The sequence below is a fragment of the Molothrus ater genome, chromosome 3 (assembly GCF_012460135.2).
Source record: "Molothrus ater isolate BHLD 08-10-18 breed brown headed cowbird chromosome 3, BPBGC_Mater_1.1, whole genome shotgun sequence".
Classification (NCBI taxonomy): domain Eukaryota; kingdom Metazoa; phylum Chordata; class Aves; order Passeriformes; family Icteridae; genus Molothrus; species Molothrus ater.
In genome coordinates, this window is record NC_050480.2 from 34,856,906 (window position 1) to 35,110,410 (window position 253,505).

The window sequence follows — 253,505 nt, forward strand, 5'->3', positions numbered from 1 at the left end:
TACTTAGTTCAGGCAGGAAGCTGAGGTGGTCCTTTGAACCTTGATTGTTACTGAACCATCAGAGTTCAGGCTAAAAGAGTTCTATGCATCCTTTACAGGCCTGATGAGAGTGTTGTGCTTTCTTCCTCTCCTGTGACAAGGACAAGTTACATATCCTCCTCTTTGCTGTGTATAAGGAAAATGTTGAGGAACCGTGTAAAAATCTTAGAGTAGTTATTTTGATTCTTGTGTTCATGATAGCTAAAAGGGCCCTGAATGCTCTCATGGGTTCTGCAATCTGTCTCCTGCTCCCTCTCTGGGGTCTGGCTGCCTATACCTAAAGACAGCTACATTTTGGTGCAGTGGTGTCTCTTTGGTCAAACTATTGGGAAAGAGCTGTGAGAGGCCTCCATGGGGCCTCCATTCCTTGCCTTGTGAGATGCCTTCAGGCTTAGGCCCTTGCTTCTAGCTGTTGCTTTAGAGGTGTCTGTTTTATGAATATTTGTGCCTAGATCCCATAATTATCTTCTCAAAACTGAAGACAGATAAAACACCCAATAGCTCCTTCTACCTGCTTTTAAGACAAACCTCAAGGTGCAGTAGCTAGATTAAGGAGAACACTCAGACTGAGGGCTCATCTCCACATGAATGGAGAATTTCTTGACCTCTAGCTAGTGGTTAACCCAAATACCTTCAAATGAAACTCAAAGTATTTCTGTCAGTAGAGAAAGGTGTGGCAAGACATAAGGCCAGACACCATACCTCTTGGAGTCATGAGGGAGAAAAGAGACCATAAAAACAAGAACTTCTCAGGGCTTCTTTCTGGATTTGTTTTGTTCAAATTATCCAAAACATAAATCGATACACATTTTTGTTTGTTGGCAGGGTGTTAGATGTGTGGCAGACAAAAACACAGACATAATACCTGTTTGTGTAATAACCCACTCAGAGCTGAGTAGCTACCTCTCAACATGCACACTCACCTCACCCCCATATTTCCACTTCTTTGATCCCTGAAAATATTTACTTTATACTGAAAGCCAAAACCTCCTTCTACCCAACTAAACTAACAGCTGCACAAACTTCTGAGAAACAGCTCTGAAGTATTTTTCTACCAAAAAATAAAAAAAAGCCCAACTTGATCTGTTTGGTAAGAATTATTCTCTATAAACTTGTCTCTGTTTATGGATCTGTTCCCTTCTGGAAATATAGGCTGCATCTCCTTGTTTGGTTGTAAAGGGCTTCTGTGTGATGAATCATTTCCATATATGAGATGTATCAAAAATTGGCTTAACACTTTGGATCAGCAGCTACAAGTTTAGTTCTGATTGGGTGCTTCTCAACACTTTATACTTTGGCCTCTGTTGTATATGTTTTGAACTACTACAGAGACAAAGATAAAAAGGAAAAAAGCAATCACTTCAGTATGTACAATAGCACATTTAAGTTAGCAAACTGATTCCAAATAACTAAGAGTAAAATGAGGGTGTTCAGTGCATTCTGAGCATAAATGTCCATGTCCATTGAATTCTCTTAGGCCCAGGTGCCTGAAAACAAGGCTGTGCTATCTCAATTAGCCAAAAAAAAGAAAAAGAAAAAGAAATCCCTGAAATGGCTGAGAGACTGACTAAAAGCCTCTATATTTTGCAGCAGACAAAAAGGAAAAGAAAACCAAGATGTATCAGGAAACATGGAGAACTGGAACATGGAGATGGTTATTTTTGGTGGTTACAACAGAATTCCCACCAGCAATTTACACTTTGAATTTAATAACATAAATATAAAGCATTCATGCAGTTTCATCTGCTATGTACACCATGTGGCTGTGCTGTCAATTTTGTCTACGGAAGGGATTAGACTGGGACGCCTCCACAAGCAGCAGTGAGCTCTCACTCACAAAAAGCAGCATGCAGCTTACTATCAATAGTCAAGCAAACCATGTTTTACCCTTATTTATCACAGCATGGTTCAGCCAGGAATTGGAGGTTTCAACAAAAATTAATAATTTTACCAGTAAGCAATACAAACTTGAGATGCCCTTCACCGGTCCCAAAATATCTTGTTTTCCTGGATCGCATCCATAGCCTGTATGTCAATGGTAGCTGTAGTCTAGCTGAAGTGACTCAGAATCAAAGCATGAGGTGGGGGGTTTAACACAGGAATTTACACTGAACCTACGATTACTTCATTTTCACATAAACTTGCGGCATTCTGGGCGTAGCTCGGGGCCAGCTCTGATCGCGTTAGCGGCACCGCTCTCCCTTAACGCACCCCGGGGGTCACCAATTTTAAAACCAGGGCATTACCCCGTGCTTCGAGACACTTTGCTACGAGGAGCCTAGTGAAAATCCAGCGCGGCTGGCGGAAAAACCCCGAAGTTGCTGGCGGGCCGGGCAGGCGGGGCTCGGCTCCCCAACCCAGCTAAACAAACGGCTGATAAGGCGGCGCGGGCGGCGGCGCGGAGCTCGCTCGGAGCAGAGCCGCGTCTCTCCCAAGGTCAGCTATTTAGGGACAATAACAGGAACACGCGGCGGCGGCGGCGACAGTGGCAGCGCTGCCCCGCCCAGCGCTGCCCGCCGGGCCCGCTCCGCCACCTGGCGGCACCGGCCCGGGCCCCAAGCCGAGCCCGAGCCCGGAGCCGGAGGAGGACGAGCTCCCATGTCGCAGTCGGGCCTGGCCAGCGCCTGCTGCAGCCTGAGGGCAGCGCCCGCCGAGGCCTCCCTGCCCTCAGGGTCCCCGCAGCCCGGCGTCTCCACGGTTCTCCTGACGGTCGCGTGTCTTCTTTCTTGAGAAGAAATGGTGGGTTTAGATGGATTTTCACAGGCACAGTAGTTGGCTTCAAAGAAGATGGGGAGTCCAGTAAAATACCTTGATGCTGCTCTTTGTCGCAGTACATCTGTTGTACTAAATGTTGGGGGTTCGCGACCCCCTTACAGCCCATGCACACCGTGCCCTTACTCCTGCGTGGGGTGTTCTTGGACTTCCTGCTATGTCCCACGAGTTGCATGTGCTACATCCAATGTCCCATGACTTACATGTGCTTCCCTGGCCTGTGACTGTAAATTACAGGGGCTTGCTATATGATACCAACTGTTTGTGTGGTGGGGGAAGCCCCTCCATGGTGCTGAGTGAACATGTGCTCAAACTCAAATGTGAGTAATCCTTCATAACAAGAAAAACTTTGCATTTCCTGGTGAACAGGATAAGCAGAGTGTTTAAACAACTCTGCTTAATCTTCTGAATAGATTGTTTCAGAGAATAACAGCAGTAACAATCTATTCATTTTAGTATTAAAATAGCAAGAATGTATTTTAAACTAACTATTTTTTCTGTCCCAGGAAACGGCCTGCCTACCTCCTTTTTTAAATACTATTTTTATTCTCCTGGTGGCCTGGATTCAGGATGGAGTTAATATTTTTCTCCATGACGCAGTAGGCAGAACATGCTGAAACTTTATGAACCCAGAAGCATATTCTCTATGATAAACAAAAACAAACTAAAAAAAACCTTATTTTAAGAACTCTGCATCTCATATGGCTTTTACCATCTGGCACGCAGTCCTGGCACACTGTAAATCCTTGCAAGTGGTATCTCCTTTACAGACCCTAATACATAAAACCCATATGCCAGTGGCTTGTAGAGGCCACCCCCTCAAGTTGCAGTCATCATATTGTAGCTGTGTGAGATCTTCTATGAAGCCAAAGCTTTTATGGTATTTCAGAAGGTAAAAAAAAAAAATCCATCGCCTCCAATCTGTAATAATGTGGACACTGACAGTGAGGCAACTTTCACTCATGATGCCTTTCTTTGGAAATGTCACCCATCACACTCAGCACAGAGAGCTGCAAGTTAAGCAAAGGCAAAATCGGAGAGGGGGATTGAATGTTGAGTGCTCTAAAGATAATTCCAGGGTTATCTCTGGAAAAAATTAAAACAACTCGCATTGAGACATTTAGTAATACAAGATACCAAGGTTACATTTGATGAATACCAACCCTAATGACAAATATACTCTGTGTAAATCTGAGCTCCATGACTTTTGGCAAGGATATTTGCCAGCAGCTCAAAAATCCTGGCACAGAATATCCACATGCCCATAAATTTCTGCAGGCACAAATACATCTGTTAAATCATTCCTTCATGCTTCCCTTCAATATATAAAGTCCTAAGAGTTGAGCACTTCATCACCAAGCTGTCATAGGCCATCCCTGACCTCCCCAGCACAAAGGGACTGGAGGCCTGAGGGAGCTCAGAGTCCTTTCCCTGGAGCAGTATGTCTTCATCCACAGCAACTGAAAGGACACTGAAAAGCAGAAGGCCCTTAGAAAGTCAGATTACTCTGAATGAGGGCTGTCCTCATGGATTACTACTAGATTTTGATGCCAGAAGGCATAATCAGGTCTAACCCTATGAATAATACACATGTGGTAATGGATCCAGCTCATCTTCTCTCTATACTCAGGATCTTTTTGATCTGCTAAAATGAGGCGAATGAAAATAAGGAATGGCTTTGTCTTACCGAGACCTTGTTTGCTTTCGGTGAAGAGCTGTCATAATTTCTTACCTGAACTAGGCAAGCACTAGAACTGTAGTAGGCAAAACACAAATTATTTAATCATTTACTTGATACATAGAGACATTTTTTCAAATGTTGAGGTCACACAGCAGCTCTTTCTGATGGCATCACTGATGAGGGAACATCCTGTTAGATTGCTGCTTCTGGATTATCCTAGGAGGTGGGTGTTGAACAACAGGGCTTCTGTGCAAAACATCAGCCTGTATGCACACAGAGGGATACACATTTTAAGGAACATGTTTAGGGTGAGGTATAATAAGAAAACAAGAATCTAGTCTAGAAAAACAGTGATTCTTTATTCATACATACACTTAAAATCTGCAAGTTACTTTTTTTGTTTTTAGATTATTAGAAAATTTGATCTCTTCTTTGTATAAATATAAAATGTTATTAGACTTCCTACCATATAATACCAGCAGCAACTTCCATAGCCATTGAAGTCCCTTTTCTTTGACTAAAATAAAAGCTGTACCAAGAGAAGTGAAAGAAAGCCACTTCTTTGTGTGCCATCCAGTGACGTTTATCCCAAAGTGCATTCCTGATCATTTGCAATTTTTGAGTACAGAAACTCTACCAATGTTTTTGTGTTATTATAATATTTTAATTGAAAGAGAGAAGAAATTTTTGAATAGATAAAGCAATTTTTTATTTGATAAAACACTAACATTTGTCTGGTCGCAAATGTAATACTAGAGCAGTAAAAGAAGATAGAGTTTGGTTATGGTATGTTATTTTTATATGCTCAAATTATTAATTGTTAATCTATTATAATAACTGATTTTTTTTTGCCGTAGCAGCTGCCTCTGTCATAGCTGAGATTTCTCTGTAGTAAGTACTGTACCGTAGGAAAAAGCAGGAAAAAATAACTCATTCTGCAAAGTCTTTAAATGTAAGGGTACATACAGCAAGTCCCTTGTAGTGCAGGGGTTAAAGCAGGGAAGTTCAAGAAACAGTAAAGCCAGGTCAATCAATATGATGGATTGACAGCCTTTGACAGAATCTGGCTGCTTTCAAGAGATTTGCAGAAAATGTCGCCCAGGAGACTATAAAGGAAATGTCTACAGACAGATGACATGCTAACTTTGCACAGGTTACAGGGACAACCCATGGCCTTCTCACTATGTGAAAAGCAAACTCGAAAAGGCGTATCCAAAATGTTAACAGGTGGATGATAGATGCTAGAATCTTAATGTGACAGGAAGCAGAGGCAAGATTTTAAACCTGATCTAAAGAGATGAGTGGGAGAAATGATACGGGAGGAAGCCTGAGTGGGAAGAGCAGGACACTGCTGTACGGTTGAAGAACAGGGAGGTCACATGCTGATGCACAGGAACAGATGAGTCTGTCAAAGACAAGAAAGAGAAAACCAGCCTTTGCAGCATAATTGTCAATGAATCTCCTTCCTTTTGTCAACCTTAGAGAAGAAGTAAATATTAGTAAATGTTAAAAACAAGAATAGTTTTGAGATGTAGCAGGTGTCTCACAGGATAAAAATAAGTGGCATATTCAGATATGCTATAATGGAAACATTTGAGGGTTTAAGCACAGCACTACAGCACAGTTATAGAGAAGCCCAAGTGATATCAGAGGCATGTGTGATGTTGAAGAAAGCGGGGCTATTTATTGTCTAGGAAAGACATTCTGGGTAAGGATGGAGAATTACCTCTGAGCCTGAATATGGGAAGGTTGTAAGAGCTTTTGTTAAGAGCATCTTTTGTTTTTAAGCATTGAACTATGAGTTCTGATATTAATAGGAATATATATGTATCAGTATAAGTCTTGACAGTAATATCTATCACTGATATAAAGAGCAGCACCATGGTAAAGTGAGTGATTGAAAACAGGGACTATAGCTGAGGAAGTAAGAGAACGTAAATATGATTCTGGAACCTGTTTTCAACAGATGTAGCAGAAACTATAGTCCAAAATGTTCTCTATGTCCCCGTGTCATTAAACAAGCAAGAAAAGTGAATAAAAGCCTCAGACAGAGTTGGCTGAGAAATTTCATATCAGCATTTTTTATTGAAGTGAGGAAACCAAAGCCAGTTCATATTCATATTAATATATGAATCTGAATATATTCATTATATATTCATATTTTTAGACATCTTGTTGAAGATCAGTTTCATGATAAGTTTAAGCTGACCTAAAACCAGCCTGATACCAAGATGAATGGTCTAGCTTTCACCACATTTCTGCTGCTTCTTTTCTATTACCAATGTAAATCAATTTAAAGTTAACCCTGGAAGAATATCATGAGTTTTAAGCAACATTAGTGTATTGACCTGATCTCCCCGAGACTGAGCAAGTCACTGTAGCTGCTGCAAGGGAGTGGGCAGAAATTATCAGTTCTGAGTGGGATGGAGAGGGAAAAGACAGGACTGCTCTTTTCCAGGGCAACAGTATTAGATCAACTTCAAAACAGCAATATCAAAGGCAAAGCTGGTGTCAAATTTAGATGCTCTGAATGATGATTAGGACTACCTAGCCTTTGTACATTTCTCTCTTCAACAGCTTTACAGTAAAGGAGAACAAATATGCTGTATAAAAGACTAATGAAAAAAGACATATTCCATAAATAACAGCTTTTCATTGAAGTTTTATTTTCCATCAATTTTATTCCACATTTTTCTTCCACATTTTCATTAATTTCAGTCCTTACATTCCACAGAAGGGCATACTTATAGTACAATAATTACATAAGTCTGATGATTGGGGATTCAAAGGCTGTAGCAAATTTTCACTTTTGACTACTTTGTCTATTCTTATAGTATTTGCAGATTTAGCAAAATACAGTATCTTAGTCTGAACAATTGAATTTGCTTTCTGTTTTTTCAAAGTATCATAAAATATTTAGGAAGTTGTTAATATCTTCTGTATTCTGGCTCTTGTTTCATCATTGGTGTTTTTACCCATAAATAGCTTTGAGCTTGTGCCTAGTACAGTGATCAGGCAAAAAACAAAAGAGAAAAACAAATGAACAATACAAAAAAAATGTCTATCAGGATATTGTTGCAAAAACTCAACAATTATTCAATCACCCATGTTATAAATAAATAAATAAATAAATAAATAAATAAATAAATACAGCCCCAGCACATATTTTCTAGGAATATTTAGCAATTAAATTTGGGACATTCGTGTTTGCTGAACTTAAAAACTGCAGGCTTGAGCTCATAGTAGACTTTAGATCATTCATTGTTTTAGTAATACCTGCTTGCATGCTCATCCTGTCAAGTAACATGAATAAGGTGTGACTTACCATGATTACTCAATTAAGAATACCAGTTCATAGTTTAAATGTCTAATAATTATACTTGAGCAAATTATAATTGAATTTAAAAATGCATTGAATACATTCTCATTGTGGATAATTTGGGGAAGGCACTCTTATTTGTTTTGGATAAATCTCAAGAAAAAAAATACATTTGCCTTTTGAATTAAATGTTTATGTCTATCAAAATGACACTGAGCTGACTTTAGTTATATCCATAGATGCCAGTGAGGAACAGCATTTTCCTTTTAAACATGTTTTATCAGCTTTGATTTGCTGTCTAGTCTTAATTCATTTCCCTCTTCTTTTCCCCTCTCATTTACTGCTACATTTCTATTTTTAAATACTGGGATCTGAGTTATGCTGCCCAGAGTTTGCACTTTGATTTTATATCAACATAATATATTTTTTTATCTTTCATATCAATATGTCTTAACCCTATGGAGGTTTTGTCACAATCACGACATCATAAAATTTATCTAAATTTAATAACAGGAAACCAAGTGGGGAAAAAACTTAAGAAAAGTAAACAAAGGCTTCTATTGTAGTAATTGCCATTAAAAGTTTGTAACAGATCTATTCTTAATGAAACAATATGCTGCACAATGTTCTAATGACACAGGCGTACACAATATCTTTCCTATTTTAAGAATGCATGCAATATCTAAAAAAAGATGCTCAGAAATCAAATAAATAGATTATGTAACACCAAAGTACACAATTAGAAGATAAAAAGTGCTGAAACAATTCAAACTTACAACAAAATTTATTAAAACAATTTATATATTCAGAAGGTACAAGCAACTTTGTTATGAATTCTGAGCAGAATGAGAACTAATAAAGAGCAACACCAAAAAGGCAGGATTGTTCTTGTCATGTGCTGAAGCCAGGCACAGATGCATCTGTGGCTTTGTGTTGGCTGTTGTGGTTCTTTTACTGGTTCTGGTGGTACAGGAGACACTGTTAGACACCAGCTTGTAACTTCTGCCCTGTTCTATTTGGCAACTCAGCATATTTCAGAATATCCTGTATCCCATTGTCAGAGGCCCATATTAATTCTTAAAGGCCTCCAGTTCAGGAAAGTAAGCTTTAAGCATGTGCCTAATCACTTTCCTGAATCAAAACTTAGAAAATCAACTTTTTTAGTGCCATTTTTAATTGATTTTGTTTGCAGACAATTTTTTTTATCATATTAGTAGAATCAATCCACCTTGATGCCCTTATCCTTTTTAATAATTGACATTCTCATTTGGCATTTTCACAATCCTACATTAAGCATGAAGATTCCTATTGGAGGTGTAAAATAGCCCTTCTGAAAGACATGGGAAGGGAAACACCCCAACACTATGTTTGCTGAAGCTATGCTGATTCTGCTTTGACATTCGCCAAAGACAATGAGATACAGTTACCTACTGATTTCTTATCACTTTTGTTATTCCTGAGGTTGAAGCACTTTTTCCTCCTATAAATCTTCATGTGCATATTTACATTAAATCAATAGCTTAAAAAACCCCAAAATCCAAACCTAAGGCTTTTTATTTTTAAAGGACATTCGTTTTTATGTACTGCTCATGATGCAGTTCTTGGGGCTTTCGTGTGCAGGGCCAGCAGCTGGACTTCAATGATCCTTGTGTGTCCCATCCAACTCAGAATATTCTGTGATTCTGTACTACTTGACCACTCTATTAGACTAAGACGTTCTATCCATCAATAAAAGTAGCTTTATTGCCTAGAAATTCTGATAAATGCTGGGAAATAGAAAAGCTATCCCACGGTATGGGATGTTGTTTAATCAGTCTCTGTATTACTTGAAAAGAATAGAAGTTCACCTAAATATGAAGTATTCTGATAAAATCATCCCACTGGTCTCTGAGATTCTGATCACTTTATTATTCTCAATCCTTCAAAATGTAAGAAAAATTACATCCTTTGAACAATACATAAGGAGTATGCTTTTCTTTTTACAGAAATTCTTGCCTGTCAAACTTTGTAAAAAGCAACAAATCATCATGCACCATCCAGAGCATCTGTTGCTAAATTTGGCTCTTTTCTATTTACTCAAATGTGAGGAATATTTCTAGAGGCCTACATTTTATAGAATTGACATGCCAAAAGTTCACTGACCACACTGTCTTCATAAAAGCTTTGTTTGCTAGTTAGTTGTTTCTGAGTGCACTTATTCAAAAGGATTTTGAAGCTGCTGATGTGTTGTATTTGGTTCTTTTGAAATGCTGAAAACAGTGTCTTATTATGTTTAGATTTTAGCTTACCTTTGTAACCAGTTCTAATTGTTTAATTTACTGGTGCTCTTTTAAGGTGGACAGCAGAAAAAAACCTTCTCTTTTCAAATTACTTGAATTACTTGAAATTACTCCTTCAATCAAATGTCATTACATCGAATTAGTAAATAAATAGCTTTTTTACTGAAACCAAAATTACAGCTGTCAGGTAAATGTACCCAGATGAAACTTTGGAGTTCAGGGCTTGGCCAAGATTTCCCTGCCCAGTCCCTGGACAGGACTCTCCATCTTCTTGCACCTAAGTTTACCCACTATAAAATGGAAAAAAGTTACCCACTGTAAAATGGCTCATCTCTTAGTCCCCATCTTTGTGCATTACTGCAATTTTATGCAATGAGAATCATGAACTTTCATTAATTATACAATAAGAACCATATTTTGTGAACAAATTTAACACATTTGTGGTTTTAATAATGAGAGTAGTCCCACTGAGATGCTCTCTACATGGCCTGTCTTTACAGGGTCATGAGGATTAGTCACAAAGTATGAAGACTGCTGTGGTATGTTTGCAGTTAGATGCCATTATTGTGGTATATTTGCAGTTAGATGCTATTAAATTGCCTTCTTGATCCCATTTTTAAGAAAGACTTAGAGACAGCTCCTGACTTAGCCTGTATGATAATGACCAAGATAGAGTGAAAAGAAACTGCATTTCCCTTTGTATCATGACATTCTGAATCCAGGCTGAAGGTTAGATCTAGCCTCCCTTTTTTTTGACACTGAAAATTATACATGTTTATCTCTTAAGTATCAGGTGTACTTTTCTTCAGCTGTCAGTTAGATTTAATTCTGTTGTTAAAGGATTTGGCAGTTTGGGACTGTTAAAAACAGTTTGCAAGGGATATTGTTGCCCTTGGCTGAGTTTTGCATTTTAGCTGTATCCCTATTTAAAACCTCTGTATTTTCCATGTCGCATAAATTGTCAAGTGTCGCCTTTCACAACAAGCATACAGAGTATACCTATGTTCCCTATGTTCCCAGGGTGCTGTTTATGTATTTTATAGATTGGCATAGTATTTACCTAAATGCATATAAAAAAAGACAATATCTGTATGCTTCAACAGTGAAAAATAATCTATAAAATCATCACAAAAATGAAAGTCAAAATGACAGAATATTCTTTGTATATGCACATCAGTAACAAAATGTAGAAATCATCTAAATTAAATCTTCCCAGATCTAAAACTTTCAAGTAAACACCAACTTGGGATATTCAGCATTTCTCATTTTAAAGTCTAGGAGAACAAATACATTTAAGCCATTTTAGTTTGGACAGAAAATTAACTCTAATTTGCAGATATATTCTCAGAGAAATCTCTAACAGTAATGTCTATTCTTAGCAACAGAGGAAATTCTGAGTACCTCTGTGACTTATGTTATCTGATACCTAATGTTTCTGAGCAGTTTTGCAGGGGGGGGTGGGGGACAGCAGGGTGAAGTCCTGCATGAAGACACCACAGGCATGTAAGTATTTGCTCCACCTGTGATACAGTAAGTTCCTTTTAGAAGTGTCTAAAGTAAAAAAGTGTGTATTTCTTTAATTGAGATAAACTAGCCCTAACAATTGATTTGAAATAATGAATTTCTGCTTGGAAAATGTGCACTATCTGCATTTGTATCTTGTCTAAATAAGAACTGACATTCTTACATTGATTGTGAAGCCCTTAAAATGAAAAAGAGTCATATCTTATTCTGATAAAATACATGTGTTTACATGAGTATATTATATATAGATATATAGATATATAGATATACACATGTGTGTAGATGTACATATCTATATATACATACATATTTCCAAGAAAGGAGTAATATATATACACATATTTCCAAGAAAGGAGTAATAAAAAATTGGCTCAAAATATTTCTCCAATCTCTTACTTTCTAATATGTTATACCCTTAGTAAAGGGAGGCTTCCCAATATTTGAATATTTAAACTGATATCTTTCAGCACTGAGTATGAAGTTAACACCAGTTATGAATACAACCTCCCTGCTGGGCAGCCATTAGAAAGTTGTTCTTTCCGATTCCTGTGTAAATATCTAGGTTAGATTCCTAATAAAAATTCTGTGAACTTTAGCTGAAACAAAAATAACAAAACTATTTGAGGTTTGTTACAGTCACTTCTATATCCAGCTGACCTTGTCCCAATTTTAGCTTTGTTTCCCTTTTCTGTGTGGCTTCTGGGAAACCGCCTTAAAAATAAAATCTACTCAGAGGATGAAATACTGAGCTTCTTACTCTTATAAAACTTCTGTCTAGCTCTGCCTTGCAAACAGTTGCCTTTGCACTCCTCATTTTTTTTCAGAATCAGTGCTAAAGTTCCACTGCAAAGGCAATGATAACCTAGAACAAATTAGGATATACTGAACACAGTCAATTTGTGCCAAATGAAGATTCATAATAGTGGAAAAAAAATTACCACCAGTTCAAGCATACAGGAATCTTAATAGTAAATAATGGCTGTACATTGAACATTAAGAATTTATTTACTTTTTTATTTTAAGGTTTAAAAAAGTAGTAAAGTAACTTTACCTGAGAAGCTGATATTAAGTTCAGCAAAGTATTTTCCTTTTAGACATGATGTTAAGGACTAGACTATGCCTTTAAAAAGTGAATACAGAGCACTTTTCCCAGGTTTTCATCCTGAGATGAAAGGAGAAGAAAGGGATAGAATGTGTTGTGTCCCTCCTCCAAAGGAGAAGCTAAGATTGTCCAGTTTTTAGCTTTGCACTGGGCTGTAAAGCAAGATCAACACAGGACTGCCTTTTTGCCCCTTCATGTCCCAGAGTGGGAGCATGAACTACTTCGGTTACCTACCTGGCAACACTGAGAAAAATATTGGGGGGTTATATTCCTCTTTTCCTTTGCTTCTTGCTCTTCCTCTTTCTCTATTATTATTATCTTTACCTCTTCTGTAAAGTACTTTAAAATATTTAATGAAAATTCCACAATCCTTATATTTATTTTTAATTTAAACAATAGGAGACAAATGCAGGGTCACTGGTAATTGTTAGAGCAATTTTCCTTTAAATAGTAAAGACTGTCAGTCTTTTCAATGATGATCAAGTATGTACCAGCAAAGTTTAAATTCCTGTTCCTGTTTCTCAAATATGCTAAAAATTTATATTCTGTTCTGGTAAGCTAAAATAATCTTAAAACTTAAACCTCAAAGGTCTCATAAATCAGAGTTTTCCCAGGGATGTAATATACACTTATTGTGAAATGCTGCAATAAAAAAATCAGGAAGCCTAATTTGTACCCACCATTGCACTTGTGGGTGTTTTGTAAGTAGAAGACAAGACTTCTAACTAAGAATTTACACATAAACTCTTCTGACCTCGTATGCTGTCACAATTGACAACACAAACATTCATGTGTGCAGGCCTGGCCCCTGTAAGTGTTGCAGTGCTCCATTAAAATGCTTGCTTGCTAAGCCTCAAATGCTGCTGCTCAGAATACTGTCAGTGGCTAAGGATAGATATTTCACAGCCTCACAAGGCCACAGCAAATAAAGCACTCCCCAGTGCAGACCTGAGCTGTTCTGTCCTCCACAGTGGCAGAGGTAGACTGTACAGGCTCACTGGCTGCCCTTGCCCTTTTCCAAGTCAGCTTCATGATATGGTACAAAAAAAAGAAAAAAAAATTGCTGAGGATTGCATAAGGCATCTTTGAAAGGTGTACTGTGCAAATCCTTTCTCTGTTTCCTGTTGTTTTTACCAGAATCACACAGGGAAGTATAGCTTTTGCATCCTCCCCACTTTACCCAGAGTAGTAAATTCCAAAGTCTAATAGAAATAGCCAAAGGATTAAACAAGAAGGACTTGTGGGCCAGTATGTTGTCCTCATCTGATGTTTTTTTCTTCTAGTAATACAGCTGTTGATGTTGTGTGGGACTACCAACAAAAACTGGACCAGATGTTTTATCTACTGGAGTAAATGCTAATACTCACCCATAAGGGGAGCAGGCGCCAAGAACTTGTGAAACAGGTGCTACAAAACACATAGCTATATTTGGAAGAGATTTTTGGATACCACCTACAGGGAAAAGCATGAGGTATTGATTTCAAACTTTTTGAACATTCATCTTGTGGAAAACCCCCACAAAAAATATTTTCGGAGGAAGTCTGCAACAGGATGGATACACAGTCACAAAAATACGGCAACAATTTCATAAGATGATACACTACTAAATGAACAATAAATCACCTATTCAGGATATAACATTCTCCATGTTACATTTTATGACCCGAAAAACATTTGCAAGAAAAATACTAACACACGTAGAGTTTTGAAAAATGACCCTCTTGAGCACCCAGTAGGATACAAATCATTCCCCTAGAGCACCATGAGTTCTCACATCTTTTAAAGAACAACAATGGATTAACCTTTTAATGTCACAGGTAAATTATGGTCTGTTAACTGAATAGATTTTAAAGAGATGCACTTGATTTCAAATTAAAATTGTCTTAAAATTTCCTACACTAAAGTAGGAAAATCATAAAATGTAATGAATTAAAGAACTTTGATTTGACCTACTTGAACATATGCACTGTAACAGCCTTGTTCTGCAGTACACAAAAGTTCCTGGCAAAGTAAAGCTTTTGCAGATCTCACTTTGGTAAAACTAAGTAGAAGAGAAAATTTCTTTCTTCTCTCTGTCTCTTTTGCTTCATTCACCATCTATCTCAAACTCTAAATGGCAGAAAGGAATATGGTGTAAATTAGGCATATAAATTAGCCAAATGAAGGTTACACAACATGTTATGTGCACAAAATTAATGACACCCACTTGAAATGTTTAGTCAGGAAGAGCAAATGAGAAGTTTTGAGAGCTTTATCAGTATATCTTTAAAAAACTCTACTGAGGATATAGAAATTATATCCTCAAAGGTTTATAATTTAGACAATTCTGTCTGGATGTTCCTTAGATTGGCATGTTCACTTGTCTTATTTCAGGACTGTTTTTCTGTCTCTAAAAGTAATCTTGATGGCAATGGTAGAGTTCTAGTAAATAGTGATTTGTGAGAAGAGGAGATGACTGAACATTTGCAGAGACACTTCTTTACTTTTCATTCATTATTTTTCTTCGGAATTTAAGTTAAAATAAAAAATCTGCTTGGAACAAAGAGTAAATGTGAATCTTCTGTTCCACCCACCTAGACAGCCCATTTCAATGCCCAGTCATTCCTTCTGTGAAGGACTTCTCCCTAATACCAAACCTAAACTTCCTCTGGCACAGGTTAAGACTGAGGCAACCTCTTGTCCTGTCGCTGGTTGCCTGGGAGAAGAGACCAACCCCCACCTGGCTACATCCTTTTTTGCAGGGAGTTGTAGAGAGTGATGAGATCTCCCCTGAGCCTACTGATTGAACACCCCCAGCTCCCTCGGCCGCTCCTTATAGAACTTGTGTTCCAGACCATTGTCCAGCTTCATTGCCCTTCTCTGGACATACTTCAGCCTGTCAACATCCTTCCTAAACTGAGGGGTCAGAACTGGACACAGGACTCCAGTTATGGCCGAACCAGTGCTGAGTGCAGGGGAAGAACTGCTTCCCTGGTCCTGCTGGCTAAGATATTGCTGGCAGTGGCCAGGATGCCATTGGCCTTCCGGGCCACCTGAGCACACTACTGGCTCATGTTCAGCCAGCTGTCAATCAGTACCCTCAGGTCCCTTTCTGCCTGGCTGCTGTCCAGCCACTCTGTCCCTAACCAATTATGTTGCAGGGGGTTGTTGGGGAAAAACTGCAAGACCTGGCACTTAGTATTGTTAAACCTCACATTTCTGGATTCAGCCCATTTATCCAGTCTGTCCAGGTCTCTCTGCAGAGCCCTCCCACCCTCCAGCAGATCAACACTTGCACCCAACTTGGTGTCATCTGCAAACTTGCTAATGGTGAACTCAATGCCCTCATATGGATCATCAATAATGATATTAAACAGCACTGGACCCAGTCCTTGGGGTACACCACTAGTGACCAGACACCAGGTGGATGCAGCACCAATCCCCACCACTCTCTGGGCCCAGCCATCAGCCAGTTCTTAACCCAGCAAAGAGTGCACCTGTCCAAGCCATGAGCTGCCAGTTATCCAGGTAGACAACATCCACAGCCTTTCCTGCATCCACCAGGTCATAAAAGGAGATCAGGATGGTCAAGCACGACCTGCCCCTCCTAAGCTAGTGCTGATCAGATCCTCCAGCCATCCTGTAGGTGCCACGTGGTGGCACTCTAGATGATCTGTTCTATAACCTTGCCAGGCAACAAGGCCAGGCTGACAGGCCTGTAGTTTCCCAGATCCTCCTTTCAGCCCTTCTTATGGATGGGCATCACACTGGGCAGCTTCCAGTCATCTGGGGCCTCCACACTGAGCCAGGACCAATGATAAATGATGGAGAGTGGCTTGGTGAGCTCATCTGCTAGCTCCCTCATCACCCTGGGATGGATCCCATCTGGTCCCATAGACTTGTGAACATCCAAGTGGCTCAGAAGATCACTAGCTGCTTCCTCCTGGATTACAGAGGTCTATTCTGCTCCCAAAATTGTGCTGATGGGCACCAGCCCTTTAGACATTTATTGATAACATGGGTTTTCCTGTTCCTTTGATCATCCATCCTTGCTACTTAAGGAAGTGAGCAGAATGCCATCTGCACTCCTGTCCCATCAACCAATCGACCCAAAGCCTTGAAGCCCGTTTTAATTATCCTTGTACTTTTCTTATCAACCTCATCACTGCCAATGTGGACAACCAGCAGAGGATAACAATCAGAGGGCTGAATTAGTTCAGGGAGCCTCCTGGTAATATCCCATATCTGGGCCCCAGGGAAGCAGCATAACAGTATCAACTCCATAATGAGGAAATGTGTTGGAATGAAGGCATTTATGGAACATTATAATATATTCTCAATTATTGATTATTAATCAATTCATTTGAAGAATGTAAGGATCAACTTCCTCCAAGAATAACTAAAGCAAGGTCAATTCCGGTGGTCAGTACACATCCTATTACTTCTGCAGCAGTCTTTTTGAAAGTGGACTAGAAGGATGGAAAGAATGAAGAATGAAAAAAAGACTATAAAGTCTTTTATATGACACTATGAATTCTTCATTTCCCTCTTCTAGCTGATTTAAGGACTCTTTCCTCATTCTTAAGAGTGCATTCTCCAGAAATTAAGTAAAATCATTCCCTATTTTGCTTACCAAAGGGCAGAGGGAACCAAGCCAAGGTCTGTTCCCATCCTGTTCTGGGTTATAAAGAAAGTCTTCATTCTTGGTGGAGTCAACTGCTCCCAAAGGCATGTAGCAGTACCATAAATATTTCAAATACCAACTGTATGCTGGGAAGCTCCGGGAGGCATTGGGGTCTCAGTGGAACAAGATGCCTCCCCTGGGAAGTCATGAGGTTGTGTAATGCTGAGCTGTGCTTACGGGGATAACCAGGCTTCCTGTGTTGCTTATTAAAACTTAGATTACCTCTTGTTCCTTTTAAGTCTACATTTGTGGTTTCTTATTAACCATTCCTTTAGCATATTATCAAAGTCTGATGATACAAAGTCCAGTGTGTGCATTCCTTTACTTTTAGTCCAGTTTCCCCAGGAATATGGCTTGCAGCTATAGCATTTGTAAGCTTTCATGTTGCCTATCTGCCAGCTCCTGGAAAATCTGTTAGCTACTTCTGCCCAAATTCAACAGGGAGCTGAAAGACTCTTCTGTATACATTTCCTACAAGTCTCATGAAAATAACTGGCCGCAAAGGTCGAGGGGATACAGACATTGCTGTCCTGGCAGCAAAGGCTGCAGTGTGAGCGCAATCATGGTTAGGTATAGGAGAATCCACATGGAAATTCACCCTCAGAAAAGAAATCATATAAAAATAAAGCTTCATTAATTCCACTGTTTATGGAATTACTTGATTTAGGTAATATAACTACATTGGAAAATCAGATGACAGGAATATCTTTGTTGATTTATGGATCATTAAAAATTTTGTATACTGATGTATTTGCCTGATCCTGCTCCCATCAACATCAAAGGGATCTTTCCACCAAGTTAAGAGGTAATTGGACTAGGCCCATGCATAAACATTTATAATACTAACATTAAAACATAATTATTTTGTAAAAGACTCAAAAGCAGAAACAAAAGAAACATTTTAATCCAGTTTTAAATGCTGTGGTAGATTTCATTTATACAAAACAACAGCATAAAAGAAAACCACCAATTCATATTCATAAAGTCAAAAATGAGTGTACCATAAGTGCAAGTAATGTTCACTTCCTTCACTATTCCTGCAATTTTATTATATTTTGGAAATGAAACTTTCCATTATTCAGTAACACTCAACTTACAGAGGAGGTTTTCATTGAAGTGCAAGATGGCCAAAGTTATTCTGCTGGATGGAAAATTAATGTATATGAGGTATGGGATTCCATGACTCCTTTTTAAAAACATCTATATAAATTAACATGAGAATATTCAGAAGGCTTGGCTTTCACAGATTCATGGAAGTCCTACAGAGGCTTTGGTAAATGCCTCCATTGAGGAAATATTTCATATCCTCCAGTAGCCTGTTATTCCACCCAAGAGAGCATTCCTATTTTTTTGAACCTAAGTTAAAGCTCAGCTAAGAAGCCATTAACTGTCCACATTAATCCTGTATTGGAAAATCCTTCAGGGGGCATGGAAATTCCATGGCAAGGTCTTAGCAGATTTTTTGCTGTATTGTTCTTGTAGGGAGAAAGAGAGATTGTGTTCTCACAGAATGATCAGTGGGCCCAGTCCAAGGGCCTCTCATGGGATTCATCAGGGTCTAGGAGCAGCAATCACACATAAAACTCCCATGTCTTCTGATGGCATTTTTTATCTACTTCTCCCAAAAAATTGTATTATCAATTTCTCCCTCTCTTCTTGCTAAATGGCATATATAAAATTTTATATATATATATATATATATATATATATATATATATATATATATAAAAAAAAGAAAATTAGATGGTTTTGCTTAAAGTGTGACCATTTGAAGTGTCTATTCTTAGAGAAAGTCCTCAACTGGTTGCTGATTCTATTTGAGACCAAATTAGTTGGGAGAAAAGGCTTCAGGTGGGAAGGTGTGAAACGTTATGGCAGCAGTATTTTAATTTCAAATATTTATAAGCAGACTCCTAGTTTACTCTTCTTTAATTCTGGGTAAAATTCTTTCTGTAAGATCACCATGTCTTTCAAAGAGCTAAAGAGGACAGCATGACACTCAGAGCTTAGGAAACTGCGTTACAGCTTGGTTTACCCAATATATGTGAGGAAAAAGAAGACTGCTGTAAAGAAGGCCTGACTGGCACAAGAGAATAGAGTATAGAAACTGGATCAAATTATTACCAAAACAGCAAGAAATCAGACTTCATTGAATAAATTATCATGTCTATGCGTAACTTGAAACAATTATATCAAGCAAGTTTATCTGAATGATCATTTTTTTCTTAAGAAGGCAGAGAGAGAAATGAAGTGTTATGAATTCCTGATTTATTCTGGGTGGCAATAATTCCAATGGAAATGGTTTTCCCTGGATAGTAGGAGTGTAATGCAGTACAGTTTTTTATTTGTAGAGTTCTCTCTTCTGTTTTTACATTTCTGTAATATTTTGTTAAAGTCTTGTTTGCTATCACTCGGAGTGTATTTAGACTTCTTGTAGTGGCTTTGCTGCAAAGGAACTGACATTATAGGTTAATAACATTTTGGGAGGATGTCACCAAAGCATACAGAAAATGGTCACTAGTTTGGTTTGAATTTGCCAAGCAATATTAGCAGCATAATTTCTAAAATATCAAAAAGTAGTAATTGACATATCTATGTAATGGATTGTTTCAACATAATATTGTTTAAGTATGTGACAGAAAAGTCAAAGAAAAGAAGGGCTACATCATCCAGATGAGAAAGCAAGATGCATGCTTCTCTCCAGCTTCTTGAGAAGTTTTGAACTAGTGTTACTCAAGTGTGGCACTACCTCCTCACTGTTTCCTAATATGCTGTGACAGAGGCTTTCTCCATGCTGTAACTGATACTGGCCATCATGAGAGGCCTATTAGAAAAAGAGACATGTAGAGACAATAAAGTGGTTGGTGGCTGGAAAAGACATGAAACATCTGGGCTCAATGTTGTGCTTTCATACAAAGTGGAAGCATCCCCACCTAAAGAGAATGAGGATCTGCCCAGAGCCATGCTGTTCAAGAAGGAGGATAATACAGATTTTAGTCCTCTCAGGTAGAGAAAAGATCTCCTTAACACCTCCCCTCTTCCTGGACTGATATGAGGAAAAGCCTTGACACTAATACCATTAGTATTTATTATAAATACTAATTTCTAATAAATTAGAAATCTAAGTTTCCCTCTCCCTGACTTTTATCAGTGTGTACCTAAAAACCAAGATACTTTAGCGTCCTAAATGGCAAACTAATCACTAAAAGCTACCAAAACATTTCAGCATTGGACAATCAAAAATCGGATTTCCCCAATGTGGATGAATTAGGTTCCATTCAATTTTACAGATTTTCATGTTGACAACGAGAAATAAAAATACTCAAATGGCTTTATTGTCTGTGTAATTGGTTTGACAACTGAATAAAAAATTGCCACAAACCAAAGCCCAAAAATAAACAGAAAAAAACACCAAAAAACCACTTCAGAGTCTTTGCCCCCCAAGCAAGGTTCTTTGTGTAATGCAGCAGAAATGAGTGTCACCCTTCAAAGATAAACTCTTTCAGATTGTGTTGAATAATTCATTTTCTGTTTTCTGACTGAATTTCATGACGGTTGGCTTGTCAAGAATCCATGTGATCATGTAGAGCAACTTGGATACATGTAAAGATGTTCAGCTTTCTCATCTGCCTAGCTGGGATATAAAAAATGTCACATTATGCCTTAGATTTCCAGCTAATTTTTGCTGATGGAGGTGAATGGTCACTGAGACATAGAATTATCATTGTTGCCATACCTTCTGTACTGGAAAAGATTACTTTACTTTACTGTAGTTACTACTACATTTTGCTGTTGTTTGCTTTTGTATAAAAAGAATAGACTTGAGCTAAAAAACGTCATCTGTTGAGCACATATGCTTCTATTTCCAAGAATCTGGATAATTTAATTATATTATCTGTTACAAAATGTTCTTCATACAAAACGTGGTATTTGAACAAATTATTTTAATTAATACTGAATTTTAATGCATGTCATAAAATGCCATTTTTTCCCAGACAGAATATGCTCTTGTTGACTGATGTGATATGGATAAATTAATGTAGAATTATAATTTAGCTATTAAACACCACTTCTGCCAAATGCCAACATTTGCTCTCTACCTATTTTTTGTGGTATGTATTTGGTGCCGGAGGATGCTGTATATAGGAACTTTTCTTCAGCCTCTCTTGTGAGCTACAGTTCTTCTCTCGTTTACTACTACATCCTTTGCCTAGTGCCTCAATTTATTTACTAAGGTTACACTTTTAGACACTACTTTAAATAATTCCAAAGATATTTGGGGTAAATTATACATAACATAACAGAGTTAATTCAAATAAGAAATTAGCTCTGTTAAATACCCAAAATACAGAAATATTTTTCTGAGTTTTTTATCAATTCTGTTTCAATTTCACAGGACTGTGTGAATAGAGATAGCTGCAATTCTGTGAAATCTGTAGAAAATGTGTGCTTTTGAACTTGCCTATCACAAATCTCTTCATAACAGTTCACATTTATGACAAAAAATAATAAGAGAAAGAAAAAGAGGAAAAGAGAGAGGGGAAGGGAAGGGAAGGGAAGGGAAGGGAAGGGAAGGGAAGGGAAGGGAAGGGAAGGGAAGGGAAGGGAAGGGAAGGGAAGGGAAGGGAAGGGAAGGGAAGGGAAGGGAAGGGAAGGGAAGGGAAGGGAAGGGAAGGGAAGGGAAGGGAAGGGAAGGGAAGGGAAGGGAAGGGAAGGGAAGGGAAGGGAAGGGAAGGGAAGGGAAGGGAAGGGAAGGGAAGGGAAGGGAAGGGAAGGGAAGGGAAGGGAAGGGAAGGAGAGAGAGAAGGCAATTGAAGCCAGGATGCTAAAGAAGACCAAGTCTGAATATTCAAAGGTGAGAAGTGTCTTGCAGATATAAAGGCAGCCTACAGGTAGTTCCCCTAAATGTCCAAATTTCATTGCTTTACCCATGCATATGTACCTGTACCTCAGGGAAATTTTGTTTGTATTTATTAAGGCTTTCCTTAGGCCTTAGGCATTCCTTAGCAGAATTCCAGCAAAAGAGGGATTTGGAGGTGTTGTCTCCAAAGGTCCCAGTACCTGAGAGATGAGATTAGGGACCAGTGGTACCCCAAAGTGTGAAGGTAGCTGTACTACCCAAACAGGAAAAAATTGCCAGGTACCAACTTCTCTGTCACATCTTGCTCAAATGATGCAAATGTCCGGCCCTCCTCTTCCACCACCACCACTCTCTTCCTTCACCAGCCCTGGCTCTAACTGCATTTAAAGCAACACAGAGGTTAAACTAACACGCAATTCTGACAGAAAATCACCATTCTAGAAGTTCAGCATTAGTTAGTGGCCTATAGAAATTATCTTTTTCTTATATTAGGTTGAGATTATATTTATTTGTAATTGCTGCTTTTCCAGTTTTTATATTTGGAATATTTTAATAGTACAGTTTTAACCCTCATATATCCTGAAGGAAGACCTACAAATATATGTAGACATAGAAACAGCCCTTTGACTAACATTAACATTTGCCACTTAACATGTTATTTTTAAAGATACTGGTGATTTTATTGCTGTTCTAACAATAGTAATTAAGAAAGAGGAAGTGTTCTGCACACATTGTAGCAGTGAAATAAGCAGAAAAATACAGCTAAATGGAGTCTCAGGACTACCAAAGAACCATTTCTCTGCCCCTCTTCACCAAACATATTGACAGTTTCTGATTTCCTTTAGGTATTATCCAGCAGTAAAGGTCATCAATAACCTGTCCCACCTGACAGAAACTGCCAGCACATGGTAGAACTTGAGCTTTCATCTCACTCATCTGAAATACATGTCACAATAGGTGACAGGTGTTGTCTGCACTGTCCCCAAATTGCTGAAAACACTCATTTTATAGCACTAGTGCACTTTGGTATTGATTCCAATGAATGAAAGCTGTGAACAATAAAACAGGAAAGTAACTGAGAAAACAGGCAGAAATAAAATAGTATTTTGGAATGAATGGGAAGTTTTGCAAAAGACAGAGCACCTGATTGCTCTGATTTGAACTCCAAACAGTAATTTCAGATAATATGGCTGCAATGTAAACTAATATTTCCATATTGAATAGTGAACACTATTCCTCAATTAATATTTTCCCCAGCAGAAGGTTTAAATAGAAAGACACACTTTGGCATTTAAAGCAATATAATCTAAAGGACAACTGTCAAGTTTAACCTTTTACATGTCATGACTGTGAAATGGTTGAGACTATTGATAGACAAATGTATAACAGGGAAAAACAACTTTAAAAATTAACCTGTAATACCTTATAATATAAGAAACATTATAAATAACTAATGGCTTGTTCACATCTGAGAATTTCAAATGTCCTGATAATATTCTATGTGTTGACGTTTCCTGGGTAAGTAGTCTTGTTTCCTATTTATTCTACACATGCTATCAATATTGTCATGGTTACAGTCCAGCTAAATTATTAATACATATGTACAAAAATTCTAAGAGTAGTTAGATTTAGAATGAAAGTAAGCATTCCAGATTTGCACATTCCTTCTCTGCCTAACAAAAAAAAGGCGAAATCGGGATCATAGTTTAATAAAGTTACATGTATTTGACATAAGTAATTATTAGGCAGAACTTTATAAAGTTAATTAGAGTATTTTTACCAGCTTCACTAGGTGTCTGTTCTTTAGTTACGTGCATACAGTTCTTGTTAGAATGTTAGTCTCAATGGGTTTTAGGAGTGAGATAAATTAAGATTTTTCTACTAAAAATGCGTTCATCAGTTATAGTCAAACTAAACTCTTTTTGTCTCTCTTAGGCTTTAAATCTCACTTACTAAAAATTGCATTTTAGTAGCAAAAAGACAAAGAATTGAATATAAACTAAGATGTCTGAATTATTCAGGGTGATCTGGAAAAGTTAATTGATACATAGAGAATAATGAATGTCCAAGGAGTATTCCTTGTGATAATTTTCACTTTTCTTTGCCTATTTTGTAATTTTTTTTAAAAAAATCCTTTTCTTACAACAAATGTAAAATATCAAAGGTATTATGGAATAATTAGTAATATAAATACCCAGGTGGACTTGAAATACTGCATACTGCATAATTACAGGTTTTTTAAGCTTCAACTAAAGAATTTAAAATACCTTATCTTTTTCATATTTTTAAAGTTGTGTCTCAGAATTGTTATATTGAGAATGAATACCCACAAAGTTTTAAGAATTAGAAGAGCCCATTTGTATAGTTTGTGTTAATTCCAAAAGGTTCTCTATAAAGCATGATCTAAACCTAATTGCATCACTTAAGCTGAATCAAGGACTACGCTTTCTTGTATAAATGGAAACAAACAAACAAACAAAAAGAACCAAAACAAAACTAAGCAAAGTAACAAAATCCCCACCAAAGTCTCTGTGTAATTTCAGAGATAAGAAAAAGTTATTTAAAAAATAATGCGCTGGCACCTTGATCTTCTGAAAGTAGTATTGGATGACCAAGGAAAGAAAGGTGATTCACGATGCTCTTGCCCTGCCTTGATGCTAGATATAAACACAGAATTGTGTAGAGAGGACATAGGACATTTTACATCCCACTGCCAGGTGTTCTGAGTCTCTTTCATGTAAGTCAAGGGAACTGCAGATTGCTGTCCTCTTCCTGACTGCCTGCTCAAGTTCCTGAGACAGTATCAATGGTTTTATCCTCATAAAATCTACTGCAAAGACTAGTATGTCAACAGGACTGGAACACCACTCTAGTCTCAGTCTGAGCACAAGATCCAGCTGAAGGCTGAGAAAACATTTCCAAAATGCACATCAGTACAGTGACAGTGCTACACTTCCCCAAGGTGGACTGTAGCTGAGACAGAGGGTGAAAAAGCTGTATACAGCCTGTACAATAGTCACAAGTGTGATCTGCTTGCTGCTTGCAAATCTAGTAATGAAAAACCACCCATAGAACCAAATCAACAGGGCAGTAAAGAATACCTTTTTACTCCTACTCTGCATGGCTGTTAAGAGTTAAGCAGACACAGCATTACAGCAAACCTTTCTCCTTACTACTAAGTATGAAAACTCGAACAGCTTCACTGCCATAAGGTGACAGGAGCCCTGTAGCAGTGTTTCTGGTAGAATTCAATGATGAGCTTGTGAGAGTTGATTACCTTTTTTTTCAAACTTCTAACCTAAACTCTTTGTATCTTCCTTTCTGAAGAAAAAAAAATATTTTTTAATAATAAAAAAGTGAAGAGAGAGAAAAAAAACAGACAGGCACTCAAGAGAATATATTAATTATATTAAACCTTACAAAGTCCTCATAACTAAACTCACTATCATGAATTAATGTACGCTAAAATCCACCTACATGCTCTAGAACCTAGTTACTGTGAGGGCAGGTTATAAACGGCTATAATCAGCTCTGGGGGCTAGACCAACTAACTAGGAAAGGAGGTGGGAATGGCTGGTTTAACATAATCCCAAAAATAAGGCATTTTTGGGATTATGTTAAATAATTGGGATTTAAGGCATTAGAAAGGGGGTCTGCTTCAGCTGAAAAGTAATGATGACCTGAACATTGAGAGAAGAACCTTTCTGATTTAAAAGGGATGGCATAATAGGCTGTTGACATTAATGCCATATATATTAAGAGGGAAGGACTGGGAGAATTATACTGATAATGTCTTCTGCTTTTATTTTTTTATCATTAGAAGTGATAGAATTTGAAATATCTAGAAAACTGCTAATATATTGCAAATTCCTACCAATGACAGGATGCTATTCCCCATAACTACATCCAACCCATCTATACCCCTATTCTGAGAAAACTTTTCTTGTCTGCTGTTCTCTATGGGTCTGAACTAATCAAATCATCCTCCTTCCCATCTTCCTTATTGGTGAGACTTCTCTTCTCCTCAGGGCTTGTTTCTTCTCACCATCATTTTTCATGTGAGATGGTAATTTGTGAGGCAGAAATGTTTTGAGAAGCAGGAGATGCTGTGTTCTCTTCCTGACTGCATCGCTGCCTCTGTTACCAGGAAGTCATTTTACCTTCCTGCTTGTTTCCTTAACTCCCATCCAAGTGTCTGAAGTTAAGACTCCAGGGTCACACTTGAACAGATACATGCTGTTCAAAGCACTGGGTATACAGCTATTTTCATTTGCTTCTTGCAGCCAAGCCTGACCAGGAAATCTACTAAACATGTCTTCCTGCAGACTGAAAGAAAAGGTGTATGAACTTGAATGATGTTGAGTATGTATCTCCTAATGTCAGATGGGTGTATTAACATTTGCTGAAGCCTACAACAAAATCCAGATTTGCAACATCTCTCAGGGTACTTAGCAGTTCACAATATGAATCACCATATTTCTAATTATGTATAGGAAAAAAACTCCAGGGATTAGCAAATAGATATTGCTAATATACTGAAATCAGCCATGGAAGGCCAATTCCTATCATGACATGAATAAGAAAATATTAACAGAAAAAAATCCCAGTTATGAATAAGTAAGGCCTAAATATCCTTGGAAAAAGACACTTATCTGTGGGGGTTTGCCCTAAGATGTTAAAAAAACTAACACAGACTAAACAATTGTTATGAATGCTGACCTATACTACCTTGTTCTCTCACTGTAAGTATACCCCAGTAACTTTAGACATATGGACTTTGCAAATGGTATCTAAGCTGTACGTGATTCCATCAAGATATTAAAAAGCTTGGAGCAGATAGACCGTCTGCTAACTATCCATCAAGAGAAATAAAGACGCTCAAACAATTTATAGAAATACACATTTACTCAGGGAAAATATCTCTGTTTTACTATCATAAGCAACATTATCTTCCTAGGATTAATGGACGAACTAGCAAAATCTGATTCCCTCAACATGCTTTGTAGATACCAAAGACAAACTTCTTAATTTGGCATACATGAAGTTGCTATAATCAGAAGAGCTTTTCACGTTGTCCTAAACATTTTTGCTAACCCAAATCCACGTCAACATCCACAGAAACTGAGAAGGTGATTATAAACATGAAGAGAATCGAGCAGTAGGGATAGGTGGCTTTTATGGCCAGTCATATTTATCAGAATTAAAGTCTAGAAAGAGCTAGGAAAAATACTGGAAATTTGGTGTGATTTCTTGGAATAAAAGTTTCTATGCAGCATGAAAAATAGGTTAATTTGATAAGTAGGTAATAGGGCACGTTGAGATTGTTGTAACAACCTCTGGCATTTGTGAGTTCCAGCCAGAATACACAATGGTGCAAAAGTTATAGAAACATTGTCAGGAAACTCACAGGAGTTTCCCTCTTGCCATAAAGCCCTCTTGCCTCTCAACCAGCTGCTGATGGCTTGTCTGGGTTATGGACTGCTCGCATTGTACGTCCAGAGACTCCTGACAGGCTCCACATGAGCCAGCTCATATCCATGAGAAGGAGAGTTGTGTTGGCAGGACACCAGCACACTGGTGTGCTCCACACCCACCAGGTCCTCCCCCCTGCAGTCACCACTGTCACCAGATCTCTCTTTTCCCCATTTCATTCTTATGGGGTGATCCCATAGACCTTCTTGCATTCATCCTATATTTCCTGGAGTTTGAGGTAGCGCTGGGTTTCAGGTGTTCTGTTTCTTTCCCTTTTCAGCATTTGATTGAGCTGAAAACCAGAGGAAAAGCCATTTTGCCCCTATTTCAATCAGTCATTTGAAGAGTTTCAAGCTCAGACAAGTTTTGATGAGTTTGAACTGAAGTAGAAAGTATTACAGCTGGGCCCTCACTTACCAAGGCAACAGCTACCCATCAGCTTTGTCTGTACCCACCAGCTTCAGCCCTCCTGCTTTTCCTTCAAGAGCTCAAAACTGTGTTCAGAATAGGAAGTACCTTGACTAGAATGCTGAACTTTCTATGGACCTACTAAGCTAGGGGATTAGCTAAGACAAACCCTAGTTCATATCCAGTGTATCCCTGATCCTGTTTGATTTCCTCTATTTTATACTGCAGTTATTGAAACACAGCAGATTGCAGTGAAATAAACACAGTATTTTCAGATTTATATTCTAACATTTTAAATCTTATCAGTATGCAGCACTATGAAGAGGATTGTGGATGCTGATCTAATCCACCTACTTTTCTGGTGGCCAGATTTTCTGTAATAAAAATGCAAATAATCCCTAGAACGACATACCAGTTTAAAATACTTCTACTTTTCTTCTGTAAACTGACAGCAAATTGTCTTTCCTTGCTAAGTATGCTTATTTGTTAAGAATATTTTCTTCATGCTAAAGAAGCTAAATCCAACGTGACCTTGAGTGTGATCAATTTAAATACAACACTGCATTTCTAGATATAGTAGTTATTTCTTCCAATATGCTTCTGGTACATATCCTTAAATAGATATTGACTCCCTAGTTCCTTAACTTTGCAATTTTAAAGTTATATATTCTAGTTTGTTAAGGTCTGAAAAAATCCTTGGGTTGAATTCACAGTTTCAGTGACTTAAGTGCAATGTGAAGAACTACACATGTAAATGGCCAATCCCATTCATTTATAGCTTATTTATTTACAATTTGTATTAATTTATAGCTTCTAAATTTGAGAAAAAAATATTCACAAGTAAATTAGTCATGCAATTGTATTTTAAAATTGCTTATGCAGTTGCTCTGAGGCCATTAAAAAAAAGCAGATACTTTTACTTCTCTGTTCCACATGAGGAATCAAAGATGTATTAAGAAAAAGCTGCATACCGGCTTGTTAGGTATTCCAGACTTAAATTTTGAACTACTGAGCTGTCCCAAGCTAAGGATTCAACTGAGAGGAAAAACTTGCAGGGCTAAAAAACATCCCAGAGACTTCCTGATGGGATATGAAATGGTTCAAAACAATTCATACACATATTGTTTGTATTCAAATGAACTCTTCTATTCACTTTCTCAATTTCCCACCATTTTCCATTTAGAGGTTTTGAAACACCTTGCAGCTACTAATGTAATAAGCCCATGATATTTCTGTGAAGATAAGAGAAATTATTCTCATGAGGTTTAGACTGATTCAGCACTGCTTGTATTAGTGGCAGGTTTCATCTTGATCTTTTTCTTTTCTGGTAGTAGAGATTGCTCATGTGAATAACCTGTTTACGAAAGAGTTTATGTCAAGAGACTGCTACAAAGGAGACATAAATGATCTTAACGAACTAAAGAATGAAAAGAGAAAGAAATTTAATGTGCAACAAAGACACAATGAGGTACAGAACAGAAACAAAACATTTGTGTAGGAAAGAAATACAACTTTGGTATTAAAAACACCGATGTTCCCAAATTCAGAAATATATAGGGAGTTACCAGCATGTATCAGCACAATGGAAACAGCCTTTTGAACTGAAATGAGGACATTTTGATATTTTATTTACTGTTGTGGGGGCAAGGGAGGGAGATGTTTTTATTTTTGGTAGTATAAATGTCTTCAACCATGTAATAAAATGAAATAATTTCAGTTATCACTACTGTGAATTTCAGACTCACAGGAAATTTACACTGAACGTGTATTTTTCACGTGGGGAGATTCACCAGAAGGAAGAGCAGTGAGTACAGGACTGAGGAATCCATGGAGGGGATGGTAGTTTTCTCATATCACTATGTGCATTCACAAAAGCCCTGCATTCCATGATGACTAAGAAGGCTATACAGCTCCACTCAATTACTGCTGCAACTTCACCCATGTGGCTTCAATACAACACTAACATTACAGGAGAACAAGCCCAGGAAATTTCAGCTGCTACAGCCTGTATATCAGAATGCTTTTCTTCCTCCCACAGTTGTATTCAGTGGTATTTACTAACCTGTTTCTAGGGGAAATAAGGAGCTGGGTTTCACTTCAGTAGCTGAATCCACTTACTCCTAAGCTATTTGGATCAGTAGAACCCTTAATAAATCAAGGAGCAGGTAGGAGCAGGGATAACTGAATTTCCCATCTTCCAGATGGATCCGCTGCTTCTTGCTGGGGAAAGCGGGGATATTCACTTTCCCTGTAAAGCCATCAGGTATCAGATTTGCTGATTTCCAAGGAGTACCTTATTGTCCCTGTGGACTCTTCTCAGGTTTGGGGCAAGAGAATTCTCTACCTTTCCTGTTGAATCTGTGCCATTGTGCAATGAAGTATTTTGGTTCCTGGGGCCAGAAGAGGGAAACAAAAGCATAAGCATGAATAATTTGTGACTTGGATCTAAAGGGCAAGACCTAAGGAGACAAGAAGCCTGAATTTTTGTCCTTGTTCCATACATATCTCTGTATTTTCCTCTCTTACATGCAGCTATCACAGGATAAACAGCACATGAATCAGGGTATTAATCCTGTTCACAGCTGAAGCCTCTCTCACTTGGCAGTCAGCTCAAAAGTTTGCTCTCTTTTTCTCAGGGCCCTACAACATTCTTATCTAAGCTGTCCATAGCTTTCCTCTTCATCTGTTTTTGTACTGCTTCTAGAGCTTCTTTGTTCATTCCCACACAAGCAAACAGGCACAGTAGGTCCAGTGAATTCTTTGTGTGTTGAATATACTGTACATCAGTACAGCACATGACGGGTAGGTCTGGCATGTCTGGGAAATATTGAACTGCCTGAGCATGCAATCCAACATGTCTGGGATTTCCATGCTGGCTATGAACATAAGTCCTGGAAAAATACCTACGTATTTTTCATAGACCAGTTCATTTTTTCACATGAGGGGATTAATACATTGTAATCAGTTCACTTTTCATCTTTTGATAAACTAAGCCCATTAAATTCAAGCCTCTGACCACGTATTGTATCGTGCAGCATCCTCCCTAGCACTAAAATCACTGTTGTGATTCCTTTCTGCACAATCTCAGGTTTGTGAACAGTGTTTTAAAAATACAGTCGCAGGAACTGTATGCCTCATTCAAAAAGCAATCTCAGCAATGCTATATATGGAAGGCAAAACCCCTTCATGCACCTCGTCAGTAAAATACATGACCAAAAGGCACCGTTCCAGGCTGTAGGAAACAGTAGGTTTTTACAAACTACTCTTATCCAAATCACAGCAGCTTTTTGGTGGAATTTTCTGGTGAATCAAAAGTACTCTGACCCCTGCAGGTGCTTCGGCAAACTGACACGAGAGGGCTGAGGACGAGGGGAGGAAGAATTTGCAATTTTGAGGAAACGGCACAAAATTTCTTACTTGGTGTGTCGCTTCACCAGGGAGTATCATTCATTGGCCTAACATTCAGAGTTTGAGGCCTTGTTTAATATGACCTTCAGGGTGCTTTCCTCACGTACTGCTTTCCAGAATGCAGAAACATACAATGTTTTTGGTTGTCCTCAAACGTACACACTGGCTTTGTTTATACCAAAACACCCTGCATTTAGCAAGACCAGCTTGCAATTTGCTTTCTAAATCTCTTCAAAAATATATCACAGTATTTCTTCAGATACTCTTGCCCAGTAAATCGCTGTTTATCCATTCGTTGTTGAGATATGTCAGCTGAATGGCCCTAATCCTTTTAATGTATGCTGTATCAAGTGTTTTATTTGTTTGGGGTTTCACTAAGAAATAGACCGATGTCTTGCAAACTATTGAGACTAATAAAAACATTGTAGCTCTTGAAAAATATCTCCTACAATTTAGTTTAAGTTCTGAATGGATCACAATACAACCTGATATTCTGTACAATAAAACCATTATTATTTTTTAAACTAGACAAATCTGGAAAACACTTTCTTTTAGACAAATATGGAAATGCTTTATTTTTCAACATCATGTTACATGGTTGCACTGTTTCCATTACCAATGGGCCTGTTCTAGCAATAGGGAATCCTTGCTATAGTAGGTATTTAGGCTGGAGTCAACAACAGTGAATTATAGTGCTTTTAAAACTCACCTAAAAGGTGAGTGCTGACAAAGCTTTACACTATAGTGTTGTCTATTCCTGGTGGCAACTCTGCGTTGCCAGTTGGAGCTTTGCTCTTCCATAGCAACTCCTCGGCTGACATGAGAACTGGTTGTGCCAAAGTGAACGTGTGTGTGAGACTAGAGAAACTGTAGGAACCATGTCTTGGCCTCACTGTAATAATCTCTATTAAGGTTCCAGACCCTCCTTCCCAAACTGCTGGCACCGTTACACGCAGTCCAAGCCTTCCCAGGCTCGGCACCCTGCAACTGACAAAATCCACTTGCGGAGCCAACGGTTTCATACTCTAAATGATCCCAGTCCCGAGCATTGCTGATCGCGGGATCCATCGCTCCCAAAGCTGCCATCGCACCTTGGGCTGGGCAGGACACGGTAGCGGCAGGTCCCTCTCTGAAACTGTACCGAGGAGCTGCCCCGGGCGGCCAACTGCCTCCTGTTTACTGCTGTCGCTGCCGCCCGCAGGCAAGGCAGCATTTTGACCTCCGGTAACACCGTTCCTCCTGGTTTCCCTCCCGCCGCCCCCTCGCTCCGGTTCAGGGCAGGCACCCTCCGCCGGAGCGAGCGCCGCGCCGAGCGCTGCCGCCTGCCGGCCTCGCAGGGCCAGCGCCTCCGCCACAGCGCCGCCGCACCTCCCGCCGCCGCTCCGGGCCGTCCTTGGCCCGCGCAGCCCCAGCGGACCGGGCGGCGGCAGGGCCGCGGCTGCCCGGCCGGCTCTGGGCGCTGACGGCAGCCGTTCGGTGGGGAAGAGCGGCCGGTAGCCGCGGGCGCCCTTTGCCCGTGTGCCGGCGAAGAGCACCAGGCGGCCCGGGGTCGGCTTTCGGTGCCGAAGTCGGCGGGCGAGCGGCGGCACCGCCGCTTGTTTATGAGCGGGCAGAGGGGCGGCCCGGGATAGTGCTGCGCCGCCGCTGGAGCTGGGACAGCCCCTCCCTCCCCCGCGGAGCGGATCCGCCACGGCTCCCCCGCACCCGCGGGGCACCTGGGCGCGCCCGGAGCCCGGCTGCGGGAACGGAACGGGGCGGGGCGGGGAGCGACCGTCTCTCCCCTCCCGTGGCGCTGGGGCTGAGAGACCGCGGAGCCGCTCCCCGTCCCGGATCCCCGCGCCCCTCGAGGGAGCAGGCAGAGGAAGAGGAGGAGGCTCTCGCCGCCACGGCCGTGGACGGCGAGGCCCCATTTGCGGCTCCCCGCAGCATCGCCCTGCTGGGGCTGCACCCTTTGCGGGGCCCTCTCCCTCCCCGCCCCCGGTGTCCCCCGGGCCGCCGCCAGCCCGTCCCCGCGGTCTGGCGCCGCCGCCCCGCTCCGCTCCGCGCCCAGAGCCCCGGGAGGGGGAGGGGAGGTGCAGGGGGGAGGCGGAGGCGGCGGCCGCTGTGGGGCCCAGGCTGCTCCTCGCCTCCGCTGCGCCTCTTCCAGCCCCAGGATCTGGGGCTGGGGGGGGGCGGGAGGAAAGGGGGCGGGCCAGCCCCGGCGGTGCCCAATGAGAGAGGCGCGGACGGGCACTTGGGGCGGTGCGGCGGTGATGATCGCCCAATGGGGGCAGGGCAGAGGGCGCACTTGGAGCGGGGCGAGAGTGAGGCAGGAGGCGAGTCGGGGCTCGGGACGCGAGGGGGACACAGCCAGTCGCCACCGCCGCCGCGCGCTCAGCCGCTCGCACGCACGGCGCCGCGGAACCGGGAGCCGGCGGGCGAGGGACGACCGGGCTGAGGGACGCCGCTTCCCGGAGGGGGCAGCGGCGGGCGGAGCCGCCACCCGGAGGAGAAGTTTGGCTTGAGCCGCCGCCGCCGAGAGGAAACTTTCCTCGGGGGGCCGGAGGCGGGGGCGGCGGGAAGGAGCCGCGGCACGCTCGGGTCCGCCGCCCGGCGAGGGGGCTTCCGAGAGGCTCCCCCCGGCCCAGGCCGGGCTGCGGCGGCTGGGATGTACCTGGCAGCGGTCTCGGCGGGGAGGAGACGCCCGGGCGGAGACGGCGGCTGGCACCTGGCGGCCGCGGGGTGGCTGTTCCTGCTGGCCCTGCTGCTGGGCGAGTCGGGGACGCGTGCTCTCGTCTGCTTACCTTGCGACGAATCCAAATGCGAAGAACCGAAGAGCTGCCCCGGTAGCATCGTGCTGGGGATCTGCGGTTGCTGTTTCATGTGCGCTCGGCAGCGGAACGAGAGCTGCGGGGGTGTCTATGGGCTGCACGGAGCTTGCGACCGGGGCTTGCGCTGTGTCATCCGACCGCCGCTCAACGGAGACTCCATCACCGAGTACGAAGTGGGCGTCTGCGAAGGTGAGAGGCGGCGGGACACCCTCCATCCCTTCATCCGTCCCCTGGGGTGGGGGCACCCGATGGGCGGCGGGAAAGGAAGGAGGGCGCACCTAAGACGTCTTGGGCGCCGGTGCGCCTTCCTTCCCTTCCAGCCCGCCCGCCTGTCCCATCTGCGAGCGTGTATTCTAGCCTTCTCTGCTTAAAAAAAACCCAGAGACTCCTACTTCGAAGTTTTGCCCTTAATTTTCTTACCCTAAACTTTAGGGTTCTACTGATTCTCCATAGCATAGTGTCACTGGGTTGCTGATAGCTTGTATCAGCTGCTGATGCCCAGCTAAAATTCCATGATAAAGGACTCGGGAAGAGTTTGGCAGATCAAGATCGGCGGAGGTCAGTCGTGCACACATGATGCCTATTCCGGATTCCCTCCTGTATAAAGAAACAAGGAAGACTGATCATCTGTTATAAAGTTTTGTTTCCTGTTCCTGTCACTTAATATCTCTCTGCATGTCCTGGTCGGCATATAATGATAAGGGGTGTCTTTTTTCCTGCTGGAGCATCAGGGGAGGGGTAAATACTCACGGTAGAATTCCTCTCAAAGTCTCTTCAGCTTCCTACCGTCTTGTGAGGTGATGAATTGGTATGAAAAGCAAAAGGAATTCACCCCCCTTCAGTTTTTTATCTATCAGAATTCCTAAGATTTATTTTTTTATGTGTTATAAATTAATGAAAACCCAGAGACAAATTTTTAGTCTCGCTTTCTCTTGTGCCTCCAATTCCCTTTTTCCCCAAGTTGAGGGAAAACATGGCGCTGTAAAGAGATTACAAATAAGCAGTAGTTTGGGATATGTATAAATGTATATGTGATTCGGAGCGGGAGCTTCGACAATTCTGGAAAAGGAGACGGAGGCGGTCTCCTCTCGGCGGGTAGAGGGCAGTAGAAAGTCCAGAGAGCTGGTGAGGCAGCATCTGTCCAAAAAACTTGCATTTAAAATGATGCACTGTTTTAAGAAGGCTAAACCCCGTCATTTTTAGTGGGCAGCTGACCTTTGTCCTGGCGTTCATTATTAGTTTAAAACTCCATTTGCCTCCATAACAAATTGCAAACCACAGCACAGCAAAGCAGTGCGTCCCGCCTGTGCTACAACCAATGCTGTCAGCCTCAGGAGCTGATGATTGAGTAGGATGAGCTCTAGATTAAAAGCTTGATTGTTAAAACATTTTTAAATGGCCCTGAACTATTTTGAAGACCTTGGTTGAGACTATGTTGCTGAATATGTACATTGCTGTAGTGTCTTATTTTTAATATGTATTGGAAAAGTTTTTGTAAATAGAAAAGTACAAGCAAAGGTACTTGGGAAACTTACCTGGTTTTGCAGGAGTTTCTCTTGTCGTGTGTTTTTGAGTAAAAGCTGGGCTAAAATAGCTTCCCCCCCTTCTCGATGGTTAAAGGAACTGAGAGCCTACAGTCATTATAAGCCTTAATGCTCCAATTTCCTTACTGTATCACAGTATGCACATCTCTGGCAGTTTAGGAGTATTTCATTCCTTTGAAGTGATGCAATCTGTACGTTGCTGTAGTTCAGCTCCTAACACGTCCCATCTACTGTTGAAAATAGTATGAAGCATTTGTTGGCAAGATTGTGTTTCAATTAGTGTTGTGGTTAGAAACTAGTTCCAGCTGTCCCTATAGGAATAGTCCTAGGGGAGGGAGATAACAATCTATTAACTATAACTAAGGGAGATAACTTTTCTATTTAATTTTCTTACTCTTACTTATCTATTTAATTTTCATTCTCATAAATGAAAAGGAACCAAGCTGAACTGTCAGCCTAATAAATAATCCTGGAATGCCTGTTAGTGAATTGTCAGGAAACTACCTCATTCTGAGGAACAGAGGTAGTATGTTGTTCTTCATGTTGCATGTTTTGCACATGAGGTGGCAGCAAGGATGAAAGGGTACTGATTGTATTGCCTCTGATTGCTAATATGAGATTGAATAGCTCTGGTTTTTTGATTGTGATGACCTAAACAGTCGTTCAGTTTACAGGCACACATGCAACAGGCTAGGCTGGTGATGCCTGATGTGAGTAGTATTAAACCATGCCTTTATCTGTTAACAGAGTAAAGGATTCACTTTTTTTGTTGTCGTGAACATTGGGAGTGGAAACCCTTTCCTTCCCCAATCCAGGGAGGAGGAAATGGAAGTGTTTTACAGAACTGTGTGAATAGAAATTCATGTTTTTACTCTCCTTCCTGTCCCTAGTCTTTTCTTTCATTGCAATTTTTTACACTGAAATGACCCCTACTGGCTACAGTTATAAGCATGTTTTTTTGTATCATTTTTGAAGCTTCAGCCCTGTCTTGTTTCAGACTATCAGCATATGCTAGGCTGCAGAATACTGAGAGCTGGAATAGCAACAGGTAGAAATACTTGTCTGCTAACTTGTTTCTAGCATTTAAGGCACTTGACATAAATGAGTTCTGTAACACCTGACAGAGAAGTCTCTGTGGCATCTGTTGCTGGTAGCTTCTCTTTCTGAAATTACAAACAGACTATTCTTTGTTAAAGCACTGTTTATAAATGAAATCTGTTGCTGATCCTGAGGGCTTTTTCCCTTTATCATTCCAAAAGCTGAAGGAAGCTCTTGTTCATCTCACCCCCTTAACAATTCACATCTCTAAGCAGTTCTAACACTCCATTTGTGTTGTTATCCTGAAGTGGGTAAATGCCTTTCATGAATGCAGTTGTATTCTTAGTAAGTAATAATTCTGAGGTCCTAGTGCTGGTAGCTGCACCTCCTATATGGCATTCTTGAGAGACTTTGCACACATCCAGCCTCTGTTGACTTTACAGCATCCTTTACAGGGATTTTCTGGATTGGTTCTATGAGGTGTTGAGAGCCTACACCGCCTTCCAAAGACTCTTAAGCTTGAGAAATTTCAAATGTAAAGCAGGAACTGTCCTTACTCTCTACCTTTAAAGGTAGTCATGGGCCCGAAACTGAATTAGACTGAAGTTCTCCCAAAGAGAGACATTGGGCGAGACTAAAATTTTGTCTCTCCCAAAACACCTTAGCTTTGGCTTCTGCAGCTGGGTGGGCTCTGGCTTTCCAGGGGATCAGAAAAAGCCTGAAAAAGCTCTGCCAAAGAAGTTAGGTTACTCTGTGAAGGCATTTCTTGAGATTACTCTCTTTTTGTCTGTTTCCCTGCTTCTCCAGTTTCTGGTGCTGTTAGATGAAGAGGCCTAGATTGCTTTGCTGAACTCATCAAAGTCTTGACAGTAGCAAATAAGATAACCCTGAAAATGATTGGAAATTATTTTTAACTGTGTAACAGAAACATAAGGGTTTTTTTGATACATTTGAAATGCATACTTAACAAAACTGCTAGTCTGAAGATGTTCTTAGTTTCTCTTTAGATTATACTTCCTTATGAAATAGCCCCTAGGTAGACATTGAAAGAAGGTATCACTGTGCCACTAGCAGACCAATAATATCTGTTACATTGTTTGGTTTTGGCTTGTTGCTTTGGTTTTAATGGGGTTTGGGTGTGTTTTTTATTTCAGTTGTTAATTTGGTCTTTTATTTTTGGTGAGGGGTAGTACAGTTATTGCTGTATTCTTTTTGCTTACTGCCTAGCATATAATTTCTGAGCGGAAGTTCCCTTGGTTGCTGTAGCAAATTTTAGGCAAGTATTGGGAAGTATGTGTGTTAATCTCCTAGGATGATGGCAGAAGCTTTCCTTGCTGTGGCTAGTCCTAGTCTCATTTACTGAACTGCATATTTTGGGGAGTTTGGAGCATTACAGTCTGTCTGACTCCTTGCTGGGGCAAGTTGGGAGACCTTGGATGTGTCCATTGTCTTCTCCCCACCCATAAGTCTGCCTAGTTTTCATCCCTGAGAAATATATAAGGACACAGTGTATGGTAATCAAGTGAAGGTTAGTGAAACTGGAACTGATGAGAAGAGTTTAAACCTTGTAAACCTAGCTTTATTTTCAAAATTTGGAAGAGGAAAGCTGAGCTTAGTTGTTTTTTTTTTTTTGTTTTGTTTGGGCATTGGTTTACACGTGTGCTAATGCAGTTCTCCCTGCTTTACTGAAGTAAGAACTGCTTGCCTGCAGACTTGATAGTATTTGTTATCATTAGTAACTTTGGTAGCTAGTACCCTTTGGAGAGCCTTGTTTTCAGTTGTTTTCAGTGCTGTACTCTATAATGGGTCAGTGGACACAAAGCCCTCCCCTTGGTGCTCTGTCCCCAGACAGACTGCTATACTACATGCTTGGCTTCTTGCTTGTGATGCAGCCCAGACCCCTAAAGATCAGGCAGTATTTTGCTTTCTGTACAAGTTACTGAAGTTCAAGTAATCTGGAAGTTGCGTGTGCGTAACCCAGTTGTTTACATCTGCTTGCACTGGAACAGTGCTGCCCAAATATCTTAACATTTTGTTTGGTTGGGTTTTTTCTTTGTTATGTAGTGAATGGCTGGGGAAATGTCCAAGTGGTTCTGATGTCCATGTGTGTGCAGAGAAGTTCTTGTAACATCAAGTGTTAGAACTGATGATCTAGTTGGGGACTTCATCAATATTTAGTGGTGTACCAATGGCTGTTGTGAAAACAGCCAAAGTACTTTGTTCAAAGGCTGTCAGCAATCCAGACTATCAGGGAGACAAACAGACAAATATTTGTGTTGTCAAAAAAGAAAATTATCAGAAAAATTGCTTAAGTTGTGAAACTGGAATGAGAAGTAGTTCTTTAATGAATATTCAGGTTCTCATATGCTAGTCTTGATCGAATTTAACAATCCCCTTCCCCTACTCCTCCTCCTTGCCACTCCCAAAAACACTGACTAGGAGGATGCTGACTTCTTACACACAGACTGGATAATTTATAAGCTATTTCTGCTCTGTATTCCATCAATGCTGAAATCTCAACATCAGTAAGAATATGTAACTCTCAGTGCGGCATGGAATTTGAATTGGATCAGGTGCTTATTTGACTTGGAAATGGTTTCCTCTGTGTTTCTGGGCATTGTGTTTCAATTTTAGAAATGACTTGGTTCCAGTATTTCAGTAAAAATTAAATGCAAACATCTAACAGATATGATGCAGGAATTAGTAAGACTTTGCTGTTGTGGATCAGCACAGAAAGTTTAAAACTAGAAGTCTTGCTGTGGGTAGGCTGGATTACTAAGTTTTTTAACTTTAGTAAGAGGAATGTTCTCTTTTTATTTATTTTTGGTTTTTAAAACTTTGTATAAGCATCCTTTGCTAATATGAATTTTTCTACACAGAAACTGATTATTTTACCAGGTTCCCTAAAACCATGTTGTTTATAAAGATATTTTTTCCTTTTTTTATTTTTTAAACTAAAACTACCTTCGAACTTGCCCCAGGCATCTTTGCTGGTTTAAGCTCCCTCTAGCTAATTCAAAGATTCTTGCATAATTTAACTTCTTGCCTGGTACTTAGTCAACCAAAATGTCATTTCACTGACAGGCATATTATGCAATAATTAACCCATTAATATGGTTCAAAAATGCTGTCCTCTTCCCCTCCTTACTTTGTGCCCCCCTTAAGGATTCTTCATCTCAATAATTTTATAGGACCTTGCAGAGAAAACCAAATGTTTCTGTTTTAATGGATTAAATACTTTGTAGAGCTGACCTATTAAGTATCTCTTGTGACTTATAAACTGCTTTTCATTTGAGAATGCATTTAATCCACAGGAATGTAAACTTGGAAATCACAAACTCAGGGTTTTGCCTGAGACTTTGAGTGACACTGGTTGTGTCTGACTATACTGGAATTTGGAAAATGACTGATACAGAAAGCTTATGTGTGTGGAGAAACTTACCAACATAAACTAAGATGGGAAAATAACTTAGCATAGATTAAATTCCACATAAGTGTACAGAAAATAGTCTAATACTAAAAATAGTCCCTGGGGGAGCACTTGCCTAACCGAACTAGTTTGGCCTTGTTTTGGGGAAATAAGCCCTTCCTAATGTTTTGAGAAGAATGGAAGCAGTTCACACCTTTGCCAGAGGCAATATTCAGTCCCCAACAGCTTTCACTGGGTATACTGGGTACTTAACTTGAGAATCTGCAAATCATGACCCTTGTGGGTCATGATCGTGCAAGTCCTTATTAAGACTGAATAAGAAAACAAACTCGGGATAGAAGGATTGTGGACAGGAGGAAAAACAGTGACTGGCTCATAGGCATGCACCAATTCCTATGTTCTTACTCATTTCCTAAACTTTAAGCCTTATATAGCCACTGTTAGGCTTCAGTTTTTGGTTGGTGTTTGTTTGTTTGAATGGGCTTGGGTTTGATTTTTTTTGTGTTTTTTTTTTTTTTAATTGGTGAAAAATCTAGCAAGTGTAATGTTTCTGAATCCAAAACAGCCCATTCTGTTGGGTCATTTATCCTTGAAATGAATTAAATTTCAAGGATATATATAAATGAAATAAATGTTTTGCTACAGGCTGTGTTGAATTCTCCTCAAGATTTTTTCAGAAAGGCTGGATGTGTGTGTGGAGGTATTTCTTCCCCTCACTGATAGGTTGTTGATAAAAAGCTGGAGTCATGCTGATAATGGTGTTACATGCACTGATGTAACCTGTGCTGCTTTCACAATAGAAATGCCAAACTTGATGTCTATCTCTAAGTTAGGTTTTAGGAAATGAAAAGAAGCCCTGAGCATAATTCTAAATCCAGGATTGAGTTTTCTCTGTAGTCTTCTGTGACTAAGAGATGGGGTGCAATTCCTCTGGAATATATTGTAATGATAGTGTTCAGTGGTGCTGCATTAATGACTGGGGGGGGAAAGTGGCAAAATATTTAGGATATCAGATTTCTTACAATAGTGTGAACTGTTCTTATTATAGGTTGCTTTACTCACGGCCCTGTTCCAGAAGTTGTCTTTGACAAAACTTTCCTACTCCTGTCAGCTTTGCCTCTGCCTAGCAGCTTCAGCAAGCTGCCAGCCAGTTATTTGTTTGCAGTAAAGCTGATGCGTGCTGCTGTACATGCAGGCCTCTGAAGCATGTGGGTGCAGAGTGCAGCTTGGAAAAAAAAAAAAAAGGAATTTTAGACTGCTTTGGAAATGGTTATGAAGCTTTGGCCCTTTTCTGAGGCTTTAGCAATTATTTTTGCAATAAGTTTTCTAGAGCTAGAGGAAAAATCTGCTATGACAGCTGAAACACCGCTGTCCATGCTTGTTCTAATCAGGGGAGTACTGGCAGAGGCTTTTTCTGACCAATTAAATCCTGGGTGCAGTATTTTCAGTTAGCTTTTTACAAACAAGACGTGTTTCTGGTCATCAGTTTAAGATTATTTGCTTGTAAGTCTTATTTTCAGGTGTGTAAATGTAAAACTCATTTATTATTTCAGACCATATTTAGGGAGAAGTCTTTTCAAAGTATATTTTATTTTTGTTATGGGGAACTCTGAGTGAAAATCATAAAAAAATCAAAAGGCAAAACACATTCCTCCCCATTCCTCCTTCCTTCCATTCCCCCTTCCTCATCTTCCCCCCCTCCTCCCCCCCCCAAAAAAGTGGAGGTGGGGTACCTGGAGAAGCAAAATATCCCAGACAGTGTAGGGAAAACTTCAAAACTTGCAGTAGTTGTCCATGTCACATGCTTCACTTAACATTTCCACTTATCTCCTTGCCTTCCTCAAGACTTCCGTAGAGTTTCTGATAATTCACTGGAAAGTGGGTCTGTTGAAATACTTTCTGCATTCCTTAGTATGAAATAACTGTCTTCAGACACAAGAAGAGCTGCTGCAATGGAAATCTTTCTCACTACACTGGGGATTTGATCACCTTGAGGTACATGCTGAGATAAAGCAGGGAGTCTCAGGTTGGAGACAAGCATTACATGCATGTGTTCCTGAGCTATCTAAATGTTATGGTACAGTTCTGCTTTCTAGCTTTGACTAGAAATTTTCTCAGGAAACTGCAAAACCCTTTTGTATTGCTGTACATTCCACATGAAGATTTGATCTTGGAAAATGAACCATTCCAAGATGTGAGAAAAAATGCTTTCTCACAAAACTCCCAGCTGTGTGTCTTGCCATAAAAGATTCTGCCGGCTCTAGTCCTTGATTCATGACTTCAGTGGAGGAATAAGTTGCAAGAGGGGAAAGGATTGAAGCCAGTGTTATGAGCTCAAACTCACTTTAAGGCTAGTCTTTCCTTCTGCTGCTTTTCAAGGTCTGGGGCTGGGTTTCAAGCATTCTTTAGTGGTAATTAGTCATTTCTATTGTTCAGCTCCTCCAAAACATGAATTTCCTTTCCATCATTCTTTTTTCCTGTTCAAAGAGAAGCGGGAGTCTACTGGCAAGAAGCATTTCCTTTTTTTATTTTAGCAAGTTAGAATCTTTTCAGAGTCTCATACCATCTTAATGAATACCACTGATTTGAAAATGCTGTTGTGTATAGCAGTGTGCTGGAGTGGTGGTGCTCAGACCTTGGGTCTAGTTTCATGGAGGAGTTTCTGAAAGATTCGCCCCTCTGCCTCCCAGTTCCCAGAGGGCAGTACCAGTCTTAAGAAGGATTGCTTCTCTCTTGTCTTCAAATGCAGATTTAAAAGGATGCTAGAGTCTGTAAGATGTGACTTGGACAGTTTCACTTCAGGTCATCAATGTATTTTATGGTGTCTTTGCTCTTTTCAGCATCCTAAGAGCTCCCTGGGATGCTTAAAAAAGGCAGAAGTAGCAGAGTAACATGCTGCAGTTAAATGTAAATTATGGGACTTGACTCAATCCACTCCAGTTAAATTACAGTTCAAAGGGTATGGTGGTAAACATATGATTATTATGGGCCAAATGCCTGTGCATTTGTTTTCAACAGTGGTACTTCAGTGTGCTTTTTGCTGTTTCGAGATGATGCGTTATCTAAACTGTGAAGGTGAACAGTATAGCATTCTCCAAACAATAGCTGATATTCATCAAATGTCCAGAAAGAAAGAGAGGAGTTGAGGCACAAAACAGAAGTTTCTGTGGCAGGCAGAAGGAATTGAGAATTTGAAGGAATGGAAAGTAAAACTTTAAGCAGTGGAGAAGCAGGCTCTGAAAAGGTCTTTCCTTGTACTTTTAGTTTGCACCTGTTTTGAGCTGATCCTTTGCCAATGGGTAGTTATAAATAACAAATGTAACCATAATGAGGTAGTGTGTGCCTTGAAAGTAAGGCTTAAAGTTAGTTTCTCAGCAGCATGCTTTTCTAAAAACACAAGCAGCTCTTCAGGCAAACAAGATGATTGCTTCAGTTGTGACCTATGCCTTGCATGGTGCTGTATTGTGAGTGCTGGTATGTAGGATATAGTATGGAAGAAGTGATGGAATGCTGCTTACCAGAGACATATTTCTCAGACTGTTTCCCAGACTAGACCTGTTTAAGGATCTCTTGTTCAATTTCTTAATGCCTTAATCCTCTTCCCTACTTTAGGTGCGTGCTATGACAGGACTTGGGAATTCAGCAACCCAGAGCAGTATGTGCATTTTTAGCAAGCTGAAACATTTGCTTTGCAGAAAGCAAGTGATTATATTAATGATAGAAGAGAAAAGGAAAAAAAATTGGGATTAATGTGAAGTCTCCCTTCCTGTGGCTTCCTTTTGGTATGAAAGCACAGTTGGAAGAATTAAAAAGGTACTATGTCCAAGACTTAACTTTGATCTGAGTAAATGCAGAGCTACTTTATTATCTGAAACTTTATTATCTGGAACTTGCCTGAATGAGTTGGAAGGAGTGGGGAATTGCATGTAGATAGAAATTATTTGAAAGAGAAATGACTTTGAAGCTGTAGTTATGAGCCTGCTGGGAGCATTTGAACTCTTTGAGGCTTGTGTGCAAAATGTACTTGAATGACTGTATAACAAGACTCCAGTGACAGCTCAGGATGGCTAAAAAGTGCAGCCCTTTGATTTTTTGCCCTTACCTGATCATGCCAGCACAATGAGGTGGTGAAAATCTCAGCTAAACAAAGATCAGTTTGGATGAAAACTAGTAGTTTACTTGGGCTTTTTTTTTCAGCTGCATTGCTTCTAAAAACTCTGGAGTGTTAAATACACACTTGATTTTTGTGTTTTTAGGTGTCCTAGAAGTAGCTGGGGGTAGGATGTGCGTAGCAAGGTTTGAGGCATAGATTCTTATATTTGGGGTTTTTGGCCCTGCTTGCAGAGAAATAATGCTTTCACAAATTAGTACATTTCAGTTTTTGTTCACATCATCCAGATTTGAGAGGTAGGCATTAAAAACCAGTCTTCTGGAAAGGAAGCCATAGAGGTCAAGCAGAGCATGCAGGAAAAGGTATACAGCCTGGAATAGTTTGTGAACTGTCCCAGGTCCCAAATCACTGGCAGGTACTAGTTGTATTTTTAGAGTAGTCCCCAGGACATGATGATCTTTTTGAATAATAGAGGCTAGGTTCTATGTTTTGCACATAGATATCATTCCCTTATCAGTTAAAATATTGCTGACCTCTAAAGGTGTGAGCATGCTGTACTGGACCACTGTTTATCTGCATCAAGGGGAGCCCTAGATGTCTTTGCATCAAGTATCCGAAGGCTGGAATTGAAGTGATAGGCTGGGTTCATCCCTTTAGCTCATGTGAATACTTTCATGTGGTTGTACCTTCCATTCCAAAGAATTTTGTTCTGCCTATATTCATGTGACTTCTGAGAGTTTATTCTAAGTGGTAAACAATTATTCATCTAACAGGACTTTGAAATTCTGTTCATAAAAGGACTAAATCAGCTAGGAAAAGGAGTCAGTCTTTAGTCTGCATGAAAAATTATGATAGACTTGGCGCTGATTTACTGAACTAAAATAAGCTCTTGCTACATGTTTGCTACTTCATTGATGGAAGTCTTGTTTCTAAATAAAGTTGTGTGAAAAGCAGGCTGGTAGAAGATGTACAGGCTAAGACTGAATTTGCATTCTTCCTGTCTGAATGTTACTTTTTTCTATTGTCACCCAGTAATGAAAAATAAATACCTTGTTTGAAGATTCAACATGTTAGAAGTATAGCCTGAACAAGTATTACTGAGGGATTTCTCTTCTCATTAAGACTTTAATGTCTACTGAGCTAATTTTTGAGGTGTGTGGCAGTGAAGACTTCAGATGCACCTACTACTGGGCCATGTGCATCTGTGTACCTCCTTTTCTGAAAACTTGTGAGGGCTGGCAGATGTGGTACCAGCTACTGACCTGTGCTGGAAATCCATGTGTGTAGTGCCACAGTGTGCAGTGCACGTGCATTGAGGCGTTTTGCCACTGGCAGGGGACGAGTCTGCTCTCTGTGCCAGCTGCGTCCCACCTTACATGGGGTGGGCAACTCTCATGTGACAGGATCCTGCTGATCTGTCTGCCTGGAGAAGATCTGTGCTGCAATACTACAAGGCAAAGCAGCAGAAATGCTCTAAAGTGGTTTTCTAGAAGAGCAGCAGAGCATTGCCACCTTTGTGCCCTTCCAGTCTGCACTGCACTGGCCTGCGAGCGCGGGGCTGAGAGCCCACACGCTGCCTCTGGGCTCCTCTCCTGCACCCAGGAGTACAGAAGGAATGCTCTTGTCAGAAACAGGGAGCAACACAAACCCTTTAAAGCTGTTGGGCTGGTGTGGATGAAGCAGTGGTCCTTGCTGTTACAGAGTTTCAAACAGCAAGTCTTGGACCATAGGTGTAGCTTTTGTTCTTGTCCTTACATGGATTAATGCTGTGACTTCTAAAATACAAATTGTCCTGGCTGTATTCCGGCTTCTCAAAAACAGGATGTATTATTGTTCTCCAAATTCTCAGGGTTTTTTGTTGGTTTTTTGGGTTTTTTTTGCCTTCTGTGTGCATGGCCTCATCACAATGAGCGTGTCCCAAGCATTACAGGAGAGGCATCTTCCTTTGAAAAAATTTTAATAGTTTCTCTTCAGGAACTTCTGTGCTTCCTTTGACTTTCATTGATACAGCTGCTGTATTGGATGATAGGTTAACCTAAGAAAAAAATTACTTCCTGGGGTTACTGACTACTCTTCCCTTGCTATTTTTATGGAGAAGAGCCATGAGGTTCCCATGGAAATTCCCATCTTCACATCTAAAATGGACTTTGTTGTTTATCAGTGTTTTTTGTCAGCAGGGTACTTTGCCAGCTCATAATAGAAGGCAAGGATTTTGTTGTACAGGGAGAAATATATCGGTGAGAACCTGCTGTGGCACTTCCTGTAGATCACGTACAGTACTGAACTAGTAAACAGCTCTTTCTAAATACTTTTTTTTTTTCCCCCCAAAACAGGAAAAACTTCAGGTTAGCGGATATTCTGCATATTTCTGTGAGTGGAAAGAATTTACTTGGCAACCTCAGCATTTGTGTGCATATACTGTTATTTGCTGTTAGTTTTTAGGCTTCTGTTGAGCATCAGACTACTGAATGATGGTTTTGTATTGGCTGTGGCCTCATACTGGAGAACAGCCTCTGATAACCCCAACAACAAGAGGAAACCCACCATGCATAACTGGAAGATATTTCAACTTTTTTGAAGTGCTTTTTGGCAGGATCTATATTGGAAGCTTACATGTTGATAGTAAATAAAATTGGAGTGAACTATTTAGAATGCACAATGTGAGTGCTGCTGTTAAATGTAAGGATATGAAGATTAAAAATATCTATTTTTTCCTTTTGTCATTAGTAGAAATCAGTGGACTCTGTGCAACTATTTTGTAGCACTTAATTTCCAGGCTTGTCTGTCTATAAAACATCTGGCATTCTGTAGCAAAGAATACCTAATGTCTAGTTTAGTTTCTTCAGTCTTGCTTAAACAAGTATGTGATAGGACAAGGGGGAATGGTTTAAAACTGAAAGAGAATAGGCTTAGATTTGATTTTAGGAAGAAATTCTGTACTGTGAGGGTGGTGAGGCACTGGAACAGGTTGCCCAGAGGCATTGTGGATGTCCTGGAAGTGTTCAAGGCCAGACTGAATGGAGCTTTGAGCACTGAAGTCTAGTGGAAGGTGTTCCTATCCATGCAGGGTGGTTGGAACTGGATGGTTTTGAAGGTCTCTTCAAATCCAGGATGTTCTATTTTTCTATCTTGACTAATCTTCTGACTTGTTGGGATGTTGCTATATGTGTATTTGACCTAAGAAAACTGAGATATTGTAGGACTGGTAATCTTTTGGAATTCTGGATTGACTGGATTTGTATTTCTTTCTGGAGGAAAAAAAAAAATCTTGTTGCATGTGGCCTCCTGAAAGGAAGATGGGCAGTTACAACTGGAACACCAGTTACACACATTTGACAGGACTGATTCAAAAGGAACAGAATTATTTAAGCAGAGAGACTCATCCTGGTCCCTCTATCCATAGACCCTTGACAGCAAAGAGTGCAATGTGCTTGATCAATTCTCCAGGAATATGTATGATAATTGAGGACTGCTGGAAAACTCATTTTTGGTCATATAATGGAATCAGAGGTCTGGCATCTTGCAGCTTTTCTGTAATAAAAAGTTATCTCCGTGGACTAAATTCTGTGTGATGCATTTTTTAATCATCTTTTAAAATGCTCGCTTTCTGACTCAATTTTGGCGTCTGTAACAGCTGCAGATTCTGTACAATGCTCTCACTTCCATTATAAATATAACTTCAGCTATCTGCAAAAGTTATTTCTGTTAGAATAGCACTCATTTGTACTACAGCTATGCATTTTCCTGAGATGACAGTTTTTCATACAGATGGAAGTAAACAATGCCAGTTGCTTTAGCAACATGGGCAGTAGAACAGCTGTGAGAAATGGTATTTGGGGTATTTGGCAAATCCCACTGTTTGGATTAGTCTGTTATTTTTTTAATCTGTTATCTTCTGTTTAGCACTGTGTTGAACTTGAAGTGAATCCCACCCAGCTCCAAAGCAGCTGAAAATTACCTACTGCAGTTGAAATCCAATAGTGAGTGAGTTTGTTTGTTTCTTTTAGATGAAAACTGGGATGATGATCAGCTTCTTGGATTTGAACCATGCAACGAAAACCTTATAACAGGTTGTAACATTATCAACGGGAAGTGCGAATGTGACACCATTCGGACCTGTAATAATCCGTTTGAGTTTCCAAGCCGGGATACTTGTCTGTCGGCCTTGAAAAGGATTGAAGGTAAGCCCCTGTTTTCAGTATTTCAGAGTTAGTAATTTTTTCTGTGCAGTGGGTGAAAAACTAGAGTGTAATGTATGCTTAAGGATGACTTGTGTAGTTTCAGATCCCTCTGGTCTTCTACATGTCAAAAAACAGGTCTGTGTTTTAGAGGAAGATAGTACTTCATAAGCTTATTATTCTAAATGCTTAAGTTTAAGATGGGAAAAAACATGCTTTGTGTGCTATGATGTTTGCAAATTTTGAGGCTAAACAGTTCTGTTTGTAGTTTGTGGTAGCTACATTTGCTTATCTTCAGCTGCAAAGCCGTGTGGAATACCCTTTAGATGTGTTGATGTGACTGAGTCATCAATAAACACATTAAACACAAACATGGATTGTAAGAGCAAAGGCATTGTAAAGGAGTAGTTACTGATTATACTTATATCTTTTATTATATGAATGTGTGAATTGCTATTTTCTTTAAGTTTACATAATGTTACATTACCTTACTGGTCGTATTTTACAGTTCCTATGTCTCTCTGATTAGATTTGTATTAGGCCCCATATGTTTATGCTTATGCATACATCCATATTTGTTTTGCTTTTTTTTCTTTTTGTTGTTTATGGTCAAACTGGAAATGAGTTGGCTCAAATATATCCAGCTGGAATTAAATTTACATGGTGGATTTCTGGATTGTTCTGAACAGCAATTAGAGGAGTGATCTTAAACCATTTTTTATGTTGCTGTAATTACTGTTTATTCTCCAAAGTGTTCAAGAACATGCAGAATTTCATTAGTGGTGTGGACCTGCTTAATTAGACTACTTTGGAAAAAGTTAATGTGTTTATAAGGCTACTGACCATATTTTAAGTTAGGGGGCTCTTATACTTAAGGAAGTGTGATGTGATCTGTTGTACTTCTTTTGTGTTAAGAAAATTGGTTTTGTGATACAGACTTTATCTAAAGAGATGTTGTGAGAAACTGGAGAAATATACTCAGGGTTGTTGGTTGTGGTGTTGCTTACTAAAGGCATACAAGTGCTTAGTCTGGGATTTTTGTGGGTTTTTTTCCCTTATGTAACTCTAGGAAGAGCAGAGGCAGAACCTTTGGTCTGTTGGTGTGATAGTGGGCAATAGCATTTATGGATTCTTCAGTCTTACCCTTCTCTTTTCACTTATGAATGTGTAACTAAGTCTGTAGTATTTCAGCAGGACTCTACTGGCATGGCAGCTCATCGTGTACTTGCTGTGAAAATCTGTTGCAGGTTGTCTTTTTGTACTTTGCAGCCTTGGAAGAAATGGAGGAATTTTTCCAATTTTTTCCAGTTTTTTTCCAATTCCTTGTGGAATGGCACAGCTGAAGCAGGTTGATTCTGAGTCACTTGCTTTCAGCAATCTTTTTTTCAGCTAAATTTTCATTAAAGAAAACCAGCATTTCATAATTATACATGAGGTAACAATATTCTACATGTAAATTGACTGGTATAAGAGCTGTGGTGCAGTTATTTTTTTCAGAGGTGTAATTTTCTTCTTTTTCCCCTCTGTTTTATTTCTTTGTGGAGTGTGGAAGGTGTTCTTCCAAAGCCTCAGACTGTGGGGCACCAGTAGAAGTGTTTAGGGCCTGTTGACTTTTTAATTTTTCACAATTGGAAAGGATGGCTGATGCAAGTGTTGAAGCAACAGCGGTACCTTTAAATAACAGAAGTCTGGCAGTTACAACTTGAGTGTTAAAACAGTCCAGCTTTTACTCCTAAGAATGTGAATTTGCATTTGCATCCTCAGACTATCAAACTGTACCACTGAGGGATGTTGGAAGGTAAATTCCTTTGTATTTCCTAATAGACAGGCAGAAGTCATAATGTAATTTTGATTTCTCCATTTTACAGATATTGTCTGTGAAATTTGCCTACTGGATTTTGCCCTGTAAATGTTTATTCCCTCTTTCTCTGACTAGAATTGGTAATTGAATGCTAACTGCTAATGGAGGTTGTTTCTTTAAATGCATTAGTTCTTGTTTTGGTAATTAAAACCAAAGTAATGCTTCATCCTGTACCTAAGCTAACGGAAAAGAAGAATAACTTTTTTCCACTGGTGCTTGCCACGTCCCTGTTTGCTAAGCAAGCCAAGTCTCTTAGGTAAAATGGAATAGACACTTTGGTGTGTCTGAGCCAGTATTTGCTGCTTGACTATTTCAGGTTTTCAGATTTTAATAGTCTGAAAATAGAATTCAGCCACTTGGAAAGTCCACCTGAAACATGGCTTAGGTAGCACACAAACCAGAGGGGTCTATGACCATGTTAAAATAGAGAAATCTTTCAGTTTATATAAGGCATGCTAAATCTTAAAGTGTAGTGTCATGTAAAAAGGGATGATCCATAAGATCTGTTAAATATGTCAAATTAAGATTTTCCTGAAATCCAAAGTACTGATGTATACTTCACTCTTTTGGCTTGTCTGTTAAAGATAATAGCAGGAAGATTTGAAACTAGTAATTTAAACCTTTAAATACTCTAATAGAATCTGTTGCCATGGAAAGTGGGACCAAGGGAGGGTAGTCTAACTTCTATCTCCTCACCACACTTTACATGGATAATTAAATACACAGTGTGATTAAAAAGACAAGTTGAATACCTGAATGATGGATATACCATAATAAGAGTTTCTGAGGAAAACTGCCCAGCTTGCTGAAAGCCTGCAGATAAGGAATCTGTTGCATAGATACAACCTGACAAGTAACAAACAGTGAGCTTAAATCTGGAATCCCGTTTCCATGTTGGAATGTGGTAAGGGATTGAGGCTTTTGCATGTACTTCATTTTCTTGCGCCTTTTTCTGCTAGTCCCTTCCCTTTCAAGAGCCTTTTCAGTCATCTTCCTTCTTTATCTAGTTTGTCTTATACTTAAGCTTTTCAGCTTGTGTGTGGTCTTCCCCTCCGGGCTTGATGTCAATTCTAGCTTTCTAACTCTGCTAACCCAAAGTTTTCTCGTGTTAGCTTCATGTAGGATCTTTCTTTTCCTATTGGCTTGGGTTCTGGCTGCCTCCCTGGGCTCCTCATATTTCATTCCAGCTTTACCTCTCTCTATCCCTTTCTTTTCCTACCTATTTAATTCTGTTTGTATCCCAGTTCACTTAAAACAACTTTTATTCCTCCTTCCCAAAATCAGGTCACCAGGGCTCTAATGTCACGTTGTTCAGATGTCATTGACAGGCCCTGAAGCCATGTTCTTTATTTTGTCTCCCTGAGAGTTGCTCTACCCTGTACTGGGAAAGCCTCTAATGAGAAGAAATTAATCACTACTCAATTGTTCTTCCCAATGACTATTGGGAAGAAAGTATGGCAAGGCTAAAGGGCAATTGCAAGTAATGCAAGTACTCAAGGCAGTTGTCTCCATCTCTTACCCTTGTTTTCCTGGAAAACAGTAGGATTAGATACATTTGAAAGGATTGGTTTGGTCACAGAACTTGGTAGCCAAATTCTGTCTAATTTTCATGTAGAAATGCTAGAAATGTTTAAAGAGCTCTTACTTTCATAGATTATATAGCATAAAGCACATTTATGCTTAGAGGCCTCTCAACTCCATTAGCAGGCTTGAAGTGCCTGTTTCTCCACATGGACCATCAGTGACTTTGCGTAGAGAAGGTTTGTACAGAGGTCATGAACCATCCTACTATGAGGAAATGCACACATTTGGGCCTAGAAAGAAACTGTCTGGAAAAGCTATTGCATACCTGGTAATAATAATAGATTCCTGTGTCGGGGTGTTTGGGTTTGGTTTCATTTTTGTTATTGTTGTTTAAAATGCTTTTGGTTATTGTCCTGATGAGTGCCTGTTCTGATATGGTTCAGGAAATCCTGTGTTCTTGAGCTTGGAAAGCTTGTTTCTATTCAGGAGCCTGCTAATGATGACAGCTTAGTTGAACTTGGACTGCTGGAGTGGACTGTGAAAAATACGGCCAGGGTGGAAAGTAGCAAGATGCCTTCTGTCTGATGAGTCACAGTTAATGGACAGGAGACTTAACAAACTGCATCTATGCATTCTTGCAGCGACAATTTGCAAAGAATTATCTGCAGCCAGCACAAAAGAGTCAGTTCTTCAGACTTGGTGTGAGATGCTGGGGATGGGGGATGAGGAATTAAGAGAGGAAGTAATTTTTTTTCATCAAGATAAATTTGTAGGGCAGTGAGAGGAAGTAGCAGGGAAAACTTGTAATGTAGTGCCTGTTCAGTTAGCTGAAAATCTAGGTTCAATGACTGTGTTCCAGTTCTGGGGTCTTCTGCTTTCTCTCCCCGTCTTTTTGCCTGACTGACACCAGTTCAGATAGCCCTATAGAGCTTTAAAGAACAGGAACCTAAGGATGTTCTTGAGCCTGCTCCTCCTCTACTAGAGTGGGCCTGGATCTGTGCTCTTATGAGCTGCCACTTCAGAGGCATCATCAGGCTCACTTCTTAATAGAAGTTCCCTGCTAGAATAGCTATCTCCTCTTCCCTCTGGGAAGTAAAGAGAAAGCTGGGGGTCAGTGCATCCAGTCTTTCACTAGGGTGGGCTGAACATTAGGCTGGGTTTTCTTCAACTGATTAATAAAAAACTTCAATCTGCAGGTTCTTTCAAAGAATTTGCTTTAATAATGCCAGGTTGTGATGTGACACAGAAAAACATGTTTTCCAGAGAGAGCGTAAGTGCTATCAGTCATAGCAATGATAGTAGTTTTGCCTGATAGCTTCAGTGTACACTTGAGCTGTAAGAGGAGAAACCAGACAACTTCATCACTTCTACTGTATCCAAACCATAAGCAGTTCCCATGTCAACAATAAACTCAGGCTTTTTTCGGAACAAATGTGAAGGATAAAATTTGTGCCTTTCCTAATGAAACATGTGATTAATGCTTTAGGTAAATGAACTTCTTTCACTTCTGTCTCTGTCCCATGTAAAATGTGCTGCCGATACTAAATTATTGAAACTGTTGTTTTAAGAATTGTTTCTTGGTTACCTGGCTTGCACCTTCCAAGCTATTCACTGCTGTCCTTCATAGGTGAAAGGCAAATGCCTTTTAAGTTGCTGGTATCTATTAAGCTGGCTTATTGCAACACACTCCTTGCATTCCATTATTTTTTACATGTAACTGAATAACTTTATCCTGACAAATGTTGCAATACCTGTTAGACCAGTCCTGGAATAACAAATATGAGAAGGTAATTTTATTCTGATTGCTTGTTTGGTTGTTGTTAAGTTTGATTTTATGTAAAACTTCACCTGTGTGGTCTTAATGGCTTTAATGAAAAAATAGAAGAGAATAGATCCAGCTTTATGCTGTATTATCAAGCAAAGAGTGGAGTGAAATACTTTCAGATGTTCTCAATCTGATATATTTTTCACTCCCCTTGCACAACAATTAACGTATGTTTTTGCTCAAAAAACTGAACTTTGAAGGTTGGCATGTACTTGCAGTAAGGAATGCAGTTGTGGCAGAGAACCAGATTTTATCCTTGAACATGCTTGTGAGAGCCAAGTAGGTGCATTTGAAGGCAAAATTTCACATGAACATGGAGAAAACCAGCAGTGTAGCTTTTGGGCTTTTTTACTGAATGCATAGAGATAGAAGGGAAAAACTACATTTGATATGGAAATAATACTAATACAAATACTAATACAAACTTCAATATACAAAGCAATTTTCCAGAACAAAAAAGGAAGAGATCTTGATCATTAACTCAATAAGAGGGTTCTGTGACAGTGACACATCTGGCAGTGCAGTTGCTTTCACAGCATGACAGTGCAGCCTCACATTTGCAGGACTTGTCACTTTTTCCTGACTCTAGTTTCTCAGAGAACTGTTCCCTGACCAAGGAAGTGTGATCTTTTTAGCCAATATATTGACTATTTTGGCATGTCCTGTATTTAAGGCAAGATAACACACAGACAAAATCTATGCCATTAGATTTCAAGCTAACCAGAGGAAAATCTTGTACAAGTTTCAGAAAGATATCAAAAGGGAAACCTGACTTTCATATTTCTGTATGATGTGGCTGGATACCTAATTTTAGGCTTAATTAGATTATGAATAATGCAGTTTGTATTACCAGGGAAAAAGCTGCATTGCAGGAACTGTTAGGAGAGAAGATTGAATATAGAACACAAAACTGAGCAGCTGGTAAAAAAACCCTGAAGTGTTACTATTGCAAAAATTGTTTACAATTCTTTTGTTACAATTCAAATATTTTCTCTTTTTCCTTGCCATTTTATGTAACTGTGTGGTGTTTTTGCAGTGTAATAACTGAGCTTATTGCCTTGCTGTGCTGCACTTGCTCATGTGAGCTGCTGTACAGATGCCATGCTTGCTTTTCTACATCTGTGTCCTCAGGCATGTAGTGCATATGGAGAGCGTACTGGATCATCCATTTGTGACGCTTCAGTTTCCTTCAAACTTGGCAGGTTTTGAGATTGCTGAGGACAGAAGTGTAACCTTGTACTCTACTGGCCCTGGGATAGGACTGAGTGACAAATGCCTCCTATAAAGCCAGCAGTCAGATGTAATGGTCAAAGCAGGCTTGTTCCTAGAGACAAAGGAGCATTCTTCTTGCTTTTTTCTGCTTCAAATGCTTACCTGCATTCACCTGAAACTGAATACAAGATAACTGATCATACCTGGATCTTCTATGAGACTAGGAAAAAACAGGGCAGGTATCTTGCAGCTGGTTGGATCTCGCGCTAGATAAATTCTGTGCCTCCCAAAAGCTCTTTTCCATGTTGGCAGCTAGGCTGTGCTTGAAGTATGTCCACTTTAACTGTAGTGGCAAGCTACAGGTTTAAATGAATGTTTGACCTTACTTCTGTTCAAGTTGAGGAAGAGAGTGAAAATAGAGCAGGTGACTTTCAGCAGAACGCTTCCAGATGCAGTGTTGATTTTAAGGATCAAAAGTTAGCTACACGTGATAGAAGAGACCTGAGCAAAGATCTCAGATTGAATGGTTTGTAAACATTAGGTTAATGCTGTGTAGTAGCAGGAAGCTATATTCCTGTGGCTGGGTCACAGGTCTTGTTTTGACAGGGCAAGTCTTGTTTGGATATATGTGGCATTGATGCTGACAGAGATAACTGAGTGTTGAATGAATGCATGCAGTGATAGTGGTATCAATGACATACTGGTCAATATGACAATTTTAGTACAGTGGCTATGTCTCTATAAATAATAAGAAACAGTTTATTGTAAAATCAACCTTTTTTTTCTGTTGGATCACTTCCAGTAACTTCACAGTTGTCTCTTTAAATGAATGGTATACCAATATTTTGTGATTCTGAACAGTTGTATGGTATGGGACAAACTATTTTAGCACTTTGTCTCCAAATTTAGGCCTTGAAGTTGTGGCGGTGTTTTCTAAATAAAACAAACATTATGTCACTTCCATATCATCAGACTGATGTTTCTTTTTAATAGAATGAAGCATCACCAGCGAAGTGTTTGTGTCCAAGATGTATGTATGTTTGTATGGAGACTTGAATCGAAGCAAGATCCTTTGAACCAGTTGGCTTTTAGGGAAACTGTGGTTTTAAATGGGAAGCCTGACCTTGAGATTGTTTGGATTTTCTTTTGAGAAAGCCATTCAAAGACTTTCTTAGCCTTAATGATGATAAAAAAGAGCTCTACCCATTCCTGAATTCCTGCATGTGTTCTCTTCCCTGTTGTTTTAGATTCCCTCAAGTGTTCTATATTCAAAGTATTTTTAAATTATAGCTGTTCAAGTTCATGGAAACTTCCTTCTTCATTCAACAAGTAACTTACATAGTTTGTCTAGAATCAGATGTTATGTAAGTTCTGCCTTTCTGTCCAGAAGAGGTAAATATTTCAATAACTCTTGGCTTCAGTAAGGAACAGAAAAAATGGTACTTTTGTATGTTTTATACATGTAAAAATTGTTGTCATAGTGACAAACCAATCTACATAATTTAAGGTGCTAGAATTTAAATGACTTGTCAGATATACATGCCAAAATTGCAGCTTCTATAAATGACTGCACTAATAATGTTAAATGTTGAACATTTTTGGCACTAGCATATAACTTTAGAAGGACAAAGAAAATACTCTTTTGATTTAAAACAAATATAAAAAGACCCCAAGCCCCAAACTGAAGACTCAAACCTGCTTTTGACCCCTGGTTAGGAGGTGCAGTCATACACAGCAGCAGAGGAGATGCTTGACATTCTCATCATGTGAGCTGGGGCTTCCAATCCTTTTGGCACACTTATATGAGTATGTCTGAGGTCTTTCTTTGCAGTTGTCATGTCAGGCTTCTTGTAGACATAAATAGGGAACAGTGTAATGCCAAAAGCAATATGTTTCATCTTTCTGCTTTGGATCTTTCTATAGTTTGTATTTATTGCTTTATAGGAGTTTTGAACACAAGTTGCTAAACTCTTGTTCATGTTTAGAAGTCAGGATAGAATACTAGTATCAAGGTTTTACAACTTGAGAAACAGTATATATTTTTAAAAAGCTAATCTGGATGCTTCTGAAGAAAACCACTTCAAACATCCAGAATGGTTTAACAAACTTGTGACTGATATACCATACTACAATGATGGATAGAAAACAAGATGCAAAGTGTGTTAAACAAAATGTTCTAATTACTGTGCCGCTATATTTTGTGGGCAGTGTGGGTATTGTTTACCTGGGTAGATCACATGCGACAGAAAACTAAAATAGCCATCTTGATGCTGTTGCTTTTCAGTAGTCTTGCACTTCATACTGCTATCTCAGTTGAAGAGTTAAGGTGTATACTTCAGTCTGTGACCTCATGCTGAGCATCTGGTCCTTACCATGATGCATGCCACTGCTCTCAGCTGCCAGCTTGCAGTAACTGGTTACCTTCTGCTGGGGCTTTGGATGTCCTTCAATGTTGGGATACTGGGTAGAAAAACAAACACCTTGAGCCTGGAACTCATCTGCTAGAGCTGAAGAGCTGTTGGGAGTTAAATGCTGTCAGTCTCCTTGAACTGGGTCTCTCCCTGAACAAGATGCTGGCAGCTGCCAAGTCATGAGTAAGAACAGATTAAGGCAGGACTCCTCATCCCAGCTTTACTAGAAACTGGAAACTCCAAGCGAGCCAAGCAAGATCAAAGTGCAGTGTGTGTGTTTGGAGGTGGGGAGGAGGGGAAAATGAAAAGAGAAAGAAATACCCATCTTTTTTTCCCTGACATCTCCTCCTAGTATTGGAGTGCTAAATTGCCTAACGGATCAGCATGCTAATGCTGTTTGTTGTGGGACCTTAAGTGTGTTAAGCAAGAAACTGAGTATTCCAGGACACTGGATATTTGGGAGAGCATACAGGTAAGCAAGGGTGGATGGGACTTGGATCCTGGCTCAAGGGCTGTACCTGGGTAGCAGGGCCATTGCAAAGAAACATGTGATCTGACTGGTTCACTGGTAGGTCTGAATCTCTTACAAAACATGATATGCATTGCACCTAATGAATGAGTCTGAGGCATGGTGGAAAATGAGAAAAGGTTGTCATTTTCAACATGTAAAGTCTACTGTTTTAGAACTTTTCATTACTGCATAAAGTTATTCTAACTTCAGCAAGATTTTTGTTTTCTAGGCATGTGTTTGCTTAGTCTTTTCCAAAACTCTGTGGGGTGTCACTGAGATTCTTAAACCAGGTCTGTTGGAGCTAGCATCATATAAAGGAATGTTATCCATTGGTACTGCCTAAAAATGGTTTACTCTCTCCTTTGCCATTGTCTGAGCAGGACAATGCTCAGACATGCTTCATTCTATTACAAAGACTCTGGCTAACCTAGTTAACAATCCTTTATGTGGATTGTCCTGTATAGGGAGCTGTGCTTTACTACTGTGTTCTGCAGGTTCTTCTGCTGCAGAAAAGTTTCAACAGATCGGTTCAGTATTGATGTGAAGTGAGATTAAGTGAAACTTGAAAACTGAGTTAAAGCTGTAACTTCAAAATAACACATCCTTAACTTCTTTTTAATGACACTCTAACATTCCATTACTGTGAGTAGCTGTCCTACCTGCAGACCAGAGCATGAGTGCTCATTGTAAGAAAGTTCCACACTTTCTGTAAGCCACCACTAGTTTGGTTCAGGAGGCTGCAGACAGAAGTGTTTGTGTCTGACAAAAAATTGAGTTTACTGAATCCTGCATTTGTGAAGCATTGATTGCCAGTGTTCTCATTTCAATAATCTTTCTTCTCAATTGTGGGGACTATTGCTTAGCTCATTGAGAAGGGAAAGAGTGCTTTCCTTTCTAGCAGAAGTCTAGTCTGTCTTTACAAATGCAGTCCAAAAAACTCATCACTATGTGATCAAACATGGTTTCATGTCAAGTCACTCATGCACCTCTTTCCATCACTGTGGTAGTTCTTACTTGCATGATAGTTTACATAATTGAAACTCAAATCTGTGGAATATGGAGCAAGAAATAAAACTTACTGATATCTTATTTTCTAATAAAACCCCAGTGGAAATCTGTGAATCATTGCTAGGTCTTCAGGATTAGCTCACCTGTGAACCCCTTGTGGAAGAACTTCCCTTTTTTGTTTTTTTCTTCTCTCTTTTCTTCCCCACCTTTTAAGGGCAAAATTTTCATAGGCTACATACAGTTAAGGAGCTTACTAGGGAGTACAAGAATTGCTATGGAGTTGAAGGAAAAACTAGAGAAGGCAAAGGAAACTTGTCAAAAGGATAAGACAACTGTATCATGTTCGTGATTTTTCTTATGTTTTAGGGTTTGGGGTTTTTGTCCTTTTTGTTTTGTAGCATGGTGGTTTGTTTTCTTTTGCTTAGTGAGGGTCTTTGTTGTTCTTTGGGGTTTGTTAGTTTGTTTTTCTGGACTGAAGCTAAAATACCTCAAGCTATCTGTTATTTACTAAGGTATGTGTTGTGGATACAGACCAGAAGACCTCATGGTGTTCCAGGGTTACAAAAGTCGGCAAATAATAGCTGAAACCTAAAGTAACTGTAAGGTATAGCCTAATAAGAATATGGCATCACTTTAAATTTCTTTGTCAGTTTTCACACAGAAGAAGCATAACTGTCTTAAATTAAAAGAATTTGTTACCTGGCTACATCTGTGTGAAGTGTGTTCTCTGAATGTACCTTTGATAAGGTTTATTTTCTTAAAATAAATAAAAAAAACTGGCAGGCTACTCTGTGTCTTGTAATCTGGTGGTTTTGACCCATCCTGACTAAGTTGAATGAATTGATACTTCCTTTCTCATCCATGTTTTGTGTAAACAAAGACTGACCTAGTTTAGGCATTAAAATGTGTCTGGCTTTGAATCCCAAGTGGAAAAGGGGGCTTTTGAGTTTATGGCCTGGTGAAAAGGGGGATTTCTGCTGCCTCTTGCCTTAAGGAGTTCATGTCTCTATGCTCCTTTGTGTCCCTTCTCCCTGTTGCCTTGACATGACATGCTGTGTGTCCATGCTGTGACCTGGGGAGAGGAATCCCTGAAGCTATTGGGGCCAACAAAGATTCTTTATTGACAAATTGTGATTCAGATGGTGTTGTGAAGAAATGAGGTTTTTATCATTCTGCTGCTTTTGTCTCTCAGTTTCTGCTTTTCCCTGTTTCCTGCTCATGATTTCTTTTCAGATTTATTAGATTTGAACAATTTCAACGAATGGGTAAGGACTTCAAAGATATTACTATTCTGCAAGTACTGAATATGGGCAGGTGACTGTGAGACTATACAGCAGGAAATCCAATTCAGTATGAGGCAGCAGAGAATCTGGCAGCTGGAAGACTGATGAAGAGAAGTATACTATTACTATTTGAACAACTAGAAGAGCTTCAATTGAAACTCTCATCATCTTGTGTGCTACAGAATGCAGTTCTGAAATGAAGCTGCATGGAACCAGGCTTAGTAATTTCAGTACTAGTGAAACTATGTGCTCTCTATTATGTCCTCTGCTGTCAAATGCTTCCAGTAAAAAAAAAAAGTAATAATAATATGGTAGATACAGTAATTTGAGGCTCTAGATGCCACTAGGTGGCAGAACCCCTGCATCTATTATGTGGATTTCTTTCTGTGCCTTCATCTGAATATATTGAAAATATTTTTCAGCTATCATATAATGAGAATAGACATCCGTAGGGATATTTACATGCTGTCCTAATTGAGCTTCTAGTGACTCCTGTTGTGGGAAACAAGGAGGGCTTGCAACACACTCTTACCCTTACTTGTTGAGACTGCCTAACCCTTCTGAAAAGCCTGCTACTCAAAAAGCAGTTGCACTTAGATGTCAACACAACTCTTTCTGTTTTTTTTTTTTTATTCTGTTGTTAATAGATGAGATACAAGGAGATGACAGTGGCATTTAAGAGGAGTACTTTGTAAAGAATACAGTGGCAGGAACATGGAGATGCTGAATGGCTTAACCTCTGGTAGAAGGTGTGATTTTTGAGTGTTGGAAGCTCACTGTTTTGGAGTGACTAATTTCTGTTGAGACTCTTGTAGCTGAGTAGTTATCAGCTGGGAAACAAATGTATCTTGAAGAATACCAGCTAATGATTCTTTTCAAGCAGGTTCCTCTTTTAGTGCTAGTCTTTGATTGCAATGTGCTTGTCACCCTTTCATTGTGGGAGATAATTTTAGCTTTGTTTTATAGCTGTTTTGACTTCTAGAGCAGCTGGGATTGGGGCTGAAACCAGTCCAAGAATAGGGCCATTGCCTTCCTCTATTTATTAGTAGAGGGCTATGTAGTTGTGGGTGTGGGGGACAGGATAAATTCTGCGATTATGTATGTTTACATGTACTAACTGGGATACAGCCCTCTTCTTGCATTAGTGCTACTAAGGCAGGAGACATTCATGTCCTCATGATCTACTCATAAGTAAGCCATCTCTTTTACTGAAGATATCCATGAGTGCATGCTTAGTAATGAATCTGATAAGTACTGATTGATGAATCTAAAAGCAGTATGGGTCTGTTTCTTTTGGTGCTGGATTTTAGGAACATGACGTAGATATTTCAATTTGGAGTATTAAAACTGAGGTGTCAGATTTCAAAGCAATTTGATTAGGGATTTCAAAAGGTATTAGAATCAACATTTAATCTCTAATCAATCTGTTAATTAGAATTAACACAGTGTAATATCTACTCAGCATTTTGTATACAGCTGATCCTGTGTTACGTGAGGGAAGTTTTATTCAGATGTTTCTGACCACCTATAAAGAAATATGAAGGGATAACAGCTTACTCCATTTTTGGGGCAAAGATTGGCTAGTTTATAACTTTATTTTGCTCTTCTGGAATAATCACATGAAAGAGAGTCACCTTTTGAATGTAGTGTCTTGGAGGAATTGTACAAGTCTCTTATTTCTCAGTGAGTTCAAATAGAAGTTTGCATGCAAATGGCCTTTTCCCACCTTAGTTTTCTTTCAGTGCTCCAGTCAGCTGTGCACAGTCTTCTTCACCTTTTTAGTGCATCCTGCTTCTGACTATCTCTTCTCCTGCTACCCTGCATCAAATCATTCCTTGCTTCTGGTGATCTTCCTGGGCATGCCCACACCTCATGAATACTTCATTCCTTCCTTCATTCTCTGTGGATCTGCTCTGAACAGCTGAATAAGAAATGCAAGTGCTGTTGCAGCCACTGTCCGGCTCTGCAGTCCCACTTTGGGAATGTGGTAGGTATGTTTGTGAACTTGTGGTCTTGGTAGTGTTAGATGTAACTCTTGTTCCAATCTGGACAAGGTGGGTTTGGGTGGGTCTTTTTTGTTTAAGGAGATTTTGGGCTGTCAGATTGCAGGCAGCATGGCCTTTTTTGAAAAGCTCTTTATTTGCACACATTTCTGAAGCTCATTTTTCTTTACAGCTCCTTTTAAAATTACTAGTGTTTGTTTCTTTTTGAAACGTGTATAAAAGTGTTGAAGGATGTACTGTGAGGGAAAGAAATTCGGCCAAAAAAAATTGAAGTGTTCAGAAAGGTGCTACTTTGGCTCTCAGTCTCTTTATCATAGAAAGGTAAATTGAAATAACAACCCCAAATACCAAAAAGTCATCTGTTTTTAATTTAAATATATTTTAAAAAGCACACTATGCTGATAGAAATGCCCGAAGCATCTTGGTGTTTGAGAATTAGGTGTATAGTTTCTTTTGTATCCTGCTAATGTCATCAGTTCTGTATGATTTCTACCTACAAACCAATACCATGGAGATCATTCAATGGGCTTTATTTGTGGTGTAACAGCCAGGGGTATTTATGCATAATATGCCTCCAGTTCCAAGTTATGCTCAAGTTATTGTTTTCCTACATCATACAGTAGGAAAGATGGTGTTTCTTCAAAGTTTGAGGTTGGTTGTTATAAATTACATTGTTTTGTTTTTCCTAGTTTTAAGTAGAACTTTAAAACTTGTGCATAGAAAGCAATCTTCCTTTCAGAAAGGAAATTTGTTGACTCTCTGTTTTCCTGTGACATGTTGAAAATGGCTGATCATTGCAACTTGAGAGCTCCAACACACAAGATTTGTGTAATGCCTGGTGGATCTTGCTACTGTCATTTGAGACTGTGGAAATGTAGCATACTGTACTGATGATGACAGCAAGTTTGTACTGAGCAAAGGAGCAGTGATGTCTGGATGTAACATCCCAATTTTGTGGACTGTTTGGAAGTGGTGGTGAAGCTATTGCAGTGAGGTAGAAAGAAAATCAACTCCTTAAGCAGCTTTGGCAGACCTCAGATGCTGAAGAGTTCAGTGTTGGTGAAGGGGGTGACTGAAAGGAAACATAGCAGGCATGTGGAGACACTGAAAATACTATTCCAAAGACAGCTGTGGAGGATGCATTAAGAACAGCACTATTAGAGGTAATGGTGTATATCTGTCCTGTTGATGAGGCAATGGACATCATTGTCTGAAGATACTGAAGAGATGTTTCCCTTTGTGGTAGAGGTCTTGCATGGGATCTTGATGGGATTTTTTTTTTAGAGACAGAAGAACTGGAAATCAACCGTGAGGGAAAATATCTTGTGTAATTCATCAGCCTTGGGTTATGTTAGACCTTGTTTTGAAATATGTGAAACACTGTGTGATATCTGCCTATGAGATTGGGTGACAGCCTCGAAAAGAGGCTTGATTTTAAAACACTGTTTTGTCCTCCTGTATAGGGTCATACTGAGGCTGTGTGAGTGCAGTGAACTTAATTTAGAAATTCCTGAGATGATAATGATGATCCTTTTAGACTTCCTGAAACAAGATGCAGAAAAAACTGACAATGCTTGTTTGAATGTCCAGATTGTAGCTGTGGTTTGAATGAATTTTCTGCTGACTTCTGCATGAAGAAATTTAATTTCATCCTTGCGGTTCATTTTCCGTTTTATGGTAGATATAATTGCTAGCTGGGATTGCAAATGTTTTAATTCTCCAGTGTAGCTTGATGTGGGATATTGTTTTTCTGCTGATTTACGAGAGTGTGTCTGGGGAGTGATGCATTGCTCTGGTGTGTCTTGTGCCCCTTAGGGGCCTCAGCGACCTTCGGCTGTTGGTTTCAGAGGGCTTCTGTGACTCTGCCTGGCCAAGAAGCTAGGCAGTAAGGTTCTCTAGAGATGCCACACTGTGTTAAGTGAATTAGATTTGGACTGTGCAGCCATTGGTTCTTACCAGCTCCAGCATGATCCTTTTTAGCAGGTGGATTAAGTCTATCAGCTCTGCAGTCCCTGGCTTCCATCAGTGTCGAGCCTGTGGATTCATTGGCACTGGAAAAGGTAAGTCCCTTAAAAGGGAATTTTCTTTGGAATAAAACTACCCCATTAAACCCAGCATCACTTTCAGGTAGTTTTTGAAGAGGCAATTGTAAGAGTTAGTGCTGTGTATTTAGCCCTTTATTACTAATGCTGCACATGCCAAATTACCATAACTTGGAGCATAGCTCTTGTGTTTCTCAGTGTAACTTTTGGAGTCTGACAAAGTTCTGCTGGATCCAAGGGCATCACAGAGCGCTCAAGAGCAGTTCTGTGGCTCTTCCTTGTGTGGTCCTGTTTGGACAGGATGGGACACAAATTACAGACTGCAGTTGCTGTCACCGAGCATCTGCAGAAGCTACTTGAAGGATGCTCTTGCTCATCTTGCTCTGCAGTAGTGGGGCTGCTGCTGATCCAAAGAACTATGCAAGAACAAATGTGCTGAGCAGGAGCCATGCCTTCCAAATGTTTTGAGGCATTCTTCTTGTGTGTATGAAGGTGCTGACCTCTTTTCTAGAAGATTATGGTAGAATTATCATCTTTCAAGTTCAATGAGTGGTTATTGCCTTCACTGTTCTGTTAAGACTTAGCAAAAGGAATGTTGAGCGTGCAGATGTTTGATCTGTGGAAAACATTAAGTATCTCTCAGGTACAGTCAGGTCATACAGCTTTCTCTCTCTTGTTTAGAAGTTCATCAATGGATTGTTGTTTTTAATGTCCAAAATAATGATGTGATTGAGACTTCCACTGTCTGTGGTGTAAGAGAATATCTAGATATTTACAATTCTTACTGTTCCACAGTGAACATTGTGCAGCAGTGGAAGGAGTGATGATCTTTTTCTGAGTCAACTCACCTGCCCCCACCACATGTCTTGACCACATAGGAATTCAAATGCATTTCAGTTTTTTATTCTTAATCTATAGAACTTGAAATAGCAGTTAAACAGAGGGTAAAGCATTAGGGGAATAGTAGTGGAAAAAGAATTTAAAAACTGGGGAAGCAGGATAGATGTTAAAAACGTTCCTGACTTGCTTTTTAGACAATAATGAGAAATTTTCACTTTCTGATCCATTTGAAGCACCTCTGCAGAGGATACTGAAGTTGTTTTGCCATATTTCCATCCTTTTTGCTTGGAAAACAGGTGCTGAATCATAAGCAAACATTCACTAAAATATAGTATTGGTGCACTGTAGTTTTCACTACTGAAGCTTCTGATGTAGCAAATAGGAGTTGTTGTAATCCATGTTACATTGTAGGTAGCTTGACCTGGAAACTTCCTCTTGTTAAATAAACAAACATGATGGTAACTGACTCTCTTCTACTTTTCTTGCTCATTTTGCTCTTACAGTTTTCTAACTGTAGTCACTTTCCTTTTTAGATGCTAACATTTGTGTTGACTTTTTCTCAGCTAGTTGAGGGAGCTTTATATTCCTGCATTTCACTTAATTTACCTCTAGGATTAACATTTTAGGGAGAAGTTCATTGTTTCTGATAATAAAATCCTTTCTCTTCAAGTCAAGACATCTGCTTTGTTCTGTGCTGTATTCCCCAGAAACATGAAATGTTCCCACTACAATATTATGCTAAAATTGCTCCTGGCTAATTGTATGTAGAAGTACAGGATACGTTTTTATCACTGTTTATAATACTTTCATTTCTATACTTTCATGGTCAAGGGGAAAAAAATCTGAAGTTTGTTTTAGTAATAAATATTTTTAAAATTATATGTAACTAAAAAAAAAACCCAAAACAATAAAAAAAAATCCTAAAACATCCCAAAACGAAGAAAAGGCCAATATTTGGACAAGGTAGGAGAAGTAACAACCACTGTCTTTTTCCTTTAATGTCTTCCCTATAAAGAAGAGGTAGAATCTAAACTGCCTTAATTTTCAGTCTTTTGCTCTTGCATAGTCATGTTTAGATTCTCTAGTATTGTGCAGCCTGCCTGTGTGCCAGTTAGACTTGAAGACTTGAAAGGGAAAAAAAAAGTCAACTTCTTAATTTTCCCCAAGTTCCAGGTTATATAAGAAGCACTAGTCACTTTTGGAATATAAAATATTTGATGTGAATATTAAACAAATCCCAATTTTTCTCTCTTTGGTAGTTCCCCTCTTCCTTTCTTCCCCACTTTGTGAACAAACCTCTACCAGCTGTAGTCTTCACCTTTAGTACGTCCATCACTGTTGGAATTCTTTTTACTCTGATACGTTTATACAGATGTAATAATTTTTTGTAATTCAACATTCATAACATTCCTATTACAATGTGCTCCCATTAGTTCTTAGTTCCCACTATTGATGCTGTTTTATTTAATTTTGGGAGTTTTCTAATTGTTTTTGTTATAACACACCAATGATTTTATTTGCTGAAAAGAATCCTGTTTGCTTTATGTATTTATGTATATAATGTGTATGATTTCAGATTATCTGTTCTTATATTCTTGTCAACTGATATATTGCTGACTGAATTCTCAAATGTTAATTTTAAGAGGTGTCATTTAAATAGTATCTAAAATCTCAGTTAAAAAATAGAAGGACTGTCTGTCCCTGTAAGATTTGAAAAGCAACGCCAAAATATTTTTTGAGTAATATACTATTGTACTCAGCCTCATTCCTGCCTCTGCATTGCCTGCCTGTTGCCTTTTACTTTCAAAGCTGGTGGTACAGGTAAACACTTCAAAGATTGAGGAAGAGGATGCACTTGAGCTCCCCTCAAAGCACTTTAGAGAGGAAGTACAACTGACTCATCAATGAAATTGTCTATACAGCAAATGCTGGTAAGTGTACTAATAAGCTGGAAAAACATTGTCTATGGTCTTTTAATTTTAGCAGTCCTGTAATAGGGCTACTGTTTAGATGAAAATGTATGTTTGCTTTTCAAGTTGAATGATAAGTTAATAATTCTGTCTTTAATACATCTCTCATCTTGGATCTAGAGTTGTCCATTTCTTTCAGACAATACAAGTTCCTTTCTCTAGCCTGCTATCTGTCTTGACTCGCTTTCTTCCCTAGGCTATATTCTCCTGTTCCTTTCACAGGAAGAGTATCCATGGAAGCATGTATGACAATGCCTTAGATCTGCACCTAAGTCCTGCTGGTTATTTGCTAACTATGTTGAGTGTTTGTTACACTCAAACCATTTTGAATCCTTCTGTAGTCAGATTTATTTTGTCTCTCTAAGATGTGGGGGGGGGGGATACATGATCTGATAATAGGTAGGTGAATGTTATCTGGTTAAATTGTAACTGCTCTTGTCCACATGCTTAGTTTACTGCAAATGCAAACTCAAATTTATAGACTTAGTTGGAATTTGCAGTTGGGACAGAGTGAGCACCCTGTCATTTCTTGTAACCAATTAGCTGATAAGTGCTATCATTATAAGATAAGGTAATATTGACATGGTTTATATAGCATAATTTGTGTTCTTGATATCACTGGAAGTGGAAATTTAAAATTTGACCATTATTATCCATCCTTAATTTCTATTCTCATTATGTATGCTTTATACACTACTGCTGCTCTACATTAAACTTTTGTTTTGTAATCCCAAGAGAGCCCTTCAGTAACAGAACAGATTTTTGTAACTTATTTTAGAGAAACTTTCATTGTGGCAATTTTCTGGAAAAATTTACACAGGCATTTTCAGATGCTTTGGGTTTTGTTAGCGCTGAATTGATCCTCCCTACCCTCCTTACCCCTACCCCACCAAAGTTCCAAATACACTTTTTAATTTGTTTATTCTGTTAACTCCAGACACCTTCAGATGCATAGTTTGGAGTAGCTTTAGCTGTTAGATGTTTGCCATTGACTGAAAAATTTTGTGGAAGTTATGCTTAGACCACTATTGATTTTATCCCAGTGAGACCTAGAACTTTTGTGCACTTTTATTTTTTTTCTTTCCTTTTTTGGGGGGGGCTGCATATAGCAGACTTTCCATCAGTATAGGCTGGAATCCTTGTTTTCCTTCGTTGTTTTCAAACATGGTTCCTAATGGCTTGACAGACTATATTTTAAGCAAATCTCTGCTTGCTTATCTTACAAATTTTGCTTGCATTAACAAAAGCAAAAATACTTTCTGAAGTACTAGTTTCCCCCTCTGCTGCACAGCTGTTGAAAACGCTAAATAGCATTTTGCTTTTCTGGTGCTGTCATTCCTGGTAAAGCTTGTCTATGTTAGAATTACTGATGTAGTTAATAGTGAACCTTGAGAAGCAAACAGGCTTTCTGTGACAATCTTTTTATTAAACATTCATAGAAACATCTGTTAACCCCAGTAAGGACTGAAGTAAATGCCATGCTGTCTCAAGGTAGTATTTTGGAGCTTAAGGCTCTCAGGAGCTTCCATCACTCTGAGTTAATTTTAGCTATGAGACAGATAATTAAAGGGGCAGAAAACTTAAGGCCATCTATTTGAATATTGAGAGACAGATGCTGCTTCACAAAAGTTCACTTATGAACTGCTTTTGTCCTGAAATGCTCATCTTCAAGATGTGAAGTGATACCAGGCAAGTGTCCCTGTGTGTATGTGGATTTTGTTAACCTGTAAAGGGACTGAAAGCTCAAATGGGATCGAGTAAGAAATGCAAGGATGCCTGTTGATGGGAACTTTGACTAAAGACAGACAGTGGTGTGGCCAAAAATTGGATGATTCAGATATAAAAACAGAAGGGAGAAACTAAATAGATTATAAAGATGACAGCTTAAGGTCTGTGTGAGTATCAAAGATCTTGATACACACTCTGAAGTGTGGTGGTAGCTGAAGTGTGGTGGTAGCTGGTGTGGTGCACAGGAAGGTCTAGGAAAAAAAGTCTTAATAATGTAACTGAAGAAGATAACTGAGTGTGTAAGTTATGGGCAGTTTTGAGAAGAGGAAAGGGGAGAAGGTGAAGAAGACAGTAACTAAATAAAAGCCTAGCTCTGTAGCTAGGTGAGGATAAGACAGTCTTGAGAAGGCTGCAAGATGCTTGAGCTGCTTGAGAGCAGTTGAGAAGAATACCTGTCACTGCAAGTGGAAGAGTGTCACTTGTAAGCAAAATTGTCTCACTGGATGATGAATCACTGGCAGGGAAAAGTACAGAAGAAAAAACTGAGCAAAGGGAAGAGTATTAATTCTCTGGGGCAGAAAGGTCAGCTGTGGATTTGGAATTTAAGGACTCTTTGCTTTTGATTTTGACAGAGACATGACATCTAACAGAAGTGATACTGCCATCCTAGAAAGTCATCATAGTGTTAAATACCTGTTGGAGGGCTTTTGGCAGCCTGGTGGTTTACAAATGTGTTCAGAGAGCATTTGATGAGATAGATACTGAATAGTGGCAAGGTACAGTCTGTCAGGGTAAAGAACTGCACTATTTATTGCCCACTTACAAGCTTGTTTTTCTAGGTCAGTGGATCTGTGTGAAGAAATGTTCCTTCTGTTATTGTAATTAATTTTTATATTGATGGGCAGTGTGTGAGTGGGAGTAGCACTTAAAGCAATGCTAGAAGCATTGGTTAGGTTTTGAAGGTGTTTTGGGCACTTATTTGTAGAGTACATACAAGATTTTTGATTGCGTAGTGTCAAGATTTTTGATTGCATAGTGTGGGTTAAATCTTCAGTAAAATCTTGGAGTATGTTGTTTTTCTATTTTTTTTTTTTAACCAGCTGGTCTTCATGCTTAAAGAGACATGTTTTATTAAGCTTTAAAATTTTGGAGGTACTCAGCTTCTGACTTCAAACTGGGAATCTTTAGCTCCTCTTCAGTTATCCTAGCTAATTCCATAAGCAAAGGTTCTTCATTTTCATAGAAGTTGTGTGTATGTGTGTGTTGGAATGGCAGGAAGATTGGGTACATTTCTATGTTCCTCCTGATCTTACACCAGCTTAATGCTTGTTTGCTCCCCATTTAATATAACTCCTAACTTTCCTTTGCCATGGTTTTTCTTCTTGTATTTTGCTGGTAAATGTTTTACCATAGTTCTGATGGTTTTTTTAGCACTGTCTGAAAAATACAGAGGCCCAAATGTAAACATACATCTCTGTTTTTCTGGAGAAATGAAACTGTGGCCTTTTCATAGAATCAGAGATTCACCAAATGGTTTGGGTTGGAAAGGACCTTAAAGATCTTCTAATTCCAACCCCCTGCTCTGAGCAGAAACACCTTCCACCATCCAACCTGGCACTGAACACTTCCAGGGATGGTACATCCACTACTTCCCTGGGCAACCTGTTCAAATGCCTCACCACTCTCACTGCAGAGTTTCTTATATCTAATCTAAACCTACTCTCAATTTAAAGCAATTCCCTCTTGTCCTTTCACTACATTCCCTTCTAATTTGTTCCTCTCCATGTTTCTTGTAGACACCCTTAAGGTAGGCTGCACTTAGGTCACCCTAAAGCCTTCTCTTTTCCAGACTGAACAAACCAAATTCTCACAGCCTTTCCTTATAGTAGAGGTGTTCCATCCCTTTTGTGTCCCTCCTCTGGACTCAATCCAATAGGTCCAAGTCCTTCCTGTGCTGGCACCCCAGAGCTGGATGCAGGGTTCCAGGTGGGCTCTCACCAGAGCAGAGGGACAGAATCCCCTCCCTCCCTGCTGCCCACGCTGCTTTGGATGCAGCCCAGGACAGGTTTGGCTCTCTGGGCTGAGTGCCCATGGCTGGGTCATGTCCAGCCTCTCACCCACCAGCACCCCCAGTTCTGGGCAGGGCTGCTCTCCATCTGTTCATCCCCAGCCTGTGCTGATACCAGGGGTGCCCCAACCCAGGTGCAGCACCTTGCACTTGCTCTTGTTGAACCACATGAAGTTGCTGTGGGCCTGCTTTTCCAGCTAACATTTTGAGCTAGCCCTGTGAGTATCCCTCCAGGAATACTCCTTGACAGTCTGTAAAGAAGAGATTCCTCCAACTCTTTCCTTCAACACCTTGGTGTTAGGGTGTTGTTTGAGCCATGCTTACCTTGAGTGAAGTGAGCTTGACAGGTATCTCAGGTCAATAATTCTAGCAGTTGTGACTTCATTGATGTCTTTTTCCTACACAGGATATTTTCTGTGGTTTAATTTATTTTATCAGATAATGATAATTTTTCTCATTTACTATTGTTTCTCATTTCACTCCTCCTTCCTAGGTAGCTGTAGTTCCTGGATGCTTGCAACTACACGTAATATGATGGACAGAGTTAAAAAATAAAAAGCTCTTTTTTGAGGCTTTTGAGTTAGAGAGTGTTTTCTGTAAAAGATAGTAAAATGTGACAGTCCTTGAAAACTTTATATCATTTGTGGAATCAGTGGGTTGTTTTTGATTCTCAGCTCCTAAAAGATGGAATTTCAAAAACTTTATGTAGAGAAACTTTCTTGTAAAGAAAGTTAACATCAGAGGAAGGTGAACCTCAAATAGAAAGATGATCTCATTCTTGTTTTCTCTCATCATCTTATGTATCATCACATCAACCTCTTGTCTGTAGTGAAGCTTTTTATACCTCTAAATTCCACAAAGATTGAGTTTCAAATGTGATAATGCCAGTAACTCTGGCAACTGAGATGCCTGTCACTTTTACTTTAAAATAAAAGCCACCTTTTTTGATAAAACAGTTGTAATAGTTGTAAAAAGCATGTTAGAAGCATGAAATTTTATGACAACTTTGTCATGTGTCCTCATTTTAGACAGGTAAATTGTCTTAAATTAGCTCTCACAGTTCCTAAAAACAGTGTTTTGCACTAGTCAATACATTTTATATTCCTCCTCTTCAAAGACTTCTGAGAATTGATAATTTTCCCCCCTCAGTACAAAGATTAGATCAAATTTTGCAGATACTTTCCTAAATTCCAACAAAAGGAATAGGTAAGTATAACATGCTTGTCCAAGCCCTTTTTAAAAAGCTGTGTGTATACAATGCAATCAAAGAACTTACTGGTACACATGTACAGACAGAATAGTTTAATATAGGAGTGATGCATAGGGGATATATAGGAGATAATCTTTGTGTCATCATTCTCTGGAGATTGCATTAGTAGAGAAGCATAAGTCCTTTCATATCCTTTGTTTTCAAAGGGCAGTAGCCAATGCAGCTAAATACTGCAGACAGTTGAAGTTTTGTTGGCTTATAGCTCCTGTTCTTACCATAGCAAAACCAGTGTCTGTAATAGCAGTAAGTTCTATTCCTGTGTAACTTGCTACACTCCACTAAGCTTCAACAGTTCCCCTGGTGTTTAGATAGCACAGGTTTGGATGCGTGTCCCAAGTGTTCATTACAGCAGTCTTTCTTTTCTCTCTGATTTCATCAGCAGTTTCCTATGTAAGAAATATGTGGCAGGGGAGAAAGATATCAACAAGCCAATGCCTCTCTCTAGCCTCCTATTGCATCAAGCAGTTACTTTCCATTTTTCTTCTTCATTATGGGTTGGTGAGGAGATTTTTCTGGATTTTCACATGCAGTTTAGGTATCCATGATATGGAGGTGTGGCTGAGATACAAGTGCACAGGTTGGTACTTCCCTGATGACCTTGATTGACAATTCTTTTGCTTCCTGGTAGGTGGGAGCCGTAACTCTTAGTATAAGGACTCTGTTGTAGGCTGGAGGAAGAGGAAGACTGCAATAAAGAGGATAACTGGTAAGTAACAATTATCCCCCTCCCATAAAAGTCCTCCCAGTTTATGGCAATTGTTCTGGAAAAAAAAGTTTGATTCTGGATGAAAAAGGCCCATTCCTGAGGCTTCCCAGAAAATGTTCTATATTACCAAGTGGCATATCTTAAACACTCAGAATGTCAGAGTAGCTAAGAATAGTTGTTTCAAGCTTTGAGGGTGCAAAGGGCAGTCTCAATATGAAAGGTTTCAGAGTACCAGTTATTTCCATGTATTTCTGGATTAAAAGTGCTCAAATACAATGCTAGGAAGTCTATTAATTTTTGGTGCAGGTGAAGAGCATGGTTTCCATGCAAAAGGAATATAGGCATTTTAAAGCTGTATCTGCTGTTGATCCGTACAGCATTTTGATGTTGTAGGCAAACATATGTTCATTAATTGAATTGCCTCTGACATGTGTTTGGAATGATGTGTTTCATTCCAGTACTCTTAAAATCTTTAATATTTCTGGGTGATGGTAAAATAGGCTTGAGGATGGACTACTTGGTGTTTATATATAGGTATCAGTAAATCCCAATAAAATAGCACATGTATTTGTAACCAGAGGAAGAAAAGCCTGAAAAAATGACAGCTACCTGTCTTTGGCAGCTACCTTCCATCTGTACTTGAGCAAAATGAGTGGTGCCACTTAAAATCGGTATGTCTTGCCATTAGGGTAGCCTTTAAAAGCAGGTGACTTCCCAATGCATTGAAAAGGATTGTGTTGAAAATTATTCTGAACTTCTTGATGCTGTGTGATGAAAATTACTAGTTTTATGTACAGCATCAACATTGCAGTTTTTTTGGTGTTGATTTTCAGTGTAAAGTGCATGAGCATGATTACTGTGCCAGAGCCGGCACTAAAAATTACTGGAGAGCTTTCAAGAATTGTCTTGATTGCCCTTGGCTACTGATAAGTTTCATAAGGCATTGATAGCACAATGTAAAAAATTGGTCACATTAAACAAGGAAAGTTACAGTGCTTTACAGGTAAATTTTGCAGTGTTTTTGCAGGTGTAATCACAAAAACAAGTTGTGGAATGCTCATTCATTGAGTGATGGTTGCCATCCTTCTGAGTGGGCAATGAGTTGGGTTAAATTTGTGTTTTCAGAACATAAGTCTCCAGAAGGCCTTGAGAAGAGTTAGTAGGGTAGTTATGCTGACAAAGAAATCTGCTTAGCCAAGTAATTTTTTTACATTATTTGCTGGAATCTACATGGTGATCAAAAACAAGCTATGGGCAAAGCAGGAGGACAGATGGATTACAAATGAGTATCATATGAGTTTGCCTTAGGGTCTTGAGTATGCAAGGATAAATGGTTCCTTTCTACAGGATAGCATAAAGCATTGTTATGAATTAAAATTGCTGTTCCTTGCATCTTTCAACAGTACTTTAACAAGAGCGGGAAACATTGGAGAATGAGATATACTTGGTTTGGTACTAGGCTTTTTGTTAAATATGTAAATATAAACTAATCTTGTAAACTTTGCAAATGTCAAACTTTTACTTGACCTTCAACTACATAGAAGCATTGCCTTCAAAGAGTTTTACTTAAAAATCAGTTGATGATTCATAATTTAATACTTCCCTTGGTTTTATTGTCATCAACTTTGCAAGAGTTATTTTTGGCAACATTACCGTTGTGCTGTCATAGATTTCCACCCTTCATGCCTTGAAAGCATATTAGTGCCTTAAAACCATATTAATGCTTGATCTGACTTTCTTAACTTCAGCTCTATATGTATGTAGTCTGGTAGCTCAGCAAGTATAGAAAGACAGAATACATGAAGTTTTCTGTAAGTGTGGCAGGGTTCTTCCTGAGCCCTTTGAAATAGAGCTATTCTTTCTGCTTCAGTTTCTTAATCTGAGAAACTGCTATGTATCTTTGTGAGCTTAAGAAATTAGTGTGCTCATGTATTTAAGTGTCTCTAATAACCAAGGCAGTTGAGGCTAAAGGGCCAGGCTTACTGGGCTCTGAAGATAAGTGGAGTTATCCCACAGTTGATTTTAATGCAATGCTAGTGAGGTTATTGGAGCTGAAAAGAAAATAGTGAATTAGTACTGCGAACTTACTGGCATCTTCTTGGAGCTATTAAAAGTCATATGTATTTAACTTGTATCCACTTTCAGATGTCTTGAAGGAGAAAGAGCCACTTTGGCCACACATGTCAAATGAGGAGTGTGTTAAAGGCTGGCACGTATGTCTTTGGTCCTTAGTTTGCTGAAAGTTACACAGTGACCCTTTCACGAGCAGTTTGTCTCTTGCACTGATGCTACTGGGAGAATGCCCATTAGTAGCTCTAGCTGTAAACAGCATTGATTTCTGCTTTGATATATCTAGTTGGTACCCATGCCATCTTACTGCTTCTGATTGGGAGCAAAGGGCTTTATAGTCAGCTGCAAGAAGAAACAGATTCAATGCAAGACAAGTCCTTTTTTTATTTTCTCATTTTTCTTAGAAAACATGAAAAGTCCGCTTAATTGCTTTCTTCCCTCTTCCTACTCCTCTGAGTTTTTCAGAAAATGGTAATATTCTTGCAGGTTTCTGTGCAGCTTTTATTTCCCATTCTACCTTTTCCCTTACGATTTGGAAAAGTGGCATTTCCCTACTCTGGCAACACCTGATTTTCCTCCTCAAAGGAATTATATGGATACAGTGAATAACTTCTATTTATGTGTGAAATTTCCCATATGGAGATGATCAAAAGACATTAACAACAAAATAGTGTGTGATGTGATATGGAAGTGCCATAGTTACTGGTACTCCATTGCATGCACAGGGAACCATTAGCAATCTGGCTAATAATTGTTAGCTTTTAGATTATTATAGCTAATGGTGATTGTTATAAGTTATGCATAGACCTCAAAGTAAAAAAAATACTCTAAGGCCAGGAATTGTTTCAGATATATATCCTACTTAGAGTAAGGGAGAAAAGACGACTGGTTAGTTAGGAAAAATTTGAAGTTTTGCAGAAAGCAGTAGAAAATAGTTGGTGACTGATATGGAATGAGAAGTACTGCAAAGTGATTTAAAAATGAAAAAAAAAATCACAACAAAACCCAACCCTGAAGTCTTAAGTGATGATGCATGCAGCCAACTTCCTAAGAAACAAGAAATGCCCACTGTAACCCACTACACTGGGCTGAAATGATGTTTGTTCAAGAAAAATCTCACACATAACACAGAAGATTGTTTAGTGCTAAGAAGTAAATGTAGCTGAAGTAACATTTTGGAAGTGTTCTGTTTGCAGGCTGCTTTCCAGGCAGACAGATTTGGTGTTTGACCACACTTCTGTGAAGCATGTTTTCCATGTGTTGAACTGGAGTGGCACTTGCTGCAATTTGTTGTGACTCTGTTGGGCCCACTCTCCCACTGGGCATCTCTCTGAAGAGTTGTTTGCTGCTTTCTTTGTAGCTCCAGTCAGGCACCTGGAGCCAGCAGTTAGAGCAGCACTGCCAGTAAGGGGTCGCCTGCTGCCACCAAGGCTGTAGCCACCATGCTTTGAGGCTGGTAGTCTACTGTGTTATTCATTGGGTTGCTGCTCTTCTTTCCTTAATCTTCTTTTTTGCTGTCATTGTAGCCTTCAGAAGTCCCTGTGGTTTTTACCTCCACTACCAGTTTCAAATACAGCTTTGGTTTTCTTGTCATCCTAGTGTGTCTGAGCAATTGTCTCTGAGTAGCCCAAGTCCACATACACTTTATTTTCAGCTTATATAAATTACTCAGGAAGTGCCTGGGAAAGGTTGGGTTTGCAATAACTGTTGGTTATTGTATACTGAATATGTGAACTGGTCTACACTAGAGGCTGAGAAAAACCTTAGCCTTTTTTACAGGGACAGCAAATTTTAATAAATATTTGCAACAGTGGAGTTAGCTATCTTTCAGGTACACAAGAGGGGAAGAGGCTTTTCTATAACTCAGTATTAAAATTTCAGAAAAAGCATTATTGTAGTCCGTCTTTGTTCCCAAGATATTATGATACATTTTCTTCCTTGATGACATTGTATGGAGAAAAATATTCATGGTTGAAGTACACTTAAGAGCTTTAGAAAAGCATAATTTGATAAATTTTATCAGTAATAAAAACAAATGGCCAGATCATGAGCATTTGGGAGTTACTTGCTTAGTACCAGTCCTAATTGAATTGGTTTTGGCATTGACAAGGAACTGGTCTTATTCCAGCATATGTGAAAATCTATGAAAGAAAATGACAACTATTGTCTAAAAGTTTAACTATCTTTTCATGCTTTCCTAGTAAATTCAAGCATTCAGAAAGTTTTATTAACTGTTTTGAGCAGATGATGTGCTATACATGATCAAGGCAAGCAAGAGAGCCATGTTGTGCCTGGGTGTGTGACTAATGAACACTGCAGGGCAGAGCAGTTCTTCCTACAATCAGTTGCTCAGCAAAAGGTTCAGATTAAAGCATTTTTGAGGCTTCTCTCATGGAGATTTACTACCTTGTGTGTACACTTGAGGGAAGAACTCTGTGCTTTGTAGCTCTTCTTCCATTTGATTTTTTGCATTGACTTGGTAATCTGTAGTCTCCTCATTGTTTTCATTGGCTATAATTTACTGCAACAATTCTTCATACTTGCTTTATTAAGTGGGTGATAGGAGCTGTATAGGTGGTTCATGAGTCATATACTGTTAAGCAAGATAGGAAAGAAGGGTGGCAAAAAGTGAGTTTGTTTTTATAATGTTGACAGTTATTCACTTAGCTCTTCAGGAATACTGAGTAATTAACACTTGCTTAACACAGACTTATTAATATAATGAAGCAGGACTTCAAGTGCACTAGAAGCTGAAGTAGAGGTATTGGACAGCAGCATAAGTATAAGGAAGGGCAATGCTAAATGCTAGAATGTTGGATGCTGCAGTACCAGTACATTGGGATACCGTGCCATTAAAAGAGTAGATTTTTGTATTGCAATCAGTTCTGGAAGTGGCAGGATACATATTAATGCTTGCACATGATTATGAGTTGTGCAAGAAGTAAAGTATATTATATATGTCCAGAGAAACCAGGAGTTTCTGACCCTGCTGCTTATATTTTGGAGGGAGGCAAAAGAGAACGAAAATGTTAAGGGAGGGGAAGGGGAGACTAAAAACTGATTATTTAGTGAACAATGTAATGTCCATTGGTATGCAGTTGGAAGGGCATACTGTAATTAGATCATTTGACCTGGAATAAAAGATCTTCCCTGAAGCTGTACTGAGAGTCAAGGTTTTCATCTTCCTTCACTAGTTTTTCCTCTTTCCAAATATATATACATGGCATCTATTCATATTGAGAATTCAGAAATAGGCATTTTAGCTCTGGTAAATCATAATTGTTAGTTCATGTATCTCCTACTTTTTATAATCAGTCTCTTGTGGCAATCTCTGCACATAGAAGTAAATGTATTTTTTTGCAGTTTCAGAGCTCCCTGTTTTTAAAGCAAGTATGTTTCAATGTGTGTATCAGATATATTTTTAGGATGTGAAAGAACAGTTTATGCCATTTAAAACTTTCTGACTTGGACTGTAACATAGATCTAGCAGTAGCTTACAGGAAAATAGTATTCTGGAAACTGCATCATTTAAGGAAATTTGGCACTTTAATTTTACTATGTCCTTAACATTTCATTTTTCATGCAGTTACATTGCTCAATAATTATAAATTCCTACTTCTGGGGTTTCTTAAGAAGAGGTCTTAAGATTTTAATTGATAGTTAATCATCTTAAAATCATACTCCAATTCTTAGTTTCTAAATTTTTGGAAGAATGTTTATGAATGGAAGGAGAAATATTTTCAGCACCAAGCAGAACATTTTGGAGAGGACAAGCCAAGACACAATGGAGAAAATGCTTAATGCTCATTTTAAGGATTCTCCTGTTAAGTTGCTAATCATGTCAGGCTTCACCTTGTGCTGCAGTACAAATGTAGAGAACATAGTGCTGCCTATAACAGGTTTAACTCTGAAACAGTAGAAATTAATGAAACCCAGGCACCTATTTCTTTCTACTCTAAAAGAAGGGGAGGTCTTATATTTGGAGTAGTAGTTCCAGTAGGGTCATTAATTATGCCTCATCTCCTACATAGTTTTAGTTGGTAGAATTCAGCATACTTACAGGTTACTGCATTTTCCAACATCAGATTCTTGTATCTTAAGCCAGAAGATAGCATCCAATCTGACCTCCTGCTTAGAATGACAACTATAATTTTAGCCAGTGAAACTTAATTGAAGAGACTAATAGCAGGATTACTCAGATGCAATAACCAGTGAAAATACTCAGATGCAGTACACACCATAAACCACAGAACTCATTCTTTCCCAGAAAACCTTTAAATTGAAATTCAGGCCTTCCTTACTCTAAGTCGAAAATGGGCATTCAGGCTAGTTGTTTTCAGATTATGTAATAAAAGCAAGGGTGCTGGATAAAAAATTGCGTGCTTGTAACCTCAAAACTTAAGCTCTTAATAATTTTAACATTTTGGAAAGAGAAGCAAAGATCCTTTTTCTACTTGCTGTAATAGGTTTTTTGGTTTGGATGCTTTGAGGTAGAACTGTCCTGTACCATGCTTAAAGTAAGTCTCACAAAGTGCTAAGTTTTAACTTTAACAATAGATTATGTAAGAGTACAAAATACGAAGTCAAACTTTATACCACAAGAACTCATGTCTACATGATGAAATATTAACATCAATGGTTTAGAATCAGATCTATTCTGTCTTGCAGAGTTTTGCTTTCCAACCAGGCAGTTTTCACAGGCTTTCTGATTTGTGGTAAGCCTTCTCAAATCCCTGCCGAGACCTTGAGAAGATCCTGCTGTCTTTTCCACATCTGTGGCTGGTTTGTTCACCTGTTGTGTGCCTTCTCAGGGATCTCCTGGGCTTGCTGTGTCTCTGCCTGTCTGCTGTCTCATCCTGAGACTGTGGCAGCTTCCCCTGGCTGGGTATAGTTAGCTGCCTCCAGCAAAAGGGGAACTTTCTGTTTTTCATAAGATCTCACCTGAAAGAGTTCAACACACTGGACACAGCAAACATGCAATCTTCTTCATGTTCTTTACCAAATGCTGAGTGTTTTTTTAATTGATGAATAGCTCACTCAGCACTGAGTACTACAAGTGCAGTGAGCTCAGAGTGAGCAGAGCACTGCTGGGGATACTCCTGCACATTCTGGGATATCTGACTTCCATATAGGAAGAGCATAGCTGTCTTAATGAGCACTTGACAGGTTGATCTGTTGTCTCTCTTTTCTGATTGTATAGGAACCTGGCAGAATTTCCCAGAGACTGCAGTCTGCCTTGGGTTGCTGCAGCGGCCCCACAGCACTGCAGCTTATGGTTCACTACAGGGTGGTTGCTTTGTGGCGAACCATAGGAAGCCTGGCTTGAGACTGTTGCCAGCTGAAGTTTCCAATGCTGGTACAGCTCCAGAGGCAGGAGAAAGGCAGGGTTCTACAAATAGTAAGACCAAGGAAATGACATAAATCTAAAAATCAGTTATCTAAAATAAACCGCATCTTTTTCCATTGCAATTTTTCACCAAGGCTTTGTAGTAATAACCTGTTCCCAAGTGTTCTATTTCTGAAGAACATTTTACTTCCACAAAGAATTAGCATCTTCAGCCAAAGCTTGAACTTTCCCTGTGATTATTAAATATGAGATGAATTCCCTACCAGTCTCTCCTCTGTTGAGGACTTCAGTTCTTTTTTTGACAGGGCAGGAGAACAGAATGGTTGACTACTTTTGAAGCGTAGTCAACCATTCTGTTCTCCTGCCCTGTCATCTATCCTACTGTTTCAAAGTGCATACTTACCAGCTGGTTTGCCTTGAAAGCTTAATTTTATTGAAATTTGCCTGATGTGACTGGACAGGAATCTTGAATTACAGAAGATAACAATTTTAATATTATACCATCACCGTAGTCTTGTGCTGTAGTCATATGCTCATGAATAGTTCTTTCACTTTATTTTACCTACAGTATGTATTAAAAACCAATATTTATTTGTTGTTTTGAGTTGTTGTGATCAAATATAGCAGTTAAATAGCTTGATCAATGTGGCTAGCAAGAAAGACAGCCTGCATTTGATGGTGTGTTTTGAGGTGGTGTGCTTTTTTGATTTTTAAAAGGGCATTGCCATAATGCAAGCCTGGATGAGCATCTCAAATTGCATTAAGGGTTATACAGATTAAAAACAAGCATCTTTTTCTGTTCAACTTATATAGAAAGTAAGTGCAGGATGCCAACAATGTGAAACTGCAAATAATTAGTGGAAATCTGGTTAGCATGACGGCTAGCATTGGAAATGTAGAAGTGACATGATTTGTATTTGGTATCTTAGCAAGACCTTAATAAGGATTTAGAGATAATGACACTGTGGGACAGTCTAGCAATCTGAGGGTGGCAGCTGCACTTTTTGTAAGAGTGACCATTTGTCCTTCAGCCTTTCTATTTAATTATCTTTCCTTTTTCTATTTTTCTTAGGCTATGGTTACAGTGAGACAGAAGTAATAGATCTGAATAATTATTCTAATTGAATATTCATTATTGAATATTAAGCAGGTCATTTTAAATACAGGTCATTTGAATTATAGCTTGCTTTTGCATGGCAGCAAGCTAAACCTTTCTTAGGTATTGGTGTTAGATGTGCATTCTGCTTATTTTTGTTTTGACTTGCTCTTAGTGCATAGCTCTTGTTTTTTAATCAGTTCAAGAACCTTACTAATGGTAACTAGCTTGTGCTCTTAGGAAAAGGTTCCTAGATGTGTTTGTAACTTTTTTTGAATTGGAAAAGTTCATTCTAACTTCTTCAGTGGGTTCAGTGTATAAAAAGAAGTATTATGGCTATTTTTATTACAATTCTGTAACAAAAGATCCCATTGAATGGGGTATGTACGTGGATTTTAAAGATGAAGGTGCAAAAGATCTAGAACCTGCAAGCTAAAACTTAAGAAAAAAATTCATTAATGTTAAGGCTGGTTAAGCTTTAAATTAGTATTTTTCCTATTACTCGCAGTTTTAAAGTCAAGCTCTGGGTAACTTTCTAGAAAGATTCATAGGCTTACTTGGAGACAATAGCTGCTTGTTTGTTTTGGTAGGGTGGTATATGAGTGTTACAAAAGTCAATTTATATAATACCAATTCTTCCACTTGGTATTGAAATAGTTTGGGGATGCATATGTATGAATGATTACAAAATTTATTAGAATGGAGTGTAAAGCAAGGGACTAATGGTCTACACTACTGAAGACAAAGTCATCTGGACTAGTCAGCATGGATTCACTGTGATGAAGTCATGCTTGACCAACTCAATAACCTTCCATAACGATATGACTGGCTTGGTAGATGAGAGGAGAATAGTGGACAGTTGCCTGCCTTGGCTACAATAAGGCTTTTGGCACTGCTTCCAATAAGATCCTCATAGAGAAGCTGATGAAATATGGGCTGGCTGAGCAGACAGTGAGGTAAAACCTGGTTAAATGGCCATGTCCACAGAATGGTGGTCATTAGTTCAAAGCCTAGCTGGAGTCTGGCAGCTAGTGATGTACCCAGGAGTGAGTACTGGAACCAGTCCTGTTGAACATCTTCATTAATGATTTGAATGATGGGGCAGATTTGTTGATGATACAGAACTGAGTGGATTGGCTAGTGACATGATACCAGAGGGTCATGCTGCCACCCATAAGGACCCTAACAGCCTGGAGAAATGGGCTGGCAGGATCAACAAGGTGAAATGCCAGGTCCTGCATCTGAAGAGCAAAAACCCCAGACAGCACCAGCATATGCTCAGGGCTGCCCAGCTGGAAAGCATCTTGGCAGAAAAGGCTCTGGCTGTTTGGGTGAGCATGGGTCAGCTCTGAGCCCTTGCAGCAAAGACTGATGGTACCTTGGGGCTGCGTTAGAGTGTTGCCATCAGGCAAAGGGAAGGAGATCCTTTCCCATTACTCAAGCCTGATGAGGCTATACCTGGAGTATTGTGTCCAGCTCTGGGCTTCCCAAGAGAGCTGTGGCCGTAGCAGAGTGTCCATCCAAGAGGACAAAGATGCTTAGTGACTAGAGCATGTCTCTCATGATGAAAGGCTCTAGTCTTTCCTGAGCCTTCTCTTCTACAAACAGAACAGTCCTCTAGGCTGGGACTGTTCTGTTTGTAGAAGAGAAGGCTCAGGAGTGGTCTCCACAATTATTACCTGAAGGGATGGCATACAGTAGACAGAGCCAGGCTCTTTCCAGTGATGCCCAGTGACAGCACCAGGGGCAATGGTCACACACTGAAGCACAGGTGATTCCCTCTGAACATCAGGAAACACTTTTTCATTTTGAGAGTGACCAAGTGCTGGCAAAGGTTAAGCCAAAGCCTTTATCCTTACCGATACACAGAAGCCATCTAGATGTGATCTTGGGCAGCTTGCTCAGGATGGCCCTGCTTGAGTAGATTTGGACCTTGTGTATTTCTGTCTTCCTGATTTAAATAAAATAATACAACTGACTTTGTTCTATAGAAGAAAAAAATAAAAGAATTTATTAAAAATAAAAGGCTGTTTGCAAGGGCTTTTATGCTGTCATCCCCACAACTGTGAACTTCAACATAGGTCTTCAAGGAACAGGATGAGTGATATATTTATTGTTTGGCTGAAAAAAATGCAGTGTTTACTGCAGGGAAAATTTTCTAGGGTAGGCATGTAAGACAGGAAGGCACTGGCTTTATCATACTGTTCTTTCCTTTGAACAAGGAGACTAATCATTGTTGTCAGTCCAACTTTTAAAATAAAGCCTTAAGGATTTTTCTTCTGTGAAACAATTGTAGAGCAGTAGAAATAACATCCAATTCAGTAATCGTTATAATCATGAGATAAATATTTTTATATATTTTTCTGTATTCTTAACATGCTTTCATCTTAGTATCGTCAAACTGCAAGTGTTCTATTATGTATAAATATTAAAGCTGCATTCTGCAATAAATTATTGCTTTAATAGTTGTATTACAATGCCAAAATATTGCAAGAAAATTACCATTTCCCAAATAGCTTTCATGTATTTTTTGAAAGGTTATTACAATCTCTTGCCCTAAAACCTTGGGTGAGAAACATTTAATTATTATTCTTTAGAGTGTGACTCGATTTTCATACTATTACCATTCAGATTTGGAAGAAAATTGACTCTTATAGTAGTGTGTCTCACCTCATACACAACATCCAGATTTTAATTTCATAGTTCAATTGAGATATTCTTTTCATGTTTCAGAACTGTAGAAGAAGTAACCATGAAGTCATGAGAAATCCAGCTGTTAAAGCAAAATGTTTGAAAATATAGATCAACATTTTATCTGCATGTGTCCTTTGGGGATGGAAAAAGTCCAACAAATGTTGATATCTAAAATTAATTTTTCCAAGAAAATTGGTTGCAAGTAAATAGGGAGTAACAGCAAGAGCTTTCTTGTTGTTCTGGTTTTGGGGTTTTGTACCTCTCTCCCTGCTGTTTTTCATGAGTTGTCCTACTTTGCCTCATCAATCTTTTGGTGTTTTTCTGCTTCACCGAAAGTGCTACGGAGTTTCGCATTTTTACAGGGTCAAAATTCTGTCTTGCACAGTAGACTAAACCTTAATTTTCTGTTGTTATAGTGATAGCTGCTTTAAAATCAAAAAGATGAAAGATACTGTAGTTTTTAAGACTGTACTTCTCCATTAAGTTCTTAATCATTTAATTCATGGAGCTAATTTAAAGTTAAGAAAGTATTGTAAAACTACAGTATTTCTTTTTTTCAAAATGCTTTTCATATCATGCTGACTTGTTCCAGTAAGGGAACTTCAGTGGGACAAAAATAATGTTTTATTGTGTGAGAAGTGACTTAGACACCTTGTTTCTGAACTTTCTTCATTAAAGCTTCATTCAAGTTGTACTCACTCGCTTTTTTCATTTGCTGCTTGCCGTATACCCTTAAAGGATGTTCTGAAATTATCATCTGCCACTAGGCTGTATTACAGTATTTGGAGGTTGACAAAACTTCACTTAGTGAGGGCACTTGAACTTGCTTCTATGCCTGAAGTAAAAGGCCTTCAAAAAGTAGCCCTGTAGAAGAGCCATGAAGAGTTTAAAGCTGTCCCTTTAAGTGTAGTTGCAGCAGTTTAAATTGCCAGATGACTAATGGTGAGCCTTCCAGCATGGAGTTTCTCTCCTCTGCTGGCTGAACATCTCCTCTCAGCCCTCTTCCAGTTGTCTGTTCTGATCAGCCCTTTCTGACCCCTCCTGCAATTTCTCTTCTACACTGCAGCTCTTGCCTTCTCCCATACACTTCTGTACATGGTGCAAGCAAAGTTCATAAATACAAAATACAATTATATATTTTCTCCCTACTTCTAGATTACTTAAAACAGTCTCTTTCATAGCAGACTTATGCTGTCTAGCAGCACTGCAGCATCTCTTTTAGCCTTGGTATGGTTATTAGCATATAAACATAAGTTTAGTGCACAGATTACTCATAATACTAAAAATATGAGCAACTGATTAAACTGTTCCTTTCTAGAGTACTTTGTTCTTGCATCATAATCTATTTTACCATGTCTCTATTTGAAGAAAAGCCCAGAAAACCTACACATACATACATACATAGTGGTACATCTGTTCTTTGAAAGAGTTGAAGGTTTTACTGGGCTGTTTGGATTAGGATAGTTTCTGGTAGGTGCAATTGTAATACATTCTGCACATTTTTTAGTGCATCAGAAGTGTGGATATGTTGCATTGTGGTTAACAGGGAAAGTGGGGAAGATGATCCAGGTCACCAAAGGTCTGAAATGCCTTTGCAGATATCCAGACTTGTCCATAGTGTTATGTCAGGATGGGGAAATTAGGTTCATAGATCAGATACTTCAACTGGATGCCTCGAGTTGAGCATGTGTAGGTGACACAACCTCCTTGTCATTGTTAGAAAAGCTCGTGTTGTGTTTTACGTTTTTCTGCCTCTTTTTGCATCTTCCATGGCACCTGCACTAGGCAAAGAAAGATGCATGATATGTAATTAACAACTAAACACATGGTGACTGCCAACTATTCTAAAAGGCAAAAGAGTATTGAACTAAACAAAACCCAAAACTGACAACAAACAAACAAAAAAAATCCTACAAACCCCCCACTCACCCCATCCCTGCAAAAAACCAACCTAAACCCAACAACAAAGAAAAGAATCCACCTTTTCTACTTTTCTGTCTCTCAGGTTACTAGATAATAGCAATAATCAGATACTTTATTCTTCCTTATCCTTAACTTTTAAGAGGGTATTTTCCTGTATTTCAAACTCCATCCTTATTTGACTGGAATTGGCAACCAGTTTAAAACCTCTCAGGTAGAGGTGCTAGCAGATTGCATAAGCTCGAGAAATTCAAATAAAAAAGGATTAACTTGCTTTTAGCACTGGCAAGAAATGCCAGTATTGCTTCTCTTCTCACATTTCCTTGAAGAAATCAAAGTTGACATTGCTGAGATGTGATGTTTTTTCTCCTTAATAGAAAATACTGGTGCTGAAATACAGTGAGTTCTGGGTTAAAGGGCTAAGTTTGCCACTTAGAGGCAACTGAAATACAATTTCAATAGGAAATGATAAAAAAGTGTTAGTTACTATTTCTAATGATGAAATGTAATCTAAACCAGAGACTTTTAATGCTGTCTTATTTTGTTGATTGTGAGGGTTTTTTTTCCCTCCTCCTCTGTATAGTCTTTCAACATAATGTGCTTTTTATTTTAAAAATTTGAGCAATATCTGTGGCACTTGTGGTTTGGTTTCAAAGAAAACCAGACGTGTGGGTCTGAAATGTGTTTGAAATCAAGATTTGAAGGGCAGTGTGTTGAATTTTTTTTAATGCAATAGGCCAATGCTGCTTGTGTTGAATTTTTTTTAATGCAATAGGCCAATGCTGCTTTAAAAAAACCAAATTATATTAAAAATCTTTTATCTTGGCGTTTCCAAGAAGTGAACAGTTTCCATTTGTAAAAGAGAGTAATTGCAGTGGACTATCGAGACCTGAAGAAAAGGTTGAGAGTCTGTAATAGACAATTCTATAAGGTACTGCATTGGTCTCTTGAGAACATGAACCACATATTTATCACTGCTCCCAGTGTTATACTGGGGCAAACCTCTGCAGATGAAAGTGTAGGATTAATGCAGCAAGTAGGCAAAATAAGAGGAAATTAGCAAAAATCAAGTAAATTGGGGAAAAATATTTCTTCACAGGGGTCAGTGTTAAAATAAACTTGATAAATTGCAGTGAAGAAAATCTAACTTTTGCTCAGAAGTAATTATGTATATAAAGTAAAATTACTCAGACTATTGCTCAGGCTGCTTCAGGGTAGGAGAGACAGATGAACTTTTGGCTCTGGAAAGGCTGACATGAGCCTTTTGAAGTGAAGGCTGAATCCAAGGTGCTTGTTGCTCTTGACAAGCTGTTTCATATTCACCTTTCCAGGTGACAATATGAGCAGATCTCAAATGGAGTATACCCAGGCACTTGAGAAACACTCCAGCCAGAGTGCTGTGAGCCCAGCTGCTTGCAGATGTACCAGGGCTGCTGCCTGGTAGGGGAAATTGCCACTTCCAGAGGGCAGTTGTTTTTCTGGAATAGGTGAGACCTTGTACTGTTATAAATGCCTTCATTCAGCCTCTTGTTTCTCTTGTGTTTTACAATTGCCTGTTTGTTGGATATGAGAGATAATTAAGTAATTTAAAAGATTAATTGGTTTCATAACTGAATTTGCATTCCAGGGATTCTGGAATTGCAGGAAGCTATTCATGCAAAAAATGCCTTTGTGTTAGTTCTAAATAGCTCTATAAATGTGAGACCTCATTGGTTTTATGACTGTAGTCTTTAAACAAATAACTCATCTGTCTTCAACATGATTAATTATTTTAAACATTTAGGGTGAGATTGATTGTCAAAGGTGATTAAGATTTTTTTTATCTAATATTTTTTCAATACAGGATTTGCAATTTAATTAAGATGTTGCTAACCAGCTGTCTTTTACATGGAAGAATATATTCTCTTTATACACTTGTTTAATTAACAGTAGCTATAGGTAATAGAGCCATTGAAGGCTTACATTGTAGCACAGACAAAAAAGATTAGTAGTTGAGTTCATAATTTTTTGTGTTTAAACAAAAGGCTATAAACAAACTCATAAGTTCTTTGTCATAGAGCTTATATGGGCAATTTCATCAGTTTTTTATTGATATTGATAGATCTCAAGGCCCAGACTGGGATACTATGCTGTAATGGGTGTCACTTTGTGGTACAGTGTAATCCTTTATAATTTTCCTCTGATGTAATAAGAATTTTGAAATTGGGGAGGGGAAATATTCATATAAACAAATACCACTTGCAGTTCCCTTAAGTCCCAGCTTTTTTCAGATAGAGCATGTGTGCTTTTATTTTGGTTTTGCCTTAGATGACAGTAAGTAATTACAAAGACATCATTTTTTTTCTGTAGATTGACTTGTGTGTGGAAATGTTAGTACATGGAATACTGATTTAATTTGCTGGATGCAGATTTCTCATAGTTTCTTCTAGTTAGCTTATGTCTCTTGTTCCTGAAGTTAGTTTGTATGTAAACTGAATTTCTCATATAGTTGTTTATAGGCAGGATGTTTCCAGGAATTTCTTTGGGATAAAATCTTCCATTTTATTAAAAACACACTAGACAACAGTTGCTAAGCTTGAGATATGTGATTTGATTTCCTTTCAAGTTTCAAATATATTTCCATAGAATTTAGAATCCAATTAACTTTACCTAGCTCATCTTCCTTAAATTCAGTTTCACATTCTGTTCCATTTTGTTTGTAGGTGCTCTCCCCACTTTCCTGGTTGCACAGTGGGACTTTTCCCACTGCTGCTGGTGCCCAGATGGTCTCCTTGCGGGAGGAGCAGCCTCAGCCATTCTGTGGGTGAGTAGAGGCCATTGGGATGGAGGCCTGGACAGTAGTGCCTCTCCTCCTACTTGCCCCTATTCTCTTCTTGCCAGGCAGCTTGTGAATTCCTCTCAAACGCTATCTATTTGGCATGCAGCATTGGAATTTCCCTCCAGTTTACAGGCACGGTGGAGGAGGTCTTTTGACAAAAGTTTTTATCTGGAGAAAAACTCTTAATAGCCTTCCAGTGATGTGGCAGCTCCTGGTTAGTCTGTTAACTGCAGTGAGAAAGAAGCATCCATTCCCACGGGCCTCTCAGTGTCTGGGTTTCCTGCCATCAGAAATCTTGGTCACAAAGCTAAAAGACCACCAAGTGTTACAGGTCATGGGTTGAACGTATTCTGGTGCTTCCTCTGTTTCTTCTTCTTCTTCATCGATCTGTCACTGAGGAAATCTGGAGTCCTGCTTTGTTAGTAGGAATTGGTGGAGATGTGCAGGACTGCTGGTTAGAAATGGGTGTGGGAAGAACCAACAAAACTTCCTATTTTTTTAGTTTGGATTTTTTTTACAATGGGGCTCCTTTAACCTGTATGTTTTTGGAGGTGCCTAGCTAAAATAAAATCACAGGTTGAAAACAATATATTCAGTTCTGCTTCTTCTTAAAGACCAATTTCTTATCTTTTGTCTGAAGTAGTTCAACAAGATACTTGATCACTGATCATGAAGTTTTTCATGTTGGTTGGAAGTGGTGCTTTGAAATGGTGCTTGATTCAACAAGTTAGACAAGCTTTTTCAAACTATCAAGGTTTTGCTTTCCTTAAGTGGTGGGATTAAGTCACCTTCATGCTGAGCATTACTCTGTTAGCTACTAGCTCCATTTAGGATTTGCATAATGCTGTCTTTAAAATAAACCAGTGTAGTTCAAAAGCTATATAGGAGCTGTTAGTACTAAATGAGCATCTGAAAGGTTCATATATTCAAGATTTACTGACAATAATCTGTTAAAGCATTTAGTAAATGGATGCTTGAGTTTGTGGACCAGCACTAGATAATAATTTGTGGTGACTGCAAAGCTACCTAAATGAGAGTCTAAAGAAGGCAGTGGTAAAAGGACAATTGCCATTCCTTAGCATTTTCCATTACTTAAAATAAGCATCTCACATCTACAAAAAATGTGTCAGCAAGCAAAGTAGAATAAGAGGAGACTTTTGAAGTAAATACACTTTGAGGTGGAGAAGGCTTTCATGACATCTGCATAAGTATTTTTGTACTTTATACAAAGATTATTTCATCTTTTTTTAAGACAAGATCATTTATTAGAACCTCTGTTCATTTGCCTAATTAAATAGTACTCAAATTTAGGCACTCAACATTTGAATTGACTACTCTGTTATAGAATTCCATGCTATATGTGGTCAATTAAAGTAGACTCAGTGAATTCTTATTCAGTAAGAAATGTTAAATTCAGATTAAAAACTAATGTATTGTTTAGCAAATATGATTAACTTTACTCATGTTCATTTGGAGCTTTTCTCATTTGAAGTTGTAGTTGATATGAAAACTTTGAAGAACTTTCGTCTTCAGTTTCTTGAAATTTTTTATGGCTGATGTTTCTTCAATGCTATCTTAATTGTACATTACTTCTTGTTATCCTTAACTTTTTCTCTTTTTCCTTTATTTTGTTAGGAAAAATCCTTCCAGAAAAATAATTTCAGTTAACATGTACTGTTTGAACTGTTGTCTAGTCCAGTGTTAAATAGTGTATTGCTGCTGTTGTATTAATGTTAGAAAGTACAGGAGGTTAAAAAAAAATCAATTACTGATATCATTTAGGGTGGTAATTCATAAAGATACTATTTGATGATGCTTGTGTCTTGTTCTTTTAATGAGTTCTGCAGACAGCTGTAGTACTGTTTTATGTGTTAAATGATGAGTGGTGGTGGTGTTATAGTAAGAGTGGCTAAGTGGTGACTTGCATTTTTGGGCTTGTTTTTTATGTGTCTTGATCAAAAAAGTCAATACTAATTAGAGACTAAGCATTGTCAGTACACAAATTACTATTACATCATCATTTTTATCAGTCTTTTTGCTTGATATTACTACTGATTGTGGCTAATTGAATTATATTTTAGATAGATGTAAGACTTGGGAAGGGGTGGGATACTCTTATGTGTTAAAGCTGACATGGTGAATAGACAAATACCACATCCACACAGTGAATGTAGATATTTGGTGTCTGTGAAAGGAATCATCTCTGTGTTAAGTGTCTGATGTGAAGGTTTTTAGAATTCCATTACACAATTATGTCCCTTTGCTCTGTGTGGAAAGATCTTTGCAGTATGAAGCTACATACTACACATTTGTCAGAAATGTATCTTGAAAACATTTTTCACTATTAGAATGAAGGCTGAAGGTGGTGTGAAAATTGCCTTCGATGCATTTTTTCAACCCCACCATAAAAAACTGATCAGAGAGAGAAATGGTAGGTGTGTGCTTGTGTTTATCTGCAGTGTTTGACTTCTTAACGAGCAGCAGGAGTGATTTCTGCTGCAGAGAAACTGATAGTGGGCAGGTGGCCAAAGCTGCTTTGGCTTGCTGAGACACCACTGAGGAGCGGGATGCTGAGCAAGTCCAGCTTGGGATTGTTTTGGGATAGAAGTGAGCAAGCAGCTGTGCCAGCTTTCCCTCTGCTGTGTGCAAAGCCATGGTGCCAGCTGCCTGCAGCAGCGGTGTGGGCGGTCGGACGCCTTCCCTGGCACTGCCTTCAGGTAGAGATCTGAGCCGTGGCGTTAATCCTCTTCTGTTTACTCTGCCTTGCACCAAGGGAGAATTTTCACATTTACTGCGTCACTGGATAAAAGCCATTTACACAGTACGATACTCCTTCTCAACTTTATCACCTCGTCCACTCCTTTAAACTTCTCCCAAACAAGGCTTTTGCACATCTGATGGTAAATGTTCTTGGTAGTACAAGACCTTTTTTGATATTGATTTGACCTTGAGGCAGAGTTATGTCAGGCTCTTCAGCTGCCCAGTTAAACTGTCTGCTATTCTAGTCAGCTCTGAGTATTTCGTATCACTATCATCATTAAAAATCGCCGTAGAAGTTAATTTGAATGCTTCCTCTCATACGTGTGCTTTTATGGACAAACTGGATGAGTTCACTGCTTGTTTGGTTCTGGCAGTAGCATTTAATGCAGAAAGCATATTCTTGGAGCAGGCGTGTGAAATGCAGCTGAGGGTTGCTTGTGGGGTGAAGGAGGCTGTGACCTGCATGCAGGTTTGTTTTGATGTGTTCTCCATTCACGGCTTCCAGCATGCTTCTGAGCACCACACTCTGTGCCAGGCTGATCAAAACATTGGCTTTTTCTCCATTAGCTGCATCCTTTATTTCTGAGCTTCCTGTGGCTTCTGTGGTGCTGTTGGTCCCATCAGGAGGCCAAGCCAGGACAGTTTGCACAAGGAATGCCTGCGGTCAATGGCAGTGATTCTCTCTTTGCAGCTTTGCCTGGTTGAAGAACAGGATTATTCTCAGTCTTCTCTGTGTTTTGCATTTGTGCCGTTCCTAATGATCTCTCAAACATAATTAACTCTTCCAAAATTTGTGGTACCCCTGAGTAACCTTTCTGTCTCCAGACAAAACGAATGTTCCTTGTTCATTTATCTTTAGCCACTTCAGTGATGCTGCCTGAGGGAGGCGTTCTTGGTGTTCTCTGTAGGTCCGGTGCAATAGCAAACACCTTTTCTTTTGGTTACAGTAGAGGCCTTTTAATTGATCTTGATATGTGATTCTTTCTCATCTGCATCTGTGATGATGCAGAGAAATTAGAATATGACTGAAGAGATTTGAATACTCGAAATATATTTTTCAAAGAGACAGAAGCGTGTTTTTTCTGAAGGTACAGGTCTGGTAGCTCTTTCTTTTTCCCAGTGATCTTTATGCTTCTGATTTACTGTTAACAATAATAGGACAAAAATCCACTAGTAAATTTCCTAGCTTTTATCAGTAGCAGAAGATATATGAATAATGTAGCAAATTCAATTATGATTTTAATGTGTGGGTTTTCCATAATGTCATGATGTTCTGGGTTATTTTTTGTTTATATGCACACGTGTGTGTGCGTTCATATATAAAAACATAAACTAAACTTACAGACCCATCTGACTAAAATTTCATAATGTGATGCAGCACTGCTACATAACCTTTATAAAGTAGCCCATTGCTTCTATATCATTTCAAAGAACAACTGTATGTACTTCTAATGTTGTGCATAGTTCAGCATGATCAGAAATACCTGGGGTAAACCAGTGTGCTGGTGAGAAAAATACACTGGTAATGGTCATGTAATAGAGGTGGTGTCTGTTTTAGATATACCCCAAAGCTTAACAGTCTTAAATTAGTAATACAGTAATTGCTTTTTTGCTGTTGTTATTGTAATCAATGATATTTAGCTTCATTTAATGTACAATAATATTAAGGCAGGCTTCTTTATATGTAATGAAGCTGCTATATGGTGATGCTGAAGGGATTATATGTTCAGGATTGAATACATTTATGTTATAAGCCATGAGCATTTCCAGTTCTCTGAACCTCTGTTTGTATAAACAGAGTGACAGATTTATTGATTAACATTTGTCTCTGTACAAGGTTTAATAATTTCTTTGCTTTCTTCCATCCTTGTAATATAGAGTAGAATATTAAACATTGTTTGTATGTAACATTTGTTTGCAATTTGAATTAGTAAAAATTTTTCCAGGTGACTGTTTGTATATTGCATTTACATTTGTACATATATTTTCTTTTGCTGTTTATGTATGAAGAGCTGTTACTGGCTATGCATATGAATAATTTTGAAGCTTTGATTTTTATCATTAATTAGAAAATTATTGGCAAAAATGTTTAAAGAGTAAGATGTTTTTCCTTTACAGCACAGGAAAAATAATTGTAGGACAAATGAAACTCTAAAGTAAGCTTAAAAAAAAAAATAATCTGAGTAAGCTTCAAATGTAGCATTTTTTTTTTTGTACTGTTTTGATTTGCTATTCCTAAACAGTGGAGAAAAATAAAGACTATCTTGTTTGGAATTTTTGTTACAAAAATTTCAATTTGACTTGGTATTAAGATGGTGACTTCTGGTATGAGCTTGAAAACGTAGTTCAAGTAGGTTGATTTGATTGTTCCCATATCCATAGAAATTCTAGCATGGTGTCCATGGGATGTTTATCGCCTCTGTTGCTGGATGCAACAAAGAAATAGCATACACATGGTGTAACATCCAGCCAATTATTTTAGGGCTGTGTACTCTTTCTGCTGTTTGCTTGTTTATTATTCCAGAAGGTATTTCCATGCTTTTTTCTTCTCTAATAAAAACTTAGTTTTTACCATCTCATATTAAGGAACAGCCCTTCTTAGTTATCATTCTTTTCTGTGGCATTTTTACTTTTTCAAAGAAATTGCTGTGCTTTATACTTCATTGGATTAGGGATTTTGCTTCTGCATTCAAACATGTGTGTAGTTGCTTCCATTATATCATGCCTGGTACAGTAACTAAACCCATAATGTAATGGGGAGGGTGCATTTAGTCTTAAATAGTCTCTTTGCTTTTCAGAGCTACAAATTAACTTTCTTGAAATCTGATGCAATTATGTCAAAAGCTTCCTTTTTAATTTTATGCTTCTAAGGATCTCATTTATGAGCAGTGCTTCTCTATGTATTCTCTTCGTACTACATTTTTTCTTATATTTACAATAATGAGTCTTTTACTCAGATTTGGGCTGGAACCAACAAGAAACTACTTTAAAAAAAAAAAAGGTAAAGAGGAGTCCCAGCAGAAAGCAAATGACACAATTCTTGGTGTTTGTTGCCAGCTAGGAGTGTAAACTTACAATGTTTTACTTGTTAGGGTGTGACTGCATGTGTTTACTCCTCTGCCATATGATCTCTAGAGCCTAGCTTGTGATGTAATGTCCTTACAATTAACTTACTTCTACTTTTTAAGAGCACAGTGTTTATTCCATGGCTAATGGAATACCTCAGGTGCAGTACGTAACCTTAACAACCTAGTTGTGTTTGTAATAGTTATGGCTTTTTTTTCTGTCAATAAAAAGTTCATCAGGATTTAATTTCACATCATTTTGTGCTGTTCTATGAAAATGTCTTTGTATGAAAACTGAGTTGACTTTCACTGTTATATTGCTGATGCTCTGAGAGTAAATGTATGGTTGTGGGCTTGCCTGGTTTTTCTTGAAGTTTGTTGCTGAACCACTGTGGCAATTATAAAGTACTTATTAAAAGTGTAGCATTTTAACACACTTTCCTCATAAAGCTTGGTCCATATGTGTAAGCACAATGGATAACTTTGCTAGCATAATACCAATGAAGTCAACAGAACCAGCAGCAACTGAAGTTGCCTGAATTGTGGTGGGTTAGGCCATTAGGGCACTGTTGTGGTTATTTTCAGTACAGCTGTGCGCTGTGTGACAAACATGCAGGTACACTGGGTGTTTAGTTCTCTGTATATTAGTGACTAGATCAGGACCTTGTTTGTGAAAACATGCACCTGCATGTTTCAGGTGCAAATTTAGCATTACTAGCCTCTCAGTTACATTATTGTCTCCAAAAGATATTTCAACAATTATTGGTTCTGTCTGTCTGTTCTGTATAAAACCTTCTTTGAAGCTAAGGATGAGTTCTAGTTTTTGTGCTTCAGCATGTATACCTTTAAACATAGGTAAATGTACCACTTAAAAGTCTTAAGAGGGTGGATGAAATGTGCTTCCTTCTACTGTTCTGTTTCTTTTTGTGCATGGTATGCTGAGGGGCAAAAAGGCCGTCACGCCTGCCCTGATCATTGCTGTACTCTTCTCCTGCATTCTTGGTGGCTTTCCCTATGTGAGAGAGGGAGCAAATTAAACTAGTGTTGAGATAATTTAGCAATTCAGGTATTTTTGTTGCTGAACTTTAAAAATGTAAATTTAAGTGCTTTCTACTACATCTGCTTCTGGACAATTTAAAACCAAAGTAAAAACAACAAAGTGCAATCCCAGAACAAATAATCAGTTTAGGTGGTTTTGGTTTTTTTTTTTCTTTAAGGGTTTTGTATTAAGTACATTTTAATGTTCATGATTAAAAAAAAATAAACTCTGGGGAACTCTGTACCTCAGATTTAACTTTGACATTGATGATTTTTGTACTTGGAGATAACCAGTAGGGAATCTGTATTCATTATGGGCTTTCTTTTACCAGCTGTCTCTTTAGTATCTGATATGACATTATCTGTCAAAATAGACATTGTTTATAGTTGGCCAGGGTATAAACCATTCAAAAAATGTTTGCAAAAGTTCAGTAGAGATTTAAGAAAAAGCTTTTCCATCAGTGGGCTTTTATACATGAGAAGGCAAGGAAAGATTTCATGCAGTCTTTTAACTCTGTGTTGTCTGGTGTAAGGATTGAAAGCAAGGACAGACTTTTGGGCTCTTTCTTCTCCCCTCAAACTTGGACAGTGCATTGGAAGGAGATTGTTTGTTTGAATTAAATGGAATAGGGATGGGATCTGAAGAAGGGGAGGGAGGAGTATGGAGAAGGGAGAGAGCTAGGCAATTAAACATGAGCTGAAGGAATGATGCCCTCATAATTCATTCCACCCTAGACAGGGTGGAATTTAAAAAGGTAGAACTATAACAGTTGGGGGAGTGGTAAGGGCTGATGTTGGAGAGGAGGTGGAGAAGAAAGATATGCAAAAGTTTGTGGTTTTGTACTTCCACTCTCTGCAATTCCAGCTTGGTATAATTGACAGATTTGTTGTATTTACAATTTACTTACCAGGTTAGTTAGGTCTTGAGTCACTATAATGTTGGTCCAGATAGAAATTCATTACTTCCCCTGCCTTAAAAAGTATTATCATTAGAAAATATTTGCAAACATTGTAAATCTGTGGTGAATCCAAAAAATATTTTTATTCGTGAATTAATACAACTCCAAATGATGCATATTGGTATTCTATTCTATAAAAAAATGCAACTTCCTAAAAGAAGTGTTGTCTCACAAATCCTTGAATACATGTGGTGCATGTGGAGTTACATTCAAAAGGATCTGTAAATGCATCTTGTATTTTATATGTTTTTAATAGTCTTCCAGTTGCTGTCATGGAGTAAAATGTTTCTGCATTTACTTATTTACTAGGCAACAGTAGTGGGGCTTGGAAATGCATAAACTAATGTGGATAGAGTTAGTCTGGAAACTGAGTTGTTAGGGAAAGCATTCTGCTGAAAGAAAATACGGTATTTAACTAAATTCTAATTCTCTTTGAATATGTCAGAATAATCAGAAAGGGTTAATCTTTAAAGAGCTGTACTTAAGGGTGGGTAAAGCTGTGTGCATTCTTGTGTGCAAGATAGGATACTCTCTTGCAAGTTGACTTCTGATGTTACCTTGTGCTAGTTTAGAATGGGAAAGAATTGCTTTTCTCCATAGGAGTTTGTATGGGACTATGTTTTGGATTTGTGATGGAATAGTTTTGATAACATACTGGTGTTTTAGGAATTGCTAAACAGCAATTTGGAGCTGGGGCCTTTTCTGTTTCTCATGCTGCCCCAGCAGCCAGTTGTTTGGGGGTGCACAGGAGATGGGAGGGGACACAGCTGGGACAGCTGACCCCAACTTCCCAAAAAAATATTCCACACCATGGGGAGAAGGGGAGAGGTTTGCCAGCACTGCCTCTTCTCTGGAACTGGCTGGAGTTCAATAGGTTGGCTGTTGATGAGTAGTGGTGGGATTTTTGCATCGTGTGTGGTGGTTTGGTTTTGTTTTTCTTTGAGGAGTTTTGTTTTTATACTACTCCTTTTTCCTTATTAAGCTGTCTTTATCTCAACCCATGAGTTTTTTGCACTTTTGCCCTTCCAATTCTCTCCCCTTCCCAGTAGTGGGTGGGCAGTGATCCAGCAGCTGTGTGGTACTTGAACTGCCTACTGGGATTGAACCATGACATAAACCTTCAGAAATGAACTGAAGTTATTAAAATGAAGTCTTGAAAAGTTTGGCTGATTGTCTGCTGAATGTTTTGAGTTAATATGAAGTAGTAATCTAGATGCTCACATGCTTTCAAGATCTGCTAGCGCATGTTGTATAGATTCCTCTATACCTGCTTTAAGGGTTTGCTTATTTATTTGGAGACTTCACCATATTTACATTAGGTTTGACATTTTGCCTTCTCTATTTCACTTTGACTTCCTATTCTGGAATCTAAAGTATTACAGGAACTACTTGTTTGATACTACTGCTCATGAAGTTGAATCGCTGTAGTGAAGTTGAGACTGCAGTGAGCCTGCTACAGTTGAAATTTGTCTACTCCACACATACATATTGAAAGATGATATATGGGTGTTGTTTAGTATGCATATTGTTTGGGTTTAATATACAAGATTCAAGTGTCCTGTCACTATGTCCTCAGTATGTTTTCTTTTAAAGTCCAAGCAGTATTTATTTTCTGTTTAAGATAAAAAGAAGATTTTAAGTTTAGAGGAGAGAAAAAATGTTCCAGCCTTCTTGTTCCTCAGTGGTGCATTCACCATTTAGTCTTGTTTAATCTGTGTATAAAAAACCAAATATATTAATTAATACACTAGCTATGTTGTATTAAATATTCTAATAATGTTTAAATATATTATATATAAGGAAAATCAGTACTTGAAATCTCTGAAAAATGCAGAGGTATTAAAAATGTACCAAAATAATTTGCATCTTGCACCACTGTAAAATAGATCATTATTTTTACCTAACTGTAACACGATAGTGTTATTGAAGCACAGAAGTAATGTAGCTATAGCATCTGAGCCTTGTTAGCATAACAAATGTCACCCACTTACTGTTGGCCACTGTACAACTTTATTTTCAGATGATTACTACAGTGCTATGTTTTGTAATAATAGCTGCATCCACAATTGGAGCATCTGGATGACTGGTATTACAGGGCAAACACAGACCTGTGGCTATGGGCACAAATGCAAGTGTATTTGTTTTATTCCAGTGTTTGTCACAACCAAGTCTTTTTTGAAGGTGAAGGCTTTGTAGTGGAAATGAAAATTATTTATTTTTGAAAATCTCGCACTCTTAATTTTTAGTTCTTAGAAGAAGAGAAAATGTAACTGCAGGCTAGTCATTTGTGTCGTTAAACAGAGTGCAGGTGTAAATAATATGTATCTGTCTAGTTATTCTGTATGGTCATTTTGATTTACCAGAACATGTGTGGTAAACCTCAAATGCAATCAAAAGTTTGTGATAGCTGAACTGTGGTTGTTAGTGAAGGTGGGAGTGTTTAGATGGAAGAATGTAGCCCGCTGTATGGAAGTTTGGTGTGTTGGGACTGGCCTCCTCCTTGACCTGTGTAAACATGGCTGTGGTCTTTTCAGACCCGTGTGGACAGGAGTGGGTGTCTGAAGAGGGGCTGCAGTGAGTGAAGATGCAGGACATGGTAACTCCCAGACTGTGCCACCCTCCAGAGTGTTGGGCTTTTTGCTTGGAAACAAATGAGCTTCTAGGATAGCTTACATTTCTATTTAATAGTTAGGGAAAAATTAGTCTTGGAGTTGAGGGGAAGAGTACTATTGTTTCTCCTCAGCTGTTACTCAGTCCAGCACACACCCTGCACACCATCTCAAGTACTAGAAATAGCAATGCTGAGATGAGAGGGAAGGTTGTCATATCTCACTGTAATGCTTCTGGCACTATCCCCTTATGCCAAATCAAGTCAGTAAATTATTGAAGAACATATGTTAATTCTAGGAGGAAGCTTATTGGTACACTAGTGTCTATATGGCTCTCTCAACTAATGAGTTAAGCTAAGTTCAGAGTTAATATTTAGATCAAGGGCAGAAAAGAGTATCTGATCTGACTCTGTGGAGATTATATTGCATACCAAAACTGTGAAGGGTGGATGACAAAATACTAGGCAGGATTGTTTCCTTCGTAGCCCAAACAAGCTGAAGTTCCTAATAAAAATAATAAATACTTCTCTACAAATTGAGCAGGAAATGTAGTGAAGTACTATGAAAATTTCCTCTTCTTTATTCAGGATTTGTCTACTACAGGTAAAGTTGAATTCAGGTCACAGTTTCAGAGATGGGGAGTGTCTTAACTCCCCACTGCAGTAGCAATCTGTGGACAATATTAATTTCTATTTTTTGCAGTGCATAAGCCTGTGCTACTTCTGAATGCTTGAACAGCTTCAGGAGACATAACTGAGATAGATGAGGGATAAAAACTGAATGCAAGGTTAAAAATACAGGTCTTTGAACTTTCTTTTATCACATTTGTTGGCCATAAACTTCTAGCTCCTAAGTAAAATAATTAAAGATGTTGAAGTTTCTGTTTGACTGTTGCCAATGATGGCATGGAAAACCTATCCTAAAGCGCTTTACTATGCTAAATAGTATACTATTTTACTATACTACAATGCCCCACTGGGGCAATATGTTACTAGTTGTAGAGGTTGTTTTGTCCTCGTGAGAAGCTGATCGGGACAGAAGCGTGCCAGTGGCGGGCAGGAGCGGCGGTGTGTGGCGCCAGGGGCTGGCTGTGCGGGTGCAGGGTGCATGGCGAGCCCGCAGTGTGCCCTGGCCGTGTGCATGGCGAGCCCGCAGTGTGCCCTGGAGGTGCGGGATGGATGGCGAGCCCGCAGTGTGCCCTGGCGGTGTGCATGGCGAGCCCGCAGTGTGCCCTGGAGGTGTGCGGGATGGATGGCGAGCCCGCAGTGTGCCCTGGCGGTGTGCATGGCGAGCCCGCAGTGTGCCCTGGAGGTGCGGGAGGGATGGCGAGCCCGCAGTGTGCCCTGGCGGTGTGCATGGCGAGCCCGCAGTGTGCCCTGGAGGTGTGCATGGCGAGCCCGCAGTGTGCCCTGGCGGTGCGGGATGGATGGCGAGCCCGCAGTGTGCCCTGGAGGTGTGCATGGCGAGCCCGCAGTGTGCCCTGGCGGTGCGGGATGGAGGGCGAGCCCGCAGTGTGCCCTGGAGGTGCGGGATGGATGGCGAGCCCGCAGTGTGCCCTGGAGGTGTGCATGGCGAGCCCGCAGTGTGCCCTGGAGGTGCGGTGTGCATGGCGAGCCCGCAGTGTGCCCTGGCGGTGCGGGATGGATGGCGAGCCCGCAGTGTGCCCTGGAGGTGTGCATGGCGAGCCCGCAGTGTGCCCTGGCGGTGCGGGATGGATGGCGAGCCCGCAGTGTGCCCTGGCGGTGCGGGATGGAGGGCGAGCCCGCAGTGTGCCCTGGCGGTGTGCATGGCGAGCCCGCAGTGTGCCCTGGCCGTGTGCATGGCGAGCCCGCAGTGTGCCCTGGCGGCGGCGGCCGCCAACTGCAGCCCGGGCTGCGGGAGCCGCGCTTCCAGCCCGCGCGCCTTCACCCGCGCTGCACAGCCTCGGCATCCCTCCTGGCACAGCCGTGCCTCGGCAGGAGCAGGGGAACACCGTCTACCGCCAGGAGATATTTTGTTGTGTCTAGGGAAGAGGAAGAAGGGACTTTGATGCTGTCTTCAGCTGCCTCGTATTTGGCCACAGAGAAGATGTGGGTGCTGCACCCAGGTGCACAGTGGAAGGATGAGAAGCATCAGGTGTCAGCTGCAACAAAAAGATGCTGAATAAGTGGTGGGAATTTCTCATACTGTGATCCACTCCAAGAGGAAGTGGAATTGCCATCCTCAGGGTCGTCTGAACTCACCTGGATCTGAGCAGTTGACGAGCACAGGCTTTGCTCAGAGTAGTGGGGGGGACCAGTTGACTTTATGATGTCCAGCTGGACTAGAATTACTCTGCAGTTGGCAAACTTGAAAATGACAGATCCTCACCAAAAGTGGTAGGAGGTCTCAGACTTGCCTTGAAAGTTCTGAAAGTACTTGCCATGGGGAAAATGCTCAGAAATTCGACTTAGTGGCACCATTCTTGGGAGCAGTTCTGGGCTACTGATTACCTGAAAGGGTTTGTTTTTCTGTGTATGATGTCAGTTGGAGCAGATAATTTCTGTGAGATGTAAATATATCACAAGGTGATACCTATGAGGCATTAATATATTACATAACCTGATTGGTTTAGCTGCTGTCTATATCTCCTATATCTTTATTCCTAGGATGCATTTGAAATAGGTTGCAAATTTATTCCATAGAACTCACCCTGCTGGGACAGTGGTTGGCTCTTCTTCTACCTTTTCTTAGAAACAACTCCATTCTTAAAAAATATGTTTGGGAGTGATAAACCAAAATGTGTTTTCTTCCATTCTTGTTTTGTTCAGAATAGCCTGATTCTAGCAAACTATAACTGCATATGGGTCTATAGCTTGGGGCATAGTGGTTAATTTAAATAAGAGGAATGAATGCATCATGCTTTGGTTTAGACTGAATTTTGCCTACTGAGAACTGAGTGAACTGAAGTTTCTTTGTGAAACATCAATTCACAACTACTTGCCAGTGATTGAATAGTGAATATGCATCTGTATGAGCTTTTCAACTGCATCTAGTCAAGGATGACTACCTCAATGCGATTTTTCTATGGAAGAAAAACTTGTCCATTTCTTTCTTCAATACTCAGAATTTTTGGCCACGGTAAAGCATTTTCAGGTACATACTAAAAAGTCGGGATTTTGTTTGGTTTGAGTGTAGTAGGTTTTTTTTGTAGCACTTAAGAATCTTGAATGAAAAAAGAATTGTGTGTTACACAAAGCAGGATATCACATGCAGAACAAGTTCCCTTGTGCTTGTGAAGAAACTGTGTTGCTAAAAATGATGGTGAATTGGGGAGTGAAACAATCAAAATAGCTTGTCTGAATTTACTGAAACCACAAGTAGAAACAATCCAGTTAAATGTGGTCCTGAAATTTGGTCCTAAATCTTCTGGATTTTCTGAGTATCCTTTCTGTATATGTTATGTTTCTCTTGGATTAGATACTTCGTTGTTTTATAAGTGTCTCTATTGCTTTGGGTGTTTTGTTTTGTTTTTTTGTTTGTTTGTTTGTTTTGTTGGGTTGTAGGGAATGGCTTTGTGGGGTTTTGTTGTCTGGGGCTTGTTTGTTTTTAAATCTGTGCTCTTAGTTACCACATTGTAATGCACAGAACAAGAGACAGAATGAATCCACACAAGCACATATAGGTCCTTTCTAAGTCAGGCAGCTAAGGCAATTTATGCTAACTGAATATTTGTTCTCAAATCTTGCCGCATAAATAATTTATTTCATAAGACAGTCTTTCTAGGTTTCTTAAATGGTGCATTTACAGATTATTTAAGTTTGTACTGTCCACTCATATGTGATCTAACTGTTGCTTCTTTTTGTGGCATAATAGAAGTTGTAGCTGAACTTGACATTTACTCAGCTTAATTTTTATTTTTTAAATTTTTTTCTGAAATAGTTGGTGCTTAAGTATTTTTTAAAATATCTTAAAATCTACAGAATAGTTCAAGAAAATGTTGTAAAAATGGGAGAAAACCAGTTTATTAAAGGTGATAATTAAAATCCTGCTTTATAGGACATTAGTAGTGTGAGGTTAAGTGCAAGAGATTTATTCAGCTTAACTTTGTTTCCTTTTAAGCATTCACAGATCATAGTGCATGGGAAGGGTGTGCATGTAATAAGAAATTTGCAATAAAATTTCTAACTTTCTTAAATTGTATTTCAATTATTCTTTTTATGCTGGTGAGATTCTGAAGGCATGTTTCACAAGGCATGTAGGTGACAGAATTGAATTTTTGTATCCTGTTTTGCTATTATTGATGTATCAGTATTACTTAATCTTGCCTTTCCTGCTTGGTTATATCACAGAGACTTCGGATAAATGTTAGTAAGTCTTGATCCAGGTTTCCATGAAAGCAAATACTTACTCTGGGTTGAGAAAGTACATTCATTGCATAGATTGGAGGAAAGATTAGAGCAGAATTGTTTGATTGGCAGCAGTAATACTTAGTGTCATGTTTTGCACCTTATTCTTTTTGTTGAAAAAAAGTTAATTTTGAGTTGTGCTAATGAAAAGTCTCCTTTAAAACTCACCTAATTAATATTGCTTTTGATAGCCATTAGCACCTACAAGTGTTTTAACTAAAGTCCTGATTTTTCATTTTTTCTCATTTACTTCTGTTGCTGCTGCTTTACTTGTGAGGACTTGTGCTGTTCAGTGAAGTGTAGTGTGGAGATATCTTAAATGACATGTGAGATACTTCATCTTGTAATACTAGATTTTATTCTCTCTGCTTTCTTCTTCCAGCCAAGTAGGGGAAAACAGTGGCATCTCTGCTTTGAGATGTGTAAGCATCAGTGGTTGTGGTATTTGATAAGGCTTTTTGGTGGCTTTTGCTTTCTGCTGTTATCTTGTTGAATGTCAGCAGGCTTTCCTGGTTAGTACTGCTCAGGCTTTGCTCACTTCTGCAATGCTTGGCCTATAGGAAGGAATAAATTGTCAGTCTTGGGATTTTTTGAATGTATTCTGTGAGTTTATAGGATCAGTGCAGTATCATGGTTGTAAGGATCATTGCAACTTTTGAGGAAAAAAAATTCTTAGTGTTTGCTAGTAACCCCAACTCCTATCTTCTAGTTTCATAGGTCTGTTTCAAACACACCAAACTTTCATTTTGTTCACAATAGTTCTCAACTAAAATTCTGGTCTTGCTGCTCACATTGCTTACCAGGGTGTGTTTGTGAGGTAGAATCCACTGTCATTGTAGCATGAGAGTGTACAGACCCAATCTCTTCCTTGGGGCACTCACTAGATATTGTTTAAAATTCCATTTGCTGTCTTCCCACTCCTAGAGTTTTTCCAGGCTTGACAAGGAGTCTGTCCTCACCAAATTCAACATTGGTATCTCTTGACTGTTGTAAAGATGCTAATAACTTTTGTGGATAATGTGCTATCTTCATACTTGACCAATTTATTAATGCCTTGTTTCTGGTCACAGAACCACATACTCTGTAATGTGTGCTGCAAACCTTATATATAGGATTAATGTGCAGTGATGTCTCCTGTGCTGTGCACTGCACTGAGTTTGGTCTAAAAATGGAATGTCTTTGGAGGTGACTGAATCCCAAACTTGTGCAAAGGGTGCTATCATGGGAATCTTGCTGGAAATAATACAGATTTGCTTCACTTGGGAAGTACAACTGTATCTGTATTTCCTGGCAGTAGCTTTTTTCACGTTGCATAACATTCCACAATGGTACATAACCTGCATTTTAGTGCTTGTAATTTTAATCTGCATTCAAGGTTTAGCCAAACTGCCCCAAGAGATTATACTAATCTAAAGCTCCTACATCTGAATTTCCTGGTTTGTTCTTTTTCAGTTGTGTCATGGAAGTTGCTGTGCAAAATGCCACAAATATGCTTTTCCTTAGTGTTTAAGAGAAGGTAGTATTTTGTATTAAGGTGGATTTTTACACAAAACAAGTGTGTTGCTGTGTATTGTACTGATGGAGATGTACAGTAGGAGAGACAGGCTGGAAAAGTTGTGAAATAAGTAGCATTTGAGGTTTGCTTTAAAAAGGACATAAACAATAAGTGGATAACTTAAGAGGAAAGGTCAATGAAGAAGAGTAAGAAAAGTGGAGGGTGAAGAATCAGAAAAAATGTCTGAGCCAGGATGATTTGTGATACTTTTTGGTAGCTATAATAAAAAAAAAAATTAAACAATACACTTGGGATAAAGCAGATTATCATGCTTGCAAACCTCCAGATCATTCCCCTTTAAGCTGCTCTTGGAAGCAAACTTTCCAGGTGGTTAGTACACAACTGTATGCTTCAAATGAGATCAGAAACTGAATCTAATTAAAGAAGATTGCAGCCAACAGCATTCTGAAATGGAGAGATTATTTTTATATATTTGGCATAGGATTGTTGGTCTTTTTCCAGACTTGCTGTCGTTTGTTTGTAGTACAAGGTGTTGGCTTTCATCCAGTTTGAAACAGAGGGGTCCAAGTTTAATGGCTACTGAAGTCAGCAAAATACTTGTACTAGTGTTAACAGAAGCTCAGTACTGTGTAAATGCTGACTTTCTGCTTTTTTGTAGTTTTGACATTTAATTCCCTCTGCGGGATATTGCTGCTTTAAGGTAGAATAAGGGATGCTACAAGAGGGTGGTGGTACCTAGTAGCATTTAATGGTGGACTTGAAGCTGTATTTAATTGGTATTGTCAAATATTTTATTTATGTACCTGCATAGTCCTGTGGAATGACAATCTGAGGAATAAAGACTGTGGATATTGCATGACTCTCAGTTTTTCTTAAAAGTAATCTGGCTTCTTACATTTTGTGCAGCAGTACGGCAGAGCAGAACAAACTTCTCACACCGTGATTCCTTGTGGTCTTACTGTGTGTGAGGGCTGGTAATGAATCCATGTGCATGTGAATTGTACATGTGCCACCCCCTCCACCCCTGAGATGTGTAGGTATTTCTGGTTAGGACACTACCTAGTTTGAAAGCAGGACGAGTAAGATGATTCTCAAATTTCCAGGTGTCTGTTTATTTTTCCAATCAGTTCTCAAAAACCTTTGGTCAAGCAGTTGGGTAGCTGTCTTTTCAAGCTTAAGCTGTCTGGACCTTAGAATAGAATTAAAATTTCTTGTGCTTCTTTTGTCTTGTTTCTTTTTTTCCCAATAGATATTTTGGTTTTACTTTTTTATTTGTGTGAATGACAGTTGTAAAAATGCAGGAGCACGTTCAAACTAGCACTGAAAACATGTATTGCAAGCAGGAGCTTGGAATTTAGCAGAATTGCTTGCGTGATTGTTAGATGCTTTATTTAATTTTATTTTGCCTAGTGCAAATATTCTCTGGAGTCAAGAAAGCACAGTTTCTAGTATAATTATTTATTCCATATTTTACATGGTATATGAGAAGTAGCCTTCAGTGTAAAAACCCAAGAACAGAGTGCTTTAGCTTCTTTTACATTGGAGTCTTCTGATAAACTGCTTATTTCTGCATTTTGCATTTTTAGTGTCAAATACGGCAGTTTTTAGAAGACTTTGCCTTTAGAGAAAAGATAACATTTTATGTGGAATATCCACCATTTCTGTGTTCAGTGAAATGCTCCTTACTAGAGTTTTTTTAAGTGCCATTTCTCAGAAAAAAATAGATCTGGTAAGAACCAATATCTACCTTTTTTGGAGAACTGAGCTGTTTAAATTCCTTCAGGTTGACAATTTCTCTTCTTTTTGGAAATGTTGTAAAAAGTTTGTAGGATCTGTTCACTGCAATGTATCAAGAATTTCTATGTTAGAATTCTCTCTGTCAGTAGAGATTTCCCCTAAAATTATAATGGCCCCTTTTTGCTTTGCTGTCATATTTCTTATTATAGATAGAGTTGTTTTCTGTTGTCCTAAGCAATGCATGGATATGTTATTCAATAATGATGCAGGTTTGGTAAGTGATGAATAACAAAGGAACAGTTAGTTGACATTAAAACTCATTCTGGGGAGACAAACTTAACAGAAATGTTAAGGTAAAACAAATAAAGGGGAAAACCAAGAATTTTTAGAAGAGCTCTTGTTTTATGGAAAATCTTGTACAATCAAAATGTGTTTAAATTTTAAATTAGAGAGATTATTTTGAAGGGCTTGGGAAGAAGCTGACCCAGAGAAGTCAAGAGAGATGGACCATAGCAGTTGGAGTGTGAAAATGTCTTGAAACACTGAAGTGTTGGCCTTCTCCATTGAGAGTGTTCACTTTCTGTTTGCCTAAAAGAAGGAAACTGTGCTTCTCTTTGTAGTTTCTGACTACTTTGGTATCTTAGGTTAGTAAAGAGAGGACCAAAATGTTGAACAGAGTTGATTTCCCTAACATCATGCATCTTGACTGTTCTTGTGAAAGAGTTTTAGAAACACGTGATTAAGCCTCTAATAAACGTACAGAGGTTAAGCTGGTAAGAGACAGAGGTTCTTTGAACATAAAACTGGGAAAACTAGTTTGCATACTGGAGTTTACTTGCCAGAAGTGTCTGAAAGCATTTAGATCATTCTTTTACTGTGCATGGGCTTGGGGATGTGGGTTTTGGTGGGGCTTTTTAACATTAACAATTATCAGCGAGAACTAAAAGAAATCACATACCTTAAATTTATTTGTATTAACAAAGCAAAGCATTAAGTGCAGACAGGAGTTGATTCAATTTTGCTAACGACAAAAATTGCATTTCTTTGAATATCAAACCCCTCATTTCTAAGTTAATGTTTACAAGTCTGTTGCTTTTGTTAATCAGCTCTAGAAAACTGATTGCCCTTCCTGCTGTTCAGTCTCAGTTGCTAGCTTCATACATACATATGTGAATTCTTATTATTTGTAAACTCATGTATGTATTTTCATTATAATTTGCATTTATTGCAAATGCAAGTGCTTTCTAAGTCCTTGTTCTGCTTATGTTTTTAGACTTTAAAGTATCAAATTACTATTTGCTTCTTACTCAGTCTGGGTGTGATTGTGTGGTAGAATAAGTTGTTTGGTGCTCCTTACATCCTGAGCTGCCTCCAGAGGTTTGTACATTGGAAGGTATACAGTGTGTCCTCAAATTCAAATCCCTTTCTCCTTGTCACATCAAACTGTGCCTTACAGTGCTTCTCCTTCAGTGAATACTTGTGATTATTTTTCCAGATATCAGCTAGGCTCATATTGTTTTCTTAACCTGTGTTAAGCAGAATTGTTCCAGATAGTTGTGCTTTATCATTACTTTGGTGCTCATTCAACATTACCATTGGTTTTGCAGCTAAATATACTCTTGCAATAAGTAATACTTTCTGCTTTACTTATATCTACTACTGGCGTACATTTTTGTAAGTCATCAATTTTTATGCAGTTTATACTGATTATAAATCTAGTATTTCCATTTTTGGTTTATTCCCAGAATTATTTGGCATTCTTCAAAGTCCTAACTCCCTAGGTGAGACCACCTCATTACTGTTTACATACTCTTTCTTTGAAAATTCCAGTTGATTTGCCAATATAAAGATTGAACACTAGTAGGAGTAGTACCATTCATCCAGCATAATAGGCTTTCTTATATAAAGAAATTACAATGTACGATGTTATTCCAGCCGTGAAAATATTGAATACATTTTTAAATGTTATTTTTCAATAGAGGCAACACAACTGTAAATCTGACTACAGCTATCTGCTCATTTCTCCAACTAATTTCTGAAGGATTTTCACTGCTGAAGTTTAAAGGTGCTCTATTTCTATTGAAAGCAGTGCAATTAGCCATAGAAATGGATCCTGTCCCAGGCATGGCACAGCTTCCTGTGTTCTGTGCAGTGGGCTGGGCTCAGTCCTTCATGTACAGTTCTGTCAGGTAACGTTATCCTTTATAAATTTGGATTGACTTGTTGGTGTCAAGCTAATACGTATTTGTTGAAAGCAGGTTTTGAGTGAAATGGAGGGAAAGTAAAATTACTTTGGAGTTTTCAAGACATGATTTTTTCTAAGCATAACAGAGGAATGATGTGATCTGGGAGGTCGAACCCGAATGCAACTACTGCCACCAACACTATTGGTTTTATAGAACTGGCACTTCCATTTAGATGCAGGTGTTTGACAGATCCTCAATGAGTCTGTTAACTCTTTCTTTGGAAGACATCAGTTTGGGGTCAGGATTGTTTGTGATTCTGGTATGGTATTTTTGGGATCTGTTTGTTTTGAATTACCACCATTCTTTTTAATATTTCCAGTACAGGAAAAGAAACTAGTTCAGGAAATGGAATTACAAAATTGAAATAGCTTTGCTATTTCTTTGTCTACCCAAAGGGGATTATTGTCTTCCTTGACTGTAGCTGTCTCGAGTGATATAACCATTTTTCTGGTTATTTGGTCCTCAAATGGAAAATCTTTGGCAAATCTGTAGTGAATACTGTGTTACAAAGATGTGTATCAATGAATGGATGTTTCTTAAAACTGGTATCTGTGACTGTCTTTTTGTGTGTGACTTTTTTAACCCAGGTTAGTTCCAGACTGTTATATTATGAGAAGATTAGGCTACAATGTGGGTGAGACAGGTTGCCCCACTGTGTAGTACATAAAATGTGGAGCACCAGAATGCTGGGAAGTGTAGCAAGACTCATTTAGAAAATAGAACAGATTTTAAATAAAGTTCGGTTTTAGGTAAAAGGTCAGGCTCTTGTTTGCTTTTTTATTTGTAGCAGTTCATCTGTGTACAGTACTGTGCATAATGTATGTGTAAGTTAATCTCATTTTTTAATCTACTATAACTGCCCTTTTGATTCTTGAAAATCCTTTGGGTGATTTTGCATTCCAGTATCGATCCCTGTCTGTCTGACTGCTTCAGCTGGGTAATCATTTTTCTTGTTTATCCCTAATCCTTTTAATATTTCCTTCCTGCCACTGTATAACAGTACAGTATGTCTATTGTTTGGAATAGTCATCTCAATGATGACTGTAAGACTGTACAATAAAAGTTACTGTGTTTTAGCCTGGATTTCACAAAAATAGTTTACAGTAAAACAAAAATGCAAGGCTGAACACATGCCTTCAAAGTATGTGTGCCAACTGTAGTGCATTGCTTTGTTTAGTCATGCGAAATGTTCATCTTTATAAACCATATCCTCTTCTGAACTGCTCAGAAAAATGAGATATGAAGCTTGCTATTTCAAAGTGCTTATTATTCTGTGTTCTTTGTATGGACCTAACAGAAAAAAAATTATTCCCTCCATCTCTGTGTATATCTATATGCATGTGTATTAAAAATTTGAGTTTCAAGAAACAACTGTAGAACCGTTTAAATATCTCAATGGAAACATTTGGACCTGAGAAATACCAATTTCTCTTCAGCCATCTCCTTCAATAAAACATTCTGCCCTTGTTTCTATGGTGACTGAGTAACAGCATCACATGAAGTTCTGACAAAATGATAAAAAATCCTCCCTGAAATGGTTTCCTGAGAAGCATGGATCTGTTCTGTTTCACCTGAAGAATGAGAAGACCCTCCCATCCCTGTCAGGGATTTTCTTCTCTGTTTCTCCCACACCAGATTATACCCTAACATCCTTTCACTGTTCTAACCAATGTTTTAACTGCTCTGCTTTTCTCATTAAATAAACTTGGCATGTACTTTCTCTGCGTGTCAAAGCAGAGCATGCAGACATAATGAAGGAAAAGAATTTGATACAGAGGTGAAAGCAAAGTGTTTAATTTTTCTTAAGGAACTATTTTTATTTCCATGCTGCTTTGGTATTAACAAAGATGGAGGAGGGTTGCGGGGTGGTTTGGCTTGGTTGGTTCTTGTTACAACTGATCTACTTTAACAAAAGAAATGGAAAATGCCTGAGATCTACACTTCCTATATTCAGTGACTGTCTTAAGGAAACATCTAACTAGTACCCAGTTTGAGTATTGCATAAACCTTTCAGGAAGGCAAAGAAGCTGCCTTCTCTCAAAGAAAGCATTGGTTGCAACATAAATGCTTCAGTAACTTGCTGTTTTACCTCCACTTTCCCCTAATAACTTTTTACAGTCATGGGAAGTATAATTTTAAAAATACATTGTAGTCTTTGATATGGAAAAGCTTTGTGACAAAGTTCTGGGTTTATGGCTGTGGCTTTATGATAGACACTTTCTAGAGTTAATGGAAAGAAAAAAACCCAAATCCATATCTTGGTTTCTTGTTATTATTATATTCTTTGAAGGTTGTTCTCCTCCTCCTCATGCACTTTATAACAAGTATGCTGTGGTTGCAATGAAAACTCAGTTTGAATGTTATGCCTCAGCTTCTGAGATGCTCAACTTCCCTGTGCACTTCTGAGATGAAAGTGAGAAATTTTTTTGAGACATCCTAACTTTTTAAGTGAATGATCCCTGTTTTAATAATAAAGCACACTGTGCATTGTATCTTATTCAACTATTATTTTTCAGTTATACATTGTAACTCAGGTCATACCTAATAATTTTAGGGTGTACTCTCTCATGTGCTCAATAACAGCAAGTTCTTCTTGCAGGCTATTAACAAAGTAAAAGTAAGCCTGAACCTTCAGACCTACAGAAAGTAAAGTTTGTCTTGAAATGAAAAACTTCTGCCAGTAGTAATTTATATCTAGAAATAACCCTGTCACTGGTAAACTGAAGAACTTTATTTGAAATGATCTCTAGAGCTGCCTTTTAGAGTAGTTACTAGGTTTGTTTCCAAGACTAGAAGTCTTATCTGGAATTCATCAAAATGTTAGTTTTCCTGTCTAGATTGTGTTCAGTTTATTAAGAATGTTGTCTTTCTAGCTACATTTCTGAATTTCTTAAGAAAATTGTCTGTCTCAGAATAGATAGTTTGCAAAAGCTTGATTGATCCAGACTCTTCCTTTATCTCTGTAGAGATTCTTTCTTGGCTCAGGCTGCTGAGATGTCAGGGATACCAGAATACTTCCAGCTTTGGTTGTGTTTGATGAAAGGCTATAAAGAGAATGTGTCCCACAGAGAAACCTCATCAGAAAATCAACCAATATTTTCTGTTCTTTGTGTTGCTATTTGAAATGCTGCTTTTTTGAACGTAAAGGCAGCACTTGCAGCCAACTATGTTTTTCTTAGTGAGTTGTGGGTTATCAGTTCAAACTTTTATCAGAATGCATCCCTGAAAAGTGATTGTTCTCTTTATTAATGGTCGAAATATCTTTTTAAGGGATATATTGAAATGAGATTGAGTTCTATGTTATAGCAATTTTACTGTCTCCACAGGCAGTTAGGGTTGTATGAAATTCTTCTGGCGAAGGAATTTGCACTTTGTGTGCGAACAATGTGACACATGTATCTTGTGTAATCTGTTTAAGATGCCTTATTATTCAGGAATATTTATATATTTGCTGTACTAATTTGTTTCATAGTAAGTCATATATATAGTCCCATGTATAGTTCTCCCTTTCCTCAAAAGCCTAATTTTTTCTGTTCACCACGGTGCTTTGAAAAATGAAGTTCTCCTGCTTCTGGACACACATAATATTATTTGTTTATATTCTATTTATTATCAAAATGGAGTTTAAGTCCTGATGCTTTGTTTAACTATGAAGATGTTGGTCAGGATGAACCTGATTTGTGTAATAGGCAGTAGCTTAAAACGTCCAGGGGACAAGTGGGTGCTTTGTGGTGTATATGTCTATTTGACAGAGAGGCAGTAGGCTCTTATGAATCTGCTTTGGTCTGCTGCTTTGAAACAGTCTGTCTGGTATGTAAAAGGGGCAAACTAGCAGAAGTAGCACTGCTGAGTGATTTCACAGGGTTTTCTTGTGGAATACAGCTTGGCATTACCCTGCTACCTGTCTTTTGAGGCTGTTGGTGTATTTTTAATTATTTTGTTCTTACATGAGTTTTTTTAATGTTCCTTTTGTAAGGGGTAGAAATGTTGGTTAATAAAGGAAAAAAGAGCTATTAAACAGTTCTTGTTTGATGAAATCTTAAATAGCTGTATATATTGGAATTAAATCAGGAATTCTTCTAAAGTAGTGACATTTGTGGCTGTATTAATGTTTATAATTTATTTTGAGAACAGATTAAATTTCGATGCCTTCCTCAACGAAGTAATGAAAAGGTAGAACTAGTTTAGCGTAATGGATCTTGGTGGATAGAGAAGATTTTGTCATTTGCTGAGATAACAAGAGGAAAAACCTTGAAACTTTTCTGAATAGTTACTTAGAAATAATGTCTTTTATCCAAACTTGGTGTCAAAATGAGGAGCCCACATCAGCTTTTACTGAAATGCAGTAAAACTGAGCTCCCATCTTTCTCCATTGCAGTGAATTCTGGACTTGGAGAGCAGTTACACTAGCATGATGCTAGCTGATTAATGATTTAACTAACAAGTAGTAATGCTGCACCTGGAGCTGCTGCTTTTTCATGTTTTAGATAGAGATGATGTTCAAGGAAACATTTAATATACTGCTGACCACACATTGTTTTAGTCAGTAGCTGCTTTCCATAAAGAAAAACGGTATCTAAATCAAGACACAAATTGTGACGTAGTCTGTAAAAATTTTCTTAACCTGATTTTGACTATGCTGGGGGGCTAGAGTTTGGGAAGCTGAAAGATAATTGTCTGTTGCTTGATACAGTTTGGTTGAATATGTTTGCCTTTCCTGTTGCTCAGTTGCATTTGTGTATTGGGAGAGGAATGTTTCAACATGTACATGGTTTGAGATGTAATATGGAAACACAATATTTACATGAGTATTAATAGGAAGTTATTATAGTAGGGTTTTTTTCTGTTTATTTTTTGGGACTCTGAAGTAAAAAAGTAATAGTGATGCTGGATTAAGAAGAAAACCTTTGGTTTATAAATACCTACTGGTGTTATATTACCTGGTATTAAAACATAAACACATATTTTGTGAGGTGGTGGTTATGTTTAAATCATTTTCTCTGAAATTGGTGCTGGCTTTATATGAGTCCTGTCACAGTCTGTAACTTTTAACTCCATTAAGCACAATACTCTAACATAGAACAGACTATCAAAAATAACTGCAAAACACTGAGTGAATATTTCATACAAAAGTACTTGTCATGGTTCTCTATTTTAAATTTCTCTCTTCTATTGCCTGTGATGCTTCTTACATATTGATAGTGACATGTCCTTGTTTTCATATCATTGCTGGGTGATCTTACCAACTCCAGCAGCAGGCTTTGCATTGGTTTTCAAAAATGATACATCTAGAGTCCTGAATAGTTTGGATTCAAACAGTTAGATGTGCATTTCTGACAAACCTTGCCTTTTGGAGAGTTAGCCAAATTGGTCAAAAATAGTTTTTAATGTATTTGACCAATTGCATTGCTCAAATTTTATTTGTATTGAATTATATGAGCAGTCCTTAAGGCCTTATATAGATACGTGTATGTGTGTAAATGCAGTCAAGTGAAAAAGAGCAGGTCAACTTTTTAAAGTACTTATAATCCAAAATATTTTCATGAGAGAGATTGCATGAGGATGGGATTATCTATTAGTCATGGAAATTGGACGGTCACTGGATGCATAATGCTAGGGCACATAAAGTGGGAATTTAAGGGTCATCATGAGAACAAGTGGTCTATCAAGTGCCTATCATGAGTATGTGCTTTAAGGGCTGCTACTGCAACAGTTCTATCACTTCTCTGTGTGTGTTGAGTAAACATGCAGTGGAAAATGAAAATAATTTTAAAAGCTTGAGTGTCACGCCTTTTATTACATGCATAAACTAAAGATTATCAATATAATACTGAGACTAGCACGTTATGTATTTATACAGCTCTCTGCAGTGAGCCTCTGTAACCAGTAATGTTCTGTCTGAACAATGTGTTTAATAAAGCAGATAAGAACCTAAACATAAGGGTAGGTTGGAAAAAAAACCATTGGTTTTAAAAATATTATTTAAAGTTCTAGGCAACATATCTAGTCAAGGCTGTTTTAAAGATAGATGAAAATAGTAGGATTTTTAACTGTTAGAAAAGAGCTATAATGCTATCTAGTAACACATTTAGGTTAGTAATCTTTGATGGTTTTAAGAAAAAACATAACATACTTGTACATGAAGGAATCATAGAATATCCTGAGTTAGAAGGGATGCATAAGGACCATCAACAAACCTCATCATCGCCATAGACAAACCTCTTATCTCTTAGTATTCAAGCTGCTGAAGTATGTAGGAACCACTTCTAATGTGAACATTGGGAGTGTGTACAGGAAAAATGCTCTTCTGCCAAAGTATTCAAATTTGTTAGCTGTCGAACTTTTAACTTGTTTTTTGAATATGTGAGAGCTCAATTCAGGCTAATAAATCAAGCATTTAAATCAGTCCATAATGGAAGGTCTTAGGAAACTGAAGGAATAGGTGTGAACATCAGGGCTGACATAATATGACAAGTTGTTTCTTAACATCCTGGCCAAATGTAAGTTCACAGCTCTACTTGAGACTGTGTGGGTTCAGCCATCACTCGCATCGCACAAATTAGAAATTTTGTGAAATATTTTGTAAGACACTAGCATCTTGCAAATAACTATAGTTTTTAAAGGATATTTGGTAATTGTTGCTAATCAGTTCAGCAGCAACTGTTTCCTTTTCTTTTTTATTGTTTTGGGGGCAGGGAGAAGAGAGGGAGCTTTTATCTGAGTTTATCTTTACAACTTCAATGTATTATTGACACGTATGGCATGATGATTTTTCTCTCCCTTTCAGAAGAGAAACCTGATTGCTCCAAGGCTCGCTGTGAGGTCCAGTTTTCTCCTCGATGTCCAGAAGATTCCATCTTGATTGAAGGCTATGCACCTCCTGGTGAATGCTGCCCACTCCCAAGCCGTTGTGTGTGTAATCCTGCAGGCTGCTTGAGGAAGGTTTGCCAGCCTGGCTATTTGAATATATTGGTTTCTAAGGCATCAGGAAAGCCAGGGGAGTGCTGTGATCTCTATGAATGCAAGCCAGGTAAAAGTAGATACAATTTCTTTTCCCTTTTTTTAATTTTTTCTGTCTGACAAGCAAAATAATCTATATAATTGCATCCAGTAAAGCCTATAGAGCTTCTAAATTCTTCTGATTATTCTTGAAAGTTAATTATTATATGTAGGCAATACCCATTAAAAAAAACACAGGATAAAAATATTATGGTAAATTTTGCTTTTTTCTTTCTTTAGATATTAATTTAAACTGAATAGCAAGGGAAAAGTAACTTATTGAGAACACTGCATTTCTGTGAATGCCACTAGTGCAAGTGACATGCTTTATATATTGATTAGATTATACATAGGTTTTTCATAGTAAGAATACATTGTGTATGAACAGGGAAGTAGGATTTCTGTTTCAACATCTCTCTAGATGAAGTGCTGGCCCTTAAAAACTGCAGAGCGAAAGGATTATGTGGGCATACTAAAAAAAGGTCCAACATTTTCAGTATTTATTCATCTTCCATTTCATGAGAACACAAATCACCCTTTCTAGTGATTTATTATTCCAAGTGAAGTGGAAGATGTAATTCACTCTTTGATCTGGGCTTTGGTAAAATAAATAGTCAAAACAGAGGACTGAAAGCAAGCATATAAAACAGTATAATCCAAAACATTATATGCAAACAGTGCTATATTTCAAGTGTGCTTAAACAGTGCCTTTCCTATGCTTGTTTAACATTTTCTTAAATCTTCCAAAAAAGAAGATTGTACAGTCTTTCTATTATCTAGTGTTTCTCTTTATGTTTTTTTCCCTAATTTCCCTAATATTCAGTGCAAATCTGTGTGGAAATTTAAACAAACTTTTTTGTACCCTGTCCTGAGTAGTTGGTGAACAAATTTTTGCTATAATTTTTTGCCCTGGAACATTTTGTCAACCATGGGCTTCTTTCATCTAGAAGTAGCTGTAATTTCTTGTGACATGGTCTTGCTTTACTCCTCCCTGGTTATGTTTCCTTTCTAGAAGGTTTTTCCATTAATCAGCACTTTAACATGTGGTATCCAAAAGCAGACTAAGATTTTGGGAGACTCTTCATCAACACTAAAAACTTTAGAATAATTGCCTTCCATTTCTCATGCAAAACTTTAAATTAGATTGTAACTGTTTTACAAGAGGTATTTCTAGTTGGTGCACTGCTGTGATGCCAGGATCTTTCTGTAGTATGACCACTACTGAACCGTTACATTTGTACTTTTTAATTCCTCCTATAAGGAATTATGCTTTCTTCTTCCTACTTCAATTATGCCTGTAATGAATTTTGTCTTGCTGACTTTGGAGTATTTATCATTTTCAAAAGAAATTTTATTTCTGGTCATGTCCTCCCAAATACTATTTGAATTCCCATCTTGTAGTTGGCAAATAAGTCCATCCAGACTTGCCCATGGAAATTACTTCTTGAAAGCTGTTTTCAACTCACTAGTTTTACAGAATCTTCAAATTGAATATGATTCTCTATCACGTTATTGAATTTATGTAACTCTGTATTGTTTTCTGAAGAAGTTTGGGGTTTTTTTTTGCTTTAGAGAATTGTAAGATGTGAAGGTACATGGGACTGGAAAAATGAGGGTGTGTGTTAGGAGGGTGGAAGAGCAGAGGCTTTGAAGAGATTGGGGAAGGAAAGAAACTTACTGGGATTTAAGGGAAACTTAGAGCTTTGCAAAGGGGGCTTAGAAATTGAGAGACCTGGTAATAAACCCTGCATCTTTGGAGTTTGACATGGTATCCTGAAGAATTGTAGGCAAGAAGAGTTAGAGAGGAACTGAACTATATGAATTGTTACTGAAATGCCATGTTGCTAGAAAAATATGGGTAATGAACAGAGTAAGGCCTGGGAGGTTGGTGTTCATGCAGAGACTCTTCTGGGGCTGCTGTCATCAGTTTTACTGAATGTGTCAGCAAGTCTATGAGTTAACGTGACATTAACAGAGAAAAATATGTTTCCATTATTTGCCACAGACCTAAAAACTTTAGTTCTGTGAGCAATACTTCCAGAACACTCTTCCTGCACCTCCATGTCTGTATAACTAGCCTCAATAGGGGTTTTGCACCAGCAAGCGCTTTCTGGTGGAAATTAAGCTGGGAGGACTACTTCCTATGACAGCAATGCTGCTGTATGCCAAGATAAAGGTCTTGTGCAATTAAAGCATAAATTGTGTTTATTTCTGTTCTTTAAAAAAATATCACTGCTCTGTAGTTAACTCTGGCATTTCAGTTGGGAACCTTCTGCTGAGAACTGCGTATGTGAAAGTGCTGTGATTGGCAATAGAGTTACTGAAAGGAAAATAAAGTGTTTCCTCAACACTAAATATTAGAATAAAAATAAAATAATTCATTTTGAGGTCCACTTCCTCTTCTGCCCCTTTTACTTTAGGAATATAATTGAAGGCGTTGTTTAGTTAAAATGAATACCGAAGAAACTTTGTAGCTTAGTCACACATGTCTATTAACCTCCAGATTAATTTGCTTTAAATGTTCTTACCTGTTCCTTCAACAAGTATCTCACCACAGTTGTAGCACCTTCTGAGAACAAGTGTGTCATGCTCATTGTTTTACTGTGGTTGCAAAGCTCAGAGATGAGATAACCGTGGTTTAGTTCCATAAGACACCTCTTTTATTCCTACAAGATGTGTGTAACTGTCCATTCACAAGTAGGGAATTTAGTCAATGTGCATTGAATTTAGTTTTAAGCTGAGGATTACATATCTCAAAACGTATTTTCAATTTTTTTTCCTTAGAGATAGTTTGAATGAGCAATCTCAAATGGAACTGCATAATGTGTTTACAGCAAAAATAAAAATAACCCAAAACAAGATTTGTGGGAGTGTATGTGCTATGAACATGAACTATGAACAAGGACATTTTTAAAATCGTGTTTGTTTTTATAAATATGATTGAGTTAAAATCTAAATTAAAACGTATTTTGCTGAAGTGTTGATAGGAACTCTAGCTGTCACTTCTGAATAGAATAAGGTAAATAGTTTACTTTGGCAGTTGTCCAACAGATGTTTGTTTTACCTTTTTCGATAACTTTTGTTGTTGCATATGGTGCAATGGAGTGTCATCTTTTAGTTTCTGACATCTTTGGGAAAGCATTGGGAAATGTCTGTCTTGATAGACATAACCTGTGTTGAAAAGACTACTCATCTGTCATTTTTTCAGAAGTCTTTTTGGCAGAGCTTTCATTCACTCATCTCCAGCATGGCCTGAAAATTACTCTTTTTTTTTCCTCTACCAAATACTGGTTTCAACACAATTGTAAAGAAAATGTTATTGTTTGCCTTATTTCTTTGGGGAATTCTGTGCAGTCAGTGTTGATGGAAAGTCCGAGACCAGCAGCATGATTTAGTAGGTCCCATGTAACGATGCACAGGGAAGGAAATTGTGCTCCACCCTGATCCAGCTTCAGCATTGAAAATCAGATGTGGAGCTTATACAGCCTTGCACTAAGGACAAGGGTCGGCAAAGTCAAGTGTTTATACAGAGCTTAGAGAAATAGAATTCTATAATGTTTTTCTTTTGTCCTCTGTTACTTACAGGATAGTACTTACATTGTTTTATTAAATGATTTGTTGAAAGCTTATGTTGACAGAACTTGAGATAGGAGTGGGAAAGGATTAGACAAAAAGAGTGAGGAAGAATTACAGATACCTTTCTAAAGAAGCTGGAGAAATGGCTTTTAAGTTGGCAGTGAAGTTGAGGGAGGGGGAAAAAATCAGCAAATGTGGAGATCCATGTTGGGAAGTTCCTGGGATAGGGCATTTAAGAAAGTGGTTCAGGCAGTGATATAGCTGCATTGAAGATCCAGGAATGCTGTGGTTGTATGTAATATGTACTGAGTTTCATGGAATGTAAAATGGATAAAGCCTTGTCATGGGGAGATACTTCCTTTCTACTTCTCCCATGGCAGACAATGTGACTGCCATTATCATGTATAGTTGTGTTGTGTTGCACTGTTCATTGAAATGCATCTGAACTGAAAGCAGAGGATGTCATGTGATGCTTCCACGCTGTAAAAGCAGACTGTGTATCCTTTTACTGAACACTCAGAAATTTGCAACTTTTGAAGCTTTGGCCTGTGCTGAGCCACTGTTTCATCAGAAATGCAAATACTGGCTTGCTCCTTCAATTAGATATATAGGTATTTATTTAGATCTTGCCCTAAACTGTACATTGTATTAGTTATTAGTTGAAATATGTCAGGTGGAACATAACACACTTAGTATACTTTGAAAACTTATTCTACCAGAAAGTTTTATTCACCTGGTTTCATTAGCAGTTTCAAAACCTTTGGTTTTGTTGTCTACAAAGGAGGTAGCATGACTGCAGATATGTCAAGGTCTGCAACCATGGCAGGGTTTCTGCTACCTTCTTGTAGAAAAGTGGTTACTCTCAGATGCTTCTATATACAAATTCAGTGTATATGAGAATTCTTGAAGACTTGTGAGCAAAGGTTGATTGGATGAATCTTCACTGATAGGAAACTGGAACTCATGAGTTCTTGAAGACACAGATTTGTCAAATTGTATTTAAAGCTTAAAGTTTCTATGAGAGACAAAAAAAGAGTTTAGAATAAGATATATAATAACAGCTGTTATTATATATAACAATAAACTGTTCGTGAAATGTACACATTAATTATTGGAGTCACAGTAGGAGGTGAAAAGAAAATTAAACGGTCAGTGGCCAATGTTTGCAGTCTTATTTTTCAGGACAGTAGTGCAGCTAATCAGGAGATACCTTTTAAAGAAATGAAAAATCCCATTACAGGCTGTTCTGTAACTTCAGAATATTTCCAGCTTATCTATAAGTTTCTGTCAATACTTTTTCCAGTTTGAGAAACCTGTTCAAATCTGAAAGAAAGTAGGAACTTTTTTCCTTCTTCAAATATTTTTCATTTCTTATCAGTCTTCATCTCTTTCCTGTGAGGCAGCTGTGAGAGAGATGGGACTGTTCCACCTGGAGAAGAGAAGGCTCAGGGAAGATCTCATCAATACACCTGAAGGGGGTGTAAAAGCAGAGCCAGGTTCTTTTCAGTGGTGCCAGTCATAGGACCAGGGATGCAAGAGATACAAATAGAAGCACAGGAGGTTCCCTCTGAACATCAGGAAGCACTTTTTCACAATGAGGGTGGCTGGGCACCGACACAGTTTTCCCAGAGAGATAGTGGATTCTCCATCCATGGAGATAGTGAAAAGCCACCTGGGCATAATCCTGGGAAGCCAGATCTACAGGGCCTGGCTTGGGAGCCGCTAAGAGGTGCTGTCCTACTGTGGCTGCTTTATGATTAATCTAATAATGTAATGATAAAGAGAAAAACTTTGAGTAGTCTTAACTTGGGGTTTGTTTGTAATGTTTTTGAAGTTTGTACTTGATTAAAAAAGACAGTCTGGGCTGCTTTTCAGTGTTAATGAGCCATGTACTATCGCACTGTAACCACTGCAGTGGAGATAGGAAGTGCAGATGTGATTCTGAGACTGATGTCTCATGATGACAGAGTCAGTTATTGCTATGTACCACTGAGGATCAAGCTTGGAAAATGTAGGATCAAAAGAGGAAAAATAGCCCTTTGAAGGTTATGAGCTCTTGCAAAAAATGTGGGTAGCATTGTCAAGCTGCTTTAGTAGTTCTGTAAGCTGCTGTGATAGTGTCAATATTGCAGTGAAGTTTAATCAGTAATCAGGGATATTGTGCTGCATAATTTGCAGTCTGATAATATTCTGTTCATCCTTCGTGGTCAGTCAGAAAGTAGCTCATTTCTTGGAGAGGGAACCGTGTTTTATTCTGCACTTTCTAAGTATAATTATGAAAAGGCATAGAAGATACACATTACCTGAGCTGGTAATGTTTGTTACATGGAAGACTTAGGACCAAATAAGAGCAAAATGTGTTTTAGATTTCCTGAGTATAACTTAGAACATTAAATATATATATTTAGCCTGGTTTGGGTTTTTTTTTTTCTTTTGGATTTCTAGACATTTGTTACTTTCTAAAAACTGTCAGTCAGTCTTTCTTTAAGTAGAATTCTTCATCTTACTAATGCAGAAAGATTTGTTAACTTGTATTTCATTTTTGCCATATATAAATATACAAACAAGATAACCTAATAAAATAGTCTTTAAAAATGTACATTAAACATGCACAGATATATCTATAGTGTATCTCCTTTTTTTTCCTATAACCCAAGTATTTTGCTGTTTAAACAGACTTTAATTAGTTAAAAATTGAACAACAAATTGTTTACTGTTTTAAAAGCTGTAGGGAATATATATTCTTCCATAACAAGGGTACTTCTATTAAATAATATTCACATTTTTAATGATTGTGTAAGGTTGCCTGTCTAACTTCTGTAATTTTTTTATTAACTATTATCAGTTCAGTTGCTTCCTAATAATTTTAAAAAGTAGAATCTTAAAGAGAAAGGGACGCTTTTTGTCATGCTACCTAGCAAGCACACATTCATTGGATAATTTTTGTGACTTAAAAGCTGATGCATAAGTGGTTGCTTATGAGGAAGTAATTTGCAGAAAGCTTCCAAAGCCTGAGTAAAAGAAATGTTCTTCTTCCCTTCCTCCGTAGTGTTCAGTGTGGATTGCAGCACAGTCGAGTGCCCTCCTGTTCAGCAAGTTGTTTGTCCCCTGGATAGCTATGAAACCCAAGTCAGGCTGACGGCCGATGGCTGCTGCACCCTGCCCACAAGGTTGGTGTCTCAATGGCTCAGTCATTTTTAACTTGTTCTCGACAATTCAAGCACTGTAAATACAGGATAATAATGTGTACTTCTGTGAAAATAAATGCTGATACTGAATATGAATATAACCTACATGAAGTAGGTTATATCAGTCTGGTGGAAATACAGAATCTTGTATTTTCAAAGCAGAGAAAAGGTCTTCACAGGACAGATGCATGAAATTGGTTTCTGCTAACATTATTTGAGGAGTTCATGTCTCTAGATTGGCTTTCAATTAATTCAATTAATTTTGCAAAAGTTAACTTTTGAAGGTGTTTGATGGTAAGGAGTTAAGTGACGGAGATGACAAAAGACGTGCTAGAAAAACTCTCATCTAGTTAAAGGAGAAGAAAAAGTCTAATTTTTTGCATGACTGCTTTAAAAAGTGAAAGATGGAACTCTCTGGAATTGTAGGGGAACAGACATTTCAAGTACTTACTTACATTTTAACTTCTGTTGTTGTTCAAGCAGGTATAACTTACTGTGATTAAAAAAAATAAGACAGTTTTAAAGTTGGTTTTGTTCCACAATTATGCAATGCTCTTTGAGTTGGTGTTTTTACAACAAATTTCCCAAATTTCCCTGATTCATGCATATGCCAAATAGATACATATTCAAGCAAATTCATGCATATACCAAATAAATACACATTCAAGCAAAAATTAACATGAATGAAAAGATTTTACACCAAAAAGAAAATTTTTCTTGTAGATGTCGCTGGTTGGCTTACTTAGTGGAAGGTCATTGCAGCCATAGAATATTGTCATATTCTCAGCCCCTTGCATAAAGTAGTAAAAAACTTGCAAAGAATTCAGAAAGTCAAGGATGGCATAATCAAGGTTGTTCTCTTTTGGGTACCCTTTGGGTGCACATTTACTGTGGCATCTTCTCAGTATCCTCCCTTTATTCTGTGTCATATTTTCTGTAAAATTCCTAGGAACTGCAATGATGTATTAGTTCAGAGCTGACCTGGCTAGTTGGGACTGTGCAGGAGTCTGCAGATTTTATACAGTCATCTTACTGCCATTGTTGCAAATATAATTCAGCATGTTCAAGACAACTAGAATAAAATGCTGCTAAGGACTGTATTCAGAAAGATAGATTATAAAGTGATATAAGCAGTCACAGATTAATATTTCATAAATTTAGAGTTTAGATTAACATTTAATAACATTGATACATTAGAAAGAGTAATGGTACAGTTTTACTTCCAGATTTGTTTCAGCTTGTTGGATTAAAAAGTGATATATAACCTGAATTATTTTTGTTTCACAAAAGTAAAATTATGTTCTATTTTTATGCAGTCTAATATAACTTGTGATTTGCAAGTGCTTGGGTGAAGAAAATGAAAAATATCCACTTCATTCTTTGTCAGTGATAATTTCAATGTTCCTTCTATCAGGAAATACAGATTACCAAGAAAATAAATCTTTATTTACTTCAGAAAAATCACCAGTTTGACATATCTTCTATTTCTAGGACACGTGTGTGACCTGATCTTAAATAGAATACCTAGAGCAAGCACATTCTTGAAAGAATCTTTTTAATTTGTTGAGAATGTTTAAAAATAAAGTCGGTTTGCTGAGCGCCAACTGGTGACTGAAGTGTCCTTGTCAGTGATGAAAGCACTGTTACCTTCTCCTGTGCACAAAGGTCCCAACTGTACAAGCAGGCTTACAGCATGTGAATTACTAGATAATTGTGGATTCCTGAAACCTCTTTGAAATCAGTCGTTGCACATTCCTGGGATCAGAGTTTAACAAGAGGTCAGAGCTGGGATAGAGGAGTACTTAGCTCCTGGAGCCTTAGGATCTGAAGGGGTTTTTGTGTTAATACCTCTGCCCTCCTTGATGTATAAAACTGCAAAATACCTCCACAATTAGCATAACCTAGTATGTCTGCCGGGCAGGTAGAAACAACTGTAGATGTCTTGTACTCCTCCATTATTTTTTAATTTCATGGCTCAGTCTATGTTGATGTATATTGTTATTAAGTGGGTTGCTATTTGGATTGCCTTAAATCAGCCAAAGCAATAATAAATTTTTTTATGGAGTAGGTGAGAAGAAGAAGAAGAACTGAATCTGGTAGCAGCTTTACATGTTGTGTGCCTGCTAGAAATATATTTAGTTATTTTGATTTTCATATACTACTGTGCTTCTTAAAGAAGACAGTGCCATAGTCATCATTTATGTGCTGTAAGTAAAGATTTTATTTGAAGGGAGGAATAAAGGAACACAGACATGGGGGTAAAAGAAAAGAAATAATAGCAAAGTGCAGTTACATGGAACATGAAAATTGAGCCAGTTGACTTCAAGTTCAGTGTTTCCTCAGATTTGAGGAGACACTCTTTATATTTGAAGGGTCTCTATGAGACTTGGATGCTAAAATTATGGGAAAAAAGTGCCAATTTATGGATGAATGAGTCTATGGTAGGAAAACGGGATGGTTTTCCCTAATTTCAAAATTTCCTAATAAAATATTATGAATGATGAAATAGCAACATTGCCTTTTCTGAGATTCAGCTTAGAATCTCCTAATTGCATATCACATCTCTTTTTCATTGTTAGAATTAATTTCAAAAGAAGTGGCACTGTATTTTTTTGGTGTACGTTTATTAAAAGCAGAGAATAATTTATTATAAGTAGAGATATTGTTCTATAAGGTCATGGACTTTAGACAGACAGACTTCATGAAATTGTGGTTTTAAGACTATGAACTGTTTGAAGAAATTATGATTGTCTGTTTCATTTACTGCCACTGAAATAAAAGTGTCATACAAACAGAACCAGAAAGCAATTAGAGTGCCATGGTTAGGGACGGATGACGTGTCACTGAGCTGGTTAACAAGTAGTTGATAATTACATACAGTAGGAGTAGATTGACTTCTGCTACACCTCTTGTTCTTGGCGTGTTCCTTGTACATAATATGCTGGGAAAATGGAGATCCTTAAATCTGATGATAAAGAGGCATTTCTTTTGTGAGCTAACTCTTGAATGCGTACTCATAACAATGAAAACTCCTTGAGCAATGCCAGGGGAAAAGTGGGGATAGTAAACATCTTGTAAACATAAATTCTTGTTCTTGCACTCAGAGGTTACATTTAGTGTCACGATGATTTCTAATGCAGTGGTTCAAACAGAACAAAACATACTGATTTGGCATCAACATCAAAATACCAGTTGCTTCAGCTTTCATCAGGCTGTTATGAGACACTTATCTGAAATTTCCAGCAATTATGTTAGGAAAGCTAAATGTTTGGAAAACAGGAAAGCAGCTATTATGTTAGGAAAACTTAGAACAGTCTGTCTCTGGTCTTGGTAAAGATGCTTGCTTTTCCAAGGAGGTTGTTGAACAAAAATGTATTAGAGCTCTTACAGAAAACATTACTGTAGTTTTTTTAATGTAGGTTTGTGGTCTTCTATTAGAAAGTTGAATGTGTCAATATCAGCTTTACAGAATCTGTTCTCTTCGAATGTTCCCAGTTTTTCCTGTTGTAAATGAAGTTTCTTCAAATTTACAGATTCCTTTAGGAATTTATTTTTAAGTGTAAAAATCTTTATCAAAATCTGTTTTATTTTTTTATCTGTGAAAAATGGAACAGGACAATGATTATAAACTGCTTATATTTCTATTGCTCACATAGTTTTGTGCATGTTTCATAAGATTTTTACATACTATATGGCCTGTTTGGATAGCTTTGCACCTAATATTTTTGGATTATCTTTTTTTTTCTTTGTGACTGTTGTCAGAATAATTTGGAAGTTTAGTCTTTATTAGGTCTCTGCTTCTTGCTACTATTTTATACCCGTGCTTCTGTGCTATCATCTGTTACAGATTTGGTAATTTCAAGATTCATTCAGTGCTCTGTTCTCAGAGATATTTCACACACCCACACACTCACTCCTCCCCCTGCCCTCAGCTATTCTTGGTCAGTCTTTTAATAAAACCAGATAACCAAGAAAACTCCATCGAGAACAGTGATATGTTAGCACTGTGCCAATATGAAAAAGAACAAAACCTAAGTAATTAAATCTGGTTGTCTTGTTATCAGTTCTGAGAAAAATAGTGGGAAAACTGATAGAGGGTTGAATTAAGGATTAAAGGATGTAATTATAGCTAGAAGCAACCAATGTTGCTGCAATCTGATTTGGTCTTCTGAAGATACTAAGCTTGCCTTAAAAACTTGACCATCAGAGTGCCTTCCTTTTCAATTTCTGTCTTCCATCGTCGCTAGTCCTTTTTTTTTTTAATTGGATTCTAGCTTTAAACAAAACAAACAAACGAAAAACAACTAGGATTTTTTAATTAATATTGTCTCACAGGGTTTACTTTATAAAATGGAAATGTATCCCCTTCCCCAAACTACTTACCATTGAAGGACATTTCCCACACCTTCCTCAGATTTTGGGAGGGACCCAGTCTCAGTGAGTCAGCATCATTGTCCTTTAGCTCCTGAGAGGAACTCTTGCAGCATATGCATGCTGGGTTGAATATCTTGCTGATAATGTAGGATGTAGTAGAATTCTTCTGAGAGGGGAGAAGCATCCGGGATTAGTATGTTCACTAAATCCCAGTAGTAAGTTTGCTTCACATGCTTCTTAAAAAAGTTCATGCCATAATTCTTGTTATGTTGTAAATTTGAAAAAGTTCAGGAATAATTGATATAAGTTTATCTATCAAAATTTCTAGTACTTTATTTTCTGCCTGAGTCCTAGCTTTAAAAAAAAACAGTTTCAAGAATGATGTGGTGGGATGAGGAGGAGATAAAGCAATTGTAAGCTAAGCATAGCAGGAGCAGGTAAATTTTATATGCCAAAAAAGTGATTAAAAGCTTTTCACAGATGCAGTCTTGCAAGATTTGAGCCCAAAAGGCTTGGGCTTGATGGATGAGCAAATGAAGACACCTTGAATTGGACCAATTCACTATCACTTAGTTACAGATAGCTGAATGGCATTACAAATGCAGACCTCTCAGTTGGCTCTAGTAGCATGAAGGAGTAGGATTATATTTGTATTGTTTAGAAGAAAACCTCTGAAAAAATTCTTAAATGAATTAGTCATAGAATTCCTTTTTCCTTGTTTAATAGTCTTTGCCCTGTCATTTTTCCCTTCTATGTGGCTAAAATGTCTCAATCTGGGGCTGCTGTGAATGAGAGTGTCACCATTTGGCCTGCAGTATGGTAAAGAAGAAGTGTGCTTGGTCAGCAAACCCAAGTGCTAAGTCTCTGGATGATCAAATTTTGTTTTACATTTTCATCATCTACTCAGCCCCATTGGAGGTTCAGAGGGACAATTAATATGTGCATTAAAGATTTACTTAGAAAACAGCCCAGTTCATTCCCCCACCCCAAATTTTTAAATATTTTCATTTTTATACAGCTCATGAAAATTAGTAATACCTTGATTTAGTAGGAAATAGTTTTTAAGATAAGTTTAATGTAAGCTGTATCTGGATAGAAATGGAATATAACTTGAAACAGAGCTAGAATAGAATTTTCTATCGTATTTAATTGCCTTTCAATTTATAGCATTGTAGGAAGGAGAGTAAATCTACAAAAATGTACTTCACTTCAAGAATCTTCTTAAGAGAATGCTCTTTTTTATCTGTCCTGTACTAAAATATTTTTAACGTGAATGTGCATTATTTATCAGTTCTAAAGGCGTTAAGGCTAAGTAGCAATCTAGATTAGCAATCTAGCTTTAAAATTTGTGTATACCATTGCTGAATTGGTTTTGCTTTCAAAGGAAGAAATTACCTATTTTATTACTTTTAATCTTTTGTTTCTAATAAAAACTTATGTTGTCTTGAACACAATAGAGATATCACTTGAGAAATTCACCATTAGCAGTTTCACCTGTACTTTTCAGAAAACCTATAGACACATTAAAAGACATGCTGTCTTTTCATGTAAGTGAATTGAAACAAGGGTCCTGTGGCAGATGATTATGCAAAAATCACATCTCTTTAGAGAGCATTTAAATTTATGTAGTATTAGTGTAGTGATAGAGCAAGGGATAATGGTTTTAAACTGAAAGAGGGTAGATTCAAGTTGGATATTAGGAAGAAATTTTTCACCATCAGGGTGGTAAAACACTGGAACAAGTTTCCCAGAGACCAAGTAGATGCCCCTTCCCTGGAAGTGTTCAAGGCCATCTTGGATGGGGCTTTGAGCAGCCTGGTCTAGAGGAAGTTCTCCCTACACATGGCAGCTGTTCTATGATTCCATGATCTTTAATCCTCCTAGATGACTTTGTTCCGTAAGAAATTGCTTTGACTGTACTTTATCTGCTTTTATGGCACTTGGACATGTTGTTATTGTATCATATATTGTGTCCACAACCTGTCACAGCATTAGCAGTGTTGTGTATTTCATGTTACACCAGTGTCTAGGGCAACCTAGTGCCAGCAACACATAAATCAGCAAAGATATTTCACATATCACATATGATATTTCTTTTCATCTCATTCTGTGGCAGCCACCAGAATTGTAACTGGGAAGTTTACTGTTGTAAGTTCCCTTTTAAGCTATTATCAAATATATTAGCATTGTATTTGAGAGCACCCATACACAGGTAGTTGGATAATGTTTTTATTCTGGCAGCATCTGTAGAGGTGGCCTCTGAGTCCCTGATTAACTTTGCAGCTATCCCATTTAGTATGAAGGGTATTGTGCACCTGTTCTGTTCATTCTTCTTAGCTTTTTGGTTGTTTCAGATCTTCTCTATGTCGTTCCTTGTGTGTCTCACTTTTGTCTAGATTTTCTGAGGTCTTCCTGTCTTTGGAAGACCTTCATTTCATGAAAATGTTTTGGTGTTCCATACAACATTCACCACTTGGATCCCTTCAACTTTCTTCAGAGGACAGTCATGATTTTCCAGCAAGTGTAACTTTTTCCTCATTTTCCCCTCCCCTGTACCAGTAACCTCTCTTAAACAACTTCTGCTGATTTAGCAGTCTCCCTTGTATGTATTTGATCTAGAATTTTTAATCCTTCTCCTCCACTCATCCTATCCTCAAGAATTGGTATCCAAGAGAAAATGGTTGTGGATTCAAGTTTTTACTAGAGGAAGGTTCAGCTGGAACTGGTAAGACCAATCATGGATCCAAGACCTGTATCTTCCTGAGACTTCTATTCAGGGATTGGCTACTGAGCAACCTGGGTAGCTGGATCAAAGGTCTGTTTTAAGGACTCTGCAGAAGCTTTTTTATGCCTTCAGTTCTGTCATCAGCTTCTCAGAAATTCTGGTTTCTAATCCTGGCCAACTTGCTCAGGTTGTTTCTCCTACACTTTAGCTCCAGCAGACCACTTGCCATTCAAGTGCGTCAGTACCGTGGCAGTGCAACACTTGGTGTTTAATTGGAGACTCTGCTCCTTATCAAAGAGGTAGGTTTATATTGAAAGAAAGCTCTACATTGATGACAGCTGAACCCATCCCATGTTCCATTCAGGCAGTAGGCTTTTGTTTAATGGTTGATGAATAGAACACTGCAATCTTTTGGAAGTTTCATAATATCTGGAAAGAGGTGTTTAGGCATTTTCATTCTAGTCTTTAAAATCCTCAGAAGTTAGGAAATGGTGAATATTTTTCACAGGAAAACCATTTTGCTTCATTCAGCTCTGCTGAGATATTCAGTCCTGCTTACAGACTGCACTGTACTGAATATCCACAAAATGCAAGGATAACAGTGATGGTGTGTAACCTTTCTAGGTGACCCATGTTTCACGTCTGTCTTCCTGATGTCTTCCAGGAGAGGTAATGAATTGCTGAACTCAAGAGTTCAAGCATTCCCCTTCTTCCCTACTACAGCTGCCTCAGGAATTCCCATGTGTTCTCAGTGTGATGGTAGTTATTGCTGCCTTGGCGTTGAGCCTCACCATGTGGGTTGTTTTGGCCAGCAACCATATTTTCCTGAAGTACAGAAATGAGGAAAAGATGATATGTTGGTTGGTTGTTTCTTTAAAGCCATCTCAGTATAAAACTTGAACAGAAGCTCTTGAAACACGAGGCATTTCTGGAGCCCGATGGCTGACTCCTGAGTGTCAGAGACCTCAGACAAGGAGAGGGAAACATGAGAACATTTGCAGAAGAAATAGCCTGTAAATCTTTTGCAGAAGAAGCTGTAAGACTTTGTAATTACAGAGGTCCCTGCTTGTGTCTTTTATAAGATCAGCGGTTTGTGCCTGTATTATCTGTTAAAAATACACATCTGTGCTCTTCCACCAGGTTCTAGGAAATACTGAATTGGAAAACCTGAAAGACAATGCCACCTAAAGGAAGAAGCACATTTCCCAAGAGCAAAACAAAACAAAAAAAAACATTTACACTGAGGGAGGAAGTATCAGTGATAGCTATGCAAGCAGTTTCTTTTTTATGGAAAAATATCTGTAGTACTCTAATCTGACTATGTACTGAGTTAATGGTATATTTAGTCCTCCACTGTGAAACTTGGAAAGAAATTTTAAGCCAGATAAATTAAAGTGACTCCTAATTGTATCTACTTTTAGGTGGTGTTTTATGCTTGAAATTAGAATGAGGTGGTAGTGTCTAGAGAATTTGGTTTGTTTCCATTCTTTATAAGCAAGCTGGTGTTCGAACTCTTTCAGCTTTTAATAAGCTGGTAGATATAAGCTGGTCTCTCTGTTTCAATTTTTGTTTTCACTTGTTGGTACAATTAGTGTGTACCTTGATCACACTGAGTATTGTTTTTCCTCTTTCTCCTGAGACTTCCCACTGTGTTTTCTGTCATTTATTCTACTTAATCAGCCATTAGCTTGTTTGGAAATTGAATAAGTGATTTAGTTGAGAATAATTTCTTACTTGAACGGGCAAATTTCTGTTTGTATCACAGAGATCAATAATGTCTGACTGTTGCCCTCAGTCTCGCAAGTGCACAGATGTCTAGGGAGACCCACGTACATAATAATGCAATAGAATTATAATTTGGATGTTTGCATTTGAAAAGCAAAGTAGATATGAGAATTCCCCAGCAGTTTCCAATGGTACTTGGAGCAGATGATAATGTCAACATTACAGAGGTTGTATGAAGAGTGTGAAGTGGCGTTTCCTCTAGAAAATAGCAGGAAATGTCATGTCAGAATTCAGTAGCCACAAATTCTGCTTCTTTCTTCCTTCTCAAATTATTGAATAATTAAGAAGTGGAACTGAAGGTTGTGGACCATTTTAAAATGAAAAGTGGTTTCTCACTGCTGTTCTTTGAAATGTCATTGGTGAATTTCAGTCTGGTTTCTACAGAAGCGTTACAGTTCTTGCATGTATGGTTTCTACTACACTGAAAGGGTCTCATTAATTGAGTAGAGTTGTTTGGTCTCAAAACCACTTAGATTTTAGAGCAAATTTTGGTCTTCATTTTATTCAAGATCAGGTCAAATGGGGACTCTGAGCAACGTGATGTAGTTGAAGATGTCCCTGATCATTGCTGGGGTGGGACTGGACTAGACAACTTTTAAAGGTTCCTTTCCAACACAAACCATTTTTTTTTACCTTCTCTAAACTTGTACAGAATTGCCTTCAGGGATTTGAGAAAGGTATTTATAGCATGAATGGCATGGAAAAACTAAACATGAAATAATTATTAGGGTTTCAGGTTTTTTTTTCTTGCAGAGAGGAGAAAATGGTCATGAAATTAAATAGTCAACGAAATTAAACAGTAATGAATTTTGGGGAGGTTTTTGGGGTTTTTTTGCTTTTTTGTTGGTTTTCAGGTGTTTTTTTTCTTTGCTTATGGCAAAGCCATCTCTGATGGCTTAGTTGTAGAGAAATATGTCATTCAGGAGTAAGAAAATTTGGGGTTACAGGAATATGGAAGTTTATGAATTACTTATAAAACTATCATCTGTAAGTAATTTTTTGCCCAGAAGTCCTCAGGAATTGTGTTTTATTTGTAAGAGGATGAGATATTTATAATTCCTCATTAAACAGTAGTTGAATAAGAAAAGAAATAGCTTTTCATAGTATCAGAAAACTGAAATCTTAACTAGTACCTTATTTTTAGATTTGAAGGGTGAAGCTGATAAACCTAAAAAAAGAGTAGCTGAGGTACACAGTGGTAAAAACCATAGATTCCATCAACAGAAAAAAGCACCTGCTGCTATGGCAAAATGTGAGAAAAATACAGGGTTGAACTAGTTTATGTTGTATTTTATTTCCTCTACTGATGAATTCAATACATATATTTGTGTACTTGAAAAAAATCAGGACACTTGAAAAGTCAGTGTGTTTGGTCACTGGTTGTATGCCTGCTGCATCTCTGGCATCACTCTTTTGTGTCTATCCTCTTCTTCTGTCTCGGCCCTCAGGGAAACAGAGGAGTTGATTTATATTGGTCAAAGGATGAAAGGAAGTTTTTTAGTCAGATGAACTCTTTAGATCCTAATCAGCTTTGGAATCAACTTGATGTGAATGCCAATTTTTATGACAACTTCCCTTGCTTAGCATCTGTTTGCTATCTCCTAATGCTAATAATATGCAAAAGATGCACAAAAATTGTTCCCTTTCATGGTATCTTTAATTAAAAGCTAGATAGTTGACTTTTTTAATATTTAAAAGCTCTCTGTGTATAGAGTTTACTATACTCATGGAAAAATTCACTGTTATGTTGGGTGTCTCTAACAATATCTGGATTTTAAAAAGGAATTCTTGCTTGGGAGGACACTAACTTTGATTTCCCAGCAAGTAAACCCCCTGAAAAATTAAAATAGGAAGAACTTCCATATGAGTCTTTTTATATAGCAGTGATGTAAAACTTCTGAGCATTAGCAAACAGTCTCATACTAAGTGTTATATGCAGCTTCCACAATTTTTGTCATCTCTCTTTAGAGGTTTATTATTGATCTTTGAAATAAAATACTGAAAGATTTCCATGAAAAGAAAAATTATTTTCTATACTGATTTTCTGAATACTATCTTTAAAACCAAATATTCATGAAATAGTGATACTGAATTTTTGAGCAAAAACTCTCCAGTCTGTCTGACTTGGGAAAATTCTAGTTGAAATTCATGTATGGTGGTGTCCCAATGGCTTTGGCTTTTCCTGCAGTGCAGGCAGTGGCTTTGTCCTCTCTGCTTAACTCACCTTGTGGATTCAGGTGTGAATAACGTGGAAATAATTCTTCCATCATTTCATGAGATTGCTGTGTCAATATATAATTTTGCTCATCATCACTTATATCATGTGCTTGATGGTAGCCAGAGTCTTGGAATTAAACTTTCCTTTGCCACTGTCAAGCTTTGATAATGCTCTTCTGAAAATTCCTGATTTCACTGTATCCTTAAGTGCTTATATCATTACCACATCTGTGCAAGTTTTATTTACTAATATAAGTGTTAATAATGCTAATGCAAATTGTACTAGATTGCTGCAAGGGGGGAAAAAAAAAGGTCTGTGATAAAATCTCCACAGGAATGTAATGTATGTTTCAGGAATGCTTTTCTCTAGTCTCAATGCTTTAGACTTTAATTTTGTTTTGATCCTCAAAATAAATATCTCTCTTGTCAATACACCCCTGCTTCAACCCTCCCATTCACTGATACTAAATCTTTTTTTCCAGGGTGCCTGTTCTTATTTTCATAGCCATTATGTCTTGTGCCTGGAGAACTCTTTTGATCCTACCATCAAAACAGCTTTTCTGAGGCTAAGCAAGCCCTTCTCTCTTTAAATCTGTTGAATAACAGAAGTAAATGAACCAAGATAATTGGATTTGAAGTAAAAGTTGTCATTTACAAGTATTCAATTTGAATTTTTTTTATCTTCTACCTTTTCCTTTTTGCACTTTTGGGGACATAAAGAAAAGAGCTAAGCGATTATATTAAAAAAAAAACCCCAAACAACAAAAACCAAACCAAAACAACCCCACCACCAACACACCTCAAACATAAACTAAACTAAGCTTACTTATCTTCTGAAGAACTTTAAAAACTGATTTTAAAAATCAGGCCATTTATATTACTGAAGGACTCACCTTCCTCAATCTATAAAGCATTGGTTGACGGTACATTATCTCATTTCTGCTTCTTTATATACTGAAGTTTGCCTTGCTCAGTTTTTGAAATTTATATGATTACTGTTGTTGGGTGGGTTTTTCTTGGGGTGGTGATTTTTTGGTGTTGGGTTGGGGTTTTTTGGTTTTTTTTTTTTAGCCTGAAGAACTGTAGATAATTCCATTTATCAGTCATGTTGATTTTATATTTGCAAAATTTTAGTGCAGCAAGCCTCTTCCTCAGGATTCCTGGTTCCTTCCAGGCCATGCCACCACCCTCTCAGGTGCCATAAAGGCTCTTACATTGCTGTTTGATTCTTCTGATGTCTTTCTGGGCCCTCTTGTAAAGTAATGTTGTACCCTGGTACAGGACTGTTCTTCCTTGTTAAAAGGACATGTTCTTGGTTTGACTTGAGTGCTGTTATGGTAATAACATGCCAAGGGGCTTGTTTCCTTGCAGCCTTTGCTAATAAGGTGTGTCAGGGGCAGAAACTGGGTGCCAACTTCCTGGTACTTCAAGTACTGCCCTCCCTTTAATGCCAGAACTCTTGGATGGCACAATGCCATCTGAAGTTGCAGTGGTGTCACTGCAGGCCATGTGTGGGGAGAAGGTGCCCCACAGGGCAGGCTTCTCTTGGGGCAGGTTTCCTTGTAGCAGCTTCTGCTGGGACTGCTTTCCTTGGGCAAGCTGCAGTTATGGGGGCAGCAGCTCAGGACCAGCCTGGTGCCTTACTGAGCAGTCTGAACGGCTGAATTTTAGAGAAATTAGCCTGAGAGGGACCATGGCCACTGTCAACAGGCTTAACTCAAACTGACCTGCTGAACTTCCTCAAACCTAATGTTCCATTACTGAGGGTAAGATATACACAGGTGGATAGCAGCCTGTGGCAGAGCACAGACCTGGGCTGCTCCATCCATCCCTCCACTCCAAAAGGCACTTCAGAAAAATCTAGTTCTATAAAGCTCATCTTGCTCTCTTGCTGAGAATGGGATCACTTATTCCCGATTTCCAGATGTTGTTTTGGCAGCGTGACAGCCATGCTCAGCTACCAGAGTTCCTTGGGTTTCTTTCTGACAGACTTCTGTCTCCAAAACAATGTTTTCCATGCTAATAGCCTGGACAATGGTCAAAGGTTTTCCTAGCAGAGCTGGCTGAAAAGAATGAAGCCTATTTAAAGTCCATCTGAGATAATTTTCTACTTTGACATTCTCTTATGCATGGATTATGTTTTAACCAAATGGGAGGTCAATTTATAAAATTTTGGAGTGTTGAGGTTTTGTTTGCTTGCACTGTGCATATATGAAACTTTCATTACTCTAAATCAGAGGGAGTCTCTTCTGGAGAAAAAAAATGTTGGCTCTCACCAATCTTTTAAATATTTCTTTCATCCCTTTTTATGGAAGATTGTCCTATCTTAAGTTATTTAAAGTGGTGATTCATAGTTAGTTGTGGTTTAGTTTTGTATTTTGGTTCTTGTTTGGGTTTTTTTTGAGCTTGAGTTGACTGCGAGAAAATGAGAGCTTGAGTTGACTGGGAAAAATGAGCAGGAAAGTACAAGTTTTTAATCTAATAATTTAATATTGCAGTTCTATGAGTTAGAAGGAATATGAGACAAAAACAAAGATGATATTTCTGAGAAAGCTTGTTGTGAAGGCAGTTGTACTAAGAGTGGTAATTTCAGCTCATGAAACTTGGAAAATCAAGATCGACAACTATTATCTGAATGTGTTCTATTTTCTCTAAATTTTCAGGAAGTTTGATTTACCTGTTTTCCCAGAGGAAAATGGAAATCATCATGAGGATGTTTAATACAGGGCTATTGAAATGAAACTTCAATTTTTGTTTGGGCTTTTAATACCACTTACAGATTGTGTCTGCACTTTTTTCTGTCATATATGTTTTAAAAGATTTTTTTTTCTTTTTCATTAGTAACATGTAGGTAGCTATTTCTGGGTTTCATTCTTCTCAGAAAGCAAAAACATCTTTCAAAACAGTCTGCTATGTGGAATGTCCTGGTTTTGCATGGGAGGTACCCACGACCCATGCAAAATCAGGACATTGGGTTAAGGTACAAATTCCATGAACCTGACAGTGCTAATTTTTCTTTTTCATTGATTACTAGAGGTCATATTTTTTCTCCCCCCCCCCCACCATCTTCCTGTACTATTGGGACAGCAAAAGTGAGAGATATTAGTAATTCTGTAAAATTATTTACAGTCATCTTAAAGGGAAACTGCTGTCACAAATCCTTTGGATTTTTTGATCACATGAGTAGAAGCCAGAATGCCTTTTCTTCCTTCTACATCTCTGATGGCAAACAGCACATGGTAAAGAAAATAATTAGGTTCACTCTGTCTTTGTATTTACAAATAAGTTGAGAAGAAAATGTCACAAGAAAAGATGTGATAAATAAAACTTTGATTTTTGTACTCTTACTTTTTTGTTTACTCCATTGTCCTTTACTCTGATGGGAAGCATAGTATTATTAAAAAACAAACAAAAAAACCAAACAAACAAACAAAAAAACCCAAGCAAAGCAAACCAACAAAAAGAAAAAGAACACCAAACCTTCAAAGGCCTGCTTTAAATCTGTTGCTATACTGTAGCATATATGTGCACATAAAGTTATCTTGATGTATTTAGCATTATTTGTGAAACTGACTTTATCTCTTTACAGTAACATGCTTCTGTAATGCAGTATTTTAAAAATCCTTTTCAAATAGTTTAATAAAGGTTCTGTGAGATTCCTTGACTTAACTTGTATTTCTTGCAAATTTTATTTTGAGTAGTACCTTACACTGGAGAACATAACAATTTTATCTAACACTGATGAGGTTAAAGGGAGAGATATTAAAAACCTCTCTGTTGAGAGGTGGTTCTTCCTCATTCATTGGATGCTGATCTGAGATGAAATGGCTGTTGCGCAGTTAAGGAGACATGCACGGCACAGAAGAACCAAACTTCTTGCTTTTTGAGCATAAAGAATAAGAAATGCAGTAAGGGCTGATGCCGCTTCTTGTTGTTTAATGTGGAGGTTATCTTGGGATACTTAAAATATTTGAAATGTTTATTAACAAGTAGAGTTTTTATTTCTTTAACTCATAATTACAGGATCTTCTATTTCTTAAGCAGGAATCTTAAGCAGAATTATATAAGCAGGAACCATTGCTGCTTATCCTTAAAATGTGCTCATTGTTCAGGGCAAGAACTCTGTTAAATGTAAACTTATCAAAAGTCTTAAGTGTTTGACTTTTAAACTGTTATGTTAATCATAAAGCAAAGAATCTGGAAGCAAACATGACTATTGTTTCTCTACATTTTATATCTCCCAGTTCATTAGGCTCTTTTCTTAAACAAGCAAATAAATACTACTTACATGGAGAAAGCAGTCCTTTTAGAATGATCCAAAGCTAACCACAGTGTTTAATATACCCAGCTTCCCACATTATTTGGCGTCACACGTAATTGGTTTCACCTTCTGCAAGCTGCATCACCATCAACACCAAAAGAGAACTTCCAATTATTTTCATTCAGCTTAGATTTAATGATTCCAGTCTTCTTTCTCTTTAATTTTTCCCAAGATTACACTGGAAAAATATGGTTTCCTAGTGAGAGAACACCCTTCTGAAGAAGGGTGCAATTTCTGTTATTAGTGTTTCATCAATTTTGATTATTCAAGACAGAATTGGAGGAGAAGCCTTATTTTGCAACTCTGGAGAGCACAGTTATTACAGTTTTCAAATTTTTACACAGAGCAGAAGAGCACCATTGGTGTTGCACACTGCCACCTTTTTGTTTGCTTAACAGCCAACAGAGTTTGGATGGTTAAGAAGAGCCCTTCAGGTTGATAAAACATCTTGGTTGTTGAGTTAATAAAAGATGATTCTAAGACATGAACATGCCAAAGCTCTGACTTTGTTTTTCTCTTGCTTATTCCTTCACCTTGTACGTGGTTTATTTACAGGTGTTTCCTTGCTGTTCTTTGGTTTCAGATGCGAGTGTCTCACTGGTCTCTGTGGTTTCCCGATGTGCGAGGCGGGCTCTGTGCCCCAGATCGTCTCGCGTGGAGACGGGACGCCTGGCAAGTGCTGTGATGTCTTTGAATGTGTCAACGGTATGTGAAACTTTCCCAAGCACCTCTACAGGAGGGGTTTTTTTCTCTCTGGGGGACGCTGGGCATTTGTTTATTCTTATGTTGTCAAGGTCTAAGAGAATTAATTTTCTTAAATTTCATTCAGTAAGAAGGAAGTGGAAGTTTAGGTGAAGATACTGATGTGGGAAACTGTAATTTTGAAGTTGTCACACTGCTTTATTTTCTGAAGCACTTTTCTCTGTGACTCAGGGAATTATAGTTCTAGCAAGACTCCCTCACTGCATGTCTTTCATATAGTCTTTTGCCAGTAGCAAACACTAGAGGCATTCTAGAAAAGTGAAATTTTTGTTAACATCACAGCTGCTTGTGGTGTTAGTGAAGGCATGCTGTTTAGACTATGGGGCTTGCTTTAAGAATCAAATGCAATGTAATTTTTAACACACTTCTACAAGTTTTAGAAATTATAAGACAGTGTAGGAATATATTTATCATTCTTTGCTTCCCAATCTAAATGCTAAGAAAATACTTAAAAACCTTAAATCTTTCATGCAAGTGACTCTTATCTAAGGACTGTTCTATATACAGAGCTGTATAATATGCTGTGTATATGGTGAATTGTGAAGAAATTATATTTGACTATTGATAAGGGGGAAAATACTCTTGAAGGATTGCATAATAATTTCTGACTCTTAAAAATTACAAGCTGTTGCAGTATTTATTAATTAATATTTATCCACCAATATTTGATCTTGTATGTATATCGAATGTTTGAAACAGCCTTTATTTTACAATTGTCACTGCAAATGAGGAGCGAGAGAGAGATTTCTCCAGGAGGTCTGTGTTATTTACACATAGCAATATTTTAAATACACAAATGCTGATTGAAAAATAATAGTACATATAGTGAGATATTATATATAAAAATTAAGTTTTCCCATATGAATAAAAGAATTTCTGCCATGAAGAGTCACAGATTCCTTAGCTTTTAGAGTAATTCTTTCACTACTTGGGTAAGATTATATAAATGCAACTTATCTACTTTTTGTTTATGTATACTAAAGGAATACTCATCTTTCTTTGTTTCATATTTGTTTCATTCTGCTAGAGTATCATTTCTGAATCTGATTTACCTGTGTGAGACACCTGAATGCAATGTTTAATTCAGGATTTACTTTAGTAGTTTGAGCAAGAAATAGATCCAATTGCTGATAGGCTGTCACAAAGGTACAAACCACCGTGCTAATTACTTCTCTTCAGCCTGCATGTTATTTGTGGATACTGCTGACTAAACTGTTGCAGTCTATGTAGTGCAGCAGGTGTGAGATGGAGCTGTTTAAGTTTCCCACTTTTTTTGTGGCATCTTCATGTCCTATTTCCAAGTAGAAGTTAGACTAATTTTCTATTGGTAACAGTGAATTTGGACTGTCTTTAGCACTGTTGCCCTGGGCATCACTGCCTTATTGTGCACTGTAGCTCACTCCAAAGATCCAAGCTGCTTTTGGATCAAGATTCCTTTTTATCTCTCAGGCTTTCTATACTTTAGTAGCCTATGATACAGAGCAAATTGGAAGAAGAAATAGAAGATTCTGAAGGGAAGGTGGTGCTAGAGAGGGAAGCAGAAAGGGCAGGTTGGAGAAAAATTAAGGTTTTTATGTTTTTCTTATATATATCCTTAAAAGTAATTTTTAATATATTCCAGGCCAGTATCAAAATTATCTTTAATAAGTTCCTCTTTCAAAAAAAGAAAATAATCCTGAGAAAACTGGTCAGAAAAGTTAAATACTTTTTTTAGAAAATCACATTTGTCGTTATGTTACTTGGTGCTACAATCAAATTTTATAAACTAATGCTGTATGACGTGATTTTAAAGCACTCCAAGCAATCCTCCAGGTGCAGTTATTAATGATGCTCCATTTTGGAAAGAAGAAATAGTTATAAACCTGAAGATGATTGATATTTTTCATAACAATCTGTGAGCAATTGTGAAACTACTCATGACTGTGTGACATTTGTATTTTTTGGTGTATCATTGGTAGAGAAGACAGAATAGTCATAGAAAGTAATCTGTATTGCTTTATAATTCGGGGTTTTTTCAAATGCATTTCAGCATTTTTTTCAGGGACAACTACTACAAATAAGCCCTCTGCAACCTCTAAATTCCTAGGAAACTAATTCTGACAAGAACTTCTAGATTCATGTTTAATGCAATGACAAGCTGGTACATGTGTTTGTATGTGTTCAATAAATCCCTACCATTACTTTTGTCAGTTTTAGATGAAGAGGAGGGGGGAAGGTTCTCAATGAAACTGACAGTGGAATTCAATATTCAGTTCTGGTTTTTTTGCAGTATTTTGAAATACTAACAAGTGCGGAGGAGATACAATTGATATCAGTAACAGATGGAGAAAATATCTTTCAGTGATAGGCTTAGATCAATTTCTTTGCTTCATTAAAAAATTGCCTTCAAAGCAAGAAGATTCAAATCTGTAAGATCTGGGACAAGCTGTTCTCAGTAGTGAGGGTGGCTAGCTGTTGGCACAAACTCCTGGGAGGATGCTTAATTCCTTATCTTCATCCTTTCCAATTAGGAGTAGATGCCTTTTAAAAGCATTTGTTTTAATCAAATGCAATTTAATGAGTTTATAGATGGAAAGTGGGGAAGTTGTATAATCAGCATTACCAACAAGTTTTGTTAGTTACTTCTGTGTTTGAAAACCTCTGAAAACAAGCAAGAGGATGGAATAAAAAAGAAATGTGCATACTCACATTAGTATGGTTTTCCTGACTATTGTAATATCTATTGAATTAAATAATTCAAATAATTAAGTAATTCCTTTGGCCAGAGGTGGGGAGGGAGCAGTCAGGAAGAATACTGATCATCATTACCTTAAAATAAGGGTATCCATTACAAATTACTGTATGTAGACTGCAAAAAATCCAATTTTTATATTTAGGTAGCCCTAATTATGGTTAGTGTTAAAACAGGCTGGACTTCTGCAATATTTCTTGCAATTTTGTGCTAATAATTGCAATATTTATTTAAAAATTGCAATTTTGTGATAGATGCAGAATTGCATGTTGACAGTATGGGTAGGCTGGCTTTACTGTGTGGGAAGGAGATCTACTATAGCTGTAGAATAACAGCAGCCAATGTTGAGGAGATAGTTAATAATGGATGCAAAATACATGTCATGGAGAGACTCTACAGTATGTTCTCTTTGTTGTTTGTCAACAGTTTGGGGACAGATCAGTTATTCTTTTGCATGTGTTTTTCCTGGATGTAGAAGCTCTACTATATATATGTAGATTTTGTGTGGTTATCTTTGTTCCTGATACACACAGTCTCAAACTAGCTTTTGGTTGGTCTTTCTAAGAAAAGCATATTAATCTGTGGCAAAATAAGCTTATGCAGTAATTACTACTTTTGCAGATTGTAATGGAGGTGTTATTTGATCATAAATACAGCATTAAGTCAATACACTGGTCTTTATGTTCCTGCTTCAGATTTGTATTGGGTGTGTCCGTATGTTTTACATCATATGCAATCTGCTGCTTCCCACAGTTTATTCTATAATTATATAGACATTATAAATCACCGAAATAACATTTATTCCTGCTTAGAAAATGATCCTTTCATTTAATTGGAGCTTTTTGTTAAGTAGCTATTGTCTGTAACTGTCCAATCTTTGCATAGGTCAAACTATTTTGGGGATTTTTTAATACCAAAAAAAAATTATAAAGTCCTGAGAACAACTTTCTTATTGGTGAGAAGAAAAAAACTACATTGCAGATAGATTACAATAGTTCTGTGTGATATTTTAAACATCATGAATGTATGCAGATATCAGAGTATTTCTCATAAAACTGTTACTCAACTAGAGACATAAAGTTGTGCTTTTTAAAGCACTGCTATATTTAAAAGTTTTCACTATTACAGTTAATGGTTACCATCATTAGAATGTGATTCTTGTTCCAAAGGTCAGTCAATTGAAAAGGTCAATTTTAAGGCATGCATTGATTCCTTCATTTTGAAGGGAAGCATCTTTGTAAGGAAAATCATTCTGTATTGTTAAATGGTGGTAGGAAGGAATCCAAAGTTCTCTTTTGACATGATCAAGTTCGTTTGTCATGATTTATCTAGGGTGAGTATTTGAGCCATCCCTGAGTGTACCCTGCGTGGTCCTTGGATGTCAAAATGACAGCTCAGACAACAATGATGGCTGAAACATGTTATTTCTTTATGCTCCTTTTTCCTTGTCAGGAAAAAGGTCTTTACTGTTTAATTTTTAACTTAAACCTTGCAACTCTATGGAACTATTGGCAGTGATTTAAAATGCAGTAGTGATATGATTTTGTCAGTCATCTGTGCCTAGATGGCTGGCTGGCTGTTTCTCTAATCATATATTCTTGATGACCATCAGTGCAAGCCCTAGTTCGTGCATGTAACACAATTCTAGTCTCTCTGAAGGAGACAGAAGTATGAATTTCTAAATTTAAATCTCTGGCTGCCATAAAATAGTATCACTAGAGGTATAACTGAATGCCAACTGAATACATCACTGCTTATTGCATATGGGAATCAGAGATTTGCACAGTGCTGTTCAGTAGTAAAGTTTTCAGGGAAGAGAAGACTACATCCATAGTCAAATGTACTCATTTCAGAGAAGTGTGAAGTCGATATAAAGGAAATAAGGCAACATGGGAACTCTATAGCAAATAATTTCATCTTACTGTATGAAACTGAACAAAGAGGTTTTATCTGTTCTGTGGTTCTACTGCCCTGTTTCAGGGAAAGTGAGAGTAAGTTATTGCTTTGTTTAAAGGCAGACTACACCGTGAAGTTTCCCCACTTGCACTTACCTGAAAACTGCTCATCATCTAGAGAATACTAGATAGTATGTGATACTTATTTGGGGAGAATTGAGTGAGAGATTCCCAAGATATGTAGTCTTCCAAAAAATCCTGTATTTTACAGAAGCTAGTTTCTTCTGATCCATACAAAATATATTATTTACCAGGACTTCTGTCTGCTAATCCTGGTGTTCTGCTTTTACTCATGGGGAGCTTGTAAGGAAAGAAAATTGATTCTGCATTCAATTACAAGCATCAACAAGTGAGTCTAAAGAGATTAAAAGCTGCATGTGCAGCAAGAGTTCAAGTGCTTGGAAACAAGAGTGAGTATCCAAACTTGCCTGTTCTCTAATTAGGTATTGATGCATAGATCTCTTGAATGTAAGTTGCACTTAAAGCACATACTGCCTGTGAGCTGTGCCTTAGAAATTTGAGAGAGCAATTACCAGGCATCCTGCAGCTGTTGCTTTCTGTCAGTCAGAGCTTTCACTTCTCAGTAAGTTTCCTTGAAAACAACTGCTACTTCAAAAAATATTGTTGATTGGTTTGTGAAATATGGTGCATTACGTGTGTGAGTGGTCCTCATCAATGTGTCAGCATGGTTCAAGGTCAAGGGGACCATGCTGCTTTCTGCCATGGCCATGTGTGAGCTGTGATTTTAGAGTCCAGCTCTGCCAAGGATGGCTGTGGAGTCCCAATCCATTTTCCCTGGGAGTTGAGGTGTGGGCTTTCATTGCCCTATCCATTGAAAGTGGGACTACCTGATGGATGCACGAAAATAACTGGCATTGATCCTGGGAAGATCAAATCACACATTCCCCAGGACTTAAAACGTTGATCCTTTCTATTCTGCTGGTTTAGGCTGTACTGATAATTCAATTGTGGTACAGAAGTGATCTCCTACATAAGTAAGACTACTTGATGTGACTCATAATCAGTATTTTATAACTGTTTCTGTGATTTTATTTTTCCTCATTTGAGAAGATAAAGGAGGCATTTCTTTTTACTCTGTGCCTTCTGGCTATTTTCACATTTGCATCTCTATACAGTGGTACTACATTAGAGGAGAGATTAAAAATCCTCTTTAATTACACTTCTTGTCACCTGTTGGTGCACTTGCTCTTCACAGCAATTGCAGATCCATTATTAATCTCATGGTGCAGAAAAGGATAAAGGTCATTCCACTATTTCTAAAAGGAAATAACAATGGCCTGTTTCTAAAGGGAGCATCAATGAGTACTGAAAGGATTTGATGGGGAATATAGGGTCAGCAAGGAAAATATTCACCTTAGAAGGAGGAATGAAGTCCAAATACCTCACAGACACCATGGAGTTCCCATTATTTATTGCATTAATTTTGGCAGTCTTTATTGCACTTTCATTAAACTTACTTTGTGTGTGCTCTAAAGAAATAAGGATTTGACCAAGGTAATAGTCTATTTTGGAGCAGAGAACTAAACAGTGCTAATACTAATTGAACAGTACTGCATATTTCTCTTTGGCCATCCAAAACCACAGATTTTTGTGGTGGACTTCAAATAGGCAGCTGCTTAAAAAATTAAATGCAAAATGCATCTTGTGAGATGAAAAAGATAACAAATTGTTTGGTACGTAATAAGGTTAACGTTAAAGGAGGACAATCTGATAGAAAAAGGTAGAGAGATTTAGTTGTTGTGGGCTGAGGTTTGGTTTTGAGGTTTATTGTTTTTACTTCAGTCAGAACATCTGAAAGGTATTTGAAAATCATGGCTAATCACAGCTGGATGAGAATTTGGTCTAGTATAATGAAAAAGTTGGTGAGTCTGCCAAACCAAGTCAAATGTTTTAGATCCTCTGAACCTGTATTATACTTGCCCTAGTCAAATTGGGAAAGTGTGTGAAACAGTGCAGGTCATTACCAGTTACATTTAAAACAAGAGGGAAAAGGAAAACACAGAAAACTGAAGGCCAGGCAACCCAAAATTCCTGGTAAAAACTAGTCTGTAGATAAATAGATAAAAGAGACAGGGTAGGGATTGTCAGGACAACAGCTGGATGTGAAACCAGACTCAAAACTCTTGAGTGGTTCACTAGGAGCAGGAGGGTTTTCCAATGGGAAGTAGAGACTGAATTTTAAAAACAAATTTATTTTTTTAAATAAAAAGGACAAAATCTATTTCATTTATTTATTGTTGGTTAATGAAACACAAGATGCTGTATAGACTGTGAAATAATATGGCATATACAAAAAAGATTAGATGCCGAATGGTGCAGTTCTGCCTGGTTTAAAAGTTTAAAAAAAAATTAAGTATATACTTCTAGTGTTTACTTTGGTGAAATAGTAATGGTTTTTTGCCAAAGTGAATTGTCTTGGTAGACTAATATCTTCAGTAATGTTCTGGCTCAAATACTGCTGGATTTTTAAACTTGGATGAAGTTGCCAATACTTTGGAGATAAGGTTAGAATTCAGTATTTTTCTCAAAGCATGGAAGACATGACTAGACCTGTTAGAATGCCAGACCACAGCCCTGTGTTACAGGTTTGGAGATTTTTTTTTTTCTCCCCCTGCAGTTTTTAATTTCTCTCATGCACTAGAGGCTTCTCATAAGTGTCCTGGCAATGCATGATTGGCTGTGCCAGTACCCAATATCGGTACTGTTTCAGATGTCTGTGCCCTATTGACATGCCTATGGCTAACCTGATGACAACATGTATTTTTTCCTCTGATGGACTGACAGAGACCACTGGGATTTAAACACATTCCTCTGTTATGAAGAACATGTATTGCTTCCAAGGATTGTTTCACAATTTCATCAAGAAAATCTGTCACTGTTTTCGAGCATAGCCACCACCCTCTGTGGCCCCAGCTCCTCCTTTGTTGTCCTGGTATTTTCCAGTAGTAGGACTGCAGGATGTTAAAAAGCAGCACTGCTTAATTTCTAGGAGCTAAGAGAAAGAAGGGGGATAGCCTTGTAGAAAATCACAGAACCAATCAAACACTAAAACACATGACCTGATGGAGAAAAATTAAAATTTAAAGAAAGGCATACAATTTATTTGTAAGAGAGGATGTAGGCAAGGGCACCCTGAGGTGTCCTGAGGATGACTCCTCTTAGCAAGAAATTTGTATACTGGAGGATGGAAAAAAAATGTAGGACATGAGACCTTGAAGATGAGAAATGTAATGAAGCTTAGGGGATGCTTCCTTTCCATTTCTTTGTTGTTTCTGTCTAACCTGAATTACCCCTTCCATGATTTTTGCTGTGTTATAGTCAATCACACTGTGGAATTGTTTAATAGGTAGGTTGCATTTCCTCTATTACTGGTGGTTTTAAAGAAAATATTAAGACAGGGATGTATAAGGTAGAGCTGAATTTGGGTTTTCTCAGCATCCCAAGTATCTTTTAATTTCTTTTACAGTCTGCAGTTGCCACAAAATAGTATTTCATTCCTTTAAGCCGTGAAAATATTTTTAAGTAATTGTATAAATAAATGCCTTCATTTACAAATAATAGTTTCAGTTTTATTTTAATTCTTGTTTCTCTGTTTCTGGATCACCTTTTTAGAATATGCACAACCAAAAGGCTTTCAGAACAGTTCTGTAATTCTGTTAATAGGGAATATGCTGCAATATAATGTACTGCAGTAATAAGGAACATGCTGCTTAGGGAAACTAAGCAGTGCAACCTGAAGGGTAAGAATCCAAATAGTTTTTTCTACCTAGCTTGTTTTTATATGCTTGCAAGGAAGCAACAGCATACAGTTGCCTTATAACATCATTATGGGCCAATCCCAATGACATGTAACCTTCTCTTTTTTTAAGCTCTATCAGCTCAGCTTTGGAAAAATAGAAATCTTTTCTGTTTTTTGTTTATACAGACATAGGATTCAAATTTATCTGTTTCCTTCCCTTTCATTTAATAGAAAGTTCACAGCACTTACACAAGTTCCTTCCAAGGCTCTGGTACAAATACTTCTTTATACTGAAGGAACATTTGAAGTCCTGGAATCATTAACCTTTTAATCCTTTGAACAACAGAAAATTGTTTGGAATCTTGCTTCTGGTTTGGTAGAGCTGGAATTTCTGATACTACAGAAGAAAATGCCCCAACTTGCTGACAGAGGCTGATGCCCTGAGGCATCTCGTGCTTGGTGTGACCATGTGCAGAACTGCTGCCTTGCAAGGGATGGTTTGCCAGACTTGCATGTGTTTCTGAGCTGTTCCAGGACTTGAATTAAAGAAAACCATAAGTATTAGGAAACTACAGAAATCTCAATAACAGAATTTTTACTTTGGAATAGTTCAGCCCATAGAACTAATATGCATTTCATTAGATTTACATGTAGGAGGTAAAATACCTTTGAAAACTAATGTTTGACAAAGTAGATTGTGTCCCTTTGCAGTTCAGATTGGTGATTAAGGCTTGAGAAATGATCACTGTTTGTGTAGTGTGAGGCTGTGGGGTTTAGTGCCACCTTTGTGGGCTCTCCCCCCCCAGGACAAAAAGGCTGTGGCCATGTAGAGCTAAATTTATGTCAGAACTATTTTTCTTTTAACTCTGTGGCAGGAACTTTAATGCCAAATCAAGTCAATTGTAGTCATGCTTGACTTTATATAGAGGCAGAGATGTCATTTGTTCTTCCACTGCCAGCAAAACCCCTGCATCTTTCTGGAGACCATCCCCTCTGTCCTGGCTTCTTTCACAGATGGGCAGCTGTGTGTCAGTGCTTGGGCTGGATTGATCTTGTATTACTGTGTTATCTGAGAGCTAGCAGACATTGACTTCATGCTCACAAAGCCATGGCCTGTGTCTCATGCCCATTGCTTTGTTGTGGTAGTCTGCATCACAAACAGGATTTGGAGTCTCAGATATGTTTAACTGCTTTGTGCTATGAGGTTTTGGCAGTTTGAATTCCTTTGTGATACACTTAAGCTTGAAGAGTCCTACCTGCAGTTTTCTCTTTTTTGGCAGAACAATGAATTCATGAACTTAGGAAAAGATGCATTTATTTAATGTTAGCTTTATGTTCTTTTATCCCTTGGTGACTGTCACACTAACATCAATAAGGCAATAAAATTGGCACTTAAAAAAAAAAGACAAGAAAAAAAGGGCAATTGAATGACCTTTCAGCATATTGTGGTGGAAGAAATGCATTACTAGAATTTCACTGTGTGTTGCTCACTTAGGCTTCCACCTGGAGTATCTAAAGCTACAGTTCTTCATTTTAGTGCTTGTTTTGCCTTGACTCAGTCTCAAGACTGGAGTCTTACAGCTGGTTCTAACAAAAGTAATCCTTGTCTTGTAGCTGAATGCATAGGCTTAGGTCTATAGTTTAGTCTGGATATAAACACTTACTATAAGGGTGAATGTTAAAAATACACACATAGTGAAATTCTACAGTGGTTTTCATTGTAGGAAAAAAACATGCTGTTTCCCTTCAAGATTTGCAGTTACTTGCATAGTCTTGTTTGAACATTTAAAAATAACAATAATTAATGGGAGATTGTTTCTACTTCTGATGAGGCAGGAATTCATATCTACTCTTCAGGTATGGGGGAATCAGTAAAAATCTGGAAAGCTGCAGTCAAAACAGTGAAGCCAGAAGCAAATGGATTAAAGGCCTTTTGAGTTGTGTTGGCACTTTTCCTTTTTGAGAAGGTTTTTAAACTAACAGCTTGAGCTGCATAAACTTGAAATATTTCTCAAGTGTTTGTTTATGTGAATTGCTTTCTAATGAGGTCATAGCTGTTTTCCCGGACACAGTGGTATTTCCTCCTCTTGCTTTTATTTTTTATGCTGCTTTCTACATTATGCCTTGAAGACAGAACAGACATGTGAAAATCAAACATTGCTTTGGATACTTCCAAGTTTCAACTCTAATGCTTTACGATCATTTCAAATAACTCAAGGCTGGAGCACAATAAATGTTGAAAGAAGTGCTTGAAATGCTTTAGAGTTTTAAAGAAAAACTGTGTCATTGTCAAGAGAAACTCAGCTTTTAGCTCCCAAAAGTTAAGGGAATTGTGGTGGATTGAAAGGAATCTGAAAATGCTGATTTTTCATTTAAATGTATTTCATCTCCCATGTGAGACTGATCACTAAGCAAAAGAAAAATCACCTGACTATAAAGTGGGCACAGTTTTCAACTCTCGGTGGCTAGGCATTGCATGTATAAGTAAATAGTCTTTACCATCTGTTCTATAGAAATCAGAAACATGGACAATTGTCCCTTCTTTTCTTTGCTGTTTGCTTCAAATGCAATGAAACATGGTGGGTTTATTACAGCATTTGATAATGTTGCTGAAGTAAATAGCTTCCTGTTTGTAGAACCTTTGTTTTTTCAGACTGCTAGATTTACAACTTCTGAAAGGAACAGACTGATGGACTAGATACTGCTGTCCTTTGGGTGGCTGCTTTCACAAATTTTGGGCTAGTGTCATAGGAGGCCAAAATTTTATTCTGAAGTGGCGAGGAGGGAGAGGGCTTAAGTAATTGAGTAATATAATGATGATAGTGTGAAGTCATGATTTCCTAATGACTAATGTGGAGTACTATAGCTGAACATAAATTTGGAGTGTTTTTCCTACAGTGTCTTGAGTCACAATGATTCAGCCCTAAGCCATGGAGCTGCACAGTGTTGTGGAAGTGGGGGGATCAGTTGGCTGGTTGAACTGAGTGAGCTTTGAAAATGAAATGAAATGGGCAAAATGAAAGAAAAATCAACTGTCTCTTTTATATCTGTTTTTGTTAGTAGCAACATAAACTATTTCCTGTTTAGCAGTATCTGTAAGATAGGTGATGGAGGAGGGTTCATAAATGTGGGGTAACAGCAAGGTCAAAACCTCTATGAAGGCCTTGTGATATAGACATGCTGTGTAGATCTTCTTCATAATCTGGAACCAAATATCTTTGGTATAAAATAATAATAATAATGATGATGAGAAAAAGCTGATTAAATCTGCAGACTGTTTCATTGGTTTAATTAGCATCTTTTTTTCCTTTTTTTGAATGTTAACAAAGTAAATGAGCAATGTTCTTCCCAAAACACTTCAAAATTTTGAGAAGCTCTTAGTTTCCCACAAAGTTTGGCTTTAATTCTATGTCAAGGCTCTGCTGTAGATGGAGGCATACAAGAATTACCTGTCTTATGTTTTTGAAACACTAAAGTGATCATGTAACTATTATTACAATTGAGTTTTTTTTTTTTTGTGAGGAGTATGGTTGTGAACTGGCTATTACACCTCCAGGTTGCTTGAAAAAAGAAGTGTTCAGTTCTGCTTAACAGATCATGCAATCACAAAATGTTTGGGTTTTGGTTGGTTGGTTGATTGGTTTTTTTAACCTATCAATTGGACAGCTTTAGTGCAATTTATCTACCTGAGTACCAAGTGCTACAGAGAGGAAGATTGCACTTAAGAAACATCAGAAACTGACTTCTTAAAACAGAAAAACATATTGTTTCATGTGCTGAAACTTGAAGTAGCTTCAGGTTCATTGAGAATGAAAAATATTTAGCACCTACAAAAAAATACCACCACTGCAGCCTTTTTCCAGGATTTTAATTTTTCTAAATTGAGACTTATAATTGTAGACAGTTGCTCTGAAGGGTCTTTTGAGCAGCATTTTATTTTCTTCCATTGTTGAACAGAAAATAAATTACACCATGTCCTAAAAAAGAAATTGTATTTGAGTTTACAAAATGAAAGAAAAATCAACTCTCTCTTTTATATTTGTTTTTGTCAGTAGCAACATAAGCTTAACTATTTCCTGTTTAATGAAATCTGTAAAACACTTTTTTTCTTTTTCTTCTTTCAGAGGTGAAGCCAACTTGCATATTTAACAGCATGGAGTATTATGATGGAGACATGTTTCGGATGGATGCTTGTCGATTTTGTCGGTGCCAAGGGGGAGTCTCCATTTGTTTCTCTGCCCAGTGTGGTGAGCTACACTGTGACAGGTACTATGTGCCAGAAGGAGAGTGCTGCCCAGTCTGTGAAGGTACAGTCTCTTGTTAATCCTCTCTGCTTTTAATTCCGCTGCTTTTTTTCTATTCGCCTGTTCAATGGAAATGAGCAATGAGCCCACTGAGCTTTTGTTCTTCTGGAGTTTGCTGATTCTTCCATAACTCAGTTTATTTCTACATTTGTGCCTGAATGTGCTGTCATGTTCTTTGCAGTGCTTCTCTGACCTGGACACTACTTCTTAGACATGGTCAGGTGTGCAGTGCTTTTTGGGGGGCCTTCTCGACAAATGACATAAAAAGCTGGTTTTAATTTCAGTACAGAAATATAGACAGGTATCTCCAGAGATGCAGTTGTGACCCTGAGACAAATTTTGATTGCTTTGCAACCTCCTTCTTATTCTGTTCAGCTAGAGTGATGCACACAATTTCTTTCCTCTACAATTACAGTGAAGCAATGGGGCAGCAATCCGATGTCAATGTTTTTCTCATCCTCCTTTTCTCTGCTGAGAGCTTTGCTAGGCCTGCAGTCCTCCTAAAAAAAGCTCTGTGGGAGCCTATCACATTGACCCTCTTGCTTATGCTAGAAAGTATTGGAGTAGTCTTCTGCCAGAATACAACCAGAATTCCAGCAGCAGAAGATAGGGGTGGTGCTGGGCACTTGGATCTTGCCTCAGTGAGGATAAGGTTATGGCCACCAGGGAGGGAAAAGGCCTGTGAAACACTTTTAGTCCCTTAGTTTAAATGTGGAATTAGGAATATCTTCTCAATAAGTGAAATCACCTGGAAATCTGAAATCTCCTCAGAGGAGAGGAGTTTAGTAATTACTGAGAATTTCAAACACTTTTCTGCCTCCTTAACATCATTACTCCTGTAGTTCTTTGCAGGAGCAAATAAGCCAGAAGATCCGATATAGCTGTGTTTTATTCCAAGCAGAGAATTAGAAAGTAAAATATCTCATAAAAATACATCTCATAGAGGCAGCTGTAAGAGCTGGACTGTCTCACTCAGCACAGGATCTGGTGAAAAATGGCTTGTTTTGTTGCAAGCTACTGAAAGCTTCAGAGATTTAAACCCAAAATCTGGATAAGAAAATATCAGGTGGGAAAGTTTGGAAGTAATTTTTAAAGAGTATTTTTAATTCTTTTATGTTTTGGTGTATATTTTACGTATTTTAGTGTCAGTTTGTATCAGGTTGACACATGGTGTTCACATTAGAGAAACTGAAATGCGAATGTTGTAGATTTAAGTGTTCCAGAGAGGTACCAATCCATGTTTGCCCTGAGTTTAAGACCTGGACTAGACATTCATTGCTGATTATACTTGAAGGCAGGATCCTAGATTTTTGGTCTTTCCTGGTGCAGTTGCACCTACACTTACAAGGGCCTTCATGCTCTAAGGAAAAAAAAAAATAATCTGTGCTATACTGTCATTTAATGACAGATTGAAAAATCCAGAGAAGTCATGTCTGGTGGGGTGAATCCCGCCCCCCAAGTAAGTGCAGATCCACTCCTGAAGAAACTCTGTTGTATGAGCTGCTGACTTCATAGAATATATAAAATCTCTTGGGTTCATTGCCTATAATTACTATTTTTTTCTCATATATGAATATTCCAAGATTTGGCATTATGAAATCATTGTGACAATATATATAGATATTTTAATAATATTATATTTTATAAATATATCTATATATCTGCTCTCTCTGTCCTGTCTTATTCAGATATAGGTGCTGATTTTCCACATTGGACTTGTAGATCTAGATATGTCCCTTATCCTCTTTGATGATTTAAATATTCAGCTGCCTTATTATTTATCAATAAACTGTTCTGTCAAATCATCATACCACAATAAAATTTGATTTCTCCGTTTTTGCAACGTTTCAGTCAGACTAGCAAGAAAACCTGATAACATTTCATTTCAGGTTGATGAGTTTCTGTGCATTAGTCTGCAGTGGAAATTTCTTCTTTAAGACAGGTCCTTAGTAAGAATAAAATGGATAATGTTATGTAATTATTGAGTAGTCTTTTATTTTTCTAGTAAAGACTGTGGCTTAATACTAAGTTACAGGGTCTTTCATCAAACCACCTGGTGCTATATGTCTTGCTTCTTTCTGTTGTGTATTCTTCTGATAGGGGTTATGGCACTAAATGAAGGAAGACTGACTTCTGAATTCTGAACAATTGGATAGTAAGACACAAGGTGTCTTTTACTAGAAATCTCTCTTGATTTAGTGGCATTCTTTTAAGTGAGCCTAGACAGCTGGCTCCATTAATATATTAGAATTGTCCTGGTTCCTTTAAACACTCAAAAAAAAAAAAAAAAAAAAAAGATGGCTCTGATCCCTTTTTAAATAACTTGGGTAAAGTTGACCCTTAGATTGACAAGGTCATGTATTTTAAATGGGCAGAACATATCAGCCCACCTGTTCATGCTTTTCTAGTTGTTGAAGAAGTGGCATTTTTTTCTACCTGCTCTTCTTCTGTTGAGTATTTCATGGCTTGTTGTCAAGGTGATTAGTTGCTTCCTACAAATATTTAATTGATTCTAGAAATATCAAAAAAAACCATTGTTTTTTTTTGTAAGAATTCTAAAATGGCAAGTACTGAATTTGGTGTGAGTTGTGTAGTACAGGCAGAAGCCCTTCTTGGCTTAACTCCAGGAGGAGTTCTTTCCCAAAGTTCTGTAGGCTATATCAGCATTAGGAGATGTAATTTATAGCTTTAAATGCTACTGACCTTTTAAGGGTACCAGGAACTTTGTGCTTTGAGTTGCATAGAAAACTATGGCGAGTAGCACAAGTCCTGTATGCCTTTTCTGTGCTTTTTCTGTATTCCACTGTCAATCAGAATCCTGTACATATGTTGAATGATAAAATTCACTTCATTTCTTTGTGTATGATTTGATTTTTGGCTAGGTCAAATCAGTTTTTTACAGATGCAAGATCATCCTAAAACATCAAAGGTGCAAAGTTAAGAATTTAGGTAGCATTTTAATTTTTAAATGCCTTATTTCACAACTATCTGGTTTTGGACTTAATCAGAATTTTACTAAAATTCTGAATATCAGTACAGCTCAGGATGGGGATAACATTGTGTGCCTTTACACTCCAAGTGTTTGGAGTGTCATAAAGTGGCTTTGAATAAGACAACAGCTACTGGCACTGCCACAGGTTTTATCTGCATTAAAAATGCATTGCCTTCCTTCCAAAGAGGACTGCTGAAACTCCAAAGAAACAATCCAAGTTTCTTTCAAGCCTTTTTTTCCTTCAGATAGGACATCTTATTTCTCCCAAGTCCTTCCATCTTAACACTCCTGGGAAATTAACTTATAATAAATCACTTGTTCTTATTTGGTGTCTGCTAAAATAGATGTTTTCAGGTATATTTATTGCTTTTAATATATTAAATTTGCTTTACTATGTAATTTGTAGTGTTGCTTGCTTTGCAAACCTGACCTACTTACTGTACGTTCTCAGACACTTCATTTCTGAGCCTGACAGTTACCTTTTCTTAGCCACCATGATAATCTGTATACATTCACATAATGTATATATCTTTTTAACTATTCATATCAGTGCAACTTATCACACCTCTGGAGTACTATTATTTCTGAAGACTAAAAGCTGCTTTTATTTCAAGTAATGGGGTAGCCTATACAGACTTGCGTGGAACTTGAGGAGAAATCTTACACAAAGTATGCTTCCTAAAATTCTGTTATTTAAATACCCAGATCTTAATTTGACTGCTAGCAGGTAAGTGAGACTTGTGGCTTTCAAGGGGCACAAAAACTTCAACTGAAATGCAATTGGAAACTGACCCTGTTCAAAAAGGTAGTATATCTCCAAAATTAGGATGAGGTGTCTCAGGTCGGCTGTCTGTCTCTGCCCGGAGATGCGTGGGATGGTGCTGAGGCAGCCCGCGCTCCAAAGAATGAGTCTGGACTCTTCACTTTTCGGTCTTCAGGTTGTTTATTTTTTCTGATCTACAAAATTTTCTTTCTGCCCAGCCAAGGTCTGCGCAGCAAGGCAGCCACAAGCACTCTGACTGCCCCTGAGGCGGTGTCGTCATTATATACTACAAACTACGTATATCATATTTACTTTTTAATTCCCAATACCTATCACCTGTGTTAGACAGTGCACTTCTACTCTAAACCAATCCCCAAGTGCCAACATCACAGCAAAAAATGGAGGACAAGAAGAAGGATGAGACACGCCCTGATTCCTCCATCTTTTCTCCATAACCCCTATACCAAAAAAACCCAAAATCTATATTTCCACCCTGTAAATACTACTAAATAATTCTTGCACCATTCAAACCCGTGTGGCTCTCATGTCCTCATACACAGGTGGCAATTTGCTGGAAGGATCAAAGTCAAGCCACCAGGTGTTCCAGGCAACATGCCAGGATCTCTGAGCCCCCCGAGAGGGTTCTCGGCAACTCTGGACATCCAGAGAGATGTGCTGAGTACCCACAGAGGTGCAGCTTAAAGCACTCTTCCTGTTCCAGCAACAAATGTGCCAGAGGCCTCACCTTTGTTCATAGTGCAAAAGAGTGTTGCAGTGCTGACAGGAGTCATTCCAGTGGGTCATTTAGAAATGTTGGTACAAAAAAAGAATCAACAGATCCAAGAACCATTTTGTCCTGAAGAACGAAACCAAAAAAATTAAAGCATTAATTATAACACACATTCTCTTGCAATTGCTCTCATTTCAGACCCACTTTATCCAGTCAATAACCCTGCTGGCTGCTATGCCAATGGGCAGATCCAAGCTCACGGGGACCGCTGGCGGGAGGACGACTGCACGTTCTGCCAGTGCATCAATGGGGATCCGCACTGCGTGGCCACCGCCTGTGGGCAGAGCTGCCTCAACCCTGTCAAGGTCCCTGGGGAGTGCTGCCCTGTCTGTGAAGGTAGGAGTGCTATTCCCCCTCCTCTGGATTTGGTCTGTCATGGTTGCTGCTTCCCTGGCAATTGTTGGTTCACTTTAAATTTTGGAGGATTGAAGAAGCTGGTGTGGCATTGGTTGGTTACTGAATAATTACAGAGGGCAGAAAACATCAACGTGGTTTAACTACGCCTGTATGCTGGCAATCCCTGGCACTCTTTTGGCATAAAGAGGTGGTTAAGATCAGCATTATTTACTAATTTTTCTCTTAGCTTTGCTTAAGCCTTATTGATAAATATGGGAGAAGTTAGAAGGTCAAAATGTTTGTTATTATAGGTATTATTGTTAATTGGATTATTCATGTTTACTTCTTCATCACTGTCATTTAGTTGCAACTAAAAATCGCTTTGTACAACATAGTTGGATATTGGACATAATTATTTCAATGAAACTTACAAAAAGGGATATTACCTGGGAGATAGATTAACTCTTCAACTCTTTACAATTATTTTTCATTTGTTTGTGGAAATACATGTATATGGTATAACTGACTGAGATTTAACCTAACTATAAGGTAAAGTGCTTGCCCAGCCTGACGATGGAAATGTGAAGACTTGCAAACTGAGACATTAAAAGATATTTTGAATTGCATATGTAAATGTGCATTTAGAGCTGCATTTTATGGAGTAACTGTTCATCAGGAAAAACACCAGATAAATTTAGAAACGGTTCTTCTAGACCTAGAGCTATCTTCACAGTACACAAATACTTTTGGGTGCTCAGGGAGTTGGCACTTACAGGTTTTTCTCATTCCATCTCTGGTTTAAAAAAAAAGAATTTTGGTATATCTACATGTATCTTGGGGCCCTTCTTAGTTTGCAGTATCCATCCAAGTTAGCTCACTGGGATACTTAGTTTTTAGGATAAATCTGAGGAGCATAAGGATTTCTTACAGGTGCTCTTTAACTCCAGAATTCACATCACTAGGTATGAAGAAGGTGTTTGATACAATGTGTAAAAGCTGCAGTGAATTGTACAGAATTTCACTATTTGCACTGAATTAATGTCACTGTGAGGAAGCAGGTGTTATAAATGATCAAATTGGTAGCCAAATTTATAAAAAGATTTAACAAAGATTTATGAGATTGATAACAAAAAAAATAGAATTTCGAAAGACCACCACAGCCAAGACAGCATCAGCCCCAGGGTGCAGGCGCTGGGTGAACCGAGATCCGACTGACAAAGTGCCAGCGTATCCCCAGTGGTTCACGCTTCGAGCAGCCAGCTTGTATACAGTTTGTTCTGCCTGAGGCAGGGATGACCAAACGTTCCTTTGTGTCTCTTCACATGTAGAACTGGATCCATACATGTGCAGGAATAGACAAAGGTAGGTCCAGGTGTCCAGACTGATGTCTGAGCACCTCAGCAGAGCCTGTATTCATATGTAGCACAGTGACCCCAGTTCTTGAGTACAGTAGATGCAATCTTCCCAGGTGCAGGTCCCCCTGAGTGATTCAGACTTTCCATGGAAACTATCAGTCATGGCCCAGGAAGGTTTCTTTCATATTCTCCGGGAACTAATTGAATGAAAATGAGACTCTGCTCTCAGCCAGGGTGATCACAGACATACCTTAGATTTTACAATATTTTATACACATATATAGCTTGAATTATCTTTACCATATACTACACAGGTTAACTGCTGTTAATCCCCAGTGATCACCTCAGCATGGGTATCACAGAGCCTGTGCTGTCACCCCTCATTAACCAGGTTCTGAGCCAGCTTGGGAAGGCATACAGAGAGAAAGAGAGGCTGATGGAATTATTGTCAACATGTTAATACACTGAGAGGATTCTTTTCCTCTAATGAGGGAAGGATAGGCAATTGTGTTTATTTTCCTATTTTCCTCTTCTAGACTGGAGAAAATGGATGAGAGATAATTCAATTAAATGCTCATATATATATATATGTATATATTTAAGCTAATTATGGAGAACTGTGGGAAGCAAACACAGGGTCAAGTGTAGGCTTCCATCTTTCATTGCTAAAGGTTGCAACATAAATGAGCTGGTGCTTCATTAACACACCACAGTAATGTCTCTGCAGTGCTCTCAGGACACAATTTAGGTCCTCTGGACTAGGCTGCAAAATTCTGTGCAGTAACCTTTGTACTTTTAGAAGATGATGTAACTACAACTGTTTAAGTCCATACAAGTTGTTTTGGTGCTTGGGTGAGTGACATATGGAGTACAATCATACTTATGGTACAAATGGATGAAAACTGACACAATAGAATTGTGGAATCAATATTTAAATGAGGTCCTTGTGTCATCTAAATTATGTCTTATTAAAAAATAATCTGACTTCCTATTTGTTTGTCATGTTAGCCTTTGTATGATGTATGCTTAATTGTAGTCATCTAGTTTTGAGGGTATCATCTGGAAGGCAGTGATACTGAATGGTATTTTGAGGAACTTTCTAAGTTTTAAGCCTAAAAGCATCACACTTGCCTTGGTGTTTTTTGGGGTTTTTTTTGAAAGATAATGAAATTACCTAAGTTGTGAAACCTACAGTTAGTAGAAGTGCTTCTAGTTCGTGCTAGATCAAAGTTTCAGCATACTTAGGTACCAGTGGTCAGAGAACATCTGAAAACACTTGAATCCTGTCTTATTTTTTCCCTTCCCTCTCCCACAGCGAACAAATATAACCAAAACAAATTATTATGACCTATTATTGCAAATTATTTAATTCCAGGAATCGAGATATGGGATTATTTCAAGGATCAAAAAAATACTGGACTGTTAAAACACAGTAGTGAGTTCAGATGCTAGAACCCAAGATTTAAAAAATTAAGTTTGGAGGAATCTCCTCTGAATGATTTGGTCAGAAGTTATTCAGCATTTGAGACTTATTAACTTATTTTGCAATGATGACAAATTAAAAAATCTAGGAGAAATGAACCATCAAGGGTACCAGCAAATCTCTTGGAGTCATGTTTCGGGGCATCAAACCCGTCCAAGACCGTTATGCCTTGTGATGAGCAGCCTGAATAAATTATTTAGACACATGAGTGCAAGGTGTTACCTGATTTGGAGTATGAGCCCTGTGCATCTTTCTGAATCTGTTAACATTTTTCTTTGAAAGCACACATTAAAAAAATCCAAGAACATTAGGAAAAAATAACAATGTTAGATGCTGACTGTCTGCATTTAACATTAAGAATGTATATCTTAAAATTACCTTTTCTAAAAAAGGTGTTTGAGCTGATGGCAGCAGGGAGTTGTGTGTAAGCTGTAGATTTCTGGCCCACCTCCAAGGTCAGATAGCTTCATGTGTCTTAAGCCTTAAATCTGAGATTAGTAGTGTTTCTACTTGGAGTTTAATGCGTGGGGTAGGAAACAAGTACTGTCTGCTTTCATTACAATACAGCTGTCACTTGCTAACCCAGTAGGCAAGGACCTTCTTTAGATTTCTGTTCTCTGGTTTTCTCCTTGTTCTAAGGCTGAACTGGAGAAGGATGCATGCCCTGGGAAGACAGTTAAAAACTTTTACTTCCTTCGCTCAACTGATTTTTCCCGAATTTTAGTTTTATCATTTTAATGACAACCCAGTTCCATCTAAAATGCTATTTTGTTTCTGCCATCATCCAGACACCTGACATCTCTATTCTCTTAAACAGGAGCTGCATGGATCAATGCTCCTTCCCATTTTAAATCAGCTTCTCACTCTTTTTCCTGAGCATTGTTTCTGTTGATGAAGTTCTGCTGCTGATGCATCAGATCTAAAGCAGAAAGAAGAATGGGACCTGCTGAAAACCCCCTACTATCTTAGTCAGTTTAGTGGCTGATAGACCAGTTCAGGCCCATATTTCTATTTAGAAATAAGTACTGGGTAAAGAATAATAAGGAAGACACTTTATATGCTTATCACTATTTTTAAGCATGCATTTATTTCTCATTGGATTTCTATTTACATTTGAAAGAGAACCCGCTTCCAGCAGCCAGCTTCAATTGTGTGAGCTTACTTTAAGCATGTCAGATATAAGCTCTTTAATATGCAAACCAAAGCATTTAGTCAAAGATATTTCTATCGTATATTTTGGTTTGAGTGTTGAGGGATACAGGAATTTGTGAGACAAATTTAGGATTTGATGAGAAAATTCTAATCAAAACTGCTTGTGGATCTGGCCTGGCTGTGGCTCATCCAGAGTAAAAGGTAATTAGTATCAGTCACTCCTGACTCTTCCTCTCTGACTTTGATCTAAATGTTGCTGTACCTACACTTCTGCCAATTCAGTTATTTCTTGGCTGGTTTATAATCAGTTGCAATGAAGGACATATTTGTTCCTCTAGATAAGTTTACATTCCAGCAGCTTCATAAGGATAAATTTTTTCTTGGATTAAGTTAAAAAAATTTTGCTGCCAGAGATCGCATATAACATACTAAAAATTCCATGTACAAAGATTCTTGAAATATGAGCACAGTATGTCAGCACACAGATGTATTCAGCCTTTGAATACAGTAAATTCAGAACAAACTAGAATATTCCCATTCACTCATGAAGAAAATCCTGATGTTCTTGCTACCACAGTGAGAAAACCAGGCTGTGAGTATTGTAGAGACTAAAGTTACATAAAATCAGCTGTTGACACTTGTCTAAATTAGAGACCAAGATGGAGCAATTGTGATATTTCAGTTACTTTACAGAACTGATTTGTATCTGTTCTCCTTTTTAATTCTCCCTAACATGGTGCTGTATGTGTATCCATGGTGTATAACCTATATGTGCTATGCAGTACACGTCCCTATGTTGATTGGATGCCCAGATTGGTTTGCAATGTATAATTTTCTGAATGCTTGCCTTGGGTTTGCTGGACCTGGGGGAGATGGTAACAGCCACTGCCCTCATTTCAGTCTTGCTGCTGCTGCTGGAAAGGGAGGCTGAGTGAGGTGCTTGAAATGCTTTACACTGGAGCTCCCTGGGGAGATTGATCAGGAGGAAGAGACAGGAGCATGGGGGAGTTAGGTGCATGAAGGAGAGGGGTATTTATGGATGTGGTGTCCCAATTCCATGGTTTGTATATGGATTTAATTTTCAAATCTGTGGGCAGCCTCTCTTGAGTTGCACTGTAGCTAGTATCCACTAGTATCTTTGCCAGCTCTGTTTGATGTTTTTACTAGCTCAGATCAAAGCTAAATTTATTTTACCTATAGACGACAAAGCTAAAAAGAGCAGTCAGTGTCTTAGAAGGCAGAGTATGAATTCATGTGTTTTAAAGCAGAGAACTGACAGAAAGATGCTCACCAAATTCAACAAGAGAAAATACAGCATGCTATGCTGTGAGGAACCAGATTGATTTTGATTTTTGTCTCAACATTGTTTGACCAGAGGTATATGGGGGAAGGGCTGCACATTTGCCACTTGCAGGAGGCAGCTAGAAGAAGATGGAGGAAAGCCCTGTCTCTAGGGAACTTTGCCTGACAGCCTTTTCATGTCTTACATGGAATAGGCAGTCAGTAGGAGACCACCAAGGACACTGTGTCCTCCAGAGAGGTTCTCCAATTGGGTGGCAAAAGGTCTCCACCAATGCCCTGAGTCAAACACTGAGCTGGGCCAGTGGTCTCCTGCCAGCAAGCAGACCTTGGGAAGAGCTGGGGGCTATAGAAGAACTGTGTCATAAGCTGCTGGCCTATTTTTTGCCCTCACTTTTTGCCCTCGCTCTTTTTGCTTGCTTTCACTCTCTTGCTCTTCCTCTTGCTGGCTGGCTGCCTGTTGACCACCTCCTTTTTATTACCAATAAATGGTTCTCAGATATAATATCTGCCTCGTTTGGCTTAATTCTGTCCTAGATCATCTGTTTTAAAAGAACTTCCCACAGTTTCCCCTTAGTGGAACGTGACATGCTTGGAGGAGATTCTTCATGAGTCCTGAACCAGAATGATTGTTAAATAGCAGCTTTCCAGGAGAGGTTTTGTGATTCAGGGGAAAGAACATGTTGAACATGGATTATCAGGGCCTTGAGAAGGCAAATACCATACTGAAATTAAGATCAAGAGGAGAATTCACAAGACCTGAAGTAATCTTTTTTGCTCTCTTTCCAGTGGGTGGGTATGCCCCTGGATGACATAGTACGTACTTGGTTCTTTTCCATACATTGCTTCTCTGATAAGGGTGGAAGCTGGAAAGCATTGGAGAGCTATGAGCACAGTCCAAAATTTGTAGAGGACAGACTGAATAAATTGGATTGGTTCAGCTTAAAATAAAACTATGAAGTCAGAATGTGAGCATAGCAGTCCTCAAATGACTAAAAGGTTGTTGCAAAGAAAAAGATAAGACAAAAAAAGAATGGAATTAGATTACAGAAGAGAAAGATGGGATTTAGAGGAAGGCAGAAAGTTGTTGAGGAAAACAAAATTCCCTCTGTGGCATGTTGTGACTAAGATTGTCTTTTTGATGTGTTCAGGGCATGGAAGTTGTGTTTTCAGCCTTAGTGAAAAGAGATTTGCTCAGGAAATTGCTTGCATAACTGAAAGCAGTAATGGTATTTCACATATAGTTTTCAGTGTTCATGCAAGTGATGGCTGTAGCTTACCAATACAGAGCCCGATACATAGCTGGGGTCCTGGTGGGGGAGGGTGTTTGAAGTCTTTTTAACTAAACATCAAAGTCATCAAAACCCTTTTGGCAAGACATCTTGATACAATATATCTACTTGAATCACTTCTTTCCAGTTACCTGACACACTAAAGCCCATGGGCTTAATAATAAAATCCCAATGTATGAGGCAGGGGACTGAGTACTTTGAGGTGGCTGTTTCCATAGGGAGAGAGGCACAAAGCCTTTCCATAGAAAAGGCATGAAATTGGAGACAAAGCTATATTGAGACATGATAGTGTGGAGGGGAAGACCTTTCTTTATCCTTGGCCTGTCCCCAAACTTAAGCTCTTCAGTTTACACAGCTTTTCAGGGCATGCACCTCCTTTCTCTGGTGACAGCTGGGAAAAGAAGGCCCATTCCCTTCTGTGGATCCAGCACAAACAGTTTTCAGCTTCTGATGGATGCTTCTATATAGCTTCTATAGCTCCTGTAATGATATTGGCCCTCTGGGATTTGACTTTGTTTATTTAATCTATTGTCTATTTATCTGTTTGGTTTGTTTTCTCTTTAGATGTCTCTTCATTAAGAGCCAAGGCTTAGGCAATCATACTGGCCTTCTGTGCTTTCCCCGTGGTTTTAGAGCCAATGGCTTATTTTTGCAGCACAAGGAAGGGATCACATTTCTTCAGATTAAAACAGACAGCTAGGTAGAGGGGAGAAAGGGGCTTTTCAAGTGCCATAAGGGACTGCAAAATTTTTATATATGCTCACACTTTTGGCTCAGACCATCTCTTCATGGGGACTGGTCAGGGCTCCTGTTCCATTGCAGCTAACCAGATCCATTGGCAGTCAGCTAAATTGGCAGTTAGTACTGCTGCTTGCTTCTTGCTGGGCTAACAACTTTGCTTTCTAAGTAACATTACTGTGGTTTAAATAGCAATTACATTTTTAACAAATTTTACAAAAAAAGAGAGAATACACCATATGAATATATAATAGCATGGGAATAATACTAAAGAAGCTACAGTGATAGAAAATACTGTTACCTTTGGGCCATCTGCAGACAGCCATCTGCAAATTGGAATAATAGCTGTGTTCACAGGAAGTAAATATTGGTTAGGATAGTATGATTTTATTTTTTTTTAACAAGATAATAAATACAAGCATTCAGCACTGGCATTGATGCCAAAAATGTCCTTTAGGGAGGTCTGTGGTTGCTTCTATTCCCTTGGATCTCTCAGAGGCTCAGGCTATTCATAGAGAAAGCTGATACTCAGTAATTGGTTATCTCACAGCATGTCCTTCTGCAAGAGAGCCCTCAGGTACAAGTGGCTGGGTGCCAGCATAAGCTGTGAATGAGAAATTAAGTGTTAAACAAAATCCCCTCAGAGGATTTTCATGAATAAGACCCACAGTACTTTGCTGTCATTATGGCTGACACTTTATCTTCACAAAAAGAAATTAACATTTTCATCAATAAAGGAATCCAAACTCTAGCTGAGATGTAATTCAGTTCAGTTCCTTTAGCGTGTCTAGCACTTCATTAAGTAAAAACAGGCAGCAGAGTCCAGTGAAAAGAAATTTGATTCATTCAGGATGAAGTCAGTGGTAGTGAGCAGTGTTCACTGACATGGGGTGTGGGCCCAGAGTCCTCCTTAGAGCATGAAATGTAAGTTATTGTTCAGCAGCAGTGCTGGAGCTCCCAACCAGCCCTTTCATCAAAGTCAATTAAGGGATGCAAAAGCCACGCTGCAGAGAATTGGGCTTCTCTTTGCCAGATCATGATTTAGTACAGTGGTTCTAGAGAAGGCAGCTGAGCCTGTGGAACCACTGTATGATGTAACCAAACTGGCCAGGGCAAGCCAGTGAAATTCAGGAAGACTTTACAAGTATGGAATAACATTTTCATGGTTTTCAGTGATTCATTGTTGAATTCAGTGGAAGACTGCTGAAAGGATAAATAACCAGAGAATCCTAATGAATATGTGTCAGAGGATGTCTCACTTACGAAGAACCTCATGGATCCTCCTCATTTTTTTCAGCACCAATGGTTTTCATAGACTTACCTCAGATGTACACTAATTTAGTGTTTATCTTCACCTAGTAAAAATAAGTGAATGGCCTTCTTAATGTATTTTAACAATTCTTCATAGACTTAATTGATTCTGCTTCAACAAGGTGGTTGTTTCTTAGTGTCATTCCACTGAAAATTGTCAAAAAAAGTTCTTATCAACATTAAAATTCATTTGACGTGCCTGTTAAACCAAAAACTTCTAGAATTGATTATTACAGACAAAAGGTTTTAACTTCACATTTTGAGAGTAGAAAGTATGTATTTTGATTGCATCACTGCAAAAAAAGACATGTATGTATACCCCCAGCTTCTTTACTCTGCAGCAATAAATAGTCTTTGATTATAATAATGTTACTTTCAAAGAAAAAAATACATATTTAGTAGTTTCAGGTTGGCAGCATGAATAACATTTGAGACAAATGCCTGCCAAACCGAACTATGTGTTTGGAGGTATCAATGAATGTATTTTCAGAGTTACTTGTGACATTAGAAAATTGTATCACCTAAGTCCTTGCATACATTTATAAATTGTTATGTGATGCTGAATTGTTGAACCCTGATAGCCGACACAGCTTAATTCTGGGAAAAAATTTCCTGTGAGGCATTAGGTATTTCAAACCCAGGAAGGAAATTCTTTAGCCCAGGACTCAGGACTGATATTTTTCATGTAATGAATTGGAGGGGCGGGGAGGGCTGGAATGCGAACTATGAGGATGGAAAACATTTAGTCACTCTTGGAATGATATGAATGTTTTTACAGGAAGCTTAAGTAAACACACATGCTGCTGCTTAGTAGGCTGCAGTTAACTTTTTTGGACAGTAGACAAAATTTAAACAAGTATGCAGACTCAAATGAAAGGCTGTTGAGCAGCACACCCTTCAGGCCCAGTTTTGAGCCAGTTATCACTTAAAACATTAGGTAAAATGTTAGACTACAGTTTATTTGGGGTTTTTTTCTTTTTTTTTATGGTAAATGCTTGAATGCACTGATTTTTAATTTCTTTGAGTCATTTGATACTGGTTTCATAGGAACAAAACATCTTACTTCTTTTAAAGGTGGAGTCTGTGTTATGAATTACTACAGAAGAGGGAGCTATTTCACTTTCCCCAAACATGGGCATGTTCTTTATTATTCATGCTGGAAATCTTTCTCCTTATTTAAAACGTGATTTTTATTTTTTTTTTCCCCAGAAGAGGTTTTCATTTTATGAAAACAAAAGAGATGTTCGACATCCTAGAATCCTATTCTGTTGCACTTAGTCAGAAGAAATGTTGTGCAGAGGAAGAAGCTTAGAATACAATAGTTACTTCCCTACTTACAACCAACTTTGTAAAACCATGGAGTAGCTATTTCCCTCACATGATATTACTGAAAGTATGAAACAAAACCTTTTTGCAGTTAACATATTGCATTCCAAATTAAACAAAGCAAAGAGATTGTTTTTCACGTAATATTAATAATAAAAGTACCTTGCCGAGAGGTAAAGCCTGCATAATGTATTAACTTAAAGGAGCATAAAAAAATGAGACTGATTAAAGCTGGTTGTGGCTGTTACTAAATAATTCTTAACAGAGAATTGCTCTTACAAACACCTGGAAGAAATTTTGCTTCCTGAATAAAAAAGCTAGTTTTTAACTCGTGAAGTAGATTCAGAGAGATAGCGTTAGGCAAACGTGTACTTATTTTGGAAAAAGTAGGTAATCAGTACTTGGCAAAAGCATACAGAAATCATCAGAAATTGAAATATTTGTCTTCTGGTTTCAGTTCCTTGATTAGGATTCATCAAGGATATTGCTGCTTTAACTGGTAGTGTCCTGAGTTTATATGAAAGTGAAATTCATGGAGTCATGCTAGTTGGAAAGGACCACCAGAGATTTTTTCTAGTCCTATCTCCTTCTTAAAGCAGGTCCTGTGACAGAAGGATGTCGAGGCCTTGTCCCAGTTAAATTTTGAATATTTTGAAGGATGGAGATCACACAAGTCTCCATGACCATGTCATAGTTTGATGACCCATGTAGTTTAAAAGAAAGATCAAAACAGCTTTTATCAAGTTGTCATTTCCCATTTCCTGTTTGTGTTTGTTGCCTCTCATCCTAGCTTGGAGCCACGTCCAAGATTAGCCAGGCCTTGCCATCTTTGTACCCTGGGGTTAAGGAGTGGTAGAGAGCAGTAGGATGCCCCCTGACCCTCCTTCCCCAGGCTGAGCAAGCCCTGCTTTGTCTCTCAGCCTGTCCTCATGTGCCACCTCTCCAGCCCTGGCCAGCTCGGTGGCCCTGTCACACACTTGCTCAGGTGTGTCTGTGTTTCTCCTCTGCTGAGAGCCCAAAGGTGCCCACTGCTCCAGCTGTAGGCTTCCAGGTGCTAAATGGAGGGAAACCATCACTTCCTTGTACCTGCAGGCTCTGCTTCTGCCGCTGCAGGTCCCTCTTGTCCTTCACACAAACCAAAACTGAACTCTTGGTTCTCTCATAATATATTTGGCTTTGCAGAAGGGTAGTTAAGTGTAATCTCTCTTTGCTTTCTGATACAAACTCTATGGCTACAGTACAGATTTTGAACTAAGAATATGATGTTAAGGTGGGTATAATTTTTCATTCTGGTTCCACGCTTAAGAAGGATGCTATTTAGTTAGTTAGTTGTCTTTTGTGTAATTTATGTAATTATAATTAAATCTTTTTTTAACAGTAGACGTTAACAAGATTGCAATAACTTTTAAATTGTTCCTGGTTTTTTTTTTCCTTTATTTTTATTTGTTTTCTAAGGCTATAGCAGTCAATGGTATATTTCAGTTTTCATTCTCTTCCTTTTTTTAAAAACAATTTATCAAATTGTGTGTATAATAAAATTGTAATCCTGAGAAACAAATTTTCCCTGCCTCCACTGAAACATGGGTGCACCACTTTCTCTCCATATCTGAATACTTGAGCAGTATCTTAGTACCTCAGTATAACAAATTTAGGGCTCAGTACTAGACCAAATTGACCATCCTTTGTTCTTGTGCATGTATGTATAGTAGTTCACATTGTTAACAGAAGAAAATACCTGTTCTTTGTACTACAAGCTGTGTCACAGCACTCAGGAGAAGTGGGAGGTCTCAGAAATTAAAGCAAGAAGGATGTCGGGATTGTTTTTGCTCATATTACAGAAGTATTCTAGATGGAAAAAATTTGAAAATACTATTCTATCTTGATACCACCTTTTTTTTTTTACAATCAGTTTTTGTGTTGATATGGTTAATATAGGTGCTTAAGGACAAAGAGAGCTCCAGACATTACTTGAATGCCACTGTTCTTTCATCATAAAAGCAGTTTGATTTCAGGCTGGAATGATGAGATTCAGGGTTTGATCACATATTGTAGTATTTTTCAGTGGTCTAGTCAGACTGAAGATCCACCAACAGCTGAAATATCTGCTGTAGATTTTAAAAGTTGTTTTTAAGTAAATGGCATTGGAAAGACTTAATTCTCATATTTTTAGCAACCTCACAGCAAGCAAAATGATAATCTGCACCAAAATTCAGCAGAGAAGGTATCAGAGAGGATATATGGGAGCGTAGTGTTCTAATAGGAATCTGCCTTTAAATATAAGCGCTTGGCATCAGCAAAATCTGTGCTCCATTAAATAATCCATTGTTTTCATCCAGACTCTCTTCAATCCCCTTCTCTTTCTTTCCTTCTCTCTTTCTTTCTATGGTATAGTTGCATTGTTGGTAAAGCACACAGGCAGAAACAGCACCCGTTTTTCCCACCCATTGTCTGTGCATTTGTGCACTGGATCTTTCTTCAGCCCTTTCTACCCAGAGCAGCAGTGAAAGCCCAGTTCAGATCGTGTGGTGGTACATGCTTTTTCAAGCTTAGCTACTGCTTGCCTATTCAAATAGCCAGAAGTCTGGTAGAGCAGATCTGGCTTTATTTGTTGAGTCTTGCCTAGTGAAGTGAAAAGGCCTGATTTTTTTTTTTTTCCTGGCTGCATTTTTGCACATGTGGGGGTAGGGAATGAAATTATTTCTTTTGTCCTCTGTTTGCAGCTCATTGAGAAGCAGGCATGCATATAAAATTACTGTATCTCAGGGCTTACCTTTAGGGAGAGAAGGGAAAAAGAAACAGATTTGTAGGCTTGACTGGAAACACTGAGGATGCTGAAAGCTGGCCCAAAAGTGGAAGGTAACAGAATAATAAAATATAATGAATAGAGGACGAACAAAAACTTTTCAAATTAATATAACAACCGTTTAATTTCATCTTTTATAAGAAATACCTTATTATTTCATGTATCAAAGGCACAAAAATTGTGTCCATGTGTCCAAGGCAAAGGAGCATCAAAATACAGATGTTGCCTTTTGGAAAGCCTCCAAAACTTACAGAAGATAGATAGATAGATAGATAGATAGATAGATAGATAGATAGATAGATAGATAGATAGATAGATAGATAGATAAAATTATGGATGGTTTCCTTAGATGTTAAGTTACACCTGCAATTACAGGGAAGTTATTTTGAGGGGTAGACTTTAATGATAGGGAGTGAAACAATCCTTTTTCTCCCTAGCTTTAGTTTACACCCAAGTGGATCAATGAATACTAACTAACCTGCATCTCAACTTTCAGTAAGGGTTTTTTTGCTTCTTTTGTCAACATGTTTTACCTCACATCTGCAGTCAGATGGTAAAGCTGCAGTCTCCTTCAGTTCTCTGGCTTGTGTCAGTGAACTTTGCTCTGGGCAGCAGTAATGATTCTTATGATTTGTACTGGTTTTATCTACCTGTGAGTACAAGATTCCTGTGGCCTCTTTGTCATTTGAAGTGTAAGGTTTGTGGGGGCTGACCAGTGACCTGACTGTAGCTTCAGGGTAGCTCTTGCATTCTGGCCTTGTGCATGTTTAGGATATTTCGGTTAGAGAATGGAGCAATGCTAAAAATCAGTTTGGTTGCAGAACTAGGTTATATACTCAGAGGCCTAAACAGCCAGGATTAATTAATGAAATTTATCATGTTATTGGTGTATATTGGTATATAGCAATATGTTCACGATTCCTAAACTAATGGTTTGGTGAAGTTGCAAATGTTAAGTATTAGACATGAATGTGATTTAGTCAGATACTTTATTAAACTGATTTGAGAAGAATTTCATAGACTTCATTTGACTAGAAGAGCTGTCGCTTGAAAATCCATGGATTTTGAAATAGTTTGCTCATTATGACTATTCTTCTACACTACACGTGCAAACTCAGAGCTGTGAAATGAAGAATTGATGGAAACCAATCCTTTGATCTCCAAGCTTGTTATTTATATTAAATCCCTACCAAAAAAAAAAAAAGGAAAAAGAAAAAATAAATAAGAAGATAATTGAGGGATCTAGAGAGACATGTTGCCATTATGCAACTTCAGTTTGTGCATGAACAAAGCTGTTGACACTGTTCTATATATTTTAAAATGTATTGCTACTTTTCTAATAGAAATTATACAAGCAAGAGAATTTGAGCATTACTCAGCAAGTGCATAATCTGAACCGTGACCTCTGAGATAAGTTTGAAGTTATCTAACTTAATTGTAGTGTCTTTAATGCAGTTTTTTCATTCCAAACTCTAGTTAGCTGACCTAATTTTAAAAGGATTAAAAACACTCATTGCCTGCATAAACTGTTGTGTTGGGAAGAGCAAGGCTGGAGAGAAGCTACGAAAGCTGAAAATTCTGAAAGACAATGAAAGCAGAAAAGTTCCTTCTTGTAATAGGATAATTTTCAGTTGACTGGAAGGCATGGGTGCAAAAGCTGTGTGCTGGAATGTAGCCAATAGGCACAGAAATCAGTGTTTTGTTTGACAGTGTATACTTCTAACAAGTTAATCTACATTCAATAATATTTTACCCTTACTCTGAAAGTAAAGACTAGCTGCCTATAGGTAAAAGTGGCAACATCTGTGGTCTGAGGATGAAAGCTGGCAATACATGGCCACCTCCACTTCATATAATTTCTCCACATTGTCACAATTTATCACTTTAGATATGGAAGGCTTTTTAAATTCAATTTTGTATAAATCTTCAGTTTTTGAGATAGAGAAGAAGTGTACACTTAAACAGTTGAAGCACTGAAATGGAAGCTCATAGTTCTTTAAATCAAGCAATTTTTGTTTCCTGAATATTTTGTATAATGTTAATAATGCTCATAACTGTGAACTCATTGGTTCTTCAGTGCCTGAGTTCTATGAAAAGCACAAGAAAGACAAAATTAGTCTCAGAGAGCAAAAAGTTGTTCAAGAAAAGATAGATATTGCTTTCCTCCTGAATCCTGTTTTATGATGGTCATTTTGAGGTTTCTTGTTATCTTCATAAGTGTCTGGATTTTGGTTTATTCTAATAACTTTGTATACTAGAGCATGTTAGTGCTCTAGTATACAAAGTTATTAGAATAAACCAAAATCTGTCTACCCATGTATCAAAACAAATTTCATACTCCAGCATATTTAAATGGTGTCAAAAAGTAAGTGTTATACTGTTGATAAATAATTTACAGTCGACAATAATCTCCTCAACCTCAGCAAGCATAATCTGGGACTGCAAAGTATACTGTAAGAAGTGATGTTTTCGATAAATAACTATGATAAATGCTCTCCAGAGATCTTTCACATGCAGTGCATCTTACATTCCCTTTTGGTATTCAGAGTCTCTTCTGCTGTAAATTTCAGCAGAGGGGATGTTATTCACATGGAGAACGAATTGACTTCTGAGTTACATGTTTGATGTGCAGCTTGGTAGTATCAATCAATTCAGCTTCAGAGAAACTCTGCTCAGTTTCTAAAGCAAAAAAGTCTGCATGAAATTTTGATTAAACACTTCTGAAGAAATGCGGGCAAAATAAGTATTTTGCATTTAGTTTGAAACTGCATGAGCAGGAAAGCTGATTTCATAATGAACAATAAACAAAAAGTGGTAATCCTTTTCTGTTTAGATACTTCAAAATTTTTCTGCAGCTTCATGCTGTTTTTGTTGACTGTACATTTGAAACAAAGTCCATTTATCGAATTTTTTCTAAATTACCCAGAATATTCATCAGAAACAAAAGTAATTAAAATTACTCATTTTACTGTTATGTTATGTATGGATTTTTGTGAATCTAATTAAAATATTGAAGAATCTCATATTTATGTGTTCTTTTTTTCTTACCTCCAGAGCCAACATATATCACAATAGGTCCACCCACCTGTGAGGCTTTGGTGAACTGCACTTTGACTGAAAAAGACTGTATCTATAGCTTCAAACTGGACCAAAATGGTTGTCGCATTTGTCAGTGCAAAACTAGTGAGTATGCAGAAATATGGTGGCTTCTACCTTTTATACCAAATTGTATGTGAAAATGGTAGTATGCTGGTTTTGTTCCATTCATAATGTTGGTTATATGTTGTGTTGGTACATGTGTACTTTATAGTTGTTCATCTTTAAAGAATTGGTTCCTGATTTCTGACATTGCTTTCTTGCTTAAAATGTGTTTTGAGGAAAATGTACAGTGCTTGACTTTTGAGGTAAAAAATTAACAGCTGGCTAGAAAATATAATAATTTGGGACCTAATATTCATATAGATTTTGAGAAGTCTTATGAGAATTCCACATTTCATTTTCCTCTCTTTACAGAATTTTAAGAGCACCTAGGTTTCTGCAATTCAGAAAATCCTATTGTTAAACAGCCTATTTTCAACTTAGCTTTTTTTGTCAAAATTTAGATTTTGAGGATAAATGTTTGAAAATTATATGCTTGGGAGTGGGTGTTTGTATATATGCAAGTGTATCCATATTTATGTTTATTTCTATAACATATTCCTATATTTATTTATATACATATATAATATTTTAGTTAGCATTTTTGCAGGCTTTAACATCTATTTCTTCCCAAAGGAGAAACACTGTGTCTTGTGAGAACTTAGTGTGTATCAAGAAAAATGTTTTTTCTCTATGTGTTTCCTTGAGACTTCAGTGTTTACAGGTGAAATATAAATCAGTATCAGATTGGCATTTGGAATTGGCCAACAAAGGACCTCTGTGGAGTACTAGTCTCAGCTGCAGGATGCATCTCTGTGGCTGCCAACCCAAACTAGGAGCTCTTTGTAATGTTACTGTAATTTTTCAGCTTTCTTGCAACCTCTAAGGCTTCCACAACCAAAGTATTACTCCGTTTCTCTTCTTTTCGTTTCAGTCCTCTCATTCTCAGCCACTTTGTAAGCCAATATGACTATTGTAGGGGTCCCAAGTAGAAATGGTCAAAATAAAATGCTTAAGCAGTACAAACTAAACAGTTTTAGGAATGGATTAGTGTTGGAGAGGACATCCTAACAAAAGTAAATATATGGCAAGCCATAACAATATCATGGCAAATAAGAAATAATACCTTTGTAAAGGTATTCATGGAAGGATGACTTTCCTTAGCTTACATCCAAGCTATCACGTACTTGCCTTACTTCATTCTTCCTAAGGAAAACATTAGAAACGTTCAGGTCTGCTTTTAATGTTGTAATTTGATTTTCCTTCTCCTTCTGTTATTATTAAATTAATTGGGGAGTTTGACCCAAACAAGAAGATGGACATTCATGACAAGCTTCATCATCTGTGCCTGTGCATGCAGTCCTTCCCTCCAGTATGGTGCACTGGAGATGCACCACCACCCCAAAGGATGATTTCTTTTGCCCTGGTTACCAGACTGCATATGGACACAAACCACGTTCTCGGGATGTTCTTGATTAGAGTATTTCTGATTAAATAGTGCATAAGAACCTATTCAGGGGAATTTTTCTGTTGCCAGATTTGCTTGAAATTTTCTTCATTTTACTGTAGCAAATTTTCTGAAGCAAAGTTAATAGCATCATTTATCATCTCTTTTTTTCAGTTAAATAATGTGACTAGTAGATTGCTTAAAAATCTCAGTCATTTAGAAAGAGGAAACCTTTATTTTCTAAGGAAGTGAAGAAAAATAACAGCTTGGAAATCTTCATCATTTGGTGGTTATCAATCAAATTGACAGAAATTGAATTTTTCTGTCAAGTAATGTCTGTCGCTTGCAAGGCTCTCCTCTGGACAAAAGAGGGTGTGAGAAATGAGAAGGAGAGGAGTCTTAGGTCAGATATGCTGAAAAATGTACTGTGCTTGCTCTCTGTGTTTTGAGATCCTTTAATGTCCAAACCTGTTCAGTTGCATCTTGGTTCTCTTAAGGACATCAGAACATGTCTTTTCTTTAGCTCATGTCAACTCATGTGGAGTTTTGAGAATCATTATTTTATTCTTCATCCACTTGCTTTTTGCTGGTCTAAGCTGCTCAACAGAGTCAAATTTAACTGCCTCAGTAAGGAGGCCCCCATGCCCACACTAACATTTGAAGTCATCATATCCTAATTCTATTAATCTATTTCCAATAAAGTTTCATTTTTGGTTAATTTATCTTTAGATAGCTCTGCTGGACGTTTGTTATATTTCAGTTATTTCAGCCAAAATAAATGCAAAATTATAAAGTGGAAGAACATAGTGAAGGTGTAATTTGTTCTTCATTATTGCGTGCATTTACATTCATGTTACCAGAAATAAGTAAAACAGGTTTATTTGGAATGATTATGTAAGTACAGTATAATGAGATTTGTTTGGTACCTCATTGTAATTTAGTTTTAAGTCTATCCCACCTCGTTCAAGCCAACTACAAAATGAGAAGGAAGAGAGAAGCAAATCAAAACATTTCTATAATATTATTTTAATTGAAGTAGTTTACTTTGTCTTTTATCCTTCTTTTCATTTCTGCAGTGAATGCAAAAACGTGGTGTAGCAACATGCAGTGAAAAAATACATGCTGTAAAGTAAAATAAAATATTTTTTTAAAAGTAGCAAAGCCAGATCATAGTTATAAGAGAAGGGAGGAAAAAAATATCACTGAGCAGACTGTAGACTTATATGGGAAGAAAGTTCAGTAAGTACACATGGAGCCACAAATGATGAGGGAGAAAGAATGATCATACTGACCAGAAGCATCAAGAAGCTAAAGCAGCACTACATGACAACAAAAGGCAAAAAGTAAAATTCAGAATCTAGGAAGAACTGCTGCAGAATACCAAGAATAAAACTAAAACAAGTAGGACAAACAGGAAAGGCATTACCAAAAAAAAAGAAAAGAAAGGATGGTATGAGATGATACAAGAGCAAAACACAAACAGAAAAAAGCAAATAAGGAAAAAATTGTAGTGTGCAGCAATTGCTCTTGTGTTTGGAGTCTCTGGGCCTTTACTTTCATTGGGAGAAGTGGAGTGGAATGAAGTCCTTAGGAAGACAAAATCCATTTGGAGGAGTCCTTGTGGAATACCAGTGGTCTCCTGTTTGTGAGGCAGGACTCCTCTTGCCCCAGTGAAGACTAATGGCAGGATTAATAATGCCTGCTGATTGAAGGAACGTAGGATTTAAAGCTGATTGGTAGTTGCTGCTGCACACAAAGTCATTCTTCAGCAACTGTCTGCACTGCAGGCCTTGTCTGTTCCCTGGATTAGTTTCATGGAAAAAAAAACCCTTTGAAATCTCTCCTGTGACTGAGACTAGTATTTTACCCCAAATGAATTGAACATGTAGAATATCTTCAGGATATAACTGTGAGCATGTATGAGTTTAATATTTTTTTTAACATTTCAAATCTTACTAAAATTGAATTAGTGTTGCTGTTAATTAAAAAAATTGTTTGCATCATTTAGAAGGCTTATCTTTGTGGTTCCAAGATGCAACTGTCATCCAGTTTCATTAATTTCAGCTTCCTTATGGAGCGATGAAGCTGGAGAAGGTGGAGATGGGTCATTTTCCCTGCACATTATAATGCATCACTTTCCACTTTGTGTCATGGTCTCTTTTGTCTGTCAAAGCAAGTCATGCAATCACTATTCAAAAATAAGAAATCTTGGTATATTATGCGTTTGCACAGTCCCCTCAACATGAAACCACCTTCTCCCCAAAACACATCCTATGGATACACACAGAAATAACTTTGGAAGCCTTGGTACCTTTTCCTTTAATGAGAACAACACGTTTTCTACCATGGAGTTAAAAGGAGACATTATCATTCAGTCTATACTAGCACACACCAGAACCATGGTCCTCAATATTCTGGCAAGTCACACCATCTCCCTTTATAGCTGATGAAGCAGAGTGAAATTCCAGCATGGACTTTGGGCTTGGCAATGTGGGTCTTTATTTAGTTGCATAGGCATTCAAAAGCAGGATTGGTAGGTTTGAGAAAACTTAGGTAGGTTCATCTACAGGCTGTCTGAAAAAGCATAGGGACCGGTGATGGGAAAATGCCTAAGAAAACTTTGCAGGGACTGCAGTGAGAAAACACATCTCAATTCCTCATTTTTGTGTATTAATTTTTCAATAGTTAGAGTTCTAACCTTTCAATCTTATAGTCAAAATTTGAATATTTTATTTCTGTATGTAGTGCATACTGAGAGATGTGCATTCTCAACACTTAAATTCTCTCAGTGTTAATTTTTCCCATTTAAATAAACTTATTCTATGTTCATTTCTATGTCAAACTGAGGTCAGACAGTAATTGCATACTAATCAGACAAAATGTACTTCAGGCAATGCAAAATTCCTGGAAATAGTAGAGTAAAATATGAATTAGGTAACACTTTTCTGTTTTAGTAGCAGTTGTCTTCCAGTGTTACTTCCATTTTACAACAAATTCCATGGAAAATAAAAGTTGTAAAATAAAAATCCAGGTAATCTTTCTTAGTGCTAAGGAGAGCGCATATTAGATTTTTGAGTAATTCTGTAAGAGAGAAAAAGGATGTCTATTATCCTTCTGCAGTGATATAAAAGGGAATAGCTATTAGAGGCAAGACTTCAGTTAAGGAAATACAACCATAGAAAATTAGGATGGAGCATGTTTCCTAAAAATTTAAGGCTCAGACCAGGAAAAAATAGTACATGGTCTTGTAGAACAAAAGCAGTAACTCTAAGCACACGTGCAAGATAGTGGAAGTGCTCCCTGAAGAGGATGGAATCAGGATGAGCAACTCATGCCAAATAAATGTTATCTGTATTGTCACTAGAATGAGTCTTTGGCAGGATCTCTGAAGATTACAATATACTGGAGTTAGTGCTTACAATATATCTTGTGCAACAGAAGCAGATAAGAATTTCACCTGTCTTGCCTTGTGAAAAAAAAGAAAATCAGCGTGCTTGAGGCTTGATCATTATACAGCAATTCCACCTTTGAGATAGTACTGCTCAATTTCATTTTCATGAATTCATGTGTTGAATGCGAATCCTAGATTTGTTTAGAGCACATATCCAATTAATTTGCCTAAATGGACTCACAAGAGGATTTATTTAACCAGGGCTTTCTAGCATCACAGTGCCCAGTCCCTTCATTTTTTTTTCCAGCTTTTGTGAATCATGATTTAAGTCTAACAAAAGGAGGGAGGGTTAGTGTGGATCTGTGGAGGCAATATATTCAGAGAATTCCAGTTACTGTTAAGTAACCTAGTTTTCTCCTTCATAAATTTGCCTCCCCAGATCCCCACCCCCGAAGATTAAGCAGCAGTAGCAATCCACACCGAGAGGACGGCTGAGGAGTGCTTAATTGTAAAGGTACTGTGAAACAGTTCTCCTGGTATGATCTGTCCTCAGCATCAAGAAAATAATACTGGTGAAGGTATGTAGCTAGCTTTGTGTAGCCATGCTACAAATTTGTAAAAATGGACACCAGCCTAAGCCAAGTTGAAATACTGACAAAATTCTTGTCATGTATCTATTTGTATTCTCTGGCAGTTGTTTTTTTTATCTGTGAAATACTGGACTGAAAACTAAAAGTATTTCAACATAGAATGCCTTTTCAAAACTTTGTTGAGTAAGATGATTTTCAGTCCTCATGATACAAATGTCAGTGTGTCCACATGTAAAATAATATTTTGGAAAAACATAAATATCCCAGTTTAAGAGCCTAGAGCTTTTTAAATACCATATATATGCTAGAAAAAAGAATGTTTCTGGTTTGGTTTTTTTTTTAGAAGAGCTGGAATTGCAATCAATCTATTAGAAATTCAAGCAGAAGACTCTTTTTAGAGCTAACATGCAATTCATGGAATTGAATTTTGTTTACTTTTTAGAGGTTTTTTGGGCAATATTTTATAACACTCCAAATACTTATAGGTTCATGTGAGGTAGGGATGTGAGCACTCTGAAATCAGGAATAAATCATGCATACCGTGGTTTGAGTTTAGGACAAAGACCTGTGATTCCTGTTGAGCTGCATTGCCCCTGAGATGCCGTACCTGAGTAAGAGAGGTTGTGTAGTATCTGAAATATTCCACTGCTAAGTTAATTCTACCAAATGCAGGCATTGCTAACTTATCATGGGACAGAATGGTTTTGTTGTCCTGTTTGCAAGGTGGGACCTCGACTGTAGTGGGTCACATCAGTGTGTCAGCTGCTCTTAGGTGCTGATTTTTGAACATGGTTTTCGTTCCTTCAGCAGCCAGTTTTACTCAGTTTTACAGATATCAGACAACCTTTTAAAACTAGAGTTGATGTTAGTGTTGAGAATAAGATACTTTCTGGAAAGATTTTTAAAACACCAGATAGTTTGTGTGTAGAATGCTCACCATATCTTGGTAATCATCAGTTCTCAAGACTTTTTTTCTACAGTGTTATCCCATCCTCCATATCCCAAAGAGATTCCTCTTAAACTGTGTAATGCTCTTCTGAAACTCTCAGTATCTGTTTTATTATAGTCTGCAAGTATGAAAGGGTTTGTAAATGTGTAGAGAAATTGGGGAAACAAGTCAAGATATATAGAAGGAGCTTATGGACAATGGTGACTAGGCTTAAATACCTCACTAATATCTGTTTGTTTATTAATAAGTCACAAATGGGGTTTTTTGGAAGACTAATTCATCTTCAGCTGTTCTTTCTGCTTGTATTTGTGCAACAGCATCACATTAAATTGATCTAAATGAATCCAATAATTTGAAATTCCCATATGCAAGTCAGCATATAATGTGTTTAATTGTATAAAACTACAGAACAAAGTATTTGCTAGTACTGCAGTCTTTAGAGGACTCAATGTCTGTAAGCAATAGCTTTTGCCAGCGTGGTGAGGACTAGTGAAGACTGTGACTAGACTGTGAACTACCAACTGGACCTGTTGGTAACTTTTTCAGGCAAAGCCTAAAAAAAGGCTTTGCTGCTGCTTTTGCAGTCGTGGTTGCATGTGGCAGAGAAAACTGCATGGTCTTGTTGTGTGGGTGGGATTCACTGCTGTAAGTACTCAGTGCTTGTTAGTCCCCAAGTATTAGTTCTAAGCAGAAGTTCTATTTAACAACAGCATTGGTTCAGGACAAACAACCTTTCCATGTTTAGTGTCCTAGCCTTCTAGTGTACTTGATTCTCTCAGCATTTTATGTGATATTTCAGCTAATGTCACATTAAAAAGCTAAGTATTTGTTGTAAAAATACAGTTCTATGACCCTGAGACATTGAGGAACACATTCATCTTTTCTTAAAGTCATAGCTCATCAGTATCATTCTGGAATTATCCAATATCCTGCATCTGAACTCTGAGCTTGTCATGCAAATTGTTATCTGGGTCATGTTTTATAAGAAAAATTAATGAATGTGTTTCTCCTAACCATGTAGAACTCTACCCTCAATCCAGATATTTCCCTAAGCAACAAAATGAGAGATGTTTTCCCTTTAATTAATTTCCTGTTCATAATTTTGTTTCTGTTTTAGTCTTCTACTTCCTATCTAACCATCAGTTTAGTTCCCTATGTGATGTCACTATAACTAATCAGTCACAAAACCCAAAAAATAGCTTATACTTTGTGATCAGAAGCTTAATCCCATTCTGTTAAGAGTTGCATTGACGTGCAAGTGCATAATGCAGTTCTGTCAAACTCTGAATGGTAGTTTTCTTCTGCATTAGCTTTTAAAATGTTTGCTATATCCTCATTGCAGCCTGTCTGGTTGCCCTGATACACTTTTGAAGCAATTATTAGACCAGGTAGGGCTGGATCTCTTCTCTGCAAATACATTCATGATTTAGGATTCTATTTCCTCATTAAATTTATCAAAGCAGAGGTGGAAAACTTCCTCAAACAAATACTCTCCTAACATTTTATCATAATAGATTTCCTCAGTTCATTGCAGTTGACTTTGATGAACTAGTGAACTAGTTCTCCTTGTTCTTTAGTATGTGTCACTTGAAATGCAAAAACTTAGCAAAATTTCTAGGTTTTACTTATCTTTTCATAATGAATTAGTAATTCATTTAGTAGTGATAAATTTAAAGCAATAGCTAAGGCTATAGAAAAATTGTTAGGATGACAATTGTATGCACTGAATTTGATCCACATATGAGTATTTAGGTTTGCAATCTTTTTCTCTTCTTTCTTTCTCTGATAGCTATGTTTGCTTTGTGACATTGGTGATTCACTTAATTTTCTGATAAAAATACCTGGCTTAAAATGCTGGACTGTGCTTTTCATCAGGCCTGTGCAGTAGACATAAACTCTGTACCAGATGGTACTTCATTTAGAGACTGCCTGCTGTTGTCATGTTTTTAATAACGTTTTAATAGGAGACATTTAGAAAATTAGATGTAAATTCAGAAAGCAGACCAGAATTCATATCCTTAGTTTCATGACACTACATTTCTTCATAGAGATTTTTTTCAAAAACTATTTAAAATCTATTTCCACCGTTTGTACTGTCATGCTATCAGAAATTTAAGTGCAATAAGATGTTAATTTCAGTAAAGAGCATCTTAGCAGAATTTAATTTTCAGCATCTTATTAGAAAGACTCTGAGCAGAGGTCTGTGGAGGATATTCTGATCACCTCATACATGACATTGACATAACACTAGAAAGTTTATACATTAACAGTTGTCTGCACTGACTTCACCAAACTTTCCCTTTATGCTTGACATAGTCAGACTTTTGATGATTTCTCATATGCTGTTTTTCTGTTCCTGGGAGGCAATGGTGATTACTAGTACCCACCTCAAGGCTCTGAAGTGCTTTTCTTTCTTGGCCACTTACAAAGTGAAAATTCTTTTGAGGATAACTCACTATGTAAAGGATTAAGCAAGGAAGATATTGCTTCGAGACTGGATCTCCTAGTTAGCATGTCAGCTGACTGTTTGAGTTTTAAGTATATTTAACATCGTAAGCTACTTGGGATGAGACGCTCGGGATGTCCTCCTGCTTTGTAGCACTGCCCTTAGACACCCTGAGCCTTCTAATAAAGTATATTAACTTTACATGTAGCAAACTTCTTTTTTGTCTCTGAAAGCAGTTTCACTAGCCAAATCAGAGCAGAATAGAAGACTGAAAACAAAGTATTTGGCTGTGGGACTCTGAGTCATCATTATTTTGCCATCTTCTATAACTTCGTGGTCAAACCTGGGTGTTGTATCTTGATAACTCTCCTTAACAGATAATCTGGAGACAAATAAGATAGAGAAATATGCCAAGAAAAAAAAGTTCTTCTTTTTTCTGTTTTTTTTTAGATTTTTTTAATTGTTTCCAGCTCTTCATTTTACTTTTTTAAGATACCTATTTATTTGTCCCATGCCTTTGCATATGTACCTTCTTTTTTCTTCACCTGTCTTCATGATTCTACTGTTTATACACAGCCATGTAAGTATTTCATTTCCCTGACAAAGTATGCTTCAGAAAAGGAATAGTTCTGCTCAGTTCAGCCTGTGCATTTCCAGGTTATTTTCTGCTCAGATCAGTGCTGAGCATCTGCGGGAGATGATCATAATTTACATTATATCAAAGGTCATAACTTCACTTAAGTATTTTTGGAGGTATCCTTCCACACATCCTACCCTTCTCTGTACATTCTTTATAAAGTTCAAGCCTAGCTTTAAAAATTATGACTACCCTATAAAGTGTTGCATAATGAAAAGTTTAGTTAATTTTATTATCACTGTGTGTTGCTAGGGAATAATCCTGTACAAACATCCTAGTATAAAAGCTCATAAATTAAAGAAAAATTCTCATTATTTTAACTTGCCTCAAAAAAAGTCTGTGTATTACACATAACTCACTCTTTACCAGAGAAAAATATCACAGTTTCCTCTGCATTATAATGTTTTAAAATCAGCATTAGTGGCTACATATTAAAAAGGTTAGTATTCTTTGTAGATCAGCCTGACTTAATCCTCCAGAAATGTGTAAAACTTCATGAAGATCTTTATGTATGTGTTTCTCTCTAAAGCAAGAACCTAAAACAAGGGCTGCAGTTGCTGTGCAAAGGTTAGATTTGACCAAGAGTAAAAGCTTAAATCTTGTGGTATTGATTCTCTGCTTCCAGACACAATCTCTAGAGGTTATGAAAGGATCTGGCTTTTTTTTTTCTGTATTCTGAATGGCAAAAGCAACCCCAAACTTGCACACCCTTTTTGCTTCAGACACCAAATTTGCATAAAAGGGGAGAGGTGAGAGCCACGACCCTGATTATATTCATCCTATTTAAACTGAGCTCTGTTGTTTGGAATAAGGAGACTCTTATGTTGGATTGCACTTGCATACCCAAATTCCACCTCAGAAATAGGCAGTGGATTTGCTGGTTTTCCCTGAGGCTTTGGTCTCATTCTGACACAGCAAGGAACAAATGCCTTCTTTACCAAGTAAGCATTAACTTGGTAGAATAGATAAGGAAACACTTGGCTTAGCCACATCTGGTTAAGTCAATATTTTGGAATCTTAAATGTAACATTACAAAAACAAAAGGAGAAGCATTTAAGTAAAGCAAGATTCCTTCTGTAGTTTTCCTTCAGAAAATTGCCATTTTAGAGAATAACTCAGTATTAATAATTGATCTCCTCTTTGAAAAAGCCATGTCCCTAAATGTTCATCCCCCTGAAGGAAAGTGGTCTTCAGGTCTCAACTGAGGAGCACATCTGGAAGAATAATCTTCAGCTGACCTCTGTCCAGCCAAGACTTCGTAGTGGTGTGAGTGTTCCAGCTAGAGATCAGCCATCCTTTAAATATCACTCTTGAAGTCAGGCCTTTGGATATCACCCATCATATTCTTCTATTGAAGAATCTTAATTGTATGACCCTCTTTTTCTATTTTGATCTCACTTTGGCTATTGTAATAATGGTCATTTCTTTCCCTTGTGTTCTGCATCCTTAGTGTAAAAAAACCCATAATTCTCTGTTTCCTCTCACCTCTGCAACTAATAAAAGAACATTGTATCTCACAATACATTAAGAGTGGTCTTTCTGGCATTTCTTCTTTCAAGAAAAGCAAAAAGAAACTGATCAATCTCAAAATAGTAAATTGCAATGAGGGGATATAATGACCTTTATTTATCTCTGTACCAGAAAAATTGAGATGCCGGCAGTTCAACATCTTCCTTATGCCACTACAAGAGGCAGAAAACTTGGTACTGGATTTCAAGAAACAGATCTTTTAGTCTAGCATCTCTAAGCTTCAATCACATCTTAGGGTGTTGCAGTTATATTTTTAAAAAGCAGATCTTAATCAAGTTGACAGCAAACAGCATAAAAAAATAAAAGTTTTTAATATATCCCACCCTTTCACTATTTATTTAAAATAAGTAGACGATAAGTAAAGATTATCTATATTGAACAAAAGCCTACTAAACCCATATAATGTGTGGCTATTATATGTTATTTTAGATGTGTTATTAAAAGCCAGTGGAGTGATGGATGTTGGACTCCAATTGGCCGAGTATCTGTTCATAAAACCACGTTAGTTTGTGGTACCAGGTGGTACTCCCCAAGCTGCTGACAGGAACTGAAGAATCCTGTAGTGTCTGCTCATACAGTTTGGGTTGTTACTGGAGAATTCTGTCAAATCTTTTAAAAACAGGACAGTCCAAAGGTAAGGCCTAGCAGTATTAAGAAAGTGACAAAGTGAAAGGGAGCAGAAGGTTCAGTGTGCTGAGGATGTGTTTGGTATAAGCCGTGTTCATGTTGTGATAAGCTGTGTGTGTCCTTGCAGGGGAGGAGCTGTGCACCGGCCTCATTTCGGGCTGTTCCTTGGATTGTTCCTTCGGCTTCCAGACTGACGCCCACAACTGTGAGATCTGTCAGTGCCGGCCACGGCCCAAGAAGTGCAAACCCATTGTATGTGACAAGTACTGTCCCTTTGGATACTTGTACGTATTCTCATCCTGAAAGCACGCTTCATGCAACCCCCGTCTACGGGAAAGACACAAAAGTCCAGGCATATCCACTTGGGTTTGCCTGTGGCACAGCGGGGGGAAGTAGGAAAATAGAAACATCATTACGGATGTGGGAGTGCAGTATTCTTCAAAATGGATTTGGATCAACACATTTAGAAAGAGAAGCTCAAAAACCAGCAGATTATAAAAGGAAAGCAGTGCTTAAATTTTGTTGAAGAATTTGACAAACAAGATGAGAAAGCTACTTACAAGTAATATCTCTCACATGTAGCTTTTTGAAATTCTTTTGGCATGCTTTGAGGAACTTCCAATTTATAGCCCATTTATTTTATTCAAATTATTATCTAATATTTCAAGTTTCTTTTAACCTTGATATGAGAGCAGACTAGTTTTAGTAAGAGATTTTTGTTAATTACAGGATTTGTGAAGAATAGTATTTTATCTTATCTATGTTTTTGTAAATGCATTCAAAATCTGTATTTTTGGTAGACTTCTTTTTCCATAAAAGTAAATATTTATGGTTGTGAAACAGGTGATGAAAACTGAGTGGGTCTTTTGTTGCAGAAGTTTCTTAGTAATTAGTTCTGGTGGTATCTCTATATATTTTACCAGAAAATTATATTTTGTATGGGTTCATTCCATGTTACTGCCTGCTTTTCACTATAGTTTAATTTCTACCTCGTGACAGGAGATCTTCAGATAACATTCAAATTTTTCTATTTTTTGCAACTCGTAGTTTTTGATAGTAATACTCCTTAAATTTCTGCTTCATTTTAGAATTCTCTTTGGCCCTTGTTCATAAATGTTGCAGTCTTTTTAATAGCCATTTTTACTGTGGTGTGTCCTCTTAGTACACTGAATAGTAAATGAGAGAGGAAAAGAAGGGATTTTAAATTAAGGAGTTAATAAAATTATCATCAGGCATGTTGACTTCAGGACTGGCTGAGACTTACTGTCAGTTTTGCAAGTGAGAGAAAGTAGAACCAGAGGGAAGTTACAGAAAAGGAATCCTGTAAAGAGCAGTAATTTTATTCTTTATGTATCATGAGTTTAATACATTGACCTACAGAGAATAATTACAATTCATGTATGTGATTTTTTTTACTTAGATGAGCTGAACCACACTCTTTTTCCTTTTTTTTTTTTTGCTCGAGTGTGTGCTAAACAGTTTTATCAGAAAATCTAAGTGAACTATATAGCAGAAGCACTTTAAAAATGACAGCACATTTTAATGGGCATAGTATGGTAGTTGTAAGATTGTTTTAAAAACTAGTTGATTTCAAGATGATGCCAGTGTTTTCAGGAACCCTGTATTTGGGATGATTTTTCCCATACATTTTTGTGCACCTGAAAAATATATGAACTTTAAATCTTTTTACACTATTTGGAGAATAGTATTCAATTTAAATTATGTGCTTACATGCAGAATATAATTTTATTATGCACAATGGCTGATATTTTTAAATAATGAATGTTTAATAAAGTTTTCAGTTGATTTTTTAGAAATTGGAAATGAGCGCTCGAATCTTGTCATTCACTACAAAATACATGAAAAATTACACTGAATGAAATTAATAACATATAAAGATATCTTCATATGGAACTGTTTGTAATATAAAGAGCTAAAGTTGTGTCGAGGACTATTTTAGGATCATTTCACTTTGAGTTTTACCTTGGTGTGAAAATTATTTAGATTTGTGGTTGTATAGCATATTTGTTCAGTTTACTGCTACTGTGCCAAATTCTTTTTTAAAGTACCATGTATTTGGCTTCCAGGTGTGTTGTGCTCATTAAAAACATGGAGTGTAAGGGAGGACAAATCTCTATTTTAATGTAAACATTTAGTCGCAAATAGGACACAAAAGAAGGAAATATTAAAAGAAAAGTGAATTAGAGAGTGAGCAGTTAGGGATTAATCATCATATTTATGACCTTTTTTTAAGACTGTTAAAAGTTAGTAATTGGAAATATTGAGTTGGTGCATCTTTAAAGAAGCCAAAACCTTTTCATAATTGTCTGAAAAAATCTGCTAGATAAAGCTCACTGTTTAAAAGCTCTACACAGTAATGGAAAGAAGCATTCCTTTTGATGGGATAGGAATACATTAAGTCTTTCATTCTCCACTCTACTGTATTGCAATTCATTATTCTCAGCCTTTTAACTAAAAATCAAAGTTTTCTACAGCTTGAAGCCAGGCTTTCTAGAGATTTACATCATTTATTTCTCCTCTATCTTGCTAGATCATGTTCTATAACTTCCCATGTCTGTTCTTTGTTTCGTACATCTGTGCCAAAAGTTTGAATAGTATTATCTGCCTTTGTGAAAAAAGACGAGGAAACATTGAGCATAGGATCCACTGAATAGAGGGAGGATATGCCAGGGATGGAGCCCATAAAGCTTGTACAGCCCATAAAACCACTGAATCTAAGGGTGACAAGTACCAATAATTTTCTGTGCTCATCAGTCATTTTTAGGGGGGATGCTCTTGCTTTAAAGATGTAGATATTTAAAGTGACTTGCTGACCTTTTACAAATTATTTTGCTCATCTAGGAAGAACAAGCATGGCTGTGAAATCTGTCGGTGTAAAAAGTGCCCCAACCTGCCTTGTGGTAAAATCTGTCCATTGGGCTTCCAGCAGAACAGTCATGGCTGTGTTATCTGCAAGTGCAGAGGTATGTGCCCCTGCATTACCACCTCTAACTACAACTTGTTTTCAAAGCAGGTGGAAACCAGGGTGAAAGAAAAGCAATACTGCACAGGATATTTACAAACTGAAATATGGTAACTGAGGGGGAACCAGTTCAACATTGCTCAAAGACATGTATTGTTTTGCTGGTGTTTGTTTTTATCTATTCATCTGGGCTTCAACAGAAAGCTTCAGCTCTGCTTTTATCTCCCACTACAAAGTCACAAAAAGTTTGTTATCATTAATAAAAATTGTATCAGAATCTTAATAAGAAACTACTAATAATGAGCTAATTGAGGGCATTTTTTTCAGTAGTGATGTTCATCTTGCCTTCTTCACCATTGCCTTTTCTTTACAAACAAGTGTTGGATTTGATAAATATCCAGTATATCACATAAAATTGGAGTGCTGTTTCTTGGATGCTTTTCAGGCAGTCTTAATGAACAATGAGTAGAGAAAACAGCTGCCCAGGAGAAAGGACTTGGTATTCTTAAGCTAAAAATTCACACACGCCACATCCCCAACCTATAACCACCAAGTTCAAGATGGACCTTGAGATCAGATGTTCATTTGTTGTCTGCCATATACTTGTGCTGCTTTCAGCATGTCTCTTCCTTACAATATTTTCAGGTTATGTTCTGTATTAGTCTGGGTATCAGACTTCCTTCATTGCTCATCTCTATGTGTTGCATTTAATAACTTTTTGGTTTTGCTCAGTTTCTCTCTAATCCTAACTGCTTTTTCATGCTTATTTTCTTTGACTCTTACTTGTGTGGTTTGATTTCTAGCTGTAGTCAAGTAAGTTTTATTACTTTCCCATAGCTTTGTCTAATGACCCTATTCTCAACTTCTCGCTATTTCTTTTGCATTTAAAAAAAATTATAAAATGTAAAAGAACAAGCTATGGGAACATAGCACTGGTAGAAAATATATGAGTTCTTGAAGTCACTCTCATGTAGTTGAAGGCAAACATGCAATCATTTGAATCAAAAATATCCAACACTCTCTTTTTTCTATATAATATTATACAATGCAGACAGTTTAAAAAACTTTCAGACTTCTAGCAAAATAAAAGTTGTAGTGTTATAAACATATTTTGCAGATGTGAGAAGCAGAGATTTCATTGACGTAAGCTAAAATATATTACTTTTACTATAAATTAAAGTTTTAAAAATTAAATAAGTAAGGGTAACTGCTGAATGGCGTCCCATTGAGATAATTCTTATTACTCAATTTGTCATTTGTCTCACAATCAGAACACTTTTCCTGATTGTCATAATGCTGTGACTAAATACACACAAAGTGTTCCCTTAGATGTACCGTAATTGCCTCCCAGACTATAAACTTTGGTCACTAATTATGTGTATGCACACTTTTAGGTGTTCTCCTTAACAAGTATGGATTTTAAAATGTGCACAATTATTTAGTGAAATTAACTTGATCCATCTCTAAGTAGTATTTACTGTTGTCATGAACATAAAGATACCGAGCCATGAGCATATCACTTCAACATCACTTCATTTGCAGTTTTCTCAAAGGATGATTAGAGCAATCACCAGTATGTTCTGGGGAAAATGTGAGTCCTTGTTAAAATTTTGACCCAGAATCCTTAAGTAAGAGGAAGGGTCGGGTAAATCCCCTGCCTGTGAATTAGCTCCCCTTTCTAAATTGCTTCTGCCAGAAATAGCTTGTGCTAGGATTAATAGAACCATAGAAGTACAGGCTGGAGTAGTATCTGACAAACTGAAAGTCCACTTCTTTACCCGTGCATAAAATAGGGTGTATCTGGATAATCCTTGACAGATGTTTGTCTAAGATTTAATTTATTAAGAATCTCCCCTTTCAAAAGACACAAAAAACCACAACAAAACAGAAAGAGAAAAAAACCCAAACATTTCTAAAATAGTGTTATCCTGTGGTTAGAAACATATGACATTTTTAAATGAATTTTCTAAAATTAGTGTCTCATTTTATACACATTGAGCTGGTTACTTGTTGTTCTGAGCTTAGCAGACATATGGAGCAACTAAGCACCATTCCCTTTAGAATTCTTGCAATATTTAAGGGGTTACAAATGGAGACTTGTAACATTTTTTGGGTGGGAAATGGGTTTCTAAGTCAAACAAACCCAGTTACTGCAGTTTCTCATCACTGTTCAAAACTTTGATACTGTGCTTTAGCCATAGTAAAATCTTCAGACTAGTAGAAATAGTAGTGCTGTATTTAAACGTACAGTGCTCCTGTACTTGTGTCTTATAATGAACTTGCCTCTTCTGCAGTGGTGTCACATTGCACACTTTCTTTCCTTTTGAACTACTGTATCTCAGATTATTTCAAAGATACCTCTAGTTAGCTAATTACTCCCGTTTTGCATTTACACATTGGATTTTTTCAAATATTAGCTTTTGTACTGATTGTTTTCACTTTCCAGTTTTTAATTACAATCTCAGTTTGTGAACTTCATTTTGAGTTCCTACTTATGTATGTTTCTCCAAATTATGGAGTGTACTTTAGAATATTTTAGGAAAAAATCTGATTGCTTCAGATACCCTTTTCCCTTGCTAAATAAGCAAAGTCTTACTATGTAGGACTTCTGAGTGTCAATAATCATTTTAATATAGAGCAGTATTCCAGCGATATTGATTCAAATCGTAATTTAAATACTTTGATACTAAATTATGAAAGTATAGTAACTGAATTTAGGTTTTTTTCATAGTATTTCTGTTAGTGCACCAGGATGAAGTCTGTTCTAAAGTACTTTATCCTTATGCAGCATTTTTGTTTATCTCACAAAATGGTGTACTAATGTAACTTCTGTGCATTGGCTTTCTATTCTGATAATGTGCCTCAAACTAACTTTGTACCATCTGCTTGTGAAATCATCTTTGATAGATCTACCACAGCTGAAGAAGTGCTGACCTACATACTGGTGTGCAAAAAACAAACAAAAAAAACGCACCAAAAATCACCCCAACCAACCAAAAAACCAACAAGCAAAAAAGCTGAACACTTCCTAAAATTACATGCAATCATTACTACTTCTCATACATTATCCTTTTTTAAAAGAAAATTAATTAAGAGCTTAGTACAAATAATGTTATATGTATGTCAGCAGAACATGGTTGGCATACCACTGAAAACAAGTCAGTTAACTGACAAACTGCTCCTGCATCTTTCATCATAATAGTGATGTGGATGAGGGAGTGTTTGGCTCTAAATTCACTCTGCTGATTAACAAAGAATATATTGAGGCTGAATCCTGCAGCACTTAAATACCCCTTAAGATACAAATGAAACTTTATCCTCCCTGGACCAACTGCTTGTGTGTTCTGACAGAATGCAAGTAATACCACAGTCTAAGCTACTGTATTCTCATCTCAGTAAAAGCTAAAAGAAATGAGCGATGAAATTCTCATCATTCTCTTCCAACTATCTCATTTATTGTAGTAATATAAACAAATAATTTCTCACAGGAAGTACTTTATGGACTATTTCCAGTATCTACCATTACCCTGTTAGTACCTGATTGCAATTTTTTATCATTTGCAAGATTATCCATAGATCATTTAAATGTTTTTTATATTCTACTTGCTCTCAGGTATATCATAGATAATCTAATGTGCTATGGTATTTAAATATTTCATTTTAAATATGCTTCATGCTATCTGCTATTTCTCTCCATTGCATTTCTCCTTTTTCTTACATTATTTAGACATTACTACATTTCTGGTTGATTAAAAAAGTATAGGTTCATCAGAAGAAAGTGATTATATTTTCCAAGGAAATACTACAGGAAATTCTACTACATCCTATTGCCCCTTTCAGTGTACCTTTTAATTGTTTCCTGTGTGTTAATTTAAGTGTAAATGATGGAACTGTTATTTACTTGGTCTAATATGTGCTTTAAAAATAAATGCAATCCAGTCACAAAGTTGGTGTTTCTTCCTAAGCAACAGATGCTTATCAGGACACCTCATTTTTCTTTGGTTTTTGCAGAGGCAACAGCTTCCCTTATGCCTCCTGTTAAAACGGGCTCCTGCCTGTCCATGGATGGGCGGCGGCATGAGAACGAGGAGAGCTGGCACGACGGCTGCAGGGAATGTTACTGCCACAACGGGCGGGAAATGTGCGCCTTGATCACCTGCCCCGTCCCCAGCTGTGCCAACCCCACCATACATCCAGGGCAGTGTTGTCCCTCATGTCCAGGTAACACATGGTTTCTTCCTCATGCTTTGTAATCAAGTTTCATTTCGCCCGTGTTCTGTTTCTTAATACATTAAATAATCTCATGCATACTTCGGTAGTAGGCAGAGATGAAGGTTTCTATGCCCTAACGTAACATGATGAGTTGCTGTCATTAAGTTCTCAGCTGTGGAAAATGGGAACTTACATATTTAAAGCATATGCAAGTTGTGGGTCCTAACGTGTTAATCTTTGACACATTGGAATCTTTAAACTAGTAAAAGTAAGTGAAAGTTTCTAGTTTGTTACCTATAATAGCAAGTATTGCAATAAGCCATTACATTTTCATTTTTGATTTTGAAGTGGAGTTTTATTAAAATGTGTGTTTTACAACCCCTCAAAGATGTACACAAACAGATGTCTTAAGTAATTGAACGTTATGATTCTGTGTTCTGAGGAAGGCTCCTATGCCACCAGCAGTAGATTATTTCAATACTTTCAGTGGAAAGGCCAAGTACAGTTTATGTTGCATTCCAATATCATTTTAGTAAGATGAGAAACATCTATGAAAAAGTATGGGTAGAATGTAAGATTAATGCCCTCTGTTTTCAGAATTGTTCCTATAGTTTTTTATGTGCTAAGTAGATTAATTTGTAATACAGTGATGTTGTCTATGACTTTATTGGAACTCAGGAGTAAGAACAATGAGGCTCATGAAGCTTCTATAAATAGAGAGCAGTAAGACAGTATTGGCAGGATATAAGCAATTATGAACTTTTTCTAATACTTTGTAAAGAACAGGAAATCCTAGGGGCAAAATAAACAGATTCTCTTTCTGAAAGTGACAGAGAACAGTGCATCCTCCCAGTGACCTAAAATAACCAATCTCTTTAGATTGCTTAGACAAATTGTGATCTCCAATCCAGTTCACTCCTTGTGGTAACTGGAAAAATCAATCAGTCCCCAGAAAGATGGAAGATTCCAAAGAGTCTCTCTTTCAGCCTTTTCACAATGATTTGTGTGGTACTGTAGGGGATATACTAAGATGTACTTCATATGGATGGGGGCAGGTTAGCATCAGTCTTGCCTTATATAAACAAACAAGATTCAAAATTTAAAATGTATAGTGTTTGTTCCAATTCCAGCAATTCTCTTGTTAGGTCCCCAAGAGTCATCCTTGACTTTATTCTAATGTCAGCATACTCATGCACGTTGATTTACTGAACATGTGCAGAATACCTCAGAGCATTCAAATAAGAGTAATGGGAATTTTGGTCTTTCAGCTCGCCAGCAGCTAGTTACTTTGTGTATGGAGAGAAAGTTTAGGTAAATTCATTCACAAGCCTAATGTTCAGTTTGTGGAAGAAAGGTCAATATAAATTTAGCAGAATCTATTATCTCACACTATACATTTCTTGTGGATGAGATCAGTGTTTGATTCTGAGCACCAGCAATGTTGATCTCTTTTATAAAAGAGCAGCTACTTAGCCAGCAGTGTCCATTCCTTCAAGAGAGAGGGTCTGCTAGATTTCTCTGTCTGACATCAATCCTGCTTTCAAGACACTGGTCACCTAGCTTCTGTGTAAGCAAAGTCATACTTGGTGTAAACTCTTACAATGCTAGGGGCAGACACAGCATTTTTAAAATGGCATATGTAAGTGTAGGAATTACTATGGCCAAATTAGTCTCAATGTGGGGTTTTTTTCCCCTCTGAGGTCTTATATTTGTTAGAAATGTAATTCTGATTTTATTTTGAACATATTGATTCCCCACTGATGATGTTAAATATATATCATGGCTTTAAGTAGTTTGGAATTGTGAGACTGAGAGCATGTCACTCAAATGTGTCTGCCATAAGGATATTGAAGTAATTAGCAGTCCTGATGTACTGGATTTGGAATTGCACTCTTAACCTATCCACGTGGAAGTGGCAGCTCTCAGAGATCATTTTGTAGACTGAAAAAAAACCCTGGGGTTACATTTAATTCCACATTTAGTTAGTTTTCAGCAGAGCAAGGTATATATTGAGTGCTAAAATGTCCCTTATAATCACGTTTCTATATATTAAGAGGTTTATATGGATCATCACAATGCTTGTAAAAATCTTAAGGTTTCCTGTAAGGTTTAAAAGCTATTAATTGCTACTGTTTCACAGAACCATGCTATGTCAAAAGTGTGTATTTGACCAATTGTTTCTTGAGGTAATGTATTTGCACATTTGTTGCACTTCAGTTGCAGTGATACATCATTATCAATGCTGCTGAGGGAGCAGTAGGCAACATATACAGCAGTGCTATCTGGTTGTGCTTTTTTGATCAGGAACAGTAATTAGCTGTAGCAAAACAGACCTGTGACTTTGCAGAAAATTAAATGCAAAGGAGATGACTCAGAAAATTACCAGAAGATCTTAGTATTGCCTTTGCCATGGTGAGTTAAGATGCCATTGCATAGCACATAACATATTGTTCCAGCTGAAATAAAAATCTAACAGTGACAAGGCAGCAGACTAGCAATCTTATTTCAGGTAAATGCTGCTGAATCATGTATGTGGTTCATAAATGTAAGCAATTGGAAAAGCATGGCATAAGCAAATTGGTGAAAGATAAAATAATTCTCTGAAAGAAAAGCACAGGTACTTTGTGAATAGACTAAGATCAGTCAGTGTCAGCTTCCTTGAGTTCTACCGATCATTCTCCAGAAATGAAAACACAATTGCCTGGTTTCCTCTACGTGGCAGTGTCATAGAGCAAAGGGCACAAAGGCCGTTCTCCGGACAGGAACAGCAGTGCTAGAAACATGGAGAGAAGTCACAAGCACTTTGTGAACCTTGGCCTGCCTAAATGACTAGAGGAGCTGCTGTACACTTAATTTTTCTCTCCTTAACCAACATATTTGGGTTAGGATGATGTTCACATTAGGCATCATTATAATGAAGTAGGTGAGAGGCACCTTCAGAAAGTGGTTTAGAGATGTAGCACAATTAGCAAGAAGTCACTTTTTTCTTCTCCTCCATTCATAGCATAGGAAACCTGAAGAGGTTCAGTTCTTAACAGAGGCACCTAACTTAGCTGTCTATTATTAAATGGGTTGAATTCAGGCTGAAGGACATCACTTATAAGCCTGGGAGCTTCACTTTCAAAGCCTGTAACTTTCAAACTCATGGCTTCCACAGCTGAAAAAACATGGTGTGTGAGGCATCTTGGTATCTATGCATAATGCATGGAAAAAGCTGGTGGACTCACTCCAGGTCCAAAACAACCAGCATGGTAGGCAGGCAACTATTACTGCCCTTATTGCCCCTAGTGTGGGATAGGCTTCAAAGGATTTTAAGCAGGCTGAGGATGGTGGCATAACTTTTTCTTGATGGTAAATGCTTAAGTACTCAAGGTACCTGATAGGTTTCTTTATTTATCTTTTAAAACACCAAGAGGTGAAGAGTTCTCCCATTTTTTTTAATACCCCAGAGGCTGGAGGATCTCATGCTGAAAAAGAGAAACAGTTTCAGTTCCTTCCTTAACTTGAAAGAGGTCAAATTTGTTCTCTAAACTGCCAGGGTGAATCTTTTAGCCAGGGCTGCAGAGGTGATGTAAATAATTGTTTGAAAAGAAAGTAAAGTTCATTTGTTGAGATACAATTACTGGAAGGATAAGGCTACACATTGTGGTATTTTTTTCTATCCAAGTGGGGTTTTTTTCAAATTTGGCAGGTACTTTTTTTTTAAATGTAACAGTGATGAAGCACTTCCACTGATGTTAAGTGCTTGTACATTTTTAGGGGGCTGGGGGGTGGATTCTGTGTTTGGCTTTTTCTTTTCTGGGGGGTTGGGGTTTTGAGGGGGGGTTGTTTGGTTGTTTTTTTAATGTAGCATCTAATGATGCAGATGATATAGACACATATCTGTTGGGAAACTTAACCTTTACCTGGACTTTCTAAATCCCAGAGGAGAAGCTTACTTATCCATCCTTTCAGGAATTGTATCTGAAGTTAATATTTAGCAGTTAAGAAACTGTCTGATTGTTAAAATTTTTCAGAAAATGACAATTGTCTCTTGGAATTCCCAAATCACAAGTTAGTTTGTTTTTTCTGAAATGCCAAGAATGCTTGAAGTTATCTCTGATTTATATTAACTAGTCTTTATTCAGACTGATTCTCAAATTGTTTCCTGCTTATATATTTCCCATTTTTGATGAGATGCAGGTGCCATAAAGTCAGAAGGGCTTCATTAAGAATAATGTATATATTTATTTTCAATAATAACAGAAATTCTTCACCTTGTGTACAGTTGTTAATTATAAGATTCCCAGTTGATTTTGCCTCTCTTCCAATTCTGTTTTTCCCAGATGAAATAATAGTGCAAAAGCCAGAGCTCACCAGTCCATCAATCTGTCACGCTCCTGGTGGGGAATACTTTGTAGAAGGAGAGACATGGAACATTGATTCTTGCACACAGTGCACCTGCCACAGTGGCCGTGTCCTGTGTGAGACTGAAGTCTGCCCACCCCTTCTTTGTCAAAACCCCACCCGCACACAGGACTCCTGCTGCCCACAGTGCCCAGGTATGTGCTGACATCCAGCTGTCATCAGAGCCCTTCCTTGATCTGAGGATGTTTCAGTATGAGAATGCTTCAGTGTGTGCTCAGGTGGTTATTGTGGTGCCTTTGTTCTCCAGCAGTTTGCAGTGACAGCCTGCAGTTCTCTAATTCAAGTGCAAAACTTGACTGTGTGAAAGAGAGATCTTATGTGTAAAGGGGAGCTGTGGCCCTGAACTTGCAAAATCTTGAAAGCAATCTAACAATGTAGGGGTTGTGTAAGAACCAGAATCCTTGGAAGGTTTATGAAATATGCACTCCTTTATGGAGACATGCAGGATTAGAGAAACTTTGAAAGCAATCAAAGTGTTAGGTAAATATAGGCTTGTTTCTTTTTCTTTCTACACACCTTGGTTTCTATGAACCTTTTTATTACTATCTTGCCTATTTGGGGTTTGGTCTCAAAAATTGGTCTCCATTTGCTTTTACCTTCACATGGTGTCATTCTGATAGTGATTTGAAGGCAGCTGAGTAATATCAAAGCATTCCAGCCTGGCAGGCATGCCAGACTCCTCCTAGACTGCCTCACAGTGTCGAGAAGATAACAGGATTTGCTTTCCCCCTAGGAAAGATATTCAATTATAAATGAACATAAATTCCTATTTTACATAGCAAATGGGGAAGTTTATTGCAGTGGAAATTTAGTACAAACCTCTGAATTGTATGTAAACTCATTAAAAAAAATATGCCTTTATTTGAATCAAAATTTTAAAATTTACTTTAGGAAAAAATAGAAGTTAGGTTTTGCCATTAGGTTTTGCTACAAGGTATTTGTTTGGGTTTGGGTATGGGGCTTTTTTCCTGACAAAATATTTTGTAATATTTACCTATGTAAACAAGGTAGCCAGTTCTCCTGATTTATATTTTTTTCATTATTAATAATGAACATTTGCTTACTTCAAAATACTGTTTCAGAGGAGGTGATCTTTCCTCACTGGCTATATAATAGGCTTAGTCTCATAGCTTAATGCAGGTAGATTGAGAACCTGATCTCAATGCTCTTATGAAGCCTTTCTTCTCTTTTTCTTAGTCGTGTTTATTGACCTGTAATGTGTGTTAAGGTACAGCTTCATTGCAGGAATATGTCTCCCCCATGGATGGGCATAAGAATTAAAGCAAACCATTGGCATCAGGCTGAAGCACGATCAAGTTCCATTTGTTTCTCAACAGCTTATAATTAGCTCATCTAAGACCACTAGTGAAGGTGACAGCAGCATAATAGCTTTTCACTTTGCATCATTCAAAGACTTGGGCTGACATGATAAAAGATGGGATTCAGGTTTTAGATTTTAAATTTATTCTCTCTTGTTTGAGATGAATTCCTATACATCATGCAATTTAGAGCAGAGTCACTTTCTGAGGGGTTGCTTCTGATGGTGATTGTTTTTCTCTTGCTCTCCTTTTTCCAAGCTTTTTTTCTTTTTTTTCTTGCTTTACTTTCTTTTTTTTTTCTTTTTTGGGTAAATTCAATAAAAGTCTAAATAAGCATTATGCTAGAGTATATCATGAGGTCTTCATCCCATATAAGAACTGAAGAGGTATGAGGCTCTGTCCTTCCAGATTTTCTGTAGTGAGGCAATGTGTAACAATTCCTTTGTGTTCTTCAAGAATGAACCCTCTGGTAAGGAGCTCTGAGAGAAGTTACCCACTGCAAGTTAAATAACCTAATCTCTTTATATTTACAGATGAGACTCTTCAGCCCTCTCCATCAAGCAATGAGAGCATGCCCAGTTACTGCAAAAATGATGAAGGAGATATTTTTCTGACAGCTGAGTCCTGGAAGCCCAATGTCTGCACTAGCTGCATTTGCATGGATGGTGTCATTAGATGCTACTCCGAGTCTTGCCCACCAGTATCCTGTGAGAGACCTGTTTTGAGAAAGGGACAGTGTTGTCCTTACTGTATTGGTGAGTAAATGAAAATAGTTGTGAACTTGCTGTTTGCTTCTTGGGAATAAGACAGAAGTTTTATTTCCAAACTGAAATGCTTTCCCTGAGATGCAGTCTATGCCACCAGTCGACCTGGAGAGTGAAGTCTGCATAGGGAGCTTTGAGGATCGTGATTTGTAGTTTTTAGGTAGAAGAGCATAGAGATACACATCTAATTTGCCTACAAACTCCAGAGGCTATCCTCCTGGAATCTTGGTAAAACACCTTATTGGATAAAGACATTACAAAAAAATTATTTTATTTAAAGGAAGATCTGCCAGGTAACACATATGTTATGTCAAGATTTATGTGATAATAATAATATGAGGAAAACATTAATTATGACTGCAGAAGATGAGCTCAAGCATTCTGAAATTTCACAGAATGGAGAACTCTTAATAAGGCATCTAAATTAAAATACAGGAAAAAATGGAATTTCATTAATGATAATACCTTTGAGATAAAAACAGGGAAAATATATATTTTTTAAAATACTGAAAATGGATTAAGACCGGTGTTGAGTTTGGAGGTGAAGTAAGTGGTGGTTGCTGTAGACAATGAAAATTTCCAGGCATTTTTAAAGTAGCAAAATTGGAGATCACTTTTCTATTGTGCGTTGAATAGGAGTATTTATTTACAGATGACTTCTTTTGTGAGTTCACAGTAAGTACAAAGACTGTAGAATGGAAGCTGCTGATAGAGAAAAATCATATATTGTACTCACTGAATTTAATCTTTGTAGCATTGTTGGAAGGCATTCAAAGGTTACTTCAGGTGCAAAAGTAGTAGGGAGAGATACAGTAGAAAAGAACAGTAAGAAGGAGTATAAGGAAATTGATGGGCTTTAAATATTTAATTGAACATGTGAGTAAACTTGCCTATATAAACAAAACAGTTCTTCATCAGAAAGATGGTAGAAAGATTGTGAAGTGTGTTCAGACATCGATACAACTCTTGAAATCTTTATATCCTTTCAGATAGAATAGCTTTAATAACAGGTGATATAGTTTTATATGATGTACAAGGAATTCGATGGAGGAATGCCAGGCAAAGTTACAAAGTATCCAAGCTTTGGAACCCTACTTAGATTCTGAGGACATTTTGAGGCAAAAGTGCAATGTTAATCCTATTACTATTTCTTCTCATGGTTTGCATACAAAATGGGGAGAATTTAAAGTTTCTTTGACAGCTGTCTTTCTGCAGGCTTTTCTTCCAGTGCGTTTGAACCATAAAATAATTTTAATACAGAAATAATTTTAAAATTAAAAAAAATATATGGAGTGTTTGAAAGTTGGGCAATCAAACCAGTAAAATCAGAATACGAGCCTTAATACTGCACTGAAGAATTCAGTGAGTGAGGAGAGGATGCACCAGGGGGAGTTGTGCAATATGAGCTACAAAAATGAAACCTTTAGAACCCTACATCTTGCATGTCAGGTTTGCAAATATATACACAGAGCATGTAGACATAGCTTTAGTTAATTTACTTTGAATCCTGTATAGTTGTTTAATATTATATGCAAATACTTAAATGTGTGAGCTATGAAAACTTCATGGGTTTTTTTAGTAGCAACTACTCAGCAAAGCAAAATGCAGTAGCCAGATTTTAATTAATACTCAGATATAAAGATTTTCAGTGATGCTACATTTTATTAAACCATGTTGTCCTATGTAGTCAGAATGTTTTGTGGTTTAAATAACAGAAATTCATGGAAACTTTTTTTATGGCTTCCATGAATTATATATACCCTTACATGCAAGACAGGTCATGCACTTAATTTTCCATCTTTCTGGTTCTTACTCTTTTACTCTTCATTTTTGAGAACTGTGAAGCACATCTTTGTACAGATTCTTTCTAAATATTTTTATGCAATACTTGATAAAATGTTTAGAATCGTAGAATCATTTATGTTGGAAGAGACCTCTAAGATCAATGAGTCCAGCTGTTAACCCTGCATTGCCAAGTCCACCACTAGATCATGTCCTCAAATGCTGTGTCTATATGTCTTTTAAATACCCCAAGGGATGGTGATTCAGTCACTTCCTTGGGCATAGGCAAACTCTGTGGAAACAGGCCTTCTTCATTTCTTGGAATTTCAAAAACTATGCAGGATTTTAGCACTGCATTATTCATTCTGCTTCTTTCTGGATCCAGTTTGTACAGACTCAACTTCAAAATTTTAGTTGTGGATGCTTTGTTCTTTGAATCTTCATCCTGTGTGTTCAACATTCATCTTTCGCATGCAAAGAAAGATTAATTTGAAAAGATAAACTTCTAGTTTAGAGAGGATAAAGGGATATCTATTTGATTAGAGACGAGATTAGTCTTCTGCAGAAAACAGAGCAATGACTGTCCAGTCATTTACCAGATGAGGCTGGTGGAGCTAGAAGAAATTTGAGAGAAGTGGGTAGAGCTAGACACTGAACTGTGGTTTTGTATGCGGGTTTCTTACTGCAAGCCTGTCTTGTTTCCACTGTTCTTGAGCACCTGTTGTAGCCTTCATCTTCATCCTTGTTTGTAATTTCATAGAGATGGACACCAAATCAGGAAACACTCACGGGATAGTATTTAAAATTTCCTCTTGAGGTTCAAAGGTACAGCACTGGAATTGTGATTTTACCTTTGCTCATTCTTCTAAAAAATATTTGCTGAAAAAAATGTTGATGTGTTCTTCAACAAATTTGGAAAAGCCTGAGCAAGTTAAAGGACTTTTCCAGACAAACCAGCTGCAGAATTGAAGAAGGTGTCCTAAGTGAAGCAAGTTAACATGTTGGGAGCTAATGTGAATGGGCCAAAAGTGCTAAGGTTTAGGTCTGCATATGTAATGAGCAGCAGAGGGGTGCTGAGGCAGTGTGCCTCGCCCTGTCCCCAGACACACCCTCCTGACACAGGGCTCTGCTGGCTCTATGTGCCAAAATGCACATCAGCTAGGGAAGAACCTAATGCCCTTCCTGCAGCTGGCTGCCATCTTTTCCTCCCACTTTTTCTTTCCCATGCCCACACCACATTCACTTACAAAATCTACTTGGAGAGGTTGGGACCCATACTAAAAGCCATGCAAGCCATGAGATACCAAGGACCTCGGGAACCATTTGTGCCTTTCAGATAATTCCACTAATGTTTTCACAATAGTACTTCTTGCTGGTCTTCTTTTGTATTTGAATTTACTCTCTCAAATCTGTTGGACTGATCTGCTGACTGCATGCCTTGTTATTCCAGATTATGTCTCTATTATGTTGTCACTAATTAAAATCTTTACCCATGGCCAAAATATATAATAAGATTGACGCAGGGTAAATATGTCTAACTGGCATACTTAATCTGTGTGAATGTTAAACCAGTATTTATCTGAAAGTTTAAGAAATTTCATTCTATTATCTCATTCATATATGTTTAATGTGTAAGCTCATGTCATCAGCAGGTTTCATAACAATTTTTGCCTCTTACAAACAAAGGTAGGAGGAAGCTAAAATGAAAATAGAGCACTGCTTGGCTTTTGGAGTTTCTGCTGTGTTGTTTTTTCGCTATCCTTAAAGTGCTCCAGCACCAAAAAACATCCTCGGCTAAGCAATTCATTACTTCCTCCTCAGTGAAATAGGTTTACTGCAGACCACCTTTTGGATTGCACAGGATGCAACATTAAAAAGTGGTGTATTGAATGCCTAGGCAGAAAGATCACATCAATTTCCAATTTATATAATATTAACCATTAAAAATGTACTGAGTTTTGTTATTGCTCTTTTCCAGGGGTTTTCCATTGATGCAGTTGTAGGGTCAGATCCCCTTCAAATATGTTTTATCATTACAATCTAAGCACTTCTAGTTATTTCACCTGAGAATCACTCCAATCCTTCTTGGCATCCTGCCTAATTTGCTTTTTTAAGTATTCTACACAGAGTTTATCATTCTTGAGCATTGGTAGTTAGAAATTTAGGTAGTTAGGGTTTGGGGTTATTTTAGCTTAATAGGATGACTAGGAAACAAGGAGGAAGATGAGTAGTTGGTAGCCTCAAACAGTCAAAGAGAATGATTTTTTCTTAATTTTCTCAGCACTTTTGATATCATCTTTTCATGTCCCAATCATCTTTCCTCTAGCCTCTTGCATTAAGAAAATGAGGAGAAGCAGCCCAGGCTAATTATGTACTTCATAAAGAAGCAGAAATGACATCTTTTTTCACAAAGATTTTCTGGAAGATTAAGACAGGATCTTTTCATTCCAGCTGGGATTTCTTTGTGGTGATTGTTTTCACTTTTGTGTCTAGGAATGAAATCTGATTTGTGTGTAATTGGCTGTTAGTGCAGGCTCACAGCGCTGTTTTCCTTCCACAGAAGATACAGTTGCAAAGAAAGTGGTGTGCCACTTCAGTGGAGAAACGTACGCAGACGAGGAGCGCTGGGACATCGACAGCTGCACACACTGCTACTGCCTGCAGGGCCAGACTCTCTGCTCCACTGTCAGCTGCCCACCTCTGCCTTGTGCTGAACCCATCAACGTGGAGGGAAGCTGCTGTCCCATGTGTCCAGGTAATGTGATGTGACAACCCAGTTTATCGTCATGCTGGTTTCCTAGGGCCGATAATAAGGTTTTTGTAACTGGGTTTTGAATGTCAGTCCATGTTTGAACAGCATCACAAAGGCAACAGACTTTTAGACTTCAGGACAATTAATATTCTTAACAGATAGGCACATTGTACAAAAACATAGTTTGAATTTCACTTATTCTGAGAACTGTGAACTGAAAAATAACTTGCTTGCCCCTGTTTTGTCCTTTCACAACGCTATGGAAATATGTTAACGAAGTGGGAAAATTAATATCCTTACATCTCTGCAGATTACATTGTCACAGTGATTAAAATTTCTGTCTTTTCTGAGAGGGTTGGTTACTTTTCAAATATCGCATTGCTTTGGTTTTCACTTTAACTTGGCTTAAAAGCAATGTGACATTTTCTTAGCTATGGGCACAAGGGGCATAAGAATTGCAAGTGGTTTTTAATGTGAGTCCTGATATACTTCTGCAGAAGTTTGCTCACCTTATTCAGTCAGCTGATAACTCCCTCTGACAGGACAACTGGGGAGATTCAGCAGTACCCCTTCTTGGAATTCCCCTCTGAGGATTACAAAAAAAGGAAGGCAAAGAAACCAGTAGGGACAGTTTACATATCAGCTGGAAAGATGTAGCCTTCCCTTCATTTTTTGGAGGGTGATCTTGTTGAGTATTACAGAGGAGCAAGCCTGTAGTTAAACATGTATTCTGGGATGGTATTTTCAGAAGAAAGTTTGTCCACACCTGTCCTTTGTCCCATTCACATTATGATAACAATAATGGCAACAGGCATGTATCCCATGTACAATATGGAGTAAATTTTCAAACAAAGTCCCAGGCTAATGATGAAAATTATGAAACAAATCAAAGAATTTAAAGACAAAGCACTGCAAATGGGCAAGTATATTTCCTCAGTTATAGCATCACTGAGAAGTTAAGCAGCCTGCAACTTGTGAAAGACATTTTTCTCGTTTCACAGAGATGTATGTACCTGAACCCACTAACATCCCCATTGAGAAGACAAATCATCGAGATGTTGAACTAGAAGTACCGAACTGGCCGACACCGAGTGAAAATGATATAATCCACATTCACAGAGGTCAGATCTGATATAAACCAGGATAACTTAGGACTGTGTTTATTCCCCATGTTTTAATGCATCTACTTTTTCTATTCAGGTAGCAGTTGTATCTGAGGATATTCTTCAATGCATAATTCAGTGCAGTGCTGAATTTTGCATTTGAGTAAAGATGAGTCAGTCAATTAAATTATATTTGTACATTTTGGTCTCATTATCACTCCATGTTCTGCATGGAAGAAACATCTGTCTTAATATGATGGAGTTCTATAAAATTAGGAATACAACAAAATGATGAATCAGAAGTGATTCTTGGGTGTCTTTTCTGATTCAAAAACTAGAAAGCAGGCCATTGGAGTTGATAGACCTTCATTTGATCCATTTGACATTCTCAGGAATAGATAAACAAAGGTGGAAAAATATGTACCACAGCCTAACATATATCATAGCCATGATGTCAGACCTGAGACAAAAAACCACCTCAGGTATAGTGACAGCCAATAAAGTTTTCTAAGGATGTAAATACATCTTCTGTTTAAAACTGCACTGTATTATTCCAGCACAGAGGAAACACTGTACCACAGTTTTTGTTAACCTTTTATAATTGAAGGACAACCTAAACCATGTATTTTTTTAAACCTGAGGATTTTTTTTAATCCAAGGATGATCTCATAGCATTCTATTGTTTGGAGAAAGGATGCATGAAATCTAACTGCTTTACAAAGTTCTAAGCTTATGCTTTTATAACTCCAGCATTTTAATTTCTCAGGCATTAGTAGCTAGCTTGCAACTATCCTGCCTGGGGATTATAAACACCCACTACAAACTGTGAGGGAATTTTGTATATGTCATTGAAAGTTACCATTCTTTGCAATTACACACAAAACTTGCTACAGCCTAGTAGACTGCCAGCAGTGTGTTTTCACAGGCTGAGTGCTGCAGATATTGTAAAACACTCTCAAGAGATGAGAGGGTGAACACATTGTACTTGTTCTACCAGTTTTTAAAAGCAAAAAAGAAAAAAATTGCTTTCATCCTAAGATTTCCAAGCTCTCCTCAGCCTGGAAACACAGAGTCTGATTTTTTTACAAGTGGGAATTTGGCTGCGATCAGTTAAGATCATGCAAACACAACTGATATAATAGGTTGTTGTTGTCAGACTTGGTCATTACTGTGCTTTAGGATTTCCTTCTATCTCCTCTCTTTTTGATGGCCTTTTCCTGACAAATGGTCCCTCTACAAGATACATGCTGTTCTAATTTATGTAAATAAGGTGACATTGCAGGAGAGAAGGTCCAAATTCTTATGAGTGACAAGATGTACAACTGAGACTTTTTTAATTACATTCTTCCTTGCGGCCAAGGCCCATTTCTAATTACTACCAAATGCTCCCAATTGCCCTGCAGACATGAACCATCTCCAGGGAGAATACCGGAGTGGCAGTGGGCCACGCCCCAGCGAAGATGCATCCGTCAGCTCTGTTGCCTTGGTGACGATCCCAATCACGATAGCGCTGTTACTGATCATCGTGCTCCTGCTTATCAACCAGAAGAAGCAGTGGGTTCCAGTGTCCTGCTACAAAGCTCCAACAAAGGTGCCGTGTCTATTTCCAGGCTATCCCGTTTTTATGAAACTGGGAACAAAATATTGTGGGAAATGTTAAGCAATAAAGAGGCTGTTAAAAGGCTGGGAAAAAAGCTGTGGCACATCTCCGGTAACCAGGTTAAGCTTTTGTGTGGTGCTGAATTAACAGAGGACAGTTACACCAGCCCAGCTGGGATATGAGAATACCAGAATTCCATTCAGAAGATGAAAAATGGTGACTCTGAAGAGAGTGTTGGTCTGTTACTATGTCTGACATAAGCCAACTTTAACAAAAGTCCAAACCCTTTCATTGCCAGTTTGATTTTGTTTTGTGCTTATGGATGTCAGGACCCAGGACATCCCTCTGGCTGTCCTGAGCAGCCACAACCCCTGCCAGTGGTCTCAGAGACCCTGGCACAGGGCCCAAAACACCTGTGGTTTTGATTATGACCCGTGGAGCAAGTTACCAACCTTAGATGAAGATCTGCAAGCCATGACAAATTAAGTAGAATGATAGTGAATTTATTACAAGGTGAAAAAGTAGATTTTGGGGTTTTTAGAATGGGGATTCAGGGGGGCAAGATGGAGGGATCTGGGTGTGTCCTGACTTTCTTCTTGGCCTCCATCTTCTGCTGTGATGTTGGCACTTACAGATTGGTTTAGAGTAGAAGCTCACTGTCTAACATAGGTGATAGGTATTAGGAAGTAATTGTAAACATTGTATATGTAGTTTTTAGGATAAAGACTAAAAAGGGGCAGACAAAATGCCTTGGGCTGTCTTGCTGAGTGGACCTCGGCAGGACAGGAGAAAGAATTTTATAGATAAGATACAATAAACAACCTTGAGACTGAGAAATGAAGAGCCCAGAATCCTTCTTCAAGTGCCAGGCTTGGAAAAGAGACTTTCAAACTCTTCTCAGGGTCACTCTGACAAGCTAGAGATCCTGACATATGGACTTGAACCAAATAAACTTTAAAAGTTATATGTGCAATAGAAAAACTGTATTATTTACTCAATATCTCCTTTCTGTTTTAACAGCCTTCTTGCCTAAACAATCAACTGGTATATGTGGACTGCGAGAAAGGTACCAGGGTCCAGGTGGACAGTTCTCAGAGGATGCTAAGAATTGCAGACCCAGATTCAAGATACAGTGGATTTTACAGCATGCAGAAACAGAACAACCTACAGGCAGATAATTTCTATCAAACAGTTTGAAGAATTGCACCCTTGCCAAGGATTTAAGAAAGAGAGAGAGCGAGAGAAGGAGAGACAGTCTGCTATTAAAATAAAACTAGAATTGTGCAGTTGCTTAGTGGATTGTATTGGATTTGTGACTACATGTACAGCTCTAAGACCTTTCTGGGATGAGCTCTGACTCCTGCAATGTGCCAGAAAAAGCATTCCCACTTTTCCTTGAGATAACTGACCAAGTGTTTTCTTAGAACCAAAGTTTTGAAACTTGTTAAGATGTATTTGCTTGTAACATAGCTATAGAGGTTTTTTGGGAGGGGGAATCAGGGGCTAGGGGTAGGCAATGAAGTAAAAGGAAGTTTCAGAGAAGAAAAGCTGGTCATGCTTGGCTGGAGATGAAAATATACTGCTGAGCAGCAGGATAGTGGTTTATCTTGTTGCTCTGAAATTGCATCTGTTGCAGCAAAAGCCTAACCCCAGGTGAAAAAAAATATGAAAAGGTCTGATTATTTTTTTTCCAGCTGTTACTACAGTAATATACTCCTAGAACAGAATTTGTCACATCACAGGTGTGGTGTAGCTGCAAATATTTTTCTATATGATGAGAAGCTGCAGTAGTTAATGAAATAGCAAGGAAAAGATTATAGCAGAAAATAAAGGGTGGGTTTATTAAGGATGTATAAAACTATACCTTGTGCTGCTTTTTGTTTTTATTTTTGTTTTTATTTTTGTTTTCTTCAAAGCTGATTGGCTAGATTAGCCAGACTTCAGCAGAGTTAGCAAATAACTGAGGCCTAAGTAATTCCTGATATGAGCACTGGATCTTTTGACAGCAGTATTGAAGGGAGGAAGGAAGGGAAGAAGGATGGAAGGAAAAGTCAAGAACACCATGCAGTTCCAGGGGCTTTTGTTTGTTTGTTTTGTCTGTTGTGGTTTTGTTTTGTTATTTTATATCAATCTCTGGTTGTTCATACAGGAGAAGGAAAAATATTTTTGTTGGACAAAGCTCTTGTATACAAGAGAGTAAAAAAGAGACTGTTTTAAGGTTGTTGTTTTTTTTCCTGTTGATGTTCTTATTTACTGGTATGCAGATTTAGAAACTACTTCCATGCTAGGAAGCTGCTTAATTTTAATTGTATATTACTCAAGCACCTTTTTTGAAGCTCAGAAAAAAAAGGAGATCATGCTTCTTTAAACCTTAGCATTATAGGAATATTTATGTAAATATAATTATGCTAAAAACAACAAAAAGTATTTGTATGTTTGTGTATATATATGTATATACAAATGCATGTAGGTATACATATGTATAAATACGTGCATGTGTATATACACTATACATATATATACTGTATATATAAAATACTATGTATACAGTATATATTTTTTTCTATTTTTTTTCTTGTTGAATGTATTTTTATCTGAGAGAGATTTTACCCAGAGCAGAAACAGATAACAGGCATTCCATATAAATGCTTAATTGCTTGTGAGTTTAGGAAAGACAAGAAAAGAGCATCTCATTCTACCTACAGTTTGATTTGATTTGATTTGAACGTGTTTGTGTGTGTGTGTGTGTGTGTGTGTGTGTGCACTCTTGTGTTGGCGTGTGTTCAGTTCGTGCACGATTATAGCAGTAAGCGTTGCTCTTGCTACTTGCTACATTTCAGGGTGTTTCTTATTTTTCTTTTCCTGCTTAGCCTTAAAAAGGCTTTTTAATGAATGCATTGGCTAGAGACACTGATGACAATATACATGCAGCACTAATCAACTCCATAAAATAACACAATCAGCTCCTGGATTTTGGTTGGTTTTCTTTTTCTTTTTTTTTTCTTTTGTTTCTTTTTGTTTGGTTTTTTTTTTTTTTTTTTTTTTGCAAACAATTGTTTGAAACAACTACTGGAATATTGTCCACATTAAGCTGGAAGTTTGTTGTAGCTTGCCTCATTTATAACTCTGACTGTATAATACAATGTTAACTTTCCAAACAGGTCTTGGCACTTTTATACTAATTACCCATTTGTGCATTGCCTTTTTTCTTTTACAAATGCTTGTCATAAGAGACACAGATACCCAGTATGCTTAATGTGAAAAGAAAATGTATTTTTTGTAAAGGAACTCTCAAGTATTGTTGTAAATACTTGGTCAGAGATTGCTGAACTTTAAAACTGAAAAAAAAAACTAATTTATTATTATAATGACCTAATTTATTAATCTGAAGATTAACAATTTTTTTTTGTTTTAGAATATCAAAAAGGTGTTCTAGCTGTTTGCATCAAAGAAAAAAATAGGTGTATCATTAAGGGTCAACATTTTTTCTGCTTATATAACTTCAGTTTCCAACCATCAATAAGAAAAAATGTAGTCTCCCCAGTGTTTTGTACTCAACCTGATAATGAAACAGAGATGTTTCTGTCCAGTAACTACAGAGATTTTGTCAAGACAAAACATCCATTCCTTGCATAAGAGTAAGCAGTCTTTATCCAGAAATTGTAAATGCTTGCTTTTGTTTTACAATCAAGGCCATATTCTGAAAATATTAGCAGGATATAGGACATGGTGTAAAATGTTTTTATTATTATTATTTTATTATTATTATTTTAAAGATATGATTTATCCTATGTGCTGTATCCATTACACTCTTTTACTTTGGTTCCTGTTGTGCTCTTGTAAGAGAAATGCAGATATAATTTTCTGAAAAATAGATGCATATGTGGCACTCGGAGTGCACTGCGGTTCAGCAGATTGCTTGTTTACTTTTTTAACTGTAAGGCGGTTTCTTGTAATTTGGCTCTTGGCAGCACAATAAAAAATTTTAAACCTACGGATGTGTGTCTTCCTAAATGTTTGTATTTATCACTTCTGGGCACTGGTCCTTGAGACATTGGTAGTTTGATATTATGGTGAGTAGGAGTTCGTATTATTGTCATGCTGACCTGAGATCAGAACAATTCAGAAAGTTCTGTGGGTAAAGAAGAGTTTGCATGCACAGAAGGTTCTGCATATTACACTGAAGAATTTTCCCATTAGAAGCTTTGTGGAATTCCAAGTAATTCCAGCGTACAGTAAAGATGAACCAAATGCAAAGTTAGGCCTTTGCCCTCCCATGGAGTTCATGTGGTCTGGTCTTACCTGACAGAAAGGCTTCTAATGTGAGGATTAACCATACAGGATTCTAATGTGAGGTCCTACAAAAAGCGTATGGGATCAGAATTTGCATTTCATGGGCTTCCTGAGCTGCAGATCAACTTATCATCTCTTAGGCTATGATGGGTGTTTTTCTTCTACTAATTTGTAAGTTAATTAACTTGATGTCCAAGTTCTGGTATGTAAGATCCTGAGGCAAAGTGGTTTTCAGCTTAACTACTTGCCTCCTTTCTTTGAACCTATTCTCCTAATGGTTTCATTAAATATCCCTGACACTGCATTCAAAGCAGCAGTAGATCAGTACTTATATGTCACACATTGATTTAGAGACCTATATCTTGTTTCCATTTTTTTTCTTAAGAATCCCAAGATACAATTCTTCAAGAGTAGTTCCGTGCCTTACGGCTGACCTTGCACTTCCATGTACCCTTTAAGGTGAAGGGTAGGGGAACCGAAAATGTCCACTTTGTTCACACATGGTACTCCCTGGATGCAGCCATGGTGTTTACTGTTTAGATTGCTACTGACTGCTGAGTCGGTGTTCTTGTAGAGAACAAGCTGCAATAATACAAAAATGGCCAGTAATTATTGCAGAGCCCATAACTGACTTTAACTAGGATAGATCTGTATTTATGTGCGTCCCTTTCTATTTCCATATGCTGAATTTTTTCTCCCTTACTGGTTACCTGTTCCAGCATTATTGCTCCTTCCCAAGACTAAGACTATGGCAGACTTATGTCTTCTACAAGAGCATCTTCAAACTCTGCAAGCATTTTGGGTTTTCATCAGAATGAAACAGAGAACATCATGTATAAAACAATGAAAACATCAAGGTATAAAAGAAGTGATGCATCCACATTTTAACACTCATAAGTAGTCCTGGCCTCCTCTGCCTTACAATGTCTGAAAGGATCATATTTGGAATGCCTATTTTCACTAGGGTTTATCAATCTGTCATAATCCCGAGTAGGATAGGATGCAAATCGTTTCAATGACCTCAGTGGCACTCCAATGCTTAACTAGGAATGCATTTTCCACTTGCAGCGTTGCCAAACATCAAGTACGAAGTACAGAAAGAAAATTAAAAGAAACTCAAACTGAATCAGGAAATTAGGCTGAGAAAACTGCTGGTACGTACTTTAGGATATCAAAAATTCATGGCTTCTCAAAAAAAAAAAATACAATCTAAAAAAAGCCCATCCTAAGCTATTGCACGTAAGGGCACAATACAAAGCTAGCAAAGGATGGGCATGGGAGGCACAGTGCTGGTAAGAAAAAGTAGATTCTAAGAAAAGCTTAGATTCTTGTGTAGTGGGTGACTGAATGGAGGCATCAATGACAGTATAAAAACAAGTTACAACAAAACTACTGCAAATACTCCTACTACGGCAGATGCACTGGAACTGGGTGATCTTTCAAGGTCCCTTCGAACTCAAACCATTCTACGCCTGCCCCTCCTGCCCGATGAGCCGCCCCTACTCTGTGCGGAGCTGTGAGTCAGTACGGACACCGCTGTGTGCGGCTCTGCGATCGCTCCCTCAGCCCGGCCCGGCCCGGCCCGGCTCTGCGATCGCTCCCTCAGCCCGGCCCGGCCCGGCCCAGCCCGGCCCGGCCCAGCCCAGCCCAGCCCAGCCCAGCCCAGCCCAGCCCGGCTCTGCGATCCCCGCCTCAGCCGGGCCCCGCCCGCCGCGCGCCGCCGGGAGCGCGCACCGCCGGGAGCGCGCAGCGCCGCGTCCCCAGCTATGGCGGCGGCGGCGACTTCGCAGCGAGACCCGGGGGATTGGCAGGACTTCTCGGGATTCCAGCCCTCCGCGGGGAGCGGCCCCGAGCCTGCCTGCGACAAGGGCGGCTGGGGCGGCGGGGATCTCGGGGCGAAGCTGTCCCTCTGCTTCGAGCCCCCGCAGGCCCGGGCTGGCGGCGGCGAGAGCCGCGTTCCGCTGCGGCCGCTCACGGAGCAGAGCGCGCTGCAGGACGACGAGTGAGTGCGGGCCGGGGGCGCGGAGAGGGAGCGGAGGGGAGGCCCGGCCCGGCCCGGCCTGAGGGCACAGCACGGCCCGCCAGCCCTGCCCTGCGAGAGCGCTGCCCCTGGGCCTTGCCGAGCCCAGCAGGGCTTGTGGGCTGCGGGAGCGGAGCCTTTCCCCGCCCCGGGGCTGCAGCTGGGAGCGCCGGGCCTCGGCAAGGGGGCTCGTTCGGCCGCCGCAGCGCGGATTTGACGGGGAGCCCTCCGGCTTTATCCCCCTGACTGCCAGGGAAGCGTGTGAGCATCCCAGAGCCTCTTACCCCGCCGAGCTAGCGAGAAGTACTTGTTCTGAAGTGCAGTGACCGTGGTTAGTATTTGTTTAGCTTCCTGCAAAGTGTCCGCTGTCTCACTGCTTGAATTTCATCATGGAAAGTGCAGAAAGCAGGTGAAGAACAAAATTGCAGCTGCAACTGCGAGTATTGTTTGGAGTTTTTTCCCCGGAGAAATAGAGCCTTTCTGGGCCACGCTGCTGTACAGTTTTTGACATTATTTTACGAATGCTTCTATTTCTTATTTTATAGTGAATTTAGTCAGCTTATATTCATTAAAAATACTGCTGTCTTACTTTAAGGCAACTCAGCTGTCTCTCTGTTCTTCCAAGATAAGAATAAAATAAAGCCTGTTAGCAAAATACCAGATCAGTGGTGTAAACAGTGAGGTAAGTTCAGCGAACCATGAATCACGCTGGGCAGTGATGAGGCTCTGTCTGCCCTTCTGTGTCTGCCTCGGCCTTTCCTCTGACCCTCCTGTGAGCCTTAGCTAGGCAACCATTCCAAACATCCACCCACAGCACAGCGCCTGGAGGCAGGGCTCGGCTGGGGACTGGAGGAAGCAGCCTGCTCACGGGGCTGCCGTGGCTAAAGACTGAGCTGCGGCTTCACCAGCCTAGATCTGCCTTTGCAAGCCTCCAGGACAGCCAGAGAGGATACACACTCTAGAAACAGGAGGACAAGAGTGGTGGGCTGAGCTCTCCTAGAAAAAAAATTGATTCTTCCAAAATTTTAGTCTGATCTGTACGTTCTCACTATTCTGTGATAAATGGAAAGGAAAAAAGGAAAAGGTTTGGCTCAGAACTCAGAATTTGCTACTCAGCCTCTGCTAAACAACATTAGGAATGTAATTTATAGCTCAGCTCAAATTTCATTGACGGAAAGGCTCATCCACCCCCAGAAAAGATTTTGAGTGTAGTTACATAATTAGTATAGAAGCTGTGTCTTCATTTATTGGTTTGATTCACTGCTGTGCATACGTTATTGCTTAAAATGAGAAGTAACTTACATTTATCAAAAAGCATTTTTTCACAGCTTTAAAACACTAAAAATATTTTCAGTAATTTGCAGATGAATATTTAGGGAGAAAAACAGTACTGAAAGAGGTATATGAGCATTAGGAATATGGTTATTGCTGATTCAGTTGCTGCTTGTTTTGAGGTCTGCATTTTTGTTCCTTTATTCTTTTCTTCAGGATTTGGAATGCCTTGACTGATAATTATGGTAATGTGATGCCAGTTGACTGGAAATCTTCCCACACCAGAGCTTTGCACTTGCCAACGCTGAATCTTTCAGAAAAAGGGGTAAGTTCTGATCAGCAGAAGTACCTTCTTTGGATCTTTGGTACTCAACAGGGAAGTAAAACTGTTTGCATTTGTATAAAAGAATGTTGTTATTAAGTGGCTGAAAATATTTGTAGTACTTGCCATTATACATGAGAGCTTTTCATCAAAGCGCCATTGATGTATGTTTGTATCACCCTGGGCTGGAATAATTCAGGGTTAGTTTTAGATGACTCTTCATTAGAGCCAGAGCATGATAGAAGAAAATGTAAAATGAGAAAGTGTTTCACATAAAATCTCTCTTCTGTATGATGCATGTTGAACACTGATGTGGGTAAGGAAGGAAGAGAGGCAGGAGTACTCTGATTTAGTAAATCCAGCGAGGACTTCCCAAAGTTCATCTAATTCCACAGTCAGATGGCTTCTTTAACAAGAAGGGTGGCCCAGGAGACTCTGAAGTGCAAGAGCTTGTTTTGTTTTCCTTATTTAAGAGTTAGAATAGTTCTCTGGGGCGGGAACAGGGAATTAAGAGCTTCAGAGAGGTTTATAGAAAGGGTTGTCCTCTGATGATCTTAAAAGTGGATTAAAACACTTCGTGAAGAGAAGCTGGGAGGAATTCCCGTCTCACAGGTTTTCTGAGGAAACTAGTGGCTTATCTTTTAAACATAGAGAAGTTCAGTTATGTGTTAAAATATCAGAAAATTGGGTAGTGCTTTGGCTTCTGCCAAAGATAATTGATTATCACTAGATAATCAACAGATGCTTTTTACTGTGACAGGAGCAAAGATTGTTCTGCTGAAGAAGATACTTTGGGATTGAGTAGAGGAAGGTGCAAATTTGGAGCTCATTTTCTTGATTTGAATATCACGGTTATCCCATGAATTTGACTTGTGTTTCTTCTAATTTTTATTGAGTCCTTGTTCAGATTTATAAATGGTTTTTAGAGTAATTAAATTCTTACATTTTAACTAAAAATACAGCCCTGCCATGCTGTGACCTTGTGTCAGGGAAAAACAGACTGGAAGACTAATGGATTTCTTGATAAGGAACTAAATATAGAACATAAGAAAATGTTAGTATAGTTTTTTTAAGTTACTTGCAGGAAGTTATGAAGAAAGTACATAAAAAAAGTGTAAAGTGGTGTTGCTGGATTAGAAAGAATCTTGGGTATGCTGCCAGTAGAGAGAAAACCAGTTCATGGATTAAATGTATCTGAAGTTTTTTCAGCTTTCACTCCACATGGAATGCCTTCTGATGTGTAAAGGCTGTGGGGAGTGTTTGACATACTTTTCTTCTGCTGCTTTGTGTTCAGCAGCATTGCTGGATATGTGACAGCACATATGGACCAGCTGATCTTCCTTACAATGAAAACTAACAGTTAAGCAACACTTCCCTGATGTGTGTGAAATTAATAATATGCTACCAAAATTGTGCAGAAAGCATTTCTCCTCCTGTTTTAGTAGGGAAAGATATCAGGTCAATAAGGCTGATTCACCTGATCTTGGTTCCTTTACATGACAGTCTATGCACACTTTTATACATTTTTGACAGTGAAAGAAGTAGCTGGGTGGAAGTTCTGTGCACAGTGGTATGAGGAATGGGATTGTGAAATTCCTTTGTTTTGTTTTCACTAGATTGCTTTTAAATGGCTCATTCCCTGCTAGCAGGAGGACAGGAGGCGTGGAGTGTGGCTGGCTGGAAAGCCAGGTGTTCCTTTTAGTCCTGGTTACATCTGATACCATTTTTGGTGGTTTATTAGTCTGTATTATCAAAATGTTTTTGAAGGTCTCTCAAAATGTTTCTGGAGATGTCAGGAGTGAAAGCAGATCTCCTTCTAGATAAACTGTTATGCTTGCTTACTGTCCCATCATTGTTGTCATATCCTATGTGCATGGAAAAATACTTGAGGACAGCAGACATTTAAAAATGCCAAATTGGAGTGTATCTGTGTAGGAGGTGAAGAGAGAGTCATAGTGGAGCCTTGTCACTGCACAGTTACTGGAATTCAGATTGTGGAAAAAAGTGGACATTTGACCTCATTCTGAGCGCTGAAGAAGTGCAAATTGTGTGTTGGTCCCTGCAGGTGAGCTATCTGGGCATGGCAGTTGCAGATTCAAAATGAATCTGAGAACTATTAAGGTTTCTGAAGAAACTGAGAAAATTGGAGGAATTACAAGAAAATTTGAAAACTGATATTGTGAGACCAAGGACTTTTTACAGCTCATCATGATGCTTGTAAATTAGCCCAAAGATGAGTTAAAGCGGTTGAGCTCAAATGGCAGATGTTGGGCATTGCAGCTTTGAGGGGCTTTTCTAGGCAGGAGTCTAGCAATAGACAAAGTACAGAAAAAATTTTGTAAATAAACTAGGATATATCACTGTGTGAGAGTAAAATATGCCTGACTTATTAAGGAGGGGACCTGTGTCTCTTAGTGTATGTATATCTTTGGTTTGGAAGGATGAATGTCATTTGGTGGTGTATATATGGGAAGAGTGTTACTTCTCTTCTTTCTGAAAAGACCCTGATATATTCAATGACACATTTTTTTTAAATAATCTGAGGTGATACCAGTGTTCTGATACCACCATTCAGTATCAACTCTTCTCAGCTTTTTTCCATGTCTTTTATTATGTGTTGAAATGGAACCATAAAAGCACTTAAAGTAAGAGGTTTGTGTAACATTAGACATAATAGGCAAGTTTTCCACCCTACACAGACATTTGTCAATCTTCAGTTAAGATTTAAGTACTTCCTTGACAGTCTCCCATGTAGATATCTGCATGTCAGTGTGTGTATGGTCTTTGTATGTGGATATTATTTAACAACATTAAAGATTGACAGTTGTTTTAACTTTGTCCAGTTGCAGTTTTGATTTCATTTTCCAGGCTATTTGACAGAAAGAACTATTGATTCCATTATTATGGCCAAGATTCAGTTTCATTCTTAAAATTCAGTGATAGTTAGCCGTTTTTTTTTTGTACATGTTGCATGCATTTTATACCCTCACACTAGGGGTGTGTATATATATTTATATAAATGCACCTTTTCATGCTTTTTAGGTAAATGACAACTTGAACCTTGACTTGTCAGATGATGAAGAGCTGAGAGAACAGTTGGATATGCATTCTATCATTGTTTCCTGCATCAATGAAGAGCCACTCTTCACAGCAGAGCAGGTAAAGTGTTCAGCAAAGACAGTGTTGTTGGTGTAGAATGTTTATTACTATTATTATTATTTGTTGTTGTTGTTGTTCTTGCTCTTACTGTCGCTAAGCTTTTTGGTTGTTCTTTGTTTAGGGTTTTAATAATGTGGGAGAGAGCATTACATCATTCAGATATGAAAAGTGTTTCAGTACTTCAGGTGAGGTTGATAGTCCAGGGTCTTTGAAATCTTTGTGTATTTCTTACCATGAATTAGTCAGGAATGCTGCTAAATTAAATATATGTGTAAAAAGCAAAAATATTTTCAGAATCTTAGTGGTATGGTGGAGTTTTTAGTTTTCCAGCATAACTGTGTGGCAGTTCATAGTTTCATAGAGCTTTGCTGTTAGAGAGAATTCTTTGAAGTTTTGGCCTAACCTGAGGGCAGATCAGTGTTTCTACTATCAAAATTTCAAATTACTTGGTATCTAAAGTCTTCATATCCATGGATTTACTTCAGTTATCTTGAAAATTGCTCTTCTGAGTCAGGTTAATGAGAGTAAGGTCTATGAAGATCCTGCTTTAGTAAGCAAACAAATAATCTATTTTGTTGTTGCTTAAATGGTTAAGCAATGGTTAAGCTGTGAACTGTGATGAGCACGGTTATTAATAGTACAGGAGACAGGACTGCTTGAAATGCCTGGGCTCTTTTTTAATGTGGGTTAGATCTCAGCACTGACTACAGCCTTTAAACATCTAGAAGTTGCTGTGTTATTTATTCAGATGTCTAGTTAATGATTTAGCCTGTAGAAATGTAATCATTTATGTGATGTAAAGTAAGCTATCTATGCACAGAATTTCTGTTGTCATACTTTTTGTCTGGCTCAGGTCTTACGCCCAGGAATGCAAATCGGCTTCAGGTCATGGTGGATCATGTGGGAAGTTCAAAAAACTTCTCACAAGCACAGTAGATTTTCAGGCTGTTTAGAGGGCTTTTTGGTTTTTCAGAGAGTTTTTTGTGACTTTTTCTTTGTTGTTTTTGTTTGTTTTCATTTTGTTAGTTTTTGGTTGGAGGAGGGAGGGGATGTTTGTTTTACATAGAGAAATGTGGTGAAATAAGGAGTGGAGGAGGTAATTGATTTTTGTTGTTGTGTCTTCCTTCAACTGAATATTCAGGAAAGATACTCCAGCTTACTCTTTAATTTAGTTCTCTTAAGCAGAATCATGGGTACCTTCATATAGAAATGAGCCCATAGTTTCAACACTTCTTGTTATGCCATCACCAGTTTACTGTTTCAAGGTGTGGTTATTCTCAGAGCAAGGATGGGGAGGAAATGTCAGTATAATTTTATTGATCCTCTTCCATCTAGTGTTGGTGGTTGTTTCATCCAGCTTTGCTTCAAATTGCAAACTCTTCACATAGGAGGGTTTTCATAAGGATTTTCATTTTCCAAAGGTGATTGAAGAAATAGAGGAAATGATGCAGGAATCGCCTGATCCAGAAGATGATGAAACACCCACCCAATCAGATCGGCTCTCTATACTTTCCCAGGAAATTCAGACCCTCAAGAGATCCAGTACAAACAACAGCTATGAAGAGAGTAAGTGGTATTTATTTAGCATTTTTGCTCTTATGCTTAATGAAAATATTTTAAAGGGTGAGTTTGCAATGTGTTTGATTCTTAGCAAGTCCTTCTTATGAAATATCTGCATTCAAAAAATATTTTCAAAATGTTCTGAAATAATAGCATTGATTTAGTGCATAGAGGACTTACCTTTGTCAGCTTTCTGTCTATGAACAAAAATAAGACTTTATAGAATTTAAATTTAAAGCAAATATTCTGAAGGTTGGTACATTGAAAGGAGATCCCTTCATGGGTAAAGTGATAAGTTGATCATTTTTTATTAAACTTCATTATTTTCTATAAAGTGAGATACTTTCTTGATGCCAGTACACTGTTTAAGATCAGCTAAAGCTCTTGAAAGCTATTCAGTAAATAAAGCTTAACATACCTTTGGTACAGTTTCAGTCATTGCAACATATCTTGATAGACAGTAACACAAAAATAAGGCAACCATTTCTTTTTTGCCCCATAAGGACCATGCATATTTTTCAGTCCTCCCTTTCCATTCCTCTTCGGAAAGCTTAAGAGTGAAAATTAACTTTTGTATCTTCTACTCAAATGAAATCATCTGTGTTTCCCTATACAAAAGCAAAGGAGAAATTAAATTAATAATTAAATTGTAGTAGGTTGAATTGCATGCAAAAAACCTGTGACTAATCAGTTTTGTGATGGAAAATTTTGTTTAATCTTTACATTTATCAACATGAATTCTAGAAGATAGTAGGGACACAAAGAATATTTGATAGATGATCTTTCTGCTTTGGTCTTTCTTTAAAAGTTTGATGCTCTCTTTCCTATAGTCTGGGTTAACAATACAAACTCTGTAGAAGATTCAGAAAACTGGCCGACCTCTTGTGGCATGACTTAAGAGTTTCTGCTACATTTCAGATTTATAGAAATGAGATTCCAACCATGAAAATGGTCTCTTAACTGTCTCAACACATAAATTTCAGGAATGTGAAAGCAAAATGTATTGTGTTCAGCAGGGCTTCCTGGTTTTCTGACAGTTCCATATGTCTTAAGGTTTGGAGCTAATCAAGCTTGCTCAGTATTTCATATCATGTCAATTTTGCTTTGCCTCAGGAGTCCCTCTTTTCTGTTGCATCTTTACAGTTTAAAGGTCAGTCTCGACCAAATAGTGCCTTGAGTTACTTTGGCAGATAATTTAACTTTGCTTCAGCAGTTTCTCAGAATCTGCTTTCATGTCTTTCAGGTCACTGTTTTAATAAAAACTCCTTCTACCTTTTTTTAGTAAGTGAAGGTGCTTTAGAATTGGTCTGCATCTCTCTGCATCTCTGAAATTTTTACAGGTTTTTCCTAGGAACTCTGGTTTTTATAGGATAGATCAGAGATTTTCATTCATTTAGGATTCAGAGGAGGAAATCACTTTTACTTACTTTTTTCTTGGATAGGAGAAGACATACATTAAGGCAGTCCAAAAATCAAGCTCTGGCTACACAAGTGAGCTCCTCAGCCTGCTAAGTTTCAGTCCGTGTAGTCTTCTGCATTTGAATTGCTCTGTCTCCACTCATGTGCATTAGCTGAGGATTTCCTATGTAGCCCTTTCAAGACTGTGATAATGACAACTGATCTGTCATCAGTCAGAAGTGCAGTTGGATAACCTACACCTGTGGTTTTAGAACAATTGGTTTTTAGGCTGTGAAGCTGGTTTTTAAGTGTTGGCACTCACAGGTGCCCTCTCTCAGTACTGTTACAGTGTTTGAACAGAGTTTAAGGCCTAAGCTACCTGGAAAAACAGTGGCTCCTTGACACAGAATTGTCTTAACAGATTTCATTGCCTTCTCTTCAGTTAAGTAAGTGACAAGGAGCTTTCTCCAATCAATTTTCCCTACTGTAATTGAAGAGAAAAAGTTCACATTTCACTTACTACCTTTGATGCTTCTAAGAGCTACACTTTTTTGTAGTTTGTGGCCTTATTTGTATTTTTCAACACTTGTCTGTAGGTGCTTTCCCTTAAAAGTATTCTTGTAGATAAGATACTTACTAGACTAATTCAATGAAATTAAATAATTGCAAGCATCTATGCAGTGTCCTTAAACAGATTGTATCTGTCAGTGTAATCAGGACTAGCTGTTTCTCAAGTGCCAAATAAGATTATGTTCTTTGACAGAGCAGCTGCTGGGACTTGCCAGCTTCCTAGGCATGTCAGATCTAAACTGGAACAGAAAGCAGGCCTCAAAGATCTGCTTTCTTTAACTCAAGCAAGCCTCAAAACATTTTCTTGGTCATAATTGCACTATATGTAGTGCATCACCCAGTAGTTCAGAAAATATGGAGGCCTTTTCCTTTGAACAGTGAGTGCAGAGGAAACTAATGGTTAATAGTTGTGTCAGAAGTTTAGCACTTACTTCAGCTTCCAGCATAAACTACCAACACATTCTTCATATTTGCAGATTATCCCATATTTCTCAGAAGTAAGAAGAAAATTTAACCATTTTATTGTTGCTAATCTTGTCACCTCTGGGATGTGTTTATTCCTTTAGGAATATTGTTTTGTTCTATGTGGTTTTAAAACTGAATTTTTTGTTTTGAGAAATTTCAGAGTACGTTTTTCTTGTAACTCCCACAAGTTTACTCATGCTTAAAATCTTGACATATTACTTTTTATATGAACTATTTGTAGGAGTCAAAAGATTGTCTGTTGCTGAATTAAATGAACTGCTGGAAGAAATTGAGACTGCTATTAAGGATTATTCTGAGGAACTGGTGCAGCAGCTGGCTCTACGAGATGAGCTGGAGTTTGAGAAGGAAGTGAAAAACAGCTTCATTTCTGTCCTCATTGAAGTACAAAACAAACAGCGAGAACACAAAGAAACAGCAAAGAAGAAAAAGAAGCTGAAAAATGGTAGTCCTCAGAATGGCAAACAAGAAAGAGGTCATATGCCTGGAACAGTAAGAAAATTTTTCTAAGTCTTCATACATACATTTTTTTTGTTGTTTTTTTTCCACTAAGGGAAGTAGTAGTCCTAGATTATATTAAGATACCTGGTAGTCCTGCTTCCATGCCTTCATTCACAAACAGGGCTTAAGCTTTTTGTGTTGAGAATTTTTTTTTCACAGGGCCATATATTTTACTTTTCTCATATGCAGAAAATATTTTTTACCTGTTTGCAAATCAGCCTGGAACTAGCATACCTTTCTTGCAAAAAATACTATCTTTGGATGTACTTCTCTGCGTTCTGTTGTCAGTAGGCAGATTCATTTGTGTGTTTGATTTCACTGTGTGAATTTTAGTATGTGTTAGTCTTGCAGGAAATTCAGTACTGTTCTTGCTGTAGTTGCACAGATGTTTATTGATCATGCTGGTTTCTAGATAGGAAAAATGTGCATGTCTTACCCTGGATCTCCTAACCTGTGGCAGAGTTACTACATTCAACAGGAGACAGGAAGGAGGCCAAAGTGTAGTGCATGTGTACAGGGAGGAGATAATTTGTTTTATTCTTTACAGAACATAGCAACAAAAGGAAAAACTTTTTTCAGGTAGAGCTGGATGAGAGCAGTCAAAGAACAAAAGAAATCATGTTATTAGCTTGTCAATGCAATTTTTTCTTTCTTATCTGTCTAGTATAATTTAAAATTACTTAAGTGGGATATTAATATTTGAATTTCTTAATGATTCTTATGGGATGCAAAAAATGTGCTTTTGTATCTTGGCTAAGTCCCAGAAAGAATGCTTCAGTTCAACATCAGAAGGTTTTTGGGGTTTGCTTTTCAAATATAAGGAATGAACATTTATAATGAAATAATAATACTTCAGAATTTATTTCTAAACTTACAAGCATAAGTTGCCTGTGATATACCCCAAATAGCGTTCTGATCTCATCTGTCAAATGAGAGATGTTTGTGTGTGTAGCTAAGTTTTAGTGGAACTTAAGAAAGTATATGTCTGGAAAACCATACAAAATTGTCATCCCTTTACAAGAGCACTGTGAATAGTTCCTGTTTCCTTCCCAGTCATGGAAAACAAAAAAGGGATATTCTACCATATTCTACCTGGAAAGAAAAATAATTACTTTGTTTTGGAACTTGAGTCAAGTGATTCACAAACTGTTCTAGTTGGTTTAAAGGTTAGAAACTTGAATGATGCTTTCAGGCATAACTTACCTGGTCCCAGGATAAGACATTTTGGTATTTGGTCACTTCAAGATCCAGATGTGTCAGATTGCTTTCTAAGAGTGATTGAACAGACTAGCTCACAGGTGACACTGTAGCTGCATATGTGTGATTCCTTTGAAAATAGATTTCACTGTCATCAAGGACAGATTTGAGAGCCCTCTCCCAGAAAGAGGTGCAAGGTTCCAAGTTCCTTCCTTCAACAGTCTTTTTCTCCCTTTTTTTTTTATCCATTTGGGCTGGGAATGCGCATACAGTAGTATGTTCTTGTAGCTTTGTGAAGACTGAGTTTCTATTTATAAATAATGTTTTAGTTGGTTATTTGGTTAACTGTAATGAAATCTCATTTAAATACAAAGATTGGAAGTAGAGCTAAATTGTCATACTCTTAAGAAAATGAATTTTCCAGTAGATACTGTAACTGAATAGTTAAAAAAAACAGGTTTTTTGAGTTTTTTGTCCTTGATACCGTCTTTGGGTAAATCAGTTTCTTAGACTTTTAAACTTCTATCTCTTTCACAAGGGAAAACAGGGGAGCAGTTAAAAATAGTCAGGGCTTGAAGATACCAGTTCCTTCAACTACGTTATCTTAAAAGAGTTAAGGCGGCTTTGGCAAAATTTATGACTTTACTGACCTTGTGTGCTTTAGAAGGTAAAATAATACTGTATTCCAGCACATTTTATTCCTCTCACATAAATAAATACTTTCAGATAAACATGCTGAGGTGTGCTCATCATACTGCCCTGTGTCAGCAGTTTGGCTGTTTCTTCTTTTTATGTTCATGTCCCTTGCTGATTTTATATCGCATGCTAAACATCAATACGGTTTTGATTTTGATTTTCTTTTACTTCTCCAGCAAGCAAAAAGGATTACGAATTTCAAGGAAAAATGTATAGTTGGATTATATACTGCTTTTTCTTTACTTGGATTCCATGATTCCATGCAATGGAGCTTGAAATCAATATGGGTTTATTATTATCTAATTGTGTATATTTTATGATATTACAGAAAATAGGAAATACTAATTGTTGCTTCTATTGTGAAAAAGGAAGCGTGAAAGCATAAAAAGTTTTAAAGAGGTGGAGCTGAAAACGACTACCTCTGAACAGTGTTTCTGGTACATGCTTAATATCTGAAAAATTAGTGTCAATAGTGTCTCTAAATATACACTGTTCAAACACAAATGTTAGAGGGAATTTTACAGTGAGCTGAACTTTGAAAACTGCTATTTTTTTACATTTCTAAATGAAACAGCCATAAAAGGCAAGTCTCGATTATCGGATCTGCAGTGTGAAGAATTTGTTTAAAGAAATTTTGGTGTAGAAATACTGCTTAACTGCCATTATAAGGTTTGCTTTTTAATTAAAAAAATTAAGTAGGTGAGTGAAGAAATAAAAGTGTGCTGAAATACATCTTGGAGCTTGTCTTTGCCATTTGTCTTTCATAGTCTTGATAAATGCTGATTAATAGTCTTCTGAACTTTTCCTGTCCCTTTTTTTTTTTCTCTTTCTGCTGTGTTTTCACTACTTTTAGCGCTTCAGCATGGAAGGGATCTCAAATGTCATACAGAATGGCTTCCGCCACACGTTTGGAAACTCGAGTGGAGAGAAACAGGTGCTGGGCTATCTTCTCCCTTTTTTCTCATTCTTTGCCTGCACTTTTGGGAGGAGCTGAGATCTTGAAAATTGACAGTAGCTGAAGATAAATGCTGAGACAAGAAAAAACAGGATAAAATGCTGGAATCTCTGCTTCCCTACCTCAGGTTTCTGATCAGCCTACAGTCTCTTTCTCTCCTTAGCAGCTCAAGAGATTCAAGACTTGATACCCAGATGCACTGAGCTAATAACCTGTATTTCTTACCCCAGACTAAAATCTGTTTTAGCATAATGCATGCTTTAGATACGTTGCATGTCTAAAAATCTAATAACCAGTCAAAGAATGTGTATCAGGTTAGATGTAGTGTTTCAGCCTTCAGCATTAGCAACTTGCATAATGAAAAAAGGTTTTGTTTTCTTTTCTCTTCAAATGTTCAGAGCTGGTACGTCTAAAAACAGAGTAGCACCTGGAAAATGTATAGACTGTACTCTTTTGCCTTTGAAAACTGCATGATTTTAAAAGTAGCAAAATACGGGCACTGCAGATTACCAATATAAAGTACAGGCGTTATAGGCAAGTTTGTGTCTTTTAGTTGGTTATTTAAATACTAAAATGTAGAGCAGACACACCTTCCATGGGCTTTATATGGATGTTGTGTGTACCTTGGAAGCATCATATAGATGTTGTGTGTACCTTGGAAGCAAGATTCTTATGCCTTATTTCAAAGTAATAACTTACCTGCTGTTTCAGATCTGTAGTATATATTTTATTAACTGCATTCTGAATTTTAGTGAACTGCTAATGCTTATGCTCTTTAGTCTTTTGGCACACTACAAAATATTGGCATTTCACATTGTTTAATGTGTACCCACTATATTAGTTTATGCAGTTTTGTCAGAGGAGTCCATTAGAGTTATTTTTTTCCCTGGTGAGAAGTCCATTGAGGCAATAAATTGACTGGTACTTTAGAAGTCAAGGCTGATTAGGCTTTTGTCTGGAAGATGAGTGTTGTATCCTGCAGAGGAGTTTAGAAGGTAAAACAATTCCTCTCGAGTCATTCTGCAATCATGACACTAGAAATCAAAGGCTTGCCTGCTTTCTCAGGCAAAGTATATGTATGAGATTTTATGAATACATTGATCCAGTTATTTGTTTGTCCTCAGCTTTGGGGATCTTCAACACATGCACAGAGCTTTTTATCACTCAACAAGACTTTTTATCACTCTCTGTTATCACACTACTAGTAAAGCTGTACCTGTATGCTGTTTTGTTTTTTGGGGTTTTTTTCCTTGGCTATCTTAACCATAAATTACTGCTGTTTCTACCTGTATCTTTAGATATTTTAAATATCATATATTTTCATGAAGTGAGCTTATCTAGCTATGCCACCTCACCATACTTTTGGTTAAAAGACTTTCACTGCCTCCTGTATAGATATAAGTAACATAATCATTTGTTAAAATGATCGAATAACTCTTCCAGTCATTTTTTGAGTTAATTTACTAATGTTATTCTTTGTGTTGATCATATTTTTCTCCTGATTTATCTTTTTCTATATTCATATGGATATAGAAAACCTCTTATGGGGTTTTATATTCCCCTTCCTGTATCTTAAAGCAAGTCATGGAATATGACTTTAAAATAGGAATTTAAAATTAAATGTAGAGTAGAAAGTAGAAAAGATACCAGCTCTGTTATGATTAATGCCTTGAAATCTATTTTTCTATGGCATTTGTTTTTTGTTTAGGAGAGTTTTGTTTGATTAGTATTTTTTCTCTCATAGTGGGTACTTCCCTTTTTAAAATCTTAGTCCCATTTTCTGTGCATGTGTTTGAGACATAAGTAAAAATTACTTAAGAGATTTTCACCATATAAAGAGAAACTTCCATTGGGAACTCCCTGTTCCTATCTGGTAATGTAGTCAAAAAAAAAGACATTGAAATGTTGGTAGCTCTTTCTGGGATCATATTTCCAGAAGAAAATTCAAGACAGTCATCTTCATTTTGATTTTCAGGCATATCAAACACTTTTCATAGGTGATGAAAAATTGCAGTGGGAATCGCTGCTTTATCATGTCATCAAATCTGCTTCAAAAATTTAGAGGTCACAGCAGATTTAACACTTGGTCTTGTCAGTAAGCTACACTTCAGTCACTCCTTCATTCTTTTCATAATATGTTATCTTCACACAGCAATTCAGGAAATGAGTTTTTATAGTGCTGTTATAGAGACTGATTGTTACAGTTGCAAAGTTGATGAGTAGAAGGAAAGTATTTCTGGAAACTAAGAAATTCCTTTTTCTGTTTTTAATTGCTACTGTTAGAGATGAAGAATGGAAGGTGAAGTTTACAGGAGAAGGGAAACAGGGTTAGTTGATATTTGGTACAGGGAAACAGGGTTAGCTGATATTTGGTACAGTGAAATATCTTAGTGTTTTATTGTGCAGGTAAAGGGTAGAATGCCACGTAGTTCTGAAGGCTGGAAAAGACAGCCAGAAATCTCATTTCTGTGTTAGTAGATCCACTTTCATCTCTGCCATTGGCGGATTCAGCAGCTTTATATTTAGCTATAGATTCTGTTAATTTTATTAAGAGCACAGTTTCTGGTGATGCTTGGTTACATCTCCTGGAGCAGAAATTGAAAATTGATTGTTTCCTGAGGAGCATTGCATACTCTTCTCTGCTGTGCTGAGTGAACATGAAAAAATGCCAGAAGAAAAGGGAGGGAGAAGAGCTCCCTGTGTTTGCAGAAGGTCGTGGGTAGGTGTCAGCACCACCTGTACAGTGGGTTCAGTGCTGCTGAGCTGAGTCTGCTTGGCTTTTAGGCAGATGTTGTGCTTGGGTGTGAGGTGTGTGATCCTGCTGCAGACACGGCAGTGTTACAGCTGTGTGTGACAACCCTCAGCCTCCCCCTGCCAAGTGCAGCTCCTTGTACCTTCTCATCACATGTTCTCTGCTCATTGCCTGGAGAGCTAGGTAGATGTCAAGCTGAACGAGACATTGAGGGTTACTTTGCCTACTGCCTTGTAGCTGTAAAACCAGAATAAAGTTCCCTTTTAATTCTTAAAAATTGACTTGAGGGAACTTTCAGGAAGCTTTTCCATTGGGGAAAATTCCAGCTATTTTAGTACTTTTGTAATTCTGACCTCTTTAAGGAGAATATGCATTCATATGGGCTGCAAAGTAAGGTGTTGCCTAAAATGCATGTAATATAAGACCCAACTGGGTTACATCAAGAATTTGAAAATTAATCCTAGTTGCACTGCAGGTATGAAAATCTTGAAGGATTTAAGAAATTTTGTTGTGTTTTTTTTTTTTTTTTAAGCAGACAAGAATTAAAGATTTCAGTAAATAAAATTAAAAAGGAGTTGGTTTGAAACTATCTGTTAGCACACTCAGCTGTGAAAACTGATAATTTAAATCGAATTCTGTATTCTGGGGTATTTTGTTTCATTAGGGTTGCCTTGTTCTTTTTGGTTGGAAGTGTGTAACAGCAGAAGGTGAAAGCCATCTGTTTCCATTTTCACCTAACAGTGGGACAGCATCATTTTCTTTGCAGGGAAGACAGTTAGGTGCATGACTTCTAGTAGCCACGTAATTTGGAAAAAAAAAATCAAACAAACTTGATTGCTGTGATAAAAGCTCTGAGATGAAAAGGTAGAATCTTAATCTGTTCTGAAATATGATTATTTGTAGCTAGCAATTTCAATTGCTACAATTTTTACAAAATAAAATGCAAACAACAAAGTTGCATGAAAGGACTGTCAAGTAACTCTGTTTTTCATTTGACAGTACTTGACAACCGTCATTCCTTATGAGAAGAAAAATGGACCCCCATCTGTTGAAGACCTTCAAACATTAACCAAAAGTGAGTATATAAAATTCCCCTGATCCTTTCCTCATTGTATATCCAGTTGTGGCTGCTCAAAGCCAGTGAATCCATCCAGTTCTCTCTTCCCTCTTACTCTAGGGCATGTATGTAAGGATGAATGATTTTAACCATGGATTTTGGCCAGCTTGTTTCCTGAGCCTTCATGGTAGTTTTGTTTCTTAGCTGCTGTCTGAAGCCCTGAAGGCCAGAAACCTGCATGTATCAGAAAGTAAATGTTCCCACATTTTGATGTTGGCTGCATATCATGAAATCTGGTCGTACAGTGCCTGATATGTCCCTGTTTGTTTACATTTGCTGTGCTTTACTGAGGTTATTGTAGTGACTTTGACAAAATGGAGTGGATATCAAGATACTTAGGACTAGTTCCATAATAATTGCACTTGATTGCCTTTGGAATAGCCTGCTTCTCTCTATGGTTTTGGTGGGGGGATTTTGTTGTCCATAAATTTTGATAATTAGGATTTCCAAACCAAACACAGTTTTTACAATGCTTTGAATTCCCTGTTCTTCACATCTTTTTTAGGCTAGATCCTCAAAATCATTACAAGTTCTACATCCTCTAGTTGTTTGATTTTATTGGGCTTTTTTTTAAATTCTAATTTGCAAGAAATCAAGGTTGTATTTAAAAAAAATACTTATTAAGGTGGTTTAATACAACAAAGCATCTTTAGAAGTCAGTAGCATCTCCTTCATTGGATGTTTATAGGAAAAGTTTAAAAATAGGTGGTAGAGTGCATCAATGCATTTGATCAGGTTTCAATGGAGAATCTCACTATGTCTTTAAAGTGATTTTCAGCAGCAGTTCTGTGATTCCACAGGTGGCTGAGGGGTGGTAAAAGGTTCATTGGTTGTTTTCTGGAAAGAGAAAATTCATATTATATAAATTCCAGAGTAAATGAAATGTTTAAGTAGGAATTAAAGTTCCCTTTATTTTTCTACAGTAGACAGCCTTAGGTGTTAATTCATACTTACTTTGTGACAAAGGATTTCTCTTTTTGTGTTTATTCTTGCCATGAAATTTTATCCTCTTGCCATATTTAAATTTCACTTGACTATTAAGCACGTATTAAAGCCTCTTGAAAACGTTTTGTGTTGTTTGATGGTTTATTAAAAAAAATGTCTTGCACAAACGCGTTGTAAAGAGTATTAACAGTATTGATTTCTGTGGGCTGGTTGGAACTTGATCCTGTGAGTCAGTTGCAGGTTTGTGACTCACTGTCTCTGCTGTTGTTCAAGCAGGCAGTAAAGCAGGTGTTTAGGGTTGTTCAGTTGGTTTTTGTTTCAAAGCTCTGTATTATTCCAGAGTTATGAACTCTGGAATAATGTCTTCCTTCAGTGTAAAAATGGAAATAAAACACTTGTTATAATTTGAGTTTAGAGTCTCATATGAGGAATTTGGAGTTTATTAAATACTGCTTTTCAGTAGAATTTTGTATTTTTGCTTCTTTCAGATGTGTCCTGAGCACTTTATAAAAAATAGTCATTGTTTTTCTTTATGTAGTCACAGACAAGTTTATGGTTGTCCATTCCTTCTTCAGAAATAGGCAAGATGGACATGATCTACTCATGTATGTCACAAAATGGCATTTTTGCATTATTTTAAGTTAATGCTGAATTAAGTCATGTGGTTAAGATTTTTTTGAACCAACAGCAGATAACATTCCCCATTTCAGGGAGGGGAGAAAAGCACCACTAATATTTCCATAGAATCATTCACAGCATTTTCCATTAATTGAGGTAGTGATCAAAGATGTTAAGTAATGGAGCATGCTTTTCTGTCCTGAGATTTCCAGCTCAGCAATAGTTGTTAGCATACTTTAATTTTTTGTATGTCGTGGCTTCCTTCTGGTGAGAATCTTTTATAGGGAAGAGGTGCTTGTTTTTGTTAAGACTGATGGCATTTTACTGTAATATTAACCACACAGAATGGGACTCTTGCATTCAGAAACTGTGGAGCTCAGTGAGAATTACACAAGTGAAATGTGGAGAGGATGTGATGTCTCATTTTATCTTCTCGTCTTTCACTTAAGAGATTTCTTACATCTCATAGTAGTATCTCTATGAGTAGTTGGAACTGCTGCAAGGTATTTGTTTTATATGTTGTGTTTCATTTATGACTAAATATCTGACTTGTTTTTTCATTCTTTAGTTCTGCATGCCATGAAAGAGGATAGCGAGAAAGTGCCAAGCTTGTTAACAGACTATATTTTAAAGGGTGAGTATGCTTCTCAGCAGGGATTTTATTTGATTCTAAACTAACTTGATTGACTTAAAATGTGTATTTGAAAATAGTGATCCTACAGCATTCATGAATTATGTTGTCTTTCAATCAAACACAGCTCTCATGTTCTGTTTTGTCCAAGTACTCTGAGGTACAGTTCATACATAAAATATGTTTATTTTGTTTTTGTTAGTAAAATATGGCAAACTGCTGAATGACATCAGGAACAAAGGAGTCTGGCTTATGAATTGAAAAGGGTATAGTTAAAATCTTCCATTGTACAGTTTTTTCAGTAATTGGAACTCAAACTACCCAAGGTAGTAAAGCATTTACTATGCAAAGTGCTTACAGATTCATGTCAAGTGTTACCTTCTGATCAGTAATGAAAAGCATTTATTTTACTTATTATACCTTCTTTAGATATTGTTTTATAAGTTTTTGTATGAGTCATTTATTTTCCAGTCTTACACATTGGCTGTGTTTATAGAATGTCAGACATTAAAAAATACTGTTTGCTTTAGCTTTAAAGAAGTTGTTCCAGGTAGTTTCCAAGCTGTTAAATTATTTTAAAATGTTTTTCATCTGACTTCATTTTTGCCTAGATCTTGCTAATGCTTATGTTCTTACTTAATTCTTGGCATATGATACAATTTTCTTAAGTGATTAAACTTTAGCAAATGCATCAAACTCCCAAGGTCTGAACAGATACCTGTACAGAAGGATTATGGGTGCCATTTTATTTGCCACCAAAATGTGTATAATACTCAGCTTTTCATATGCTGCAAAAGTTTTTCTCTTGTTTTGGTATCATGTGTTCCAAGTCTCATCTTTTTTTTAAATATACTGTCTTTTGACTTCACTCACCCCATATGATTTTTAAAGGTTTTTGTATTTCTTACACAAATTTATGGTCACTCTCATAATCTCATCTCACAGATATTTAAAAGTACTTTCATTATTTGAGTTATGGATGACATATAGTGTGCTGTCACTTCAGAAAATCTGAAAAAATACATTCAATATTCTGGAAGCTCCAACAGACTTCCTGTTGAAAGAGAACCATTTCTAAATTTTGTGTAGGGTTGAAGAACTGCCACATACAATAAGAATGCAGAGATCCTTTCAATTGATTCCTTTGATTTTTCCATTGTTTACTTACTCTTTGTAAAAATCCTTCCTAAATTAGACAGATGTGTTTTCATGTGAACCATGTAGGATCATGGTCAAGGTTTTTTTTAGTCTTGATGGCACTAAACTGTAGTTCTGTGAAGCAGAATCTTTGATGCAATAGGATGAACTGTTGTCAGTAATTAAAACTTTTTGCTCTTCATAATACATCTGGTAGTAAGTGACTGGATTTAACAGTGCTTTTCACAGTGTCTGCTCTTATTTTTAGATGTAGCTACCCAGAGAAACTTTCAGATTACAGGGATATTGAGGAGAAACTGGCAGCTTAGAGAAATGGAGAAATCTTTTTTAAAAGCAAAGAAGGCATATAAAAGTAGATTACCTGAACATATGAGAAGATGAGCTAGGAAGCTTGAACTGAAGTTCCTTCCTGCCTCTTGTATGCTCACTACTTGAAAATCACCCATGATGTTCTACTAGTGAGATGCAACAATTGAAAAAACATCATGCATTGAGTGTCTTGACTCAAATAGGTCGTCCATCATGTGCAAACATTATTACCTTGAAATTGTGAAACACAAATTGTGGGAACATGAAGAGTAATCACATCACTCATAGTGAAAGGAAAAGTCATTTTCCCTCCAGCTACCACTTCCTTAGTGAACAGAACCAAACCTTTCTTCATCCTGTGTGGATTTGTTTGTTCAGTGGCAGATAGTTGTGAGTGCAGAGCTAGTGAGCAGATAATTTTACTCTTCCTTTCAGTATAGCCTTAACTAAGCTTTATATGCTATGTTGACATGATGTTAAATATTTATAACTCAGCTAACAGTGTTACCTTGTACTGTAGATTTACTCTGTGGCACAGGCAAAGTCTTCCAGTTGTTTCTGAAGTTGTAACCTACTGCTTTTTTTCTGCCACTAAAACTTCTGGCCTGAAACTCCTGCAAGGCTTTAATGGCACAAAATACTCCCAGCCACCAGTTTATTGTCTGCACATTATTTTTAAAGCTTGTTAAGAGGAGATTGGTTGAATTCTTTACAACCACTTAGATCAACTTTCAGCTGAGCTTTAATACCTGAAATTCTAACCTATTTTTTAAATTGCAAAATAAAAAGAGTGACCTACTTTTTGAGGATTCTGCTCTTTTCACTGTAAAGATTAAAAGTGCCTTGGCAAGGTAAAAATCTTTAAAAAGATCTAGGGTTTAAATTTGTTTCCTGAAAGAAGTTCTGGACCCAGTTGTATAATCCATATGGTGTAGTGGTAATTATATTCATTTTACACTGAATGGATTTTATTACTTTTTCTTAAGATTTAATCAAGAAATGAAATTTTGAAATGTGTTAATTATATCACCAAAGGTACTCGGTTCTGTTAAAATCTGTTAAGTACATGTTCCTTTGAGGATCATTTTTTTCCAGTCTTGCAACAAAAAAAAGCAGACAGTAAATTACCTGTGACATTAGGATATGTGTAGCTTTATGGGAAATCCAGTTTAGCATATGACTGCACAGAGGTAAAACCTTTTTTTAAACTTTATATTCTGTTTTACAGAGCAGAAAAAATAAATCTTACAAAAATGCTCTTGATTAATTTTTTAAAGCAGCACTGTCTTGCTATTCTGTGGTGTGTAAACAATAAGGATAGCAGTCTAATGTGGGTGTTATAGTTGTCCACAGAATTATTAACAGACTTGCCCAGATACTAGTGGGCACTGTTGAAAAGTTACTTAAATTGTACAGAAGCAAAAACTGAAGAAAAAAACATCAGGAAAAAGATTATTGCCAAAGTATTGTTAGTACAGCGTAAAGGAACAAATAGAAGAATGCTGTGAACATGGAAGGGTGAATGGAACCATAAAATTGAGCATAATTGTTGATGTAACACGAAATCTTACCACATAACTGGTGTTCTGAGGATAGTGAAATAAGTTTATATTTTCTCTGAATTCCAGTGTGTTTTGTAAAATTCACAAACTCTGTGTAATCTTAAATAACTTGAACTAAATGCCCAATAATTCTGAAATTTGGATTGTAGGAAGACACAGACTCCCTCTGTGTGTACTAATACTATCTTCATTTAATAATGATTGGGTAAGGTTGATTGGACAACACTGGAACTTGAAGGACAGTTCTGCAGCCAGGTCTGCTACTGACTTTCTGTGTTACTATGAATCATTCTTGGATTTTTTTTTCATAACCAACTAATCCTTCTGAAGTGCTGGAAGTGAAAATCTTCAAAACGTGGTGTGTGCAAATCCAGTGTAATAAAGAAATTAAAAAGAACAACACAGGCCATTTCATGTTAGGGGATAAAACTACCTTTATATGCATTTCTCAGTAGGATTATTAGTTTTGAAATTTTTTCTGGTGCTTGCTTTCTTTAAAGCATCTTCTTTTCCCAATTTCTACTGCCCCCTTGTGTGCCCCAAAATGTTTAAAATATCATCATTTTCCTTGTCATGCTTAAGTCCCTCTTTCCAGGGGTCATTAGCTCTCCCCTGGATCTTTTCTGTAAGGAATATCTCCTCAAAGGTAAGTATCCCAAAGCCAGACTAAGTACATACCCTGTGAAGAGTCTAGTACAGTGTAGCAGCTTATCTTCTCTTGTTCTCTTGTTGCTCTTATTGCAGCCTAAATTATTTTCAAGGGGATATTTTTCCTTTTGTGAGGTTCTGTTTGATTTTACTTTTTAGTGAACATTTCTATCCTGAACCTAACAATAATGAAAGGGAATTAGTGATTTGCTTTGCAAGTGAACTCTAGTTCTTCTCCCACTAGCTTATGATTCATATTATATTTTATAGATTTAAAATTAAAATAGCTGGTAACATGAAATTGATCAGCATTTGCAATTGTACTTAATTTTTTCTGAATGTATTTTAATATACCAATATTGTTATTATATTTTATCACTAGGAGTCATGAAGGAGAAACTGGGATTTGAAAAAGGGTAGGGGAATGAATTTACTGACAGGGAAAGAAATACCAAACCAAGACTGAAATTCTTTATCTTAGAAAGCGCACTTCTGGACTGAAGCTAGCAGCTTAGTAAGGTCACAGTATTTAAATGCTGTTTGTTCTCATCTTTCTATTGACCTTTTTTGATGGTTGAACTAATACAATGTGATTTGAAAACTCTGTGCTTATGTCCATTGAAAGACCAAAATAAGCTAAGTTTTCTGTGCACAAGTTAAGCTGTAAAGCAGATGGAGATATTTGTCTCATACCTTGTAGCTGCATTGGGTTTAGGTGTTGCAACAATAGTAAGTACCATATCCCTTGATGAAAGTGTGTTTGTATGGACAGTGCTCATTGAATTTTTACTTTCTTTTTAAAGCTATCAGTCTTTCTTCTTGTGTGTATAATGTAATGACTTTCTGCATAATGATTAATTTGCCAAGTGCAATAATGCAAGTAGTATTTTATATATATTATAAAAATTAATATTTATATTATTCATATTTATGTATATTCTATATAGTGTAGTTGCATCTGTAATCTTTGCAGTATGCAAGTTTAGGTTGCTTTCTGAAGAAAATGCCTCTGTGCAGTTGCTTGCCTCTTCAGTGTCACAAGTAGCAATTGCCAATTTCAACCCTACAAGACAGAAGCAGATGTTGTGGGAGTAACAGAAATACTGTAGGGAACAGCATCTAGGTAGGAGAGGGACTGGAACACTGGAACTGCTGTTTGCATTGAGCTGGTGGCTGTTGCCTTGAAAAGCCAACATCTCCTCAGGTCTGATGTATTCACCTGCTTGAATGCCTGTACAGGGGCTCCTGCTTCTTTGGGGGCATGAGAACATGGAGAGGGCCTGATGGGATGGACTTCACAGCAGGTTTAAAGTAGAAGCTCAGGACAGCATTGTGGGAAGGGGAATTATCTTGTTTTATTGCTACATGGGTAGTGAAGAATATCTGACAAAATCTGCTGGAAGCAAGAGCTCCTTCATTTGTACTTCCAGAACAAATCAGTGATACATATGAAATGTCAACCAGTGTATACACAGAATTAAGTATTAGGGTAGATTGTCTGGTATCACATCTAGACGTGTTATTTCAAGATTACTACTTTTAAACTTCCAATTTTTACAAAATATGAAGATTTAGCTTTGTGTACAAGGATAATACTTACATAACTATTATATAAAATATATAAGTATGTACTTACAGCTGGAATTATTTCCTTTGAAATCAGATGTGTTATTACAATAAACTTTATAAGATGTATTTACTGCTAAGCTTTGTGTTCTTTTCCAATTGTCCTCAAACAGTAATTGTGACAAAAATAGAGTGCTAAAAATAATATGCTATGCATTAGTAGTTAGAAAAATGCATGAAGTGTCTAGTATTGTTTTCTTCTTTTTCTGAATGTAGATGTCGTGAAAGCAGAAAAATTGCCCGTCTTTCTCCTTGCTATTTCATACCTGATCTTTCAAGTAAAAACTTAAAATTTATTTTGTTTTAATGAAGCGAGAATTTGCACCTTGTTCTGTTTTTAAATTCTGCAAGTATTTCAGATAATGAGAACATTTATTTTCTTGCCTTTGAAGTTCTTGTTTAATTGTTACACCTGACTTCTTTATTTGCTTTTGTGTTGTGCTAGCATTGGTTTGAAAGCTGGATTGCTCTGAGGTTTGTGTCTTCCATTGAAACAGGAATGAGAAACACGTGAAGGACATGTCTTATCTTGCCACTGTGTGATTCTAGTACCCGCACCAGAATTAGAAAGTAGAGTTATAATCTCAAATTGTCAGTGCATATTTTTAAAATATAACTGCATGCGTCACCTGTTACTTAATGTTCTGTTTTCTGATACAACACTTTAAAAAGCACTATTTAAGACATGACCTTTAGTTAACTCATTTCTGGATAATACTAGTTAAAGATAGTGGGTTGTGTCACTTCATTACCTTTTGAGAGAGGCTGAAACCTTAATTGCCAGTTTCAGTTGATTACTAGATTTGACTGTGCTACTAATAGGGTAGAATCCAACATTTAAATACTTTAGTATATACATTACATTTTTATGCAGATCAACTTCACTGATATTTATCAATGTCTGTTGTGGTTTTTTTGCAGTTCTGTGTCCTACATGAAGAGGGCTGCCTTTCAGAATTAGCCATGGTCCTTTCTGTGATAAGAAGCTTTCCTTGGATATAACTCATAGTATTTTTTCATTTGGCACTATACCTAAAGCAGTATTCATTTACCTCCTCCATGTGTGTGGATTTTCTGATCCTACAGTAAGTCATCTGGGCATGACAACTCATCCAGTTTAATTTAATAGTGCAATGAACTGGAGAAGGGAACAAAGGTTGTACAGTTTTACTTGCATTGTTCTGACTTTTTAAAGTCTATTTTTTCATTGTATAGCATGTAGTAAATCCTCCTGCACATTTTGTTGTTGGAAGGAAAGGTAAACTTTGAATAGTGTAAATAAAATAAGCTTCATTTTAAGGAATCCATATTTAAAAGCATCCTTAATTCCTAAACAAAGATGAAAAAATGATCTTAGTCAGACTTGGAATTTAAGATTCAAGTGAGTTCTCCAGGACACTCCAGAAAGGTGATTGTGAAAGTCAGCAATCAGCACTGCTTTGTATTCAACAGATTTGTTTATAGATGAACAAATCCAAATTTCTTGGTTTGACATAAGTAATTGTGTGTTACTTGTTCTTGGAATTAACACAAACATCTGACTAATGTAATATTTCATGTTTGGTTTTATTTTAATTAATAATGTTCATGTGGCTTAGATATTCTCCCATATTGCTGCTATAATTTTACTGGTTTTAAAAGGTGTTTTATCTTAATGAAAATGCTTCAATATATAAACATTTTAAAAGGCAGTATCTTTTTAAAAATACATGTACAGTTTGAAAAACTTGCACCTGGCTTCCAAGTTAGTATTATGTTGAGATGCTTGTTGTTATGTATCTCTGAATTTTACTACAAATATCTCTTGTAAATTGTATGCACTGTCTCCTCTGTGATGATGTACCTGCATTCAAACAGATGAGAATGTATTTTATAAATCCTGTAAAAGAAACGTACCCCATATTCTAAACTTTATATACTTGTCACAAGTAATTTTGCCAGCCTAAAAGATGAGATTGAAATGTAAGGAGTGCTAATTTAAAAAACAAAACCCAAAAAACCCGCTTTTTTCTACGTTGAATTCCTATTGATTCTTCATCCAGATGTATATACTTGAATATCTGAAGGCGTTGGAATACGAGGTTCTAAAGAGATAAACATGTGTTTTCTTCAGTTTTATTCCCATCTAAATTCTTCAGGAGTTTGTTAGTTAAAGAGAAATTTCATCCTGAGTACCTTGCATCATCTTTAATGTTCAACTTTATCATCTTCACCGAATACTATTTTGATCAGTAAAACAACATGGTTTGAAGATAGTTCTCGTAATGTTTTTTGGTTTTTTTTTTTTCCCAAGGCCTCAATATTTTTGTCTTTTGTGCCTTTATCAGCTTAAAATTATTTTTCTCCTCCCTCTCCCCCACTTGACCACCAATGTATACTTGCCAGCCTGCTCAGGAATAAATAGATCCTCTCCATAAGTGTGGCATATGTGAAGAAGTTTTTTTGTTGCTTTATTTTAATTCATTTGTGGTTTCTCTAAAAAGAAAGCAGCCATTTATTTCTGTAGCTGGTGTGTTATAAATTCATTATGGCATGCTTTTTGTGTAGAAATTCTTGATGTTGAGTGTTGATGCCTGGAAATGGGCAAAGGGGATGACCCTGCTTTATTTTAAAAATGGTGCACATGTGAAACCCACCATGTCTCTGTGTGAGATTATTCAGAGGTGCTTCAATCTCCCGATGAGGCTTGAAGTGACAAGATGGAACAAAATAAAACAACAACAATTAAGAGAAGAGTAAAAAATTTAAAAAAAAGGAAAACAACAAAAAAACTTCTGTCAGAGTTAATGTTACTTGTAACAAATCTTGGATGACTTAAAGTCACAAACTACTAAAAGTAATGAAACTGGAAATAAAGACCAGAAACAGCTTTAGTGAGCTAAGCATCTGCTTGGGAATTTCATCCCTCTCATCAGACAAAACAAGGTTTCATTATGAAAAGTACCTGTTTACCTTGTATGCATTAAAAAACAACTGCCAAATGTGGCAAGTATTGTATGTATACCTATATATGTACATAAACAGATCTCAAAACATTTGAATAAAAAGAACCATGCTAATCTGCTTTTCTGCTGAGTTCTGTGTACTTTGTATTTTCTACTATGCATCCTTTTTTTTCCAAAATCCATTATTGAATCTTGCATTCTTTCAGGGAGATGGATTTCATTCTTCTTTTTAGTTTTAGCATGTGAAATTTGTAATGGCCACCCAAAACCAGCTGACAGATACCTTAGCAAGGAGTTTGTGAAAATCCACTCCATTTTTGATATGAAGAGTCCTGGAAGCAAAGTTGCCCTCAAGTCATTGAATTTTTAGGTACTTAATTTATTTGTATCACTTTCTTAATTTGTTTGTTTTTATCTTACCCTTTTTCTGTGTTTTAGCTATTTTGTTTGAAGTTTATTCGCTTCATAAACAGAGTTGAAATTTTGAGTCGGAGTCTGTCTGGACAGGATGTCAGAGGTAGTCAAGAGTCCTAAAACGGTAAGGTTTTGGTGAAGTTAAGAAACATGGAAACAACATCAGTTCCCTTCTGGTGATAGATAATGATGTAGCTGGACTCTCAGCTGGTGTAGGGAATTGGTGATAAAGAGCATCTGCTGTTGACTGTGCCAGGTAATTGTTGCCTTTAACTTGGAGTATTATGGTAGCTGTTGACATCATTGTTGCTTCCAGAGTGGATTACCTTGGGATTCTTTTTGTGTGCTTGCCCTTGGAAACCATAGCCAGACCAGAAATGGCACCCTGCATGCTTGGCAACAGAGCTGATAATCAAGTGTTTATCTGCAGAGCACCTTTCTCAGCAGCTGCCTCCTTATTTCCATGGGGACAATTTATGGTTTGGGTTTCAGCTTTTGAAGCTGTAGATGGTGCAGAGCCTGTGCAGCAGGAAGCCTGCTTCTCCCACTCTGGCAGCAGCAGTCTCACTGGCAAAGCTTTCCAGTAGAGTGCTCCTGCTTCTGATGGATCCAAACCAGAACCTACTGACTCCTCATGTCATTCTGAAGAAAAGTGTCAAGAAAGTGTCTCTTTCTTTTGGGCAATGGTGGAATTTCTATTGGAGTCAGATACTAATCCTGATTTTTAAAACTCATGAACCCCCCAAGTTATCCCTGGATATAAAGACACTCTGAAAATCACTTAGACTGTCATACAGTAAAATATTAAATCTCAGACAAAATGGATCTTGAGTCACATTGTGTGAATTTAGTGTTCTGCTTTTCTTGTGTGCCCAGCAGTGTTTATTTTAACCCTGAACAGAATCACCCTGTGATACAGGCAATCTACCTGTTGTAATGCAAAGACAATACAATTTGTTTTCAACATGTCTACAATTTTGCAGGTAGCAGTGTGGTTGGAGCATTTTATAGGGGCCATCTAATGATGGAGAATTGCTAGTTACCTTCCTTACAAAGTTTCTTACACCTGAGGAACCAGAAGGAATGTGTTAAAGTGGTTTGTCCTGGTGAAGTGAAATGTCTTGGTCACTTGCTAACAGTCTTTTGACCAGGACCTACCTCAGGAATTGTGGCTGTTTTGTTTGAGTGTCTTGATCAGGAATGGCTCGCTGGACTAGCTGATCACAATTCAGCCCTAACAATAATTCATAAAGAAACACTGTGAACCAGATCTAGTTACTGAATTTTGTTGCTGCATTTTTTTCCTCCTTTTTTTCTTTATGGTGTATAAAACTTGGATACCGTCATCCTAGAGCTCAGGATGGTGTCCACACAGTTCTGGAGTGCCTCCAGTCAGGGAGACTCCTCAACCTCTCTGGTCAATCTGTTCCAGTGCTGAGTCACCCACACAGTAAAGAAGTTCTTCCTCATGTTCAGGTGGAACTTCCTGTGCATCAGTCTCTGCCCATTGCCTCCTGTCCTATTGCTTGGCACCACGGAGCAGAGCCTGGCTCCATCCCCCTGGCACCTCCCTTCAGATGCTCACAGACATTGATGAGGTCCCCTCTCAGGGCCTCTTCTCCAGGCTGAACAGGCCCAGCTCCCTCAGCCTTTCCTCATTAGAGAGATGCTCCAGAGCCTCAATCATCTTTGTTACCCTGCACTGGAGCCACTCCAGAGGCTCCATGTCTCTCTTGTCCTGAGGAGCCAGGACTGGACTCAGCAGTGCAGATGTGCCTCAGCAGGGCTGGGCAGAGGGGCAGGATCAGCTCCCTTGACCTGCTGGCACTGCCCTTCCTAATGCACCCCAGGATTCCATTGGCCTTCTTGGCCACAAGGGCTCACTGCTGGCTCATGGATGGCTTGTTGCTCACCAGGACCCCCAGGTCCTTGTCCACAGAGCTGCTTTCCAGCAGGTCAGCCACCAGCCAGGGTTACTGCCCAGGGTTATTTCTCCCCAGGTGCAAGAACCCTGCATTTCCTTTTGTGGAATATCACAAGGTTCCTCCCAGCCCATCTCTCCAGCCTGTTGAAGTCCTTCCCAAGGCCTGCACAGCCCTCTGGTGCATTGGCCACTCCTCCCAGCTTTGTGTCATCAGTGAACCTGCTGAGAAGGCATCTGCCCTTCATCCAAGTCACTGATGAACAAGTTAAACAATACTGGACCCACTATTGTCAATATGTGCAAGTTCTCATGTATTCCCAGATGCCTGGGTCTCGAAGCCATGTCATAGAAAACTTTCTTCCCCCAAAGACTAGAACTGGGGACAAGATGTAGGAAACAGAATCTCAGAAAGTAACAATCAACTGGTTCATTTATGCCACACACCTCCCTAAACACACCCCTTAGACTCAGTGTTAGGAACAGTGCTATTTGTATTGTGATTGGATACAATCTCAGCAGAGGGCTCACCTTATTTTGGGTTGGACTCGATGATCTTTAAGGTCTCTTCAACCTAGTCATTCTGAGAATTCTGTGAATTATTCCAGCTGTTTTATGGCTTTTCCAACTGGCACAGTTGCCATCAGAAACAGGGATATCCTTTTATTTGTGTCCATTCTGGAACTAGCAGTCTGAAATGGTTAGGGTTAGAATTAGGCTAGGATTAACATCCTTTCTGGAGTTAGACTACTGAATGCTGCAATATCTGGCCAAGTAAAAAGGTGACATAAGCCCATTCCCACCTGGTCCTTATTTTCTGCTTCAGAGAGTAATTTGTGGTAGAATCGCTGTAATGGCTCATGGCTTTCTAAGATCTGACTATAGTAGGTTGCAGACAACTGGCTTTCCTTCTGTGGCATTTAAGAATAATACCGTTTAGTTCTTTCTGAAACGACACCCTTAAAGGACTGTTTTCTTTCAGGCAAGTGTCAGTCTGAAATGCATGTGCCTGCCACAGGATGGCGGCAATCCGTCACCACTGAAGCATCTCTCATTTCGAGTGCTGCATCTCAAGATGTAGCCCAAAGATAAGATCGCACTATTCACACGCGATCGCTTTGTGAAGGTGGTATGACAAGCACAGGAAGGCCTTTGTGTGCACTTACTCATTATTAATTTAAGCCATGGTTTACGATGTTTGTAACAATGTGATAATTTGCTTAGCTACAAAAGCTGGCCCTAGGGATGAGCTCTGATATGATGAGCTACTCTCTCATAAAGCAGTTGGTATGGGAGTTCATTCTGTGGCGGGTTAAATACTGAGGGTAAGGTAAGTAATCTCTTTTTTAAGGTAAGTGATCTCTTTTTAATGCTCCCCAGTGAGTACGTATTTCCTACCAATATCTGAGGAGTTTTCACCTTTAGGCCTGTGTTTCCTCTTCCTAAGGCCATCTGTACTATAGATCACTATAGTGTGATGCTCATCTGCAATGTACCTTCTGTTTCCCTGGAATTCAGGGCATCTTTGAAGACATTCAGTGCCTGGAGCCAGTAATTACTATTTTCATTGTAGGTACAGCTACTTACAGCGAGTTTGCTGTCATCTCTTCTGAAACAATTTTTTAAAAATTTTTTATGAATTTTTATATCCATGCATCTGTAAGTCACTTGTAGCAGTCCTTGGTTGGTTCTGTCATCAGTGACTTGGCCCAGCACTGACTGGTAAAAGCAAAAGCTGAGGGGGCTTTATAGCTGTTACCATGTAAAGGATCTTGTGAAATTAAATGATTCTTCAAAGCCTTTACTTCATGAAAGCTGAGCCTTTCTGTTAAAGAATACAGCTTCAAACATCAAAAAAGTGCAGGGGCAAAATAGGATTTGTAGCCAGCAAGCTCTCTGCCCTGGCAGACAGTAAATCATGCTGCCTCCAGCCAGGGATACAGATCTCCCTGTCCAGCACCCCGCAGTCTCTCTCACCCCCAAGCCCACCAATGACTACAAACCTGAGCCATCCTAATGGCGCTTCTGCAGAGGCGTCTCAGCAGCTCAAGAACCAGAGCTACCCTATGCCTAGGGAGCAGTAGAGACTGGAAACTCCTCTCTCAGGGCATAAAGCCAGGGATGAGCCAATCTGCATGGTGGCTAATGTGAAAGGGGGTGTGAGGAAGGCAAGTGAGAGGGAGAAAGCCCTGGACTTCAGGGGAGCAGACGTGGGCTCCTTCAGGTGGTTTGAGATGGGGTGCTCAGCTTCACCATGACAGAGGTAGCAAAGTGTAAGCTGAAAGCAAATCTTAGCTTCACAACAAGCAACAAAAGGATGTTATAAATGTCAACTGTCTTGCTAATAATATTCTCATATGACTCAGTATGGAGAGCCCAGTTCCAGAGAAGGCATGGGACTTTCTCAAAGCTGTTAATAGCACTCTGACAGGTAGGCTTTGCTGGCTGCTCCTGCTAGTCCACATAGCAATGCATCAATTGCTGTTCCAGAAGAAAAAAAAAAATTGCTTATTTTTGTCCATTCTTTTCCTTGCACAGATGATGGAAAGTTCCCTGAGAGTCTTTGCCCAGCTGTTTGATGCCATGTCCCTTTTGGGTCTGAGAAGTCATTTTCAGGTATTTGAAGGAATATATCCTGAGACAGTATCATACTAGGATGACACATTTTTATATCACTGGTGCCAATAATCCAAGGCTGTGCCAGGAATAGTACTGAGAGAAGAAAGATTTGTGCTCCTCTTTACTGCAGAACCCCTTTTCCCATGGTGTGGGAGATGTACTCCTTCCAGTGCTGGCTGCATGTACTGGGGGTAAATTGGGGCACATCCAAATCTAAAGTGACAGAAATCTACTCTTTGGTGATAGGTGTGAACGTGCTTAGAGTCAAAAAACAAAACATGTGGAAAGCCCTCAGGGAGGTAGGAAAGGCACAGCTGAGATTTACCATCATTGAAAGTGTCAGGCCAGAGGTGGGATTAAGGATCTGTTTAACAAAGCATACCTCCTCATCCCTGAGATTCTAGCAGGTAAGGAGAGGGAACAATTGAGCTGTTAGCAAGATCTGTACGATCTCACATAGCACACAGATTATGTTATAGATTTAAAGACTTAGGAGAATAATTGTGAATTAGGTATGTTCTGTCAGAGCTCTCCACTTGCTGTTCCTGCAGTGGCAATACACGCTCCAGAGTTCTGTGGGGGACGGCATCAAGAAGCATCTGAAAGGTGATTTCCTTCTGCTGTTCACACAGGTCAGAAAGTTTTTGTTCTTGACTAACAGCTGATTGCAGTGTTGGTATTCATCCATTCTCAGTCTCCTGTTGCCATCAGTCTTCATTTCCAGAAATCCCTAACAGGGTAGAAAATCTAGCATTTCTGCAGAGAGCTATCTTGTCTGCCATGCTGTGATTACTTCCCTGAGTGTTTTGCTGTAGAGAAAGAAGGAACCTCATAGAGAATGAAGACACAATCTCCTGTCTATGACAAGTTGCTGGTTTCTTTTGGGTTTGCCTCTTGTTTTTGGGTTTGTCACTTGGAATTACACAAACGTCTTTTAGTCTGATTTTTCTTGCTCCAAGGGGAAGTGAACATTCAGTAGTAGTTCTGCCACAATATGGATAGTTCTACCAACTCCTCTTTCCAGTCAGGATGTTAGAGAATCAGTTCTTGTAGCATTTTAAAGGAAACTTCCAGTAGCCTTGAGCTTTACAATTCTCCTTCTCAAGAGGTACCATGTAATTGAAAGCATTATGAGAAAACAAATATCTCTGACCTTGTATCAGAAAAGAACCTTAAAACTTCCCACAGGTGCAAGCAGGGCTCAGATCACTTGCCTGAATTGTGGACAAGCCTTGAGACTGACAGGGATTTTTGGGTTTGCCTGGGCAAATAAAATGTCCTTTGTGAAAAGCCTTGGCACCCTAATGGTGCAAAATGTCATTCAGATTTTATCCTTTATTTTTCCAGTTTGCATTGGTAAAGTGACCTGAGAACTGAGAGTGTTTTGAAAGCTCACTTCTTGTGTGTCTGTGAACAGTGATGGTCTCTGTTTTCCCTCAGCAGATACAGCCTTGGCTGACCTGCTCGAAGGATTATGAGCAAAAGTGGGCAGTGTGGTGAAGTGCCCAACTCCTTGACCATGTCAAGCTGCAGTTTGGATGTAACTTCTCACCTCTTCTGACCTTGCTTGGCAGCATGTGCTCTTGCCCAAGTAAGCAGCCCATTTATTTATACACCAGGCAAACAGTCCTGTAAAACTGACACTGCTTCTTTTGAAGTGCTGAAGAACTTTGCCATTCATTTACAAGATCAAAGAGACTGTAATTTTCAGGCAAGCCACTCTGAAATCCCTACTGGAGTTGTCTGTTCCTGTTTTTTCTCTAAGAAGTCATCTGCTTCCTTCCTTCCCCTAAACTGATCTCACAGCAGAGTCCCTGCAAAGAGCAATGATGTTTTAAAACTTTCCAGTGTTTTCTCTGCTGTAGGTCTTATGTTGTGCTGAACCTATTCCTCTCGTAGCAGTGCTGCATTCAGTCATGTGGAAAAGCCCTTTGTAGTTCCATATGGTTTTTCAGTGGAAGCTACTGGTACCCATAACCTTTTTGGTCAACCTTTGAATTTAAAGTTGCAGTGTTTATACAATTTTGTTCTAGAGATCAAGTTAGAAATGTGAAATACTTGGAAATTTAACAAAAAACAAAATCATTTTTTGTCTCTACATACATCTTGCAGCAATGTTTCCCACAAGGAAGGCAGGTGTCTATGGCCTGTGTACCACCATGGCATCTTGAAGACTGCTGAGGTGATGCTATCTGTCCTCTCTAAGACCTTTGACCCCAGCCACGTGGTGAAGACAGACAAATAACCACTACTGCCCTTTTTTAATGTCCTTTTAAGAGAAGAGGCTAGGAAAGTTTATTAGTAATTCTCACTTGGCATTATTATTGGCTGAGAAAGCTTTACCTGAAATCTCTTGTAATCCTTACAGCTGAAACTACTTTTCTGTTGCAGGTGTGGGGACTGGCACATTGCTTCAAATTTGCAGGGAGAAGCAGGCTGATAGAGTGATGGCACACCTGGGGTTTTTTTCTTTAGGAAATGCTGCTGGAAAGCAGTCAGCTTCAAATAAACCCAGTGAATTGAAAGAATACATTCTGATTTTGTACAGGTCCTGGGTTTTGGATGGGAAGGAAAATAAATGAGTACTTCAGCTCCATTAAATCCTTATAGAAGGGACTGTAAAGGGAATGAGCCTTTCTCTATACAAAGGTCCAGGTGGGCTGGGTAGTGGTGATGAGGGGAGAGATGGCTGAAGACAGACAGATGGCAACAGACAGAGGCATCTGCCTGTGCTCATGTCATCCCATCACCCCCATTCTTTGGCAAACGTGTGACTGCACGTTGGAACTCTGATTGCTGAAAATTTGAGCTTTCTGAATTTAAGGGTGCCAACCCTCAAGTAAACACCTTATTTGACCTGAGACCTTGGAAAAGCCTTCAAAAATTGAGTGATAGCACGGAAACAGTGTGTGTGTAGTTTGGATGGTATTGCGTGATCTCACCCAAATAAAAAAACTTAGATTTGGGATTTTAGTATATGGTGATATATGGGAGCCAAGATGGAGAATTTTGGGTGTGGGTTAGATGTCTTTTTGGCACCTTCTTCTTCTTTCTTCTCCATGAAGCTGGGTGGTTTTATCTAATTGGGTGAAGGATGTCCGCATCGTGGGTTTGGGGTGATTGTAATTGGGTTAGAAGCATAAATAGTATAGATATCAACTGTTTATTGGATAATTGCTTATATAACTTAAATAGCCTTGAACAGACACCATTTTAGCTCACTTTCTCAACTTGTTTGAGAGAGCTCACATCTCATGAGTTTGTAATAGATAAGGATAAAAAACTTCAGAGCAAGGCTTCAAAAACAACATCTCCTGAGTTTTATTTGCCCTACCTTGGAGCAAAAAAGAACTTGGCATTCCAACAACTGCATGCAGGCTTTCTCCACCTTCAAGGTAAAACCTGGGGCTCTTGCACAGGGAGTTCAAGAGGCAGGAGCTGCTCCTGGCAGGTGCTGAGGCTGAAGCACAGCTGGGGATGGTGCTCAGGTGTTAGAAAGTCAGTGGAGCAGCAGTGCTGCCTCTCCTGCTCTGCTCCTGAGGTCCACTCTTTTGGAATCACCAACTGATTGTGTTTCATTTTTAAGGTAACCTATAATGTATTTATCGTGTTTCCAATATATTCTTAGGGAAGCCAAAGCCCTGAAATTTGACAGAGCTTTCTGGCATTACAAAATATACAGAGCTTGTAACATTTTTCACTTTCTTTCACCAGTGTTGTTGCAAATGAGCATGGGTCTTGTCACTGGTAAATAAAAGTTTAATGGAGTCAAAGTTTCTTCTGTAAAATCCCACTGCTAGTATGAATGTGCAGCTCCTTCCTCTCTAATAGAGTGAGTGTGTACAATTTGGTCATAAAATATTGTCTATACAGAGTTTATTGGCAGAAATCTGTCTGCTATAAAATGCCAAATTAAATTCTCAGCCAGAATGGAGTCCCTTCACACAACACTTGCATTCTGTGGCATAATGATGCTTCTGTTAAAACTGTTTGTGTGAGGAAATAATGTTTGTGATAAAACTTGTGGGATTTACCATATGCCCCAGATACCTGGGATTTATGCAGAATTCCTTTGGCAGTCACACAAAACAGCCAGTAGTTACATAGTGGCTATCCAAACCTCAGTTTGCTTTTCTAGAAATTGCACTCCTGACTTCTTCCCCAAAATCTGGAAGAAAAACTGAAGTGGTTTGTCCAAGAATAATGGTCCCACTAACTTTCCAGATTGTGGATGTTAGACTTAGAGTCATATATCCTTTTCAACAAGGGAACAAGGGACCTTTACCATTGTGTAAGTATAAATACAATGTTTGGGTCTTTTTTGTATATTTTTGATGTATAGAAAAGTACTAGGCTGAAGTAAACTAAATCATATAAAGGGAAGGAAATTTCTGCTTTCCTCTTTCTTGGGAGCTCAGGCATAAAGACTTGTGAGTACTGATATTTTAATGTATGGATCAAAGCCTAATATAAGAGAAGAATTAAAAGGGTAATATTTAATGTTAAGCAACAACATAAGAAGTAAAGAAAAGTGTCTTGTTGTCCATAAAACTTTATAGTCTTAAATTGACTGTGTATTGTTATATAGCTTGGAACTGATTCTCTAAACATTTGTACTGTTTTCAAGGGACCTCCTAATGGGTTAGATGCTTTCCAAGCTCTAACCTTCTCTGTGTGAATGACATTCTCAGTATTCTGGAAATGCCTATTATCCCTGTTAGTGTGGGAGATGTGCAGGAGCATGAATTAGGTATCAGAAGAAAAACATTTTTCCTTTTCAGGATTCTGGGAGGATGCATTCTTTCTGATTTTCAACAGAAACTTACAGGAAGTCCATAAAGAGAAGAAACCAGCATGTCTAGGACTCCTCTGATGGAGCAGAATCAGAATTTCTTAGACTGGTCATTGTTATGAGCCACTCCTATTACCTAGCTCCCACACCTGCAGGAAAGCTAATATTAAACATTTCATAGGAGTCTACAGGATGTCATTTGTAATAGCAACTGGCACCTGGAAACAGTGAAGAGGATTCAGCTGACAGAAGCATAACACCAGGTTAAGATTATTTATATTTTCAGTGATTTCCTCGTCCTGTTGTGTATGCTCTTAATCCAGGATTAAATTCTAATTGTGGTTAAGTCCTTGGAAAGGTCATCACTTTGAATGGAAGTTCTAGGAAGGCAATATACCTGAGATTTGAATGGGAAGTTTCAGGGCGTGAGAATATACCCTGTAAATTCTGGATGTTTTGTGCAAGGCAAACACTAATAATAGTAATGAAGACAGGAACCTCACAGGTTTTGTTATCAGACATGATGGGAAAGGCAATGCAATGAAAGCACACTGCCCTAGGTTTTGCTCTATTTGATGCTGCCTGCACATAATTTCATATGAACATGTTAAGATGAAAGTCTGTGTTGTTTTGCTAGCTTTTATGTTGGAGCTGAGCATGCTCAGTGTCATCAAAAGAAATCAAAAAGCATCATCTAAAAGGAAACCTACACTTTTTCAAAGTGGTCAGAATCAACCTGTTCATAATTTGAGACAGCACAAGAACAGATGGAGTTAAGCAGGATGCTTGCTTTTTTTCTATAATTTTATGTGATAACCAAAACTTTAATGCAGCCAATGCAGCTCTGTCCAGCCACTGCCTGATCTGTGTAACCAGCAGGCACACCAATACAGTTATTGCTATTGCTAGTGATATACCACAGGCTATGCACTGACACTGCAGTATTAAGGCATGTCAGGCTTGCTTTGCCTCAAATTGCCTTAGCCTGCCTGCAACTTCATTTTAGCTGGCTTAGCAGTTTACTTTAAATAGCAGGTGACTATTTCCTGATTTGATCATGGGATATAACCACAATTTTTGTACAGACAAGAATAGCGAGTAATTATTTTGTGTAAAGAGAAATATTTATTCCATCATCTTAATGTTGCAGTGTAAAAGAAAAAAGGCCTGGCCTGGCAATTGAGGGCTGACTGCGGCAACCCAAGATGCAGGGGAGAGGAGTGCAGACATGAAGAGGATAAGAGAAGAGGGCATGGGAGTGTCAGTTAAGAACTATGGATAGCTCAGCAGCAAACAATTAAATATAAACGTTTGACACAGGTAAAACTGGTTTATAGGTAGCAGAGGTATACAGAGAAAAGAGGTATACGACATATGTAAGATATTTTTTATACAGGTCATTCATACATAATGTGGAGTTGCAGACCAAATAAAAAGAACAAAGTAAAGTAAGAAAGAAAATGTACCAAAAGAAGCCCCAAGCAGACTTTAGAAAGAGAAGGAAGAAATCAGCAATTTCAACATCATGCTGCTTGGGCACTGCTATCGTGTTCCTTTCAGAAAAAAAAAATGGAAATATGATGCTTTCTGTCACCATTTCCTCCCCTGGCTGAAGGCAACTGCCTGAAGACTCGAGAGAAAGAGTGGAAAGGTAATTATAACACCAGGGAGAATGAAAGGTGCTAGAAAGCATGCATTGTATTGAATACCCATGTTCATGTTCGTTATTTATTTTCTTTTGTCATAAATGAAATACATTTGAAAGGCTTTATGTTTCTCTGTTTCTTCCCCTGTCTAATTCCCTAATTTGCTGAATTTGCAATAGCTTGCTTAGTTCCTAGAATGCAACTTTAAGTTTCTCCTGACAATAAAGTCCTGCTGATACATGAAATGCTGGAGGTTTTGTTCTGCCTTTTCTGCAGAGTGATTTCTTCTCATGAGTCAGTCACAGATCATTCAGTGCACCTGCCCCTGTTAGTGTATTCCAGAGCTTGGTAAGCAGAAAAAACCCTGGTACATTCTGCCTTTTTGAACCAAAACCTAGGAAATTAAGGAACAGTTCTCATGTCTTGAAACATATACCATTTTCAAATTCCAGGAATATGATGCAATCCCATATTTGGGGAAAATCGATGCTCTCACTGGGCTCCCCTCTGAACTGGAGTAGCGAAGCACTGCTGCAACACAGAGTGTAAAAGCCCCCCAGTGACAGAACACCAGCCAGCTGCTCTTTTGAAGTGGGTTTGTTTAAACCTGCTACTCTAATGAGCTCACCAAGGATGACTGGAAGGCTTTTAATGCCAAAAAGCCAAGTTTTACTGTAGCAGGAGCAACAGTAACATTCTTTTAATATTAAAAAAAAAAAAAAAAACAAACAAAAAACCCCAAAAAACAGTGCAACTTATGAAGACAGGTTAGAAATAAGAGAGCTCAAATCTTATATTTCTTTGTGCCACAGAGAGGCTCCTTTTAGCCAATCATCAGTGGTTGCCAAGAGTGGCCCCACCTCTTATTAGGAAACTATTGCCTCAGAAGCAGGACTTCCACACTTCACTTGAAACCTCTCACAGACTGATTCAGCTGCCCAAAAAGTTTTAATTTCCTTTACCATCACCTAACCTACTCAGTGTAAATTCAGCTCAGAGCAGAGAGTTTAAATAATACAAAGCTTCAGCCACCTAATTTGCAGAAAGTGTTTTTCATTCTCTTCAATCATCTTTCAACATGAAAGTAGCATATATCTGAAGGAGCAAGGAAGCCTGTCTTTATATTAGCATCAATCTAAAGAGTGTTCCTTGAGAAATAGTTCATTTCAAACTGTATATTGCAGTAATAAGCACTGACCAAGTATTTTTTTCTCTCAGGTAGTTTTCAATATCTGTCACAAGCTATAGAACACAACCCTCTAGAGAAAAATTAGCATTCAGGATTGATGAGAGCAAGAATAATGTATGACACTGAATAGGCTAAAGTCCATAGAAATCATGGCAGAAGTATGGATTTTACAATACATTCATCATGCGATGTAACCAATTTTTTAACTGAGTTCGGCAAATGACCCAAGACAGGCAAAAAAAATATGATTTAGACATTTAACTAGAGAATGCATAGAGTGCAATTGTTTTTATGCTAAAATGTCACAGCAAGAGCTGACATCCAGGATTAAACTGGCATGTTTTGAAATATAAGTGGTCAAGCATGTTTCACATCATGATCACTCTTCAGTTTAAATATTTCAGATGTGGTTTTGTTCTACAAGATTGGACATTGGCAAAAAAAGAGCAGATTCAGATCTGGTTCTTACAGGTAAGCAATTCCAAATGGCTTGCAGCAGGCACAGTCATTCTCATTTGTCCATCAACAAGTTTTAAGCATTACTTACCTGATCTTAAGATTTTTTTCTTTTTCTTTCAATGTATGTTAGAAAAAAATCTGTGCAAATACTTCAACAGCTGTGTTTTATTGGAACCAGGGAAAAACTACATGATCTGAATTTGGAAAGATCTTCTGTCACTGATATAAAATGTGGGTTTTGGCTACCTTGATGAAATCCATAGGCATAACTCATCATTGTGTGACTATTCATTGCAAGACTAAGTGATGTCTTGTTGGATAGTCATAGTTTTTTCATTTTGTAGTGAATATTCTAATTAAAAATGTGAAGTAAAAATTAAAATAATTTATCAAAAAGAATCTGCATAGACACATTCCAACTAATGTACCATTGGATTTTTGAAATCCCTCAATTATATTTCTGTAAAATTTCAGAAAATGTTATGCCTTACAGAGGCAAAAGTGTATTTTCATTCCACACAACCAATTTTCTATCTGCTCATGGTTATTTTAACCCATCCCTTATGAAAAGTTTTCCTTTTGTCTCCTCCTTCTATGGTCCTTTCCTTTAACCCATATAGAACAGGTATTGTGAAAAAATAGTGCTGTGAGAACTTACATCAGCTTTCTGACATAATCACACCTTTGGCAACTGCCCAAATCTCTGTGCTCCTCAGGGAAAACAGGTGCTTCTTGGGGACATTCATCATATGTTTTCTGTCACACACAAATTTTAATTTTTAGGATTTTTCTGTATTGGAAACAGTATAGTGGATTGTAACGTAACCAGGCTAGTATGTCAGGCCAGTCCGTGCTGCTGTGGTATTTGCCTTTTTGTGCTGGTATATCTGGCACTTGGAAAGCACTTAGGCAAATAGGGAGGATTCAAAGGCTGTTACACATTTTAGCAGCCCAAGTAGAAGATACTGCTGGCTTCTATCTGCTCTAAATAGGCTTTGCCTGCTGCCTCAGAGACACTGCTTGGTTTGGTACGTTCGTAAAATGGGCTTTTATTGCCCTTTTGTGTCCTAATCCGGTCATTGCATCACTCCCTTTAGTCAGGTGTCCTGAGACATCAGTGGTTCCAGGGGGTTTCTCGCTCATTCACCCGGCGGCAGCAGCTGCCCTGAGCCCTCAGGCAGGTGCAGCCCCGAGTGCTGATTCCAGGGCGGCCGTGGGATGCAGCTGGCAGGGGCCAGGCGGGGCCGGCTCTGCGCTCCCCCCGGAGGTCTATGGAGCACAGGTCTCGGCAGGACTGAGATGCTGTGTGGCTGCTCCCAGCCAGGGCTCGCTGCTGTGCCCCCAGAGCTGTGGGCCCTTTTCCCGGCTTGGCCCAGGTCCGGAGCCGCCGTAGCTCAGGTGGGTGCGGGCCCGGCTGTCCCTGAGGGGACAGGGCGCCCGGCTGGCACGGCTGAGCCTGCGGCAGCAGGGGAGGGAGGCGCCGCTGTGACCCGAGGCGCCTTCGCTTTGTCTGTGTCCCTTGTGCGGACCCAGCCTGCAGGAAAGGGGGGCTTTAGGGTCCTTTTAGGGCGGGATTAACGCACACAGTTACTGACTGGGCACAGCTGCGGAAGTCGCGCCTCCTCGCGGCCGGACACCCTTTGTGGTAACAGAAGTCGGCTTCTGCCCAAGTGTGATAGGCGAAAATCGCCCTCCCTATGGCTTGGACTCGCCGCCCAGCGGTAGTCTCACGGTCTTGCTGAAACAAAATTATTGGCACGGTTATTTCGCTGTTGCCCAGGGCCTTGTCCACGGGCTTGAGTTGGACACAGCTGGCAGTTTGGGAGGGAGCCGACTGCTGACTTTTACTGTCTTTGGACTGTGACTTGTTGGTATTTTTTCCATTATTGCGATGGTGCAATCAATGGCTTTGCAATTTATATCGACAGCCACCCAGACTGACCTCTTGGATTTGAGGGTCAGAGGTGCCAAAGTTCCATCTTTCCCCTCTGTGCGCAGAGAAAAGAGTTCCAGTCTGGTATGTTTGGAGTTTGTAAACTCCGCGTTTGCTTTTGTGGTTGGAGTCATCTGGGAGTTGTTTGGGAGGGTTTGGCAGAGCTCCCTGAGCCATATGAGACCTTGCCGTTTGGGCTGGCTCGGGATGATTCTGAGTGTGCAGCCAGAGGCAGTGAAGAGCCTAAAACACCTGGGGCTCTTCCTGGGACCACTGAGGGTGGAACACCAGTCAGGACTCCTGTTGTGTCGTCCCTGACAAAAATCCATCTTGTCCACGCTCTGCTACCCAGTTTACTCAGATGCTGGGGTTGATTCACCATCTTAAGAGGACCCATGGGCAGAAAAGGGTCCTCTTTAAGTGCTCTAAATGTGGTAAACCAAATCTTAAGTACCTCAGTATTGCTTGTCATGTCTCATGATGCAAAGGGCAGGTGTGTGTGGTTCCAAGGGGCAAGTGGATCTGTGAGGGGGGCCAGCAAGGTTTTTCTACCAAGACTGGCCTGGGCCAACACAAGAGGTTAATGCATTGTCTTGTGAGGAATTTGGAACAGATTGTGGCCTCCCATCCCAAGGAGT

At 38.1% G+C, this 253,505-nt stretch overlaps 2 protein-coding genes across 3 annotated transcripts; both read left to right on the forward strand.

Moving 5' to 3' along the window:
• Positions 1-33,862: 33,862 nt before the first annotated feature.
• CRIM1 (cysteine rich transmembrane BMP regulator 1) lies at positions 33,863-209,151 on the forward strand. The gene is made up of 17 exons (XM_036380356.2): positions 33,863-34,527; positions 48,469-48,642; positions 115,931-116,173; positions 122,768-122,888; positions 138,912-139,033; positions 151,661-151,843; positions 156,524-156,721; positions 172,535-172,663; positions 184,363-184,519; positions 187,098-187,219; positions 191,230-191,439; positions 195,756-195,971; positions 197,690-197,911; positions 202,263-202,457; positions 203,456-203,575; positions 204,961-205,148; positions 206,178-209,151. The coding sequence occupies exons 1-17, from the start codon at positions 34,176-34,178 to the stop codon at positions 206,352-206,354; spliced, it is 3,129 nt and encodes a 1,042-aa protein (XP_036236249.1). The 5' UTR covers positions 33,863-34,175; the 3' UTR covers positions 206,355-209,151.
• A 2,045-nt stretch (positions 209,152-211,196) lies between these two features.
• FEZ2 (fasciculation and elongation protein zeta 2) lies at positions 211,197-238,024 on the forward strand. Of its 2 annotated transcripts, XM_036380161.2 has the most exons (9): positions 211,198-211,452; positions 212,959-213,067; positions 216,107-216,223; positions 217,645-217,789; positions 220,458-220,726; positions 223,482-223,562; positions 227,335-227,410; positions 229,584-229,649; positions 235,871-238,024. In XM_036380161.2, the coding sequence occupies exons 1-9, from the start codon at positions 211,217-211,219 to the stop codon at positions 235,885-235,887; spliced, it is 1,116 nt and encodes a 371-aa protein (XP_036236054.1). In that variant the 5' UTR covers positions 211,198-211,216; the 3' UTR covers positions 235,888-238,024. The 2 variants fall into 2 exon arrangements, with proteins under 2 accessions (XP_036236055.1, XP_036236054.1); XM_036380162.2 differs by lacking the exon at positions 223,482-223,562 and having other exon boundaries at positions 211,197-211,452.
• Positions 238,025-253,505: the final 15,481 nt, after the last annotated feature.

Bases quoted from the DNA above. Each gene is read 5' to 3' on its own strand.
- CRIM1 (XM_036380356.2), top strand. From the start codon at position 34,176: ATGTACCTGGCAGCGGTCTCGGCGGGGAGGAGACGCCCGGGCGGAGAC. The intron at 187,220-191,229 runs GTATGTGCCCCT...TGGTTTTTGCAG, and splicing joins TGTTATCTGCAAGTGCAGAG to AGGCAACAGCTTCCCTTATG. The intron at 203,576-204,960 runs GTCAGATCTGAT...ATTGCCCTGCAG, and splicing joins TATAATCCACATTCACAGAG to ACATGAACCATCTCCAGGGA.
- FEZ2 (XM_036380161.2), top strand. From the start codon at position 211,217: ATGGCGGCGGCGGCGACTTCGCAGCGAGACCCGGGGGATTGGCAGGAC. The intron at 213,068-216,106 runs GTAAGTTCTGAT...CATGCTTTTTAG, and splicing joins TGAATCTTTCAGAAAAAGGG to GTAAATGACAACTTGAACCT. The intron at 217,790-220,457 runs GTAAGTGGTATT...AACTATTTGTAG, and splicing joins AAACAACAGCTATGAAGAGA to GAGTCAAAAGATTGTCTGTT.